The sequence below is a fragment of the Carcharhinus amblyrhynchos genome, chromosome 9 (assembly GCF_965287045.1).
Source record: "Carcharhinus amblyrhynchos chromosome 9, sCarAmb.v2.hapA, whole genome shotgun sequence".
Lineage (NCBI taxonomy): Eukaryota > Metazoa > Chordata > Chondrichthyes > Carcharhiniformes > Carcharhinidae > Carcharhinus > Carcharhinus amblyrhynchos.
In genome coordinates, this window is record NC_137332.1 from 102,056,994 (window position 1) to 102,332,108 (window position 275,115).

Consider the following 275,115-nt stretch of genomic DNA (forward strand, 5'->3'; position numbering starts at 1 on the left):
GTACACATGGGTCAAGGTAGGTGTAGGAAAATGCTTTGTTAAGATGGCGGCGTGGGCTCGTTGGGCCGAAGGGCCTGTTTCCCATACTGGGTTGTTTTTTGTTCTTTGTTGTAATTCTGCCCTACAGTAAGCAGAGTAAATCTCCTTGTTTAAGAAAGGATGTAAATGCACTGGTGGCAGTTCAGAAGGGTTTTAACAGGTTAATAGTTGGAATGAATGGGTTCTCTTATGAGAAAAGTTTGGGCGCACGGGGCTTGTTTCCACTGAAGTTTAGAAGAGTGAGATATGTTTTCATTGAACGTTATAGAGTCACAGAGATTTACATCATGGAAACAGGCCCTTCGGCCTATTTGTTCAGGCTACCCTTTCTTTTTTAAAACCCCTAAGCTAATCCCAATTGCCCGCATTTGGCCCCTATCTCTCTAAACTCATCTTATCCATGTAACTATCGAAATGCTTGTTAAAAGACAAAATTGCACCCACTTCTATTACTACGTCTGGCAGCTTGTTCCAGACACTCACCACCCTCTGTGTGAAAAAAAATACCCATCTGGACGCTTTCGTATCTCTTCCCTCTCACCTTAAACTTATGCCCTCTAGTTTTAGTTATACTATCCTGAAATGTGACTAAGTGGATGTGGAAAAGTTGTTTCCTCTTGTGGGTGAGTCAGAAGAAAGGTAGATTATTTAAAAATGAAGGGTCTCACAGATAAAGCAGAGATGAGTTTTTTTTATTCTCTAAGAGAGTTATGTGACTGTGGAACTCTTTTCCTCAGAAGATGGTGGAGACAGGGTTTCTCAATGACATGAAGGCAGCGGTAGATGGAGTTGTGTTAGGCAAGGGAATCAAAGGTTGTCTGGGGGTCGTTGGAGAATGTGAAACTCAATAAAAATAGAAGAGCCATGATCTTATTGAATGGCGGAGCAAGCTGGAGGAGTCGAGTGGCCTGCTTAGACTCCTATTTCAAAGGTTTGTATGTCTTCAACACAATCCTTTCAATTTTCCCCTTCCAGCAAGATTTCAGTCACCTGACCTAACATCTCCTTATGTGGTTCAATGCATGGTTTGTTCTGTAACATTTTCCTGAAGGTTTTTCTTGAAGGTTTTCCCTAAAGGTGTAATAATGTCAAAGGTGCAATGTTGTTTTTATTAGAAGAAGAAGGATACATTGCAGAATATTTCCGTTTTGTTTCCTCAGGTGGCTGTCTTCAAGCTAACTTACTGTATTGCAATAAAACTTGAGAAGAATGAGAATGAAGAAGTTAGCCATCATATTCAAACAAAAGCTCCATCATTCTAACACGTGAAAGGGTTCAAAAATCGTGCCGTAGTTTGTGAACTTTGAAATATTCGTGATAATAAGAACATAAGAACATAAGAAATAGGAGCAGGAGTAGGCCATCTAGCCCTTCGAGCCTGCCCTGCCATTCAATAAGATCATGGCTGATCTGTCGTGGCTCAGTTCCACTTTCCCGCCCTCTCCCCATAACCCTTAATCCCCTCTCTTATCAAGAACCCATCAGCCCGCTTCTTAAAAATATTTAGCGAGGCAGCCTCCACCACTTCAACGGGCAGAGAATTCCAGAGATTCACCACCCTTTGAGTGAAGAAGTTCCTCCTCAACTCCATTCTAAACCGCCTCCCCTTTATCTTGAGGCTGTGCCCCCTAGTCCTACTGTCTTTTTTGAGCGGGAAGAGTCTCTCCACCTCTATCCTATCCATCCCATTCATCATCTTATACGTCTCAATGAGATCTCCCCTCATTCTTCTAAACTCTAACGAGTACAAGCCCAGTTTATTCAGCCTCTCCTCATAGCTCAATCCCCTCAACTCCGGTATCAGCCTAGTAAACCTCCTCTGCACTCCCTCCAGGGCTAAAATATCCTTGCGCAGGTGCGGCGCCCAAAACTGCACACAGTACTCCAGCTGCGGCCTCACCAATGCCCTATACAGCTGCAGCAAGACCTCCCTACTTTTATATTCAATCCCCCTCACTATGAAGGCCAGCATCCCATTCGCCTTCCTGACCACCTGCTGCACCTGCAAGCTGGGTTTTTGCGACTCATGCACAAGGACCCCAAGGTCCCTCTGCACCGTCACCTGCTGCAGTTTTTCGCCACGTAAGTAATAGTCCTTCCTACCATTCTTCCTACCAAAGTGGACCACCTCACACTTGCCAACATTAAATTCCATTTGCCATTTCCTGGCCCATTCGCCCAGCCTATCTAGATCCTTCTGCAGACTCTCCACACCCTCCGCACAATTTGCCTTTCCCCCAATCTTGGTGTCATCAGCAAATTTCGACACCCTGCACTCGGTTCCCTCCTCCAGATCATCTATATAAATGGTAAATAGCTGAGGCCCCAGCACCGACCCCTGGGGCACCCCACTAGTCACCAACCACCAATCCGAATAGCACCCATTGACCCCCACTCTCTGCCTCCTATTTGACAACCAATCCTCTATCCACGCTAACACCCTACCCCCAACTCCATGTCCCCTGACCTTCTGCAATAACCTCTTGTGAGGTACCTTGTCAAACGCCTTCTGAAAATCCAGAAAGACCACATCCACCGGCTCTCCTCTATCCACTGCCCTAGACACATCCTCATAGAACTCCAGTAAATTTGTCAGACACGACTTCCCTTTAATGAAACTGTGTTGCGTCCGCCCTATCAAGCAATTCCCTTCAAGATGCCTCGCAATTTCCTCCTTAATGACGGATTCTAACATTTTACCTACCACAGACGTTAAACTAACCGGCCTATAATTCCCCGCCTTTTGCCTGGCACCCTTCTTAAACAACGGCGTAACATTAGCCGTTTTCCAATCTTCCGGCACTTCCCCGGAATCCAGCGACGTCTGGAAAATAACCACCAAGGCATCCACTATAACCTCCGCCATTTCTTTCAGAACCCTCGGATGCATTCCATCCGGTCCTGGGGACTTGTCCACAATCAGCCCCTCCAGTCTGTCGATACTTCTTCAAGGCACAGACTTGCTTCATTGTGGTGTTTAACACTGGGGATAAAGGGGGTAAAATATTGGCACTTTTCTTTTTTCCTTCTCTGTTTTCTGCCAAAACCTAGTTTTCACTTTTTTCTGTTCAGGAACACAGCCTGCGAGACAGGTCCTCAAAATGAAATCTGAAAACGATAGCAACTTTAAAGAAAAACTTTCCCCATGGCAGAGGGCATGAGCATAAAGTGAGGAGTAAATGGTTTAGAAAAGACCTGAGGGAGAAAATAAATCACCCAGGTGTGGTGGAAATATGGAAATGTGGTGCGTGAGAGGATGGTGAAGGCAGGTACTCTTGCCAGTGGCGGATTAACTACCACCCCAAACCCTAGGCTGAGCTTTAATAAGGCTCCCCGACCTTGCCCCCGCCCCCTTCCCCACCCTTCATTGAACAGAATAAAGTGACGTTACATAACTTATATTGTTGTACTATGTGTAATGTACTACGTGTAAAATATCATTAAGTTATATGAATCAATTACAGCTTTTATTCGTTTATTTTTCATTTTCTTTACATGTGGATGTTAAAAAGCTTCCGTGTTTTTTTGGTTTGCAAAAGTGTCGATAACAGCATGTAAATTAATAGATCGAAGTGTGTCTGGTTCAATGTGCATGAGTGTCAGATGACTAAGTTTCTCATCGCTCATTGTTGAGCGCAAGTAGATTTTGATCCTCTAGTGCCCAAAATGAACTCTCACCTGAACAGTTAGTGATCATTAAGGACAGACAAATTCTAAAGCAAATGTATGTATTTGGATACACGTCGTGTAGTCGATCTCTTGGCAGAGCTAGATACATCCCAGTGACAGTGATATTATCACGGGATTATTGTTGAAGTACTTCTGAAAGTGGACGAGCATGACAATAAACTCTTTATTGTATTTATTTTGTATTTATTTGCATGCAGTACAAGTCCAGGGGGTGAAGCTCCTCTATTTATAGGTACTTGTTATATTAATTCACCCACGGGGTATAGTTATGAAAATTTATTCACCCTTAAAAGGGTTAAACCAATTTTCTTTGCTCTCGGCTCCCCCCCCACAACACCCCCCACCCCCCACCCCCCGCCACCCCCCTCCCTTCCCCAGCCTACTCAGCCTAATGGTTAATCCGCCACTGACTCTGGCTATATTTAGGAAGTATCAGGACGAACATTTAATTAGCCAAGGCAGAGCAGACTGTGGATGAGTGCTGGTAAATGATCATAGAATCATACAGTGCAGTAGGAGGCCATTCGGCCCATCAAGCCTGCATGACCACAATCCCACCCCTAGGCCCTATCCCCTTAACCCCTTGCATTGACCCTGGCAGCCTCACTAACGCCAAGGGACAATTTAGCATGGCTAATCCACCTAACCTGCACGTTTTTGGATTGTGGGAGGAAGCCGGAGTACTCAGAGGAAAACCATGCACGTGTGGAGAGAATGTGCACAGTGTCTCAAACCAGAAATCGAACCTGGGTCCCTGGCACTGTGAGGCAGCAGTACTAACCACTGTGCCATCATGCCACCCCCAAACAGGATTAGTATAGATTGGTATTTGATGGTTGGCATAGACATGGTGGGCCAAAAGTCTTGATGTTGTGCTGTGTGACTCTATGACTACAATTATAGAATCACAGAATCATAGAATAGAATTGCAGAAACCCTCCAGTGCAAAAGTCGGCCATTCGACCCATCGAGTCTGCACTGACTTGGGAACTACATATCTTGGGAAACTATTGAACAATTTAGCATGGCCAATGCATCTAACCCACACATCTCTGGACTGTGGGAGGAAATCGGTGTAGCTGGAGGAAACCCCTGCAAACACGGGGTGAACATGCAAACTCCACACAGACAAAGCTTTAATTAATCTTGGGTCTCTGACACTGTCAGATAGCAGTGCTAACCAGCATTTTACCATGTCGCAAAGTGTGTCATGTTAAAAGAGGATTTTCCCAGTCATGTTCAATGTTTCTGTCCTGATTCTTATATTTTATGAAATAAGCTCATTGGTTATTTTCTCTGTTGCAAAACACACTTGGATGAATTTCCGTCCAAATCAGCATCTTTATTTTATTGTAAATACATTTCAGTTTCTTATCGCCCACACAAGTTGAAACACCTCAAATATGTTTGACAATTGCAAAGCAATTGCAAGACAAAAACCACAGTCAAAAATGGCAGTCACATTTCCATGTGTGTATACACATGGAGCAACCCACCAACATCAAACAACATCCAACAAGACCACAAAGAGTTAAAACAAATGTGCTTGGAACAGACTGACCTGTAATTCGCATACTTAGTGGGCAAAATAAATTAATATGACCAGCCTCTGAATGTCAAATCGAGCTTGGCGAGGAGAGACATGTCCTCACAGCTAAGATGCCACTCACACTTTTGCAAGCTGGTGCTTTTATCTCTGATGAGTCCACAACAAATTTGTACACACGCAGCCCAGGTCATAATCCTTTGAGGTTCTGCTTCTTCTTGTGGTGCCTTAGTCTTCATATTGACGATTTAGATCCTCTTTCCTTAGGCTGCCTATGTAGATGGTAGCTACATGTATCACAACAATTTGATCCTTTCCCCTCCCACTGCACGTTCCTTTCAACTCTGAGCAAATGTCCTGAACCCTAGCACCGGGCAGTCAACACAGCTTTTAAAGTTTATTTATTAGTGTCACAGTAGTGAAGTTACATTGAAAATCCCATAGTCGCCACATTCCAGTGCCTATTCAGGTACACAGAGGAAGAATTTAACGTGCCGATGCACCAAATCAGCAAGTCTTTCGGACTGTAAGGGGAAACTGAAGCACCCAGAGGAAACCCACTCAGATAGGGGGAGAACGTGCAGCCTCTGCACAGACAGTGACCCAACTGGGAATCGAACCTGGGTCCCTGGCATTGTGAGGCAGCAGTGCCACTGTAACACTGTTTGCACTCTCACTCTTTGCTGCAGAGCAAAGGGTCAATCCTTCTCACTATAGTGCCCTTCACTATGACTACATTCCTGTTTGCTCCCACAAACCCTCTCCCCAACTGCCAACTGCAACTATGCTCCTCTCCAATGCCCCCGCACTTCATTGGTTTCCTGTAATAACAACAGTTTCATGGCCAGTCTGCTCATCTACCTTGCAGCCTTCACTTTCATCCACACAGGTTGCCAAGACTTACAATCTGTTTGACATGCCTGATGTTGCTCCAGTACGCTTTGCTTGGTCTCTTCCCTGCCTCACTCATGGCTATATCCTCCTGTCCCTGACCGCTGACCAAAACAAACATCTGTTCCAAGAGTTCTGACTGTCTTTTGGAACAATGTGTCAAGTTATTTCTCCCCTTCCCTTATAAGAACATAACATAAGAAATAGGAGCCTTCGAGCCTGCCCCGCCATTCAATAAGATCATGGCTGATCTGAAGTGGCTCAGTTCCACTTTCCCGCTTTCTCCCCATAACCCTTCATCCCCTTGCCTATCAAAAACCTATCTACCCATGTCTTAAATATATTTACTGAGGTAGCCTCCACCACTTCAACTGGCAGAGAATTCCAGAGATTCACCACTCTTTGAGTGAAGTTCCTCCTCAACTGCCACCCCCCCTCCTTATCTTGACGCTGTGCCCTCTAGTCCTGTTGTCCTTTCTGAGCAGGAAGAACCTTTCCACCTCTACCCTATCCATCCCTTTCATCATCTTATACATCTCAATAAGATCCCCTCTCATCCTTCTAAACTCTAACGAGTACAAGCCCAGTCTATTCAGCCTTTCTTCATAGCTCAACCCCCTCAACTCCGGTATCAGCCTAGTGAACCTCCTCTGCACTCCTTCCAAGGCCAAAATATCCTTGCGCAAGTGTGGCGACCAAAACTGCATACAGTACTCCAGCTGCGGCCTCACCAGTGCCCCATACAGTTGCAGCAAGACCTCCCTACTTTTATATTCAATCCCCCTTGCTATGAAGGCCAGCATCCCATTTGCCTTCCTGACCACCTGCTGCACCTGTAGGCTGGGTTTTTGCGACTCATGCACAAGGACCCCCAGGTCCCTCTGCACCGTAGCATGCTGCAGCTTTTCGCCCTGTAAGTAATAGTCCTTCCTACTATTATTCCTACCAAAGTGGATAACCTCACACTTGCCAACATTGTATTCCATCTGCCAGGTCCTCGCCCACTCGCTCAGCCTATCTAGATCCCTCTGCAGACTTTCTACACCCTCCGCACAATTTGCTGTTCCACTTATCTTTGTGTCATCAGCAAATTTCAACACCTTACACTTGGCTCCCTCCTCCAGATCATCTATATAAATGGTAAATAGCTGAGGCCCCAGCACCGATCCCTGGGGCACTCCACTAGTCACCAACCGCCAATCCGAATAGCACCCATTGACGCCCACTCTCTGCCTCCTATTTGACAGCCAATCTCCTATCCACGCTAACACCTTACCCCCAACTCCATGCCCCCTAACCTTCTGAAACAACCTTTTGTGCGGCAACTTATCAAACACCTTCTGAAAATCGAGAAACACCACATCCACCGGTTCCCCTCTATCCACCGCACTAGACACATCCTCATAGAATTCCAATAAATTCATCAGACACGACTTCCCCTTAATGAATCCATGCTGCGTCTGCTCTATCAAACAATTCTTCTCAAGATGCCTCGCTACTTCCTGTTTGATGACGGATCCAAGCATTTTTCCTACAACAGACGTTAAACTAACTGGCCTATAATTCCCTGCCTTTTGCTTGCTACCCTTTTTAAACAGTGGCGTAATATTAGCCATTTTCCAATCTTCTGGCACTTCCCCGGAATCCAGCGAGGTTTGGAAAATAATCACTAAGGCATCCACTATCACCTCTGCCATTTCCTTCAGAACCCTTGGATGCATTCCATCCAGTCCTGGGGACTTGTCCACCATCAGTCCCTCTAGTCTGTCGAGCACTACCTCTCTAGTAACAATGATCTCATTCAGGTCCTCCACTCCTACCATCTTTCCATCGTTAACACCCGGCAAACTATTCACATCCTCCTCTGTGAAGACCGAAGCAAAAAAGGTATTCAAGGCCTCAGCCATTTCCTCATCCCCCTCTCATCCTCTAAGGGTCCAACATTCACCCTAGCCAGCCTCCTCCTCTTTATATATTTATAAAAACTCTTACTATCCTTTTTTATATTTAGCGCTAGCCTAGATTCATAGTCTATGTTGGACGACGTCTGTTGTTCGATTTCCATATCAATAATCCTGATCTGGAAATCCTCACTCTCTGCACTATTGTTTAAACTTGTCGCGTTGGCATTCATAACTACCCACATTCCCCAGCTGCAATGTAACACCTGTTATGCATTGTTACTTATATTATTCAGCTAATCTAGTTGCTTTTTTTAAATTAAATGTTGGTTAGATGCATTGGCCGTGCTAAATTTTCCCTCAGCGTACCCGAACAGGTCTAGAGTGTGGCGTCTAGGGGATGTTCACAATAACTTCACTGCAGTTAATCTAAACCTATTTGTCGTACTAATACATAAATTTAAAAAAGGTTAATTTACATATAGACTACATTGTACTGAACAAATTAAATGCGAGTATACTGACAACTACAGGTTATACATATCCCAAGTAAAAAAGAATATGTTTTGGTGTTTATTTCAAGGATTTGAATGTTTTAATTGCTTTTATTTATAGATCAACCCGAACTCCTATGTGCTATATTGGTTACTAACTCACTGTCGCCGACACGAATCATTGACTGGCCAATCAACTTATGGTCTATTTACAATAGTATCATTCCTATAAGCGTTTAAACCTTAAGAATAGAAAACGCTTAACCACTCCTCCATATGGACTAAACCACTGGCTTCTTCTCCAACCAATCTAATCGCTCCTTTTCTCGAATGCCGCCAAATGCTTTCAATTTCCCATTGCCTGTCTATCGACACTGTTTCTTTGTTTTCAGTTATAAATTCACCTGCCTCGTTCAGCAGAGGCCCCACATTTACCTTAGCAGCTGACTTCCTGTTTATATAGCCATATTGACTTTTACTGGTTGTTTTTATGCTGCATGCAAGTTTTATCTCAAATTTCATTCATTCCCTCTTTATGAGTTTTTTTAGCCTTTTGCTGCTAGGTCCTAAAGAGTGGCATGGTGGCGCAGTGGTTAGTACAGCTGCCTCACAATACTAGGGACCAGGTTCGATTCCTAGCTTGGGCCACTTTTTGTGCGGAGTGTACACATCCTCCCACATGTCAAAGATGTGCAGGTTAAGTTGCTTGGCCATGCTAAATTGCTCCTTAGAGTCAGGGGGTTACTAGTGTTATGGGGATAGGGCCTGGGTGGGATTGTTGTTGTTGCAGACTCGATGGGCTAACGATCTCCTTTGGCACTGTAGGGATTTTATGATTCTACTTCCCAATCCTCTGGTCCACCATTATCCCTTACTGCATTGTATGTTCTGCTTTTCAAACTAACATTATCGTTGACCTCCTTTGTTAACCGTGGGCTTTGTTTCTTTCTCGTGGTCACCACTTTTTGATTGGAATTACCTCGTGCTAAACATTTTGGAACGGTTATTTGAATATCTGCCACTGCTCATCTACTGGCCTGAATCTTAGCTTGTTTATCCAGTTCACCTTAAATAACTCTTCCCTCATTTCATTATGATTGCCCTTATTTAAGTTGAAGACATAGATTGTAGACCTATGGCATTCATCCTCAAACTTAATCATATTGTGGTCATTACTCCCTAGGGAATCCTTAACCACATGACCCCTTAGAAATCCTTCTTTACACAAATAACATCACTGCATCCAGTCTGTACTGCCCCGTATCGTGTACAGTTCAACGCGATTTTTGCGTTTCGCAAGTACCTAGAGCATTAGCTAGGCTTCTGGATTACAGTCCTGTCGCATGCAATTAACAGCAATAACTGGAGCCCCCTGGTCAAGTTTAAAACCTGCGCAACTCTTGTTATGTGAGAATGAATATTGAAATAGAGCAGTAGCGAACATGAAGTCAAATGGGAAAGTCCTGACAGAGGGACATGGGAGAAAAAGGAAGCAATTTAGCCCCTCGAAATTCAATGGAATTCAATTCGTGCACTGATGAAGGGTATCATATATCATATATTTGGAAGAGAATAATTCTGGGGTTAATTTTACTGTTGGAAGCGTTATAAAATGGGTCTTAGCCAGGCTTTGCCTGCAAGTGATTTGAACAGAAAGAAGAACTGGGTGTTGTGTATTGTGGGCATCCAATTGTCTTTCATCTGCTTTGTACCCACCGCCAGTTAAAACACCCCGATCAGAATGATTCACAAACCCAGAGTTACTCACAAAGAAGTAAATTCCGTGAAATACCGAGAATCCTTTTCATCTACCTTGTTCCGGATCGCCACGTTCTCCTGATCCTTGAGAAACATTAATAGACACCATGCCTTGTTTTTTTCATTCATTCGTTGCGGGCCAGCATTAATTGTCCATTCCTACTTGCCCAAGGGCAGTTGAGAGTCAACCAAATTGCTGTGGCTCTGGAGTCGCATGTAGGCCAGACCAGGTAAGAAGGTCAGATTTCTTTCAGTAAAGGACTTTAGCGAATCAGATGGGGTTTTTTTTCCGACAGTCGACAATCCATTCACAATCATCAGTAGATTTTGAATTCCAGTTTTTTTTACATTGATTCAAATTCAAATTCCAGCAGCTGCTGTGGTAGGATTCGAACCCCAGTCCCCGTAACAATAGCCGAGCTACTGGATTCATAGCTTAGCGATAAAACCACCAGGCCATCGTCTCCCCATGACATAACTTTTATTGGGAGGAAGAATGTTTCCCCAAGCCCCCTAATCCGCAAACTCTTTGGTCTGTAACTAATTCAGTCCAATTCTTTGAATAAAGCGTTTACAAACACACAAAGCTTTGCGGTTCCGCAATTTCGCACATGCCTCTAACGGTATGCATTTCCTACCCACTTCCTTTGAAACTATAGTTCAGAAGCCGGCCAGTTTGAAGCACTGAAAACCTCAAAGCAGTGGAAACACGAACTAAGTCTGAGAGGAAAGTAAGCTTCGTCTGATATTTTCCATTGCGTCACATTCAGTCGGTTTCATTGGCATTAGTGCCTATTTAAAAACAAAGCTGTGACCTTTTCTCAGTTCCGCAATAAGGTGTGAATAATTTAGTTGCATTCAAGCAGTAGCTAGCATGGTTTCTAGTTTCGAGCTCTGCATCCTGGTCCTTGGAATGGGTAAGTACTTTCCTTAATGCACATTTTGGTATAAAGCTGAACGCAACGCATGGTTATCCTTGAGCTTTGTCACGCTTAGACATGTTATCACATTAACACAGAACAATCCATGCTCCTCAGGCGATTTATTCCAGGCAGGATTGTCCCTTCTTCAGTTATCTTCTTTCATTTCATTCAATGTGGATGGGGCAGCAATACACAAGTTCCCCTTATTACCCTGTGAGCACAAGTGTTCAGAGCTTGGCTGGAATGGTCTTCTCTTTGAGTTCCAAGATGGCACTTTTTTTCCCAATAGGTCGAATCTGACATGATGGGATATTGACTACGCAACGACTTCTGAGGCCGATTGAACTTCATTGGCACCATCTATGACAGCAAAGGTTTTTAAAAAATTTGCTTCATCGAATGTGGGCAATGTGTTGTGTTGTCCAGCCGCAGTCGCATGTAGGACACATTAAACCAGGGAGGGGGTTCTCAACAACAGTCAATGGAAGCTTCACAGCCACCATTGCTGAGACTACCTATCAATTCCACTATCCATCTGAACTCATGTATCCAGCACATCAGTTTGGGCCTCTGGATTACCGGACCGGTGCATTACCATTGCGCCGCCGTCTCCCCTTGAATGATATATGGATGTTTGGTGCTGTGATAGACAACTGTCAATAAATAGGTTGGACTAAAACCTGGTGTTGTTAGACTTTTTACTGTGTTTACGCCAGTCCAACGCCGGCATACCCACATCATAGACAACTGTCACCAGTTGAATCCCACTACTTAACTCGATGCTGTAAATAGTGGATGAGGAACAGGCTACGGGATTTGTCAGAAAAATATGAAGCATCAACACTCGTAATTTCTCTATGCATATTTAATAGAATCATAGAATTGTAGAATCCCTACAGTGCAGAAAGAGGCCATTTGGTCCATCGAGTCTGCATCGACCACAATCCCATCCAGGCAATATTCCCGTAATCCCACATACTTCCCCTGCCAATCCCCCTGAGACTAGGGTCAATTAAGCAATATATTAACATATCGAAGATGATTGTGCCTGAACCTTGAAGAAATAGTAAGGTGTTCATAACTTTTTTGCAAAAATTCAAACGGGCGTTTGACGGATCTCCCGTTATGCACACCGCCCGAATTTCCTTTCCTTAATTTGAACACTAAATAAAACAGGGGATGCGGATATCTGGGATATCGCGAAAATTTAAAACTATTCCCGGGACAGTTACCAGCGCAAGTTTTATAACCTATTGGTAAAAGTAGGATCAGATGGGCAAAGGATAACTGTGGCTCATTTGATGCAGTCCTTTAACTTTGTGATTGAATATTTTAACTACAATTACGATTCGGAGGCTTGCACCTTGCTTCATTTATGTTAATGGGTCGCACTTGTTACTGTATTCATAAGAAGTCATGTACAACAGCGGTGCACCGTATATGGATTTGAGGGGATGTTGAAATACGCCTGTGTTTTCTGCACGTGTTCCCAAATTACGCATTTATTGCTATAACTTTAAATATATCGTCATTTGGAGTACAATATGTGGCTTTTTTTTAAGTTAAACTTTATTATTGTCATAAGTAGGCTTATATTAACACTGCAATGAAGTTACTGTGAAAATCTCCTAGTCGCCACACTCCAGCGCCGATACACTGAGGAGATTTTAGCACGGCCAATGCATCTAACCAGCACGCCTTTCGGACTTGGGAGGAAGCCGGAGTACCCGGAGGACCCCCACACAGACACGGGGAGAATGTGCAAACTCCACACAGACAGTGACCCAAGACAGGGATTGAACTCTGGCTCTGTGAGACAGCAGTGCTAACCACTGTGCCACCGTGCCGCCCGCAGAGGGTTGTATATTGTGGAACTCACTGTCCCAGAGTGCAGTGGAAGCAGAGTCAATCAACAGATTCAAGAAAGTGGGTCCATTGAACCACGGAATCCCTACAATACAGAAGGAGCCATTCGGCCCATCAAGTCTGCACCGACCACTATCCCACCCAGACCGTATTCCTGTAATCCCACACCTTTACCCTGCTAACCCCCTGACACGAGGGTCAAATTAACATGGCCAATCAACCTAATCGCACATCTTTCGACTTGGGAAGAAATCCACACAGACACGGGGAAGAGGGCAAACTCCCGAAGCCCAAATTGAACCTGAGTCTTTAGCGCTGTGAAGCAGCAGCTCTAACCTCTGTGTGGACATGTTTCTGATTAAAAGCGGGATTAAGGGCTATGGGGAGCAGACAGGGAAGTGAGGTTGAGACCAGGGTCAGATCAACCATGATCATGTTAAATGGCGGAGCGGGTTTGAAGAGCTGAATTGCCTTCTCCCGCTCTTAACCCCTATGAATCGTAAACCTTCATCAAAATAATTACCGATTTCACTTTTACTCTTCAAAAAGTTAGAGTTGCTGACTGTCATGTCGCACTTCGCTATTGCAATCGACGGGCTATCATTTAATTTTAGTCTGTCAATCCCTGTAAAATGAAAGATCCGAATTTAATAGGCACACATAAGGATTGTGTCGTTGGGGTGTTTAATTTAGGAGCGGGTTTGCAAACAGCTCTGAACGCAGTGTGGGATTCTGGTTTCATTGTGAAATATTTTACTCTCTTACAGCAGCGAGTGCTGAGAATGTCTCTGTTATTCAGAGCCCGGCGTCCCTTAACGTAACCGAGGGGGACACAGCGGTGCTGTACTGCTCGCTCGAAGGATCACGTAGAGTCGGTGTCTACACGTGGCACAGGGACAGTAAAAATGGAAGTGAGCTTTCTAACAGCACACAAGAATACAGAGGCCGGGTCATTGGACCAAATATGGAGGAATCGGGCGGAAAGAAGAGTGCTTCGATTCAGTTAACAAAAGTGACATTGAGCGATGCGGCGACCTATTATTGCAAAGTGGAATTTATAATAGGGGGTGGATATTATGGGACAGGAACAACGCTTATTGTGACAGGTAAGCGTCTTACCTATTGTAATCATTAGAAAATAAATGGCAAGAAAGACTTCAATGGTATGGACAGACAAGTAAATACACATTCACAATGGACGGTAATGCCTGGTTTTCCAATGGTTCTATATGTGAGGTTATGTTCATTGGAACAATAGAGAAATCAGGTAAGAAACAGGAGAAGGAAGGACCTTGAGGCCACTAGAGTTTACTCCAGCACTGATTAAAAGCATGGCTGAACTGTTACTTCAACCGCAAATACCCACATTATCCCCCTGCATCTTGGTGATCAGATATCTTTTGATAGATCCATTTGATTTGGTTTACTGTCACACGCGCGGGGCAAATTCTTGTGTCTTGCGCGCTATACAGGCAAAACATATCATTCAGAGAGTACAAACGGGAGAAGGAAAAGGATAGGGTGCAGAATATAGTGCTGCAGTCAGGGGTAGGGTGAACAGAAAGATCAGCTTAAAATGCGAAAGCTTGCATTTGGGCAGCACGGTAACATAGTGGTTAGCACTGCTGCTTCACAGTTCCAGGCACCTGGGTTCGATTCCCAGCTTGGGTCACTGTCTGTGCGGAGTTTGCACATTCTCCCCGTGTTTGCGTGGGTTTCCTCTGGGTCCTCCGATTTCCTCCCGCAGTCCAAAGATGTGTAGGTTAGGCACATTGGCCATGCTAGATTGCCCCGTAGTGTCCCTGCAAACTTAGGTTAGTGGGGTAAATCTATGGGGTCAGGGGGATAGTGCCTGGGTGGACTATTTTCAGTGCGGGCTGAATGACCCCCTGCACTGTAAGCATCCTATGATTCTATATGATAAGACCATTCAAAAGTCTGAGGGCAGCAGGGAAGAAACTGTTCTTAAGTCGATTGGTACATGATCTCAGACTTTTGTATCTTTCTCCCGACGGAAGAAGCTGGAAGAAAAAATGTCCAGGGTGCGTGGGATCCGTAACTATGTTGGCTGCTTTTCCAAGGCAGCAGAAGTGTAGACGGAGTCAATGGATGGGAGGTTGGTTTGTGCAATACGCTTTGTAGTTTCTTGTGGTCTTGGTCCCACTCAATAACTGAGCATCCACAAATTTCTCAGAGGTAGACAATTACAAAATTACTCAACTTTGTGGACGAGAAAGATCCTCCCCACCCCCGTCTAGAGTCACTGGCTTATTCTGTGACACCTAATTGCAGACTCTTGACCTCTGCAAGCATCGCTCAGCACCGACACCACCAAACCCAGAGTTTCGCTTCTGTTTCATCTAAACTTTATGGAAGGGATTATTTTTCCACTCAATCTCATCTTTCATTCCAAGAATTAATCTGGCGAGCAGAAATTTCCAGTTTTGGTTCAGCCTCCGTTGGCTTAGACGTGGATGATCATTGGTGGATTAAACATGGTTGATATTGAAATCAAAGGATAAATTTCACCTTTATGAATTCTCTGGCCTCCCAGCCCAATGTTTCACATGGCGGGAGGTGGCATATTGTTTGCCACGGCGGGATTATCTGGTGCCATTGTTATCAATGGGAATTCCCATTGTTGTCACTCCTCGCCTGCGGGAAACCCGGCTGTTTGTAGGAAACTGATCGGAAACAATCAGATTTCTCTTTTAGGGCAATTAGTAGCCTCAGTGATACTTATCACAGTTCCCCACATCATCAGACCCATTCCCACAGGCTAACCGGGCAGTGAATCATTCACTATATTAAAGGTTCTTCCACATGAAAATCAGTCTGAATCAGTTTCCTAACAAGGCTGGGTTCAGTTTCTGCCTCCTTACTCAGTCCAGGGTATCTGACCAGGGGTGCGCTGCCAGCTGGAGCAGAGAATCCCACCAGCGTGAACAGCCGGAGAATTCCGATCCGTGGTGTCAGTTGGCGGGTGTGGGGATAAAGTCATTGGCAACACTGAATTGACTGATCTGAAAATACCGCTTCTACTCTCCCGGGGAAATAGAAGTTTGCCCAGGAGAGTAATTGCGATATTGTTAAGTGAGCAAACGCGGCAACAATTGTGTACAATCAACGCATTCAAACAGCAAAAGAAACAACTAGTTAAATTCTTGTACTAATTCAGTTGAGGGGCAAGCATTGATCAGAAAACTTAATGAATTCCTACTCCTCTCCCGACTGCCTGATGAGGTATTTGAACCCATCTGCACAAGCAGTCCATCCCAGTTAACAATACACTCTACCATGCTAAAGATTTGGTAAGGGAATTTTTCCAAAAGGCAAAAGGGAAGTATTGGAGGAGAATGCATAGCGTTCTGCCTCTATACTAGAAGCTTATTGTTTACATCCCATGCCAGGAGATGGTGGCCAAACATGGTTGGTTCATTATACAGCCAAATGGGTTGAGTGTCAATCTCTTGGCTAAGAGCCGGGAAGACCCTTGTTAACCTGTGCTTGATGCGATGCTCCTCAAGATATGAGCCTCTGGCGACAGCCTCGAGACCTGTTCCAGCAAAAGTAAGCTATGGAAACAGACGGAATCTACCTTAGAATACCACGAGGTGAGGGAAGAGAATGGGGGGGGTGGTGCGGTGGTGGGAACAGAAATCTAAGGTTTTTCACTGCTACGCATGCCCCCACTTTGGAAAATCGATTGTTCTGAGCCAATTTGATGTATTCTTTCAGAATGCCCACCCTCTTGCCTTTTTGGAGTGATATGCGATTGAACTAGAAAGGGCGCAGAGGAGATTCACCAGGATGTTGCCTCGTTTGGAGCATTTGAGCTGTGAAAAGAGGTTGGTCTGGCTGGGGTTCTCGCTAGAACAGAGAAGGCTGAGGAGGCCCTGTTTGAGGTGTGCAGAATTATGAGAGACATAGATGGGATCGATAGGAAGAAGCATTAGTAGAGGGGGTCAAAGACTGCAGAAAGAGGTGGGTGGGTTGAGGCATAGATTTAAGGTAAGGGGCAAAAAATGTAGAGGGGATTTGAGAAAAAAAGACATTTTCACCCAAAGGGTCGTGGGAATCTGCCTGAAAAGGTGGTGGGGCGGAAACCCTCGCAGCGTTTCAGAAACATTCAGATGAGCACTTGAAACTCCATAGCATTCAAAGTGAGGGCCCAAGTGTTAGAAAATGGGATGAGGGTAAATAGGTGTCTGTTAGCTGGCTCAAACACGATGGATCCAAGGGCTTCTTTCTAAGCTATAACACTCTTTGACTTTGCCGATCATCCAGTATCATAGAATAACAGAATCATAGATTCTGAACAGGAACAGGAATCCCTTCGGCCCATCGAGTCCCCACCAGCACATTAATAACACCTGAATCCCCTCTGCCAGCACTTGGCCCAAAGCCCTGAATGTTATGGCGTGCCAAGTGCTCATCCAGGTGTTTCTTAAAGGATGTGAGTCATCTATGCTCCACCATTCTCCCAGGCAGCACATTCCAGACCGTCATCACCTTCTGGGTAAAGGAGCTTTTCCTCACATCCCCCCGAAACCTCCTGCCTCTCACCTTGAACGTATGTATCCTCGTGACCTACCCTTCAACTAAGGGGAACAGCTTCTCCTTATCTGCTCTGTCCCTCATAATTTTGTACACCTCAATCAGGTCGCCCCTCAGTCTTCTCTACTCCAATACAAACAACCCAAGCCTATCCAACCTCTCTTTCTAACTTAAATATTCCAACCCAGGCAGCATCCTGGTGAATCTCCTCTGCGCCCCCTCCAGTACAATTACATCCTTAGCCTCAAGGACCGTTACAATGAACTCTATTCAAGTGTATGTCTTTTTCCTTTGGTCTCTTGCCGAGTAAAGGTTGATGTAATCCATCCAGTTATGGCGGAACAGGGAAATAAAATAAATGACATTTGTTTTCTTATAATAGCCAAGAAGAGGAATGAAGGGCAACGGCCGGCTCATGTCACGAATTCATATACTGTCCTGCTTATCACAGCGATCTTGTTTGTGCTAGTCCTATTCTCAGCGATAATCGCTGTCATTTTCGACAGAAACAAAAGAAAAGGTGTGCATTGTTTCTATATTTAATCACAATTCTTTCACGCTGCTAACACGGCAGTAGCATTTTTATTTAACGGTACTCGAACTATAAATCAATTGTATTTTTTAGAATATTCTACTCTGCTAAGGTGCAAGCTCAACAATTACAAATTGTAAAATTGAAGAAATCTGTTTCCATTTACTTGCGCGTGTTTTTAGTTTGAACTGATGATCACGTTTATCGCTCCCAATTTTTCTATGTCTTCGGATAGGGAAATGAACCTATTCAAGAAATGAACTTATTACTGTGCGCAGTTCTGGTCGCCTCACTATAGGAAGGACGTGGAAGCTATTGAAAGGGTGCAGAGGAGATTTACAAGGATGTTGCCTGGATTGGGAGGCATGCCTTATGAAGATAGGTTGAGGGAGCTGGGACTCTTCTCCCTGGGGAGACGAAGGTTGAGAGGCGACCTGATAGAGGTTTGCAAGATGTTGAGAGGAATAGATAGGGTGGATTCTCAGAGGCTATTTCCCAGGGCTGAAATGGTCGCTACGAGAGGACACAGATTTAAGGTGCAGGGAAGCAAGTACAGAGGAGATGTTAGGGGTAAGTTTTTCACTCAGAGGGTGGTGAGTGAATGGAATCGGCTGCCATCGCTGGTGGTGGAGGCGAACTCGCTGGGGTCTTTTAAAAGACTTCTGGATCAGTATATGGGATCTAATGGGATTGGGGGTTATAGATAGGTCTATGGCTCAGTAGGTATAGAAGTGATCGGCGCAACTAGTGGGTCGAAGGGCGTGTTTGTGCTGTAGTGTTCTATGTTCTATGTTTAAGATATAAGTTTAAAGTTTATCAGTGTCATAAGTAGGCTTTACAGTAACACTGCAGTTAAGTTACTGTGGGAATCCCCTAGATGCCACACTCCAGTGTCTGTTTGGGTACACTAAGGCAGAATTTAGTATGGCCAATGCACCTAACCAGCATATCTTTCAGACTGTGGGAGGAAACCGGAGCATCCGGAAGAAACCCACACCATGATGGGGAGAATGTGCAGACTCCACACAGACAGTGACCCAAGCTGGGAATCGAACTCAGGTCCCTGGCACTGTGAGGCAACAATGCTAACCACTTTACACAAAGGACAGCTGGATTTTCTGGTCCTGAACACCTTGAAAACAAAAGTTCCTGCCCAAAGTCAACAAACCTATCAATGGCTGGCCAAAGTTTCCATCAGGACCAGAGGATTCTTCCATAATCTCCACAATTCCAAGTTTAAATCTAGTAATTAAATAAAATGATGCATTTCATCTTTCTTTTATATGCAAGACCATTTCTTGCTATAATGAAAATATAATCTTGCCGATAGTTGCAATTTCAATGAAATCAATTATTTTACTTAATTATCACTATAATTATAATAATTATCATTATTACCGCTAGAATTCCAGTGGCGGGCAGGATGGGAGAATTCCAGCTCAGATGTGTTACAGTCAATAGCAGGGGAGGGCGTGTAAGGCCCAAGGTGTGATTACTGGTTATTAACATTTGTAAATTTTCTTCCCTACACATTTTACAGTGAGACATGATGGAAAACCACCGACCAGAAATGCCAACCAGGTATCTTGTAACTCAACGTGATAACGCATTGACTAATCTCATTAAGAACAGCATTTCAGGTTGATCATCTGACCATTTGATATAATCCTCAAAATAAAGCAGCTTATTCAGAAGTAGATATAATTAAGACTTATTTTGATTTATTATGTATATACCACAAACAGATGTTTTAGAATATCCTTTGTAAAATTCCTACTAGCTGACCAGCATGGTCCTCCGAAAAATTCACCTTTACTGAAGTTAGTTACAACCCTTCAAATTATCAAGTTTACTTTGCAGCCAGCAATAGGTTTTGGATCAGCTAACTCCCACAAGAATTGCATGGCAGAAATGGTTAATAATTGTTGGTATGAGGGTTACCCCGTTGCATTAAGTTCAGTTCTATTAAGCATCTTTTAGAAGGCAGTTATAATGCACAGGCCGGTCTGGATAAACCTTTTAGAATTGAGATGAGGAGAAATTTCATCACCCAGAGGGTGGTGAATGTGTGGCATTCACTACCACAGAATGTAGTTGAGGTCAAAACAATGTCTGATTTCACGAAGAGATTGGATATTACTCTTGGGGCTAAAGGGGTCAAAGGATATGGGAAGAAGGAGGGATCAGGATATTGAATTTGATGGTCAGCCATGATCATAATGAATGCAGAGCAGGCTTGGACAGCCGAATGGCCCACTCGTGCTTCTAGTACCTGTTTTTATATTTCCATTTTCCTACCTTTATGTTTTGATGTTTCACCTAATGATCAGCTTTAATTAAGGAACTGCGTTCCTTACCACTAAGCTGCTTTTTTAGTCAATTCTACTAATTAATTTCCTTATCAATAATGTTACTCTTGTTAGAAATACATGCCATTTGAACAATGAAAAGATTAAGAAGCCGTTGTATTTAAAAAAAGAGTACAAATTAAAAGCAACTCATGTTCCAGAAACAGAAATTAAAATTGTAAGTTTGACTCCGCAGTCTTTTTTCCATGATTGCGCTTGTTATTAATTGTATCTTCTTGAAAGCTATCGACCAGTGCAAAGTAGCATGCCCCATATCAAGTTTCCTCTTTACGACAATTTTTATTTTAACCTAGAGCCCACCAGTGCTATGGTTAAGATATTCAGAAATTATTGTATTCGTATTTTCTCTGCTTCTCAGTTTCTCTGCTTCTGATGGGCTGCATGGTAGCACAGCAATTAGCATTGTTGCCTCACAACGCCGGGGACTTGGGTTCAATCTCGGCCTCAGGTCACTGTGTGTGCGGAGTTTGCACATTCTTCCTGTGTCTGCGTGACTTTCCTCCCGCAGTCCAAAGGTATGCGGGTTAGGTTGATTGGCTATGCTAAATTGACCGTACTGTCATGGGATTAGCAGAATAAATATGTGGAGTTACAGGAATAGGGCCTGAATGGCCTCTTTCTGCACTGTAGGGATTCTATGATGCAAGGTTAGGATTGCTAACACTATAAAGAAAACCAATTGTATGATCACAGCAACAGATTTAAAACTAGTCTGACTGAACCTTTATGTAATAAATGCAATTTTCCTTCATTTCGAGGCTGATGTATCAATTTCTTCCTAACATTAAGCACTGCATCTTATTTTGATGACATGTAGCTTCTATTAGCAATCCAAGTCATCGATTTCTTTTTTTGTTTCTGCTCTCTTAGTTAGTTATGGCTTTCAAGTTATCCTCTGCAGCATGGATTAGTGTTAAATCATTGAACTGGAGCCTCTAGAGAAAGGGTGGTGAGATTCTAATGTAATAGACATCAAGCAAAGTAATTGCTTGTGGTGATTTCAAACTAAACCATTGAAAGCTACTGTACCTTGTTTCCACCATCCCAACAAATGGGAGCTTAAGTTAACTGCTGCTCCAAATTCAAAGATCCGATCAGAGACCAGCAAGAGTAAGAAGCCGAGGGTCCTCTTATTTGCTGTCGTTCACAACTGCACCAAGTAATGCATGCATAAAGACTGAAAATGTTTAGAGCTAAAATATTATTAATAATAATGATTCTGATTCTAAATCAATCCAGGTCCATTCATGTGAAAAAAGAAACCTTTTTTTCCATTTTGCATATGTCAAAAACTGATACAAACCACTATAGTGCCCAACACTGCACTCACAATCAGTTAATCACTACACTTTCTAATGCTCAAGACAGAAATAGGGGTTAATTAATAGTCAGTGAGAATATCTTACCTACCGACAACTGTTCATTTGTATGGTACTATTTTAATTTTCCAGAAAGCCTAGTAAAAATGACAGCAAAGAAAACTGGACAGGAAATGTGTTTATACACCATAAATATTATGACTGTTATAAATAAACATTTGTACGTTGTTCGATTAAAACAAAACAATGACAATTTTATTTTTGGCTATTGAATATATTTAATAAAGTTTTTTTTCCCTTCAAATAGACAAATGAGGTCGATAATGTGCAGTACTCCACACTGGCCATCAGAGAACAGAAGCGAACACTCCAAGCTCCTACAGATAAAAACAAGGTTGTGTGAGGTTTGTTACAATATCGTTCTTCAAATCGTAAAACCCCTACAAATGCAGAAGGAGACCATTTGGCTCATCGAGTTTGTACTGACCACAATCCCACCCAGACCCAATTCCTGAAACCACATGGAACTGTCCTGCAAATCCCCCTGACACTAGGATCATTTAGTATAGCTAATCAACTAATCCACACATTTTTGGACAGTGGGAAGAAACTGGAGCACTCAGAAGAAACCCAGCAGGCATGGGGGAAAGTGCAAACTCCACACAGACGGTGACCAAAGGCTTGAATTGAACCTGGGACCCTGGTGCTGTGAGGCAGCACTGCAACCACGCCCATGCCTATACCATGCCAATCAGCATGCTACCATCCAACACCATAAGTTATTGCACATTATGCTTGCATATAACTCAAACTACGCATCATTCCATTAATCCTTTACAATATCATTTCTACGTTAGCAATTACACTGATAACTCAATCCAGATTCACCCACTTTACATATTCAAAAATATTGTCCAACTACATTGTATGATGACTCTGGGGCACAATACAGGCAATGCTGTTGACAATAAATTGCTAATTTACAAGAGATAGAATACACATTAACAAAAGAATAGGCAACTGGTTTGCTGGAGATAACTGGTTACTTACAAAATTTCCATCTTAAAGTTTTAGTTCTACATCCCGACATGAAAAATTGCCATGGATAAAATACCCCTGCACACTATAATACAGTAAACACATGAAAATATATTGACATGTATCTTGACAAAGAAAACATAATAAGACATTACATATTTCTAACTAATATCGAAGAATCGTAGAACCCGTACAGTGAAGAAGGAGGTCATTCAGCCCACCGAGCCTACACCAACAACAATCCCACCCAGGCCCATTCCCATAACCCCAGATGCTTCCCCTACTAATCCCCCTCACACAATGGACAATTTACCACCGTCAATCCACCAAAGCCACACACCTTTGGAGTGTGGGAGGAAACCAGATTACCTAAAGGAGAATGTGTAAACTCCACGCAAACAGTGACCTAGGCTGGAATTGAACTTAAGAGCCTGGCATTGTGAGGCAGCAGTGCTAACTGTTGTGCCATCGTGCTGCCCTTCCTTAAGTAAGGAGAGCAATTGTATGCACAATATTCCAGTTGTGGTCTCACCAAATGTACGACTAAAGCATGGTAAGAAGTCTCACAACACCAGGTTAAAGTCCAACAGGTTTATTTGGTAGCACAAGCCACAAGCTTTCGGAGCGTTGCCCTTTCATCAGGTGAATGGGAGTTCTGTTCAAAAACAGGGCATATAAAGGCACAAACTCAATTTACAAAATAATACCTGAAGCATAACCTCCCTAATTTTGCCATCGATTCTGATCACAATAAATGATAATATTCTATTAGCTTTCCAAATATGTCCAGGTGTTATTTGCATTAATGCTTTATTTCTGCTCAAACAGGCAAATGAAGTAGAAACTGTACAATACTGTTCATTGAAAATCAATGAAGTGAAGTGAAAGGAGGAAGACAAGATATGTGCGCTTCCCTAGAATTATGACGTGATCTTGAAGCCATTTATCGGGTCACTCTCCAACTTTATATGCTATTGCACATCATGGAGTCATCGACCTGAATTATCTATTTTATAATGCTTTGATGGAATGTATGTGTCACTGGCAAAGTCAACATTTGTTACCCATCCTTACTTGCTCTTGTACTGCAAGGTTATTTCATAGGCAACTAAGAGTCAACCGTATTGCCCTGGCTCGAGAGTCCAGTTCAAAGATGTGCAGGCTAGATGCATTGGCCGTGCTAAATTCTTCCTCAGTGTACCTGAACAGGTGCTGGAGTGTGGCGACTCAGGAATTTTCACAGTAACTTCATTGCAGCGTTAATGTAAGCACATTTGTGACTAATAAATAGACTTTACTTCAAGTTGACTTTACTTTTACGTTGGCCAGACGCAGATATTGTTCTCCAAATGGCATTGGTGAACCATATTTGTTACTGCAGCAATCAAGGATAGTAACAGTAAAGGTGAAACTCAATTACAGCTTTTAATTGAATTAAAATTTCGCTAGTTGTTGTGATGAGATCTGGACCCAAGTCCCAAGAGAATTTTTGGCATTTGGATTTTTACCCAATCAGTTCTGCACCATCCTCATCCATCCATTTCAAGAATAACTTTATTGCTATTTAACTTCCATGATTGATGGGATGTGGGCGATGCTGGCTAGGCCAACATTTATTCAACATCCTAATTGCTCTTGAGAAGGTAGTGGTGAGCTGCCTTCTTGAACTGCTGCAATACCTGTGCTATGGGCGCACCCACAGTGCTGATAGGGGCTGACTTCCAGGATTTTGACCCAGCAAAAGTAAATAAATGGAAATATATTTCCAAGTCAAGACTTGGGATCTTCCAAGTGATGGTGTTCCCATATGTCTGCTTCCCACTAGATGTTGGCAGTCATGGGCTTGGGAGGTGCTGCCTAAAGAGCCTTCGTGGGTTCATACAGTTCATCTTGTAGATAGCATACACAGCTGCCACTGCTTGCTGGCAGTGAATGTTGCCAATCAAGCAGGCTGTTTTGTCGTGGATACAGTAGAGTTCCCTGAGTGTTCTTGGAGCAGCACTTGTCCAGATCCTCATAAGAGCACAAGACCATAAGGTATTGAAGCAGAATTAGGCCATTCAGCCCATCGAGGCTGCTCTACCATTCAACCATGGCTGATATGATTCTCACCTCCTTATTCCTGCCTTCTCCCAGTAACTCTCAACATATCTATCTCAACCCTCAAGAAAATATCCATCTCTGTCTTAAAGGTATTCAATCATCTGGCCTCCACAGCCTTCTGTGGCAATGAGTTCCACAGATTCACCGCCCTTTGGCTGAAGAAATCCCCCCTCATCTCTGTTTTAAAGGAGCTTCACTTCAATCTGAGGTTCTGTTCTCAAATTCTAGTCTCTCCCTTTAGTGGACCAGATGAATTCTTAGGACCCTTCAAATTTTCGGCTGCTGTTCTTATGACATGGGAAAGCTACGGTGAGCATGGATCTGAGATTATCATATGTGAAAATACAATAATCGCAAACTATGGTGGTACAGTAGTTAGCACTGCTGCCTCCCATGGCCAGGGACCTGGGCTGCATTCCAGCCTTGTGTGACCATGTGGATTTTGCATGTTTTCCCCATGTCTGCATGGGTTTCCTCCGGGTGCTCCAGTTTCCTCCTACACTTCAAAGGCGTGCAGATTAGATTGATTGGCAATGCTAAATTGTCCCTTAGCTTAGCGGCATTATGAGGTAAGCCTGGATACTAGTCGGCGCAGACTCAATGGGCCGAATGGCCTCCTTCTGCACTGTAGGGATTCTATGAAAATACCATTCAACACATCTGAGGAAGGATTCAATATTTTGCTTCAATCAAGTTCTACCAATTCTATAGAACTGGTAATCTTTGGAAATTTTCCCTCATATTTAGGATGTCGCTGCATAGTGCATGCTGGTAAGAAATCCAACTCGCAGTTACTGCGAAAGAATATGTTACTTAACATTGTAAGCCATCTGAACTCTATGTAAGCCAAATATGCCATAATGAAACACAATTAAGGGTGAATTTATTCTCTCCTAATAGAGAATAATCTGTTCTGTAGTTTATTCTCTGGAGTATGATCTAGAGTTATACTTCAGAGTCTTCTGAAACATTCCCACTATGGACAAAACTATTCATCATTCAACTGTCTGTTATAAGGATGTCGGCTCGTATGCCATCCCAGTTCTGATAATCCTAAAAATCGACAGTCATAGAATTGTGAAATCCCAGGGCAAAGTTGTTTCGCGTGTCCCCCTCCCGCCCCCTCCCCCCGCCCCCCATCCCTCCCTTCCTGCTTCTGTTCCTTCTTACCAGCCAAGCATAGAGATAGAGGCGAGAATTCTCGGGCCGTTCACGCCGGCGGGATTTTTTGCTCCCGCCCGCAGCGGGCGTGGGGTAACGTCAATGGGAATTCACTCCTAACTGTGGCGCGACCAGAGAATCCTGCCATTAGCAAACAAGATGCCACCTCCCGCCGGCGAGCAACACATGGCTGGGAGGTCGGAGAAACTCGCCCAAACTGCGCTCATTTTCATGTGTATTATGGATTTTGCGCAGGCATTGTATTTTACCAGATGACACATAATAAACCGCTTAATAAAATTTAAAGTCATTTATGAGCTCAGCTGTCTTTTTCCGCAATTTGTTTCCCACCGACCCCCACAATCTCACATCGCCGAATCTATCACAATTACGCTCTGCACATGCAGGTAAACGGAAGCCGTGTGTTTCCAGGAGGTTTGCAAATAGCTGTTAGATAATTAACATCCTTGCCTGTGTGTGAGGGCAATACAAAATTAGATTTTACCGAAATGTTTTATCAAGGTTTGCATCTAATATTTACGAGGTTAGCTCAGTACTTAAACGAGCTGCCATTGAAAATCTATCCCACGCTCTAATAACAAATCCGTCGGGAAAAGCTACAAAAGTCTCAAAACACAGATCAACAAACTCAAAACAGCGTCTTCCCTGTGTCATCAAACTTTTGAACAGTCCTATCACATATTAGGCTGACCTTTCTCTTCATTCAACGTGTAACTGCAGCACTATATTCTGCACCTTATCCTTTCCTTTACTCCATGAGCGCTATGCTTGATCTGCATAGCGCATAGAAAACAATACTTTCAGCTGTACCCCAGTACATGTGGCTATAAATCGAATCACATCAAAATATTACTTAAGTAAATTGCAGGATCCAACAGAAGCAGTCTTACAGAGCAATATATTGTGTTAGTCATAAAAATGATTATGTTGCATTTTCTAGAAACCTGTATGGTGAGTGATTCACTTGAGGAAAGAGCAGTGCTTTGAAAGCTCGTGCTACCAAATAAACCTATTGGACTTTAACCTGGTGTTGTGAGACTTATTATACCCATCCCAGTTCGACGTCGGCATCTCCACGTCATGACTGCAGCCTAATTCTGTTTGAATCTGACTTAGCTAACCTGATATCCACTTCCACACATTTACTTACATTTCACAGGGCCACATTTTGAGAACTTGCAGTCTGCAAAGTTGATTGGGAAGCTTACATTCTCTAACATCATTAAATCCTACATGAAGCCCAGTGTTCTCAGCACTGTGAACTTATCAGGAACTTACTGTATGGAGAGGAGGACAAAATAACAACAACCTGCTCCACATTAAGCTAGTTTTAATATATAATGTTTCACAAGTATTTGGCTCAGTGCATTTGAGTTAACATTTGTAATTGTGTGATTAAGTTTGTACTTACGTAGTCGATTTAGACCTTTATTACTCCAGATTACATATTAACTGAATGGAAAAGGAGACAATATCACGTTATATTTTAAACATTCATTGTTTTGCACTTATATTTCACACACACTCTGCACTACTATAAATGTTCCCTACTTGGTAATTATTTGCATTAGGTGACAGCCGAGTGGTATTATTGACAGTAATCTAGAAAATCAACTAATACTCTGGTGACCTGCTTTGGAATCCCACCACGGCAGATGGTGGATTTGAATTCAATTTTAAAAAATCTGGAATTAAGAATCTGCTGTTGACCATGAAAACAATTTTGACTGTTGTAAAATCCCATCTGGTTCATTAATGTCCTTTAGCAAAGGAAAATTTGTCATTCTTACCCGGTATGGCCTTCATGTGACTCCAGAACCACAGCAATATGGTTGACTCGCAACTGCCCTCCAAGGGCAACTACGGATGGGTCATAAATGCTGGCCAGCCAGCGGTGTCCGTGGGCCATGAATGAATGAAAAAGACTTTTTAATCTTCTCTTTATGCAGTTTTAAGTTCATAAGCAATCATTGCTTTAAAAGGAAAGCAACTTTTTCCAAATACCAACAGCAACAGAGAGAAAAAAGTATCACCCAGCAAAAGAACTATGAAAATAAGGTGTCACTGATAAGAGTGTGATTTAATAAGGAAATATCACTAAGTCCGCAAAATCTGACATAATAAGTCCAAGATAGCAACCATGTCAGCCCGAGAGCATATTTCTCCTCTCCTAAACAAATGAATGAGGAATGTGTCATAAGAAAATCATTTGGTTGAGCAAAAAGTCGGCAATGTAACAAAGCGAAGCTTCGATGAGGAGAGTGGACCTACGAGTATTTGACATTTTTGGATGGACAGCCAGGAGATAGTATTAGCTGACATTAGACAATGATCATTATCCTTGGGGGCCAGTTTTAATACAGACCCCATTAAAAAAGAAAATGCTCCAAGCGCAACAAACATCAGTTACATTCATAGCCCAGGGAGATGTGTTTGACGAAGAGCTTACATCTGAAAAGTCAACATATCTGACTTCTCCGTAGATTCTAACCTGACAGGGTGAGTGCTCCCAACATTTAGCATTTCTTGCGTTTGCTTCGGTATTCTGGTATTTTCCATTATTTACTGGGGGGTTGGGGGAGATAAAGAATGAAGACAAGGGTGCGTAAATACAGAACTTAGCCGAGAAAAAAAAAGCCCTGTCTACAAAAATAGACAGCGAAAAGTAACTTCTTCCATTTTATCATATCCTGTGCCAGAATTGTATAATGTACTGATTTCTTCACGCAGAGATGCTTGACATTCTCTGACCACAGAATGAAAGGAAGCGGCTAAGTTGCAGAAATGCAGTTATATGTGCTTTTATTACCCTCCCCTCAGATCGATGAAGATCCTTTGGTGCACTAGCGCAGTGATAATCGTTGGGTTGATGCTTACTGGAAGCATCTGCTATAGGCACAAGTGCCCGATAAAACTTACTGAACTTGAATTAAGAGTTGCAACAGTTAATAGGCATAAAATGTATCTGAATCGCAGTTATTATGTACGCATTATAGCGGAAACGGAAATCGACACGGAGAATGCGAAATTTTAAGAGATCAAACAATGCGAAGAAATATACAATTGTTTGGGACATGATTGAGAACTGTAGAGAGGCGTTGAAGTGAATGCCCACAGATCCCTGAATGCTGCGGGATACATAGAAACATCAGCAGTAGAAGCAGGAGTAGGCCATTCGGCCCTTCATACCTGCTCCGCCATTCATTGTCTGTCGCTCAGCATCAAATTCAATATCGTGAACCTCCCTCCACCCCTTCCCCCTCCCCCACCCCCCTCCCCCCTTGATATCCCTTGATCCCTTTAACTCGACGAATTATATCTACTTTCTGCTTGAAACAAGACAATGTCCATAAGGCTTATGGAGTACTTTCATTTAACCAAGGTGTAGAATATAAGAGCGGGAATGATATACTGGAAATGCATAAATCATTAGTTAGGCCACAACTTGACTGCAGTCCTGGACTCATGATTACAGAAAGGATAGAATTGCACTGGAGGGGGAACAGAGGAAAATTACAAGAATGTTGCCAGGACTGGAAAACGTCCAGCTATGAGGAGAATTTGATATGTTAGGAATGTTGTCCTCGGGACAGAGAAATCTGATGGGAGATTCAATTGAGATAGACAAAAATATACTCCATTGATTCGAGTTGAGGATTTACATTGGCAACAAAGGTCAGTGGCTAGGTGCCATAGATGGTGTGCAGATGACAGTGTCGGACTGTGGTGTTACCAAATAAACCTGTTGGACTTTAACCTGGTGTTGTGAGGCTTCTTACTGGGTGTCTTAGAGCTATGGTGATTTGTGGCAATATCAAAAGGGAGGTGAGAAAATATATTGTCACACAGAGGGTCGTAGAGGTTGAGACTCAGTGCCAGAAATGATGGAAAATGCAGAAAACCTCAATCCATTTATAAGGTATCTCAATGTACTCCTTAAGTGTGGTAAGCTGAAGGAACGTGGCCCAAATAAGACCATAAGACATAGGAGCAGAATTATGCCACTCGGCCCATCGTGTCTGCTCCACCATTCGATCATGACTGCTATTTTTCTCATCCTATTCTCCTGCCTTTTCCCCATAACCGCTGATGCCCTTATTAACTAAGAACCTATCTATCTCTATCTTCAAGATTTTCAATGACTTGGCCTCCACAACCTCCCACAGATTCATCATTCCCTGGCTGAAGAAATGCCTATGCATCTCTGTTTTAGAGGATCATTCCTTTAGCCTGAGTTTGTGCCCTCTGGTTCTAGTTTTTGCTACTAGTGGAAACATCCTCTCCACTGTATCCAGGCCCCGCAATATCCTGTAAGATTCAATAAGACCCTCCCTCATCCTTCTAATCTTCAACGAATACAGTCCCAGAGCCCTCAATCGTTGCTCATGCAACATCTCTTCATTCCAGGGATCATTCTTATGAACCTCCTCTGGAGGCCAGCATATCCTTCCTTAGATTATGAGGTCCAAAAATGCTCACAATACTTCAAATGGGATGTGACCTGAGCCTTATACAGCCTCAGATGTACATCCCTGCTCTTGTATTCCAGCCCTCTTGACATGCTAACATTGCATTTGCCTTCCTAAACGCCGACTGAACCTGCACATTAACTTTAAGAGATTCTTCAACAATAACTCCCACGTCCCTTTGTGTTTCTGATTTCCTAAGCATTTTCTCATTTAAGAAATGGTCTATGCCTCCATTCCTCCCACCAAAATGCATAACCTCACAGTTTTGTACATTATATTTCTGCCACTCCTTTGCCCACGATCCTAACTTGTCCAAGTCCTTCTCCAGACCCCCTGCTTCCTCAATACTACCTGTCCCTCTACATATCTTTGTATGCTGGAAAGTGTGGTTCGGCTATGTTTCTCGGTTGTCAGGTGGTACAAACTTGATGGGCAGAGCGGTCCCTGTTGTATGACAAACTTTCCATGTATCTGAGATTATTTGGCATAGAAATATTGAACAAACAAATTATTTCCACATGTCAAAAAGCCCCGAAATATTGTTTAATATTTTCCCTGAATTTTTTTCTGTCAGTTCCTCGCAGATTTCATCTAACGACAGATCCAAGGTTGGTAAATGAAACCAAGACTTATTTTAAGAGACGTTTATTTCATCTCTCAAACATCTAAAACTTTAGTTTAATTTCAATTCTTTTTTTCTGAAGTGTTGAACCAATCTCCGCATAAGTCCATTTCACTGGTGAGTAATGAATCCTTAATATGAAGTTTGACTTCAGATTGTTTTTGGCATTGGGTGAGCCATCTTAAGAGGAAAGGTTAGACAGGCTAGGTTTGTCTCCACTGGAGAAGAGTAAGTAGCAACTTGATTGAAACTTTTAGGGGTACTGACAGAATGGATGTGGCAATGATGCCTCCTCTTTTGGGGCAATGTAGCACTAGGGCTTGTGTTCAGAAATAAGGTGTCACCCATTGTAGACGGAGAGGAGACAGATTTGTTTCAATCAGATGATCATGAGTTTTTGGAACTCTCTTCCTCAACGAGTGTTGGAAGCAAAGTCCTTATATATGTTTAAGGCAGAGGTGGATAGATTCTTCATAAACTAAGGGGTGGGGAGGTGATAATTAATCAGGGGAAAGGATGATGCAGATTTGAGGTTACTAACAAATTAACCATGATCTTATTGAGCAGACTGGCAGACTGTTTGGTTGACTGCTGCTCCTTGTTCGTATGCTCCAATTATGGCGTTGCAGGATATTGATATTTCTAATATTCTACTTTTTGTCTCAACTCTCCATTCAGAAAAACGTGATGGAAGATCATCACCTAGAATTGACCATCAGGTACACTATCCCTTATGGTAGGGGCAGTATGGTGGCACAGTGGTTAGCCTCACAGCGCCAGGCATCCTGGTTCAATTCCCGGCTTGAGTATGTGGAGTCTGCTCAATCTCCCGTGTCTTCATGAGTTTTCTCCGGGTGCCCCACTTTCCCCCCACAGTCTGAAAGACACGCTGGTTCGGTATTTTGGCTGTGTTAAATTCTCCCTCAATGTGTCCGAACAGGTACCACAGTGTCACAACGAAGGGATTTTTATCATTATGATAAAAGCTACTTGTGTCATGAATGAATCAGCTTTAAATTTTAAAACTTTAACCTCAAAGTCTGCACTTCTTGGCATACCTCATTAAATAGTTGTGATTCAGGTTGCTGGTCTAATCCTTGAAAACATTTCTCAAACTCAACCGACTGCTTGAGATGGTGAATGGAACTAATTTGAAAATATCATGTTCTAGTGTATTAACTATCAGAGTGAACGGATCCCTTACTGTGTTTTACAACTGGCATTCCAGAATGATGAGAGCTATCCTGGTGGGCTTTTTTGCCACATGAGTAACTTATTTGCAGCACCAACTTAATGATCCCATCAGAGATCAGTAAGAAGATCGCAGCTGGTCTATTCATATCTGCTGACATTCGCAACGGTATTAAACAGTGCACTTGTAATAGCTGAACTATTGAGACTTAAAATATTATTATTAAAAAATCATTCTGATCATAAATAAATCCCAGATTATTCATCTGATTTTTAATTCATTCATGGGATGCCAGCATTGCTGACTGGGCCAGAATTGGTTGTCCATCCCTTTTCTTTCATTCATTCATGCGACATGCGCATCGATGGCTGTCCAGCATTTATTGCCCATCGCTAGTTGCCCTTGGGAAGGTGGTGGTGAGCTGCCTTCTTGAATCGCTGCAGTCCCTGAACACAATGCCTTAAGGGAGGGAATTTCAGTATTTTGATCCAGCGGATGCAAAGGATCAGGTGATATGTTTGTAAGCCAGGATGGTAAGTGGCTTGGAAAGGAACTTGCAGGTGGTAGTGTTCCAATGTATCTGTTGCCCTTATCCTTCTAGATGGAAGTGGTCATCGGTTTGGAGGGTGCTGCATAAGGATCTTTGGTGAATTCCTGCAGTGCATCTTGTAGATAGCACACACTGCTGCTACTGACTGTCGGTGATGGAGGGAGTGGATATTTGTTGATGTGTGCCGATTAAGTGGGCTGGTTTGTCCTGGGTGCTGTCAAGCTTCTTGAGTGTTGTTGAAGCTGCATCCAGCCAGGAAAGTGAGGAGTATTCCATCACACTCCTGATTTGTGCCTTGAAGATGATGGATAAGCTTTGGGGGGATCGGGAGGTGAGTTACTCACCGCAGTATTCCAAGATTTTGACCTGCTCTTGTAGCCACTGTGTTAATGTGGCAAGTCCAACTGAGTATCTGGTCAATGGTAACCCCCAAGGATGTTGATATTGGGGGAATTCAGTGATGGTAACATCATTGAATGTCAAAGAGAGTGGTTAGAGAGTCTCTTATTGGTGATGGTGCATTTGTGTGGCGCAAATGTCACTTGCAACTTGTCAGCTCAATCGTGGATATTGTCCAGATTTTGCTGTATTTGAACATGGACTGCTTCAATATCTGAATGGTGCTGACCTTGACCTTGACCTGAGTAGCATGCCAGGCCATTTCAGAGGGCATTTAAGAGTTAATCACATTGATTTGGGTCTGGTGCCACTGAAACGCCAGAGCAGGTCAAAGCAGTAGATTCCTTTTCCGAAAGGACATTTGTGAACCAATTTTTTTTTAAATGACAATCGGCAATGAACTCGGGTCCCCTCAGCATTACCCTGAGTCTCTGGATTACTAGCCCGGTGACAATACAACTACACCAACTTCTCCCCATTTTAAATATTTTACTGACAGCACAAAACTGACACAAGGATAAAGTTAAAGTTAAGATTTATTTATTAGTTATAAGTAAGGTTTACATTAACACTGCAATGAAGCTACTGTGAAATTTCTGAGTCGCCACAGTCTGACGCCTGTTCGGGTCAATGCACCTAATCAAATATATTGCCAACGGCATTACGCACAGTCAGTAAATGACTAAATAACAATTAGAGTTAACAACATGGTTGCTGGCAATTGCTTAACTGTAGAATGTTATTTTAACTTTAAATGCTAATTTTTGGCAAAAAAAAACGTCTGAGCTGAAGTGTTGGCACAGGAAACTGGGAATCCAAGGCACATGTACAAAATAAATCGCCTGAATGTATGAAAATTACATTGTTTTGTTCCTTATAAAAACAACAAAGCGATTGTCATCATCTATTTAATGTGTATAATAAGGCACTTTCTGTCTCTTTAAGCAGTCTAATGAATTTGATAATGTGCAGTATGGCACACTGATCTTCAATGAAGGGAAGCGAACATTCCAAATTTCCGTAGATAACGATAAGGTGAGTTCGTTAAATAAAATAATTTTCAATTCAGTTAGCATGTTACCATCATGCATATTTCATATTATGGAGGCACGCAACTAAAACCCTGCATCCATTTGTCCATCTATCTATCTATCCGTCGACCGTTCATAAGATCAACAACATCATCAATAAGGCGGATAAATTCTTCCATAATTATTTATATGAATTGTTTAAATACATTGTAGCCCTAATATGCACTCCGTAACTCTGCGACACTGAAACCTAATTATTATATTCTCCACGATCGACCAACATTGACTGATAAATGTATTCTGTGATGCATTTTAGGCAACTGCATTGTTGGATTTAACTGGTTAATTACAGGATTTCAATGTTAACATTTTAATTCTGAATAGTAAAAGGAAAGCTGTAAGAAATTGTGACAAAATTAAAGTGAAATTAAACACCCACGCATCACAGTATCTTTGATACATGAAAACACATCAGGATGAACCTTGTCGTAGACAAAATAACAAAATGTTGTTTCTTTCGAAATACTATTTTCTGGTGCTACTTTCTTTAAGGATCTATTTCTTTTCAAGCAGACAAATACAGAAGAAAATGTACAATATTGTACATTGAAAGTCAATGAAGTGTAACGAAGTGTTGTCCATCCGTGGAGAAAGATAGGATTGCATGTGGTTTTGTGGCATATGGAGCGGGATTGAAGCCACTAAACACGTCAACCATCGACCACATGCTTTTTGCACATTATAGAGACGTTAAAGTCAAACCTACCTACCTATGAACTACCTACCTATCTGTCTATCTATCCATCCCTCCTTATTTTTCGAAAAGACATTCTTTTCATTTCCTGCAATGTTATCTTATGAATCAAAGAAGTTCTTTATTCTTTGCAAGTGTTACATTATTATTGTTATCAGGCGAAGCAAGCTATCCTGAGAATAAAGATACATAAGAACATAAGAAATAGGAGCAGGAGTAGGCCATCTAGCCCTTCAAGCCTGCCCCGCCATTCAGTAAGATCATGGCTGATCTGAAGTGGCTCAGTTCCACTTTCCCGCTTTCTCCCCATAACCCTTCATTCCCTTGCCTGTCAAAAACCTATCTACCCGTGTCTTAAATGTATCTAGCAAGGTAGCCCCCACCACTTCAGTGGGCAGAGATTTCCAGAGATTCACCTCCCTTTGAGTGAAGAAGTTCCTCCTCAACTCCGTTCTAAACTGCACACCCCCCCCCCCAACTTATCATGAGGCTGTGCCCCCTAGCCCTGCTGTCCTTTCTGAGCGGGAAGAATCTCTGTCCCTCTACCCTATCCATCCCTTTCATTATCTTATATATCTCTATAAGATCGCCCCTCATCCTTCTAAACTCCAACAAGTACAGGCCCAGTCTATGTAGTCTCTCTTCATAGTCTAACCCTTCCATCTCCGGTATCAGCCTAGTGAACCTCCTCTGCACTCCTTCCAAGGCCAAAATATCCTTGCGTAAGTGCGAAGACCAAAACTGCACACAGTACTCCAGCTGCGGCCTCACCAGTGCCCTGTGCAGTTGCAGCAAGACCTCCCTGCTTTTGTTTTCTATCCCCCTCGCTATAAAGGCCAGCATCCCATTCGCCTTCTTGTTCACCTGCTGCACCTGCAGACTGGGTTTTTGCGACTTATGGACAAAGACCCCCAGGTCCCTCTGCACTGTAGCATGCTGCGGCTTTTCGCCCTTTAAATAGTAATCCCTCTTACTATTATTTCTGCCAAAGTGGATAACCTCACACTTGATAACATTGTACTCCAGCTGCCAGGTCCTCGCCCACTCGCTCAGCCTATCCAGATCCCTCTGCAGACTTTCCACACCCTCCGCACAATTTGCTTTTCCACTCATCTTTGTGTCATCAGCAAATTTCGTCACCCTACACTCAGCCCCCTCCTCCAGATCATCTATATAAATGGTAAATAGCTGAGGTCCCAGCACCGATCCCTGTGGCACTCCACTAGTCACCAACCGCCAATCAGAATAGCACCCATTGATACCAACTCTCTGCCTCCTATTAGACAACCAATCCTCTATCCATGCTAACACCTTACCCCCAACTTTGTGCCCCCTAACCTTCTGAAGCAACCTTTCGTGCGGCACCTTATCAAACTCCTTTTGAAAATCGACAAACACCACATCCACCGGTTCCCTTCTGTCTACCACATTAGTCACATCCTCATAGAAATCCAATAAATTCGTCAAACACGACTTCCCCTTAAGGAATCCGTGCTGCGTCTGCTCTATCAAACCATTAAAGATGTAAAGTTATTGTATGTGAGAATGTCATTCAAAAACATTTGGGGAACAATTCAATATTTCTTACCCAGCAAGTTCTACAAATTCCACAGATGGTGTCATGTAGGAACTTTCTCACAAGTTTAAGTCACAATGTTGCGTCCGGAAGGAAAGTCAATGTTTATTTCTTGGTTACTAGTGGGCTTATATTAACACTGCAATGAAGTTACTGTGAAAATCCCCTAATCGCCACACCCCAGTGCTTGTTCGTGTACACTGAGGGAAAATTTAGCATGAAAACACAATTGTCGGTTTTATTGCAACTTTGGCCAAGTATATGTTTGATAGAGCAGCAAATCATCTGAAGTATACTTAAGCCAATTAGGCAATCGCAAAATTCACAATTCTTTGGAAAATGTATTTTCTCCATCATTTAGTGGTGTTCAGAGTGTTTACCTCCTAGCTCCACTTTGAAACAGTGTACAAATGCATGGCTGTGTTGTCCATGCACATTTCGGCCTCTTTCCCCTTCAGTCACAGAGATAGTAACCTGGATGATATAGTTGTGCAAGGTAGTTGGAGCATGTTGAACAAGGTCAGCGATAGATCAGAACTAGAGAGAGATTGACAATGTTGAGTTTTTTGAAGGGGTAACCAAGAAGGTAGATGAGGTCAGTGCAGTTGATGTTGTCTACATGGACTTTAGCAAGGCCTTTGACAAGGTACCAGATGGTAGGTTGTTGCATCAGGTTAAATCTCACGGGATCCAGGGCAAGGTATCTAAATGGATACAAAATTGGCTTCTTGCAAGAAGCCAGAGGGTGATTGAAGAGAGTTGTTTTTCAAACTGGAGGCCTGTGACCACCGGTGTACCTCAGGGATCAGTGCTGGGTCCACTGTTAATTGTAATTTATATTAATGATTTGGATGAGAGTATAGGAGGAATGGCTAGTAAGTTTGCAGATAATGCCAAGATTGGTGGCATAGTAGACAGTAAAGAGAGTTATCTCTGCTTGCAATAGGAACTTGATAAATTGGGCCAGTGGTCTGATGAATGGCAGATGGAGTTTAATTTAGATAAATGCGAGGTGATGCATTTAGGTAGATTGAACCAGGGCAGGACTTAATCAGTTAATGGTAGGGCGTTGGGGAGAGTTACAGAGTAAAGATATCTAGGAGTACATGTTCATAGCTCCTAGTAAGTGGAGTCACAGGTGGATAGAGTGGTGAAGAAGGCATTCAGCATGCTTGGTTTCATTGGTCAGAGCACTGAATACAGGGGTTGGGATGTCGTGATGAAGTTGTCCAAAACATTGATAAGACCACACTTGGAATACTGTGTACAGTTCTGGTCATCCTATTATAGAAAGGATATCATTAAACTAGAAAGAGTGCAGCAAAGATTTACTAGGGTGCTACTGGGACTTGATGAGTTATAAGGAGAGGTTGGATAGACTGGGACTTTTTTCTCTGGAGCGTAGAAGGCTGAGGGTGATCTTAGAAAGGTCTATAAAATAAGGAGGGGCAGAGATCAGATAGATCGTCAGTATCTTTTCCCAAAGGTAAGGGAGTCTAAAACTAGAGGGCATAGGTTTAAAATGAAAGGAGAGAGATGCAGAACTGTTTCACAGTTGTTTCACACAAATGTTGACGAGTGTCTGGAACAAGCTGCCACAGGTAGTCGTAGAAGCGGGTACAATTTTGTCTTTTAAAAAGCATTTAGACCTTTACATGAATAAGATGGGTATAGAGTGATATGAGCCAAATGCGGGCAATTGGGATTAGTTTAGGGATTTAAAAAACAAGGGCAGCATGGACAAGTTGGACAGAAGAGCCTGTTTCCATGCTGTAAATCTCTATGATTCTATGTTGCCGTAGACACAAGACAATGGGGGTGTTGCTTGTGGCATTAAGGACTGAAGAAAGTGCTGCACTGTCATTGTTTCCCCTATTAATACATTGTGCTTTCTTACCTTTAAGGCACTATCAGCACTTCTTTTCTTCCTTAAAACTCTCATTGGCATCAGTGTTTCCATGACATACTTTCATCGGTTCCCCTACGTAGTAAATCTTCCTGTTGACCAATGTTTCGTGGTTGCAAAGTACATTGGAGAGAATACCAAAGATTAATTGTAGTGAATTGCATTTAAAAAGATACACAGATAGGCACTTCAAGCATCCTACGTTCCAAGAGCTAAAAAACTGATAATATCAGGTAGATCTTTTACTCCCAACACGGTTATGATAGATAGAAAGATCTCCTTTGCTGCAGATGTCCATGATTCTATGTTATATTCATCCACTGAGCAAATTATCTTAGCAGATTTGTGTCTTATCAGGAGGAATAGGCGACTGACCAAGACAGCAGACTGGTGTAACAGGCTAATGTGTCAGTATTGCGGCCTTTAGGGAGGACGGCTGGCTAAATGCTGGCAGAAAAGGAAAAAAAAAATCAAAATATTAGAAATTGAAAGTGAAATAAAAAATGTGCAACCTTAAATAAAAACAGAAACCAGCAGAGCCTGTCCTGAGGAGTAGGTTGTCAGCCTTTACAGCAGTTTAATCCACAGGATTCACTAGTTGATTAGAAAATTGGCAAATAGTGTTCAACCCAGAGATGTATGACGTAATACATTTGGGGAGATTAAACAGGACGTGGGATTACATATTAAATGATAGGATACCCAACGGAATAGAGGAAATTAGGGTCTTGGGAGTGAATCCTGATGGTAGGATAAGGTGGTTCAGGAGGCAAATCAATTTCTCCATTTATTAGTCCAAGCAGGGAGGTTAAGTTGGGACAATATAAAACATTACTTAGGCCACAACTTGAGACTGCCATATTCAAGACGGTAACTTTTTGCGAGCTGTACCCAGCATATCTCCAGTTCTAACTTTTACTAATAAGTGGAATTTTACCGGCATGTCTGCTCAAGATTCATATGATCCCACCCGAGGCCAACGGAGAATGCTGTTCTCCGAGCCTGGCGACATCCTTGGGATCAGGGTGGGTGTGCCGGTAAAATTCCGGCCATAGAATCAGAAAATCATAGAATCCTACAGTACAGAACGAACCCATTCGGCCCATCACGTCTGCATCAACCACAATCTCACCCAGGCCTTATCTCCATAACCCAATTCATTTAGCCTAACTGGTTGCCAGACAGTCTTAAGGGACCATTTAACATGGCCAATCCACCTAACCAGCATATCTTTGGACTGTGTGAGGAAACCGGAGCACCCACGCAGACATGGGGAGAACATGCAAACTCCACACAGACCCAAGCCAGGAATCAGACCCAAGTCCCTGGTGCTGTGAAGCAGCAGTGCTAACCGCTGTGCCACCACACCACCCTACCACTATGCCACTGTGCTACCCTACCACTGTGCCACCCGAACCATTCTACGCTTTTAAAACTGCACTCTAACCCTTATAAATTATATTAAGTTGATCTACCTCTACATTCTAAGTATGACTGTACCCTCTCCTTTCCTTCTCCCCTGTGTACTATCTGCTTAGAACGCAAGAGATAATACTTTTCACGGTATCCCAATAAATGTGACAATAATAAATCGATCAAATAAAATCAAATCAAAAGGTGTGCAGTGTTTGGTAGCTCATAACAGTAATGATACAATTTCACTTGGAAAGGTTAGGGATTTACGAGGCTGTTGCCAGAACTGGAAAATTGCAGCAATGAATAAAGATTGAATAGACTGGCATTGTTTTCCTTAGACCAGGCGGAGCTGATGGGAAATTTGTTTGAGATGTACAAAATTGTGAGAGGCTTGGGCAGAATGGATGGAAGGGACAATTTACTTTAACAGCGAGGCCAGTAATGAAGCAGCATCGATTTAAATGATTGGTAGGGAGGTGAGAAAAATCTCAAAATGAGTCTGCAACTCATGGTTTGAAAGGATACTAGAAGCAGAAACCATCATTTCATTTAAAAGGTGCCTAGATGTCCACCTGAAATGTTGTAACGTGCAGTTGCTGGAAAGTGGGATGAGGCTGGGTGTCTCGTTGACTGCTCAGCACTGACACAATAGGACAAAAGGCCTCTTTCTGGGCCATAAATGTCTCTGATTCTATTCTGAGACTAAAGGCTGAACTGGGACTGAGTGTTTGTAATATGTTGTATATAGCTGTGTTCAGGTTTGCGGCCTGTCATCTTCTCTGAAGAGCACATTTCACGTGACATTTCACCCCTTGGGGAAGTGCACAACACAAGGCTGAAAGCAACCTCAGCAGGAAGCAGCACTGCTACCACGTAAGGGACCATTCAGATCACACATCTAAAACGTGGTTCAATTAAATTGCCAAACGCATGCAGACCTGAAGCTTGATTTGGAACCCCATTGATCATTGAACCAAATCAAAGAAAGTTAAAGTGTTTTCATGTTGTTATTTTAATATAAGAGCCACATTAGATTAGACCATATTAGATAGAGGTTGACACGGTAGCACGGCGATTATCGCTGTTGCTTCACAGCTGCAGAGACCTGGGTTCGATTCACAGCTTGGGTCACTGTCTTTGCAGAAGCTGCACGTTCTCCCCGTGTCTGCATGGGTTTCCTCCGGGTGCTCCAGTTTCCTCCCACAGTCTGAAAGAAGTGCTTGTTAGGTGCATTGGCCATGCTGATTTCTCCATCAGTGACTAGCAAATATTCATTGCAACTTAGTTGCAGTGTTAATGTAAGCCTTCTTGTGACACTAAAATATAAACTTTAGATTCGCCTCTTCTCCAGAAATTATTGAAGTCACCATTGTCTCTAGATATGGGAAACGATATATCCCTCATTACTTCAACTAAAGCATATAGGGTAACACTATTGGTTGTTTCTGTTCAATTGCTATGGCAATAAAATGCAAATCGCCAAAGGTGCAAGAAACCCTAATGTTCAGAATATATGCATTCCAATTAACGTGAGGAACGAATATTTCAGAGAAACCCCAGTAAAGAGGCAATGATGGAAGCAGATCAACAGCAAAACCAATTGCAATGGGATCTTGATCAGTTGGGCTAGTGGGCTGACGAATGACAGATGGAATTTAATTTAGACAAATGTGAGGTGATGCATTTTGGTAGATTGAACTGAGCAGGCTTTACTCAGTTAATGGTAGGGCATTGGGGAGAATTGCAGAACAAAGAGATCTAGCGGTACAGGTTCATAGCTACTTGAAAATGGTGTCGCTGGTGGACAGAGTGGTGAAGAAGGCATTCGGAATGCTTGGTTTTATTGGTCAGAACATTGAATACAGGAGTTGGAATGTCTTGTTGAAGTTGTACAAGACATTGGTAAGGCCACACTTGGAATACTGTGAGCAATTCTGATCACCCTATTATAGAAAAAATATTATTAAACTAGAAAGAGTGCAGAAAAGATTCTCTAGGATGCTACTGGGACTCGATGGATTGAGTTATAAAGAGAGGTTGGAGAGACTGGGACCTTTTTCTCTGGACCATACGAGGCTGAGAGGTGATCTTATCGAGGTCTATAAAATAATGAGAGGCATAGATCAGATAGATTGTCATTATCTTTTCCAAAAGGTAGGGGAATCTAAAACTAGAGGGCATAGGTTTAACGTGAGAGGAGACAGATACAAAAGTGTTCAGAAAGATTTTTTTTTCACACAGAGGGTGATGAGTTCTGGAACAAGCTGCCAGGGATCGTAGTAGAGGCGGGTACAATTTTGTCTTTAAAAAACATTTAGATAGTTACTTGGGTATGATGAGTATAGAGGGATATGGGCCAAATGCGGGCAATTGGGATTAGTTTACGGGTTTAAAGAAAGGGCGGCATGAACAATTTGGGCCGAAGGGCCTGTTTCCATGCTGTAAATCTCTATGACTCGATGATTCTAAGACTTCGGAAAGCTTATTCGCCATCGCGAATCTGCTTCTACCACACCTTCGGTTTACCTGCGGAGAAATGCGGCAATGGAGAGGGGTTAACACGAATCACGAAAAAAGACCCTTCAGTGCAATGTCACATTAATGATGATTCAAAATACTCCTTTATTTATTTAGTTGCCTTAATATTCAGCCAATCAAGGCAAATGGGATCGGCTAGAAAGCCAGACTTTATTATCCAGTTTTAACAGTCCTTGTGAAGTTGATTATTGAACATCGCCTTGAAGCGTGCAGTGTGTATGTTGTAGGTAAACCGACAATGCATATAGAGAAAGATAGTCTATATCTTGATCAGTGCCGTTGAGGGGATTATGATATATTTTCGAGTCAGGGTGTTGTGTCATTTGGGATTAAACCTGAGTATGTTTGCTGATCTCATTTGCTTGTTTGTTCTTTGCTCTTCTCAGTAGTGACAATTGCGGATTCGGTAATTCTTGTCAAAGGACGCTCCATGAATTGATGCAGTGTGTCTTGCTGTTGATAGGTACTGCTGCCACGTTTAAAATGAGGAATTGAACCCTGTGAAGCAGGCCCCTTTGTCGTGGATGTTTTCCAACCTCGTGAGTGTCAACGAACGAGATTAATCAGATTTCTAAATTGCTGCACTCAATAAGATTAATGGAATTTCTAAATGGTGCCTCGTAGTGAGTCAGGAAGCGATTCAATGACCGCTATGTCTGCTAACGGGGACATGGAGGGAGCATTTGAGGAGGAGCCTACATTGAAAACCTTAAGGTATCTGATTTCTCCATGAATTCCAACCTGACTGGGTGAGTGCTCCCAACAACTCCTGTTTGTGTTTTGAAATTCCGGCACACTGTATTCTTTGTTTTCAGGAAGGCAAAGAAAAATAATCAGATACAGACAGACAACCAAAAATAGTGAGCACAGCCGAAAGGGACAGAATTAAAAAGCCAACACTACCAAAATAGATAGCGAGAAAGTGTTAAGCAACTTCCTCCATTGCATCACATCCTGGCCCGGACTATGCCTTCCACGAAAAAAAAATTGTTTTCTCTATTCGCTTTCTTGCGAAAGTCCATTATGTGGCGTGGCCAGATAGAAATGAATCCGAAGATAACGATCTGCGCAGCAGTTCTTCTTTCTGGTAAAACGTTTAACTATTTATAATATTTTTGACAAGTAGCTAGCTAGGAGTAATTCATGCAAGATAAACGTGGGAAGATTCATTTATTCTGGATGATAAGGATGATAAATTATAGTTTTTTTTCACCACGGGATATAAGCATTTACTCCCCATCCCTAATTGCCCTAAGATGGAAAGAATGGCGAGCTACCTCAGCGAACCGGTGGAAATCATCTGGTGCAGATACACCGACAGTGCTGCTAGGGAGGGAAGTCCTGTATTTTGACCCATCCCCATAGTGAAGGAACAGCAATGTCCGAGCCAGGATAATGAGTGGCTTGTTTGTGAACTTGTAGGTGGTGGCGTTTCCATGAATCTACTGCCCTTGTTTTAGGCTGTACACACCTCGGGATTGGAAGGCTGTAACAAGGAGGTTACTGCAGTGCATCATATGGATGGTACGCGTGACTGGCATAATGCATTGGTGGCGGGAGGAGCGAACGCGAAAGGTGGTGGATGGGGTGCCAAAAAATCGTAGGTCAGATCTTGGATGCAGTTGAGCTTCTTAAGCGTTGCTGGAGTTGCAATCCTCCAGACAAGTGGCGGCTATTCCATTACACTCCTTATAGATGGCGGGCAGTCACTGGCGGCAAATTTACCAGTCTTTGATCCATTTGGAGTCAGTGAGAATCATCGAGATAGCCAGTAGAGAAACAGACCCTTCGACCCAACTTGTCCTAAACTGGCGGTTTGGTAAACTGAGCAAATTCCATTTACTTGCGTTTGGCTCATATCCCTCTAAACTTTCCCAACCGTGTACCTGTCCAGATATATTTTAAATGTGATTGTACTCGCCTCTACCACCTTCTCTGTAGCCACAGCATTTGTATGGCTGATCAAGTTCAACTTCTGGTCAAAAATAACCCCAAGATTTTTGATGGATCTTCCAGTGCAGGGCGACTAGTGCGCTGGGATGAAACATTGCTCTGCAATATTTGAAAATGATTTTTTTTAACACATTTATATCAAAGGGTTAGCATCTCCTTTGCGTAGGTTAGAAAGTAGTAATGCGTTGAGGACTGATCCCTGAAGGAGCCACCTGCAATTTTGGTGCCGTTCAATGCACTGTCACACCGTTATTAAGAAACGTTTTTCAGGAATTTCTGACAATGGTTACGCTAGTCGAAACTTCAAGTTTCTCATAATTCGATCTTTAAACATACTCAATGACCGAGTTTCCACAGCTTTCTGGAGTAAAGGATTCCAATGGTCACAAACACCTATGTAAAGAAATTCCCCCTCATCTCGGTCCAAAGTGGCCTTATTTTGATCTTTTTCGGATGAAGAATTCCACTTGAAATGTTGAACTACATGTTTGTTTTTGTTGTTAACTGACTTCAAAATACAAATTGTAATGGCTCCGAGCGCAAAGCCACGGGTTACTTTTTAACAGATTAAGGTCATTGGACTGAATATCAATAGGGAGGTATAAATGATGGTCCATTTGTGACCGACCGCCTTGCCCTGCCACCGACTTCAGTGCATCATGTGGATGGTACACACGGCTGGCACTGTGCATCGGTGATGGAGACAGGGAATTCTAATTTTTTGGACTGCGCTTCCCATATTCCCGTCTTTATTTTGGAGTTTTATCATTGACGGATTTGTTCATGTTGGACCTGTTCTGTTTCATAACAGGATTAACGTTTGGGAACATCACAGTCATCCAGAGCCCACCCTGGATTACTTCATTTGAAGGTGAAACTGTGGATTTACATTGCACCTGCCGTGGTCCAATATCCATAGCCTTCTACACGTGGCATCTAAATATCCAAAACGGCACCGAGGTGTCCAACAAAACAAGACAATATAGCGGACGCGTATTTCTAGCGGGCAGGGTCGCCTTCCTAGCAAGGAACGACGCTTCGCTGAAAATAACAGATATCAAACTGCACGACTCAGGAACCTACTATTGCAAAGTGGAATATATGGGACATGAGGCAGTTTGTGGACCAGGGACAAAACTTACAGTTACACGTGAGTACTCCTTGCTACTTCCAATTTATAAGTAAGAAAATAATCCAATCACAGTAACATGTATAATTACACCAAACACCCTGCTTACCCGCATTGAATGTCTTTATGAGCTTTAAAATGCTGAAGATATTTAATATGTCAAGTCCTGTCCTGGACGGTCTAAACATCGGACAAAGAAAGATGAAAAGATGGAACAGAGGACAAAGTAAGCAATGGTAACGTCCTGAATCGAAGATTGGACTTTAGTAGAATGTAGTTTGTGGCAGCAAAGGGGAGTAAACTGAGCGTTCAGTTCAGTATCTGTAAACTCTTGCGTCAGGAAGAATTAGGTGAGTGTGGAAATTTGCCTGTGGCGAACGCACTAATTGGTAGAGTTGGCTCCGACACCATTATCCCGACTATCCATCGCAAACAAATGGAACTAAATACCTAACGCTCATTGCAACGGGCGGCTCTATTAACGCCTGTTTTCTGCCAAGTCTGTCGCTTTCTTTTTTTTGAGCTTGAGCCGCCTTGTGCAGCCGCTGCAGTCAATGTGAGGTAGGTACAACCACGGTTAGGAACGGAATTACAGGATTTTGATCCACCGGCAAATGGCTATTTGGTTTCAAGTCAGGATAGTATGTGACTTGGAGCGGAACTTAAATGTGGCGGTGTTCAACTTGCATCTTTGCTCCAGTCCTTTTAGTAGGTGGCTGATGCAGTAGGATTGGAAGGTGCATGGTGCACACTGCGATCCCAGTGCACCGGTGATGGAGGGAGTGAATATTGAAGGTGGTGGAGGAGGCGCTCATCAAGCCAACCGCTTCGCTCTTGACGGCCGGTATTTCATTAATATGGAGGAAAGGGCCACAGCAGCTCGGCAGAACTATTTACAGATTCAATAAACGACAAGGAAAAGTTAACGATGGCGGCAGTAAAGGCAGAGTATAGAACACATGCAGGTGGCTTCGGCAAATAGGTAGCGAGTTGGAGCTCATCGTTTGACTGGTGCAGAAGATTGGCCGATTAAAAAATAAGCGCCTTTCGTTTCTAAATATCCATCATAGGAAGTTATTGGGGAAAAAAATCTAAAGGACAGAATCGACCTGGAGGGGAAAGAATGAAACAAGGATATTCAGGGTAGCGTTGTCAAGCGGATATCATTTCGAAATAAAACTAATTGAATATTTCGGTGAAGTGACTAGGTGCGTAGATGAAGGCAGTGTTGTTGATGTAGTCTACTTAGACTACAGTGAGGCTTTTGCCAATGGGCTGTAAGAGCCCATGGGATACAGGACTATTTGATGAGTTGAATTTAGAATTTGCTTAGTAGCAGGAGGGAGAGGGTATTGATGAAAGGTTGCTTTTGTGACTGAAAGCCTGTCCCAGTAGCGTAGCACAGGGATCAATGCTGTGTTCCTTGCAGTTTACAGTGTACATCAATGATTTAGGTGAGAATGCAGAAGGTATGATCAGTGAATTCGCAGGCAACACAAAAAATGGCGATTTGGTAAAAAATGAGGGAGAAACCCCTTAGATATAGATGAGCTGGCCAGGTGTTGGAACGGTAGCAAATGGAACCGAACCCTGAAAAATATGAGGCGATGAATTTTGGGATGACTAACAAGGCAATGGAATATACAATGAATGGTAGGACGCTAGGAGATACAGACGACCGAGGAAGACTGGAATGCACGTGCATTTGTCCCTGAGGGCAACAGGACAGATAGATAAGGTGGTTAAGAAGGCATATGGGATACTTGTTTTCATTATGTTAAGAAAAAAACTATTTTTAAATGTAAGAATATCCCAAAAGCCAGAATCTAACAGTGGTTCTTAGTAGTGTAGATATTTAATCTGGTATACTTTGAGAAAAGTATGTGGACCAGGGAGGAATTCTTCTGTCTTTGTGTGAGCAATTAAAAAGGAATATTTATTCATGTAAAAGGAAAAGAACACACGACAAATAAGATTAGGATATCGCTAATCATTTAACTGAACTGATGGTTATATCCAAATAGTATTACATGAAATTATCCCTGGGTTTCCAACCACCATTCTGAGATACCTCTTTGGTCCCAAACAACATCCACTGTTACAGATTGCTAAGAGATAAATCTAGCAAATAATTACCAGATTAGATGGCCACGTTTTGGAAAACCACCTTCAGTTTGAGCAAAGGTGAAATCTGCTTTTTCTTTTTGGAAGGCTGTTTTGGCAGCTTGGTGTAGCTATGATGGAACAATCATGGTGTGACTGTGCCTTTTCTCTAGTTAAGGTGCTATGGATATATCATTCTTTCCCTTTGATGTTTTCCAGCCCATGGAGTCGGCATGTACGTATACATTTCCATATCACTCCACTTTGAACTTACCTCTACTCTACTGAGTTCCTCTAGTCACATAGATAAACCCTTACTTTGTTCACTGATATACTAGCTGACATCTCAATATCATAGAATCATAAAATACCTACAGGGCAGAAGGAGGTCATTCGGCCCATCGCGTCTGAACTGAGCATCTTATCCAGACCAATCCCCTATCATCTTCCTGTAACCCCGTGCATTTATCCCGCTGATCTCCCTAATCTACACGCTTTAGGACACTTAGGGACAATCTAGCATGGCCAATCCACCTAACTTGCAGGTCTTTGGATTTTTCAGTCATCTGCGATTTGCTTGAATCACAATTGTAGGTTTTAACCTTACTTTTTCCGTTTCTAATCAATTCGCTGAGGCATAGAATATAACAGCAGGAAGGGTAACAATTGGTCTGGGTAGTGGGGGAGGGGATAAGGGGGCCAGTGATGTGTGTGTGTCCCTCATTCAACCCCCCTCCACTACCCAGACCAATTGCCACCCCTGCCCTCCTCCCCCCCACCCCCACCAATAACCCGCAGACTGGCAATGGACCACCCTCCCCCCCCCCCCCCCACCAGAGATCCATTTGCCACCACCACCTCCCCGAGATATATCTTACCTGCCTCCCTCTCCCCGCACCCCCCTCCCCACCCCCCGAGATACAGCCTCACTCCCCACTTTTCCCTCCTGGGCCTCTTTCTCCGCTTTCTGCGGCTCGGGAGTGATCTGAAGCCGGGCACGCTTTTTTCCAAATTTTTTCTAACTGCGCATGCATAGTTCAGAGCTATGATATTCCGACAACGCTAAGCCCAGCATGAATCGGATTGAAGATGGCTGAGAGCGTATGGGGGCACCTGAAAGTGGATTTCTAAATTGGATCTGTACTACGCCTGGAATCGGCACTTAGAATGAAAATGGTAAAATCGGCCCATTATATCCTTACGTTTCCAATAATTTCCCCCAACACATCATGAATCCTAAACAAAACCACAATTAATAGTAACTCGCAAATTGAGAGAAACTTTCCAAGTTTAATGTCAAAATTAGTTGCACAAACTGTATAGCTGTTTATGTTTTGTTTTGTGTAGAAATAGTGGATATTCATTAGTTATTGAAATATTGGAACATTTCAGTGAAAATACAGACAAATATATGTTCAACCCTTCTTAGATCGAATGACAGACACGACTACCCTTTGGTGCGTCAGAACAGTGATAATCATTGGAGTGATTCTTTCTGGGACTGTCCTGTACAGAAGGAGATGCCTAATTGAAGGTACTAAAATTGAATCACACTTTTTTTTCTATTCTTTCACAGGATGTGGGTGACATGTATTGTCCTTTAAGAGTTACCCACATCCTTGTAGATCTGAAGTTGCAAATAAGCCAACAATTACAGCAGCATTTATTTATAAACCAAGTACTTTTTTCAAACAATTAACAGTTATTTCATGGTCATCATTAGCCTTTTTCATTCCAGAAATCTATTGAATTCTTTTTTTTTGCCATCTGCCATGGTGGGATTAGAAACTGAGTCCCCAGAGCATTACCATGGGTTTCTGAATTACAAGTCCAGAGATAACACCACTATGCCACAGAATCACAAGATGCCAATGAACAAGTTACAAATGAATAAAACATTCATTAAACCTGAAAAGCTTTAATGTACCATAATGTTCCAAAATATTCCTGCATCTCATCTATTTTTTAAGGATTGCACCAGTTGTGGATTATACCTTTTACTATATTGTTTTTGGTAAGTGCACAGTCTCTGTAAACCAAAAGAGCAACTGTAGTTAGATGCATCCCACTCTTAAACCAAGTAACAAACGCCATCCAATACATTGTCTGTTGATTTTTTGCCAAATCCCTTGATTTGCTCATTGCACTGTGAGCTAATCAGCCTTACTGGAACTCAAAGAAATCTGTCCAACCTCTGCTCTTGACAAAACACAACTTAGATTCTTCTCACACGCAATGCCTATCTCTTATATTTGACATGGATCCACTTCCAAGATTTCAATCCCTCCTTTAGGCATTCCTCTGCCTTGTATGCAAGCTCCCACACTATCTCGCAGGTACTGAGTCATGTTAGCCTGAGCATTACTGTTTCAGAGGCTGTACTAAGGTCACCAGCCTGAGAATTGTTTCAGATACCTGACTTCTAGCTAGCTAACTTCATCTGGTCTATGGCTTTCAGTTTACTTTAATCCGTCCTTTATGTCCATTTTTTTTAACTTCAGTGTTCAGTGCCTTATTCAGATTATAGTTTGTTTTGTCCCTGTGATTTCAGTCTTCCTGAGACCTCTCTTTTCATTCCTTGGTTTCTGAAATCCCTATTTTTGGTTTCTGGGATATGCTTTCTGCCCTTACTCCATTGTCTTGATTTTTTTCCTGGCAGTCTCTGAGAGGTATTTCCACCTCAGCTATCTAGTCCCATCTGCTACTGCATCCAGTTTCAAAGTAAACTCAAAACTTCTTTCTAACCTAAAGTGGTATCTGATTACTAAGCAATGGCTACACATTATAAAACATTTAATCACAAGGAATGCACTGTTTCAACTGAAGTCAAACCCCACAGGAATGCAAGCAACTGTTTTAAAACATGAATCTAAATAAAATGTTAACCCTTTCTGACAAGTAAACATGAAGTTACCCTCACCTAAAACTATGTCTTATTTCTAGTACCCAAATACAAATTAGTTAACACTACTTCTGTTTCAAAATGTCAATATATGCTTGAAACTTAGTTTAATCTTCTCTTTCTATTTTTCTCAGTTAATTGCAGATTATACATAATGCCAAAGCCAAGGTTAGTCAATGGAGTCACTACCTATTTTAAGAGAAGTCTACAGTATTGCTCAAGAAATTGCAAGCATCATTTAATTCTGTCCATCTTCTTTTTGAAAGGGTTGAGAACATCTATGAAGAAATTAATTTCACTGGTGGGTGATAACGCCTAAATTCATGTGTATGTAAACCCTGCTATTTAAGTTAATTGAGTTTGCTTTGTTGCACTTGGAACTTGTTTCAACTTTCCCTTGAATCTGCTGTGAAATGATCATTTAAAATAAGAATTGCTTCATTAATCTCAGTAGGAAGTCTCACAATACCAGGTTAAAGGCCAACAGGTTTATTTGGAATCACAAGCTTTTGGAGCACTGCTCCTTCCTTGGATGTGTGGAGAGGTAGGTTTCACAAACATGGCAAATATATACAGTTTCCTGATAGTCAAGTTCTGAATGCATGAGAATGGCCTCAAATGGGATCTTAGTCCATGTCACACTACTTGTAACCCCCAGCATTTGGCTTGGCCTTGCAAAATCCTACTAACTGTCCTGGCTTGAGACAATTCATAGAATCATACAGTGCAGAAGGAGGCTGTTTGGCCCATCGAGTCTGCACTGACAACAATCCCGCCCAGGCCCTATCTTCATAACCCCATTTATATACCCTACCTAGTCCCTCTGACACTAATTTAACATGGCCAACCAACCTAACTTGCACATCTTTGGACTATGGGAGGAAACTGGGGCATCCAGAGAAAACCCACACAGATATAGGGAAAATGTGCAAACTCCACTCAGGCACTGACCCAAGTCGGGAATTGAACCCAGGTCCCTGGTGCTGTGAGGCAGCAGTGCTAACCACTGTGCCACTGTGCCGCCCATCTTTGCATGTCTTTAACCTATGATTATCCATTTCTCCACTCGTACTGTCTGTACCTGTAAAGACATCAGTACCCGAAAAGACTCGGATTCCAACCATTATCTTGCAATTGTGTCTTTGTCTGTATATGCCGTGTTGGTGAAACCTACCTCTCCACTCACCCGATGAAGCTGCAATGCTCGGAAAGCTCATGATTCCCAAAAAATATCATGTGAAAATCAATGAGATTTCTTCAAATAACGATTGAGGCGTAAGATTATGTTGGGAATATTTTATAAAACAGGATCGATAATGCATGCCCGAGTCATTAATTAATAGTATAGCATCTGTGTAATAGCTCTTAAGGACAATGCATTTATTTTATTCATGGAATTATTTACTTTCCTGATGCAGATTTGATATCCAATGATAATACCACAATTAAGAATGGTCATTCACGACTTTAACATGGATTTAAATGTATCCTCACATAATGGAAGAATCATTTGATCTATCACTTGAATAACGCATTTGACATTTAGAGCATTTATGAGCATTTGACTCACGTCGTAATGGCAGAGTTAGCACACCGTTGTTATCTAATTATGGAAAGAAGAGCTGACCCGAGTTGGAACAAATCGGTTGATACACGTTTGGAGTGCAAGTTGCGTTGTCCTCTACGCAATGCAACGATTCGCTTACATGTTAAATATGAAACGCCACCAAGTGGTGGCAATGGGAACTTCAGGCTACGTGCTGTTGTGCTAATATTTTGTGCGTAGATTTTAAAATCAATTGACAACATCGTATTAGCATCAACCTAATGCATTTTTTGGCCATACGCAATGTAATCCTGAAGTTGATATGCCATTGAAATAATTGCAATCTCCCATGTTCCGCTGTCCATTAATAAATGCAAAATTATCCCGGACGTTTTAGCGACTTTTGCATTCATGCACGGTTCAGCAGCAAGGTCAGGTTGCTATCACAAAAGCATCACGTTTTGCACATTACTCCTTCCTAATCCAGGGCTCCAACATCAATTGTAGTCACACTTGCTCTCCCGGCACTGAACAATCCTCCAAAAGTTATATCATCCTTTTTTGTGTGTGTGCAAGTTTTGCATGGTAAGAAAGGCATGTTTGTAAAAGTGTTGTTCGTCCACTTTGAATAGATACTGTGTGAGAATAGAAGGTTGATTGGCTGACAAATGGACATGCTGTATAAATAGTTGCTTTCTTCTTCCGTTCGCATTCTTGTGAAATGTGCAAGACGAAAAATTTCGACATGCATTTTTATTAGCAATACTCACGTTCTGTCCGACCAAAAGACTATCTCCTTCCTTTCCTGAATAAGCGAGATTCGTTTGATAATTTCCAGCTCTCTGGAAAGTTTCACAACCGAGGATCTTTTGGAAAATCATTAGGAGTGCTTTCACTAATTCTGCGGCTAAGTTTTCTAGCAATCTGGGATATAGACATTCGATCCAGAGGATTAATTTGATATTAGTCTTCTGCTGTCACCAATACTTGTATCCTCCTGCTATTAATCACATTACGTTCGTCAAACTTACGTTCGTCAAACCCTTCATGGCTAGCTATTTTTGGGAAGTAGGTTTTTTATCTCCTGCTGTGAAGAGCGATACAAAATATTTATTCCACGCCTCTTTCATTTCTTCGTTCTCCCTGAACCGTCTCTACCGCTAAAGAACCAAAGTTCGTTTTAAATGTTCTTTTCATGTAATTGTTAAAAAAAACTGATTTCATTTTCTGGCTCGTTTGACCTCATTTTCCATGTTATCTTTTTTATCTACTGTTGGTGTTCCTTCGCTCATTGCAATCTTCAATCTAACTGTTATCTATGTCACACTTTCTGTTTTAATCTGATAGCGTAACGACTTCCTCAGTGAGCTACTGAACAACTTTGATTTTTTTTTTAATGGAATGCATTTTAATCACACTTTGAAATTTTTACTGAAATGGTTCTCATTGTTTGTCTGTAGCTATATCTTTTAGTCTATTTCCCATTCTGTCTTTAACTCTCCCCTGGTTCCAACGTAACTGGCGTTGTCTAAACGTAAGGTTCGTATGCAGACTACAGCATGTCGCTTCGAAACTTAAAGGGGAACTCAATTGTGTTATGATCATTTTTCCAGACGGCCATTCAGCCCCAGGGCCAGCTCCGCCATTCTATAATCTCATGGCTGAACTGATTGCCGCCTCAGCATTACAATCCCGACGACCCTCGATAACTTTTTACTCCCATGTCCAAAAACATGTTTTCTATCTCTGCATTAAAACCAAAAAAATTGTCCTGTCTCCACCGCTCTCCCAAAACTCATGGCTATTTAGAGAAAAGAAAATCTCGTAATCTCAGTATTCAATAGGAAAGTCTTACTTTTTCATTGTATTCCTTAGTTCTAGGGAATGCAGCTCAGAACTTGGGAGAACAGGATAATTGCTTATTTTAGCCTTGCAAATGGTTATATTAAGCAGAATTAACGGACTTCTGTTTACATAAATTCCCCTGGGATTTCGGATCAGGGCGATTGACGGGGTCATGTGCTGATGGGGTTTATGTGCAGTCCTGGATCTATAGCAGAGAAAAACATCTTTCGCAGAAAGCAGTTTACATTGCAGCTAAAGTTTGGTTGAAGTTAGGATGGTTTTGTAGGTGTTCCGGGGCTCCATTTTCCCGTTTTAAGGCGAAGTGCACATACCACAGTGAAAATAGGAGTGTTTCCCTTAGGTGTTGGCAACATCTTTCGTGTGGGATTTAGACATCCGAATGATGCTTCTGAGCTCATTGCGAGCAACCCCCCTGCAGCCCATTAATTCGAGACCATTTTTTAAAGGGTGCCACAATCTCCGCAAGCAGAGAAGGGCCCCCTCTCTCCAAGTATTAAATGGTGCCCATTGTGCACCCATATTGTTCAGTGGGAGAACCAACAACCTCTCACGAAAGCAGCACTCACTCTGCCCCACCCAACAAATACTGGGTAACCACCTCCCAGACCAGGCAGGCATAAAGGTGACTCAACCCGACTTTTCCCACACTTAATCCCTTCCTCTCAGACCCACTACTCCGTCCCTTCCCCCTCAGGCCTCCTACTCAGCCCCCTTCCCCCTCAGATCCACACTCAGCCCCTTCTCATCTCAGCCCCCAACTCAACCGCATCTGCTCTCGGCAAACCCACTCAGAACCATCCCCCACCCTCACCCCCTCACAATCAGGACCATTACCAATCACATTTCATACTCAGCCCCCCTTGAGGCCATGCGCCTTGGCAGCGTCCACAGTACACTGCTCCCTGCCACTGAAAACCTGGCCTGGATACCCTATCCCTGAGAGGGTCCAAGGAGATATTTCCAGTGGTCATTTGTCGCATTGCTACTGTCAGGTTGCAGAGGACAGGCCGCTCAGTGGTCCTGGGTGTTGGGTGGGCTCAGGCTGGGGCAAGGCATTGACCTCAGCACATTCTGCAGGGATTGGAATGTTGTGGCTGGACTGTCCCTTCTAGCCATGGTGGACATTACGATCACCCTGGCATCATGATTTCAGGCACCCTATGATCAAGAGTGGCATTCCTACCTGTCAGCTGTGACAATTCAGAAGTGCCAGGTCACATTAATGTGACCCCACCCCATCCCCTCACCTGGCAGGCTTTTGACCGATTGCAACTCTCCAATCTGCAGCAGAGATTTTCCTTTATCCCTGCTAAAAGCTGCAGGTGTGAGCAGATCTCTTTAATGTTCCGTTATTTCTGTTGCTTATCCTCATACCTGCTCTTTCGATGACCAACACCTATATTACTTACTCTCCTGCTTAAACACCTGTAAAACTCTTCTGAGTTTCTTTTTGGTTTATTTCTAGCTAGCTCTCTCTAGCATTCTAATTTTCCCACTTTTACAAGTGTTTTTGTCATTATGTGCTTTTCTTGAAATACTGTCAATCTTCTCACCTGCCAACAACTTTGCAGAATTTAACCTTTTTTTCTGTCAAGAAGATTCTGTCTTTATCTTCATTGGTTAGGCATGGATGGTGCACTCTTGATTTCAAGGCTTTCTTTTGCACTGATGCATAGTTCATGAATATTATGGAACATTTCCTTCAATGTGGGCCATTGCATCTCTACTGACCTTTCCCATTTCACTTAGCAAACTTTTTCTGCATGCCCTCATAACTGTCATATTTAATTTTAAAATACTAACCTTAGATCCACTCTTCTCTCCCTCAAATAGAATGTGATATTGAATCAAATATGGTGGCTGCTGCCTAAGGGAGTCTATGCTATGAGATCATCAATGAATTTTGTCCCATTGGACAGTGCGGTGGCACTGTGGTTCACACTGTTGTATCACAGTGCCACAGACGTGGGTTCAATTCCGGCCTCGGGTCACTGTCTATGTAGAGTTTGCACATGCTTCTCTTGTCTGTGTTGGTTTTCCCTGGGTACTCCAGTTTCCTCCCACAGTCCGAAGATGTGTGGGTTAGGTTGATTGGCCATGCTAAATTGACCCTAGTGTCAGGGTATTAGCAGGGTTAATATGTGGGGTTAGGGGAATAGGGCCTGGGTGGGATTGTGGTCATGCGGACTCAATGGGCCAAATGGCCTTCTTCTGCACTGTAGGGATTGTATGGTTTCACATTATCAGATCTAGATTAGCCTGCTATGTGCTTGCCCAGAAATCATTCCATGGACCCACCATCAAGCTGACCTTCATCATTCTGGTAAGTTTTTGTTGTCACTGTTTGTACATGGCCTACTGTTTCCTGCAATAGGGAGAATGGAAGCAAACATCTGAAGCCAGCACACCCAGAAGGAGGAGATCAGTCCTCATTATGTCCCTTCACTGGAAAGAAGTGAGTCAGACACCTATAGCTGTATCTGGACTGTTAGACCTCCAAGCAGAAAGGAACCAGGTATTGACAACACGACTCAAAATGACTGAAAGCTCAGTGTACTAAATTAGCCTAAAACCAATATTTGTAGTGCAACTCTATTGATAGATTCGCTCAGCCCCTGAACACTATTCAATACCTCTTCTTTTGTGGAATCCGAGTGTAATTGATGCTCTGTGCAAAGGGTGAACATCTTGGGATGGGAAAAAGTCTCCTGGACGATCAACAGAATAACTGTTCTGTTCATGAGTATTTTACTAACGCTGCCCTTACCTGGCCTGACTTACAGACCCATAGCAATGTTGTTGGCACCTATCTGTGCCCTGAAGTGCCTAGCAAGCCACTCAGTTCAGGGGCAATTGGGGATGGGCAACAAATACTGGTGCTTGCCAGTGATGCCCACATCCTATTAAAGAATAAAGAGAAAAATGGTTATGTGGAAAAAAGCTCAGAGGAAATTTAGCCATAAAGAGTATATTAAATAGTTTGGAGACAAGGGACAAATGTGTAAAGATAGATCATCTGCGTCAAATTGATTAGTAATTAAAGTATTTCTCAGTGGAATAATGGACAACTGAATGATGACAATAACGCCATAATTACCATGAACTGTTTCAGAAATCTAACTGCCTCAGCCTTATTCCAAACTACGCTGAAAGCTGGTCCACTGAATTATCCATGAAATCAAAATAAGGTGCTGTTGCGAAATACATCATTCAGCGAGATCCACTATTCTCTCCCTCGAACTGGATGTGGAAGATTATGATCATTGATGCCTGGAGGAGCTTTCATTATGAGGTCAATAAATTCGCGTTGTGAGCACCTCAAGCACACAGCAAAATTCACACAGGGACCGAAACGTGGGTCCCTGTTTGCAGTGTTTTTATTCGTAGTTTACATGATTCTACAGTGAAGTGAATTTAGCCATCTCAATTATTTGTTTCGAAATTTCTTTCGACATATAAACATAGTCTGAGATGCCATGAAATGAAAGTACGCTTACTGCAGATGCTGAAGAAGTATTATTTAGAGAACACATTTGCAATCTAAGAATAGCATAACTCGTTGAACGTGGGTCACGTTGTTGCACATGGGTCACGTTTGACCTGTTTGAGACAGCTGCTTAGAAATAGAAACCTAGTCAAAGGTCTTTTCTGTCGTAACTCTCCAACGTAAGTGTGTCTGAGTGTTTGGCAATATTTGAGCTGCAAGTTCTAGCAGTCCACAGCCTCGACATTTCTGTATTGCTGAGAAGTATTTGACCTGGAGGGAAAACATTTTAACACCGCTGTCTTCTCACTTCAGTAACTCTTTGCACGTTTCATCTTCCACACTTCATTGCTTCGGCATATTTATCTTCTCCCTGTAGTCAAAAGATTTGAATTCACATTCAGAACTAAAAATGCATAACATAGGGGCAGGAGGAGTCAATCCTACCCCTCGAGCCTCCTCCGCTGTTCAATTTAGAGGAGGCGGTGGTGTAGTGGTATTGTCACTAGATTAGAATCCAGAGACCCAGGCGAATGTTCTGGGGTCTCCGAGTTCGAAGCCGGTCACCCCAGATGATGAAATTTGAATTCAGCAAAAATCGGGAATTGAAAGCCTAACAGATGGCCATGAAACCATTGTCGATTGTCGAAAAACTCATCTGGTTCACTAATGCCCTTTAGAGAAGGAAGCCTGCCGTCCTTACCCGATCTGGCCTGCATATGAATCCAGACCCACAGCAATGTCGTTGACTCTCAAGTGTCCTCTGAAATGGAGAGCAATTAGGGAAGGCAAAAAAAAGCTGGACACATTGTCACATGATTAAAGGGAGCGCCGTACCTTAAATAAGCCGTCATACATACAGTTGTGTATTAATAACGTCTCCCACAGAAATGAATTAAAGAATTCATTGAGCACTGTGCGTAATATTGATGCTGGGCTACATGTCAAACATTCGCTTGGGACATTTAATTTTATATTTCTGTAAATTACTATTTAAGAGAAAACGTTATCCATGGTCTAATATTTCCAAAACAACATTGCAACAGTGTAAAAATCAAGCATTATTGTGCAGTTGGCGATGGATTTTATTCGTCTATTTGGATATTTAAGTGTAACGCTATATTTCAGTGATATATAGCTCCTTATTGTAAGATCATCGTCATTTCATTTTGGGAAACAGGGCCACTCACCCGGCGGTTTAATTGAGTGGTGCATTGCACACACGGCAGATTCTTAAACAGGCGCATTTCTCGTCATAGCTTGGGCAGAAAATCGCCGGGAATGCCCAGAAAACCCCCAGCAGAAACCATGCTGCACTTGCCATCCAAACCCATGTCAATCCGCCCAATTGCAACGAGTCAAGAATTCTTATGAAATCCTGCAAGTGCATTAGACACTCGTTAAGTAGTAATCAATTCAACAAAATTGAAGTTGACTTTGCAAAAATTTGGTGAATATATATGGCTCTTCTAAAGCTGAAGAATTGCATTTATGATTTCCTTTATAATGACCAAAATGCTTATTGAAGATCGCACTATGGAGCTCAGAACAGGTTCAATTTGCGGACACAACTCAATTCTTACAGGACATAGTCCGAAAATCTTTTCCTTTTAAGGTGAATCGGATTTTTAAGTGGGGTTCTGTACACCGTGCTGAAGTGGAGGAGCCGGGAAAGGACACGAAAACTATTGGAGCGAGATTTTTCGACCTTCCCGCCGGCGGAAGCAAATCAACGCGATCCTCCGCTCCAGTCGAAGGCAACAACGCACTGCCCGCCCCCCACCCCCCGCTCCCTCCTTCCCACCCAACACCCCCATGCAGTGAGTTCCCCGGCGGGCGGCACGGGCCAGCCACGCAAACCGCCGTAGACATTGGCAGCAACGGAAGATGGGGGCCCGAATTCTCCGGTCGTTCACGTCGGCGGCATTTTCTGGTCCCGCCCACGCCCGCGAGTTTGCCATCCAGTTGGGGTGACATCAGTGGGAATTCCCATTGACAGAACCAGAGACTCCCACCGCTAACAAACAATGCACCTGCCCGCCGGCGGGAACCATGTGGCTGGGAGACCGGAGAATCTCGCCCTGGTATGAATCTGCTACTCCACATAACTTATACGACTCTCAAACAAGAGATAGTACATATATAGTCTGCCTTCCCCCTTACCTTTTCTGGCGGAAGCACACAGCGAGGACCATTCCAATAAAAGCCAGTAAGGATATCAGCCCTGCACGAAAGTACCACAGTGTCCTGGAGTCGCTGAAGAAGCTCTTTGTTTGGTAATGTTCTCTTCCGACATCTATGGGGTTAGAACAGTTCTTAAAATCCCCGTACCTTTTGCTGGCCCAAGGCAACTTGTAACGCGAGGGGCTAAAACACCCTTAGTGGATATGCCCTCCCCGGGGAGGGGATAATCTGGCGGACTAGTGGGCTCAGCCTATGAATATTCCGACTCATTCAAGTTCACTAGGCATCAAACACGAGGATCTATTTGCCGCCAACCACTGGTTCACAATGATAATCAAATAGCGTGACGAGTTTCTTGGCGCCTTGTCTAGTTTCTTGAAGTTTCTGCACCTCACTACAACCCTTTCTCTTTCTTAAAAAGCAGCAAGTTCAAAGAAATAGCCATCGGCAATGTTGTTTAATTATTCTAATTAATTACTCTAAACAACAGTGGACACAATAAAGAAACAATAAGAAGATTCGTGTCCGTTATTTATTCTCAACTCCATCTTAAATGGCAACGCCTTTATTTTTAAAGGGTTTACCTAGTTCTAATTTCTGCTACAAGACGAAACATCATCTCAGCATCCACCCTGTCAAGTCCCCGCAGTATCTTACGTTTCAAGGCGATCACTGCTCATTCTTCTCAACTCCAATGAATACAGGCCCAGCCTATACAACCTTTCTCGTTAGAAAACCCCTTCATCCCAGAAATCATGGAGTGAACCTTCTACGAACCGTTTCTGATACAATTATATCCTTTCTTAAATAGATAGACCAGTACACAACCCATCAGATGTGGCCTCAGCGATGTCCTGTGCAAACCGGAGCAAAACATCCCTATTTTTACATTCCGTTCCCTTTACATTAAGCAATAACATTCAATTTGTCGCAATTATAGATTTTTAGAATGGTTACAGTAAAGAAAAATATAGCTCGGCTGCGGTGCCTATGCTAGCTTTCTGCAAATATGATTTAGCTCGTCACAGTCCCCGCCATTTTCCACCAGCCTGCGATATCTTTTCCTTTAGGTAACTACTAATTTCCTGTTGAAAGGGAATTAGAATCCAATGAGCCTCCACCACGTTCTCGGCCAGTGCATTCCAGAGCCAAACCACTCTGCGTAAATAATATTCCCCCTAAGACACCTTCAAGACACAACACTGAGTCCAGCAACTTTAAACTGTGATGTTTTCCCTCCATCTTGACGCCTTTCTTTTCCAAAATTTATTGTCCCAATGCCAAAACTCTCCTCCTCCTCCCACCCCTCTTGGCAATCTGTCACTTGGTTTTAGGTTTTGCATTCGCAAAGCACTGGCTTTGATCTCCCATTAATGCTATATATCCCTTCAAACTGTCATTAACAGGTTATCTGCCTCGTGGCCTGCGCTTTTTGTTGCAATCTTTCCTATCCTCCACCTATATTTACTCTCCATTCTACTCCAACTGCTCTGCCTTATAAATGGATATTTCTCTCTCTCATCACCTCTGAAGAAAAGGGGTCTCGAAATATTGAGTTTGTTTCACTCCACAGCTGCTGCCAGACCTGCTGAGTCTTTCCAAACTTTTCAGTTATTTATTTCAGATTTCCAGCAACAGTATTTTGCTTTTACATAAAGTCAAGTTATCTTCTGAGGAAATAGGGTGCAGGCTGGGCCAATACTCATTGGAGGTCAGGCGAATGAGCAGTGATCTTATTGCAACATTTAAGATAATGAGGTGCTTGACAGGGTGGGGTTCGAGAAGAGTTTTGGTAAAATATTGAGAAGGTGCCACATCAAAGCATGAAATAAAAACTCCTAAAGGGTTGCATTTCGTCTTGGATAGAAGATTGTTTAACTAACAGGAAATAGAGAGTTGCTTGAGATGGGTGTTTTTCTAGATGGCAGGATGTGGTGTCCTTACTTTGATATTGTGTTCCCCTTGCATTAAGCTGGGGCCTCAATATTTTACAGTTGATATAGATGACATGGGTTAAGGTCTGAGGTATGGTTGCTTAATCTTCTGAAGACGCAAAGATAGGCAGGCTAATAAATTGTTAAGTGGCTGTAGGAGGCTAGTTGGAACACAGGCCAAGTGAGTGGGCATAACTCTAGCAAGTGCAATATCATGACGGCAAATGAGAAATATCCACTCTGTCAGGAGGAATATAATAAACGCGTTACCTAAATGGTGAGAGATTGTAGAGCTCTGATGTGCAGAGGGATCTGGGTATCCTCGTACTTGAGTCACAAAAGTTCAGTGCAAAGGTATAGCAAGTAATTAGAATCATAGAATTCAAGAAGGAGGCCAGTCAGCCCTTCTGCAGCGATCACAATTCCATCCAGCCCCTATCCCCATAATTCCACGTATTTACCTTGCTCATCCCCCGATACAAAGGGGTAATTTAGCACGGTCAATCCACCTAATCCACACATCTTTGAACTGTGGGAGGGAACCGGAGCACCTGGAGGAATCCCATGATGACACGGGAGAATGTGCAGACTCCACACAAGACAGTCACCTGAGACTGGCATGAACCCGAGTCCCTGGCACGGTGAGGCAGCAGTGCTAATCACTGTACCACCGTGCCGCCAGAAAGCTAATAGAATGTTGTCATTTATTATAAGGAATATTGATTAGAAAAGCAGGGAGTTATGTTTCAACTGCACATGACATTGGGGAGATCACATCTAGAGTATTATGTGCAGTACTGATCTCATTATTTAAGGGAAGATGTAAATGCATTAGAAGGTTTGTGAGACTAATCCCAAGAATGTGCCGAAATGAGAAAATGAGCAAAATTTGGAGAGGTTGAATTCGTTTCCATTAGAGTTTAGAAGAGTAAGAGGCAACTTGATCTAAGCATAGAAACACAGACATAGAAACATAGAAGATAGGAGCAGGAGGAACTATTTGACCCTTCGAGCCTGCTCCATCATTCATTGCGACCATGGCAGATTATCCAACTCAATAGCCTAATCCTCCTTTCTCCCCATAACCTTTGATCCCATTCACCCCATTTAAGATCCTGAGAGGTATTAACAGCGTGGATGTGTAGAGCACTTTTTTTCTCTTATTGGAGAATCTAGAACTAAGTTTCACTGTTTAGAGATAACAGGTCATTCACTTAAGACAGAGATGAGGAAGTATTTTATCTCTTAAAGGGTCTTGTGTCTCTGAAACGCTCCTTCTTAAGGTAGTGGAAGCAGAGTCTTTGAATAGTTTTAGGGCAGCTCTAGATAGATTCTTGATTAACACGGGAATGAAACGTTATTGGGATTAGACAGGTTTGTGCTGCTAAGGTTATGAGTAGATCAACCATTAACTTATTGAATGGAGGAGCAGGATCGAGTAGATTCGCATTTTCCTTCTTGTGGAGGCATCTAGAACTGGGACACTGTTTACAAATAAGGAAATTCGCTTTTAAAACTCAAATTATGGAGGAATGTATTCTTTCAGAGGGCCGTTAGTATCTAGAATTCTCTGCCCCTACAAGCCATCTGGTCCAGTAATTACTTTAGGCTCGGCCTACATGTGACACCAGGTCCTCAGCAATGTGATTGACCTTTAAGTGCCCTCTAACAAAATACTCAGTTCAAGGGCAATTGTTGGCCCAGCCAGCGGCACTCACATCCTAGGAAAGAATTTTAAAAAAAATGGAGGCTAAGCCATTGAATATATTTGAAGTTGTTAGGCAAATTCTTGATTGACAAAGGAGTCAAGAGATGTAGGAGGTAGGCAGGAAAGTGGAGTAAACGGCACATCAGATCAACCATTAACTCGCCAAATGGCCGGGCAGATTCAAGAGATCGAATGGCTTACTCCTGCTCACATAATACTTAGTTCCTCTGTCCTTCAATGTCCTCTTGTTTTCAACCTTTTTAATAATGCGAACAGGTTTTCTCTATCTCATCTTGCCTATATACTTAATGATTCTACATGCTTGTGTCATATCTGCTCGCAATATTCTCCTAAGGGGAACCAGTCTATCTAACCCAGTCTATCCACATAACTGAAAAGTCGCTTTTGCTGCACCCGTATTAAATCCCTCACATCATTCCTGAATTGTGGCGCCCCTAGTAAGTGTAATACGAAGCTGCTGCATTGCTGTCCTGCCTGTATACCGAGACACCAATTGAAAAGCAAAAGAATTCCCATCCTTTAGTTCACACGGTGTGAATTTTACTATAAGGAGATTTAATAGGTTGGCACTGCTTTCCTTTGAGATTATTGATTGGGAGCGGGGGCAGCTGGATGGGCTATGTTGGGAGCTGCACTCCTCCAGCTGGGACTTCCTGAATTCATTGCTTCTGAGAGATCTGAGAGCGGAAACAAACACTGCCAGCAAGGCTAACACTCATTGTGCCAGGATGCCCCATTGTGAAGGTCATTCGGATGGCCGTCTTGAACATCTGTCTCCTTATCTGGTGTATGCACTGCACCCGCAGAGCTGTTAGGGAGTGTGTTAAAGGATTTTGATGTAGTAAAGGGGTGTCCCATTTATTTCAAAGTCAGGATGCTGTGTGAATTGGGAGGGGGCGGTACTAGATGGTCCTCCCAGTGCAGCTATTGCCTTCTGCTTCTTATAGTGGAGGTTGTGATTTGGATGTTCAGATTGGTCTTGGGTGGTCAGATTGACTTCTACAGGTGAAGTTTGCCACTAATTTATTTCTCATACACTCAGTGCAGTTAAATTTGTAAGAATAAATCCTCCATCTCACGCTTACCAGCTTCGCCATGGTTCACGTTCACTGTGGCCCCGGCTCCGTAGGTGGCACCGATTCCCACCAGCTCCACTTTGGAGGTCATTTGGCCTTTCGAGCCAGCTCTGCCATTCATTAAGATCATGGCTGTTCATCCAACTAATCTAAACCTAATTTTGCTTTTTCCCCATTACCTTTGATCCCATTCGCCCCAAGTGCTATATCCAGCTGCCTCTTGAATACATTCAATGTTTTGGCATCAGCTACTTCCTATGCTAATGAATGCCATATGTTCACCACCCTTTGGGTGAAGAAATGTCTCCTCACCTCCATCCTAAATAGTCTACCCTGAATCCTCAGACTGTGACCCCTGGTTCTGGGCTCCCCCACCATCGGGAACATCGTCCCTGCATCTACCTTGCATGACCCTCAACTTGTTAAAGAGCAAACGTTTGGGGCATGATTTCCCCACCCATACCTTTCACTTGTAACTTTAGCTTCCTGAAGTTGAACCTCTATTGGCCGTCATATGGATCACTGCAATTGCTATCATTTTTAACTAAATATTGTTGTCGCTGAAGTCAGAACATCAGACGATACGTATATCAAATCTATTTTCAATCCTGTCTTGCCTAGGTGCAACCGTCCTAGTTTCATGAGTCTATCCACGTAACTGACGGGGTTTTTGCTAAATTCTTCACATCATTCCTGAATTGCGGGGCTCATATTCAGTGTGATATGAAATTGCTGCCTCACTGCCTTGACTTTCTACTGAGTCATCAATTAAAAAAATGACACTTGCTGTCAACCGGAGAGATTCTCATCCTTTACTTCCCTGCGAATTTCAATGTAGGGAAACAACACTACCTTGCTACTTTCCTTTCATTGGGATTGTGAGTTGGGAGGTGGGAGGCGGTGCGGGGAGGAGGGGCGGCGGGGGATGGGTGGCAGTTGGATGGGCTCCGTTAGAAGCTACAGTCCTCCAGTTGGGGTATCCTGAACTCACTGCACTATGGAGATCTAAGAGCGGAAGCAAAACAAAATCCGCCTCTCATGGCGTTGGGATGTCCAATGTTGAAAGAAAGTTCAAACATTTGACTTTCCTCTGGCGTTCTTCGAGGGAGCGAATGTCAAACATGGATGGAGGTGATTGCATTCTTCATACTCACATGCGGATTGACCTTGTACTAAATCATAGATGTTGTTCCCAAATAGAAGTGTGGTGATGGGACGTTTGCCGCCATTGGCGCCTGCCTTGTTAATAGATTGCACAGGACTTTGAGCAAACCTCGACCGATTATTGTTAAAAACGTTACGTGGGTTGAGTGAATGATGTGTTCCGCTAATCTGGCAAATGTTAACTTTCACATGAACGTGCAAACAAGGAGCAAGAGTCGGTCATTTAACCCTTCGAACCTGCTATAACATTTCATAAGTTTGGCTGGCTAATCTGATAGCAACCTCAACTCTGTACCCTGTCTATCACTTCATTAACCCCCCTTGCTTACCATGAATCTATCCAACTCGTCTTAAATATACTCAAAGCCTCACTTGTCAGGAAGACAATTCCAGAGGCCCACGGCCCTCCGAGAGAAATAATTTAGCCTCATCTCCTGTTCAAATGGGAGACCCCTTACTTTATAGCTGTTCCTAATTCCATTTACCCGCTGACACTGAGATTGAAATGACCACGAAATTTCGACATGGGTTATTCTGAAAAGGCGCCCCAATAGTACAGCAATTGCTCTCGCTGTGGAGCGCGAGACACCTCCTCACACGCAATAACACTGTTGACTTACTTGGAGTTTTATGTAAAATTATTTACGACCAAAATCAACTGCCATCTAGTTTCATAGACGTTTACAGCGTGGATGGAGGCCATTTGGCCCATCGTGTCCAGGCGTTCAACAATGATCTGACTACACTCACCCCATTTTCCAGTTCTTGGCCACAGCCCTAGAGGCCACGGCAACATAAATGAGTATCTAAATATATCTTAAATGTTATAAGAAGTTCCGACTCAGCCACCCTTTCAAACAGTGACCTCTAGACACGCACCACTCTCTGGTGAAAAAGTTTCTCCTTAACTCTCTTCTTAGCTTTCTACATCTTATATTAAATTAGTTTTCCCTTGTTATTGACCACTCTACTAATAGAAAAAGTGCCTTCCTATCCACTCTATTTATGCCCCTCATTAACTTGTACACCTCAATCAACTCCCCTCTCAACCTTCGCTGCTCTGAGAAAAAGAGCCTCATCCTAATGAATCTTTCTTTATAGCTTAGACCATCCAGCACAAGCAGCATTCTAGTAAACTTCGTCTGCTGCGTCTCCGGTGTAATTGCATCTTTCCGATTATACGGTGGCCAGAGCAGCACGCAGTACTCGAGTAGCGGTCTAACCAGCGTTTTATGCAATTCCAGCATGACCTCCCTGCTTCAATTAATAAAGACAAATTTTCCATATGGCGTCTTATCCACCGTATCTAATTTCCCTCTCCATTGCAATTACATCCTTCCTATAAAGTGATGGCCTTGAAATAATTCATTCTCAAGACAGTCGGCACTATCAAGGCTACCACTCGTTGCCTGTGCCAGGATAGCCCATGGTTAGGGTGATGGCAAGTGCCTTTGGAACCGCGACCGTCGTATCTGGCGTACGTACAGCACCCGCAGAGCTGTTAAAGAGAGTATTAAAGGATTTTGATCGAGTGAAGTGGTGCCCCATATCGTTAAAGTCGGGATGCTGTGTGAATTGGATGGGTACTTTTAAAGTTCCCACTGCCGCTACTGTCTTGTTCTTCTAATAGTGCAGGTTGCAGTTTGAGAGCTCAAACTGGTGTAATGGATAATTCACCTATCCGGGAGATGTTCAATTGTCTCCCTCGATTTGTTGCACATTGATTCGTAAGAATAACTCCTCCATCTCACACTTACCAGCTTCTCCATGCCTCACGGTCACTACTGTCCCGGCTCCATAGGCAGCATCGATTCCCATCAGCTCCACTTTGCAAAAGTACATGCCTGTATCCTCTGGTTTCAGGTCCATGATTCGAATTGACGCGTTTCTCCTCTTGCTGAAATCCTCCTGAGTTGCTCCGAATACCCTACCCGTAAATTCCGCTGTATTGTTGGAGACTTCATTTCCCTGCTTGGAGCCCCTGTGCCACCTGTAGCCACCAACTCCAGAGGGACCTTCATATGTACAGCCCAGGTCCGCAGCTTGTCCCGGGGCTTTGGTGAGGGAAAGCGGGCTCTGAATAACTCTGATATTTCCAACAGTAATTGCTGCAGATGGATAAAGTTAACAAGATTAAAAGTAGACTGTGATTTTTTTTCATGGCAGGAAAGCTTAGATCTTTTAAAGAAGACTTCTACCGTTTAATATAAAAACGCGACTTGGGTTGAGTAAGTGATGCATTCCGCTAATCTGGGAAGTGTTAACTTTCACACACGAATGTACGAACAAGGAGCAAGAGTTGGCTATTCAGCCCATCGATCCTGCTCCACCATTTCAGAAGATGATTGCTTGCTGATCTGATAGTAACCTCAACTCTGCACCTTGCCTGTGAATCTATCCATCTCGTCTTAAATATACTCAAAGCCTCACTTGTCAGGAAGACAATTCCAGAGGCCCACGGCCCTCCGAGAGAAATAATTTAGCCTCATCTCTCGTTCAAATGGGCGACACCTTACTTTATAGCTGTTCCTAATTCCATTTACCCGCTGACACTGAGATTGAAATGACCACGAACGTTTGACATGGGTTATTCTGAAAAGGCACCCCAATACTACAGCAATTGATCTCGCTGTGGAGCGGCAGACACTTCCTCACACACAATAATACTGTTGACTTACTTGGAGTTTTATGTAAAATTATTTGCGACCAAAATTAACTGCCATCTAGTTTCATAGACGTTTACAGCGTGGATGGAGGCCATTTGGCCCATCGTGTCCAGGCGTTCAACAATGATCTGACTACACTCACCCCATTTTCCAGTTCTTGGCCACAGCCCTAGAGGCCACGGCAACATAAATGAGTATCTAAATATATCTTAAATGATATAAGAAGTTCCGACTCAGCCACCCTTTCAAACAGTGACCTCTAGACACGCACCACTCTCTGGTGAAAAAGTTTCTCCTTAACTCTCTTCTTAGCTTTCTACATCTTATATTAAATTAGTTTTCCCTTGTTATTGACCACTCTACTAATAGAAAAAGTGCCTTCCTATCCACTCTATTTATGCCCCTCATTAACTTGTACACCTCAATCAACTCCCCTCTCAACCTTCGCTGCTCTGAGGAAAAGAGCCTCATCCTAATGAATCTTTCTTTATAGCTTAGACCATCCAGCACAAGCAGCATTCTAGTAAATTTCGTCTGCTGCGTCTCCGGTGTAATTGCATCTTTCCGATTATACGGTGGCCAGAGCAGCACGCAGTACTCGAGTAGCGGTCTAACTAGCGTTTTATGCAATTCCAGCATGACCTCCCTGCTTCAATTAATAAAGACAAATTTTCCATATGGCGTCTTACCCACCGCATCTAATTTCCCTCTCCATTGCAATTACATCCTTCCTATAAAGTGGTGGCCTTGAAATAATTCATTCTCAAGACAGTCGGCACTATCAAGGCTACCACTCGTTGCCTGTGCCAGGATAGCCCATGGTTAGGGTGATGGCAAGTGCCTTTGGAACCGCGACCGTCATATCTGGTGTACGTACAGCACCCGCAGAGCTGTTAAAGAGAGTATTAAAAGATTTTGATCGAGTGAAGTTGTGCCCCATATAGTTAAAGTCGGGATGCTGTGTGAATTGCATGGGTACTTTTAAAGTTCCCACTGCCGCTACTGTCTTGTTCTTCTAATAGTGCAGGTTGCAGTTTGAGAGCTCAAACTGGTGTAATGGATAATTCACCTATCCGGGAGATGTTCAATTGTCTCCCACGATTTGTTGCACATTGATTCGTAAGAATAACTCCTCCATCTCACACTTACCAGCTTCTCCATGCCTCACGGTCACTATTGTCCCGGCTCCATAGGCAGCACCGATTCCCACCAGCTCCACTTTGCAAAAGTACATGCCTGTGTCCTCTGGTTTCAGGTCCATGATTCGAATTGACGCGTTTCTCCTCTTGCTGAAATCCTCCTGAGTTGCTCCGAATACCCTACCCGTAAATTCCGCTGTATTGTTGGAGACTTCATTTCCCTGCTTGGAGCCCCTGTGCCACCTGTAGCCACCAACTCCAGAGGGACCTTCACACGTACAGCCCAGGTCCGCGGCTTGTCCCGGGGCTTTGGTGAGGGAAAGCGGGCTCTGAATAACTCTGATATTTCCAACAGTAATTGCTGTAAATGGATAAAGTTAACAAGATTAAAAGTAGATTGTGATTTCTTTTTCATGGTAGGAAAGCTTAGATATTTTAAGGAAGACCTTTACCATTTAATATAAAAACGTTACTTGTGTTGAGTAAATGATGCATTCCGCTAATCTGGGAAATGTTAACTTTCACACACGAATGTACGAACAAGGAGCAAGAGTTGGCTATTCAGCCCATCGATCCTGCTCCACCATTTCAGAAGATGATTGCTTGCTGATCTGGTAGTAACCTCAACTCTGCACCTTGCCTGTGAATCTATCCATCTCGCCTTAAAAATTATTCAAAACTTCGCCTGTCAGGGACGTAATTCCAGACACTCACGAGAGAAATAAATTAGCCTCATCTCCCTTTTAAATGGGCGACCCCTTACTTTTAAACAGTGACCCCTAGTTCTAGGTTCTCCCACAACAGGGGTAATCTTCTCTCCATCCACCCTCTCAAGATCCCTCAGGATCTTATGGCCCCAAAATCGGGGCGGGCGAGGCTCGTAGAACGGCATCCTCGTTAGCCTCAGCCGCGATTTTACGTGCCTCGGGTGGGCGCGCCAGTTTCAATCAAGTTGCCTCTCACCCTATTAAACTGCAATGAATACAAGCCTAATCTCTTCAATCCCTCCTCAGAAGACAACCCAACCATTCCGGGTATTAGTCTTATAAAATTCTTGTTTCCAGCATATTTATATCTCTAGTATTCTGTACAAGCCTCCCTACTTTTGTATTCACTTCAGGACACTTTACTGGTATCAGCAAGTGAATATGACACTATGTATTTAGAAAAGCATGAGCTTCAATGCAGCGGCATTGCTTGCAAATAGTATGTTTTTGGAGGAAAACAGAAAAGATTAGCTGATCTAATTCAGCGCGGCAACTAAAGCGACTGTGGCAATGAAACGCCCTTGAACCTCTCAAAGACCAGTTGTGACATGGTTCCCCACGCATGGCTTTTAATCATCCTTTTTACCTTCCTTAATAGGAGCTTCTATTGTTCCTTGCATGGATCACTGCAATTGTCATAATTTTTAAGCAACAATAATTCTCCGCTGCAGTCAAAATATCATTTCCACCAGTTTGCATTCATCAAACTTCTTCTGTTTACATGACTCTGGAATAATAATTGGCGAGAACTTATAAATACCATTTACTTTGAATGTCTCTCCTGCTACCTCCCGACTCTTTTATTTCGGTATTGAACTGTCTGATTTCTGATGTCTCATCTTGTTACACGTGAGAACAATACTGTTGTTCCTCTGTGAATCTTTTCTAGTGGAACTACATTTTTAAGCCAGAGTCAGGAAAGCTGAACCCAAGTTTCTAAGTGTAATTGACCAGTGAATTTAGAAGAGTATCCCATATGACACTAAGGCTCCAACATTTATAAAACGGTGAGTATTTTTAATTGATCCTTCACATCTTTTATGCATCAGACTTATTCATCTCATCATCATGTCAGAACAAAGGATTAAAGTTAAAGTTGATTTATTAGTGTCACAAGTCGACTTGCATTAACACCGCAATGAAGTTACTGTGAAAATCCCCAAGTCGCCGCATTCCAGCTCCTGTTCTGGTACACTAAGCGCGAGTTTAGCATGGCCAATGCACCTAACCAGCACGTCTTTTGAACTCGGGAGGAAACCAAAGTACCTGTGGGAAAACATGCAGACACGGAGAATGTGCAAATGCCACACAGACAGTGACCCAAGCCAGGAATCAAAGCCGTTATCCTGGGGTTGTGAAGCAGCAGTGCTAACCATTGTGCCACCTTGTCACTAGAGATTAGGAGGATTGGAAACAAGCAGCACAATGGCACAATAGTTAGCACCGCTGCCTCACAGCGCCAGGGACCCAGGTTCAATTCGAGCCTTGGGTGACTGTCTGTGTGAAGTTTGCAGATTCTCCCCATGCTTGCGTGCATTTCCTCCGGTTGCTCCAGTTTCCTCTCACAGTCCAAAAATATGCGGATTAGGTGGATTGGCCAAGATAAATTGCCCCTTAATGCCAGGGGGATTAGGAGGGAAAATATGCGGGGTTACCCGGGTCGGACAGGATCTGGGTGCAATTGTTGTCCATGCAGGCTCGATGGGCCAAATGGCCTCCTTCTGCACTGTAGGTTCTATGAAATGATCTTAAGAAATGTTTATGATCAATTATTTCAAAGTGTTGGCTTAGTTGCTGACAGTTTGGTTTTATTGACTGAGGGCAGCGTTGACTTCCCGGGGCCAATAGGAACCAAAAATGTACTAGTGACCATTACATAAAATCGGAATATTTTACAATCATATGAATAACCTCAAATTTGGAAATCTGCCTATTGGTACCATTGATTTGTCAAGCTTACTTCTCTATCTATTTAAATGTCCATTCTCAACCTGAAACAGTACCTGAATTTGATACCACTAGCACCAATGCAAGAATCTGGTGTGTCCACCCATCTTCCGTTTGCAAACCGGGATCACTTAAAATACTTTCTCACCAGTGAACGTAGTCATTATCCAGATTATCCCGATAAAATGGCTGAAGTTCATTATGCTTGCAGAGTTCTGCGCATGAGTTCGGTTAATCTGCAGGATAAAAGGAGGAAAGGACACAATGTTAACCGTGAGGATAGACAGTGTACAGAACGCAAACAATTGCTCAAGGTCATGGCAATATCTATTTAAATGCCTCCCTCCGTTAGCAAACACGGAAGGATCCGAATATATAAATAATTGTGCCCAAGGAGGTTCGGCTGTCAATCATTTTCCTCCCATATACCAGGCTGGCTGAAATTGAAGGTGTGGGGAGCTTACACCATCAAATTGTTTCAAATTCTTCTGAACGAAAGGAAATACATGGTAGTCACGTCTCGCTGAGAAGGTGTGGACCCCACTGTGCACACAGAGATAAGGCGCAACAGACCAAGATGTATTCAGTAGATGTACAGATAAAGCAATAACAAGTTCCGCGGTATTTCGGGAGCCACAAACTGCTGGCTGCCATTGGTTCAATAATGCTGAGAAAGGGATGAAGAGTGTCACAAGTTACTCCGCGACATTGCTTGCAAGCTGAACCTCAAAGTAGGTTTTTTTTCTTGGCGCAGCAGACAAGATTGAAAATAACATGCATGAAAGGTCCGACTGAGTTGCATTTAGCACTTTGTTCGACTGTACATTCCAGGCTTATAATGGTGGTAACTCGCATATTACAATAACAAGTGTTCACCTTTGAGTGGAACAAGATTTCCATATTAGATAAATGCAAGAAAGAAAGATGCAATCGTAGAAAATAGGTCCAGGACTAGGCCATTCGGCCCTTCGAACCTGCACCACTATTCAATTTGATCATGGCTCATCATGCACTTTCAATATCTCACTCCCGCTTTCTCTCCTTGCCCCTTGATCCCTTTAGCCACAAGGGCCACGTCCAGCTCCTCCTTGAACATAACTAACCCCAGCAGTTTTCCATGGTAGACAATTCCACAGCTTTCCAATTCTCTGAATGAAGAAATTCTTCCTCATCTCAGTCCTAAATAAGATCGCTGGGCTCTGCTCATTGTACTGAGTTGGTGAACTGTATATGGATAAACGTCTGAAAAGCGGATGTTAACACGAGATGCAAATTTCAGGTCGCACTCAAGGAGATATGCAAAGACGAGAAAAATAACTATTGATTAGTCACCAGTCGGCTTACATTAACACAGTAATGAAGTTACTGTGAAAATCCCCAAGTCGCCACACTCCGGCGCCTGTTCGTGCACACTGAGGGAGAACATGGCCAATGCACCTGATTCCTCATACAACCTTCCTTAACATTTAATCATTCACATACACCACGTTCTCGTTTTTTCTTGATTATAGGTGCCATTTACAACCACAATAAATGGTGTAAATGCCAACATTTCTGCTAGGAATTCCCGCACGCTGAACTAAATCTTCAAAAGATTTTCTGGCCGATGCACAGAAACGTGTTAATCACGCAAATCTTAGAAGCACAGGCATATATGTTTGCCTATTCTTTCAAGAGTACCGGGGGTTGAGTAGATTTCAGAAGCTGTTGTATATCAAGTTTTACTGCAGTTTCTCTGGGCTTTAGCTGCAATTAAGTTATGCACCTATCTAAGATGCAGTAAATGGGCTGCACAGTGGCACAGTGGTTAGAACTGCAGCCTCACAGCATCGGGGACCCCTGTTCGATTCCCGGTTTGGGTCACTGTCTGTGTGGAGTCTGCACATTTTCACCATCTCTGCGTGGCTTTCTTCAAGTGCCCCGGCGTCTTCCCACGTCTGTAGGTGTGCGGGTTAGGTGGCTTGGCCGTGCTAAATGGCCCCTTTGTGTCAGGGGACTAGTTAGGGTAAATGCATGGGGTTCTGAGGATAGGGCCTGGGTGGGATTGTGATTGGTGCAGATTCGATGGGTTGATTGGTCTCCTTTGGCACTGTTGGGATTCTATGAATGCTGAATACATCCAGTACAGCGTGCAGTACTTTCCAAACGGTTCCCTAAGGAAAACATGCGGCTTTTAAGCATTTGACTGGATGCTCATCTTTGGAAGATTATTAATTCTCTTAAGGAGTTGGAAGCCTCGCTGGTCCTGTTGTGCGAACTTGCGAACTCAAAACAACAGATCCAACAAGCATTAATCCCATATTAATAGGGATGCGTTAACCCATTAACGAAACGTATTTTAGATTGCCAAACGGCTACTGCATTTCAGTAAAAGGAAAATGTAACAGCACGGATGCTGAAAATCTGAAGTAAAAAAGGCAAGGATGAGACAAGCACTCAGTAAGTCAGACAGCACGAATTAAAAAAGCATTCCAAGTCAATCGATTTATATCGTTTAAAATTTTACTTTACGGGAAGTGTGTGTCGCTGGTTCGACCAGGAATTATCTCCCAACCATAATTGCCCTGGAGAAGGTGCTGGTGAGCAATTTGGAATGGGCAAGAAATTCTGGCCTAGCCAGCGACATCCACTTTCCTTAAATTAATATTGATATATTAATAATTAAATATTAATATAAATTCATATTTAACCTCGGAGATAGGAAACTTTCGTAATCATAGATGAGAAAGTGAAGGTTGGAGCAGACGAAGAACAAAAGTGAAAATTCGGGGAATATTCAAATGGAATTATATGCAAGTGGCCAGCAGCAATCATGAAACTGTTTCATTGTTTATTTATTAGTCACAAGTAGGCTTAGATTAACACTGAAATGAAATTACTGTGAAAATCCCCTCGTTGCCATACTCCAGCGCCTGTTCGGGTACACTGAGGGAGAATTTAGCATGGCCAATGCACCGAACCAGCAAGTCTTTCATATTGTGGGAGGAAAACGGAGCCCCCGGAGGAAACCCACGCAGACACAGGGAAAATGTGCATAGTCCGCATAAGCAGAGACTCAAGCCGGAAACTGAGCCAGTTGGCGGTGAACCTCACAATTGCATAATTGTACATTGTGCTGGAGGTCTGTCAGGTGGTTTTATTAGAATATATAGCACGGATGATGCTGCTAGGTGGATTTTATTGACATGTTTTTTAACAGTTTCACAATGCTTCTATTGGTCTTAACAACCAGATTTATTCACAATGCACTTCTTTTTTCCTATTCGATATATGAAGTGATAAGTCAAATTTGAATTGCTTAAAAATCGGGAATTAAAAGTCTAATGGTGACCATGAAACCATTGATGGAGAAAACCCATCTGGTTCACCAAAGGAAATAGGCCATCCTTACCTGGCCTGGACAATAACTGTGCCTCCAGGTCCACAGCAATGTGGTTGACTTTGAAATACCCTCAGAAATGACCCAGAAAGCTTTAAAACAAGTGGATACTATCTTAAAGTTTAAAGTCTTTTTTCAAGCTTTAAAGCTTTATGTATTAGTCATAAGTAAGGCTTACATTGACACTGTAATGGAGTTACTGTGAAATTTCCCTATCCTTATTTAAATGACCTGTACAATCATTTCATATTGGTGCTGTAAGTCACCTATTGTTTTAAGCACATGACATAAATGTAAAACCCCAGCTTAACACATGAAGTTTTAAGTGCATTGAGCCTCTGCAGGTATCATCCTTTAGGACTTACGAGTCAATTCAGCTCATCTATAATTTCCACGTCATGACAGATACTAGAAGGTAGGTGGAGTTGCTCACATCCTTTGGGTGGAGTTCATTCATATTTCCTGAGCAGATTGTAGCCATGACTTATGTGGGTGGCTTGTCCCATCAAATTAAAGCATGCAAGTGGAACATAGAATTGGATTCAGTGCCATGTATGTTTGTGAACAAAGACCTTTCGGATCCCCAACATCTCAGTTGTTAATAATGTACCCCAATTGGAATTGATGTGGAAATGCCAGTGTTGGACTGGGATGGGCACAATAAGAAGTCTCACAACAGCAGGTTAAAGCCGAACAGATTTATTTGGAATTAAGAATTTACGGAATGCTGCTCCTTCCTCAGGTGAGTGGAGAATTGGGTTCACAGACACAGCATATATAGACAGAGGTGCAATTGGAATGTGAGTCTTTACTTCTTACTGTCCCAATTAGAATTGATATGTGTGTTAAATTTGCAGTGTTTCTTTCTTTACTGTGCATCCATTTGCCATGCCAGTTGTGGCTCAGTCGTTAGCAGCCTGGACTCTGAGTCACAAACCCCACTCCCAAAAGGATGCACAATAAAATGAAAATTGATACTCCAGTTCAATATTCAGAGAGTGCTGGGTTCGGGCTTTAAGATGACATGATGAATTGAGGCCTGGCCTTCCCTCTCATACATAAGTATAATACCATTTTGAGGAGAAACAGGGGATTTGTCTGGGGGGTCATGGCCAGAATTTGTCTTTAGACCAGTATCACTATCTGGTCATGATCATTTGGTGTTCATGGAATCTTCTTGCACGCAAATTGGCTGCTGTGTTTCCTACATTACCAAAGTGACTTAATATCAGAAGTACTCCATTGGCTGGAAGGTGCTTTGTGGCTTCCGATGGTGCTGAGAAACGCTGGGCGCTATTCATGGAGCTACATGCAGAGCAGCACAATTGATAGGAAATTTAATGATGCGCAGATCATGTACAGTCTGTATTGAATACAAGTCAAGGTAACAAAGCAAATAAAGATAGTTTGTTACTATTAAAGATATTCAAAAGAAAACTAGCTACAGAAATGTTTTGGGTCATTTCAACTCATTTGGGGGCAATATAAATATCAGAAAGTTATTCACATAATAGTCCCCCTGCTAACTAACCCCACAAAAGCTGTTTCACAGTAACCCTATTGTTCTACATATGATAGGCCTTAATTGCCCCACCAATGACAATCTTCACTGGGGGGCTACTCAGTGGCACAATGATTAGCACTGCTGCCTCACAGCGCCAGGCACCCGAGTTCGATTCCCAATTTGGGTCACTGTCTGTGCAAAGTTTGCGCAGTGTCTGCATGGGTTTCCTCCAGGTGCTCCAGTTTCCTCCCACGGTCCAAAAACGTGCAGGTCATGGTAAATTGCCCTCTAACGTCAGGGGACAAGCTAGGTTAAATGCATGGGTTATGGGGATAGGGCTTGGGTGGGATTGTGGTCGGTACAGACTCGACAGACCGATTGGCCTCCTTCTGCACTGTAGGGATTCAGTGATTCTATGTTCCATCTCTGAGCGTGGGCAATGTTTGACAGCAAGCGCTTCAACAGATAAGTATTCCCCAATTCTGCTCTAACTGTCAATTAGATGGGAGGTTGTGGCCCAGTGGTTCATTCTGCCTCAGATATTACACTATTTTGATTGTCATATAATTACTTTGGTTCTGAACCTCTCGCCCTGACAGTTAGCATGGAAAAATTTTGAATGAAAAATCACCACATTACAAGCGATGCCCACATCCCATCAACGAATAAAAAACTCACCTAATTAAAGACCAATTTACTGTAAATCTGCTATTATCTTAAAGATGGCATCCATTAAGAATCAAAGATTTATGTTTAATCAGCTTTTGACAGAATTGGCATTAACAATCGTCATTTTCGCAGTAATCTGGACTAGTCTATAAATCTGTATTTCTCTACCACTTATGATTTGACATCCAGCTGGTGAGATATGTGTCAACATTTTTTAATTTGCATAGTTCTGTCATATTAGCAGATCAAACAAAATGCCATTCTTTGCAGGGATTGGGTGTTAACTTGTCTCAATGTTCTGAATCCAGTTCTAACATTAAGGTTACAGAATGTCAATCTGCCAGAGGTTGACCATATTGAAGCTTCCCTTATCTCAGATGTGATCCATATGATTCCAAGCCAAAGACAATTGGGTATTCCAATCCGACTGCAGTAACTTGAACATTAATGTCAGGCTAACATTTTCAGGTCAATACTTAGGGAGTGCTACACTGTTGAACTTTCCATCTATCAAATGGTATTATAATGTGTGTTATCTTTCAGGTGAAGATAAAATGTCCCTTGCATCTTGAAAGCAAAATTCTGCGGATGCTGGAACTGAAACAAAAAAGAGAAAATGCTGGAAAATCTCAGCAGGTCTGACAGCATCTGTGGGGAAGAATAGAACCAATGTTTCAAGTCTGGGTGACCCTTCACCAGGGCTCTGACAAAGGGTCATCTGTCTGATCTGTTGAGATTTTCCAACATTTTCTGTTGCTTCTCTATGGGTAAAAGCCAAGTATTGCTGGTATTTGTGAGAATACAGATTAGTAATGCATCAATTTGAATCTGAATTTGAGAACTTCAAGCAGAGAAAGATAGATTCCTTTGTGAGTTGTTGAATATCGGAAAATCTTATTAGCTTTATTTTGTTGTTTGCATTGATTTTATATAGATGAAGCGATATCATTGATTAAGGAAAATATGTTGACGTCAAGCTTAATTGACCAGTATTTCTCGTTTATTTTGTGGACGAGAGTTCAACAGCTTTGAAACACAGAATGAAGAGCGGTTTTCTACATCTACTGCTGAATAACCTAGGTTTGCTTTTCAGGTCAAGTCCCCCTGCCCTAGACACCCAATCAGTGCAGTTGGTCTCCCTCTCTATAACTCTTACTAATTATTTTGGAAAGCCTTAGAACTTCATTCAAATCACTTCCTAATATTGCCCATTCAAGGGAACAGGAGGTTCATGTATTTAACCCCACCACACAATGGTGCTATGTAGTCTCTGTGACACAATCAGTTAGCGTGTTCAGTTGTTAACCAAAAGGATTGTGGTTCAATTCCACCCAGGGATGAAATGCAATCATCTTTGGGGTGGCACAATGATTAGCACTGCTGCCTCACAGCGCCAGGGACACAGGTTTGATTCCCATCTTGGGTGTCTGTGTGGAGTTTACACATTCTACCCGTGTCTGCGTGGGTTTCCTCTATGTGCTCCAGTTTCTTCCCACATTCCAAAGATTGACCATGCTAAATGCTCCCACAGTGTACCTGAACAGGCGCCAGAATGTGGTGACTAGGGGATTTTCACAGTAACTTCATTGCAGTGTTACTGTAAGTTATTTCTGACCGCAAAGAAAGTAAAGAATCTGTGCTTTGGTGTTTTGGAGAGCTGATCTGACAATAAACTGCTCTGAGCTGTCAAAACCATTTCAAATTCAACCCAGGGAACTGGATTCCAGAATCATGTGAGCTTTGTCCTGTGTAGTGATAAATCTGTTAAAGGTTTTTGTTTCTTGGGTATTGGTTTTGATTGAACATCTGATATATATTGGTTAAGGGTTATACATTATTGTGACTGTTTTGTTTTCACTTGTAATTGATGAAAGTAATTGCTATTTTTCATTCCATATATGTTAACTGTAGTCTTAAATAAAATTTAGTGGGTCTTTGAATCACACCTGAAGTGGAACATATCATGCTTATCCTAGCCAAATTTAAGCCGCTTCATAAAACACTTTGGAGTTTCTAACCTGAACCACAACGGTAGCCTTTATGGAATTCGACCTTAATGTCCAAATATACCTCACTAATAACAATTTCTTTGTCTACACCTTTAGTTACTTCCACAAGATTACATTCCAGGGACATGACCTGCCCCTTACAAATCCATGGTGGCACTCCATAAATAATTCAAATTTCATAAGTGTGCAGCCATTCTATCCTCAAATCAAGTTTCCAGCAACTGCCCCACCACAACTTCATTTCTTACTGGGAGCATCAAAAACATCAGTCGTTTGCACCAGACAGTCTTCATTACAGTGGGACGTCAGTGTTACTTCTGATCTGTTGGTGATTTGCATTGTTCGGTGTAATAGACTTTTTGCCCAAAGCATAAAGTATGGTTCAATCAATAATGTCTGGAACATAATAGCGTTCTGTCTGGGCTAATACGAACTGTTGTGTGGTTTGTGATTAAGATCATATTTTCCAGTAAGAACATTACGCATTGTGTGTTTTATTAACTGTAATCAGCATTGAAATCTCTGACAACCTGGTGTTTACACGTGCCATGTTCGTAAAAAAACAACGAGACGCACATTGGCCAGTGGTATCTTTGTATTCAACCCGAAATAGTTTTGATGACTTAGCTGGTTGGTCAGTCATGCTAAATAGTGCAATTCTTGCAGTCCACACTGGTGGCGCTGTTCACGTTTCTGATCACAATCCTTTCCAAACGCAGGTCCCACAATTCTATGTTGTTGTCTTCTTCACTGACGCATATTGGTCAAGTACATTTTTAGTCTGCTTGCTCTGTAGTAATAAAGCACATGAAACAGTCAATATACAAATAAATGGAGGAAAACGTGTATGAAGGAGAAGATGGTGAGAATGAAGAAAGACAATGGGCAATACACTTACCAAATATTGATATGGATTTGTATGAGAGCTTAAAAGTTAAATAAAGGAACGGGTTTGCCCGTTGATGAAATTTGAATTTTATCTATAATGAATGCTTGTTACATAGAAAAATCTCCAACTATTTCATCGGTGTGCAAAAACTGAATGTGCTTCCATCAACTTTGAATGCTTTCTACTATACGGTATATTTAGCTTAAAGGAGCTGAAAAGCCCTGGAGAAACAAGATTTCCTAGCAGATTTCATAGAACGTAGGTATCACTTGCATGGCCTGAATCTGTTTCCAATCCCTAACGACCCTTCCCATCTGAGTGGATTGCTAGTTTGAGAGGGCAGTTGACAGTCAACCACATTGCCATGGGATCTGGAGTCACATATATGCCAGATCTCATAAGGACAGCAGTTTCCTTCGCCAAAGAACATTAAGTGAAGCAGTTGTTTTTGTTACAATCCATTGCAGTTACCATTACCGAGAATAGCTTTGAATTCCAGATTTATTAACTGAATGCAAATTTCACCAATTTGAGGGGAGGCAGTGGCGAGGATGCATTGTCGCTGGAATAGTAATCGAGAGACCCAGTGCAAGAGATTCTTGGGACCTGGGTTCGAATGCCATCATGGCATATGGTGAAATTTGAGTTCAATAAAAATCTAGAGTGAAAAGTCTAATGATGACTATGATGCCATTGCTAATTGTTGTAAAAAAAATTCTTCTGGCTCACTATAGGGAAGGAATCTGTCGCCTTCACCTGGTCTGGCCTATCTATCTGTGACTCCAGATCCACAGCAGTGTCGTTGACTCTTAAATACCCTCAGGGATGGGCAATAAATGTTGGACCAGCCAATGACACCCACATTCCATGAACATTTTTTAAAATTCCCATGGTGTTATTTGAAGAGTTGCCCCCAAAAGGTTTGGCTGGATCTCTGGATTACTAGACCAGCAGCGTTAATATTACATTATAGTCTCATCCCCTCTCCAAAAAATTGGGGCTGATCAAAGAAGTCAGCACTGATTTCTTAAAGAAAAATTGTGCTTGATTTATTGATTGAATTCTTTGATGAACTGACAGAAAGGATTGATGAGCATAGAGTGGCGAATGTTGTGTGTATGAACTTACCCATAGCCTTTGGCAGTATGTCTGTTGCAAATTCTAAATTCATGACATTAACAAGGCAATGGGCGCGTGGATACAACGTTGGCTTAGTGAGAGACTGGAGAGAGGGGTCTGCACAGAATAAGCAGGAACTGCCGCCCCTGGTGGATGGATCGGGAATACGTCTACCAAATCTTCACGAAATCTTGAGCAAGCAGAATAACATCCACCTTCCCCAATTTTACTATGCAACTGATGTTCCGCATACCTGGAAACATATTCATGTATCTATTATGCGATCTTGGCAACCTTCAAATCCATCCTAAATTGCAGTGCCCAAAACCATGGGAGTTGAGGCCAGAGCACAGCTTATATAGGTTTATTATCGCTTCTCGCTTTTATGTTCAATATTCCAGTTTCCAAAGACCAGTGATTCATCAATTGTCGTTTTATAGTGATCGAGACTAAGATCAACTTTCAGATGTAGATTTATTTTTAATTAAGTGAATTTAAATTCCAGCAACGTGGTGGAGTTGGAACCCATGACTCCAGAAGATTAACCTGGGCGGATTGCTAGCCCGGTAACATTGCCACTAGCACTTCCCGACACCCATATCAATGATACATAGACGTCCAGAAAATTATAAAATGATTCCAGAGATATGAGTAATCCCTAAGAAATAAGAGATTGATATTTTGGATAAGAATGTGGCCTGCCCTCTGGACCTGAATCCCTGTAATTCTCTGCAGAAGCCTCTTTGTCTCGACTCGCCTTCTTTAAGACTCTTCTAGAAATCTATTTCGTTGACCCACCTTATGTTCGCCTATCCTGGTCTCTAGTTCTGCGACTCGAATTCTATTTCGTATTGCTGCTATGAAGTATATTAAGATCTATTACCAATATTTGCACCACACAAGTGTCAGGCAAAGGCTATGACGCACTTAAACGCCTGATTTTAAAATTCAACAGCGTTACAACCTCTGAATTCCAAACATTCAACCTCTAGTGGTTACCATTGACCAGAACCTGAACTGGACCAGTCATCCTAGTGCTGTGGTTGGAAGAGCAGAGGATTGTCGGAGGCTGGGATTCTGAGCGAGTAACTCACCGCCTATGTCCCCAGATCTGTCCACTACCTACAAGGCACCAGTTAGGACTGTGATTATAGATTCGTAATTCCGCTAAAGTGCAGGACAGGCCATTCGGCCCATTGAACCGATTCCCAGGTCCTCTCCCCCACCCTATCCCCGTGAGCCGACACATTTCCCATGGTTAATCCATCTAGTCTAAACATCTTAGAGGCAATTTTCATGGGCAATGCACATCTTTGGACTGTGGGAGGAAACCAGAGCATCGGAAGGATCCGAAGAAATCCTACGCAGACAGTGGGAGAATTTACAAACTCCACACAGTTACCCAAGGCCGGAATTGAATCCGAGCCCCTGGAGCTGAGGCAGCAGCGCTAACCACTATAACATCCACTGACCAGGGAGAGTGCGCTTCCAGCACTCAACTAAATTGACACCGTCCAGAACAAAGCCACTAGCTTGATTGGCATCCCGACCACTAACCTTAACATTCGCTCCCTTCGCCACCGCTACACAGTGGCACTAGTATGTATCATCGACAACATGAAATCATCAAAGCTTCTTCGTCAGCTCATTCCAAACCTGCGACCACTAACACTGAGAAGCGCATGGGCATCCGACATGTGGGAACGGCCCAATCTGTACATTCTCCTCAAAGCCCTACACAGTCCTTCCAAATATACCTGACACTCGAGGGTAGGGGTCTTAGTTGGGTTGAAGAGCAGAAGGATCTTGGGGTCCCGGTCCATAGGACTCTTAAATCGGCCTCGCAGGTGGAGGGTGTGGTCAAGAAGGCGTATGGTGTACTGGCCTTCATTAATCGAGGGATTGAGTTTAGGAGTCAGGAGGTAATGCTGCAACTTTATAAGACACTTGTCAGACCCCACTTGGAGCATGTGCGCAGTTCTGGTCGCCTCACTACAGGGAGGATGTGGAAGCTATTGAGAGGGTGCAGAGGGGATTTACAAGGATGTTGCCTGGATTGGGAGGCATGCCTTATGAAGATAGATTGAGGGAGCTAGGTCTCTTCTCCCTGGAGAGACGAAGGTTGAGAGGCGACCTGATAGAGGTTTATAAAATGTTGAGAGGAATAGACAGGGTGGATTCTCGGAGGCTATTTCCCAGGGCTGAAATGGTCGCTACGAGAGGACACAGGTTTAAGGTGCTGGGAAGCAAGTACAGAGGAGATGTTAGGGGAAAGTTTTTCACTCAGAGGGTGGTGAGTGAGTGGAATTGGCTGCCGTCGGTGGTGGTAGAGGCAAACTCGCTGGGGTCTTTTAAACGACTTCTGGATGAGTATATGGGATCTAATGGGATTGGAAGTTACAGATAGTTCTATGGCTTGGTAGGTATAGATGTGATCGGCGCAACTTGTCGGCCGAAGGGCCTGTTTGTGCTGTAGTGGTCTCTGTTCTATGTTCTCATTTAGAATCCTGGAACCCCCGTTTTAACAGTACAGTGGGATTCCGACACAACACAACCTTAGGTGGTTCGACATGACAACTCCCGACACCTTGTCAAGGGCAATTTGGAAGGAGCAACGCTTTCCGGCCATGTCAGACACGGCATCAACTCATGAAATAATACACGTGAAACAAATGCGCTATTTAAATGCGCGTCGTTGTTGCCACTATTGTGATATGAAATTATCTCCCAAACAGGCTGGGTTTACGTAATGGACTTCCGCCACGGGGAAATGATTAACGGGGTTTATTTTGTGAAAATCCTGGCGGTTTTAACTCTGAAGCACTTGATTGGCATGGGGGTTGCGTCTAAATCAAAATATATAAACAGAGAATATATTCTTCGCCTCGATTTCAGTAACTGTAAGTGTACGTACCACACCGTTTAAATCGGTCTCAATCACCGCACCAACCAGATCTATCACATCTAAAAACAAAGGAATACAATTTTGAAACGAGCAATAGATAGGTTGCTATAAATGCACATGACAGTTCTAGTAAACAGGCGTCGAGGGTAAGCACTCTGTAGCTCAAACAATCTCATAACATTAACAGGCAGTTTGTAACATTCGCTGCGTACAATGTCTAATGGTACACCATATAGTTTGGTTACAGCGTATACCTTATCGATAAGACAGAAAAAAAGGAACACTGCATTTTATATTTCAGGACAACACTTGACGGTACAATAATAAATTATACTTTAACATGAAGGACCTTTATTTTTCCCTCATTAACTACAGTGATAGGTGTTGGCTATATAACGGAATTCCCTTTAATGCGTTTTAATAAATTATGGCAAAACTCTTATCTGCTTCACGCACGTTCTTCAAGGAAATCTACCATCCCTCGGTTGTCTGACAGCCCCAGACGGCCTCCAATCTCACAGCAATGTTTTTACTTTAATTATTTCGTGGGGCATCGCTGATAATGTCAACATTTGTTGCCCATTCTTAATTGCCCTGAATAGCCATTTCAGTGGGCAGTTAAGAGTCAAGCACATTGCTGTGACTCTGGAAGCACATGTAGGCCAGATCAGGTAAGGACGGCAGATTTCCTTCCCTATAGGACATCGGTGAGACAGTTGGGGTTTTCCAGCGGCTATAGTTGCAATATCACCACCGGACTCACTTTTCAGTTGCACATGTGGTTAATCCGTAACTGATGTCTAACGTGGTACAGCAAACACCTCAATTGTTTCAAAGGCAATCCATATGGACAATAAATATTGGCCTTGTCAGTGACGCCAACATGGAATCATAGAATCACAGAATCCCCTATAGTGCAAAAAGAAGTTACTTGGCCCATCGAGTTTGCACCGACCATAATACCCACCCAGACCCTATCCCCATAACCGCATGTATTTACCATAGCTAGTCCCCCTGGCACTAAGGGGCAATTTAGCATGGCCAATCCACCTAACCCGCACGTCTTTCGAGCGTGGGAGGAAACCGGAGCACCGGGAGAAAACCCACGCAAACACAAGGAGAATGTCTTCATTTTTTAAAGCACTAACCGGACTAAATTAAATTCGAAAGGCTAATATGGCCAATACTATCTGCCAAGGAGAAAACGAAAAATCCTTACCAAGCTGGTCAACTTCGGAATAGAATTCTTCCTCACTGAACAACAAAGGAAAGAGATTAGAGTGAGATTGGTTCCAATCATGTGGGACACCTCCGCTGAACACAAAGGAAAAAAAGTGAAATCTTAGTATATTTCTACTCACCATGGAGGAGGTGGGGGAAAGTCTGCGAAGATACAAATAATAAATAAAAAGACCATAAGTATGTAACAAAATTGCATTTAGCCATGTCTGAGTTTGAAGATTAGTCTATAACCATTGATAACTATTTATCGGGAGGGCACTGAGAGTTAGAAAAGGTGCTGTCCGCAGCTATTACATTGTCCCTTCAATATAGCAACAGCTTCTATTCCACTGCAGGCAACGGACTGAATCTATCTTGTATCCACATCTGACGGTGCAATGTTTTACTTCCAATCCAGGATAGAATGAGCGGAGGGTGGAGCTCAGTACAACAGAGCTCCATTACACTGAACACGTAAAGTTGATCCGACAAATCAAAACAATAAAATAATCCAATACTGGCATACTGCAGTGATTCTGGTGAAACTGTAGCGTTGGTGAAGTATAGATAGCATGATTCCCCTACTGGCCGTCATTCCAATTTGACAGTAATCTCAGTCAGAGATCGGATTAAGGGTCATCCTGATTCCAAACATTTGTTCTACTCACTCTCCAGAGATGCTGTCAGACCTGTTGAGCATCTTCGGTGCTTTGCTTTCATATTATTGTAGTAATCTAAGTGTCCTTGTTGCCAATACCATAGATAATTTTAACGCGCAGGTTGGGAAACCCACGGGAGAGGATGAAGCGCCAGTTCTATGCTATATGCAATCATAACTTCCGCTGAGTTCTATAGAGAATAAAATCGCGCAAAACAAGCGGTGTTTCCGATTTCCTCAGCTTCTCGAGAGGCGGGGCAGGTGAGTCCCGGTATGGGAACAGTGGGTTGGGGTGGGATACCAGGGGGGGGACGAGGAAACAGCCAATTACACAAGCGACTCCTGAGTTATTTAGCCAGAACCCGAAATCTTACTGAACGTTGGATTTGGAAAAACTGCACAAATCTTGAAACTCACCATCCAGGTCGGTTTCGTCGTATACTATCTCATCCCTTGGTAATAAAAAAAAAGAGATCAATGTCACTGCATTTTTACTCAAACTATAGATCAATTCCAATCAAAGTGACAAAAGAAATCAAATCTGAGATTCACCAACCATTCCGAAGGCGGATCAAATTCTGCAAGAATAATGAATAACGATGAAAAGTTAATACAATCCATCTAAAGGTACTTTGAATAAAATAGACTGTTTCCATGGCGGGTGGTTATGATTATAGAACTTAAATTTACATTGACAAAAATACCCGAGGGAAATTTATTTTTTTTCAATAAGGGGATTAGTTATGCGCTATAGGAAACCGTGTTGGAAATAAATTATCGCTCAGACAGTTGGAATAATATTCAGTTTAGAAGAATGGCATGTGATCTTATTGCAACACCTAAGATCCTGAGGAGACTTGGGAGGTTGGATACTGGGAGGGTGTTTCTCCCTTGTGGGCAAATCTAGAACTAGGGGACAAAGTTTACGAACAAGAGGTCTCCCATCTAAGGCTTAGATTAGGGTCATTTTTGTTCTCTCAGGCAGTCGTTGGTCTGTGAAATTCTTTTCTGCAGTGGAAGCTGGGTCATTGAGCTAAGGTACGGCTGAGTTGAATAGTTATTTGATAAACAAGAGTTGGGGAGATACGCGGTGGAAGGGACATTGCAAAGTAACGCTGACACCACAACCAGATTAGCTCCGATTTTACTGAATGGCGGAGCAGGCTATAAGGGCTGAATGGCCCCCTCCTGTTCCTAACTCTTCCATTCCTGGAATTAACTCAGAGTTCCAGACACACATGTTGTTACGTTTGATCAATGAATGATCATTTTGGACTGCGATTCAGACTGATTTTATTTTTCACTTTCTCAAAATAGACTGACATTATTTTACATTTATATTGGGTGGCATGGCGGCACAGTGGTTAGCACTGCTGCCTCACTGCGCTAGGGACCGGGGTTCAATATTGCCTCAGGTCACTGTGTGTGTGGAGTTTGCATGTACTCCCCATGTCTGCGTGGGTTTCCTCTGGGTGCTCTGGTTTGCTCCCACACTCCAAAGATGTGTGGGTTTGGCTGATTGGCCAAGTTAAATTGCAACTAATTGTCAGGAAAATTAGCAGGGTAAATGTGTGGGACTGCGGGCTTAGGGCTTGGCCGGGATTGTTATCAATACAGATGCAATGCGCCAAATGGCCTCCTTCTGCACTGTAGAAATTCTATAATTCATTATACAATGTCTCACCAGAATAAAAGGAGCTTGTGTGGCATGTGTCACGGATCACCCACTCTGGTGCAAAAGACAGTATAGCGCATGTACTCCCTAGCCCTGCTGAGAAGAAGGTTCAGTACTATGAATGTGCTTTATTTACCAGGTGGGTTAATTTCATCGTAGGTGGCAACATCAATATCCACACAGGGTCTGCCAAAGATAAAACAAAATTGCATATATATAAAACAAAAGTGCAGAACTATTTTTTAAAAAGTCTCATTACTGCCATAACCACAAACTAACCTTTGCACGTCTGTGTCTAATTCTGTGGGAAAAAAAGTCAAAAACTAAGATTTATCATTTAACGCAAACATGCCAAGCACTTCTGATATTGTGAAGAGACGTTACAATCGCATGAACCTCCTAAATGCAATAATAGCTAGAAAATATAATGAAATACTTTTCTAATGAGAAATATCATTCTGAATGCCTGAATGATGATTCAGTAATAAGAACATAAGAACATAAGAAGTAGGAGCAGGAGTAGGCCATCTAGCCCTTCGAGCCTGCTCCGCCATTCAATAAGATCGTGGCTGATCTGAAGTGTATCAGTTCCACTTTCCCGCTTTCTCCCTATAACCCTTAATTCCCTTGTCTGTCAAAAACCTACCTACCTGTGACTTAAATATATTTAGCAAGGCAGCCTCCACCACTTCAACGGGCAAAGAATTCCAGAGATTCACCACCCTTTGAGTGAAGAAGTTCCTCCTCAACTCCGATCTAAACTGCCCTCGCCCCCCCCCCCCCCCCACTTATCTTGAGGCTGTGCCCTCTAGTCCTGCTACCCTTTCTAAGCGGGAAAAATCTCTCTACCGCTACCCTATCCATCCCTTTCATTATCTTATACGTCTCTATAAGATCCCACCTCATCCTTCTAAACTCCAACTGTTAAAGTAATCGAACTGTTAAAGTGATTGACTCACTATTACATACTCACCATGCAAATTGACAACGTCGCAAGGCGTCAAATTGCTTTAGATTCAATGGAAAACAATAATGTCACTGAATTGAATGTCGGAAAGCATATCAATTTTGTTTTAAATAAAGGAAATATGAGATTGGTCTTCAATGTCCACTGACCGTTGTAATGCTGAAGGATCCGGTGCTGCTAAAATCAAAGGCAAAAGAGAACAGCTATCATTAACTTCTCTTACTTACAGCCATCCAACTACAATCCAGCTAAGACAGGATACTGGTTTCAACTAAGCTTTACCACTACCGTTTATCTAATCAATTATAGAATCATAGAATCCCTACAGTGCAGAAGGAGGCCGTTCGACCCATCGACCCACCTATCCCCGTGACCCCACATATTTACCCTGCTAGTCCCCCTCACACTGATGGGGCAATTTAGCATTGCCAATCAGCCTAACTGGCACTTTTTTGGAGTGTGGCGGAGGAAACCAGAACACACAGAGAAAACCAATGCAAACACAGGGTGGATGTGCAAACTCCTCACAGACTGTGACCCAAGTCAGGAATGGAACCTGGATCCCTGGCACTGTGAGACAGCAGTGCCAACCACTGTGCCACCATACCACCCCCAACTGATTCAATTTCTGTTGATCTCCATTTGCTGAATATTAAAACATGTGGCGTAGAATTTAATGCATCTCACTCAACATAATCAGGAAATAGTGCACTGCAGATCACAAAATATAAATGTTATAACCTAAAAGTTAATGTTTAGAACAGATAGGGAGGAACACCGGTCACACTATGGGACCATCCTGAATGGTTGGGACTCTTGTCTAATGATAAGCAAGGTAAGACCATCCACAATAAAGCAGAAACCTCTGTGTCATGCTGACTCCCTAACTATTCACTAGCTAATTTCAGCTAGACTATTTTATAGCCCATTACTGAAGCGTGTTTCTTGCAGCAAAATATTACAAGTTGAACAAGTCACTTACCAGCGTGAGGAATATCTTCATATATCCGATCATTGTTTCTGAATCACAAACAGGTTTTTTTAAATCCATATTATCTTGAAGTACAAAATGTAATATCTGGCAATTTCTGAAAAAAATTGGGGGCAGGGGAGGGGTGGGGTGGAGGAGAGATTGACCAACCTCTGAATCTGTGAACCACGAGCTGTTGATATAAAAATGAAAGAGAGGAGTGAGAATTCACACATGCCCTTATTTATGCACTGGTTTCATTTGTATGTTAAGTTTATTCATGTCGTAGATAGGTTTACTGCAAGGAAGTTACTGTGAAAATCCCCAAGTTGCCATACTCTGGCACCAGTTCTTGTACACTGAGAGATAATTTAGCATGGCCAATTCAGCTAACTTTCTTTTGCACTGTGGGAGGGCGTGAGGAAACCCACACAGCCATGGGGAGAATGTGCAGATTCCACACAAACAGCTACCCAAGCTGGGATTCAAACCCGGGTCCCCGGCATTGTGAGGTAGCACTGCTAACCACTGCTCCACTGTGCCGTCCATAGTGCATGCATCCATGTTACGAGTAGACAAGAAAGCGGAATAATGTCCCTTAATACCTTTTTTCACACAGTAATATGGTGAGAACAGAATTAATACACCCAGTGCCCCAGCACCGATATACGCGAGTATGTAGAATTTCGACAATTCACTGGGTTCCTCTGAATTGGATTCTTCCGTAGATTTGCCTAAAGAGGAAAAAAGAAGATTTTGTCATCCCTGATCCTGATTTCCTATTTCATTGTCCACAATGCCCCAGGACTAACATCTACACTTTGACCTACAATCTCAATGGCCAGAGAGAATGACACATACAGTCATAGGTCATGACCGACTAATCTCTCGTGTGTCCAAATTTATTATCAAAACATTCAACAAGTTTCAACGCGTAATCGGTTCCCATTGTGTCAATATGGGCTAGGTATTCGGAGACGGGCAAAGGGACGGCAGGACAGCATAATGAACGGTTACCAGATTAAATGCAATTGAGCCACAGATTGCTTACTATATTGCAGGAGGCCGTGTCTGTGTTGGCTCTCCGAAGGGGTATTTTACTCTCGTCATTCTCCGGCCGTTCCCTTTTGCCATGCACATTCTTCCTTCTCAGATAAGAATTCAATTCCCTCTTGAATGCCTCCATCATACCCAACTCCAAAATAATGTCAGGGAGCACATTCCAACTCCTCGCAGCCCACACCACCTCCCCCCCCCCCCCCACCACCCCCCCCCCCCCCCCCCCCACACACACACACACACACACAGCGCTAAGACATTTTTCTTCCTGTCTTGCTGCACTTGTACAGAGTTGTGCTGAGAATGCATCTGGAGTATCATTTGCAGTGTTACTGTCCTTACTTAAAGAGGGATATGCTGTCCATAGAGGCGGACAGTATATCCTCAAATGAAGTTCACCAGATTAATGCTTGGGATGGTGTGAATGTTCCAGGAGACTGGGCCTGTAATTTCGAGAGTTTGGAATAGTAATAGTTGATCTCATTGCAGTACATAATATCCTTGTAACATTGGACAAAATATTTGCAGGAAGGATATTTCCTCTGGCTGGAGGGGCCGGGGTTCGGGGAATGGTGAGTGGAGGAAGGTAGGATGTGGTTCTAGAGCCAGCGGGCAGTCTGTCAGCGTAAGGAGCAGACCGTTTAAGAGGGGAATGAGGAGGAGTATATTTAATCAGAGGCTGGCGAATCTTAGGAACTTATTTTCCATAGAAACCATAAAATTCCTACAGTGCAGAAGAAGGTCATTCCCACTTAGGCCCTATCCCCGTCATCCCACATATTTACCCCGCTAATCCTTCTAACCTATGCTTCCCAGGACGCCAGGGGCAATTTAGCATGGCCAATGCACCTACTAGGCACATCTTTGGACTGTGGGAGGTAACTGCAGCACCTGGAGGAAACGCACTCAGACACGGGAAGAACGTACAGACTCCGCACAGTAACCCGAGACTGGATTCGAACCCAAGTCCCTGGAGCTGCGAGGCTGTAGTGCTAACTACTGTGCCACTGTGCCACCCCAAATCTTCAAAACATAGCTTTTTAGGTTTATGAGTATTAAAGGGCTTAATCATTATAGAATCCTGCAATCACACAGTGCAGAAGAGGCCGTTTGGCCCATTGAGCCTATAACGACACATTAGAAACATCTGACATTCCACTTGCCATGGCCTTGAACGTTACGACGTGCCAAATGCTCACCAAAGTCCTTTATGAAGGATTTAAGGCTACTCACAGCTAGCACCATGTCAGTTACGGTATTCCAGAGCATCACCATACTGGGTAAAATAGGCTTTTCCTCACATTCCCGCTAAACGTCGAGCCCAGCCTGCACAATGGAATAATATGTTGTGATGAGAACCCAGGGATTCTTGAACTACCTGCCTGTTTCTCTTGGGCTGCCTAGTGGCCACCCATTCAGTTCCTTTCTCAGGTTCCTTCAGCTGTGATGTGACCACCTCTCTATAGGTGCTGTCAGTCCCGCGAATGCTGCAAACTGTCTCCATGCATTATTCCAACTCTAAAAATCATGCTTCCAGGATCAAATGGTGATGGATAACGACACATTGCAATAGATGATGAGCCATGATCTCATTAAATGGTGGAGGGTCCTGGACAGACCTACTGGCCTACTCTCACATCTCCATTTCTTTTTTTTTTCTAATTACCCTAAACCTGCACCGTTTTTGCTTTCAATTCTCCCACCAAGAGGAACATCCACATCGCCCACCACCGCTGCCGTACCCCCCCTGTCCCCCCTCCAAATTAACTCGTGTTCTCTTGGATATACCGTTGGTTTGTAAGATCTATCCCTATCTGGTCATATATTTGATCCACCCGTTGTGTCTACGTGCAGAATTACTCACAGTTGCTATGTAAACGTTTTGTTGATCTGATTGGGGAAGCGATGGCTGAGTGGCATCGCCGCTGGATTATTAATCCAGAAACTCAACTAATGTTCTGGGGACACAGGTTCAAATCACCACCCACCGCCCCCCCCCCCCCCCCCACCCCACCGGCAGATGGTGGAATTTGAATTCAATAAAAAATAATTTGGAACTAATGATCTACCGATGACCATTAAACCATTGTTGGAAAACCCCATCTGGTTCCTTTTGAGAAGGAAATTTGCCATCCTTACCAGGTCTGGCCTACATATGACTCTAGAGTCACAGCAATGTAGTTGACTCTCAATTGCCCTGTGACCAAGGACAACTGGACAAGGGCAATAAATGCTGGATAGCCAGCAACGCCCATGTCCCACGAATGAATAATGATAAGGACAATTGTTAAACAGAACGGGTGTGTGTGTGGCAATATTAATAGTCGGTTGACTGATATAAGCCTGCATCCTGTAGAGAATTTCATTACGTTACTAAATCTTTCTTTTACATGTAAGTTCCTCGGCGTTAATTCCACGATTATGCACTAACAGGTTGATCGAACCAATTTTAGCTTATGATAAGCAGTCAACTCACGCATTACGTTTAGAATTGTTCCTGGTCCATATTTTCCCTGCAGTCCCATTAGTTCCACTAGGCAGTAATATGTCCCTGAATCGTAAGGCCTCAAGTCCTTTATATGAATGAAAGCCTCCTTCTTTTCCTTAAAGGTATCGGCACTGGCCCGGGACACTCGCCCTCGGAATTCCGCAGCTTGGTCGGTGACTTCCACTCCGTCTATAGAGTTTTTGTGCCATCTGAAGAATCCGATTCCCGAGGGCCCTTCATACGTGCAGTTCAGCAGCACCGACTGCCCTTCGGTAGCATTGACAAAGAGTGGGCTTTGAGTAACGTTGATGTCTTCTGTAAACACTCCTGTTAACATATCAAATAGACAATTTCTGACACACCACATTCCACACCTTCTGAAAATTAACATGGAGGGAAGGGATGGGGGGGAATTGACATACCAATATACATAAGATTCGGAAACATTAAGCGTACACTCCAGAGCAACAGCGCTAATCCAAAAGAAAAACGTAGGAAATGCGATTCTAAACAAAGCACAGTCAACCCTGTTGGGTGTATTTTTTCCCCAGAGGCGACTCCTGCTTAAGGCGCCAGAGGCAGCGGTGAACCTCCTGGGAAATTTCTGGCGCACGGGTAACCATTTTCCATCAGCTAGTGTAACTGGCCTGAAATTCGCAGGACAGGAACCCGCAGGAGTGCTGGCAAGGAGCCGAGGGGATTTGCTTCCATTGAGGTCAATATTACCGCAGGGGCCCAACACACCCCATGGACGGAGACAGAAAAATGTAGGGTAAATTCCTCCTTATGGAACCTATCTCATTTCCTTCCATTAAATAAAGGTTGCATTACTTTGTATCTTTCTCTCCACGGTTATTCCTAGTTACCCCATCCCATCTCCGATCTCCACACACACACACACACACACGCACATTCTCTCTCTCTCACTCTCTCTCACTTCCTGTTTGAATTTTATTAGTCTCTATGGGATCACCCCCCACCCCCCATGGGGCATGGGTATCACTGGCTGGCCAGCATTCATTGCCCATCCCTAGTTACCCGAGGGCAGTTGAGAGCCAATGTGGTTAAAAGCAAATGACTGCAGACGCTGGAATCTGAAACTGAGAGAGAAAATGCTGGAAAATCGCGGCAGGTCTGACAGCATCTGCAAGGAAGGAAAAGAGCTGATGCTTTGAGACAAAATGACCCTTTGTTAAAATGCTTTGACAAAGGATCATTTGCACTCGGAACGTCAGCTCTTTTCTCTCCTTCCAGATGCTGCCAGACCTGCTGAGATTTTCCAACATTTTCTCTTTTGTTATCACTGTGGATCTGAAGTCATATGTAGGCCAGACTGGGTAGGGTCGGCAGCTTTCCTTCCTAAAGGAGCTGATGGGCTGAAAGAAAACAAGAACAAAGAACAGTAAAGCACAGGAACAAGCCCTTCGGCCCTTCAAGCCTGTGCAGATCGTGATGCCTGCACCAACATTGCCTACCTGAGTTTCCTCCAAGTGCTCTGGTTTCCTCCCACAGTCCAAAGATGTGCGGGTTAGGTGGATTGGCCGTGCTAAATTAGTGTCAGGGGGACAAACTGGGTAAGTAAGGGTATGAGGATAGGGGCTGGGCTGGATTGTGTTCGGTGCAGACTCGATGGGCCAAATAACCTCCTTCTGCTCTGCAGGGTTTCTATGTAAACTAAAACCGTATGCACGTATTGAGTCCATTCCCATTCTATTCGTGTATTCGTCTAGATGTCCCTTAAATGGGGCTATCGTACCTGCTCCCAACACCTCTCCGGACAGTTCCTCTTTATGCACTGTCACCTTTCTATGTTTCCATAATTAACTGTCTCTGAGCGCTTTTATTGTCTTACTTTCCTTGCTAAGGTGCACTGCTCTTTACATTGTAGACCACGCCTCAAGGATGCCTTTCTAAACCACCTTTTTGAGATATTACCTTCGTTGACCAAAGTATGCAATTGGTACTTACCAGAGAAAAGATATAGCATCCACACTATGCATCTGGAATCCATCTGGTCCTGCACTGCGCGATCAGTGAAACTAGAAATATCGACGGTCTGCGGAAGCAATAAGTCGGGAGCTTGCGGGGGTGAGTTACAGGATGTCACTCTTGCCATCAGAGTCGATGTGACGCCCCGGAAGAACAGAGAGAGTGGAAAGGTGCGTTAGCACTTTACTCTCGCCATCACAAGCATGTTCCGCAAATGCTGATATTGCGCCTCCTGGACTTTGACCAGAAGCTTATCACAGATAAATATAAGGTGGTAGATTTCAATCGAATGAATTGGAAAATCACTCATTAATTGGAAGGTGTAGGGGAGAAACAAAGGGTTCTCCGAATGCAGAAGCACTAATCACTGAAAATTGGGATGCGGGTTATCAAAGTTATACAAAAACAAACCAATAAACTAGGCTTTATTTCTAGAGGGATGGAACTGAGATGTGGGATGTTCTGCGAAACCTTGGTTAGACCAAACTGCGTGCAATTCCGTCGTCAAATAAGTTAGAGGTATACCCAACAGTACTGTTGCGGGGGGAGGGAATGACTGCAAGAGGAGGTTTGCAAGGATGATTCCAGCAAGGCGTGGAAACACCTAGTCGGAAATAATTGACAGTCTGGGTCTCATTTCTCTTAAAAAGTAGGGTTGAGAGGTGACTTAGCAGCGGTGATGGGGAAGCGGTGGTGCAATGGTATTGTTAGTGGACTTGTAAACTAGTAGACCTAGACTCTGAGGACAAGCGTTCGAATCCCATCATGGTGGTGACATGTTTAATTTATTTATCGATTTTCGTGAAAACCCCTTTGGTTCACTAACGGGAAGGGAATCTGTAGTCCTTGCCTGATCTGACCGATATTCCACTCCCAGGTCCACGGCAAAGTGGTTGATTCGTAAGTGCCCTTGTCGGTGGGCAATGAACTCTGGCCCGCCATCCCGTGAACGAAAGGTTTTGTGAGAGTGGATACACAGAGAAAATGCTGTGGTGGGTTGGAGCATAACTAGGAATGCTAAATATAAAGCAGTCGCCATGAAATCCTAAGGAGAATTCCTCAAAGAGGAAGTGGTGAGAAGATGGAGCTCACCACCATAGCGGGTGATTGAAGCGAATCCACCACGAACTACAGGGAAGGACGTAGTCGAATAAATTTCCTTGAACATTACAGGCAGAGCAAAAATGATAGAATATATATAATTATCCAAATATAGACTGGAATAGTAGGAGTGTAAAAGGCAAAAGGGGGCAAGAGCCTCTAGAGTGTATTCAGAAAAAAATTCTTCGCAATATGCTTCCACTCCACGAGAGAGGAGGTACTCTAGACTAGTAGTGTCAAAGGAAATGAGGTGGGCCAAATAGATCAAGTGTCAATAGGAGAACATTGCATTTAATGGGGAAATAGACACGCGGATGAGGGAGAGGGAAGTAAGGGTTAATATGGAAGACGATGAGGAAAGGTGAAAAAAGTGATCATTGGAGTTTGACTGAGATCAGGTGGACCTAATGGCTTGTTTCTCTGCTGGACAGTGTATTTATATATTAACACTTCGGTATATCCGGGATTCTCCGGAATGCATGAATAGAAGCTTTGCGATCCATTTCACACTCTGAGAACTATTTTACATGACGCTTGGAAGTTGAGAAGGATCTTTATTTTATTCTAGACCGTGTTCAGAATGATTATCCTGGGTGATATCTGGTGGACAATCTCTAAATAAGGTGGCCTAAATCAGATCATTATTACTATCACTAATCTAACCAAGATTAGTGGTGATTTGTATCCAATATCGTCCGCATTGGAATTTATGGAATCCCTAGAAGAGGCCATTCAGCCTATCGTGTCTGCACCCATTCTCTGACAGAGTAATGTACCTAGGCTCTCCCCCCACACCCACACCCCCCCATAACCCTACACATTTGCCCTGGCCAATCCACCTAACCTAGACACATTGGGGCATTAATTAGCATGGTCAATCAGCCTGTTTTTTGGAGCACCCGGAGGAAACCCACGCAGATATGGCCAGAACGTGCGAACTCCAAGGCGGGGAATCGAAACCGGGTTCACTGGAGCTGTGAGGCAGCAGTGCAAGCCACTGTGCCACCCAGAATTGATTTAGCCGAATTCCCCCAGATAAGATGTTGTTGCATAAAAACAAATTAGTGCGGATGCTGGAATCTGAAACCAAAAAAAAAATGCTGGAAAATCTCAGCAGGTCTGGCAGCACCTGCAAGGGGAGAAAAGAGCTGAGGTGTCGAGCTCAGACGAACCTTTGTCTTTTCCCTCCTTACAGAATCTGCCAGTCTTGCAAAGGTGTTGTGGCGTTCTGGGTCAGATTTTCTTGCAGACGCTTACACTCTTCCCCATTCTGTGATGGTTCTAGTGGTCTGTCCTCTCTCGTTGTCGGCTGTCTCGCTAGATAGCAGTTGGAGAGGCCGTTGCCTCGCAGATTTTGTGTTATTTGCAGCCCGTGTGGTTACTGCAAATACGCGTTGAAGTGTGATTTTCGTCGCACGTAATGAGCAATTGCAACAAGCAGAGACGAGATTGCACATCGGACGGATGCGTATGTGTGTGTATGTGTGTGCGTGTGTATTGCAGGTCTTTTTTTAAAGCTATTTGACAGTTCGAGTTGTTTGCTAAATATGTCTCAGATACAGGTTCTCAAAAATAATCAGCGACAGTGCTTTGCTCACCGCTTCTGAGAAACCTGAAGCAACTGAAATAAAGATCGGAAAACATTGTGTAAAATAAAGTACACTTTCAGTCTCGTGGTTAATGCGGTATGTTGAACAGAAAATAGAACTGACAGAAACACAATAAAGAAAAGATTATGCACTTGTGCAGAGTTCTAATGAGAGTTTAAAGACTAACATATATTCTTTATTCGATAATTATATATGGGAATGCGACACGAGGAAAATTTTACATTGGGAAATGAGCGTTGGGCCGACTGGTCTTGCATTATAGTGACTAGGATATGATAAGCTCTTTCTGGACCAGCGACATGACACTAATTTTCAAATCCTCTCTGGCCACAGGAGAGGTGATGATGTAGAGATGCCGGCGTTGGACTGGGGTAAACACAGTAAGAAGTCTCACAACACCAGGTTTAAGTCCAACCAGTTTATTTGACAGGATTCTCACAAGCTTTCAGAAACGGTGTTCTTTCGTCAGGTGTGGAAGGTTCTGATCAGAGAAGGGCATATAAAGACACACACACTTCTATGCCCTTCTCTGATCAGAACCTTTCACACATCTGACGAAGGAACACCATTTCCGAAAGCTTATGAGAATCCTATCAAATAAACTGGTTGGACTCTAACCTGGTGTTGTGAGACTTCTTACGCAGGAAAGGTGCCAGAGAACTGGAGGACAGCCAATGTGGTACAATTATTCAAGAATGGAACTAGGGATGAGCCAGGTAACTACAGGCCAGTGAGTGTACCATCAGAATCATAGAGTACCTACAGTGCAGCAGGAGGCCATGCAGCCCATTGAGTCTGTACCCACACAATCCCAACCAGGTTCTATTCCCCAATCCCTCATTTGCCCTGCTAATCCCCCTGACACGAGGATCAATTTAACATGGCAAATCAACCTAACACACACATCTTTGGACAGTGGGAGGAAACCAGAGCACCCTGAGGAAACCCACACAGACACGGGGAGAACATGCAAACTCTGCACAGACAGTGACCCAGGGCTGGAATTGAACACGGGTCCCCAGTGCTGTGAGGCAGCAGTGCTAACTACTGTGCCACCATGGCACCCAGTGGGGGGGCAGTTACATAGGACATAGAACACTACAGCACAAACAGGCCCTTTGGCCCACAAGTTGTGCTGATCATATCCCTACCTACCAGGCCTATCTATAACCCTCAATCCCACTAAATCCCATGTACTCATCCAGAAGTCTCTTAAAAGACCCCAATGAGCTCACCTCCACCACCACCGATGGCAGCCGATTCCACTCACTCTGAGTGAAAAACCTACCCCTGACATCTGATCTGTACCTACTCCCCAGCACCTTAAGCCTGTGTCCTCTCGTAGTAACCATTTTAGTCCTGGGAATTAGCCTCTGAGGATCCATCCTATCTATACCTCTTAACATCTTATAAACCCCTATCAGGTCGCCTCTCCTCCTTCGTCTTTCCAGGGAGAAAAGATCTAGCTCCCTCAACCTATCCTCATAACGCATGCCACCCAATCCAGGCAACATTCTTGTAAATTTCCTCTGCACCCTTTCAATAGCTTCCACATCCTTCTTGTAGTGAGGCGACCAGAACTGCGCACAGTGCTCCAAGTGGGGTCTGACAAGGGTCTTGTAAAGTTGCAGCATTATCTCCCAACTCCTAAACTCAATCTCTCAATTAATGAAGGCCAGTACACCATACGCCTTCTTGACCACATCCTCCACCTGCAAGGCCGATTTCAGAGTCCTATGGAGCCAGACCCCCAAGGTCCTTCTGATCCTCTACACTGCTAAGAGTCCTACCCTTGATATTGTACTGCTTCATCCCATTGGACCTGCCAAAATGGACCACTACGCATTTGAAGTCCATCTTGTGTTACACGTGTTGAAGTCCATCTCCCACTTCTCCGCCCAGTCTTGCATCCTATCTATGTATCACTGCAACTTCTGACATCCCTCCAGACTACCCACAACACCACCAACCTTGGTGTTGCCGGTATACTTACCAACCCATCCCTCCACTTCCTCATCCAGGTCATTTATGAAAATGACAATCAGCAAGGGTCCTAGAACAGATCCCTGAGATACTCCACTGGTGACCGACCTCCATGTAGAAAAAGACCCATCTACAACCACTCTCTGCCTTCTGCAGGCAAGCTATTTCTGGGTCCATAAGGCAACGGCCTCTTGGATCCCATGCCCTCTCACTTTCTCAAGAAGTCTTGCATGGGGGACCTTGTTGAATGCCTTGCTGAAGTCCATAAAAACCACATCCACCGCTCTTCCTTCGTCAATGTGTTTAGTCACATTTTCAAAGAACTCAGCTAGGCTCGTAAGGCACGACCTGCCCTTGACAAAGCCGTGCTGACTACTTTTAAGCATACTAAACTTCTCTAAATGTTCATAAATCCTGTCCCTCAGTATCTTCTCCATCAACCTACCAACCACTGAGGTCAGACTCCCTGGTTGGTAATTTCCTGAGCTATCCCTGCTCCCTTTCTTGAAAATAGGAACCACATGTGCAATCCTCCAATCCTTTGGAACCTCTCCCGTCTCCATCAACGACGCAAAGATAATCGCCAGAGGCTCTGCAATCTCTTCCCTCACCTCCCACAGTAACCTGGGGTACACTCTATCCGGTCCCGGCGACTTATCTATCTTGATGCAATTTAACAGTTCCAACGCATCCTCTTTCTTAACGTCCACAGTTACTGGAGTTACTGGAAAAAAATTCCAGTTACTGGGAAAAACAATTGAGGGACAGAATTACTCTGCCCTTGGATGGACAAAGATTACTCAAGGATTGCCAGCATGTCTTTGTCAACGGGGGTCGTGTCTAACAAATTTGCTTGTGTTGTTTGGGGAGATAACTAGGTGTGTAGATGAAGGCAATGCAGTTAGACTTGAGTGAGGCTTTTTGACAAGGTCCCGCATTGCAGACTAGCCAACGCAATCCAGAGCAACTTGGCAAATTGGATCCAAAATTGGCTTAGTGGCAGGTGGCAGAGTGATGTTTGGAGCTTGTTTTTATGATTGGAAGCCTGGGTCCAGTAGTGCACCCCAGCTATCATTGCTGGGTCTCTTGCTGTTGTAGTGTACAATTATGGTTTAGATGTGACTATGGGAGGTATGATCAGTACGTTCATAGATGTACTGATTTGCAATCAGTACAATTGCAATTACAATTGCAATTACAATTACAGATGCAATTTCATAGAAATTGCTGGTGTTGTACAACGAGGAGGAAGCCTTAGCTTACAGGACGATACAGATGGGCTGGTCAGATGGGCAGAACAGTGGAAATGAGATTTAACCCTGAAAAGTGCGAGGTGATGCATTATGGGAGAGCTAACAAGGCAAGCTAATGCACAATAAACTGTGGAATGCTAGGAAGTACAGAAAATAAGAGTCACCTTGGGGTGCATGTCCATAGATCCTTCAAGACAACAGCACCAGTGGTTAAGAAGGCACACAGGATATTTGTCATTCTAAGATGGGGCATAGGATGTGAGAACAAGGAGGTTATGATAAAACTGTGTAAAACACACGTAAGATCACAGCTAGAGTTCTGTGTGCAGTTCTGGTCGCTACACTGCAAGAAGGATGTGATTGCTCTGGAAAGAGTGCAGCAGAGATTCACCAGGATGTAAAATGTATATTACTGCAGATGCTGGAATCTGAAACAAAAACAGAATGGGTCATCTAGACTCCAAACTTAAGCTCTGTTCTCCCTCCACAGATGTGGTTAGAATTTCGAAGATTTTCCAGCATTTCCTTTTTTGACAAGGATGTTGCCTGGGCTGGAGTATTTCAGCTATTCAGAGAGGCTGGATAAACTGGGGTTGTCCACGTGGGGCAGAGAAAGCTGAAGGGTGGAATGAGTGGGGGTGGGATTAAAGGGAGGGCATGATCGGGGTGTGTAAGATTAGAACAGACATAGATAGTGTAGATAAGAAGAAACATTTCCCATTAGCAGAGGGATCAATAAACAGGGGGCATATTTTCAGGTAAGGGGGCAGGAGATCTAGAGGGGATTTGAGGAAACACTTATTCACCCAGAGGGTGGTGGGCATCTGGAACTCACTGCCTGAAAGGGTGGCAGAGGTGGGAACCTTTTGAAGCATTTAGATGAGCACTTGAAACGACGTAGCATACAAGGCTACGGACGATGTGGTGCAAAATAGGATGAGAATAGATAGGCGTTTAATGGTTGCACAGACACGATGGGGCAAAGGGCGCCTTTTTGTGCTGTAAAATTCGGGATTTTATGGTCTCAGTGGAGGAGATTCTCACGGAGGTCAACGAACATTTTCACTGTCCGCTCTTGATCTGTTCCAATTCCGTGGCAGGCGAGCTATAGAGTTCTGGCACATGACTCTATAATCTGTCATCTAGAGAAGGAAAGGGTGCCAGGTGTAAGGGAGCACCTCTTTCTGCAAGTTCCTTTCTGAGCCACACACCATCTTGACTTAGAACAATGTTACCCTTGGCCCATTATTGCTTGGTGAGACTCCTGCAACTCCCTCCTGAACTGCACTATTTGGTATACCTACATCAGATGACCTGGTACAATCCAAGAAGGTAGTTCACCAACACCTTCACAAGGTCTGTTGGAGATGGACAATAAACGTGTGCACATCCCCAGAAATGATTAAATAAAATCCATCGCACTTAATTTCCAGAGAGTCAGGGTATAAAGAGCTGAGAAAAAATAAACTATTCTCATACTATCACTGCAGACATTTTCCTTCTGAACACTCACTATCATACACAGTGGCCGGTGTATTTTCTGTATTGTTTCGGGGGGAATGGATATTGCTGGCACTGTCTGCATTTTTTATCCATCCTTAATTGCTCATGAGCTGAGTAATTTGCTCAGCGGGGCAGTTATGAGTCAACCACATTGCTGTGTGTCTGGGGTCAGGCCAAATTGGGCAAGGATGGCAGATTCCTCCTCCAAAGAGGTATCCATCATCCATTGAGAAGCACAGAACTTCAGATTTGCAGAAAAGAGACCTGCCAAAATGTTTTGTCTTGCCCTCATTGGGGCACTTTTCAAGAATACCATTATATGTGGAAAATAATTTATCCTGTGTAAGAAGAAAATGTTGATTAGTTAACACGTAGACTCTGTTTGGTAGAGGTGTTGCCATGGAGGAGGCATCAGGTGACTGACAGTTAACTGCACAGCACTGATTGAAGTTTAAACCAGGCACTTTGACCCTGATTAATCAAAGCATTGTCCTGAGCAATAAATGGTATTCACCACTAACAGGTAGCTGCACTCAAGCCAAAAAAGAAGTTCTGCCTATCAAACGAGTGACTAATGCAGTATATGAATTTCAATTTTAGTGTAATGCTTTGTATATAGACCATACATCCAAAAGTTGGCAGTGAATTGTATCAAACAGCATTTCTATTTTAAAAAATCATTTATCTGATGTGGGCATCATTAGCTAGACTCATCCCTAGATTTATTTCTCATCCCTAATTTCCCTTGAGAAGGTCATGTCTTTTTGCACTGCTGCAGCCCTGGTGGTGTAAGTGCACCCACAGTGATTAGCACTGCTGCTTCACAGCATCAAGGACCTGGGCTCGATTCCCAGCTTGGGTCACTATCTGTGTGGAACTTGCACGTTCTCCCTATGCTTGTGTGAGTTTCCTCCAAATGCTCTGGTTTCGTCCAAAAGTGTGCAGGTTAAATGAATTGACCATGCTAAATTCTCCCGCAGTGCACCCGAACAGGCGCGCTGGAGTGTGGCAACTAAGGGATTTTCACAGTAACTTCATTGCAGTGTTAATATAAACCTACTTGTGATTAATAAATGATCTTTATTTCACTTTTTCACAATGCTGTTCAGGAGGGAGTTTCAGCATTTTGATCCAGCGGCAGTGAAGGAAAGGCGATATGTTTCCAAGTCAGGACGGTGGGTGGCTTCGAGGGAAAAAATGCAGGTGGTGGTGTTCCACTTTTGATTCAAACTTCCTCATGTGACAATAAAATCACATCTGGAGTAAAACAAATTATCCTCACACAAATGCCAAAACAGAAATCGTTTGGATCTATTAGGCTTCATAACATACTTTGGGATTTCCGATCTGGTATCATAACAGTTCTCACCAAGGCTCCTTACGCAGCACCTTCCAAACCCACTGCCACTATCATCTAGAAAGACAAGGGTAGCAGATACCTAGGAAAACCACAACCTGGAGGCTCCCCTTCAAGCCACTCACCTTCCTGATTTGGGAATATATCACTGTCCCTTCACTGTGGAAATCCTGGAAGACTCGGCCAACCAGCACTGTGGGTGGACCTACAGCTCAACAACTACAACAATTCATGAAGGCAGCTCACCACCACCTCCTCAAGGGAAAATAGGGATAGGCAATCCCTAGTCACGGACACCTGCATCCCGTAAATAAATGTAAAAAGCTCGATTTGGTCTCGGCACCAATATAGAAACATAGAACAGTACAGAACAATACAGGCCCTTCGGCCCTCAATGTTGTGCCGAACTATGTCCAAACCCAAGATCAAGCTATCCCACTCCCTATCATTCTAGTGTTCTCCGTGTGCTTATCCAATAACTGCTTGAAAATTCCTAAAGTGTCCGACTCCACTGTCACAGCAGGCAGTGCATTCCACACCCCAACCACTCTCTGAGTGAAGAACCTACCTCAGATATCCTTCCTATATCTCCCACCATGAACCTTCTAGTTATGCCACCTAGTAACAGCTACATCCACCCGAGGAAATAGTCTCTGCAAACGAAGAAGATGCGGTCAATCGTTGCCATCTACTGGTGCAGCAACATAAAACAGGTATGCTGAACGATTCGGGAAGCTGATTTTCTCATGTGATATTTAACATATGTCCTTCATTTTCATTTGCTCTGTTAGGGGAGGTGGTGGCGTGGTGGTGTTGCCACTTGAAGTGGCAATCTGAAGACCCATGGTAATATTCTGGTGACTCAGGTTCTAATCCCACCGTGGCATATTGTTAAATTGCAATTCCATAAAAATCTGGAATTAAAATCTAATGATGTCCATCAAACCATTGCCGCTTTGTGTAAAAATCTGGTTCACTAATGTCCTTTAGGGAAGGAAATCTGCTGTCTTTTATGTAGTTTCCCGATTTGCTTTCATAGAATCCCTACAGTACAGTCGAACGTTACTCAGCCCACAATCCCATCCAGGTCCTATTCCCATAACCCCACGCAGTTACCTTGCTAATCCTAGGACACTAGGGTCAATTTAACATAGCTAATCACCCTAATCTGCAAATCTTTGGAATGCAGAGCACCTAGAGGAAACCTCATACAGACATGAGGAGAACGTGCAAACTCCACACAGACAATAACCCAAGGCCAGAATCGAACCTGGAACCCTGGTGCTGTGAGGCAGCAGTGCTAACCACTGTGACACTGTGCCACACATGGTATTGCCCCGTGCAAATGGGCCATCAATTTGGCCACGCTACTCCCAAGTCTCACATTCTGAAATGCAATGGGATGTGAAAGTTACTGGCTGGACCAGCATTTATTGTCCATGTCACTGAGAAAGTGATGGTGAGCTACCTTACTGAACCATATGGAATAGGTACACCCACAGTGCTGTGAGGGACTCGGAAGCAATGAAGAAATGGCAATATATTTTGAATCTGCATCGTGAGTATTGTGGAGATAAACTTTCTGCTGCTGGTGTTTGGTGTGCCTGCTGCCCTTCCCCTTCTAGATGGTAGTTGTGGTGGGTTTGGAAGATACTGCCGAAATTATGAGTTCCTACATCTTGTAGGTTGTACACATTGCTACAGCTGTGCTTCAGATTTGGAAGAGATGAATGTTTGTGGGTGGGTGATTTATCTTGGATGGTGTCAAGTTTCTTGACTGATTTTGGAGCTGCATTCATTCAGGCAAGTGGAGAATATTCTATCACTATCCTGACGTGTGTCCTGTAGATGACGGATAGGCGTTCAAGAAATATGGAAGTCATCTACACGCTGCAGGATTACTAGTCTCTGGCTTGTTCCTGTTGCCACAGAATTTAAATGGACAGTCCAGTTCAGTTTCTGGTCAATGATAACCCAGGATGTTGAGCATTGTGGATTCAACCCTGATAATGCTATTGAACGTCAAAGGATTGCTGAAATATCGCTTGTTGGAGGTGATCTTTGCCTGGCACTTGTGTGGCACAAATATTACTTGCCAGTTGTCAGCCCATGCCAGGATATTGTCCAGGTCTGGTTGCATTTGGACATGGGCTGTTTCAGTATCTGGGGGGTTGTGAACAGTGCTGCACATTGTGCAATCATTGGTGAATATTATACTTCTGACCTTATGAAGCAGGGTTGGCGTAGCGGTATTGTCACTAGATTAGTAATCCACAGACCCCACGCAATATCTGGGGTGACCTGGCTTCAAATCCCACCGTGGCAGATGGTGATATTTGAATATAAAAACTAGAACTGAGTGTTTAAAGATGATCATGAAACCATTGTCAATTAATGTAAAAGCCCATCTGGTCAGTAATGCCCTTTAGAGAAGGAAATCTACCATCCTTACCTGGTCTGGGATCTAAAACAATACGGTTGACTCTCAAATGCCCTCTGAACTGGAGGAAAGTTAGGGATGGGCAATAAATGCTGACCCAGCCAGCAACACCCACATCCCATAAATGAATAAAATAAAAAGTGAAGATGATTGTGTTAAGGACACGACCCTGAGGAGTTCCTGCAGTGATGTGCTGGAGCTGAATTAATTGATCTCCAACCATCACAACTATCTTACTTTGTGCCAGGTATGACTCCAGCCAGCGGAGAGTTTTCATCTTGATTCTCATTGACACCAGTTTTGTGAGGGTCCTTTGATGGTACATCGAGGCAAATGTGGCCATGGTAGCAAGGTCCGTTATTTTTCAGCTCACGTCTGGCATTCAGATCTTTTGTCCATGTATGAATTAAAGCCATACTGAGGCCAGGAATTGAGTGTCCCTGGCAAAATCCAAGCTAACCATTAGTGAGCAGGTTACTGCTAAGCAAGTGCCACTTATTAACACTCCTGATTACATCTTTTATTCCTTGACTGATGACTGAGAGTTGGCTATTTGGTCAATAATTAGCCAGGCTGGGCTTGTCCTGCCTTTTACGTGCAGGACATATCTGGGCAATTTCTCACATTGCCAGGTAGACTCCAGTGTAGTAGTTGTACTGAATCAGCTTGGCTAGGGTTATAGGAAGTTTTGGAGCACGTATTCAGTGCTCCAGAACGTCCCAGAACTATGCCAAAATATTGTCAGGGCCCATAACCTTTGTATCATCCATTGCCTTCAGCCGTGTTTTGGCATGAATTGGAGTGAATTGAATTTAGGGTGAATTGAATTGGCTGAGAATTAGCATCTAAGATGCTATGGACCACCAGAGGAGACAACGATGGCTCATTCACCCTACACTTTTTGCAGAAGTTGATTATAAATATTTCAGCCTTAGCTTCAGCATTGGTGTGTTGGGCCCTTCCATCATTAAGGATGCAGATATTTGTGGAGCTGGCTCCTGCAGTGAGTTGCTTAATTGTCCATCAGCCCTGGATGTGGCAAGACTGCAGAGTTTAAATCTGATCCAGTCATTGTGAAATTGCTTAACTCTGTCTAGCAGTTGTTGCTTATGATGGTTTATATTCAAGGAGTCAAGATGACACCAAAATTAATGGCATAGTGGACAGTCATCTCCAACTGCAACAGGATCTTGATCAATTGGGCCAGTAGGCTGATGAATGGCAGATGGAGTTTAATTTAGATGAATATGAGGTGATGCATTTTGGTGGATTGAAGCAGGGCAGGACTTACTCAGTTAATGTTAGGACGTTGGGGAGAGTTATAGAACAAAGAGACCTAGGGTACATGTTCGTAGCTCCTTGAAAGTGGAGTTACAGGTGGACAGTGTGGTGAAGAAGACATTCAGCATGCTTGGTTTCATCGGTCGGATCATTCAATACAGGAGTTGGGACTTCTTGTTGAAGTTGTACAAGACATTAGTAAGGCCACACTTGGAATACTGTGCACAGTTCTGGTCACCCTATTATAGAAAGGATATTATTAAACTAGAAAGAGTGCAGGAGATTTAGTCGGATGCTATCTGGATTTGTTGGTTTGAGTTATAAGGAGAGGCTGGGTAGACTGGGACTTTTTGCTCTGGAAGGCTGAGGGGTGATCTTATAGATGTTTATAAAATAATGAGGGGAGTCTAAAACTAGAGGGCATAGGTTTAAAGTGAGAGGGGAGAGATACAGAAGTATCCAAAGGGGCATTTTTTTCACATAGAGTTTGGTACAAGCTGCCAGAAGTAGTAGAAGAGGTGGGTACAATTTGTCTTTTAAGAAGCATTTAGACAGTTACATGGGTAAGATGGGTATAGAGGGATTGGGCCAAATGTGGGCAACTGGGATTAGTTTAGGGGTTTAAAAAAAAGGAGGCATGGACAAGTTGGGTCGAAAGGCCTGTTTCCATGCTGTAAACCTCTCGGACTCTATGGCTCTCTGAGCCCTGTCTTGTCACTTCACCAGATTGACATTTCACATCTTCAGTATGCCTTGTGCTTTGCTTTGGCTTAAACATATTCAAAGGCTTTGCTTTGACCACTGTTTCTGCAATAGATTTCCAAAGACTTATGACCCTCTGTCAGAAAACAAAATTCTCCTTATCTCTGTCTTAAATGGCTGACAACTTATTTTTAAATAATGACCCCTTGTTCCAGATTCCCCCACAAGAGGAAACATGCTTTCCACATCCTCCATGTCAATATCCCTCAATCTTCCAATTAAGTCACCTCTTACTCTTCCAAACACTAGCAGATTCATGTTTAGCCTGTCTAATCTTATAGGAGATTCCATTTATTCCAGATATTAACATTATAAGCTTAGTTGTTTTCAAGCATTTATATCCTTTCTTTAGTAGGGAGACCAATGTTATACACAATAGTTCAAATGTAGTCTTGCCAATGCCATGTATATCTGAAGTATAACCTCCCTACCTTTGCGTTCAATCCCCCTCACAATAAATGATGACATTTTATTACCTTATCTAAATACTTGCTGTACCTATATACTCGCCTCCTGCTATCCGTGCGTTGGGACACCCAGATCCCTCTGCATCTCAGAGCTCTGCAATCTCTATGTATAGTAAATCTTGCCTGAAGTAAAAAGAAGCATCGGGCCATTTAGACGTTGCAAAAAATGAATTGAAGAGAATGAATGATGGTACATACTGAGAAAATTCTTCTTGGGAAACATAGGACTGATCTCTCAGAATAAGGAATACGTTACTTATGACTGTGAAGAGGAGTCAGTTATGCAGTGAAAGCATTGAGAATCTCTAGACTCTAATAAAAAAAGACTGTGGATCCAATCGTTAAGGATATTCACAGCACTGCTAGGTAGAAAGATAGTGTGAGGAAATGGATTAGACATGGATCAGCAGAGTTGATTCGCACCAAGTGGCCTACTCTACTCCTTTATTATTTCTTTCCTGACTTCTTAAAGGGGCTGTTATTTCACCTTCTGTTATTTCACCAAACTTGCCATGTAAAGTACAATTGTAGTAATCTTAAATCCAGGCAAATAACCATACCAATAATTTACATACCAAAGCATTGCCCTGACATGTTGCTGATAAGCAGGAGACACTAAACTGGTTAGCCTGCCAACTCCTCTGGTAGATCACGAACATACACCCTGTTATCTATCCTAACCACTGTTTGCTGATGATAACTGTTCTCCTTCTGGACTTAATTCACCGATCAATAACAAATATTGTGCAACTGCTGTGGTTTATTTTCCATTATCTTGTGTTTGTAGACGGGAAATTACCGAATAGAATTGCACAGAAAAAAAATACACCATTTAACTTCCAGAGAGAGTTAGACATAGAAGATTATAATAGTGGAAAGCTCTCCAACATGGATATGAGTTGCAGCCCTCCATAAGAAAATGCATTGGCATAGGGTATAGTCACTGGATCCAAGGCAATATTGGATAAAGTTGGATTAACTTGGCAGTACCACTGCAGAGAGGAACACGACACTTGTGACCCAGTTCAAACCCTGCCATGACAGATGGTGAAATTTACATTCCACAAAGGTCTGGGATGGGACTTTCCACCCACACTTACCCCAAAACTGGAAAATTTCTCCTGTGTTTAATGGACCTTTTCCTAGTACCCCCCACTGCCTGCTACTATTCCTGTGGTGAGCAGAAAAAGAAATTTCTTACTGCAATTTTTTTTAAATACCTATTTATGAGTGTAAAGCCATTTTCTTTCAAACCCCAGCTGGTTCACTAATGCCCTTCAGGAACTTTGTGTTTTACCTGGTCTGGCCTACTTGGCACTCAATTCAAAGGCAATTAGAGATGGGTATTAAATTACAGTGATGCCCACATCCAATATGACACTGTACCACGCTATACACATGTTAAGGATGTCCCAGTTTCAGTCAGTGAAACACAAATTGCAGTCACTTGTGTTCCGTAAACTACAAGCTCCTCAAATCGCATATGTTTCTAAAAGCATAATACTGTGGATGCTGGAATCTAAAGAAGAAACAGCTCTGAAGTAGGGTCATTCACACCTGAAGCATTGGCTCTATTTTCTCTCCACAGTTGCTGTTTGACCTGCTAAGATTTTCCAGCATTTTCTGTTTTTGTTGTAGCACCTTCTTATGTTTGATAGAATGCTTACATTTGGCCGAAGAGGGATCTGCACTGTGCTCTTAGTTGGAATGGTAATGTGGGGACGCGTGTAAACCCTAAGGAGATTGGATTTACAACTCTTCAGGCACCTCTGATAATGCTGCACTACATCAGCATTATGTTGACTTGTCAGCCTGGACTTTTGGTCTCAGAATCCACCTTTCCCCAAACTCCTCCCCCCTAGATTCCCAGGCGTGAGGCTTACTAACTGAGCTAGTTCTGACCTAAGGGTTTCTCTCCGTGCCCTGCTGTACGGCAGTATTCAGCGAAATAGAACTTGCATCAGAGTAGATCCCCATTTGACATGTTAGGAAATTCTCCCCATGTGAGCATGGGGTTCCTCCGGGTGCTCCGGCTTCCTCCCACAATTCAAAGATCTGTAGATTAGGTGGATTGGCCGTGATAAATTGCCCCTTAGTGTCCAAGAATGTGTAAAATCAGGTGGATTAGCCAGTGTAAATGCATGGAATTACCCGGATAGTGCGGAAGAGGAAGAAAAGATGCTCTTTAGCAGTCTATCCAGACTCATGAATAGAATCCCTAGAATACCTATAGTGCAGAAAGAGGCCATTCGGCCCACTGAGTCCACACCGACAACAATCCCACCCAGAGCTTTTCCTTGTAAATCCACATATTTTCTCTGCTAATCTCCCTGACACTAATTGGCCAAATTTCTTCCTTTGATAATGGAAAGATTCAGTGAAACTAAGCTTCTTTCCATTGTAGCATTTTTCTCACCCATTGTTCTCACACATCAACACAACAACAAAAACTGAATTCACAGACAGATTGTCCAGAAAGAACACAGAGCAACATCCGGGTGTTAAATTGGTATTGTCGCACTGACAATTCTATGCTTCTCAGTAAGTGAAAACTTGCTTTGCATCTGACTGGTGCCTAATTCTCCATGAACATTACAAAGAACAAAGAACAACCCAGCACGGGAAGCAGGCCCTTCGGCCCAACGAGCCCGCGCCGCCGCATCACCCTACACCTATTCTACCCTGCGTGTCTACGAATGGAACCCCTAACTTAGCCAGATTCAGGGGAGAATAGTGTCAATTTGGTAAACCAATCAGCCTAAGAGCACATCTTTGGGGTGTGGGAGGAAACCGGAGCGCCCGGAGGAAACCCACGCAACCACAGGGAGAATGCACAAACTCCCACAGACACAGGCCCAAATCCATGTATCTGCACAGCCAGCAGTGCTAGTCACCGAGCTGTTGCGGCACCTGTCTACCGGTCCAGGATCAAGCACACACACCGACACGAAGTACTAGGCCACTCCCGGAACCTCCAAGAGCAGCCCACGCACGACCCACCGTGTGCATGCCCCTCGTTTGACAACGAGGTGGACCTCCACCTGCGGAATAAAAAGACAAAAACGTTAACTTACAAGTCTGCATTTCCGGTGTCTCCCGAGGTTCTGACCTTATTTAATAGCCCCTACTATAACCCTCCATCCTCGTTTCACTCATGTGTCTGTCTAACTGAACCTTAAACGAGTCCTGCCTCCACCACCCTCCTCGGTAGCGCGTTCCATACCCCCACAACTCTCTGCGTAAAGAACCTTCCTCTCACATCCAAATTATACCTCTCCCCCCTCACCCTTAAATCATGACCTCTCGTATTTGTACCCAGTCTAGGGAGCAGTCTCTCACTATTGACTCTATCTATTCCCTTCAGTATCTTATATACCTCTATCATGTCCCCCCTCAACCTCCGTTTTTCCAAGGAGAAAAGTCCCAGTTTCTCCAACCTTTCCTTGTACCCCAGCCCCTCCATGCCAGGCAACATCCTGGTAAACCTCCTCTGAACCCTCTCCAGAGCCTCCACGTCCTTCCTCTCTGCATTATTCCTTCCAAAATGCATCACCTCGCATTTGTCAGGATTAAATTCCATCTGCCACCTATCTGCCCAATGCACCAACCTATCTATATCCTGTTGTATCACCTGACATTCCACTTCAGTACCTGCCAACCCTGCCATCTTGGTGTCATCTGCAAACTTGCTGATCACACCACCTACGCTCTCTTCCAAGTCATTTATGTATACTACAAAGAGGAGAGGTCCCAGTACTGAGACCTGCAGCACACCACTGGTCACTGGCCTCCAGCCTGAAAAGGTCCCCTCCACAGCTACCCTCTGTCTCCTATTGCCCAGCCAGTTCTCAATCCACCTAGCTACCTGACCTCGTATCCCATGCGCCTTAACCTTTTCCACCAGCCTACCATGAGGGACTTTGTCAAACACCTTACTGAAATCCATATAGATGACATCAACGGCTCTCCCATCGTCAACTGTTTTTGTCACCTCCTCAAAGAATTCCACCAGATTTGTAAGGCAAGACCTCCCTCTAACAAACCCATGTTGCGTATCCCTAATCAGATCGCAACACTCCAAATGCTCATACATCCTACCCCTAAGTATTTTTTCCATTAATTTCCCTACCACCGATGTCAAACTCACCGGTCTATAATTTCCAGGGTTATCCCTGCTACCTCTTTCAAACAGCGGTACTACATTTGCTACCCTCCAGTCTTCTGGGACCTCACTTGTGTCCAAAGAAGAGACAAAGATTTGCGCCAGAGGCCCAGTAATTTCATCTTTCACCTCCCTAAGCAGCCTGGGATAAATACCATCAGGCCCCGGAGCTTTATCCGTCCTTACGCTACCTAAAAGCCCTAGCACTTCCTCCCTCGTAATAGATATTTCCTGCAACTGATCCTCAGCTCCCTCCAAGAGACCGCACGATTCCGAACCCCTCTCCTTCGTGAATTACGTATATGGATCCACGCTTATCTGCTATACACTGGCAGCGATTCTTGTTTATTTGCAAGTACAAGGTTACTCATTAACATCACTCAACCTCGAACCCACAAACAGCCGGTCACTTGCATTGTGCGCTGTGAAAATGCCATCTCTCTGTGGTTACATAATTTCCGACGCTGCAGCCTCAGTATCTGGTTGTTCAAAAGCAAAGGCAACAAACGGAATTTTACGGCCTTGCTCAGGCGAGAGGGGAGATTCACGCCTGAGGTCAGCTGAGATTTCGGACTCTCGCCCTCGCCAATTCCGAGGCGGGCGGGGTGATAGAACTCCGACTAAGAAAAACAAATCTAATAATTGCAAACTTTCATTCATACATATGACCCACGCTTCACCCCAAATTAAAACTAGTTGACGTCTAAGTATAAGTATAAAGATTTCGTCTCTACTCAAGTATATTCGATGGGCAGAGCTGATGACACTTCGCAGTAGGAACGAGAGCGTTTTGGCAATTGGGTTAGTTTAATTCCACTTATATAACAACTGCAGCGGCTTCAGCCCTTCGCCAAGGGTTTGTCACCTGATTTAACTTGAGTTTGTTTGTTTGGTTTGACCTTAAAAGAGGCCAAGAGTTTGTCAGCCCCTATACAACATCTGACATGTGGCCACAGTTTTAATGCGGGGAATTGGTGCATAGCAAGGCTGCAGACACTGCAATCTGGTACCTCATCAGATAGTGTTTGCCGTGGAACTAATAACTAAATAGGAGAGTGGGAAGGAACACATTTATCCAGGTTGATTTAGCGTTAGCTTCGCCTCAGCGATTCCCTCGACCATTCCTTGCACCTTCGCATCGGCTGGCATTGAGGGTACAGCAGGCCAATCCACCCATCTAGTCCATGCTGGGGTTTCTGTTCCACACAAGACATCTCCTCTCCACTCCCTCATCCCATCAGGGCGTCTTTCTATCATCTCCCTTCTCTGCTTATCCGCCCAATAAATACTGCCACGCCCCATGTTCCACACCCTCACCATTCTCTGGGTTAAAGTCTTCCGAGTGAAACTGGCATTCTTATATTCATTGTCTCTAACTTTGCTTCCCCGGAAGAGGGAACGTTTAATGCACATTGACGCAATCAAACGGTTGCATTAACTGAAAGATGGCTAACAGAGAGTACCATCCATCCAGCCGCAGTCTCCCCACCCCCACCTACACACACACACATACACACACACACAACCTTTGTTAAGAAAAGGGGTACAGCATCTTCGAACCATTCAATCATGGTTTAGCTCATAGAAATAGAAACCCTACTGTACAGAATGAGGCCATTCGGCCCATCGAGTCTGCACCGGCCACAACCCCACCCAGGCCCCACCCCTACCCCATATTTACCCACTAATCCACACACTTTAGGACACTAAGGGCAATTTTAGCATGGCCAATCAATCTAACCCGCGCATCTTTGAACTGTGGGAGGAAACCGGAGCACCCAGAGGAAATCCACGCAGACACGAGGAGAATGTGCAAACTCCACACAGACAGTGACCCAGCCGGGAATCGAACCCAGGTCCCTGAAGCTATGAAGGAGCAGTGCTAACCTCTGTGCTACCGTGCCGTTTAATTCTCGTGTTTCGTCTTCACGGCTTTTCCAGGTGCACTTCTTTCTTCTTCTGTATCGATCCATCCATCCATCCACCCACCCACCCACCCACCCGTTTGTCAGTCTGTCAGTTTGTCTGTCTATCTATCCATCTATCAGTCTGTCTATCCAGCCGACCGTCCGTCCATCCATCCATCCATCTGCCTATCTATCTTTTTGTCTATCAACCCATCTGTCTTGCTGTCTATCTGTCGATCCATCTGTCTATCTGTCTGTCTATTTATCTGTTTATCAGTCCGTTTATCCAGCTGTCTGTCCATCAATCCATCCATCCGCGTGTATGTCTATCTCAGTCCGTCTATCCAGCTGACTATCCGCCCATATAATTCACAATTTATATATGTGTGTGTGTGTGTGTATATAAATACATAAGAGACCACAATTTTGCACCAGTTTCGAGAGTGGTCGGACAAAAGGTTCAATAGAATTTCAAGATATATTTTTTTCAGTTCTCTCCGACCAGAATGCCTTTTAGTAATTTGATTATTTCTCGTGGCTTTATTGCCCTGTGTGGCTATTTTTTGGGATTGATATACCCCTAGATCCGTTTGCTCCTCCACAAAGGTAAAACTCTTATCTGAGGAAGGAGGCACTTATTAAAAAAAATTTACAGAATCCTTGGCGCAAGCTCTGGGGAAAACCCGGACAGGGAGAACATGTGCAATCCATTTGGCGCACGCACTTCCAGGTTAAATGTCTAGCAATGTAAATAAGTAACTTTCAAATCAATAGTACTGCCTAGAATATCTACAAAACGTCCCAAAGGACTGTTTCATAGCACAGGCAGGTTGGCTCAAATTGTTCCAGCCTGCAGGCAGTGGGCAGATCTTTCTAACAATGGGGCCCGCTGTGCTCCTCCTCTGGCTCTCTGCGCTAGTACCTGCTGCTGAACAAGCTCCATCGTAAGTATGCTGCGCTTTGTGAACGGCTTCCAGTTATTAGAAGCGGGCAATGTTTTTTTAAAAAAAACACCTTAATGTGCGTTCACTCTTACGAATCATTAGAATGGGGACTGAATGAATTGTAAGGCAAGTGAAATTGGTGAACCAGCGGCATCTCCTGGGGAGATATTAAACAGGTTTTCACTTTAGGCTGGAATCGAGCGACTCTCACTTCGAAGCACAGTGGAGATGTCTTCCGATACCCCGGCCATTCATCCCTATTCCGAATGAGAAGACAATTCAAAAGCACTGAAAAACAAGGGATCGTTTCACTCATTCCTCGTTGATTTGATTTGATTTATTATTGTCACATATATTGGGGTGCAGTGAAATGTATTGTTTCTTGCGCGCTATACAGACAAAAACATACCCTTCTAAGGTACATAGGAGAGAAGGAAAGGAGAAAGTGCGGAATATACTGAGCATTATTAGAGAGATGTGAGATATTGTGTGAAAATTGATCGCTAGTTTTCTTGCACCGGTGACTGTACTTCATAATTGAATATGTGTCGAGAGCACCTTGTGCCCCAATTCTCACCTTTATTTTGCTGATGTAGTTTGTACTAGCTGCAGGAAACTGTGAGAGCTTCATTCAAACTAAAAGATCTTCCTAATGATTAGAGAATCTTCATTAGCCGGATGCATCCATTTCTTCCTGTATGAATAGGTGTGTGTGTGTGTCTGTATGCATCTGTGTTCATGCGTGTGTGTGTTTGTGTGATCTGTGTGTGTTTGCTTATGTGTGTGTGCATGCGAGTGAGAGTTTGTGTGAAAGTTTGTGGGCTGTGAGTGTTTGTGTGATGTGCGTCCGTGTGCTGCAATGTGAGTGTTTGTGTGAGTCTGGGTTCTTGAATGTAGTGTGTGTGCAAGTTTTATGTGTATGTGTGTTTCTGTGTGTGCTCCTGTGTGAGTGTTTGTGTGAGTCTGTGTGTGTTTGCATTTGTGTGTGTACGTAGGAGTGAGAGAGCCTGTGCGTGTGTGTGTGTTTGGCTGGAGGAGTGAGTTTTTGTCTGGTGTGCACCCGGGTGTCTGTGTGACTCGCATTTGTGCTGCAAATGTGAATATGTTTGTGTGTGAGAGAGAAAATAAATGAGCGCCTGCTATGATGGAAACAGCCTGAGTTTGTGTGAATGTGTATATGTGTATGTGCATGAGGGTGCTTGTGTGCACACGAGTCTGAGTGTATATGCATGTACCTGTCAAATGAGAGCAAGCTAGCCTCCAAGCTACAATCCCGTGTGCAAATCACACAAGATACCTTACCAAGCAGCAGCATTACATCTTGTGTCGTGACCTTCAAGAAAAAACACGCAGCCCTTGGTGAAATTACACAATGCGGCTGTACAACGAAATGCCAGGCGGTGCATTTGATTGCATGATGTCAAGTTGATTTTATCTAATACGAATCGCAATCTAAATAGTACAAAGTGTTGAAATCTGTTTTTGTCAGCCCTGTGCCATTGTCTACCTTCTAACCTAAGAGCCTGAACAGCCCAAACATGTTAAGCTATACTAAACTTCTGGAAAATCTGTTGCAACAGACGAAGGAGTAGCACTTAGAATTGGCAGTCTGAATGTCTGCCGTTTGCTACATGTACATTTGATGATCCATTCATCAGTCTCTGGTGGGTAACTGGTCGAGTTCCTATGGCGTGAAGGTTCCATTTTGCCCAGTTTGCCTTCCAGGGTGAAAAATGAACCTAGAGGCGGAATGAAGTGAGGAGGGAGCGTGGAGTCTTTTCAAACCGAAGTTTTCAGATCCGACTTATGTCTAAGCCCAGAAATTGAAAATGAATGTCTAATCATTGAACAAAAACATTAATCCTCTTCCTCTCTCCACGATGATATCATTATTTTCAGCATTTATTTGAGGCAATAGTGTTTCTCCCACTTCCAAACATTGTAGAATTCCTACAGCGCAGGATGGGCTTTTTGGCCCATCGAGTCTGCACCAATTCTCTGACAGCGCATCTTATCCAGGCCCTCTCCCCGTAACCCCACACATTTAACATGGCTAATGGACCTAATCTACACATCTTTGGACATTAAGGGACAAATTAGCATCGTCAACCCATCTAACCTGCACACCTTTGGACTCTGGGTGGAAACTGGAGCACCCAGAAGAGACCCACACAGGCACGGGGAGAATGTGCAAATTTCACATAGTCAGCCAACGCTGGGCTCAGACCCAGGTCCCCAGTGCTGTGAGGCAGCAGTGCTAACCACTGTGCTACTGTGCTGCCACTAAATTATATTAGGCTACCTTGGCAGTCTCCATAAAAATAGTGTACAGAGGCAATAACTCACACATTACTAAGGGAAACAAATGAAATCTAGCGGATTCCAAATCATAAGGCAATGGAAAAGGGAATAGAGTGAAATATTGAATTGGTTTATTTGCAATGCAGATCAATTTTATCATAGAATCCTTGCAGTGCCAAAGGAGGCCATTCAGCCCATCAAACCTGCACCAACAACAATTCCACAAAGGCCCCAAACCCGTAACCCTAATCATTTACCTTGCCAGTCCCCCTGACACTAAGGGGCAATTTAGTATGTCCAATCAACATAACCCGTGTATCTTTGGATTGTGGAAGGAAACCAGAGCACCTGGAGGAAACCCACGCAGACACGGGGAGAACGTGCAAATTCCACACAGACAGTGACCCAAACTGGGAATTGAACCCACATCCCTGATGCTGTGAAGCAGCAGTGCTAACCACTGCATCACCATGCCAAATGTAGCTTTAATAAAGAAAAACACAAGAAACAGGGAATTCTCATTAAATATTCTATATCTTTTCAGTAAAAATATGGATTACAAGCTGAAGTAGACATCAGATGACTGATTTTATTTTGGTGCTATTTGCATTTGCAAAGACTGCAACACGGCAGCTTGTAGTGGAAGCAGTGCATTACTCATGGTGACCATCTCATTCCCATGTTTAACTGTCCATGCTCAGGCACCATAATGTTCTACACAGTATTTTCAAGTTGCATATGTAAGGTGAAAAATGTGGTATTTGACAACTGTAAACAGTGAAAAAAAATGCTAAAGGAAAAGAAGTAATGATATGGCGTTGTCTCTTTGAAAAAAGGAAGTGTCTTGAGTAGTGGAATTTAAAATTATAGAGTGCAGACTGCAGAAGCAAGTCTTTGCAACATTGTATCAAAGCCTAGGAGTCAATGTTCCAACCTAACCAAAACAGGCTTTTGAATTGGACCATTGATTTTAAAGCCAGCACGCAGAGACGCAGAACCAGTGGAATTTAAATGTGAGGGTTGTTGACAGTCTCATGCAACTCAGATCACAGGCATACCATGAGGTAATTCCAGATATATAACCTCAGACAAGGGAGGGGGAGGTTAACTGTCAGAGTATGCATGTCACCTCCTGAGTCGGAAGGATAGGTAGGTAGATAGGTAGGTAAGGTGATTTGCACTCGGGATTGTAGCTTGGAGGCTAGCTTGCTCTCATGTAAATCCTACAGTTCCATACGTATCTTCATAAAATCACCATTTAAATAGACAGAAACCAACTCAAAAAATGTTCCAGGCATGAACATCACCGGAGAAGGTCATACTTCTAAAAGACGCTTATTTGTATATTAAGAAGTCTCACAACACCAAGTTACAATCCAACAGGTTTATTTGGAATCACAAGCTTTCAGAGCACTGCTCCTTCATCAGGTGAGCCTCCAGATGAACTCATCTGATGAAGGAGTAGCGCCTTGAAAGCTCATGATTCCAAATGAACCTGTTGTACTTTAGCCTGATGTTGTGAGACTTTTTATTGTGCTCACCCCAGTCCAATGCCAGCATCTCCACATCATTGTATATTAAATGACAGTGACTGAATTCTGTAATGATTTATTTCATTATTCCTGAAGGAGTCTTGTAATATTTGAACAGCGTTCTAGTGAAAATTTTATTCAGTTTGTTAATTGTTTTAATAAGGTTGTCACAAGTTTAAAAATAAAGACCTATTAATTGTTCATGAAAGAGATTGTCAGATCCTGTTTTAATTTACCAAAACCAATAATTTCCTTCTACCTCACACATACTCGTACAAGATTATGAGGTGTGGTATATCCCTTTGGGTGCTTCCAAAATCGAGCAGAGGGAAAAGTCACTTCATGCCATAACAACAGCAATGGTGGGGAGACCTGAGATTGTCCCACAAATTCCCAGCCATTTGACTGCCAAGCTTGAGTAGGTGTGTGTGTGTGTGTGTGCGTGTGTTTGCGTGTGTGTGTGTGCGCTCATTACTTTTCAATGATAACTTTCATGTTGAAACATTGTTTGACTTTCCCTCTCCCCAATAGCTACTTAATTAGTGCCCCCAATATCATTCACGTTGGGGTGAAGGAGAGTGTCGCCATTCAAGTGGAAGGAATAGAAAAAGATATCACTGTTAAAGTGTATCTAATCGATCTGATCACGACAACAAAGTTTTCGGACGATATTGATTTTAAATTAACGGCAGAGAATGGTTACCATCAAATTAATGACATAATTGTAAGTACTACCACCGTGATTCATACAGTGAAGAGTGAATAAACTTGGCACTTCATTATTTTAGTGCAACCTTTGTTGAGATGCATTGCAAAGTCTGAGAATGAAACTATTACAATATTGTTTAGGCAATCATTTACTTGTTCTTTGCCTTTTCTTGGCCAAATCTGTGAGGTTTCATGTCGCAATTTCAAGTTCATATTGACTAATATGTCCAAAGGACTGGTTTGCAACCCACATTGCTTTGATTACTTTGATCACCACACAAACACAGTAGCTCCAAGAGCAGGTCAGAGGCTAGGAATACTGTGGTGAGTAACTAACCTCTTGACTCCCCAGAGTCTATCCACCATCTAAAAGGCACAAGTCAGCAGTGTCATGGAATACTCCTCACTTGCCTGGATGGGTGCAGCTCCAACAACACTTAAGAAGCTTGACACCATCCAGAACAAAGCATCACATCAACAAAGATTCAATCCTTCCAGCACCAACGCTATCTACAAGATGCACTGCAGCAACTCATCAAAGATCCATAGACAGCGCCTTCCAAACCCATGACCACTTCCATCTGGCAGGTCAAGGGCAGCAGAGAAATGGGAACACCACCATTTGCAAGTTCACCTCTAAGCCACTCACCATCCTGACTTGGAAATACATCACCGTTTCTTCGTAGTCACTGAGTCAAAATCCCAGAATTCCCTGCTTAACGGGGGTCAACCCACCGAACATTGACTGCAGCAATTCAAGGTGACAGCTCATCACTACCTTCTCAAGGGCAACTAGGGATGGACAATAAATGCTGGTCAGCCAGCAATGCCCAAGTCCCATGAATGAATAAAAAAAAACTTAACTTTTGGAGTCAGGATGGCACAGATGTAAAGATAATACTCTAAATCTGAGTAGACTAAATTTTATACAGATTCTGGTTGTCCGGTATTTGTGGCCTGGCCTCACTAGAACTCCTTTGTAATAAAAACATAAGAACATAAAAAATTGAGCAGAAGAAGTTCAAGCCCATTTAGCCATTCTTGACTTTCCCTTTCAATCTATATAACTCCATGATTCTCTGAGAGCCTCAATATCTGCCTATCTCAGCCTTAGATGCATTCCATGATGCTGCAGCTCCCAGTCTGAGATGGAGAACTTCAAATATTGACAGCCATTTGAGTGAAGAAATTCGCCCTCATTTCAGTCCTGAATGGTTTTCCCTTTGTCGAAAGGCTGTAACCCCCTTCATCCCCCATTCCCCATTTACACCCTGCCAACTCCAGGCCAGGGGATTAAACCACAAGCACGCAGAATCTACCAAATCAAGTCCCTTCATTATATTCAAATTTTCACTAAGGCCCAGCTCTCATTCTTCTAAATGATAGCGAATATCATCCAATTTACATTGCCTCTCATCATAACCCTCTCATCTCCAGGAACAGCCTAATAAACCTATCGCTTCCAATGCAAGTTCTCGTTCCTTAACTATGGAGATTAGAAATTCACACTGTACTCCAGATTTGTCCTACCAAAGCTCCATATAATAGTAACAAGACTTTCTTTCAATTCTTGAACTCAAATCCCCCTCAGTGAAAAAGCCAACATTTTAAAATCCATTCTTGGAGCATGGGTGTCTCTGGCTGGGTTAGCATTTATTAATCATCCCTGGTTGTCCTTGAGAAGGTGGTGGTGAGCTGCTTTCTTGAAACACTGAGTGGCTTGCTGAGCCATTTCAAAGGACAGTTGAGAGTCAACCACATTTCTGTGGCTCTGGAGTCACATGTAGGCCAGACTGGGTAGGGGTGGCAGATTTCCTTCCCTAAACGACATTAATGCATTACGTCATCTACTTTCTTAATGACTTGCTGTACCCAAATGTTAACTTTTTCTGTCCCTTGCTCAAGTAGTTGCAAATCTATCCGGGTATCGAAGCATACAAGTTCTGTGCCTTTTCAAAAACATGCTGTTTTTACATTTAACCCAACAAAGTGAGCAATGTAACATTTACTGTGACTTAATTCCTACTAACTGTCCAGGCTTCAGACAATTCACACCTCTTTAACCTGGATTATCCCTCTCTCCACTTGTGTTGTCTGTACCTATAAAGACTCAATGACCTGAAAAGATTTGCATTCCAACCATTATCTTGAAATTGTGTCTTTGTCTATATATGCCATGTTTGTGAAACCTACCTGTTCACTCACCTGATGAAGGAGCAGTGCTCTGAAAGCTCATAATTCCAAATAAACCTGTTGGACTTTAAGCTGGTGCAGTCCAATGTCAGCATCTCCACATTGTGACTTAATTAGTGACATAAGCAAAATAACTAGATATAGTACCACTGACCTCCATGCTATCAAATCCCACAGGCTTTTCCTGATCGTATCAAGCAAAACAAAATTTGGTCACGCAAAGGCAAGCACATTTATCTTGCTGCTGAATGCCAGGATCTGTTCGCAGATAGGAAATTGGTCCCACTGTTGCTTTCATCAAAGAAGGGCTATATATTCATTCAGACAGACAAACCAATATACACTCCCAGTGAAACCGGTGAGTACTGCCATGTAATGCTGCACACATTTCAGCATGACAGCAAAGGTTGGGTGCTATCTGGTTAGCAGAGGCGATATTCTGCTGGTCCAATAATAAAGTGTTACAACCATTGAACGCAAGAAAGGACATTGGTAAACATGTGTCTTGAGTGATAATGTTACATGACCGGGTAGTGGCAGGGATAGGGCCTGGATAGGATGGTCTGTCAAAGAGTTGCTGGAGACTTGATGGGCCAAAAGGCCTCCTTCTGCACTGTGGTGATTCCATGATTCAATGATCATTATAGTGGCAGCCATTACTTACGCATTCATCCAAAAATGAGATCACTTGTCTTCAACCAAACTCGTGATGAACGATAATCCCCAGGTTAGCACCATTCTGCCATGAATGTCTGCCTGGGGAAAAAATTTGATTGCAAAACAAAGCAAATAATTTAGTAAAAGAGAAAACCTTGGCCTCAACAGATAAGACTTCTTTTGTTCATTCATGTATGTCTGAACTCCCACTTACCTGACGAAGGGGTAGCCCTCCAAAAACTAGTGGCTTTTGCTACCAAATAAACCTGTTGGGCTTTAACCTGGTGTTGTGAGGCTTCTTACTGTGTCCCAGTCTGGCCAGTATTTATCGCCCTTGGAGGGCAGTTGAGAGTCAACCATATTGCTGTGGCTCTGGAGTTACATGTACGCCAGACCGAGCAAGGACAGCAGATTTCCTTTCCTAGTGAACCAGCTGGCTTTTTCTGATAATCATCAATGGTTTTGTGGTCATCAGCAGATTCTCAATTCCAGATTTTTTTTACTGAATTCAAATTCCAAACATCCTGCCATGGCAGGATTCGAACATGGATCCCCAGAGCACCAGTTGAGTTTCTGGATGAATCGACCAGGGGGTAGGGAACAAGGTGTGGGGGGCATAAAATGGATGGTGCAGCATTTCTGCCCCATTCACTATTGTGTTCCATTGACTTCATCGAATGGAGAATGAAGGAGTGCTATAGCAGGCATCAAAAGCAACCCCTTTTATTTGCCATCTTCGCTTGTGTTCAATTTTATACCCACTGACATTAAAAAATAAATGTCTTGTACGCTAAACAGTGGCATCTCATTGTTTAGTCCGGCTTGCTGCTCTGTACTATTCAAATCAATGGGATTGAATATCCAGCCAGATTACAATTGGTGACAGAATGAATGCTGCCATTATATGGCTACTGTACAAGACATATTTCTTCCCTGTGGATTCCATTTGTGAAATGTCAGGTACCCTGCAGCCAGGCATACTATAAAAACTCACGGTGACTGAAAAAACTGAATGACGTTTTTGTAAACCATACTTGTTTCTCATTTAGCCAATACCGTTGCTTATTGTGTGCCCATTCCTGTTGTTTTTTTTGTGCAGTGAAATACAGGATCTTTACTCTGGATCATTTTATGAGACCAGTATCAGCGAATATTGAAGTAACCATATACGTGAGTATCTTTGGAATTATAAGTTATCAGAAATGGACCACGATGGCACAGTGAATGGTGTGGCTACTTTACAGCGTCAGGGACCCAGGTTCGATTCCTAGCTTGGGTCACTCTCTGTGCAGAGTCTACACGTTCTCCCTGTGTTTGCGTAGATTTCCTCCAGGCACTCCGGTTTCCTCGCACAGTCCAAAAATGTGCAGGTTACGTTGATTGGCCATGTTACTGCGTTACCGTTCTGTGATCACTTACTGCACAGGCCACTTACCAGCGTGGGTTTCCGCCGGGTGCTTCGGTTTCCTCCCACTGTCCAAAGGACGAGCTGGTTAGGTACTAAATTCTCCCTCAATATACCCGAACAGGTGCTGGAGTGTGACGATGACAGGATTTTCACAGTAACTTTCATTGCAGTGTTAATGTCAGCCTATTTGTGACACTAGTAAATAAATTTTAATGGATGATGGATTGGAGCGGAGAAATTGACAACTTCCATTTGTGTAGCACCTTTTTCAAGTAGAAAATTTATCTGGAATTGACTATGCAGCACTTTATAAAAGACCAACTTTGTTTCTACAACATAATGCAAATAGATTGGCTTCAATTTCCAAGGTAACCCTTGGTATAAGATATTAGCTGTGTCCTATTTGATTGGTGATCAATGACTTAAAAGAGAAGTCATAATCTGCAAAGATTACTAGCTGATTATCCGCCAATATTATGATGAACATTGTGACAGGCAGCACGGTGGCACAATGCTGAGCACTGCTGCCTCACAGCACCTAGGACCTGGGTTTGATTCCCGTCTCGGGTCACTGTCTGCGTGGAGTTTTCACGTTCTCCCCATGTCTGCACGGATTTCCTCACGTGCTCCAGTTTCCTCCCACAGTCTGAAACATGTGCTAGTTAGGTGCATTGACCCTGAACAGGCACTGTAGTGTGGCGACTAGGGGAATTTCACAGTAACTTCATTGCAGTGTTAATGTAAGCCTTACTTGTGACTAATAAATAAACTTTTATGTATTATTGAGAATTATTCTGTCATTTACTTGTAATCAAATACAACTGGAGAGTCAAAAGCAAGCAGCACAGATGAATTCACACATTGAACACATTCCATTCCCTTATTAGAATTCCAAAAATGTGCAACTCCCCAGTTTGTTCGTGCGATCTGGTAAAGTGTTCAAAAGGCAGTTAAAGGTCCCGGATGTCGCAGAGTAAGTCATAAAATTATTTTGGGACTTCCACTCGGCGCATGCATTGACTGAACATGTTTTGTTTTTAACGAAAATGATAAGGTGCTTCAGATCTGGTGATTACCCTGCTCAGAGGTCATTATTCGAGACATGAGTTCAGAAACAATGGCTGGCATTTTGCAGTCTCATGGACAGCGAGAACGGAGAATTTGGCGCTCCGCCAAAATTGCGTTCCCTGCAGCGTGACTGGCTAATCCCAGCCACGGATCCAGATCGGAAATCTCACTGGATATAAGCAACTACAGATTTTACTAAACTAAATTATTACCACTAACATTTCGATCATTAGATTGCTAAGCGCCATGGAGTCTGGGTATTTTTATCGACCACTTTGATCAATATTTGTTTTAATGATTTAAGCTTCTTTTGCCATTTGCTTTTGTTTGATGCAGTGTCTCTGTAAGGGGCTGTTACCTCTAACTTGCCCCTTAGTTTGTTTAACTTAGTTTAATTGACTTAACTCAAAGTAGTATGTAAGTGAAGTAGTGTGCTCATTGGAACATACAAGGAAGATTTACAGAGCTTAGGGAAACAGCTTGATCAGTGCTCTTGACATGCTGGCCCAAGTGCGATGTACTTGTTGGAACTTGAACCCCCTCCTGAACCGCACATTAAGAAAATTCCGTTTGGGGAATTAAAAATTTTATTAGGACAACCATTAATTTAAGGGGCAAGTTAAAAGACAAGGCCTGTTTGACAATAAAAATTAGAATGGGCTTATTATTATCAGCGCTGAAAGCTGCTCCTGGGCTGGACCAAACTTGCCATCAACAGATACGGGCAGCCGGCAACCAAGGATGTCTGTCTAGCCATCTCCCATTGCTACCTTCATGCCAGGGTGTCTCTTGGAGTACATCGAGGCCTTCCATGCCTGATGGGCACCGTGCAGACTGGGGCGTTTTATCGATCCCATTAATCAAATTATGGTTTAACGTTTATAGCCTCCTTTGCGATTTGTTTTTTTTTGCGTTTGGTGCAGTGTCCTTTTAAGGGGCTGCTGCTTTGATTTGTCCCTTAGTTTGTTTAATTTAGTTTCATTTAGGGTGACACGGTGATACAGTGCTTAGCGGTGCACTGGGGACCCGGGTTCGAATCTGATCATGGGTAACTGCCTGGTTGGAGCTTGCACTTTCTCCCCGTATGCCCAGGGGCTTCCTCTGGGTGCTCCAGTTTCCTCCAAACTGGTCCAAAGATGAGCAAGTTAGGAGGATTGGTCGTGCTAAATTGCCACTCTGTGTCAAAAGATACGTCTTTTTGTGGATTGGCAATGGTAAATGCGCAGAGCTATAGGGATGGCGCCAAGGGGCAGGCCTGGGTGGGATGCTGTTTTGGAGAGACAGTGCAGACCCATTGGGCCGAATGGCCTCTCTTTGAAATGTAAGGATTCTGTGAATTGGTTGAGCCTGATTATTGTATGTATTCTCAGAACCGATCAGTAGAATATTGAGACAATAGTGTCTTGAATGCCAAGAGCAGAGAATGTACATCTAAAAATATAATTCCCATTAACTTCAAAGGGGCGAGAGATCGGGGGCCTGTTTAATTGGTGGCTGATATAATAAGTTGATTTAATGTCACCACTTAAACCGAATTTCTGCACTTTTTCCGAACATCATGTTTAACCATTATAAGATCAAGTCAGGGAAAGCACTGAATATTTTTCAATGTTTACCTTTCTTTAACAGGCCCGGGATTTGGAGAATTGAGGCGCAGTTTAGCGAATTGCCCATGTCCATGGTATCTACGAAGTTTGAGGTCAAGGAATTCGGTAACATTACTTTAGCACTCACAAATAGACAGGGAAAACATGGACTAATTTTCATTGTTCCAATTGCACTTTTCATACCCATATTACATGATCATTTTTTTTCATGGCAATACATTGTTGCAAAACAACTTCATATCCACAATCTATAAAGTTAAGGGGAGAATAATGGCAATAAAACAGTCGCCTTTTTATTTGTATCCATACCGCGTCACAACCTCAACTTTATTTCCTTGGAGATTAAAGTTCGTGAATTGAACTTTTAGCTGTGTGTCTCTCTCTCTACATCAAGTGCAGAAAGTCGGTACGCCAGTACAACATGTGATATAAAAATCAAATGGGTGTTAGCATTTATTGTATGAGGACTAGCATATAAAAGTCGAGAAGTGTTGATGCAATTGATTTGATTTATTATTGTCACATTCATTAATATACAGTGAAAAGTATTTTTTCTTGCGTGCTATACAATCAAAACATACCATTCACAGAGAAGGAAACAAGAGAGTGCAGAATGTAGTGTTACAGGATAGGGTGTTGGTGAGATCACATGTGGAGTATCATGCCCAGCTTTGGTCTCCTTATTTGAGGAAGGATGTGGTGGTACTGGAAGCAGTTCAAAGGAGGTTCAGCACATTGATTCCAGGGATTGCTGCATGAGGAGAGTTTAAACAGTTTGGGCTTGTAGTCACTGGAGTTTAAAATATTGAGAGAGGATCTGATCGAGGTACACAAAATCCTATAATGGAATGATAAGGTAAACGTAGACCAAATGGATGCCCATCTGGGGCAACCTAGAACATAAAGTCGCTGGGATAGGTTGGATGGCAGTAGATTTAAAACTGAGATGAGGATGAACTACTTCTTGCAGAGGGTGGTAGATTTGTGGAACTCACTGCCCCATAGCGCGATGGAGTCTGAATCATTAAGTGGTTTTAAGAAGGAGATAGATATATTTCGGATAAAATAAACAGATTAAAGCAACTTGGGGAACAGTAGGAGGGTGGATTTGAGACCAGGGAGAGATCAACCATGACTTGATGAATGGTGGAGCAGGCTCGGAGGCCTGAATTTGTCTACTTTGCTCCTAATTCCTATGTTACCATGTTTACAGACTGGGAAGCATTATGAGGTATCAGCATAGAGTCTCAATCCATCTCCATATCTTAATCGCCATTGAAATCATTGGAAATGTAGGTCAGGCGGTATGTGAAGTGCAATTCACTATCACTCTGTTTTCAACTGGCTAAACAAGCGAACGTGAATCCAGACAAGGCTAAAGTTCACTTTGAAACTTCACATTTTCCCTAATAAGGCTCTTTCCAGTTACTCAGGTGGCCGTCTGTACCTTCTACAAGATGTGCCACAACTCACCAGGCCTCCTTCCACTGCACTTTCCAAACCCATCACCTCCACCATCCAGAGTGACAAAGGCAACAAATGCATGGGAACACTACTGCCTGTGAGGTCCCTTCCAATACACTCACTATCCTGACTTGAAGCTACACCTCCATTCTTTCACTGTCACCAGGTTACAAACCTGGAACATCATCTCAATCAGTACAATTAACTGCACCACGTGGACTGCAGTGATCCAAGAGGGTGGCTCAGCAACTGTCCATCTGTCCATCCATCCTGCAGTCCATCCAACATTCATCTGTCCTTCTGACCAACCATGTGTCCATCCATTCATCCATCTATCGGTCCTTCCGACAGTCCATCCTTCCATCCATTTATCCATCCATCTGTCCACGCATCCGTCCATCCTTCTGATCGTCCATCTCTGTCCATCCATTTATCCATCCATCTGTTTACCCATCCTTCAGTCTGTCCAAGTATCCATCCATCCGTGCGCCCATCCAGTCATCCATCCAGCTATCCTTCCATCCATCCATCCTTCCATCCATCCATCCGTCCACTCAGCTACACACCCAACCAGCCACATCAGCGGAAATGTGTGATAATGTGTGTCTCATCATGAAAACAATGATGAGGTCATAATGCTGGATGTCCCTGTTTGTTGTGTGAAGGGGAGCATAGACCGTGGCAAAGGCTTTTGTACTCAGGGCAACATTGTTAAGGGGTGGTATCATACTGTCTGCCATTATAGACCTGGCTAGTTTACTGTCCCATTGAATGCAAAGGAAATCAGCCCTCAGAAATATGTATATTGGAGTCGAAGTTTAATATTACTGAAGTTCGATGACCACACATAGATTTCTTTTAAAGTAGCCACATTATCCATTGCAATGCCAAGGCAAAGCTATTTCAAATTCATTCGTGCGTTCCTTAATGAAGAACATCAATAGTATCATACGAAGCTCTTAGAATATAATTATCTATTTGGGGTATGTTTGGGATTCTTTGGGTAGTTCCACGCTTGCATGATAATATGGGATATATGATATCAGTTCGATATTCTGTTGAGCAGAATAGAAAGGCAAATGATGGAGGTGTGTATAACCCATGGATGATCCATTATCACCCATTTTGGATTATTGCCAGAAATTAAAATTACATTCAGCTATCTTGTGGTTCATATCGTAAGTAGGGAATGGAAACTGACTGGGCAGTTTAATGATTCAATAAGCAGGTCCTCAAGGCAAGAATTGCACTGTCCATTATGTTCAGGATTATACTTGACTTAATCATCTTTCAAAGTTCTCCCTAGCTTCAAGGTCGAGGTGAAGCCAGACGAAATGTTTTACCTGATAACAAGGGACGAATTCCATTTCACAATTTCAGCAGAGTGAGTACAACACCGTTATCTGGCTCAATACTCCTACAATATCCTGCCTGCTTCCTATATATACTTTGGAAATAGAAAGAAGTCTCACAACACCAGGTTAAAGTCCAACAGGTTTTATTTGAAATCACGAGCTTTCAGAGCGCTTCCCCTTCATCAGCTGAACGGAGAGGTAGGTTCACAAACATGCCATATATAGGCAAAGACACAACTGCAAGATAATTAAATCATCCTTTGGAAGTGGAATTCAGCTATTTGAGATAATGCAATTGGAGTGGGCTAACAAGGTAAACACATACATTGTGAATAGTAAGACCATGGAGAGTACTGAAGATCAAAGGGATTTTGGAATGCATATCTACAGATCCCTGAAGTTGTCAGGGAGGGTAAATAAGATGGTTAAGAAGGTATATAGGATATTTGTCGCTACTCAATGAGGCATAGAGCACATGAGCAGGGAGGCCATGCTGGAACTGTATGAAGCTGGTTAGGCCACAACTGTTGCACTGCGTGCCTTTCTGGTCACCACATCATAGGAAGGATGTGATTGCACTGGAGAGAATGCAGAGGAGATACTGCTTGGGCTGAAGGGTCTGATTATGAGGACAGATTCAATAGACTGGGGCTGTTTTCCTTGGAGTAGTAAAGGTTGAGAGGAGAACTGATGGAGGTATATAGGAGCATGAGGGACATAGATAGGATGGATAGGAAGGCACTTTTTCCATTAGTAGATGGGTCAGTAACTGTGGGCACAGATTTAAGGTAAAAGGTAGAAGGCTAAGAGGGGAGCTGAGGAGAAACCTTTCACCCAGAGGCTGGTGAGAGTCTGGAACTCAATGTCTGAAAGGGTGGTTGAGTCAAAGACTTTAGTAACATTTAAGAACTATTTAGATATTCACATGCGCTGCTGTAACATCCAGGGCTATGAACCAAGCACTGGAAAATGGGGTTAGTGCAGTCAGACCTTTTTTGACTAGGGTGGATATGATGGGCTGAATGGTCACTTCCTGTGCTATCCATGTCTATGGATCTGAAATAAATCTATGAATGAAAATTAAGAAGATTCTGAAACAGGCAGCCATCGTTAAAACTTAACTCTCGAGCTGATTGGAGTTGAAAATCAGCCCTACTCATTATGATTTGAGGCTGTCAGGAAATTTGATTTGATTTATTATTGTCACATGTATTGGGATACAGTGAAAATTATTGTTTCTCACATGCTATAGAGACAGAGCATACTGTTCATAGATTACATGGGGGGAAGGAAAATAGAGGGTGCAGAACATTGTGTTACAGTCATAGCTAGGGTGTAGAGAAAGATCAGCTTAATATATGTTAGGACCGTTCAAAAGTGTGGGTGGCACGGTGGCAGAGTGGTTAGCACTGCTGCCTCACACAGTAAGATTCTCACAACACCAGGTTAAAGTATAACAGGTGTATTTGGTAGTATAAGCCACTAGCTTTCGGAGTGCTGCCCCTTCATCAGGTGAGTGGGAGCTCTACTCATAAACAGGGCATACAAAGACACAACTAAAATTTAGCAAAATTAATTAGTTGGAATGCGAGTCTTTACAGGTTGTCAAGTCTTAAAGCTACAATGTGAGTGGAGAGAGTGTTAAGCACAGGGTAAAGAGATCCAGGCTCCAGGCAAGAGTGTTCTCTTCCTGTTGGGGAATACTTCAACGGCCTCTGGCATTCAGCCTCTGATCTTCGGGTAAGCGTTCTCCAAGGCGGCCTTCACGACACGCGACAGCACAGAGTCACTGAGCAGAGACTGATAACCAAGTTCTGCACACATGAGGAAGGCCTCAACCGGGATCTTGGGTTCGTGTCACACTATCTGTAACCCCCACAACTTGTCTGGGCTTGCAAAATCTCACTAACTGTCCTATCTGGAGACAATACACATCTCTTTAACCTATGCTTAACCCTCTCTCCACTCACATTGTCTGTAGGTGGATTGATCATACTAAATTGCCTCTTAGTGTCAGGAGCACTAGCTAAGTGAAGTAAAGTAAAAGTTTATTTATCAGTCACAAATAAGGCTTACATTAACACTGCAATGAAGTTACTGTGAAATTCCCCTAGTCACCACAGTCCAGCTAGAGTAAATGGGATTATGGGGATAGAGCCTGGAAGGGATTTTTTATTGGTGCACATTCGATGGGCCGAATGTCCTCCTTCCGCACTACGAGATTCTATGATTCTATGAACTCAGCATAGACGAAGATGAAAAAGTTCCTTCTCAAATTTAGGACTGAGTTGAGGAGGAACTTCTTCACACAAAGGGTTGTGAATCTGTGGAATTCCCTGCCCAGTGAAGTAGTTAAGGCTACCTCATTGAATGTTTTTAAGGCAAGGATAGATAAATTTTTGAACAGTAAAGGAATTGAGGATTTTGGTGAGTGGGCGGATAAGTGGAGCTGAGTCAACGAAAAGGCCAGCTATGAACTTATTGGATGGCGGAGCAGGCTCGAGGGGCCAGATGGCCTACTCCTGCTCCTAGTGTTTCATGAGCCAAAGCCAAAACTGTTGGGTTGTGTTTCTCTGTTGGGATTTTTTTTATTCAATTACTGTCTGCTACATTTCAAGTAACACACCTCTGGGTATCTGTTAAAGATACACATATGGAGAAAGAGTGGACGGAATGGCATATATAAGATTTGGAGTTATTGATGAAACAGGCAAACTTGAATACCTGCGGGGCCTGGAACAACAGCAGCAGGTGAGAACTTCCCCACCACCCACCTTCAGAAACTGGTGGGATTCAGCAAAAAAGACTACATGAGAAATGGGAATTTATTATTTTAATTTTAATAATAAAGTTAGTGTTAGCAGGTTGCACGGGTTTAATAATTGGTAGCTATCCTGGCCTTAATAAATAAACACCTTAGTTGGAATACAAAGGGAGAAGGGATACCATCAAACTCCCAGATGTGGGAACTTAAACCTAGACCGAAAAACTCCCTTTCGTGTTTGGGGGATACATGCTGTAAGGATTATGATCTTCCAGGCCCACAGCTTTGCAATCACTTATTTTAATCGAGGTGTGTGATTTCAAACCTAGGGCACACCGAGGCTCTGCAGCAGAACCCTTAATATAAATATAGTCAGCCGTAAGTAGTAGTTCAAAGGGGTGAGATCTCCCTTTGTGACGAAGGAGCAGTGCGGTGGCACAGTGGTTAGTATTTCTGCCTCACAGTGCCAGGGACCCAGGTTCAATTCCACCCCGAGATGACTGTCTGTGTAGAGTTTGCATGTTCTCCCCATATCTGCTTGGGTTTCCTCCAGTGCTCCGATTTCCGCCCACAGTCCAAAGATGTGCAGGTTAGCTGGATTGGCCGTGTTGAATTGCCCCTCAGTGTTAGTGAATTAAAAGGGTGGTTATGGAATTAGGGTCTGGGGGGATTGCACAAACTTGATGGGCCAAACAGCCTCCTTCTGCACTGTAGATTCTAAGATTCTAAGTGGTGAATCAGTCACCAGAATTCATTGGTCATAAAATTGGCAGGGTGTTTGATTTGATTTATTATTGTCATATGTAGGTATACAGTGAAAAGTATAGCTTCTTGCATGCTATGTAGACAATGCATACTGTTCATAGAGTACATAGGCAAGAAGAAAAGGAGAGGGTGCAGATCTAGTATTACGGTCATAGCTCGGGTGTAGAGAAGGATCAGCTTAATATAGGTAGCATTTAAAGGGCTAACAGTCAAAAATGTAAAATGGATGATCGATTCATCCTCCCTAGTTTTAAGCTACTGCCCCTGATTTATTTCACTCCATCGGAGTTTGTTTGAGGTTATACAGTAAATGGTGGAACCCTTAGGAATATTGACAGGCAAAGCGATCTGGGCATACATGTCCACCGATCACTGAAAGTGGCAACACAGGTGGATAAGGTAGTCAAGAAGCCATAGTTATCGTTAAGAAGGCATGCTTGCCTTCATCGGTCAGGGCATTGGGTATCAAAATTTGCAGGTTATGCTGCAGCTGTACAGAACCTTAATTCAGTCTCATTTGGAATTGTATACAATCCTGGTCGTCACACTACCAGAAGGATGTGGATGCTTTGGAGAGGGTACAGAAGAGGTTTACTAGGATGTCGTCTAGTCTGCAGGGTCTTAGCTATGAGCAGAAGTTGGATCAACTCGGTTTGTTCTCACTGGAATGACGGAGGTTGAGGGCAGCCTGATAGAAGTTTACAAGATTATGAATCGCATGGACAGAGTGGATAGTCAGATACTCTTTCCTAGGGTAGAAAAATCAGGAACTAGGGGACACAGGTTTAACGTGCGTGGGGAAAAGTTTAGAGGAGATCTGCGAGGCAAGTTTTTTACACGGAAGATGATGAATGTCTGGAACTCACTGCCCAGGGAGGTGGTAGGAGCAGGTATAATAGCAGCAATTACCGGCAACTAGATGAATACGTGAATAGGATGGGAATAGAAGGAAACGGACTCCGTAAGTGCACACAGTTTTAGTTTAGGCCAGCATCATGATTGGCACAGGCTTGGAGGGCCAAAAGGCCTGTTCCTGGGCTGTACTTTTTCTTTGTTCTTGTTCTTTGTTCTTGCTTGTTAATTGGCTCGATAACTGGGCATCCACCCAGGTAACTTATGAATTCATGCCTTAGAATCTGACAGAAACTCTGACCTTGGGAGAATTCGTTACCAAAGCTCAAGAGGCACATCTGAAATTCCACATTTGAACAATTGCTTTAAGCCCAGTTGAGGTTGAGGTTCTCACGTTAAATTCTGAATCGAAGATCATTGATACTTAGAGGGCACAGACTGGTAAGATATACTGTGGCCCAGGACCAGGAGGAAACACTTGAGAGAAAATAAAGGCCATTGAATTAGATTGGACTAATATGCATTTTGATTCTCACTCACAGCTCAAGAACGGGGTGGCAGAAGCTACCCTACAAACTGCAGAACTCTTCGAGACGATCAAACCTTTGCAAGCAAATGATCTGGTGGGGCACAATTTCTACATGGCGGTAACTGTTTTTGAAATATCAAGTAAGTGATTCTTTCCAACTTTCGATCTCTTCCATCAGTCATTCTGAAGGTGTGGCCCAAGCTGGGATGGACGCATCATCTGTCCTCTCATAACTGCATTGAAGTATGTTGGTGGCTCACATTCTGTTCATGTGGCAATTACCCACAACCATTGGAGAGCAATGAAAGGGGGGTGGAGCTGGTGGAGGACAGCAGGGGAGGCAGAACCTGAGCTGGCTTCATCCAAAAATAGTGCCATGTCGTACTTAGGCACTTCAGGGGCCTGTACAAGTTGCCATTTATGACAGGATGGACCAGGTGCCAGGAATTGTGTTCACCACGGCAGAGTTGATCACAAGTGCACTTTTCTTGAAACCATACCTCTGCATCTCATAAACCGGTGAATTGTCTGTGTAGAGTTTGCACATTCTTCCCGTGCCTGCATGGGTTTCCTCCGGGTGCTCTGGTTTCCTCCCACACTCCAAAGATGTGCAGGTTAGGTGGATTGGCCATGTTAAATCATCCTGAGATGTGTGGATTAGGGGGAATTAGTGGGGTAAATACAAGGGATTAGGGGGATAGGGCCTGGGTAAGATGCTCCCACCGGCTGGAGGGTGAGTGCAGACTCAAATACATGAATAGGATGGGAATAGAGGGATGTGGCCTCCGGAAGGGTAAGGGGTTTTAGTTAAGTTGGGCAGCATTGGTCAGTGCAGGCTTGGAAGGCCTGTTCTTATGCTGCAATTTTCCTTGTTCTTTTTTCAATGGACCGAACGGCCTCCTTCTGCACTGAAAGGATTCGATTAATCTAATAAAAATGTTTCTGACTCTCTAACTCACACCACAGAGACTGCAGTGATTCAAAAGACAGCTCAAAAACAACCTCCTCAAAGACAATTAGAGGCGGGCAATAAATGCTGACTAAGCCAGTGACGCTCAAATTCCGTGAATGATTTTTTTAAAATATACTACCTATCGAGAATAAAACCTACCTTCCTTACCTGGTCTGAAGACCATATGGCTCCAAAACCTATAGCAATGTGAAACTGCCCCCTGCAATGCCCAACAAGACACTCAGTTCAAGTGGGCAGTTAGGAATGGGCAACAAATGCCCATCTTGTCAGCAAAGTGGGCATCCCATGAAAGAATTGAGAAGAAAAATTGTAGCAAAAGAAATGGCCACCTACTCATTATAGTACTTGTTCCTCATGTTTATCTCCACTGGCATGGCATCCAATGACAGTAACATAGAAATAATATGGAGACAGAATCTCGCCAGATTAATTTTAAAATGTGTCTATCGTTAATAAATTTCTCTCCAAAGTTGAATTCTGGTTGAATTGACTAACAAAATTAAAATCCAAATTTAAACATTAGGGTTGCTATTAAGTATCATTCATGAAAATTGAAGAAAAATATCAGTATCTTGAATTCACTCATGGGACATGGGCATTGCTGGCTGGCCAGCATTTATTGCCCACCCCTAGCTGCCCCTGTAGGGCAGTTGAGAGTCAAACACATTGCTGTGGCTCTGGAATTACATATAGGCCAGACCAGGTAAGGACGGCAGATTTCCTTCCCTAATAATGCAATGATGAATTAAAATACATGTATACTGCTATGTTCCTACAGGTGGCCAAATGGAGGAAATCGAAGTCAAAAATATCAAGTTTGTCTCCTCACCCTATGTGATCGATTTGAAAAAGACAAGTGGCTACTTCATACCTAAAGTTCCATTTTCTGTGCTGGCAAGTATGGATACAAAAGGTTTAAGCAGTACTTAATCCATTTGGTCATGTGTAACACAGCATAGTATCCAAGGCTATGGGGTAAGTGCTTGAATAGATAGGGGTTTAGTGGCTGGCGCAGACATACTGGGCCAAGTATAGGCAGCACGGTAGCACAGTGGTTAGCACTGCTGCCTCACAGCGTTAGGGACCTGAGTTCAATTCCTGGCTTGGGTCACTGTCTGTGCAGTCTGCACATTCTGTCCATGTCTGCATAGATTTCTCCGGGTGCTCCGGTTTCCAAAAGACGTGTTGGTTAAGTACACTGGCCATGCTAAATTCTTCCTCTATGTAAGCGAACAGACACAGGAGTGTGGTGGCTTGGGGGTTTTCACAGTAACTTCATTGCAGTGTTAATGTCAGCCTACTTGTGACACTAATAAATATAAAATTATAAGATAAGGGTCTCTTTCTCTGCTGTAAAATTTTATGACCTTTAATTTTGTTGTGTTCAGTAAGGGGAGGAACATTGATCAGGAGAAACTAAACAATTACAAGCCATTCACCATCCTGACCTGGAAATATACCAGACGTTCTTTCCCTGTGGCTGCGTTAAAATCCTGGGGTTCCCTCCCTAAACACACTGCGGGCGTACCTGCACCACAGTGACTGCAGTGTTTTAAGAAGGCAGGTACTCACCACCTTCTCAAAGGGCAATTAGTGATGGCCAATAATTGATGAGGTAGGCAGCAATGACCACATTCCAACAATTTATTTAAAGCAATATTATTGATGCGGGTCACTGTTACAGGCAAGAAAGTAATGGGTAGCTGGAGATTGACATTTCTTCGGCGCTGCCATTCACATGATGATTCCTAAATGTTCCAGCCTCACATTTCCATTTGTCATACAACATTCACACACCTTCCCTGAAGAATAGGGGAGATTTTCATTTAAGCCCCATGAGCAGGCATGTTGGCAGGAAAAGGGTTAAGGTGGGGAAAGATTGAACGGGAATACGCCCACCGAATTCCTGGGATTCGGAAACCTGGCCCTATTTTAGTCAGACTGGGGAGAGCAGATGTGCAAATCCCATCCATTGACAGTGGACTGTGAGTTAGACTCATACATCAGCTGTTTCATGGCAACTCCCCCTGAACCCACCACAATTCAGTGGTGGCTGATGGATTAAATGGGTTTCGCGTTCTCCCGAAGGCGGGGAGTTGGGCGCGCCGTGGGGTCATTCCCAATCAGAGCCTGATCGAGGATCTGAACTGAGATGGGTCACCGACAGTCATTCCCATGCCCTTGCCTTTGAGTCCACCTCGGCCCCTTCCCCCTCTTCTTGCATTCCCATGCCCACAACTTACCTCCTCGCTGTCAACTACACCACCATTTTTTGTATCATCTGCCCCCTTCATTCGAGTCCAAATGGTGATCATGGACTGTCAGGTTCAATAGATGGAGTACTGAACCCTGCAGAATCGCATTGACAGCAGCTATCACCTTTTGATTGCTGTAAGAAAGTCAATTTTGCATCCAATTTGCCGCTATCTTGGTGTCCGAGGAGCTTTTACTTATTCAACAGCCTGCCATGTGGGAACCTCGTCTAAAGCTTCATTAATGTACATGTAGACCAGGACCACTGCTCTCTCTGACCTTACACACGACATCCTCAGAAAGAATTCAATCACAATAGTCAGACGAAGCCCTCCCTCAAAACATCATGATGACTTCCCTCAGCAAATCTGTACCTTTCTCAGTGAGGCTTTACCTGTCCTGGAGACGCGATTCCAATAATTTGCCCGTAGTCCAAAGATGTGCAGGTTACATGCATTGGCCTTGCTAAATTGCTCCAGAGTGTCCTGGGATGTGTAGGTTAGAGGAATTAACGGTGTAAATATGTGGGATTACGAGGGTCAGGCCTAGGTGGGATTGTTTTCGGTGCAGATTCATTGGGTCAAATGGTCTTCTTCTGTATTGTAGGGTTTCTATGATTCCTACCTAAGGAAAGATAACTGCCCTGTAATTATTTGGATTATTCCTGCATCCCATTTTTTTTTAAGCATGGCAGATCAACTTAACCCACATGTGTTTGAACTGTCAAAGAAACCGGGGCACCTGGAGGGAACCCACACAGACACGAGGAGAATGTGCAAACTCCTCACAGACAGTGACCCAAGCCAGGAACCGAACCCAGTCCCTGGAGCTGCTGAAGCAGCAGTGCTAACCACTGTGCTACTGTGTCGCCCCAAAGTCCCATTTTTAAAACAAGGGTACAACTTTGAGAGTCCTCCAATCCTCTGGCGCCACTCCTGGCGGCAGAGAGGATTGCAGTCTGGTGGTCAGAGCCACCATAGTTTCCTCACTCAGTCCCTGAAACAACCTGGAGCATAACTGTAATGAAGTATTAACCAGAATAGGTAAAACACAGTCGCAGCACAAACACTCAAATGCACCATCTATCTGAGAAGATGGAGCAGTGTTTCTCATCTATAGACCTTAAACACACCATCGGTGCAAAACATTGTCAAATGCCTGATCGAAATATGATAATGTGGAGATGCCGGCGTTGGACTGGGGTAAACACAGTAAGAAGTCTCACAACACCAGGTTAAAGTCCAACAGGTTTATTTGTTAGTAAACCCACAAGCTTTCGGGTTTTTCCCCTTTGTCTCACCTGGAATCATTTGGAATCAGGAGCTTTCGGAGCGCTGCTCCTTCATCAGGTGAGTGGAAAGGTAGGTTTCGCAAATACAGCATATGTAGCAAAGACACAGTTCCAACCATTACCTTGTAATTTTGTCTTTGCCTATACATACCGTGCTTTTGAAACCAACTCTCTGATCACCCGATGAAGTGTACCTAAAACTTGTGATTCCAAATAAACCTGTTCGACTTTAACCTGGTGTTGTGAGACCTTCTTCTATGTTCCTATGATTGGGAGCTTGAAATTATACCTGCGATGGAGCAGAATGTTCAACAAAGGTGAATGAGCCTTTGTAAAGGTTGCCAGACTGTGAGCAACAAATACAACTCAATTGGTTGTGAGATTTACAAGACAACAATTGTTACAACAAGGACTGTTTTGGGCCCTGGCTGGTGAGAACAGAGGAAGTTAGAGGGCGCTGTTGCAGCTCCTCCACCTGTTGTACGGAAAAGTGCCCGGGGAAATGGAATGAGCGTTGAGGGTGATGAAAGATTAGGCAAGGGTATCGTGGTGGGAATGGTTACTTTGAGGTTCTGAAAGTGGAAGGGATTTTGCTTTGTACAGGGCCTTGGTGCGGCTACACCAAGAGCACTGTGTGCAGTTATGGTCTCCTCTTCTGAGGAAGGATGTTCTTGCTCTTGAGGGAGTGCAGTGAAGATTTACCAGGCTGATTCTGGGATGGCAGGACTGATGTATGCGGAGAGATTGACTAGGTTATGATTGTTTTTGCTGGAGTTCAGATTAATGAGGGGGGATCTCATACAGACTTATAAAATTCTAACAGGACTAGACAGAATAGATGCAGGGAGGATGTTCCCAACACTGGGGGTGTCCAGAACCAGGGTCGCATCTGGGGATTCAGGGTAGACCATTTTGGATGGAGGTGAGGAGACCTTTCTTTACCCAAAGGGTGCTGAGCCTGTGGAATTCATTACCACAGGAAGTAATCAATACCAAAACATTGAATGTATTCAAGAGGTGGCTGGATATAGCATTGGGGTGAATGGGATCAAAAGTTATGGGAAGAAAGCAGGGTTAGGCTATTGAGTTGGATGATCAGCTATTATTGTAATAAATGGCGGAACAGGCTCGAAGGGCCAAATGGCCTCCTCCTGCTCCTATCTTCTATGTTTCCATGTTTCTATTAGGTGCCAAGCTGGATTTGCAAGAAATTATGCAATATCTAATCTTCTTTGTATCAGACATCCAGGAGTTGAGTATGTAATATTTGTTGGAAATTGCAATCTCAGGCGAAACAAAAGACTCAAGTCAATTTCCATTGGGATTTCCCCCAGCATTCATCACGTGTTGACATGTTTCCCAAAGTAAATAACAGGGTGCTTAATACAAGGTAGCTCTCTATGATCATTCAGAAGTGACACTAGTGTTTTGTAGACAATAGCTGCGATTTTAGCCCAATGCTTGGATTCACAATGTGCCACTGGCAAGTCGATTGAAGGAAAACCCGGCCGGTAGTGTGGTGAAGACAAATCGCTAAATTACCCCATTCCTCCACAGCGGCACAGTGGTTAGCTCTGCTGCCTTACAGTGCCAAGGACCTGGGTTCGATTCCTGACTTGGGTCACTGTGTGTCTGGAGTTTGTACATTCTCCCCATGTCTGTGTGAGTTTCCTCCAGATGCTCTAGTTTCCTCCCACAGTCTGAAAGATGCGCTGATTAGGTGCATTGGTCATGCTAAATTTGCTCCTCCATGTACCCAAACAGGTGAGGGAGTGTGGTGGCTAGGGGATTTTCGCAGTGTTAATCTAAGCCAACTGAGGACTAATAAATAAACTTTAATTTTAACATTGTCCTAACTGACTGTTATTTGGCTTTGTAGGTTCAGGTGACCTACCCTGATGGATCTCCTGCTTCGGGCATCCCAGTGAAGTTAGAGGGAGAAAGATGGCAAAATACAGAGGAAAATGGCCAGACTGTGTTAACAATGCAGACTCCTGCAGGGGCAGGTTCTCTTGTAGTCAAGGCAAGTTTACAAAATTTTTTTTAATTGATCCAAAGCGTTCTTGCAAATGCATTTCTGCGGAGTAAGAAAAAGTGGTGACCAGCTAATGAAAATAAAAGAGAAGTATTGAGAGATAAATCAAGCGGTTCTTCGCTCACAAAGGCATAGTGTGAATTCTATGCATTCAAAAGCATGCAAAAAGAAGCATGGAGAACATGATTGCACGCACCACATAGCAATTTAACGAGCAATTAGCTAACATTGATACACCGAGGAAGTAAAAGCAGAAACATTGTCATCGATTAACCTTTAGAATAGATACAAGCATTCAGGGGCAGCATGGCGGCACAGTGGTTAGCACTGCTACCTCACAGTACCAGGGACCTGTGTTCGATCCCTGGCTTGGGTCACTGTCTGTGTGGAGTCTGCGCATTCTCCCCTTGTCTGTGTGGTTTCCTCCGAGTGCTCTGGTTTCCTCCTGCAGTCTGAGAGATGTACTGATTAGGTGCATTGGCCATGCTAAATTCTGCCTCGGTGTACCCGAACAGGCGCCGGAGTGTGGCAACTAGGAGATTTTCACAGTAACTTCATTGCAGTGTGAGCCTACTTGTGATGGATAAATTAATTTTTAAAACTTTAAATTTAAAACATGAAAAAGCTCGAACTGTAACACATGCTGGCTAACTCTTAACTATCGCTAGGGAACAAAACCAATTGGTCACATCTGGGAACACATTTCTCCAGTTATTTCCCTGCTCTTGTGCCCCTAGTGAGCCATTGAGTTGCATCCAATTGATGCACAGAGTGGGAGATGTCTACAGATTGTTAACATCAAAGTGCAGCCTTGGAAGTGGGTGGTAACATCTGATTCTACAACTCATTCATATGACATCGAGATCGAATTGAGCTTTGGAAAAAAGTGACCATTCCTATTGTCTAAGATGCTTACGATGTGTTGAAAACCTTTTCCTGAGAAAATGATTTTCGTTATTTCAGACCAAAGTGTTGAACACTTGAGTTAACATCTCACTACATAATTTTAAGCATTTGGATATATTTCTTGCAGCAATAATGGCTCTGAAAGTGAAGGAATATTGAATTGGAGTCTCATTTTATTAACTATTCATCGGTAGAGCACAGTCCAACAATACTCAAGAACCTCAACACAAGAGTTAGGTTTTGTGCCCCCACCACCCTGCCAACACACACATCTATTACCACCTCTATCCATTCCTTACATCATTGGCTCACACTGGCTGTGGCAAGGCTTATCTACAAGATGTACTTCAACAACTGTGCACAGCACAGTTAACAGCGACTCCCAAGACCTCAATCATCTAGAATGACAAAGACAAATGTTGCATTAGAACAACATCACCTCCAACAATATCTCCCCAATTGGCACACCATTCCAACCTGCATTCATATCACCTGTTCCCATATCAAAGTCTTTTGACTTTGACTTTACTATCACACAGACCTAGCCTCCTCTGGGCTTTATAACATTCAGGCATGACACAGTTCCGATATATCCAGAAAGAGGTGGACAATGATGTGCCGCTCATGCACATTTTCTAGATCCGCAGCTGCTACTATCATTGATGTGGAAATGCCGGTGTGGACTGGAGTGGGCACAGTAAGAAGTTTCACAACAACACTTAAAATCCAACAGATTTATTTGAAATTGCGAGCTTTTGGAGCACTGCTCCTTCTTCAAGTGAGTGAAGAGTTGGGTTCACAAACACGGCATATATGGACAGAGACTCAATTGCAAGATAATGGTTGGAATGTCAGGCTTACCATTAATCAAGTCTTTACAGGTACAGACAATGCAAGTGCAGAGAGGGATAATCACAGGTTAAAGAGATATGAATGTTTCAAGCCAGGAAAGTTAGGAAGATTTTGATATGGGAACCCCCACCATTTGGCCTGGGCTTGCAAAATCCTACTAACTGTCCTGGCTTGAGACAATTCACACTTCTTTAACCTGTGATTAGTCATCTCTCCACTCGCATTATCTGTACATGTAAAGGCTTGATTACCTGTAAAGACTCGCATTCCAACCATTATCATGCAATTGAATTTCTGTCTATAAATGCCACCTTTGTGAACCTACCTCTCCACTCACCTGATGAAGGAGCTGCACTCCGAAAACCCTGGATTTTAACTTGGTGTTGTGAAACTTCTTACTGTCCTACTATCATTGAGAGATATAATGCACCAATATCATTGCACTATGAATGCTGTTGACAAAATCCATTCCGTGTGTGCTTTATACAACCTCTTTTACATCAATGTCATTTTGAGCATAGGCGAAAGCAATGTAACCCCTGTATCATGCCAAGAGGATAGTTTCCCACTATGCATTCAAGACTCTCGTGGTGATTAAGCTCTTGATAGATTGTTGCCCAATTCAACATTATTGGGGCTTGATAGCCTGTAACCTAGTTCAGTCTGGTTGGGTTTGATAGCCTGTAGCCTAGTTCAGCCCAGTTGGAGTTGATAGCCTGTAGCTTAGTTCAGCCCAATTGGGGTTGATAGCCTGTAGCTTAGTTCAGCCCAGTTGGGGTTGATAGCCTGTAGCTTAGTTCAGCCCAGTTGGGGTTGATAGCCTGTAGCTTAGTTTAGCCCGGTTGGGGTTGATAGCCTGTAGCCTGGTTCTGCCTGGTTGGGGCTTAATGGACTGTAGCTTAGCTCAGCCTGTCTGGGCTACATTTAAAAGCTGTGTGATTGAAAACCGGGAATTTTCTACCATGTTCTTGATGCACGGCAGCACAGTTCTAACTATTCCTTCTGGTTGGCTGAGATAATTAAAGGTTTTCATATTATATCAATCTGTACAGTAATTAAGGATAGGGATTGTCTCCTTCAGTAGAAAACCGATGGGTGGCACAATGGTTAGTACTGCTGCCTCACAGTGCCAGGGGGCCGGGTTCAATTCCTGGCTTGGGTCACTGTCTGTGTGGAGTATGCACATTCTCCCCATGTCTGCATGGGTTTCCTCCAGGTGCTCCGTTTTCGTCCTAGAGTCCAAAGATGTGTGGGTTAGATGGATTGACCATGCTAAATTGCTCCTTCGTGTAATGGGGACTCACTCGGGTAGGTGTATGGAGTTATAAGAACATAAGAACATAAGAAATAGGAGCAGGAGTAGGCCATCTAGCCCTTCGAGCCTGCCCCGCCATTCAATAAGACCATGGCTGATCTGTCGTGGCTCAGTTCCACATTCCCGCCCTCTCCCCATAACCCTTAATCCCCTCTCTTATCAAAAACCCATCAACCCGCGTCTTAAAAATATTTAGCGAGGTAGCCTCCACCACTTCAACAGGCAGAGAATTCCAGAGATTCACCACCCTTTGAGTGAAGAAGTTCCTCCTCAACTCCGTTCTAAACCGCCCCCCCTTTATCTTGAGGCTGTGCCCCCTAGTCCTACTGTCCTTTCTGAGCAGGAAGAGCCTCTCCACCTCTATCCTATCCATCCCATTCATCATCTTATATGTCTCAGTGAGATCTCCCCTCATTCTTCTAAACTCTAACGAGTACAAGCCTAGTTTATTCAGCCTCTCCTCATAGCTCAACCCCCTCAACTCCGGCATCAGCCTAGTAAACCTCCTCTGCACTCCCTCCAAGGCCAAAATATCCTTGCGTAAGTGCGGCGACCAAAACTGCACACAGTACTCCAGCTGCGGCCTCACCAGTGCCCTATACAGCTGCAGCAAGACCTCCCTACTTTTATATTCAATCCCCCTCGCGATGAAGGCCAGCATCCCATTCGCCTTCCTGACCACCTGCTGCACCTGCAAGCTGGGTTTTTGCGACTCATGCACAAGGACCCCGAGGTCCCTCTGCACCTAAGTACCCTGTATCATAGAGGGATTAGGACTTTGATTTAAAGTCCTGTCGAAAAGATGACACCTGCAATAATGGGGGTACCGCACTGCAGTCAGCTTGATTTTTGTTCCCTGGAATTAGACTTGAAACTAGAAGTTTGTGACTGAAAGGGCAAGTGTGCCACAAACCAAGCCACAGCTGATTCAAACAGACGTTCTGATGAAAAATCAAACTGAAATGTTAACTCTACTTTTTTCCACAGATGCCGCCCAACCTTGAGTAATTCCTGCATTTTCAATTTTGCTCATGCATAGTCCATAAGTCATCAGCTGTGTGGAATATCACAACAACCCAATATTCACCTCCAGTTCATGTTTCTGGTCAGGTCATTTGTCCTCCTGCATCATTAATTGATTCTATATAAAGTTCCTGTATTACTACCTGAAACCTGTGGCATGATCACTGACATACAGAAGATTTCAAGTTTTATTTGATTTCCTATTTTTACAAAGAGAGTAAGAAGTCACTTACAACAACCCACTCATGACAATACCTAATTTTTAATATTTTATTGCAGATTTTTTTCCACAATAAAGCCGAATGAACCTTTTATTTTGTCTCACTGAAGATACTGTGCTTTTATTAGACTTTAAATGAATCTGACATTCCATTGCTCCACCCCCAAAGCAGGTTACAAAAGAGTTACACTACGTTTAAAGTGAAATTATTATTATTAATTCTGCCTTTGCAATTATGTATACCACACTAGTTCGTGCAATGACAACTGAGTGCTTTCACTGCATTCAAATTGTAATTTGGTTATCTAGAATAATATTAGAACACGTCAACTGGAGGTTGACTGGAAATTAATTGAATCTCATTTTCAACAAGACTGAAGTATTTTCTCTGGTTTAAATGAAAAGAATAGTTATCCCCATTTAACGGTGCAGCAGGACATTATCCTGTGTATTATTTAAAAAATATTAAGTAGACACTTTATGTTGTAGCATAAATACATAAATTATCAGTAATAATTGTCAGTCTGGATAAACTGTGTGTTTCATATCAATAAGTGGAGTTTCAGGCCTGCCTGCTATGCTGCATACCCTGCCCCAGCCAGCTCCAGGCCCAGACTAGGCCTCAGGCTCCAATCACTCCTAAACGCACATGGACTCAGGCTCTGAGCCGCCGCCGGTCCCTCTCCACCCGCCCCATACCAGCAATCAAACGCGAGCGCTTCCCGTCCGATCGTTTCCCTCCTTTACCATCGTCGGAGATATCGTCCACGAAATCCTCCAGGTCGCTGAAGCCTTCCTCGGGCTCCTCCAGCTCCGCCATCTCATCCTCAGCCTCCCGGGCCTCGCCGTCACTCGTTTCCTTAAGGAGGGATTATGGTCAGTACAGACTCAATGGACCGATTGGCCTCCTTCCGCACTGCAGGGATTCTTTGATTCTTTGGGTGTTTACAATGTGGAATTTGGTATAAAGAAACACAAATTATTCTTGTGCAATATCGTGTTAATGCTTCAATTCTGACCCAAGTAACTGAAATGTTGCTCCGCCGGTTATATCATCAAGAGATCTCAATATATGGGGTGAATACAAGAAAGAGTACAGTTTGAATATAGCCACTTGTTACATACAGTTGGAATAACCTTGTGCCTACTTTTGGTCTGTCAGGTGAAAGCTGGGCATGGGACCCGTGGAAGCGAATTCAGTGAAGCAACAAAAACTGTGTGGATTTACCGTTCCAAGAGCAAGAGCTACCTTCACGTCAGTGTACCACACCAAGTATTAGACCCAGGAAACTCCTTCTCTGCCGATGTAACAGCTGTCATCCCTGAAGGCAGCGGAAACTTCAAGTACTATTACTACATGGTCAGTGCATTATTATTATGTCGCAATTGCACAAGAATTCAACATTCATACATACACGCATGCATAGAAATAACAAAAAAAGAAAAAACACATACATTTCTTTCTTTTTTGGGATTTGTTTTTTGCTTTTTGGAACTTCTCAAAGTGGATAACATTCCCAAGAACACAAGATTTGGAATCAGGAACAGGCTATTCAGCCCTTTGAAGCCATTCCCCCCATTTGATAAAATCATGGCTGATTTAGTTGTGGCCTCAGCCCCACCTCATAGAAACAGAGAAGATAGGAGGCCATTTGGCCCTTCAAACTTGCTCTGCCATTCATCACTATAATGACCAATTCAATGACCTAATCTTGCTTTCTCCACATACTTTGATGCCATTTGCCTCAAGTGCTATATCTAGCCACCTTTTGAATACATTCAATGTTTTGGCATCAACTAGTTCCTGTGCTAACGAATTCCACAGGCTCGCCACTCTTTGGGTGAAGAAATGTCCCCTGACCTCCATCCTAAATATAGAAACATAGAAGAATGAACTGTCTGCCCATAACCTTTCACTGTCTGCTCCTGCCTATTGAAGGGTCATCCAGACCCAAAACATTGATTTGATCTATCATTGTCACATGTATTAGTTTACAGTGCAAAGTATTGTTTCTTGCATGCTATACAGAAAAAGAAAATTGTTCATAGGGAAAGAAAGGAGACTCAGATGCAATATACATAGAAACACATACTTGGACACACACATGGTGACTGTGCACATGCACTCACATATGCATATCTGTGCATAGAATCATAGAATCCCTATAGTGCAGGAGGGGACCCTTCAGCCCATCAAGCCTGCACTGACCACTATCCAATCCAGGCCCTATCCCCATAATCCCAAATATTTTACCCACTAATCCCCCTAACACTAACAGGCAATTGAACATTGATAATCAACTCAACCAACATATCTTTGGAGTGTGGGAGGAAACCAGAACACCCGGAGGAAACCCAAGTAGACAAGGGGTGAATGCACAAACTCCACACAGACAGTGACCCAAGCTGGGAATTCTTTTTATTTCAAAAATATACTTTATTCATAAATTATCTGAAATAAAACATTACAGAAATGCCATTTCCAAGCATTACAGTGAAAAATGGTCATATTTACAATGCCCTTAACTTCAAAATTTTACAGTATTCAGTACCTAGACATTTTATACATTACAGGGTTCTTCATCAATCTATAGAAAGGCATCACATTGCACTGTGTGCTGTTTTTACAGAGTTGCACACAGTTACGCAGTCCGAGGGATTTTTACAGTTCCTGACCTCTCAGTCTGCCTTGGTTGAAAGGTTTTAAACGGTTGCCTTTCCCCGTTGTGCCTTTGCGGCAGCTGCCCCAGGCTTAGGAGCATCCCTCAGCACGTAGTCCTGGACCTTGGAATGTACCAATCTGTAACACTCGGTCGAGGACAAATCTTTGCACTGGAAGATCACCAAGTTTCGGGCGGACCAAAGTGCATCCTTCACCGAGTTGATGACCCTCCAGCAGCAGTTGCTATGTGTCTTGGTGTGCTGGTGGTGAGAAGGGCACTTCCTGTCAGATCCTTCATGCACGCCCAACGTCTCAACACCACTGCACACTGCCCTCAAAGCGGCTGTGTGGGGACTGAGGTAGTCGCACACCTCCTTGTAGAATGTGGCTATACAAAGGAGGTCTGGAGTGAGATGCAGTGCTATTTGTCAAGGTTCATCCTGAGTGGCTCTGTGACGCAGGATTCTGTGCTCTATGGGCTGTTTCCAGGAACGCACACCGAGACAAATATCAACTGCTGGAGTGACTCAAGCCAGAAATTGAACCCGGGTCCATGGCACTGTGAGGCAGCAGTGCTAACCATTGTGCCACTGTGCCATCCATGCTTTCTTCCTTTGTATATCTTGGTGAGATTATTGCTTGCGTAGATTCTGAGGCTAATGTTCCTCTTCTGGCAGATTATTAATAAAGGCAGAGTGCTCACAATGGATCGAGTTTTAAAAACGGCAGTCACAAAACTGACCCTCCCCCTGAGCATCGCTATGGTCCCAGCCTTCCGACTGGTCCTCTACTATTACTTACATGTCGGGGGTAAAACAGAAATGGTGGCAAATTCCGCGTGGATTGATGTCAAGGATGTCTGTGAAGGAAAGGTATGGATCTCCTTGTCTATTTCCCAAATATTATAAGGATTTTGGTTCTCTCCAGTAACATAGGAAACTGGTAGAATGTTATAGTAACATAGGAACAGATGGCCTAGGGGCAATGATGTCAATTTACACTAAAGTTTCCAATGAACAATGATTGAGTGTCAAAATTAGCAGATAATGCAGCTCAATTTTATTCTTTAAATAGTTCATTTCCTGGTTGTTACCATCATATGCTAATATTCTGAAGTGAGCTTAACGTATGGCTGAAATCCCATTTGTGAAGGGCAATGGTAAATGTTGAGGGTGAATTGTTAAATTCAATCATGGGATGTTGGTGCTCCTGACAAGCTCATCATGTGTTTCCCACCACTCCCCCCCGCCCTTTCCCAATTGGACTTGAACTTAGTGGTTCACTTGGATATTTCAGGCATTTAAGTGTCAACCGCATTGTGATTCTGAAGTCGCATGTGGGCTAGAAAAGGTAGGCTTTTCCAGATTCCTTTCCCTCAAGGGACACTAGTGAATCGTAAAATCATAGAATCCTACAGTGCAGAAAGAAGTCACTTGGCCCATCGAGTTTGCACTGACCGCAATTGTACCCTGGTCCTATCCCTATGACCCCATGCATTTATCCTATCTAGTTCCCCCTGACACTAATGGGCAATGTTAGCATGGCCAATCCACCTAACCTGCACACCTTTGGAGTGTGGGAGGAAACTGGACCACCCGGAGGAAACCCACGCAGACACGGGGAGAATGTGCAAACTCCGCACAGACAGTGACCCAAGCTGGGAATCAAACCCATGTCCTGACACTGTGAAGCAGTAGTGCTAATCACTGGGCCACAATGCTCCTATGCACTGTGCCACCTCCTAGGTGTGGTTTTTATCTGATAACTGGTGATAGATTCAGGTTCACCATAACTGAGTCACGCCTGCAATTCTGGATTACCAGTCCAGTGACGCTACCACTGTGCTATCATAGAATTCCTGCAGAGCAGAAGGAGTCCATTCGGCCCATCAAGTCTGCACCGACCACAATCCCACCCAGGCTCTATTCCCATACCCCCACATATTTACCCTGCTAATCTCCCTGATACTAAGGGGCAATTCAGCATGGTCAATCAACCTAAATCGCACATCTTTGGAGTGTGGGAGGGAACCCGAGCACTTGAAGGAAACCCACTCAGACACAGGGAAAATGTGAAAACTCCACACAGACAGTGACCCAAGGCCGGAATCAAGCCCGGGTCCCTGGCACTGTGAGGCAGCAGTGCTAACCACTGTGCCACCCATGATGCACTGTAATTTTCCACCAGGTCCCCAATCAATGAGAGATCCCATCAATGTCACAGCTGATCAGAAGACTTAGCCTATTGAGAGAGATGGTAACATAATAATATTGTGACGGGACTAGTAATCCTGAGATGTGGGTAATGCTCTATTGACCCGGTTTGAGTCCTGCAGTGGCAAAAGTAAAATTTGAATTCAATCAAAATCTGGAATCAAAAGTTTAACGATGGCATGAAAACCCCCTCTTGATCAATTGGGCGAGTGGGCTGACGAATGGCAGATGGAGTTTAATTTAGATAACTGCGAGGTGATGCATTTTGGTAGCTTGAACCAGGGCAGGACTTACTCAATTAATGATAATGCATTGGGGAGAGTTGCAGAACAAAGAGATCTAGGGGTACATTTTCATAGCTACTCGAAATGGAGTCACAGGTGGACAGAGTGGTGAAGAAGGCATTCAGCATCCTTGATTTCATTGATCAGAACATTGAATACAGGAGTTGGGACGTCTTGTTGAAATTGCACAAGACATTAGTAAGGCCACACTTGGAATACTGTGTACAGTTCTGGTCACCCTATTATAGAAAGGATATTATTAAACTAGAAAGAATGCAGAAGAGATTTACTAGGATGCTACCAGGACTTGATGGTTTGAATTACAAGGAGAGGCTGGATAGACTGGGACTTTTTTCTTTGGAGCGTAGAAGGCTGAGGGGTGATCTTATAAAGGTCTATAAAATAATGAGGGGCATAGATCAGCTAGATAGTCAATATCTTTTTCCAAAGGTAGGGGAGACTAAAACTAGAGGGCATAAGTTTAAGGTGAGAGGGGAGAGATACAAAAGTGTTAAGGGGGCAGTTTTTTCACACAGAGGGTGGTGAGTGTCTGGAACAAGCTGCCAGAGGTACTAGTAGAGGCGGGTACAATTTTGTCTTTTAAAAAGCATTTTGATAGTTACATGGGTAAGATGGGCATAAAGGGATATGGGCCAAATGTGTCAGTTGGGATTAGCTTAGGGGTTTCTGAAAAAAAGGGCAGAACAAACAAGTTGGGTCAAAAGGCCTGTTTCCATGCTGTAAACCTCTATGACTCTATCTGGTTCACCAATATCTCTTTAGGGAAGGAAATCGGACACATTCACCCAGTCTGGCCTACGTGTGACTCCAGATCCACAGCAATGTTGTTGACTCTGAAATGGGAAATTAGGCATGGGAAAAAAATAATGGCCCAACTCAGCAATGTCCACGTCCCATGAACAAACAAAAAAAACCTCTACTCAACCTGTAATAAAAATCTTAAATTCACTTTAATCTTTAATATGCGTTTTCTTGGTCCGATTCCCTCCTTGCGTTGAGAAGTTGGATATTGCCAGTCAATGAGCGGTCACAGACAACGACAGAAAATGGTGCCATTCACTTCCTGATGATCTGTCCCATTTTGTTGCTTTCTTCAGATCACAATCAACAATTTGCCCAAGGAGTATTACACACCAGGACAGAGCACTACCCTGCACATTGAAACTGAAGACACAGGCAGCTTGTCCATTGCCATCGTCGACACAGCAATCTACATACTGAACAACAAGTACAAACTTACACCCAGCAAAGTAAGTCATTTACAATTTGTGTTTTGATGGGATTCAAGATTCTGCTTTAATAAGCTTTACGATAACAACCTCAACCCTACTTATATCAACTAACTACCTAAATACCCATAGAATCCTACAGTGCAGAAGGAGGCCATTTGGCCCATCAAGTCTGCACCGACCACAATCCCACCCAGGCCCTTTCCCCACAGCCCCATGCATTTACCCTAGCTAATCTCCCTGACACAAAGGGTCAAATTAGCATGGCCAATCCACCTAACCCACACATCTTTGGACTGTGGGAGGAAAGTGGAGCACCCGGAGGAAACCCACGCAGACACAGTGAGAACGTGCAAACTCCACACAGATAGTGACCCAAGCTGGGAAGTGAACTGAGGACCCTGGTGCTGTGAGGTAGCCACTGTGCCACCATGCTGTGCCTACCTAGAAGCTGTATTGGGTTAAAATAAAACCGTGTTGTTTCAGGATTATGATGCAGGACACTTGGGGAAGCAATGGTGCAATGGTTTTGTCAGTGGACTAGTAATCCAGAGACCCAGGGTAATGGTCAGGGGACCCCGGTTCACATCCCACCAGAGCAGGTAGTGAAATTTGAATTCAATAAATATCTGGAATTGAAAGTCTAACGATGAGCATGAAACCATTGTCGATTGATGTAAAAACCCTTCTGGTTCACTAATGTCCTTCAGGGAAGGAAATCTGCCATGCTTACCTGCTCTGACCGACTTGTGATTCCAGAGCCACAGCAATGTGGTTGTCTCTTAAATGCCCTTGGAGATAGGCAATAAATGTTGGCCCAGCCAGTGACACCCACACCCCATGAATGAATTATATAAAAAAAACTTTCCTTCCTGCCTCATTCCCTTCTATTTCAGCTCTGGTTTATAATGCAGGAGAGAACATGGGCAGAGAGAACATGTCTTAATATTGGGTCAAAGCAACAACCTTTAATTCAATTAATTCATTCAAACTTTGCTGTCTCGGGCTCAATGGACTGTGCTTGTGGGATGCTTCATAGATGATTCAGCCTTTATGGGTCATCCATGGTCCTACTCACTTCATGGGTGGCACGGTGGCACAGTGGTTAGCGCTGCTACCTCATAGCTCCAGGGACCCAGGTTCGATTCCAGCCTTATGTCTCTGTCTGTGTGGAGTTTGCACGTTCTCCCTGTGTCAGCGTGGGTTTCCTCTGGGTGCTCCAGTTTCCTCCCACACTCCAAAGATGTGCTGGTTTAGGTGGATTGGCCATGCTAAATTGACCCTTAGTGTCAGGGGATTAGTGGGATAAATGTGTGGGGGTATAGAGATAGGGCCTGGGTGGGATTGTTATCAGTGCAAGGCAAATGGCCTCCTTCTGCACTGCAGGGATTCTATGCAGTTATTCATCCTTGGAACAGCCTCAACTGGCAAGGCTTTTACAGTCAGCAGTGAGGGACCAGTGTTCGTTACGTATCTCGGCAAAAGCTGAGGATAACAATTTAGTGGAATCTGGAGGATGGATTTCCAGGATGTCAGACATTTTCGTCAGTTTGACATAATTATAGCTGTGAACACTGAGGCTTTATTAAAAAAAATAATTCACAGGATTGGGACTCCACAAGTTGGGCTACCATTTATTGCCAATCCCTACACTGTGCTTGAGAAAGGGGTGTGAATTTTCATCTTGAACTGCTGCTGTCCATCTGGTGTAGCTTTGGTGCTGTTACATATAGAAATATAGAAAATAGGCGCATTCGGCCCTCTGAGCCTGAACCACAATTCAATGTAATCACAGCTGATTATGTACTTTCAGTAACTCACTCCCTCTTTCCTTGATGCCTTTAACCACAGGGGTCACATCCAGTTCCATCATGAACATATCTAACGAACTGGCCCCAACAACTTTCTGTGGTACAGAATCCCACAGGTTCACAACTCACTGAGTGAAGAAGTTCTTCCTCATTTCAGTCCCCTTATTCTTAGACTGTTAGAATCGTAGAATCCTTTTGATAAGGTTCACCATGGTAGGCTTCTGCAGAAAATGCAGATGTATGGGATTGAGGGTAATCTAGGAAATTGGATCAGGAATTGGCTAGCAGATAGGAGACAGAGGGTGGTGGTTGATGGTAAATATTCGTCATGGAGTTCGGTTACGAGTGGTGTGCCTCAGGGATCTGTTTTGGGGCCACTGCTGTTTGTAATTTTTATTAATGATCTGGATGAGGGTATAGCTGGGTGGATTAGTAAATTTGCTGATGACACCAAAGTCGGAGGTGTGGTAGATTGTGAGGAAGGGTGTCATAGTTTGCAGGGAGACTTAGGTTGCAGAGCTGGGCCGAGAGGTGGCGGATGGAGTTTAATGCGGAGAAGTGTGAGGTGATTCACTTTGGTAGGAATAACAGATGTGTTGAGTATAGGGCTAACGGGAGGACTTTGAATAGTGTGGATGAACAGAGAGATCTAGGTGTATGTGTACATAGATCCCTGAAAGTTGGGAATCAAGTAGATAAGGTTGTTAAGAAGGCATACGGTGTCTTGGCATTTATTGGTAGGGGGATTGAATTTAGGAGTCGCAGCATCATGTTGCAACTGTACACAACTCTGGTGTGGCCGCACTTGGAGTACTGTGTGCAGTTCTGGTCCCCACATTACAGGAAAGATGTGGAGGCTTTGGAGAGGGTGCAGAGGAGGTTTACCAGGATGTTGCCTGGTATGGAGGGGAGGTCCTATGAGGAGAGACTGAGGGATTTGGGGTTGTTTTCGCTAGAAAGAAGGTGGCTAAGAGGGGATCTTATTGAAACATATAAGATGATTAGAGGTTTAGATAGGGTGGATAGTGATAGCCTTTTTCCTCGGATGGAGAAAGCTAGCACGAGGGGGCATGGCTTTAAATTAAGGGGGGGTAGTTATAGGACGGATGTCAGGGGTAGGTTCTTTACCCAGAGGGTGGTGAGGGATTGGAATGCCCTGCCTGCTGCAGTTGTAAATGCGCCTAGTTTGGGGGCATTTAAGAGATCCATGGATAGGTTTATGGACGAAAAGGGATTGGTTTAGATTAGTGGGTCATTGTTTTTTTTTTAACTGGTAGGCGCAACATCGTGGGCCGAAGGGCCTGTTCTGCGCTGTAATGTTCTATGTTCTATGTTCTATCCTACAGTGCAGAAGGAGGCCATTCAGCCCACTGAGTCCGCATCAACCTCAATCCCACCCAGGCCCTATCCCCATGTGTTTACCTGAGCTAGCCCCCTGACACTAAGGGGCAACTTAGCATGGCCAATCAACCTAAGGTTTTTGAAGCAAGGATATATTTTCAAGTCTGGATAAGTGAGTGGCTGGGAGGGGAATTTCCAGTTGCTGTTTCTTCCATGTGTCTGCTGCCTATGTCATAGGGTTGGAAGGTGTTGTCTAAGGATATTCATCAAGCTGGATTTGTGGTTCTGCAACAAGGTGCACAGTGCCACCGCACATTCCTTACAGCCACAAACTGTGGACCATTGTCTCCATGGCCAGGCCACACAGCCTAAATTTTATCCTGATATGTTTCCGACTAAAGGCAACACACATATGCTGGAGCAACCCAATGGGCAAAACTGGGATTGCCTCAATCTGTGACATTTTCTTTTTAAAATGTAATCATGTTAGTTTGGATTTATCCTTGGAAAATGGGCATTCGGTCTTGAAGTAGAGCTATTTCTGTGTAGCTGTGGCTCAGAAACAAGTTTATTTATTAGTGTAGGCTTACATTAATGCTGCAATGAAATTACAGTGAAAATTCCCTAGTCACCACGTCCCCGCCTGTTCACATCCTTAGACAGCACCTTTCAACTCCATTACGTAAGTAGTAGACACAGGGGAAAACCAGCAACTGGAAACTCCCCCCCAAGCCACTTACTATCCAGACTTGGAAATATATTCTTGCTTTAAAAACCCTGGAAATCCCTCCTAAGAATAAGGACTGAGGTGTGAAAAAAATTTCTTCACTCAGAGTTGTAAATCTGTGGAAAGTTGTTGAGACCGGTTCATTACCTCTGTTCAAGAGGGAACCAGATGTGGCTCTAGTGGCTAAAGAGATCAAGGTACACTGAGGGAGAATGCATCTAACCGGCACGCCTTTCAGACTGTGGAAGGAAGCCGGGGCACCCGGAGGAAACCCACGCAGATATGGGGAGAACGTGCAGACTCCGCAAAGACTGTGACCCAAGCCGGGAGTTGAACCCAGGTCCCTGGCCCAGCAGGTTGAAGCTTGTGAGGCAGTTGTGCTAACCAGTGTGCCACTGTGCAGCCCAAAACATCTCCTTTTTCTTGCATTTACACAAATGTACACTTTTCTAATTTGACATTTGTCTGTGAATAGGTCTTTGAAGAGATGAATTCATACGATCTTGGCTGCACGTTTGGAGGTGGTGCTGATAGCAGTCATGTATTTATGGATGCCGGACTGGCTTTCATTTCCAGTGTGGGCACAACAGATCCTCGACTTGGTAAGCCAAACGTGCAAAATTAGATACAGATTCTGTTCTACATAAAGCTGAAATAACATGTGCAGACAAAGAATTAGGGAGATGTATAGACAACAATTGGGTTGGCACAGTGCTTAGCACTGCTGCCACATAGTGCTAGGGACCCGGGTTCAATGCCAGCCTCAGTTGACCGTATGTGCAGAGTTTGCACATTCTCGCCATGTCTGTCTGGGTTTCCTCCGGGTGCTCCGGTTTCTTCCCACAGTCCAACAATGTGCGGGTTAGGTTGATTGGCCATGCTAAATTGACCTTCAGTGTCAGAGGGTTAGCAGGGTAAATATGTGGGGTTATAGGAATTGGGTCTGGGTTAGGCTGTAGTCGGTGCAGGCTCAATGGGCTGAATGGCCTCATTCTGCTGTGTAGGGATTCGATAATTCTATGAATCTTTGCACCACCCGTTATCCAAAGTAGATGAATGTATAATACAGAAAAATCTTTTCACATTTTAGAGGGTGTGCATGAAAAAAGACTTTTAAAAAAGTCTATTGTTAAATATTTGCATTCCATTGGATGAGGTACAGATTTGATTTACCAGAACCAGTCACAATCTATCAGGAGCATAGATTTTTATTCACTGGATGTGGGTGTAGCATTCATTGTCCATTGACTGAGTGGTTGATCGGGCAGTTTCATTTCAATGGATTTGGAGTCACATATACGCTTGGCTCACTAAGGATATCCTGAAAGTGGGTTTGTACAACAATGGTTTCATCATCGTCACCATCATTAGACTTTTCAGGTTAAGATTTGTTTCAATTGAGCTGCCATGGTGGGATTCAAGCCTAGGTCCTTGGATCAGCCCAAGGCCAACAAGCACTTGGCCACCTCGCCCTTTACGTATAATTCAATGCCACCACGGTAGGGGTGGCATGGCAGCACAGTGGTTAGCACTGCTGCCTCACAGCGCCAGGGAGCTGGGTTCAATTTTGGCCTTGGGTCACTGTCTGTGCGGAGTTTGCACATTCTCCCCGTGTCTGATTGGGTTTCCTGTGTGCTCTGGTTTCCTCCCTTAGTCCAACCATGTATGGGTTAGGTTGATTGGCCATGCTAAATTGCACCTTAGCTTCGGGGGGGTTAGCAGGGTAAATAGGGATTAAGGGGATAGGGATTGGGTAGGTTTGTGGTCAGTGCAGACTTGATGGGCCAAATGGCCACCTTCTGCACTGGAGGGATTCTATTCTATGATCGATTTAACTTGTTATCCAACAGACCTGCTTGTTTAGGACTCACATTTCAAATTTGTAGCCTTTTCCATTCTGCTTGACAGAAGAAAATTCCTTGCTAATATCAACAACTTAATGACAGCCCTTGAAACAGATTAATTCTTTCTTGAAATGGAAAATCACCGCCATCAGTCAGTTGAATTAACAGAATCTCACTGTAGGCACCAGGAAGTGGTGAGAGGAAGCAGTCGAAAAAATACAGTGAAGAGTAAGGTCAATTTTAAAGTAAAATATAGGAGTGCACCATATTAAAAGTAAGGTTGAAATTTGAGGTTGCTGGATTGAGACCTATACCTTCTGCGAATTCCATGAATATAATCATTGGGATCATTTCAATTTTGGACGATGATATGAAATAGAAGAGATGGAATTTGTTCATGAAACAATACAGTTGAATTGGCCCTTTCCAACGGCAATGAGGAAAGTGTGAGTTTAATGAGTAACTCTGCATAACTTGTTTCTCAACCCCTGTCCCCTTGTCTCACCCATCCAAAATCTTTTTAATTTGTTCTATCCAGCACATACACCAACTATTGGTTTCATAGATCATAGAACCCGACAGTGCAGAAAGAGGCCCTTCGGCCCATCGAGTCTGCACCGAACACAATCCCACCCAGGCCCTACCCCCATATTTTGGCCTTGGAGGGAGTGCAGAGGAGGTTTACTAGGCTGATACCGGAGTTGAGGGGGTTGAGCTATGAGGAGAGGCTGAATAAACTAGGCTTGTACTTGTTAGAGTTTAGAAGAATGAGGGGAGATCTCATTGAGACATATAAGATGATGAATGGGATGGATGGGATAGAGGTGGAGAGACTCTTCCCGCTCAGAAAGGATAGTAGGACTAGGGGGCACAGCCTCAAGATAAAGGGGGGGCGGTTTAGAACGGAGTTGAGGAGGAACTTCTTCACTCAAAGGGTGGTGAATCTCTGGAATTCTCTGCCCGTTGAAGTGGTGGAGGCTGCCTCGCTAAATATTTTTAAGACGCAGGTTGATGGGTTTTTGATAAGAGAGGGGATTAAGGGTTATGGGGAGAGGGCGGGAATGTGGAACTGAGCCACGACAGATCAGCCATGATCTTATTGAATGGCAGGGCAGGCTCGAAGGGCTAGTTGGCCTACTCCTGCTCCTATTTCTTATGTTCTTATATCCCTACATATTATACCCACTAAACCCTCTAACCTCCGCTACCCTGGACACTAAGAGGCAATTTCTTAGCATGGCCAATCAACCTAACCCGCATATCTTTGGACTGTGGGAGGAAACCGGAGCACCCGGAGGAAACCCACGCAGACACGAGGAGAATGTGAAAACTCCACACAGGCAATGACCTGACCGAAGAATCGAATCTGGTTTCACCACATACAAAGTTCTGAATCAAACACCCCCATGTAGCCACCTGAAAAATTGAATTGAATGAACTCGCTTGAATTTTTGATTTTGACTTGATTTAATTTATTGTTGTCACATGTATTAGCTTACAGTGAAAAGTATTCTTTTTTGCGCACTATACAGGCAAAGAATGCCATTCATAGAGAAGGAAAGGAGAGAGTGCAGAATATAGTGCTACAGTCATAGCTAGGGAGTAGAGAAAGAGCAACTTAATGCGCAGTTGGTCCATTCAAAAGTCTGATGGAATCAGGGAAGAAGCTGTTCTTGAGTCGGTTGGTACGTGACCTCAGACGTTTGACCTCAGAGAGAACATCCGGGGTGTGTGGGATCCTTGATTATGCAGGCTGCTTTTCTGAGGCAGCGGGAAGTGTAGACAGAGTCAATGGATGGGAGGCTGGTTTGCATGATGGATTGGGCTTCATTCTCAACTCTTTGTAGTTTCTTGAGGTCTTGAACAGAGCAGGAGCCATACCAAGCTCTGATACAACCAGAGAGAATGCTTTCTATGGTGCATCTGTCAAGTTACATAGAAACATAGAAGATAGGGGCACATGTTAAAAATGTTTCATCATTATTAAATAATCTTGTTTCCTTACAGCATATTCCTGTAAAACGGATGGCGGGAGGAAGAAAAGATCTTTGGATTTCCAAGCACAGTATGTGGGAAAATGTAAGAATTGAGTCTGCATTTGATCCAAAGACGCAATCTGTTTAGAAATGTTTACAGTTGTCACAGGATTGGAGATTGTGTTCGGCTCTTATTCTGTCTGGAATTTCTTTGCTAGATAGAGGTTTCACTTATCCGCTTTAAAGTTAAGTTGTTGCCACCGCCCTTATGACAATGGATAAAGTAATTTCTCACCATTACATTGGAACAGCTTAATTTCAAAATGACAGCTTTCTTGATCACTTCCTTTCAGGCGGCACAGTGGTTAACACCGTCTCCTCACAGCGTCAGGGACTCAGGTTCTATACAATCAAAGCATACTGTTCATAGAGAAGGGAAGGAGAAGGTAGTGTCACAGTCATAGCTAGGTTGTAAAGAAAGAACAACTTAATAAGAAATAAGTCCATTCAAAAGTCTGATGGCTGCAGGGAAGAGGCTGCTCTTGAGTCGGTTTGTATGTGTTCTCAGATTTTTGTACCTTTTTCCTGAGGAGGAAAGTGGAATAGAGAATGTCTGGGGTGCATGTGGTCCTTGATTATGCTGGCTGCTTTTCCAAGGTAGCAGGAAGTGTAGACAAGTCAACGGATGTGATGGATTGGGCTTTGTTCATAACCCTTTGTAGTTTCTTGCAGTTTTGGATAGAGCAGGAGCCACACCAAGCTGTGATACAACCAGAAAGAATGCTTTCTATGTGCAGCTGTAAAAGTTGTTGAGACTCGTAGCTGACATGCCAAATTTCCTTAGCTTCCTGAGAAAGTAGAGGCATTGGTGGGTTTTCTTAACTATAGCTTCGGCATTGAGGGACCAGAACTGGTTGTCAATGATCTAACACCTAGAAACATGAAGCTCTTGCCTATTTCCACTTAACTCCCGTTGATGTAGAAAGGGGCATTTTTCTCCTTTACGCTTCCTGAAGTCAATGATGATCGCCTTCATTTTGTTGACACTGAGGGACAGATTTTTGTTGTTGCACCAGTTCACCAGATTCTCTGTCCCTTTCCAGTACTCTGTCTCATCATTGTTTGAGATCCAACCCACTACGGTGATGCCGTCAGCAAACTTGAGATAGACAAAGTGAGGTGAAAGGTCAAACTAGCCTTCGCGGCTCTGGATGGCCAGGGTGACTGTTGGAATGTCATCCTGTGAGGGACAGAGCAGCAACTGATTGAGAAATCTTGCTGCTCATTTTAACATTGTTTAGCTCCGGATGCAGCAACTGTACGATTGCAGTCAACCATTCACTGCAATTTGAAGTGCTGAACCTATTGTTTAGTCATAAGAGCGGCACAGTGGTTAGCACTGCTGCCTCACAGTGCCAGGGGCCAGGGTTCAATTCCCAGCTTGGATGACTGTCTATGTGGAGTTTACATGTTCATCCCTTGTCTGTGTGGGTTTCCTCCGGGTGCCCTGGTTTCCTCCCACAGTCTGAAAGATACGCTGGTTAGATGCATTTGCCATGGTAAATTCTCCTTCAGTAGCTGGATTTTAGTCGCAGAACATTGGCCTCAGACGGGATTTAATGAGCTTTGGGCAGGCGAGGCAGTAAAATTCCAGGGAGTGCATCTGAACAGGTGCAGAGTGTGACAACTAGGGGATTTTCACAGTAGCTTCATTGTGGTGTTAATGTAAGCCTACTTGTGACACTCATAAATAACCTTTGAACTGTAAGACTAAGTTCAGCAATGCATTTTCTTCTCTTTGCCTTTCAGTAAGTCAGTATACCGACAGCACTCTGAAGAAATGCTGCACGGATGGATTAACCGCAATCCCAATGCACCTTAGCTGCGAAGATCGGGTGAAGCGAGTCAAAGATGATGAATGTAGGAAGGCTTTCCTTACCTGCTGCGAGTTTGGTGTGGAACTGAGGAATAACCAGTCGGCGAAGCTCGCTGAGTTGGGAAGAAGTAAGGGTTTACTAACAAACTTGCTCACCCTCAACACACTAAACTAGAGAATATCATTCACAAACGCTAATGAAACAGACCGATGACAATTCCAGTATTGCAATACCAAAGGAAAATACCCTGGGTGCGGTAACTCAAAATGTTGGAGATTTTCAACTGGTCTGGGCCACGTTTATAAAGAGTGCAAAGAAATTAAGATTTCAGCTTCATGCCATTTAAGAATATAGAACATAGAAAAACTAAGGCACAAATAGGCCCTTCAGCCCACAAGTTGCACCGATGATATCCATACCTACTAAGTTTACCTATAACCCTCAATTCTATTAAGTCCCATGTACTCATCCAGAAGTCTCCTAAACGACCCTATTGAATTTGCCTCCACCACTATCGATGGCAGCCAATTCCACTCACCCACCACCCTCTGAGTGAAAGACTTACCCCTGATATCTCTTCTGTACCTACTCCCCAGCACCTTAAATCTGTGTCCTCTCATAGCAACCATCCCAGCCCTGGGAAAAAGCCTCTGAGAATCCACCCGATCTATACCTCTCAACGCTTCATACACTTCTATCAGGTCGCCTCTCATCCTTTGCCTCTCGAAGGAGAAAAGACCGAGCTCCCTCAACCTATCCTCATGAGGCATGCCACCCAATCCAGGCAACATCCTTGTAAATCTCCTCTGCACCCTTTCAGTAGTTTCCACATCTTTCCTGTAATGAGGTGACCAGAACTGCGCACAGTACTCCAAGAGAGGTCTGACTAGGGTCTTATAGAGCTGCAGCATTATCTCCCCACTCCTAAACTCAATCCCTTGATTGATGAAGGCCAGTACATCATTCGCCTTCTTAACCACATCCTCTACCTGCAAGGCCAATTTAAGAGTCCTATGAAACCGGACCCCAATATCCTTCTGATCTCTACACTGCTCTGAGTCTTACCCTTGATATTATACTCCTTCATCCCATTTGACCTGCCAAAATGGACCTTTACACATTTATCCAGGTTGAAGTCCATCTACCACTTCTCCACCCAGCCTTTCATCCTATCTATGTCACGCTGCAACTTCTGACATCCCTCCAAACTATCCACTACACCACCAACCTTTGTGTCATCAGCAAACTTACCAACCCATCCCTCCACTCCCTCATTCAGGTCATTTATGAAAATTATAAACAGCAAGGGCCCCAGAACAGAACCCTGGGGCACTCCACTGGTGACCGACCTCCATGCAGAAAAAGACCCATCTACAACCACTCCCCTGCCTTCTGCGGGCAAGTCAGTTCTGGATCCACAAAGCAACAGCCCCTTGCCCTCTCACTTTCTCAAGAAGTCTTGCATGGGGGACCTTATTGAACGCCTTGCTGAAGTCCATGTAAATCGCATCTACCGCTCTTCCTTCGTCAATGTATTTAGTCACATTTTCAAAGAACTCAACCAGGCTCGTAAGGCACGACCTGCCCTTGACAAAGCTGTGCTGACTACTATTGAACATACTAAACTTCTCTAAATGTTCATAGATCCTGTCCCTCAGAATCTTCCCCATCAACTTACCAACCACTGAGGTTAGACTCACCGGTCAGTAATTTCCTGGGCTATCGCTATTCCCTTTCTTGAATATAGGAACCACATCCACAATCCTCTGGAACCTCTCCCGTCTCCATCAACGACACAAAGATCATCGCCAGAGATTCTGCAATCTCTTCCCTGGCCTCCCACAGTAACCTGGGGTACATCCCTTCCAGTCCCGGCGATTTATCTGTCTTGATGTTATTCAAAACTTCCAACATTTCCTCTTTCTTAATGTCCACATACTCAATCTTTTCAGTCCGCCGCAAGCCTGCAGTACAACCACCCGGACCTTTTTCAACCGTGAATACCGAGGTAAAGTATTCATTAAGCACCTCTGCTATTTCTACCGGTTCTCTACAAACTTTCCCACCTTCGCATTTTATAGGTCCTACTCCTTCACATCTCATCACTTTACTCTTCACATATTTGTAGAACACCTTAGGGTTCTCCTTAATCTTACCTGCCAAGGCCTTCTCATGACCCCTTCTGGCTCTCCTAATTTCCTTCTTAAGTTCCTTCCTACAAGTTGTATACTCCTCTAAATCCTAGCTCTCTGAACTTTTGTACGCTTTCCTTTTCTTTTTGACTAGGTTCATTACAACTTTTAACCAGAATTTTTTTAAAGAATTCATGAATTGTAAACATAGTGAGTAAGGCGGCACATTGGCACAGTGGTTAGCATTGCTGCCTCACAATGCCAGGGACCCAGGGTCGCTTCCAGCCTTGGGTGATTGTTTGTGTGGAGTTTGCATACTCTCCCCATGTCTGACTGGGTTTCCTCTGGGATGTTCCAATTTCCTCTCACAGTCCAAAGATGTGTATGTTAGATGGATTGACCATGCTAAATTGCCCCTAAGTGTCCAAAAATGTACAGGTTAAGTGGATTGACCATGGTAAACTATCCCTTTGTTTCCAAAGATGCAAAGTTAGGTAGATTGACCATGCTAAATTGTCCCTTAGAGTCCAAAGATGTACAGGTTAGGTGGATTGACCATGCTAAATTGTTCCCCAGTGTCCCAGGCTAATTAGGTTAAATGAATTAGCCAAGATAAATGAGCAGGATTACGGTCAGGGAAAGGGCCTGGATTAGTGCTCCTGTTGGTGAGTTGGTATAGACATAGATGGGCCGAATGACCTCCTTCTGCACTGTAAGGATTCTATGGATGCATTCACATTGTATTATTCACTTGTATATAATTGTGCATGTCTTGTCTTGCTTTTGACTGGAGCTCGATGAAATGAACTGCTCAGCACATTTGAGTTGATTTTGATTTGACTTGCTTTATTATTGTCACGTGTATTAGCATAAAGTGAAAAGTATTGTTTCTTCCACGCTGTACAGACGAAGCATACCATACATAGAGAAGGAAAGGAAAGAAAGAGTACAGAATGCAGTGTTACATTGGCAGGAGTTAGAATTCAGGACCCAGGGCAGCACAGTGACACAATGGTTAACACTACTGCTAACTTACAACGCCAAGGACTGGGTTCGATTCCAGGCTTGGGTCACTGTCTGTGTGAACTCTGCACGTTCTCCTGTGTCTGCGTGGGTTTCCTCCCACGGTCTGAAAGGTGTATTGGTTAGGTGCATTTGTTGAAGTGGAAATTTTCCTGCTTCTTGACTGTGGTAGAAAGGCTCAACAAAGTTTGTTCCAACAAAATAACTTGTCTTTATTTACAAAACACTGCATGCAGCACTGGCAAAAGCTTGAGTTCAGAGAGCCGTCGTTACGACTTGCTAATTCTTCCTCAAGTCCGCGCTAACATAAAGCATTAATTCAGTATTTATACACAATCATTCTCAGTTTGTGACTCTTTCTATCATCAGTCATACATTTATCTTGTCCTTTGATATAACAGAAGAAGGTTGGTGACTCCTTCCTCCCTGACCTTATCCTGTCTCACTCATACAGCTCTAGGTCATGTGGAGTCAGCTTTATCAGGTCTTACAGAGGTCGGGCATTTTGGAATAGCTTGATGAGCCTTCCTTACTTTGTACCAAATACTTGACCAATTTTCCCATCATGCCACTACTCCATTCGTACAACTTCACACATTGGCCGTGTTAGATTCTCCCTCAGTACGCCCGAACAGAATGCGGTGACTAGGGTTTGCACAGTTACTTCATTGCAGTGAGAACGTAAGTGGCCTTGTGATACTAATAAATAAACTTTTAAACTCACCCTTTCTGCTCTTCTTTGTAGCGGCGAAGAATGATGAGGATCCTTTCTTCGATGAGTCCACTGTCCGACTGCGCAGCTACTTTCCGCAAAGCTGGGAATGGAGAACACTTCCTATAAGGAGAAAAGGACTCCAAAAGTAAGATTATATTTTTCTATATCACTGTGTCCAGACTTTCACACACGATTGGATGGAGGGATCATTTTAACATTTTGTCATAAAAAGAGTGACTTTCTTTCAAGTACTTGGTTTTTTTTGTGCTCTTTCATGGGATGTGGGCAGAAGAAGCCATTTGGCCCATTGAGTTGTACTATCTTACCCAGGCCCTCTGCTCCACACAATCCCTCCAACTGCACACATTTACTGTGGCTAATCATCTAATCTAGACATCTTGGGACATTAGGGGGCAATTTACCATGGCCACTCCATGTAACCTCCAACAAAGCATCCCATCCCTGCGCGATCCTCGTAACTTTATGTATTTACTCCATTAATTCCCCTCACTGATACATCTCAGGACATTAATGGGCAATTTGGCATGGCCAATGCAGCTAATCCACATATGAATCAACCACATCGCTGTGTGTCTGGAGCCACATGCAGGCCAAACCATATAAAGATGCCAGAACAGTCTTTACATGGTGGATGTGGGACTAATGTTTTCTCTTTTGGGTAAGTCCAGAACTGAGGGGTACTGTTTCTAAATTAAGGATTCCATCCACTGACTCTGTCTACACTTCCCAATGCTTCGGCAAAGCAGCCAGTGTAATTAAGGACCCCACGAACCCCAAACGTTCTCTCTTCCACCTTCTTCCTTTGGGAAAAAGATACAAGAGTCTGAGGTCACATACCAGCCGACTCAAGAACAGCTTCTTCCCTGCTGCCATCAGACTTTAGAATACACTTACCTTGCATTAAGTTTATCTTTTTCTACACTCTAGCTATGACTGTGATAGTACATTCTGCACTCTCTCATTTCCTTGTTTATGAACAGTACGTTTTGTCTCTATAGCACGCAAGAAACAATACTTTTCACTGTATGTTAATATGTGTGACGATAATAAATCAAATCAGAGTTCAGAAGGTTTCTTTTTCTCTCCGAGGGTTGTTCCGCTTCGCAACCCTCGATCTCAAGATAAGGTGAAGGTGGATTCATAGAACATTTTTAAGATGGAGGTAGATAGATTCTAGTTAGGCAAGGGGATGAAACATTTAGAGGGGTAGAAGGAAAATGTGGAACTTGGAACATAAACAGATCAACATTGATCTTATTGAATGTAGGAGCAGTTCTGAGGGGCCGAATGGTCAACTTCTGCTCCTATGTCTTGTGTTTGAATGTTTTTTTTTTCTCATCAGTGAGGATGGGATTTTACCAATAATCTAATGGTCACAGGGGTGACTCCTGTGGAAGTTGAACCCATACGCCAAGATTATGGGGCTACGCTCCTAGATTACTAATCCAGTGACATTACCTCAGTGCCAACACTCCCCCACTTATGGGTACTCCACCTAGTTATCCAGTAATGCAACATTGACTATCCTGCAACAGGTTCTTCGCTGGCTGTAAACTTCTTTTAGACGTTCTGAGACATCCAGGCCTCCACCCACCAAAAGTATCAGATTGCTCAGCTCTCTGCTGCCTCCTATCTGTGGGACACCCCGAGCACAACAACTGCTGAAATTAAAGATGGACAGGGATACAAAGCAGAGTATTGGCTTGGTCCTCTTGCACTCGACAGAGTGCAGTGAAGATTTAGCAGGCTGATTGCGGGGATGGCGGGACTGATGTATGAGGAGAGATTAACTACATTAAGAGTGTTTTCGTGAGAGATCATATGTATGGGGGGGGGAGGAGGGAGATCTCATAGAGACTTATAAAATTCTAACAGGACTAGACAGGGTAGATGCAGAGAGGATGTTCCTGATGGTGGGGGCGTCCAGAACCAGAAGTCACAGTCTGAGGATTCGGGGTAGGCCATTTAATAGGACGGAGGTGAGGAGCCATTTCTTCACCCAAAGGGTGGTGAGCCTGTAGAATTCATTACCACAGGAAGTAATTAATGCCAAAACATTGAATGTATTCAAGAGGTGGCTGGATATAGCACCTGGGGCAAATGGGATCAAAGGTTATGGGAAGAAAGCAGGATTAGGCTATTGAGTTGGATGATCAGCTATGATCGTAATGAATGGCGAAGCAGGCTCGAAGGGCAAAATGGCCTCCTCCTGCTCCTATCTTCTATGTGAGGAATGGTTGAGGACTCTGCGTTTGTACTTATTGGAGTTTCGAAAGATGAGGGGAGGATCTTATTGAAACTTACAAGATACTACGAGGCCAGGATAGAATGGACGTGGAGAGGATGTTTTCACTAGTCCACCTTTTGGAAGGCCTAATATAGGTAGGAAATAGACACTAAATGACAGAACCCTTCAGGGTATTGATAGGCAGAGGGATCTGGGTGTACAGATAGGTACATAGGTCATTGGAAGTGGCGATGCAGGTGGAGAAGGTAGTCAAGAAGGCAAATGGCATTCTTGCCTTCTTTGGCCAGTGCACTGAGTTTAAAAATTGGCAAGTCATGTTGCAGCTTTAGAGAACCTTAGTTAGGTCGCACTTGGAATATAGTGTTCAATTCTGGTCGCCACACTACCAGAAGGATGTGGAGGCTTTGGAGACGGTACAGAAAAGATTTACCAGGATGTTCCTTGGTATGGAGGGCATCAACTATAAGGAGGTGTTGGAGAAACTTGGTTTGTTCTCACTGGAATGATGGAGGTTGAGAGGCGACCTGATAGAAGTCCACAAGATATGAGAGGCATGGATAGAGTGGATAGTCAGAAGCTTTTTCCCAGGGTAGAAGAGTCAATTACTAGGGGGACATAGGTTTAAGGTGCGAGGGGAAACATTTCAAGGAGATGTACAAGGCAAATTTTTTACACAGAGTGTAATGGGTGCCTGGAACTCGTTGCCGGGGAAGCAGTGGAAGCAGATAGATAGTGACTTTTAAGGGGCATCTTGACAAATACATGAATAGGGTAGGAATAGAGGGATACAGTCCCCGGAAGAATAGAGGGTTTTAGTTAAGTCGGGTAACATAATCGGTGCAGGTTTGGAGGGCCAAAGGGCCTGTTCCTGTGCTGTAGTTTTCTTTGTTCTTTGTAGGAAAAATGAGAACCAGAAGGCACAACCTCCGACTAAAGGGACGAACCTTTGAAACAGAGATAAGGAGGAACTCTTCAGCCTGAGAATATGAATCTGTGGAATTCTTTGCCGCATAAGGCTGTGGAGGCCAGGCCATTAAGTGTCTTTAAGACATAGACAGATAGGTTTTTGATTAATAAGGTGATCAGGGGTTATGGAGAAAAGGGAAGAGAATGAGGATGAGTAAAATATCAGCCGTGATTGAATGTCGGAGCAGACCCGATGGGTTGAATGGTCTAATTCTGCTCCTATGTCTTATGGTCTATGGTGTCCCCTCATAACTGGCCCTTCAACTAACAGGAACAGCTGCTTCCTATCCATCTTGTCCATGCCCCTCATAATCTTGAACACTTCAATCAGCTCACCCCTCAGCCTTCTCAAGTCCAGAGAAAACAACCCAAGCCTCTCCAACCTTTCTTCGTAATTTAAATGTTCCATCCCAGGCAGCATGCTGGAGAATCTCCTCTGCACCCCTTCCAGTGCGTTCACATCCTTCCTATGATGTGGTGGCCAGACCTGCATACGGTTTTCCAGCTGTGGCCTCACCAAAGTTGTATACAACTCCAGCATGACCTCTTTGTTTTTCGCATCTAAGCTCCGATTGATAAAGGCAAGTGTGCCATATGTCATTTTCACCACCATATCCTGCCTTTCCATCTTCAGAGATCCATGGGCAATCAAGCCAAGACCCCTTTGTTCTTCACAACTTACCAGTGTCAGACCTTTCATAGTATATTTCCTTGTCAAATTATTCCTTCCAAAGCATATCACCTCACACTTTTCAGGGTTAAATCCCAGCCGCCCATTTGACCATCTCGTCTATATCTTCCTGTAACCCAAGACACTCAACCTCACTGTTGACCACCCAGCCAATGCCTGCATTTTTTCCCTTCCCTCAGTTCTCTTGAACTGAGTTTTAAAGTTTAATGCTTATTTATTAGTGTCACTAGTAGGCTTACATTAACACTGCAATGAAGTTACTGTGAAAAAGTGACTTGCCAAGGCCATTTCAGAGAGCAGTTAAGAGACAAAAGCCTGGCTCTGGAGTCACATGTAGACCAGACCAAGTCAGGACAGCAGAATACCTTCCCTAAAGAGACATTAGTGAAGCAAGTGGGTTTTTTTTAACAACACTTGATGGTGGTGTTGTTAAAAAGCCACGTGGCACAGTGGTTAGCACTGCTGACTCATAGCACCAAGGGCCTGGGTTCAATTCTGGTCTCGGGTGACTGCGTGGAATTTGCACATTCTCCCTGTGTCGGCGTGGGTTTCCTCCAGGCGCTCTGGTTTCCTCCCAAAGTCCAAAGATGTGTGAGTTAGGTTGATTGGCCATGTTAAATTGCCCCTTGGAGTTAGGAGATTAGCAGGGTAAGTATGGGGCGTTATGGGGATAGGGTGGGATTGCTGTCAGTGCAGGCTCGATGGACCAAATAGCCTCCTTCTGCACTGTAGGGATTCTATGATATTTTTGCAGTCACCACCACTTTCAATTTCAGATTAAGTGATCGAATTCAGATATTGATGTACCAGCCTCGTTCCCCAGATTACTAATCGAGTGACTTTATCACTGCAATCATTTATAGCCATGGGGACATTAAAAATAGTTCACAAATCTACTTTAGAACAACTAGTCACAGTACCTTAATTCTAAATCGAGTCCATAGATTTCAATCTGTGGTCCCTTCTTTGCTGATGCCTGCTCCTTCTGTGAAGTTGGGAAGGGACGGCTCTCAGGTGCTGTTGAAAGCTGGTTCCTTTTCACCTTCTGCTTAATGGGAGGATTGGTATTCTGTTTTGAATTACATTTAGATTTGCACACGGTAAACCATCACAATAAAGTAAGGATTCAACAGAAAAGTAACTCGCTCCTGGCTAGGTGTTATTTTGATGAAGCCAGCACTCCATACACAAATCAAGTGCAGGGATTTCAACCACAAGCAGTGGTTGAAATCAACATTCTTACAACATTTTAAAGTTTACTTATTCATGTCACAAGTAGGCTGAACGTTGCAATGAATTTGCTGTAAAAATCCCCCAATCGCCACACTCCGGTGCCTGTTCAGGTACACTGAGGGAGAATTTAGCACGGCCAAAGCACCTAATCAGCACATCTTTCAGATTGTGGGAAGATACCAGAGCACCCGCAGGAAACCCACGCAGACACGGGGAGAATGTGCAGGCTCTGCAAAGCCGGGAATCGAACCCGGATCCCTGGTGCTCTGAAGTTGTTTTTTTCCCATGTTCATCGTTTTGGATAATCAGTGGTTCTTTCTACCCCCAGGATGATGGTTAACATTCCAGATTCCATAACAACGTGGGAAATTCAGGCAGTCGGCATGTTCGAGGAGAAAGGTAGAGAACCTCCTTCCTGATGTTGGCGGCAGCATTGAATCAATATAAAAGATAATACTCCGCCTAATGCATCAGTGACTGGTTTGATGCAAAGTTTTAAATCCCTTTCCGAACAATTTCTGAATTGGAAGGCCTTTTATATTATGTTCTTCATCATACAACTTTTCGTCTGGAGTCCAGATGTTGGGGGAGAGATGCAGGCAGAGTGGAGGGGAATGAGTGTTGGGGGAGAGATGCGGGCAGAGTGGAGGGGAGTGAGTGTTGGGGGAGAGATGCAGGCAGAGTGGAGGGGAGTGAGTGTTTGGGGAGGGATGCGGGGAAAGGGGAGGGGAGTGAGTGTTTGGGGAGGGGAATGAGTGTTGGGGGAGAGATGCGGGCAGAGCGGAGGGGAGTGAGTGTTGGGGGAAGGATGCGGGGAAAGGGGAGGGGAGTGAGTGTCAGGGGAGGGATGCAGGGAGAGAGGAGGGGAGTGAGTGTTGGGGAGGGATGCAGGGAAAGGGGAGTGAGTGTCAGGGGAGGGATGCGGGGAGAGAGGAGGGGAGTGAATGTTGGGGAGGGATGCGGGGAAAGGGAAGGGGAGTGAGTGTCGGGGGAGGGATGCGGGGAGACAGGAAGGGACTGAGTGTCAAGGGAGGGATGCGGAGAGAGGAAGGGAGTGAGTGTTGGGGAGGGATGCGGGGAAAGGGAAGGGGAGTGAGTGTTGGGGAGAAATGCTGGGAGTGGGGAGAGGAGTGAATGTTGGGGCAGGGCGCAGGGAGAGGGGAGGGAAATGTGTGTTGGGGGAGGAGTGCGGGGAGAGGGGAGGGATGGAAGTGTTGGGAGAAGGATGCAGGGAGAGAAGAGAGGAGGGAGCATTAGGGGATGGGGAGAGTAGAGGTGGGGGGGAAAAAGGATGAAGGCGGGGATGCAGGAGTGAGTGTGGGAAGGGGGTGAAGGAGGGGCAATAGCGGAGGGGATGGAGGAGTGAGGGTTGAAAGGGATGAGAAGGGGTGGTGGAGGGGTGTGGTGGAGTGGATGGAGGAGGGGGTATGGGTGTAGGGAGTGGAGGAGGGGCATGGGGAGAGGAGAGGTATGGGGAGGAAACCACTTCAGTCAGTCAGTGGCTTTCTTTACAACTCGACCCATTTTGTTTCCCCCCTCAATGAGATTGTGCACAGCGTAAAATCAAATACCAATTTACTATCATCCAAAGACAAAACTTCGGTTGCGAGTTTGAATGCAAGTCAACGTGAGATGATGTTTGTGCACAACTGGGGACGTGCAAGGAATGATATTGGAAGCAGCGCAGTGGTTAGCACTGCTGCCTCTCAGCGCCGGAGCCCTGGGTTCGATTCTGGCCTCGGGTCACTGTCTGTGTGGAGTTTGCATGTTCTCCCATGCCTGTGTGGGTTTCCTCCTGGTTCTCTGGCTTTCCACATTGGAAAAATGTGCTGGTTAGGTGGATTGGCCATGTTAAATTGCTCTTTGGTCCCCCACGATATGTAGGTTAGAGGGATTGGCTAAGGTAAATGTACTGGGTTAGGTGGATAAGGTCGGGGACAGAGCTTAGTTATGATGCTCTTTTGGAGAGCCGGTGCAGATTTGATGGGCAGAATGGCCTCCTTCTGCACTGTAGAGATTTTATGGTTTGGAAAATCCACAAATGTGGCAACAAAGATTGACCTTAAAGTTTATTTATTAGTGTCACAACTGGGCTTACATTAACACTGCAATGAAGTTACTGTGAAAATCCTCCAGTTGCCACACTCTGGTGCCTGTTCGGGTATACTGAGGGAGAACTTAACATGGTCAATGTACCTAACCAGCATGTCTTTCAGACTGTGGGAGGAAACCCACATAGATACATGGAGAACATGAAGACTCTTCAACTCCGCACAGATGGTGACCCAAGTCAGAAATCAAACCTTGGTGCTACGAGGCAACAGTGATAACCACTGTGCACTGTGTCACCCTCTGCCACAAAATGAATGTATTAATTGAATTTATCAAGGAACTATTTCTAAAGCACCGATTTCAGCCAATGTAAAAATTTGCTTCCTCACTCTGTCCCTGGGAGTGGGAGGCAACGGCACTGGGGAAGGAAATGGTCTATCAGGAACAATGCCTATGGATGAAGTATCGGCAGACAATGAACAAAGTACCAGGCTTGGGCAGAATATATGTGACATGACGTGATCAAGTAATCTTCACTCTGATTTCTGTCCCAATACAGATAAGTTTTGATATGCATCTTTTCATTTTAAGGGTTTTGTGTTGCGGAGCCCAAGAAAATGAAAGTCTTCAGGCCATTTTTTATAGCGCTGAGGCTACCATATTCCGTCAAAAGAAATGAACAGCTGGAAGTGAGAGCAATTCTGTACAATTATCTCGAAGATGATATCACGGTAAGATGTGAAACAGAAAGTGGTTGTCAGCTTTAGAGCGATAGTCAGATAATAAAGATGTATTGGGTGGGAGAGACAATTGTGTTCCATCACCATGGCAAACCCCCAAACAAAAGCCATTATTGAGGGGCGAAAGTGGGGCGCTGGTAATATCACTGGGATTGGAGTCCAAAGACGTCTAGCACTTTTGATCATAACTCTATAAGTGGCAAGTGGTTGGCACTGCTGCCTCAGAGTGCCAGAGACCCAGGTTCAATTTCAACCTTGGGTGAATGCCTGTGTTGAGTTTGCACGTTCTGCCTTGTCAAAAGAGATTTCCTCCACGTGTTCCAGTTTCTTCCCACAGTCCAAAGATGTGTGGATTACGTTGATTAGCCATGCTAAATTGATCCTGCTGTCTGGGGATTAGCAGGGTAAATACATAGGGTTACAGAGATAGGGCCTGTGTGGGATCATTGTCAGTGCAAACTTAAGGGGCCAAATGGTCTCCTTCTGCACTGTAGGGATTCTATGGATCCTATGATAGCCATCCAGTTCAGGGGCAGTTGGGAATGGCCAACAAAGGCCAACCTGACCAAAATCAGAAAAAAAATCCTTCATGTTAACAGATAAAGCACGTAACTTTTGGGAATCCAACATATGCCTTTCACCACAGAAATATGTAAGAAATATGGCTGGACATTTAGTTTAAAGTTAATGTATTAGCGTTAAAAGTAAGCTTACGTTAAACACTGCAATGAAGTTATCATGAAAATCCCTAGTCGCCACATTCCGGCACCTGTTCGGGTGCATTGAGGGAGGATTTAGCATGACCAAGCATGTTTTTAGCACTGCGGATGCACCTAACCCACACATCTTTGGAGTGTGGGAGGAAACCGGAGCACCCGAAGGAAACCCATGCAGACTTGAGGGGAAATGCAGACTCCGCACAGACAGTGACCCGAGGCTGGAATCAATCCTGCGTCTCTGGCACTGAGGTAGCAGTGCTAACCACTATGCCATCGTGCCACCCCCTATTTGCTTGTTATCAACCACAAAATAGACAGGAGTGAACCACTAACTCACTGAAAAAATCCACAAGGCAAAATTAAGGAACTACTTATAAATTAACAGCCAATCCATTGGTAATAGCAAACATGTGCAACTCAAGTAGATTTTATAATGAACAACAATTTCTACTTATTTGAGGAACTTGAACTTAATAAAAGGTCACAAGACACTACGCACAAGTATTACAAAGCGGATAATGGCACTGACCCAAAATAAGCAGATATCAGGATAGATGGCCAAATGATCAGTCCAAAATGTTGGGTTCAGGAAGAAGGGCGGCACGGTGGCACAGTGGTTAGCACTGCCACCTCACAGTGTCAGGGAGCTGGGTTCAATTCCTGGCTTGGGTCACTGTCTGTGTGGGAGTTTGCATGTTCTCCTCGTGTCTGCGAGGGTTTCCTCTGGGTGCCCTGGTTTCCTCCTTTGGTCTGAAAGACATACAGGTGAGGTGAATTAGCCATGGGAAATTCTCCCTCAGTGTACCCAAGCAGGCGCTGGAGTGTGGCAACTAGAGGATTTTTACCGTAACTTCATTGCAGTGTGAACGTAAGCCTACTTCTGACAATAAATAAACTTTAAAAAGCTCCTTAAAGAAATAAATTGTGTTAGGAGAGGCATGGAGGTTTAGGGAAGGGATTCCAAGTCTTGGAACCTAGGTGGCTGAGGCGACTATAGATGGAGTGGTTAAAATTGAAGCTGCACAGAAAAAATAATGTGTGTATCAAGGGGATGGTGAGGCAAAAGGGGAGAGACGTAGATAGGGAAGAGTGAGAACATGCAGAGATTTTGAAAAGAAGAAGGATAATTATAAAATTGTGGCGTTGCTTAAGCTAGAAACTGTGGTGAGAAGGAAATGTGGGTTGTGGGGCGGGGGGTTCGTCAGGGAGAGGAGATGGGACGGGACCTGGGAATGCTCAGTTTGGAGAATCCCAATCACAGCTGACTCAGAGAGAGTTGGCTCTAATCCTTTTGCACCAATGTTAATTCTGTCATATATATGTATATATACTGTCCTTTGGTCACACATGTAGATGGGATGGTAAAGAGGCAAATGGCATGTTTGCCTTTATTGGTTGGGGCATGGAGTACAAGAGACAGGATGTCATGTTGAAGCTTTATAAAACATTGGTTAGGCCGCACTCAGAATTGCATTCAATTCTGGTTGCCACATTACAGGGAGAATGTGAAGGATGTGGAGAAGGTGTAGAAGAGGTTTACCAGGATGCTGCCTGGATTAGAGAGTGTGAACTATAAGGAGCGGCTGGACAAATTAGGGTTGTTTTGTCTGGAGTGGCAGAGGCTGAGGGGAGACCTGATAGAAATCTATAAAATTCTGAGAGGCATAAATAGGGTTTATAGAATCTTTTCCCCGGTATTGAAATGACTAATACTAGGAGGCACTCATTTAAGGTGAGGTGGGGGGGGGTTCAAAGAAGTTGAGGGGCAAGTTTTACAGTGGTAGCCGCCTGGAAAGCCCTGACAGGAGTGGTGGTGCAGATAGATACAATAGGGACATTTAAGGGACTTTTAGATAAACATATGAATATGCAAAGAATAGAGGAATATAGACCAAGGGCAGTCAGAAGGGATTAGTATAATTTGGCTCCATGTTCAGCACAACATTGAGGACTGACGGGCCTGTTCCTATGGCATTGTTCTATGTTCTATTTCCAAAATGCATGATATGATTTTGTTTCACCAACCTTCCATCTTTGTAATACATTTTCTTTCCAATATATACAACTAGATGAGGGTATACATGAAGCCTGTAGACTCGCTTTGCAGTCCTGCCACAGGCAGCAAGAACACAAGAACTGTGGTGGTCAAGGCAAACGCAGCCTATCCCATATACTTCTCGATTGTCCCACTCGCCATTGGCACCATTCCAATCGCCGTGGTTGCCTACCATGAAGACGGGATGATAAGTGACGCCATTTCAAAAAATCTCAAAGTAGTGGTGAGTCAATGATATGAATTAATCTGATTTTTGATTTAAGTTGATTTATTATTGCCACATGTATTGGGATACAGTGAAAAGTATTGTTTGTTACATGCCATTAAGCATACTGTTCATAGAGTACGTAGGGGAGAAGGAAAGGAGAGGATGCATATGTTACAGTCTCAGAGAAAAATCAACTTACAATAAGGAAGGACCATTCAAAAGTCAGATGACAGCAGGGAAAAAGCTGTTCTTGAGTCAATTGGTACGTGACCTCAGATTTTTGTATCTATTTGCTGATGGAAGAAGATGGAAGAGACAATGTCTGGGACGTGTAGGGTCCTTAATTATGCTGGCTGCTTTTCCAAGGCAGCAGGAAGTGCAGACAGAATTAACGGATGGGAGGGTAGTTTGTGTGATGGATTGGGCTACGTTAACAACCCTTTGTAGTTTCTTGTGGTCTTGGGCAGAGCAGGAGCCATGCTAAGCTGTGATACATCCAGAAAGAATGCTTTCTATGGTGCATCTGTAAAAACTGATGAGAGTCATGGTGGACATGCCAAATTTCCTTAGACTACTAATTTCCTCCCTCTGGCATGTACTTATTTCTCATTCTGAATTCTCTAGAAGAGGCACCATGACTGCTTGTGAATTTTCTATTCTATGTTGGTCACACTCTCTGGCAACATGTGTTAGTTTGAATTGTATTTTGCACGCCCTTTTGCCCCTCCTTTCTTATGGTGTAGCTGCAGGTTTTCGCACCGAGTCTGCACCCCAGAATGAGTTTCCGAAGGTGCTCTCCCAACTTCATCCCCATCCTTTGTCCTTGTTATGCTCTTAATTTGTTATTGTTGCATGTATTGGGATACAATGAAAAATATTGACTCTTGCGCACTGTACAAACAAAACATAAAGTACATAGAGAGAAGGAAAAGAGAGGGTGCAGAATATGCAGTTCTGCTGATATGCTAATGAAAAAATGCCAAATGGTTAACTATCTCCAGTGTCCTCAAAATAGCTGAAATCTTGTCCTACATAACATCAATGGGGTGCAATTCCAAAGGTATGCCATTGGCTGTGAGTTATTTGGGGATCGTAAAAGACACCTTTATAAGTGGTGACCATTGCAATGTGGAAGCACAAGACCTGTAGGTACATGCGAACACCGTCACTGAAAGTTCCCCACCAAGTTGCTCATAGAATCATAAAATCCTGCAAAGCAGAAGGAGGCCATTCAGCCCATTGAGTCTTCACCAACCACAATCCCACCCAGGCCCTATCTCCATAACCCCATGCATTTACCCCAGCTAGTCCCCCTGACACTAAGGGGCAAAGTAGCATAGCCAATCCACCTAAACCGCACATCCTTGGACTGTGGGAGGAAACCCACACAGACATGGGGAGAATGTGAAAACTCCACACAGACAATGACCCAAGCCAGGAAACAAACAGGGGTCCCTGGCACTGTGCGGCAGCAGTGCTAACCACTTCCACTGTGCCGCCCTGACTTTGCTATCTGGACTTGGAAATTTATTGCAATTCTTTCATTGTCGCTGAGGCAAAATCCTGGAACACTCTCCCTAACAGCACTGTGGGTGTACCTACACCCATTGACTGCAACGGCTCAAGAAGGTGACTCAGCACAACCCTCACGAGGGCAATTATGAATGGGCAATGGCTGCTGGCTTAGCCAGTGAAGCCAAATCCCATGAGTGAATGAAAAAGGAAAGTATTTCCTCTACTTTCTCCTCTTCTACTGCCCCCCACATTCCTTTCCAGAGGCATCATGATGCTGAAAATCTGAAATAAAAGGGAAACAGTTGTGATGCAACCAAAAGAGAAAATGCGGGAAAATCTTAGCAGGTCTGGTGCCATCTGTGAGGAGAGAAAAAAGCTGATGTTTCAAGTTCAGATGACCCTTTGTCAAAGCTAAAAGGCACAGAAAGTGGGAGATATTTATACAATAGGTGAGTCACAGAAAGAAGGGGAAAGGCTGCTAATGGCAGTCCATAGAGAGAATAGAAGGTGTGAATGGCCAAACGGCAAAGAAGCTGAAATCAGAGGGTAAACTGTGACAGATGAAGATGTGGGGGGATGGGTGGGAGAGAGGTAAAATTGAGAAAAAAGGGGAAAGAGGAAGCAAAGGGGGAGAAAAGGTAAAGGAATAAAATAGGAGGAAAGAGTGGGATGGGGGAAAGAAAAATAAAGAAAGACAATAAAGAAATAAAAGGTAGACAACAGTTAACAAAAATGAAATAAAACAAAGGGGTTTTGATTTGATTTGATTTCCTATTGTCACATGTATTAACATACAGTGAAAAGAATTGTTTCTTGCGCACTATACAGACAAAATATACATTCATAAAGAAGGAAATTAGACTGTGCATGATGTACTGTTACAGTCATAGCTGGGGTGCAGGAGAAGATCAACTTAATGCAAGGTAGGTCCATTCAAAAATCTGACAGCAGCAGGGAAGAAGCTGTTCTTGAGTCGGTTGGTACGTGACCTCAGATTTTTGTATCTTTTTCCCAAAGGAAAAAGGTGGAAGAAAGAATGTCAGAGGTTCATGGGGTCCTTAATTATGCTGGCTGCTTTGCTGAAGCAGCGGGAAGTGTAGGCAGAGTCAATGGACGGGACGCTGGTTTGCATTATAGATTGGGCTATGTTCATGACCTTATGCATTTCCTTGTGGTCTTAGGCAGAGCAGGAGCCATACCAAGCTGTGATACAGCAGAAAGAATACTTTCTATGCTGCATCTGTAAAAGTTGGTGAGACTTGTAGCTGACATGCCAAATTTCCTTAGTCTTCTGAGAAAGTAGAGGCGTTGGTGGGTCTGAAGGGAAATTCTGATGCAAAGTCTTCGAGCTGAAATGCTAACATTGGTTCTGCGTCAAGGTGCTGGCTGAAGTGTGGAGAATTTCCAATATTTGCTGACTTGGTTTCGGAACATGTTTTGAGCCAATGCAGAGGGTGTTCTCAAGATATCAAAGACCAACCCCTCCCTGTGCTCATCCCAACTTTCCAAAAATCCCTGCGCACCTGTGCAGTCATCCATCTAAAGAATCCATTGGGACCCCGGACTCATCGTCATTGCATTTTGGTTAGATCATCGGCAAATTGCCAGTCCTTAATGCTGCCATTTACACTTCCCTTCAATGGAATTCCACTTTCTGCCTTTTTCCACATGTTTTCCGGCTGCGAAGGCAGCTCGTCTTTAACCAGCAGCTCATCTTTGATCTTCCAGTTCCACCACCATCAGCACCGTTTTGCACTGTTTGCCAACGACTCCACCAGAGATCAATTGCAGAGTCACAGAACCCTGACAATGCAGAACAAGGCCATTCGGCCTATCCCTAGTCTGCACTGACTAACAAACGCACCATGGCCCTATTCCCATAACCCCACATACTTACCCTGCTAGTTCCGCTGACGCAAATGTCAATTTAGATTGGCCAATCAACCTAACCCGCAAATCCTTGGAGAGTTTGCTCCAAGAGCACCCGAAGGAAACCCATGCAGACACGGGAAGACTATGCAAACTCCACACAGACAGCGACCCGAGGCTGGAATTGAACCCAGATCCCTGGCGCCATGAAGCAGCAGTGCTAACCATTGTGCCACTGTGCCATATCAAGGCAAGGAAATGATGGGGAGGTGGGTAAGGTGGTGGTGAGGGGCAGGGAGGCAAGATTGCCAGCGGTGAGACTGGGAGATCCCACAACCAGAAGGATCGATAGAATCCAGGTGGCATTGTCTACTCTTCCCTCGGCTCAGATGTTTTCCTGAAGTTCTATTTTGCCCCACCTGTCCCACCCCACCTTAAACAGTCTAAAATCCATCACATTCCTCTCTTGAATATGAACAGATATTGATAAACTCAACAGGTTTGGCAGCATCTGTGGGAGAGAGACATAAAGTTAATGTTTGGAGCCAAATGATTCATCTACAGAAGAGTCTGCTGATTTCTATAGAAAACACATACAGACTGGAATATTTCTCTCTCTCCAGAATTTTCAGGTTTTAGTTCAGGTTTCCAGCACCTGCAGTATTTTATTTTTATAAATTTCTCCCTCTCTTCCGCTCTAAGGGAGAGTCATCCCAACCCAAAACAATTCGCCCTCCTCAGGCGCTGCCAGACCTGCTGAGTTTATTCAGCATTTTCTCTTTATATTTCTGCCGGACACCACGTGGCTTTAGGTAACAATGCTGAAAGTGAGCATGCAGGTACAGCGGGCTGTAAAGAAGGCAAATTATATGTTGGCCTTCTTAGCAAGAAGATTTGAAAATAGGGATAACAATGTTTTGTTGCAATTGTACAGGGCATTGGTGAGGCCACGCCTGGAGTATTGTGTGCACTTTTGGTGTCCTTAACTGAGGAAGGATGTCCTTGCTATCGAGGGAGTACAGTGAAGGTTTGGCAGGCTGATTCCTAGGATAGCAGGACTGTCATTCGGGGAGAGACTATGTCAGTTAGGATTATATTTAATGGAATTTAGAAGAATGAGAGGGGATCTCATAGACACTTGTAAAATTCTAACAGGGTTAGACAGAGTAGTCCAGAACTAGGGATCGTAGTTTGAGGATAAGGGGTAAACCATTTAGAACTGAGATAAGGAAACATTTTTTTCACGCAGAGGGTAGTGAATGTGCGGAATTCACTACCACAGAATGTAGTTGAGGCCAAAATGTCTGATTTCAAGACAAAATTAGATATAGCTCTTGGGGCATAAGGGATATGGGGGGAAGGAGGGATCAGGATATTGAATTCAGTGGTCAACTATGTTCAAAATGAACGGTGGAGCAGGCTCGAAGGGCCAAGTGACCTACTCCTGCTTCTAGTTTCTATGTTTCTATGTTTCACCCTCTTGAATTTCAGATTATAAAAGCAGTGAAATCTTCATTGGATAAAGATGTTTTGTTAATGATGGGTGAATGATATTTTTCAATGCATTTCAAAGTGAAAGCAAAATTAAGGTGTTTAATTTTGCAATTCTTATCAAAAAGTATGAATATACTTGATACTTGACATCTCAATACTGCTGTTTGTATATTAGATGCACTGTATAACTGATTAATAACTGACGTGCAGTAATAATAGATTACAGATTAATCTAAGCAACACTTGTGAAATAAATAAGCAAAAATAAAGATATTATGTAGTACCTTTTGACATAGCAAGGTATCCCAGAGCCCTTCACAGGAAGGTGAACAAATTGCATTTGACACTGAGACATGGATGGATATATCAGATCAGGTGACAATGGGCAGGATTTTAATACCTTGCTGGTCCCAAAATCTTAAAATCCCATTATGGTAGCACTGCTGCCTCACAGAGCCAGGGACCCGGGTTCAATTCCCGGCTTGGGTTACTGTCTGTGTGAAGTCTGCACGTTCTCCTCATATCTGCGTGGGTTTCCTCCGGATCATCCAGCTTCCTCTCATAATCTGAAGGACGTGCTGGTTAGATGCGTTGACCTAAACAGACACCAGAGTGTGGCGACTGGGGAAATTTCACACTAACTTCATTGCAGTGTTAATGTAAGCCTTAGTTGTGACTAATAAATAAATTTTACTTTATTGTTTGCCCCTGCGCCTGCTCTGATTCCCATGGCCAGCAGTGTGGTACAATTCTGGCCTATATTCTTTGTCAACAATATAGGTTTTTAGTTAACATCTGCAAGGAAGAGGTAGGGGATCAGAGAGGTTTACTTCCAGGGTTTGGTGGCCTCTAAAATTTTTAAGTTTATTTATGAGAGTCACAAGTAGGCTTACATTAACACTGCAATGAAGTTACTGTGAAAATCCCCTAGTTGCCACACTCCAGCTCCAGTGTTTGTGTACACGGAGGGAAAATTTAACATGGCCAATCCACCTAACCCGCATGTCTTTCAGACTGTGGGAGAAAACTGCAGCACCCAGAGGAAACCCACACAGACGTGGGGAGAACGTGTGGACTTCTCACAGACAGTGACCCAAGCCAGGAATCAAACTGGGATCCTTGGTACTGTGAGGCAGCAGTGCTAACCACTGTGCCACCATGCTGTTGAATGGACTCCCCTCTAATGGTAGAGTAATTAAAATCTGAGATGTGCAAGAGACTTTAATTGGAGATGTTTACCTGATGGTGCGTGGTTATGGAAGCACAGGGGTGAATAAACTTAGTAGCTATGCCATTGAGTAATACGTTTCACAACACCAGGTTAAAGTCCAATTATTTGGTGGCACAAGCTTTTGGAGTGCTGCCACTTCATCAGGTGAGTCTCACCAAAAGCTTGTACTATCAAATAAACCTGTTGGACTTTAACCTTATGTTGTGAGACGACTTACTGCGCCCACCCCAGTCCAACGCCGGCATCTCCACATCGTGACTATGCCATTGAGGGTATTGACCAGAACTATGAGAATGTTATCATTGCTAGACCAGAAGGCTGTGTAGGTCAGCTGGCAAGGGGGCGATGGGTACAGTGGCACTGGCCTCTAACAAGGTTGGATTATTTGTTGTGGTGAAGACTGAGCAACTGGTGTTACTCTACATGGCACCAGCATCTCTGCACCGCTTATTTGTGCGTGTTCACTTGCTCACATAGGGAGAAGGTGTCTTAAAGACAGAAGAAAGAAGTATTGCCATTAATCCACGTGGTGAGTATAGCGTGTGCTTGGAATTTAACTTCACACCACAGTTTGGTAGCAATGTATCTTGCTAGTAAGAGACATGTTCAGCTGTTAATTTCAGTTGCTCCTTACAGTGGTTAGCCTCACAGCGCAAGGGACCCGAGTTCAATTCTGGCCTTGAGTAACTGCGTGGAGTCTGCACATTCTTCCCCATGTCTGCGTTGGTTTCCTCCGACTTCTCTGGTTTCCTCCCACAGTCCAAAGATGTGCAGGTTAGGAGGACTGGTCATGATAAATCACCCCTTAGTGTTAGTGGGACTAGCTAAGGTAAATACATGGGGTTATGGGGATAGGGCCTGAGCGGGATTGTTGTCAGTGCAAGTTTGATGGGCCGAATGGCCTCCTTCTGCACTGTTGAGATTCTGATCACATTTTAATCTAAACGCATCAAAAGAAATTTTACTTGTCTTCTGAGGACAGGGAGCTAAGCAATGAGGACAGGGACTTCATGAAGTCTTGTCATCTTCCTGCCATGATGCCACGCTCCCGCACCACTGAGCAGCAATGACCAACCTCTCAGAAATGGTGCTACCTGCCCTCACTTGACACTCTGGCACCACTTATCCCCTGGCAGCAGCTTCCTCCAGGCGCAGTTCCTACAGTGGCCAGTGTTCTCCAGGGCGCTGCTGAGCTGCTGCTCCCCACCACCATCACTGCCTCAATTGACCGGTAGCTCTTGGGGTGGGAAACTGTCCTTAACCAAAACCCTCCCATCTAATTGGCTGCTTGACCCAGGTAAAATGCAGCACTAGGTGTTGCAGGCTGCGAGGGTGAGTCATCCCCAGTTTTGAGCTCATCACCATTAAAGCAGTGTGATTGTTTGCAGAATGGTAATCCAGAGGCCCAGGCAGATGTTCTTGGAACAAGGGTTCAAACCCCAGCATAGCAGTTGGTGGGATTCAAATACAATTAATCAACCTGGAATTCAAAATTAACCAATAAAAGAGACCATGCGTTGTCAAAAATATAACCTATCTGATTCATGTGTGGCCTTTAAGTTTTGAAATCTCATCCTTACCTGGCTGGTCATAGAGGTTTACAGCATGGAAACAAGCCCTTTGGCCCAACTTGTCTGTGCCATCCAATTTTTATTACTAAGGTAGTCCCAATTGCCCACATTTGGTCCATATCCCTCAATACCCATCTTGCCCTGTAACTGTCTAAATACTTTTTAAAAGGCAAAATTGGACCAGCCTCTACTGTTACCTCTGGCAGCTCATTCCAGACACTCGCCACCTTCTGAGTGAAAAAATTGCTCCTCTGGACCCTTTTGTATATCTCTCCTCAGTGGTTTACCCTGAATGTACCTCCAGATTCACAACAATGCTGCTGACTCTTAAATGCCATCAGCCTAGCAAGCCATTCAGTTTGAGAGGAATCCATAGGGCAAAATTATTTTTTCTTAATTCATTTACAAGATGTGGGTCACTGGCTAGGCACAACATCTATTGCCCATCAGCAATTGCCCTTGAGAAGGTGGTGGTGAGCTTCTTTCTTGAATATCTCCAGACTCTGTGGTGTAGGTATATCCCCAGTACTGTTAAGGAGAGAGTTCTAGGATTTTGACCCTGTGATAGTGAAAGAATGGTGATATATTTCAAAGCCAGGATGGTGAGTAATTTAGAGGGGGCTTACCAAGTAATGCACACATCCCATGGATAACACCTAGAAATAAAGATGTGCAGGTTTGGTTGATTAGCCATGCTAAGAAATTGCCCCTTAGTGTCCAGGGATGCGTAGATTAGAGGGATTAGTGGGTATAATGTGTAGGGATATGGGGATAGGGCCTGGGTGGGATTGTGTTCAGTGTAGACTCGATGGGCCGAAGGGCCTCTTTCTGCACTGTAGGGTTCGACAAAAACATCAGCCATAGAACCCCTGCCATGCAGAAAGAGGCCATCCAGCCCATCAAGTCAGCACTGACTCTCCAAAAGTGATTCCCACCCAGGCTCACCCCTCCACCCTTTCCCCACAGCCCCCCGGACATTTACCATGACTAAACCACTGAACCAACACCACTTTGCACGGTAAGTGGCAATTTAGAACAGCTGATCCACCTATCCTACACATCTTTGCAGTGTGGGAAGAAACCAGAGCACCCAGGGGAAACCCATGCAGATATGGGGAGAATGTGCAAACTCCACAAAGACAGTCACTGAACCCAGAATTGAATCCAGGTCTCTGGCACTGTGAGGCAGTAATGCTAACGAGTGTGCCACCACCATGTGTATATAGCTGAATTCCTTTACCATCCTCATTCAATTGCTCTTATGAAAATTATTTTTATTATTATTGTTATTAGGGAAGAGCTCCTATCAGATTATTGAAGAAATACCTACTAACATGGTTCCAGACACCGACTCCTTCCTTTACGTTCGAGCAAGAGGTAACGCATACTTTCCTTCTGAAGGAACCTGAGATCAGTGTGATTTGCTTCTCTGTGACTTCTGATTCTTTAAACTTTAGTTTCTTGTTCTAGTCTTACTTTCTGGAAGATATCACTGCAAATTCACATTTAGAACATCTGACTGCCAGTTGACGTCTCAAAATTAGCAATCTTTCTGTTTTATTTTTCACTCTGGGCAAAATAAATCACAGAATCTTCTGGTGGGCTGAAATAAAGACATATTTCCCAATCCTGCCCATTGCAGCAGAGGAATTTGGGCGGGAAAGGACCAGAAAATCCTGTCGCCCGGCTCAATGTTGCAGCAGATGTTCCCTGGGCTTGATGTAGCCGGGATCTTCCGAGCAGTGGGAGAGGCGATGGCCAAGTGGTGTTACCGCTAGACTGTTAATCCAGAAACTCAGCTAACATCTAGGGACCCGGGTTCGAATCCCGCCATGGTAGGTGGTGGAATTTGAATTCAATAAAAAAAATCTGGAATTAAGAACCTACTGATGATGTTGATTGTCGGAAAACCCCATCTGGTTCACTCTTGTCTCTTTAGGGAAGGAAATCTGCTGCCCTTACCTGAGCTGGCCTGCATGGGACTACAGAGCCACAGCAATGTGGTTGACTCTCAACTGCCCTCAGGCAACTAGAGATGGGTAATAAATGCTGGCCCAACCAGCGACTCCCGTGTTCAATGAAAGAATAAAGAGTGACCATTCAATTGTCGCTGACCTCTAAGATTCTGTTCTTCTTGTTAGTTTTCACATTCCTCACTAGTTTGGCCTCGTAGTTTATTTTTTCTTTTATAGTTTCAGTCATCCTACACTGGATTAGGAATTTATTCCAATCTTTGGGTCTATCACTACCCTTTGCCTAAGTATAGGCTCTTTCTTACTCTTTTTAACTTCCAGTCCATAGAGTCAAAGAATCTATGGCCCTCGGCCCATGCTGACCAAAAACCCCATCTAAGCTAACCCCATTTGTCTGCATTTGGCCCATATCCCTCTAAATCTTTCCTATCTATGTATCTGAACAGTTGTGGTTCCAGTTCTTCGAGTGCACAATCGGTGCTGTTTTCCAACATTTATCTACTATCTAATATATTAATCTTTCACAGGTTGTGAGTACTTCTTGGAAAGCTGATATTTATTGCCCATTCTGAATTACCCTTGAGAAAGTGGTGGTGGAAGGCTGCCTTCTCAAATGCCTGTAGTTTCTGTGGTGTAGGAAGGGACAGCCACAGTGGTGGTCCGGATGGAATTCCAGGACATTGATCCAGCGACTGTAAAAGGATGGCAATGTATTTCCAGTCAAACCATGGGGGAGGAACTTACAGGTTTTTGCTTTTAGAACAGAAGTCTGTTCTAAAAGTGACCGTGAGGAACTTGTAGCGCGGCTGTATGAATCAAATTAATATGAAGTTGTATCTCTTTTGACTCTACATTTTGTTTCTGTTGCTTATAGACACAAGGGATGGGATTTTATGGCTTTGTTCGTCCTGAAATAGTAAAATCCCACTCCAGGTCAATGGATCTTCTCATTGTCCGACCCTCGCCCACTCCAATTCCCATGGCAGGTTGTCCGGTAAAATTCCGGCCAAGATTTCTCATTAAGAAGAAAGAAATACTGAACACTGTGTTTCCCCAGTGTCTTTGTTGTGGGGGTGTTTCAGAATTCACAAGGGCCTGCAGCCCTTCTCCTTCCTGGTGGTCAGGTTACGAACATATGAGTTAGGAGTAGGAGTAGGCCAGTTGGCCCTTCAAACCTACTCCACCATTCTATAAGGTCTAGTTGTAACCTCAAACCCACATTCCTGCCTAACCCTGATAACCTTTCACGCCCTCCCTGATCAAGTATCTATCAAGTTCTGACTTAAAAATGTTTGAAATAGACCCTGCTTCCACTGCCTTTGCTGGAAGAGAGTTACAGAGACTTGCAAAAAGAATAGATTCACCTCATCTCTGGCTTAAAAGAAGGACCTCTTTTTTCGAAGAGTTATCCCAAGTTCTCCGACAAGGGAAACATCACTACGTCCATTGCATCAAAACTCATCAGGATATTAAAGGTTTCCATCAAATTGCCTCTTACTCTTGTAAAGTATAGCAAACCCAACCTCTCCGACCTTTGCAGGATAGTACTGGCAATGCAGAATTGGCTGCAGTTCCTTTTACAAATCGATCATTTTGGCAAATCCAATAAACTAAATCAAACAAGCTAAGAGACTAAGTAAAAGGGGAAGCTCCTGAAAGGGGGAGGGGGGAAAGAACTGACTGAAACAAAAAAAGCTTCAAGGAAACTTTAAAATATCAAAGCAAAATATGATAAAAGGGGTGGATTAGGCTCTCCAGAGCCTGCGGTGCCCAATGGGCATGGGCAGCCTCAACAGCACCATGGGCACGACATTCTCCCTCTCCAGGGACACCCGACCATGAATGTAGCTGCCATAGTGGGGCACACAGTCAGGTCTGATAAAACCCCCTCTCTCGGTTGCCCATTCGCTGGATGTTGATGGTAAGCTTAGCAAGGCCCAGGAGCAAGTTCACGAGGATGTCCCCCTCAAGCCCGTCCCCCTCCGTGCACCGTGGCCCCTCTCTGGAAATGTTTGACTGGTACCAATCAAGTGCCCTGTTGGTTCTGAATGGTGCCATTCTTGGAAAGGTACCAGGGTGGTCATGCGGCCGTTTCAGTTCAAAGGCACGAAAGCGATTTATTTCCCTTTCTGCAATACATTTTTTTTTCTCTCTCAGGCGAGGTGATGGGAGAAACTGTCGAAAACGCCCTGACTCCGGAAGGAATTGACAAACTCATTCGACAGCCGAGGGGCTGCGCCGAACAAACATCGATGTACATGTCCCCGACCGTGTTTGCTGTGAAATACCTGGACAAAAGCGAGCAGTGGCTTAATCTGAAAGCGGAACGGAAAGATGAAGCCCTGCGACACATTGAAGCAGGTGGAATTTGCACATGAACAACTTGAACAAGCAGATTTGATAGAACAACGGAAAAGGCAGCTTTATATTTCAGTTAGACCATAAAACCCATATGACATAGGAGCAGAATTAGGCCACTCAACCCATCAATTCTGCTCCACCATTCAATCATGGCTGTTATTTTTTCTCACCCCCATTCTCCTGCCTTTTTCCTGTAACCCCAGTTACAGGGGTTCCCTGATCCTCTTATTAATCAAGAACCTATCTATCTCTGTCTTAAAGACACTCAATGACCTGGCCTTCACAACCTTTTGTGGCAAAGAGTTCCACAGATTCACCCCTGTCTGGCTGAAGAAATTCCTCCTTTTCTCTGTTTCAGAGGATCGTCCCTTTAGCCTAACATTGTGCCCTCTGGTTTTAATTTTGCCTATTAGTGGAAACATCCTCTCCACATCCACTCTACCCAGGCCTCGCTGTATCCTGTAAGTTTCAATAAGATCCCCCCTCATCATTCTAAACTCCAACAAGTACAGACCTAGAGTCCTCAACCATTCCTCATATAACAAGTTCGTCATTCCAGGGATCACTCTTGTGAACCTCCTCTGGATCCTTGCCAAGGCCAGCACATCCTTCCTTAGATACGGGGCCCAAAACTGCTCACAATACTCCACATGGGGTCTGACCAGAGCTTTATACAGCCTCAGAAGTACATCCCTGCTCTTGTATTCTAGCCCTTTTGACGTGACTGGTAACATTGCATTTGCCTTCCTGACTGTTGACTGAACCTGCACGTTAACCTTAAGAGAATCTTGAACAATGACTCCCAAGTCCCTTTGTGTTTCTGATTCCCTAAGCATTTCCCCATTTTGGAAATAGTCCATGCCTCCATTCCTCCTTCCAAAATACATAACCTCACACTTTTCCACATTGTAATTCATTTGCCACTTCTTTGCCCACTCTCCTACCCGTCCAAGTCCTTCTGCAGCCCCCTGCTTCCTCAATGCTACCTGCCCCTCTACATATCTTTGTATCATCTGCAAACTTAGCAATAGTGCCTTCAATTCCTTCCTCCAAATTGTTCATGTATATTGTGAAAAGTTATGATCCCAGCATTGACCCCTGAGGCACACCACGAGTCACTGACTGCCATCCTGAGGAAAACCTCTTTATCCCTACTCTCTCCCTTCTGCAAGTTGGCCAATCCTCTCTGCATGCCAAGATCTTAACCTTAACACCATAGGCATTTAACTTATTTAACAGTGTCCAATGTGGCACCTTGTCAAAGGCCTTCTGGAAATCCAAATAAATCATGTCCACTTGTTCTTCTTTATGTAACTTCCTTGTTACCTCCTCAAAGAACTCGAACAGATTTGTCAGACATGACCTCCCCTTGATAAAGCCACGCTGATTCAGTCCTACTTTATCAAGCACTTCCAAATACCCTGTGATCTCATCTTTAATAATGGACTCAAATCTTGCCAATGACTGAAGTCAGGTTATAATTTTATGTCGGCTGCCTCCCTCCCTTCTTAAACAGCGGTGTTACATTTGCTACTTTCCAGTCCTCTGGTGCCCACCCTGCCTCCAGTGATTCCTGAAAGATCGCCACCAATGCCTCCACAATTTCTTCAGCTATCTCTTTTAGAACTCTGGGGTGTGGTCCATCTGGTCCAAGTGATTTATCCACCTTCAGATCTTTCGGTTTCCCCAGAAGCTTCTCCTTAGTGATGGCCACTCCACTTACCTGTGCCCCCTGGAGCTCTGGCATCCTACTGGCGTTTTCCACCGTGAAGACTGATGCAAAGTAGCTATTCAGTTCCTCTGCCATTTCTTTGTTTCCTATTGTTACTTCTCCAGCCTCATTTTCCAGTGGTCCAATGGCTATTTTTGCCTCTCTCTTACCTTTTATATATTGAAAAAAACTCTTCCTAATTTCTTTTATCTTACTAGCTAGCTTGCAGTCATATTTCATCTTCTTCCCCCCTTATTGCTTTTTTGCTGTCCTCTTCTCATTTTTAAACCCTCTGGCTTTCCACTAATCCTCACAACTTTGTATTTTTTTTTGCTTTTACGCTGTCCTTAACTTCCCTCATCAGCCATGGATGCCCCGTCCTCCCCTTAGCATGTTTCCTCCTTGGGATGAATTTTTGTTGTGCCTCCCAAATAACTCAAACTCCTGCCATTGCTGTTCCACTGTCTTCCCTGCTAGGCTCCCTTTCCAATCTACTCTCCACAGCTCCTCCCTCATGTCTTTGTAGTTATCTTTATTTAAATGTAATACCCTTACGTCTGTTCCAGCTTCTCCCTCTCAAACTGCAGGGTAAATTATATCATATTGTGGTCACTGCTCCCTAAGGGTTCCTTCACCTTAAGTTCCCTAAGTCTGCCTCATTACACGTCATCCAATCCAGAATTGCCTGTTCTCTAATAGGCCCTGTCACAAGCTGCTCCAAAAAATCCATCCCTTTGACATTCCACAAATTCTTTTTCTTGGGATCCACTATCTACCTGATTTTCCCAGTCCACCTGCATATTGAAGTCCCCCATGATTATTATAATATTGCCTATTTTATATGCCTTTTCTATCTCCTGATTTATTTTCTGCCCCACATCCTGACTACTGTTAGGAGGCCTGAATATAACTCCCATCAGGGTATTCTTATCTTTGCAATCCCACAGAGATTCTATGCCTTCTGATCCTATATCGCTTCTTGTTATCAATTTAATGTCATTCCTTACTAACAATGCAACCCCAATTCTTTTGCCTATCTGCCTGTCCTTTTGCTGGGACACATATCCTTGGATATTTAAATCCCAGTCCTTATTTGCTTGCAGCCAGTTAAAGTGTACACTCACATATTTAAGTTCGATAGGGCATCCTAATCTTTTATTTGGGCCGGCATGCGAGCAGAATTCAAAACTCATTGGTGCATTTGATTGGAGTGGCCATGTAAATATTTTAATTCAAATGGGCAAGCTTCTTTACAATTTGTTGTAATTTGCATGATGTTGTGGGTCAACCCGCAGTATGTGGACTGTAACGTTTAAAGAAGGCGGCTCACCCCCTCAAGGGCAACTAGGGATGGGCAATAAATGCTGGCCAGCCAGTGACGCCCATGTCCCATGATTGAATTAAAAAAAACATGAAAATAGTGAAAATCTGAAATTGCTTGACTCAGAGTTACTAAAAGTTTCCAAGATTGATACTTGTAGTTTTATTTATGTCAAGTGAGAACGTTAAGGGTTATGGATCTACTTGTTGAGGTACAGATGAACCGCTGGGCAGGATTTTACAGCCTCGCTCAAGCGAGACTGGAAATTCCCACCTGAGGTCAACACCCTTGACCGCCCTTCACTCCGATTCCGTGGAGGGCGAGACATTACAAGTCCGTCAATTGTCTAATGGGATGCAAGTAACAGGGTCGATGGGTGGCCTCCTTCTGCTCTTGCCACAATGGAGGATTGTTTCATGCCCAGAAACCCACAGGGTGCTGCCCGTGAGTGCCAAGCATATGCCAGTATTTTACAACAATAACAAACAAATGAGGAAGAGTCGTGCTTTAATGCATAGGCTCCGTAAATATATGCTTATTTCCATGAAGGGATGTGGGTTTCCAAAGCCAGCATTTATTGTTCATTCCTAATCACCCCTGAACTGATGCAGTCCCTCAGGAATAGGTACACCCACTGTGCTGTTGGGGAGGGAGTTTCAAGATTTTGACCCAGCCACAGTAAAGGAACGGTGACATATTCCTAAGTCAGGATGCTGAGTCACTTGGAGGGGAACATCCAGGAGATGATTTTCCCATGTGTCTGCTGCCTTTGTCCCTCTAGATAGTAGCGGTCATGGGTTTGGAGAATGCAGCCTTAAGGATCCTTGGTGAGTTCCGGCAGTGCAACTTGTAGATGGTACACATTGCTGCCACTGTGCATCAGTGGTGGAGGGATTGAATGCTCGTGGATAAATATGATGAGATCCTTCTGGATGGTGTCAAGCATCTTAAGTGTTGCTGGAGCTGTACTCATCCAGAGAAAGGAAGAGTATTCCGTCACACTCCTGAGCTGTGCATTGTATGTAATTGGATTGGATGTAATGGACAGGTTTTGGGCAGTCAGAAAGTGAGTTACTCGCTGATAGATTCTGAGCCTCTGACCTCCTCTTGTGGTCATAGTATTAATATGGCTAGATCCATTCACTTTCTGGTCAATGGAAAACCACAGAATGTTGGACTAATTCAATGATTTTGACGCCATTGAATGTGCGATGGTTAGTTTCTCTCCTTCTGGAGATGGTCATCGCCTGGTGCTCATGTGATGTGAATATTACTTGTCACTTGTCAACCCAAGCCTGACTGTTGTCCAGGTCTTGTTGAGTTTGAAAATGGACTGCTTCAGTATCTGAGGTGAATAGCGCTGAACATTATGCGATCATTATCGAATAGTGCTGACCTTGTGATTGAGGGAAGGTCACTGATGGAGCAACTGAAGAAGATTGGGCCCAGGACATGACCCTGAAATAGCCATAGGAAATAGGAAGTTACAATAGAGGAAAGTAGGAATAAAACAAAAATTCCATCATTAGCTTAGTGCATTATCAAATTTACCATTTTATTTGCAGGATATAATCGGATACTGGAGTTCAAAAAGAATGATGGTTCATACGGAGCGTGGTTAAACCGCCCGAGTAGCATATGGTGGGTTTGATATGTCTCTTATTTATTTTGCTAAACTAATGTAATTGTCCCCAATATTCATTGTATTCACAGTCTGAAATTCAATATGTCTGGATTGAGAAATCTGCAGTCAGATAATGGCCACTAGTCTTGCGCTAATATCCAAAACATGTATTGGGATTGGAATTGTATTATCATGGGCTTAGACTGACTCACAACCATTCAAGCTGAAATGAATTCACATCGGCCTACAAATCTAATATATTGCTGTGGGTCTGGAGTCACATGTAGGCCAGAGCAAGTAAGGACGGCAAATTTACTTCCCTCAAGGACATTAGTAAGCCAGATGGGTGGCACAGTGGTGAGCACTGCGGCCTCTCAGCGCCAGGGACCCGGGTTCAATTCCAGCTTCAGGTCACTGTGTGGAGTTTGCACGTTCTCCCCATGTCTGCGTGGGTTTACTGCGGATGCTCCAGTTTCCTCCCACACTCCAAAGATGTGCAGGCTATGTTGATTGGCCCTGCTAAATTGACTATCAGGGGGATTAGCAGGGTAAATGTGTGGGGGTTATGGGAATAGGGCCTTGCTGGGATTTGTGGTCGGTATAGACTCGATGGGTCGAATGGCATCCTCCTGAATTGTCGGGAGTCTCGAACAAAGAAAATTATAGCTCAGGAACAGGCCCTTCGGCCCTCCAAGTCTGCTGCGACCATGCTGCCCAGCTTAACTAAAACCCCCTACCCTTCTAGGGACCATTTCCCTCTATTCCCATCCTATTCATGTATTTGCCAAGATGTCCCTCAAAAGTCACTACCGTATCCGCTTCCACTACCTCCCCCCAGCAACGAGTTCCAGGCACTCACCACCCTCTGTGTAAAAAATCTGCCTCATACATCTCCTTTAAACCTTGTCCCTCGCACCTTAAACCTATACCCCAGGGTAATTGACTCTTCCACCCCGGGAAAAAACTTCTGACTATCTACTCTGCCCATGCCTCTGAGAGATGACTTCTATCAGGTCGCCCCTCAACCTCCGTCATTCCAGTGAGAACAAACCAAGTTTCTCCAACCTCTCCTCATAGTTGATGCCCTCCATACCAGACAACATGCTGGTAAACCTTTTTTTGTACCCTCTTCAAAGCCTCCACATCCTTCTGGTAGTGTGGTGACCAGAATTGAACACTATATTGCAAATATGGCCTAACTAAAGTTCTTTAAAGCTGCAACATGACTTGCCAAATTTTAAACTCAGTGCTCTGGCTGATGAAGATAAGTATGCCTTCATGACCCATTTCAGCCCTCCTTACTCCTTGCTTAAGTTTCTATGTCTTTTATGCCATCTTACCACCTGTCCAGCTACCTTCAGTCCCACTGTTCAGAATCCAACCATTCACTGCATAATTCCTTTGTCTTTTTGTCCTTCCCAAATTCATTAACTCATATTTTCCCTGATCGTATTCCATGTGAATTTTTTCTACCTATCCGAATAGTCCATTTATTCCTCCTGGAATCTATAGATTTCTTCCTTATTATCAGCCAGAGGGCCAATCTGTTTGCATATATCAGATAAGCAGAGATGAATATATGAGCAGCTGAACTATGAAAAGATTTACTCGGCTGGTTTGAGTTATGAGGAGAGGCTGCATAGACTGGGACTTCTTTCTCTGGAGCGTAGGAGACTGAGAGTGATCTTATAGAGATCTATGAAATAGTGAGGGACATAGATCAGCTAGATAGTCAACATTTTTTCCTAAAGGTGGGGGAGTCCAAAACTAGAGAGCATAGGTTGAAGGTGAGAGGGTCCAGAAGGGCAATTTTTTACACACAGAGGGTGGTGAGTATCTGGAACAAGCTGCCAGAGGTAGTAGTAAAGGCGGGTACAATTTTGTCTTTTAAAAAGCATTCAGACAGTTACATGAGTAAGGTGGGTATAGAGGGATATGGGCCAAATGTGGGCAATTGGGACTAGCTTAGAGGTTAAAAAAAGGGTGGCATGGGCAAGTTGGGCTGAAGTGAACCTCTATGACTCTGATTCTAGGGGCAGGAGTAGGTACCTGGCCCCCTCGATCTTGCTGTGCCATTTGATAACAAGGCTGATCTGATTGTGCCCTTTACTTTCCTGTCCAACTCCTTGACATTTTGCTCCCTTAACAGTCAAGAATCTATCTAATGCTGCATCAAAAATATTCCACGAACCTGCCTCCACTGCTGTCTGGGTGATGAGATTACACAGACAAATGACCCTTTGAGAGAAAGGAAACATTCTCCGCATCTCACTCTTAAATGCATGACCCATTTTTTTACGCCGGGGCTGGAAGATTTAATGTTTTCCCAATGGCTGCCACAATGGAAAACACAGCATTTTCCAAGCCCCACCACGGCACTTTTAGGCCAGAATTCTCTGGCCGCGTATCCCTGCTGCCAATCAGAACGGAGAATTTAACGCTCAGCTAAGTCTCCATTCACCACAGCGGGACTGGAGAATCCCAGCTGCAAGCCAAGTCAGAGATAGTCTCAAAATGGGAGAATTCCACCCACTACTTATCAATCTGATGGAACAATTTGGCGAATCTTGGAACCAATGCATCTGTTATCATTGTGCATCAAGCAAGCATTTCTTTCAAGCCCCTCGGATGAATAGGGTGGCACGGTAGCACCATGGTTGGCATTGCTGCTTCACAGCTCCAGGGACCTTGGTTCGAATCCTGGTTCGGGTCACTGTCCGTGTGGAGTTTGCACATTCTCCCTGTGTCTGCGTGGGTCTCCTCTAGGTGCTCCGGTTTCCTCCCACAGTCCAAAGATATGCGGGCTAGGTTGATTGACCATTCTAAATTGCCCTTTAGTGTCCTTGGATGCATAGGTTAGAGGCATAAGTGGGTAACTATGTAGGGATCTGGGGATAGGGCCTGGGTGGGATTGTGGTTGGTGCAGTCTAAGTGGGCCGAATGGTCTCTTTCTGCGCTGTAGGATTCTATGAACTCCATCAGGACCTGAGGGAACTTGTCAGCCGTTAGGGTCATGGAGTCATATAGTGCAGAAAGAGCACTTTGGTCCATCGAGTCTGCACTGACAATAGTTCTAATAATTTAATAATGGTGATTGTGCTTCTATAGCTTCCTACTCCACTTTCAGCTATTCATTTGCAATTAGGATGTCATTTATGTCTTCTCTAGTGCAAGAAATCTGTTCAGTTCAGTTACTACTTCTTTTCCATTATTAATTCCCCAAATTCACTCAAGAGGACTCAATGTAATTACTATACAAACCAGTAGAAACTCTTACCGCTTGTTTTTGTTTTTGTGTACTGTGTGCAGTTTTGGTCGCTGCACTTGTGGAAGGATATTTTGGCCTTGGAGGGAGTGCAGAGGAGGTTCACTAGGCTGATACCGGAGATGAGGGGGTTAGACTATGAAGAGAGACTAAATAGTCTGTACTCGCTGGAGTTTAGAAGGATGAGGGGGGATCTTATAGAGACGTATAAGATAATGAAAGGGATGGATAGGGTAGAGGTAGAGAGATTCTTCCTGCATAGAAAGGATAGCAGGACTCGAGGGCACAGCCTCAAGATAAGGGGCGGGGGGCAGTTTAGATCAGAGTTGAAGAGGAACTTCTTCACTCAAAGGGTGGTGAATCTCTGGACCATTGAAGTGGTGGAGGCTACCTGGCTAAATATATTTAAGTCACGGGTAGATAGGTTTTTGACAGACAAGGGAATTTAGGGTTACGGGGAGAAAGCAGGAAAGTGGAACTGATCCACTTCAGATCAGCCATGATCTTATTGAATGGCGGGGCAGGCTCGAAGGGCTAGATGGCCTACTCCTGCTCCTATTTCTCATGTTGTTTTTATATTTCTAGCTAGCTTTCTCTCATGCTGTAAATTCTCCCTCTAATTTTGTCTTTCATTGCCCTTTTCAATACATTGTTTTGTCCTGCCTCTAACCTTTGCAGAATTGTACGCCTTTCCCTATAATGTTTAAAATTCTGCGTTTGTAAAAGGAATTGAATGGTTTGGCAGACTCACTCATTCCTGATGTCTTCTCGATATATTTATTGTTTCACATTCCAGGTTAACCGCATTTGTTGTCAAGATACTCTCGATAGCTCAGACTCAGATTAGCGTGAACCCCAAGCACATTCAACAATCTGCCTTGTATTTGGTTCAAAATCAGAGACCCACTGGATATTTTAGTGATCCTAACCCAGTGATACACCGAGAAATGCAGGTTAGAAAATGTTTAAATTCATGTATATCTGTCGTCTTCCTTAGCTGCCTTTACAGCCTTGATATTTTCCTCCCCTGTTTTCAATGAAGTGTAGGGTGTGGGATGGCATGGTGGCACAATGGATAGCCATGACATGGAGACGCTGGCGTTGGACTGAGGTGGGCATAATAAGAAGTCTCACAACAGCTGGTTAAAGTCCAACTGGTTTATTTGGAATCACGAGCTTTCAGAACGTTGCTTCACTCAACTGATGAAGGAGCAGTGCTCCAAAAGCTCATGATTCCAAATAAACCTGTTGGACTTTAACCTAGTGTTGTGAGACTTCTTACTGTGGTTAGCACTGCTGCCTCACGGTGCCAGAGACACGGATTCAATTCTGGCACCGGTGCCTGTCTTTATGGAGTTTGCGTGTTTTCCCCGTGCCTGCATGAGTTTTCTCCAGTTGCTCCTGTTTCCTCCCAAAGATGTGCCGTTTAGGTGGATTGGCCATGAAAAATTGCCCCTTGTTGTGCCAAGATGCGTCAGTTAGGTGGGTTAGCCATGGTAAATGTTTGGGGTTGCAGGGCTAGGATGATGGCGAGGGCCTGGGCAAGGCACCCTGACAGGGAATCAGTGCAAACCCACTGGGCCAAATGGCCTCTTTCTGCACTGTTGAGACATTGAGTGAATTAAGATCAGCGGGACCGGAAAATGCCACCAGTGGCCAATGGCCAGCTGTCTCCTCCATGGGAAACTCTCTGCAGGGAGGCTAGAACACCCTCGTCTAAGGACATATGGCAAGAATTGGCCAGGAACAAGCAAAAATCATCTTAGACACAAAAGCCCATCCAAATTTGGGGGAGACGTAGATTGTACCATTCCTTTGAGTTTGCTGAACCAGTTAGTAAGATCACCCCAGCCCTGCCTCCCTGCCCGATTACTCAATCCCTTCATTCCACTGGAGTTGAAAAAGTGTTAGCCTTGAATACACTCATGGACTGAGCATTTCACAGTTCTCTGGGATAGAGCAACATAGAAACACAGATACTAGAAGCAGAGTCTATAAAGGCTTTGGAGGCAGAAGTCCCTTCACCAAAATCCCTTTATTTGTAAACTCTAACAGCAGTACACAAAGTGCTAGCAGTCAGCAGTCTACCTCCGGGAGTGCCAGAGGAACTGACACTCCGAGTTCAGTACAAGACAAAGATTCCTTGATTGGCCCATCAATTGGATCCTTAATCAGGGAGTTCATACTCCAATAGGCCAACTTCAATGGCCTGATTGAAGTCATTACACAAGGGCAGGCCATTCAGCCCTTCAAGCCTGCTCCGCCATTCATTTTGATCATGGCTGATTTTCAAATTCAGTATCTTGATCCTTCCCCCCGCTCCCCCACCCCCCCACCATACCTCATGGTCCTTTAGCCCCCGGAGCTATATCTAATTTCTTCTTGAAATCAGACGTCATTTTGGCCTCAACTACTTTCTGTTGTAGTGAATTCCACACATTCACCACCCTCTGGGTGAAGAAATTTCTCCTCACCTCAGTTCTAAAAGTTTTATCCCTTATTCTCAAACTACAACCCCTAGATCTGGACTCACTCACCATCTGAACATTCTTTCTGAATCTACCCCTGTTAGAATTTTATACGTTTCTATGAGATTCCATCTCACTTTTCTAAACTCCAGCAAATATAATCCTTACCAATTTAATCTCCTCTCATATGTCAAACCTGCCATCCCAGCAATCCACCTGGTAAACCTTCGCTGTACTCCCTCTATATCAAGGACGTCCTTCCTCAGATAAGGGCAACAAAATTGCACACAATACTCCAGGTGTGGCTTTGACAACGCCCTATACAATTGCATTGCTATACCTACGAACGCAAAAGGTTTCCAACCGTCTGGGTAGAGTAGATCTCAGTCCTAAGCAGTCCACTCCTAATCCTGAGGTTTTGAAGTGAGGAGATGGTTGGGAAGTGGTGATGTCCTCGAATTAATATTCTCAGGTTATGGGTTCAGATACCTTGGCTGCATTGAGTTCAATTTAAATTCTATTAATAAGATCAGAAATATAGTGGTGGGGAGAGGAAGTAAAGGCAATCTCACTAATATTGACCACAAAGTTATCAGAGACTGGTTGGGGGGAGAAACATATAACTTACCTAGATAACTTTGAGGGAAATCCATTGAAAGGAGGCCACATCTCGAATATTGCGTGCAGTTTTGGTCTCCCTTTCTGAGGAAGGATGTTCTTGCTCCTGAGGAAGTGCAGTGAAGATTTTCCAGGCTGATTCTGGGGATGGCGGGACTGATGTATGAGCAGAGATTGACGAGGTTAGGATTATTTTTGGCTGGAGTTCAGACGAATGAGGGGGGATTTCATAGAGACTTAAAAAATTCTAACTGGACCAGACAGGGTAGATGCAGAAAGTATGTTCCCAATGGCAGGGATGTCCAGAACCAGGGGTCACAGTCTGAGGACACAAGGTAGACCATTTAGGGCGGAGATGAGGAGACATTTTTTCACCCAAAGAGTGGTGGGCCTGTGGAATTCATTACCACAGGAAGTAGTTGATGCCAAAACATTGAATGCATTCAAGAGATGGCTGGATATAGCACTTGAGGCAAATGGGATCAAAGGTTATAGGGAGAAAGCAGGATTAGGTTATTGAGTTGGACAATCAACCATGATCATGATGAATGGTGGAGCAGACTCAAAGGGCCGAATGGCTTCCCCCTGCTCCTGTCTTCTATGTTTCTATCTATCTATTGTTAAACCCAGGCCAAGGACTCCAAAGTGTTTTGCGAAGCCAGGCTGTTTCCTAAATTTTACATTTAAATTTGGCAACGTTGAGCATTAAGTGTTTCACTCCAGGTATGATTCAAGTGAGCCACTAGGAAGTTTTTATCAAATAAACTTTATTTAAGGTCACAGTTAACAAAAAGAATTAGTATAATTTTAATTTTTTTACCAATCACAAGGATTAAACATGACACAGAATAACTTTTAACCAGCTATCTCTGTTGTTCCAAGTTAAAAACCACCCCACGGACATATCCCCCTCCTCAGACTTAGCACAAAACAAGTATGCTCACGTGATGATGGAATTTCAGCTTTGTAACACCTATGGACAGAAATTTAAGCCAGCTGTTTTCTGAGAAGGGTAGATCCTCAAAACAGCCAAAGAGGTAAACTTAATCGCTGGCAGTTTGCAACACAGCAACACATAAACAACATAAACTCCAACTCCAGAGAGAGGGAAAAATATTGTTGATTCTCAGCTTGAAGCCACTTCTGAAAACGAAACTACAAACTGGAATTCTCTGCGGAAAATAGCTGTCCCTAGCCACATAACCTAAACAGTCAATTATCCCCAAATCAGACTCCACTCAGCACTCCCCAAAGGCCCATTTCAACCACTGAACAGTGCACTAGTTCAGATTAAAATCAACAAGATAGCAAGTTTACTACCTCAGTAACTATAAAGGACACCTGCTACAGGCCACATGGTGCCGACAAAACATCCTGCAGAAAAATAAGATTAAAATACATTTCTTAAAGGCAGAGTATCGTCACATTACATATGTCAGTGTGGAGTTTGCACATTCTCCCTGTACCTGTGTGGATTTCCTCCTGATGCTCCGGTTTCCTCTCACAGTCCAAAGATGTGCTGGTTAGGTGGATTGGCCGTCCCAAATTGACCCTTGTGTCCAGGGATTAGTAGGGTAACTATAAAGGGTTGCAGGAATAGGGCCTGGGTGGGCTTGTGGTCGGTACAAAGCAGATGGGCTAAATGGCCTTCTTCTGCAAGTAAGGATTCTATGATTCACTGATTTTATAACTCTGTCTTTACAGCAATGTGTTTGAGTCTTAACTGCTAGTTGAAATGGCCTAGCAAGCCAGGCAGTCTAAGAGTTTTTAGATTCATCCCTTGAAAATGATCCCAGTCTCATTGTCAGCACCTTTAAGACTTGATTAGCTGTAAAGACTCGCATTCTAATCAGTATTCTGTAAACTGAGTGTGGGTCTTTTTATGCCCTGTCTGTGATCAGAACTCCCCACTCACCTGAGAAAGGACCAGCACTCCGAAAGCTAGTGGTGTTTGCTACCAAATAAACCTGTTGGACTTTAACCTGACGTTGTGAGACTTCTTACTGTGTTTACCCTTTCACCAGGGAAGCCAACGGCCGTGTCATGACCGCTAGAAAATTTATAAGTTTTAACATGATCACCACTCATCTTCTAAGATCTGTCATGAATAAGTCCATTTCACTCAAGCTTTCTGAAAAGGGCAACACTTCTGGCCAAGGCAGCTTTGAACAGGAAAGGGGAACAAGTGCTTCTCTGTGAGGGTCAAAGGCGCACCGTCTCTCGAGGGTGGAAGACATTATCCATGGCACATTGGTCATGTTGACTTCTCCTAGATAAAGGTGGATTTGTCTCCAAAACTCATGACCTCTCTGTTGATCTTCTGCTTCATTTTATTTTTCAGGGTGGAATTGGTGGACGCGAATCCAAAATATCCTTGACGGCCTTTGTTACCATCGCACTGTTTCACTCCTTGCCTTCCTTCCAGCAGGAATCTGTGGAAGAGGAGGAAGTGGTAAGGTTCAATGCTACGGAATGCGGACAACAATGTGTGGAGAGGTGTAACACACGGTCATAATATTCCTTCTCCCTCTCAGCAAATAAAAATTCCAGATTTAGGGTAAATTCCAACTGGGACTCGGAACCGGAGGTAGCATTTCTGCTCGCTGTTCTAAACTGCAAGTTTCCTTTTGGGTCATTGATTTTGAATCTTCAAATGGTCCCAGTGAGCTACCTCACTATTTACGGAAGTTGTTATTTCTAATGTGCCTGGTTAGAGGATTCTGCCACCATTCTAGTATTTGCCATTATTATCATAGAATTGTACAGTGCAGAAGGAGGCCATTTGGCCCATCATGTCAGCACCGACCACACCACCCAGGCCGTATCCCCATAAGCTTTTGCGTTTACCCGAGCTAGTCCCCCGACGCTAAGGGGCAATTAGCACGGCCAATCCGCCTAACCCGCACATCTTTGGACTGGGCTAGGAAACCGGAACTCACACACGGGGAGAATGTGCAAACTCCAGTCAGACAGTGACCCTGGCTCTGTGAAGCAGCAGTGCTGACCACTGTGCCACCGTGCTGATATATGCGTCGATGTATTTCTCTATTTAAATGCACAACCATACAAAACTATGAATAGTGGATGATCCATCTCAACCTCCTCCAGAGATCCCAGCATCAACAGATGCCAATTTTCAGCCAATTTGATTCACTCCATGTGATATCAACAAATGACTAAAGGCACTTGATACTGCAAAAGCTATGGACGCGATCAATATCCTAGCAATGGTACTGAAGACTTGAGCTCCTGAACTTGTCACCTCCCTAGCCAAGCTGTCAAATGGCCTCCTTGTATGGATTCTGTGTATTAAGTCACAGTGATGGCTTACGTTTGGCAAAATAGATTTTAACAATTATCACACCATTCCATCGTACAATGTCTAGACTAGAAGCTTTCCCTTTTTCTGCACTTTTCTCAACAAGTGCAAGGCAACATGCATAATCCACATATATATAACAGTTGTGATCCTTGTCTCGCACGTTGTCACTTATGGGTTGTGTATGTGTAAATATGGCTGAATGCAGTAAAGTCCCATGTATAGAGCCCGAATCTACAAAGCGTCACTGTAAATCTTTCTGCATCGTTGCAAATGCTTCTCATGCAATGCCTCTGGGTATGCCCCGAGATAAAAGTGACTGGCGAGGGATCTGAAATGGCAGCAGTCTGTTCTTCCCACAATCTCTCCTGCTTGCCGTAAATTCAAAAGCAGCAGTGTCACAGCTGGAGAGGGACAGAGGAGTTCTGACTGAGATCCCCCTCATATCCCGCCACATCCCACAATTGCGCCATGTTATCAGAAGGATGTGACTTACTGGAGGGGATGCAGAGAGTGAGATTCACCAGGGTGCTGTCTGGGATGGAGCATTCAAGCTATGAAGAGAGGGTGTATGTTTGGGTGGTTTTCCTTGGAGCAGAGAAGGGTGACCTGACCAAGGTGTACAAGACTATGAGGAACGTGGACGGAGCAGATAAAGAGCAGCTGTTCCCCTTCATTGAAGGGTCAGTCATGAGGGGAAGTAGGTTCAAGGTGAGGGGCAGGAGGTTTAGGGAGGATGTGAGGAAAAACTTTTGCCCAGAGGGTGGTGACAGTCTGGAATGTGCTGCCTGGGAGGGTAATGGAGGCGCGATGCCTCACATCCTTTAAAAAAGTATCCGGATGAGAACTTGGCATGTCATAACATTCAGGGCTATGGGCCAAGTCCTGCAGATGGGATTAGGTGGGACTTCAGGTGTTTCTAATGTGTCATTGTGGACTTGATGGGCCAAAGGGCCTCTTCTGCACTGTATGTTTCCATGATTTGATGATAGGTGGCACAGTGGCACAATGGTTAGCACTACAGCCTCACAGCTCCAAGGACTTAGGTTTGATTCCCAGTTTGGGTCACTGCTTGTATAGAGTTTGCACATTCTTCCCATGTCTGCGTGAGTTTCCTCCGGGTGCTCCAGTTTCCTCCCACAGTCGAAAGATATGTGGGTTAGGTGGATTGGCCGTGCTAAATTGCCCCTTAGTTTCCCAGGGTGTGTGGGTTAGAGGGATTAGCCATGGTAAATATATGGGGTTGCGGGGATAGGGCCTGGGGTGGGATTGTTGCCAGTGCAGACTTGATGGGCCAAATGGCCTCCTTCTGCACTATAGGATTTCTATGATTCTATGATCTCCAAGTCCCATAAGATCTCCTGTGTTGTGGCCCTTTGTAACAATAGACTATTGTACTAAATCAGAATATAACAAAAGCTTTGCAGCATAGAAAATGTTGCCAGGCTGTAATTCAGAATCCACTTTAACCATGTCTCAGGAAATTAGACAGCAATGCTAAATCTCAGCCAAAGGGAAGTATCAGATGATGGGAGTTCTTATCCTTGCCTACTTCTGTTTTATTCCTCTGCATCAAACTTTTCGTTCTTTCAGAAAGAAAGCATTGAAAGGGCGCGGAAGTACCTTTCCCGAGAGCTTGCCAATATTAGGCGACCTTATGTAATGGCTATCACCGCATATGCCTTCGCTTTGTTGGACCCTCAAAGCTCAGAGGCACACTTGGCTGATGACAACCTGAAAAAAATGGAAGATTATGATCGAGGTAAACTTTTTATTATCCACTATGGTAATGAAACTAGCAGAGATATTGAGCGTGGTGCATTAATGCATTTTGCTGCTCCAGATTTGTTTTAATTGCATTTGGATGTTGTGATTTAGTCATTTGCGAGTCCATATCGTACATAATTTTAAGGCGGTGAAGTCATATGAAGATGTGTCACAAAAGCAGAAAATGCCGGAAAGTCTGACAGCATCTGTGGAGAGAGAATAGAGCCAACGTTTCGAGTCTGGACGACTCTGCTTCAGTGCTCCGCTGTGTCCATGTACCCATTTGTCACTACTAGTATATTTACCAATGTCCCACTTAAGGAACCCGGAGGCATTTGTACTGTAGTGCTCTTTGTGGCTACCTAGACCTATCATCATTGCGTGACTCAATATCCATTGATCTTCTGATCTCAGCAACTCCATGCACTTGCATTCGACTGTAACAACGCCACTTTTACCCAAATAGATTGTGCTGACTTAGGATCTCACTCACTGCTGAGCTCTTGCCACAGGAGAAATGATGAAATGACCTCTCTGACAGTGTGGAGTGCACAGTATACTCCCAGTAGTGTGATTTCCCCTCTTTCATCCCTCGTTTGATTAATTATTGTTCCAATGCATCCTTGCACAGTGGTTAGGGTGGCACAGTGGTTCACTCTGCTGCCTCACAGTGCTAGGGACCCAGGATCGATTCCCAACTTGTGTCGCTGTCGATGTGGAGTTTGCACATTCTCCCCGTGTCCGTGTGAGTTTCCTCCAGCTGCTCCAGTTTCCTCCTACAGTCCAAAGATGTGCAAGTTAGGTTGATTGGCCGTGCTAAATTGTCCCATAGTGTCCCGGATGTGTAGGTTACAAAGATTAGCAGGGTAAATGTGCAGGGTTATGGGGATAGGGCCTGGGTTGGGACTGTGGTCAGTGCAGACTCAATGGGCCAAATGGCCTCCATCTGCACTGTAGAGTCTCTATGATTGCTGTTGCAATTGTTTCTGTTTATTAACAAAGATTGTGACCCCCACCTCAGCCCCCACCCCATTTTCACCCTGTGTTCTATGCCTTCTGAAAATCATGTGCTTATGAATGTTAAGATACTATTCTTGTTTTGCTTTATGTAGTAGTTGAGTGATACTTCCTACAGTGCAGAAGGAGGCCATTTGGCCCATCACATCTACACCAACCACAATCTCCCCCATTGCCTATCCCCGTAGCCCCACGTATTTAACCTACTAGTCCCCCTGACAATAAGTGACAATTTAACATGTCCAATCCACCTAACCCACACATCTTTAGACTGCAGGAGGAAACTGGAGCACCCAAAGGAAACTCTCACAGACATGGGGAGAATGTGCAAAACGCCACACAGACAGTGACCCAAGCTAAGAACTGCATGTTTTTAACATCCCTAATTTATCGAGTTTTTAATTCCCACCCCACCCCCCCATCCTAACAATTCCTTACACATTGCTAAAAATTGAAACATGTCGCTGAATCTTTTTACCTTGTACTCATCAGGACAAACACGGGGGCCGGGATTTTACCACCATGGGAATCAGAGCGGGCAAAGGGCAGACAATGGAAAGGTCCATTTTCCTTGGGTGGGATTTTACAGTTTTGGGATGAGTGAGACCATAAAACCCCACCCAAGAATTCCAATTTTCACAATCTCACAACAATTTATACTAGAGTCATGGACTCCTAGAGGTTTACAGCGTGGAAACAAGCCCTTCAGCCCAACTTGTCCAATCTGCTCTTTTTTTTAAACTCCTAAGCTAGTCCCAATTGCTCGCATTTGGCCCATATCCCTCTATACCCATCTTATCCATGTAACTATCTAAATGCTTTTTAAAAGACAAAAGTCTACCTGTCTCTACAACTACCTCTTCAGCACCCTCCGTGTGAAAAAATTGCACTTCTGGACACTTTTGTAACTCTTCCCTTTATACCTTAAACCTATGCCCTCTAGTTTTAGACTCCTCTACCTTTGGGAAAAGATATTGACTATTTATCTTATCTATGCCCCTCATTACTTCATAGACCTCTATAAGGTCACCCCTCAGCCTCCTATGCTCCAGAGAAAAAAGTCCCAGCCAATTCAGCTTCTCCTTATAACTCAACCCATCAAGTCCATTAGCATCCTAGTAAATCTTTTCTGCACTCTTTCTAGTTTAATAATATCCTTTCTCTAAAAGGGTAACCAGAACTGCACACAGTATTCCAAGTGTGGCCTTACCAATGTCTTGTACAACTTCAACAAGACATCCCAACTCCCGTAATCAATGTTCTGACTGATGAAACCAAGCATGCCGAGTGCCTTCTTCACCATTCTGTCCACCTATGACTCCACTTTCAAGGAGCTGTGAACCTGTACCCCTAGATCTCTTTGTTCTATAACTCACCCCAACACCCTACCATTAACTGAGTAAGTCCTGAGTAAGTTCAATCTACCAAAATGCATCACCTCATATTTGTCTAAATTAAACTCCATCTGCCATTCATCAGCCCACTGGCCCAATTGATCAAGATCCCATTGCAGTCGGAGATATCTTTCTTTACTGTCCACTATGCCACCAATCTTGCTGTCATCTGCAAACTTACTAACTATGCCTCCTGTAATCTCATCCAAATCATTAATATAAATGACAAGTAACAGTGGACCCAGTACTGATCCCTGAGACACACCACTGGTCACAAGCCTCCAGCTTGAAAAACAACCCTCTACAACCACCCTTTTGTATCCACTTAGATACATCACTGCTGGAGAAAAGGGTGCTGATTCGTTGACAAGTCAACTCTGATTGTGGAGTGGTCTTTCTGTTATGGAGGAAGTAGAGGGGAACCCTCGGCTTCCCCAGCTCCCACTTAATTCAGCAAAAGGTGTAAGGTGTGGACATTTGGGTGCAAATCTCTCCAAAAAAATTAAGTGTCCAATGGGGACAATGTGGAAGCTTTTCCCGCTTGTTTTTTGGGTGTACTTAGTTGAATGAATCTCAGACACTCTGTGCATCACAGATTTCCATGGGGGGTTTCCCGCAGGTAGGGTGGTGGAGCCTGAAGCTGCCTAAGAGGCCAGTATCAATGCACTGAGCAGACCACTGTGCATGCGCCAATTTGTCACTGGGGAGATCGGTGCATGCGCAATGTCCCCCCAGTGCCAATCTCCTGATCACCAGCCTACCAATTGCCTCCCCCCCCACCCCATCCCCCCAGATCAGCAGCCTCTATGACCCACCTCCCCGTCCCCACCCCACGCCAATCACCAGCCTTTGTAACCCTCCCCCTCATATCCAGCCACGATTGCCCCCTCCCCATGTCCGGTCTGACCACTTCCCTCCCATGTCCGGCCTTGATCACCACCGCACCCCCCCCATGATCAGCTCTGATTGTCCTTTCACTCCCCCTCCCTCCAAGCCCTAATGCCCCCCCCACCAGCAATCATGCCCCCAGTAAGCCCTACTCCCCTCAGGTCCCTTCCCTTAATGCCAGGGCAGTGACAGATTGCCCACTAAGCACTGTCAGGGAGCCAGGCTAGCAGTGCCAGCGTGCCAGGCTGTCAGTGCCATGATGGCATTGCCAGAGTGCCAGGCTGACACTGCCCAACGGGTGCCCCCTGCCCCTGACTTCCAGAGGGGCCTTAATGGCATTTGTACCCCCTTAGGGACATGATCACACCTGATCCTCTTTAATGGAGACCAGCTTTAACCCTGGCTGTTCAGAACCTCTCTGGACAGGGTGGGAAACATTAGTGAGCCTGGAGGATACGATCCTGGGCCTGCTAATCGTATGAAAATTGCTATTTTCATGTTGCTTTCAGCCTCGTGTTGATTTCTGGTGCAGGGCTGATTGCGTTAAAAGAAGGGGCTGGGAGAATTGTGATTGTCCGGACGCCTGTCGCGGCTCCTGCTACAGGCCCCCTCTGCTGATATCTCCCAGCCCTCTGCACTACTCAAGCACAACAGTGGGCCCGGAGAATGCCCCCCCCACACCCCAACCCCATCACCCCCCATTCAGTTCAATGCCTTTTCTGAAATAGATTCAGAAACATGTCCTTATCAGTCATGCGAAAAGTCTAATACCAAACTCGTCATGCAGTTAGCACTGCTACTTCACAGCGCAGGGACACAGGTTCAATCCCCGGCTTGGGTGACTGCCTGTCTGGAGTTTGCATATCCTCCTCCATGGGTTTCCTCCGGGTGCTCCGGTTTTCTTCCACAGTCCAAAGATACAAAGAAAGAACAAAGAACAACCCGGCACGGGAAACAGGCCCTTCGGCCCAACGGGCCCGCGCCGCCATTTTAAAGCATTTTCCTACACCTACCCTGCCCCATGTGTATACGAATGGTACCCCTATTGTAGCCAGATTCAGGGGAGAATAGTGTAGGGTCAATTTGGTACACCAATCAGCCAAAGAGCACATCTTTGGGAGGTGGGAGGAAACCGGAGCGCCCGGAGGAAACCCACGCAACCACAGGGAGAATGCGCAAACTCCCACAGACACAGGCCCAAATCCATGTATCTGCACAGCTAGCAGTGATAGTCACTGAGCTGTTGTGGTGCCCATCTGCTGGTCTAGGTTTAAGCGCGCACACATCGACACAAAGTACTAGGCCACTCTCGAAACCTCCAAGAGCAGCCCATGCACGACCCATCATGTGTATGCCCCTCGTTAGACAACAAGGTGGACCGACACCTGTGGATTAAAAGAGACAAAACATTAACATGTAATATTACATTTCCGGTATCGACCCGAGGCTCTGACTCTTTTTAAAACAGTCTTATATTACCCTCCATCCCTGTTTCTCTCATGTGTCTATCTAAGTAAACCTTAAACAAGTCCAGCGTTCCTGCCTCCACCACCTTACTTGGTAGTGCATTCCATACCCCCACAACCCTCTGCGTGAAAAACCTTCCTCTAGTATCCAAATTATACTTCTCCCCCCTCACCCTTAGATCGTGACCTCTCGTAATAGTTGTCCCCAATCTAGGGAAAAGCCTACCACTGTTGACTCTATCTATTCCCTTCATTATTTTATACACCTCTAGCAGATCCCCCCTTAATCTTTGTCTTTCTAAGGAGAAGAGCCCCAGTTTTCCCAATCTTTCCTCATAACCCAGTCCTTCCATACCAGGCAACATCCTGGTAAACCTCCTCTGCACTCTCTCCAGGGTCTCCACATCCTTCTGGTAGTAAGGTGACCAGAACTGGACGCAATACTCCAAATGCGGTCTAACCAACGTTCTGTACAACTGAAGCATTAGACGACAGCTCTTGTACTCTAAATGTGCAGGATAGGTCGATTGGCCATGCTAAATTGCCCCTATACGGATTAGTAGCATACATACACGGAGTTATAGGGATAGGGCCTGGCTGGAAGTGTTATTGGTGCAGGCTTGATGGGCCAAATGGCCTCCTTCTGCACTGTAGGATTCAATGATCCTATGCAGTTCTGTGCCCACTTTTGTCTGGTAACCGTCTTGGAATATGAGGTCTTTTGAGATCTTTCACAAGGTTGAAGAGCTCCAGAGATAAAGGTCTTGTTAAACCCCATCTTCCAGAATGCTTGCAACTTCTGTCTTGCTTTGGTGAACTGTAGCATTGTTGAATTCTTTAGAATCCAGTTAATATATGAAGAGTACAATATGGAAGGGAATTTTCTACCCAACACCACCCACCCTATGGCGTGTGTGTTCAGCAGGATTTTCTGCTCCTGCCAATGCTTACGGCATCCTGCGTGCTTTGCCCATTCTGCTGCCCAAAAACACACCAGGGCAGTTGCCTACGACGGGACTGGAAGATCCTGCTGGGGTTGGGGGCTGGGGTAAAGGCCAGAAAATCCAGCCGTCCAAAAATGTACTGCTTATAAACATTGCAACACTTGAGTTTGTTCTTGTCACTCTGTGACTATTTGGAGCTCACCCACATTCTCATGGCCGGTTTGTGTTTGGAACATAAAATAGAAAATGATACCCGTCATTGGAAAGCTGATGGAAAATCGCTGCACGTTGAAGAAGCCCAACAATGGAGGGTACCTCCAGCGTCGGCCATCACGGTGGAGGCCACTTCATACGCCTTGCTCCAAGCTGTGGTCAAGAAAGATCTCCAATATGCGAACGCTATCGTCAAATGGTTAACTGAGCAAAGGAACTATGGTGGAGGATTCCGCTCAACCCAGGTACATTTTCATCAACTGTTGCATTTTTATAGAATCCCGACAGTGCAGAAGGCAACCATTCGGCCCATCAGGCCTGCACCAACAATAATCCCACTCAAGCCCGAACCCCATATTTATCCTCACTAATCCCTCTGACATTAAGAGGCCAATTCACCTAACTTAAACATCTTGGAACACTAAGGGGCAATTTAGCAAGGCCAATTCATCTAACCTACACATCTTGGGTCACTAAGGGGCAATTTAACATGGTCAATTCACCAAACCTACACATCTTGGTACGCAAAGGGCAATCTAGCATGGTCAATTCACTTAACCGTCACATCTTGGGACATTCATGGGGAATTTAGCATGGCCAGTTCGCCTAACTTACACATCTCCGGACACTAAGGGGCAATTTTGCATGGCCAATTTACCTAATCAGCACAGCTTTAGAGTGTGGGAGGAAACTGGAACACCCGGAGGAAATGCACGCAGGCACGGGGAGAATGTACATACTCCAAGCACACAGTCACCCAAGGCCTTTGCATTTGATGAAAAATATGCACGAGGTTTAGACGCACAGTTGTGCTTTCTAGCTTTCCCTTCCCAATATCAGCCCAGCTTTGTTTTTATTCATTCATGGGCATGGCTCGCAAGACCTGCATTTAGAACCATAGAGAAATATAACATAGAAACAGGCCCTTCAGCTCAAGTGGTCCATGCAGACCATCGCGCCCTCCCAGTTAGTCCCAATTGCCCATGTTTGGCTCATATCTCTCTCATCCTTTTCCATCCATGTACTTATTACCCATCCCTCGTTGCCCTTCAGCCGAGTGGCTTGCTAGGTTCCGTCAGAGAGTGAAGCACTGGCACAGTGGTTAGCATTGCTGCCTCACAGTGCCAGGGAGCCGGGTTCAATTCCAGACTTGGGTGGAGTTTGCACAGTTCTCCCCATGTCTGCATGGGTTTCCTCCGCAGTCCAAAGATGTGCAGGTTTGATTGGCCATGATCAAACTGCAGGGTTATGGGGGATGGGGGCACCTAAAGTAGGCTGCCATTTCCAGAGGGCTGAATGGTCTTCCTTTGCACAGTAGGGATTCTATGTTAAGATGTATCGCATTATTCTAGATCTGGAGTCACACATGAGACCAAGTAAAACTGGTTGCTTTATCAAAAGGATAATTAGTGAAGCAGATTGACTTTTTAATTGACACAATTTAGAACTTGCCCCACCCCTAACTGAATTTAAGTTCCACCAGTTGATATGTTGGGATTTGAAACCATTTCCTTAGAATATGTGGAGTCTGCACGCTCTTACTGTGTCTGCATGGGTTTCCTCCGGGTGTTCCAGTTTCCATCCAAATATATGCAGGTTAGGTTGATTGGCCATGCTAAATTGCCTCTTAGTCTGCAAAGATGTGTAGGTTAGGTGGTTTAGCCATGGTAAATGTGTGGGGTTACAAGGATAGGGCAGGGAAGTGGCCCCAGGTACAACATTCTATTAGAGAGTCAGTGCAGACTTGATGGGCCAAATGACCTCCTTCCACACTGTAGGGATTCTATAACATTAGTTCTAGGGCTCTGGATTGATAGCCCAGTGCTATTATCACTAGGCCAATATCTCAAACAGTTTTATTCTCTTCTATCATGCCCAGTAAATTAGATTAGAATTTCTCCTGTGTATCATTATTTTAACAGCACATCAGTCTGGGGCTGTTAACAGTACTGACAGCACTTGGATATATATAAAGGATTTGATTTAGTGGAAGATCTCTGCAGAGATTTGCCTGAATGAAGAGCCTGTACTCCAGGAGCCCTATAGGAGCTGGGCACCCACATTAAATGACAAATTCACCCTGTCCCTCGACCAACACTTCCCCCCCGCCCCCCCCCAACCTTCCCCTGCCCCCCTTATCTTGAGTATTGTGTGCAGCTTTGGTCTCCTAGTCTGAGGAAGGACATTCTTGCTATTGAGGGAGTCCAGTGAAGATTCTGGAATGGCACGATTGAGATATGAAGAAAAATTGGATTGACTGGGTTTGTACTCGCTGGAATTTAGAAGAGTGAGAGGGGATCTCATAGAAACATATAAAATTCTTATGGGACAGTTTAGGCTAGATGCAGGAAGAATGTTCGTAATATTGGGGAGGTCCAGAATTCGGAGTCATAGTCTAAGAATAAGGAGTAAGCCATTCAGGACTGAGTTAAGGAAGAGCATCTTTACTTAGAGTTGTAACCTGTGGGGTGGCACGGCGGTACAGTGGTTAGCACTGCTGCCTCAAAGCGCCAGGGACCCAGGTTTGTTCCCAGCTTGGGTCACTGTCTGTGTGGAGTCTGCATGTTCTCCCCATGTCTGCGTGGGCTTCCTGCAGGTGCTCCAGTTTCCTCTCACAGTCCGAAACATATGCTGGTTAGGTGCATTGGCCGTGCTAAATTCTCCCTCAGTGTACCTGAACAGGCGCCGGAGCGTGGCAACTCGGGGATTTTCACAGTAACTTTATTGCAGCGTTTAATGTGACACTGATAAATAAACTTAATCTAAGTTTGATGGTGTGGCCATGATGAATGTGCGGAGTTACATGGATAGGGGTGGGCTCTTTCAGAGATTCAGTGCAGACTTGTTGGACCAAATGGCCTCCTTCTGCACTGTGGGGATTATATGGATGGTTGAAGCGTCACCACCAGAGGACATCGCAAGATTGGCACTGGGTTCCTGAGAGGGGGGCCCTGAGAAGGAGTCCTGGTGGGGAGGGAGTGAGGTGTTTCTATTGCGGGGTAGGGGCTGAGGTTTCTGGCTGGGGGAGGGGGTAGGGTCACCCTCATGCCTTCATGGTGTGACCTGTTCCAGACAGGCACCGGATTGTGGTGACTAGGAGATTTATCCTAGATTTGGACGAGATTTGGACTCTGGGGAAACAGCTAATGTGACGCCACTGTTTAAAAAAGGAGGTAGACAAAAGGCGGGTAACTACAGGCTGGTTAGCTTAACGTCAGTAGCTGGGAAAATGCTGGAATCCATCTTTAAAGAAGAAATAGCAGGACACCTGGAAAAGAGTGATTCGATCAAGCAGGCGCAGCATGGATTCATGAAGGGGAAATCGTGTATGACAAACTTACTGGATTTTTATGAAGATGTAACAAGTGCGGTTGACGGAGGGGAACCGGTGGATGTGGTGTTTTAGATTTCCAGAAGGCGTTCGATAAGGTGCCTCACAAAAGGTTGCTGCAGAAGATTAAGGTACACGGAGTTGGTGGTAAGGTGTTAGCGCGGATTGAGGATTGGTTGTCTAACAGGAAGCAGAGTTGGAATCAATGGGTGCTTTTCCGGTTGGCAGTTGGTGACTAGTGGCGTGCCGCAGGGATCGGTGCTGGGGCCTCAACTGTTTACCATTTACATAGACGATCTGGAGGAGAGGACCGAGAGTAGGGCAACAAAGGTTGCTGATGACACAAAGATGAGTGGAAAAGCGAATTGCACGGAGGACGCGGAAAGTCTGCAGAGAGATTTGGATAGGCTGAGTGAGTGGGCGAGGATCTGGCAGATGGAGTATAAAGTTGGCAAGTGTGAGGTTATCCGCTTTGGAAGGAATAATAGTAAAATGGAATATTATTTAAATAGTGATAAATTACAACATGCTACTGTGCAGAGGGACCTGGGGGTCCTTGTGCACGAATCGCAAAAACCCAGTCTGCAGGTGCAGCAGGTGATCAAGAAGGCGAATGGAATGTTGGCCTTTATCGCGAGAGGGATAGAATATAAAAGCAGGGAGCTCTTGCTGCAGTTGTAAAGGGTATTGGTGAGACCGCAACTGGAGTACTGTGTGCAATTTTGGTCCCCTTATTTGCAAAAGGAAATATATTGCCTCAGAGGGGGTGCAGAGAATGTTCACCAGGTTGATACCGGAGATGAGGGGGTTAGCTTATGAGGAGAGATTGAGTAGATTGGGCCTGTATTCTTTGGAGTTTAGAAGGCTGAGGGGGGGATCTTATAGAGACTTACAAGATAATGAAGGGGCTAGATAGGGTGGAGGTAGAGAGATTCTTTCCACTTAGAAAGGAAACAAGAACTACAGGACACAGCCTCAAAATAAGGGGGAGTTCGTTTAGAACAGAGTTGAGGAGGAACTTCTTCTCTCAGAGGGTGGTGAATCTCTGGAATTCTCTGCCCATTGAAGCAGTGGAGGCTACCTGATTGAATATGTTTAAGTCACAGGTAGATAGATTTCTGATCAATAAGGGAATTAAGGGTTATGGGGAGCAGGCAGGTCAGTGGAACTGAACCTCTACAAGATCAGCTATGATCTTACTGAATGGCGGGACAGGCTCGAGGGGCTAGGTGGCCTACTCCTGCTCTTATTTCTTATGTTCTTGTGTTCACAGTGACTTCATTGCAGTGTTAATGTAAGCCTACTTGCAACATTAATAAGTAAATTTAGAAAATGATTGTATATCTACTTTCTGCTCACCGTAAAAATCAGAACGGTCATGTCATTCAGTCAGCATGTCTGGCCATCCATCAGTGACCAGTGAGTATATTTCAATCTGACCCCTCTTTTTTAATTTGTTGCTAAGGACACAGTGGTTGCCTTGGAAGCTCTGTCAGAATATAGCATCGCGGCCTTTGAGCGTAACGAAGTCGATATTGAGATGATATTCAGCAGCCCTAGTCGAAGTGGCAAGGAGAAACTTCGTCTGAATCAGAACAATGCCTTAATACAGGATGAACTCAAGGTAAGAATTGAACTTCGAGGCTGTTCTATTGATGTGGATCTTCCGGATCCGTCTGCGCATTGTTTGTGGTGGCAGGGACCCCAGTGCCATGGGGCTGGATCTTCTGGTCCCACAGAAACGTATGGCATTTTGTCCGCGACTCGCCTGTCCAGCCACGGTGGGAAGGATGGATTTGGGAGGGGCAGAATCCAGGGATGGGGTGCGTGGGAAATTCCATCCATGGGGAGGCATTGTCTCACCTTAGAGAATGGGACTGTGCAATCATCTACAGAATGTGACCACCCTGGGAACAGTCAATGAAATGGGGGTTCTGAGACTAGTTTACAATTTGCAGACACAATTCTCCTCTTGAGAGATTCATGTTGGAAGGGATTATGTAATCCATCGCAAATCCGGGGGAGGATTTGCAGGGACAGAATTCATCATAGAATCTCTACAGTGCAGAAGGAGGCCATTCGGCCCATCGAGTCTGCACCAACAACAATCCCAACCAAGCCCCATGTCCCGAAACCCCACGTATGTACCCTGTTAATCCCACCAACGTACGCATCCCAGGATACTAACGGACAATTTAGCATGGCCAATCCACCTAACCTTCACATCTCTGGATGTGGGAGGAAACTGGGGCACCCGGAAGAAACCCACACAAACCCAGAGAGAGTGTGCAAACTCCACACAGACAGTGACCCAAGCCAGGAATTGAGCCTGGGTCCCTGGAGCTGTGAGACAGCAGTGCTAACCACTGTGCCACCGTGCTGCACCAGCTGGGGGGGAAAGGGGAGGATCTTATCTGGAAATTTGCAAATCGGAAAGCAGGGGGCCTATCGCACATGTGGTCCTACAATACTAGATAAAAGCAAATTACTGAGGATGCTGGAATCTGAAACCAAAAGAGAAAATGCTGAAAAATCTCAGCAGGTGTGGCAGCATCTATAAGGAGAGAAAAAAGCTAGCGTTTCGAATCCAGATGACCCTTTGTCAAAGCTTTGGCAAAGGGTCACCTGGACTCGAAACGTCAGGTCCTGTAATACGCTGGGTTATATTGGATGTGGGCGGAAGGTCAAAGCAGACAGAATTCCCGTCCTCGCACATCCTTATAGGACCGGCCTGAAATCCAGTCTGATTGAAGTGAACGAGATGGGAAATTGGGCGGGACATGTTAATATATACTGGATGCAATACTGTCCACTTTGTCTCCCTGCCTGTGTCCAATTGGACATCCGTGTTCTTTAAGTCAGTGCCATTGGGAACAGGGCCCAGGGAACACTGGAGGAATTGAATGGTTTACATGGTCAGTGCCTGTGAGGAGCGATGCACAAATCCCTTAAAGACCTGACGTGTGAACGCAACAAGAGGATCCTGGCCCATAACACGAAGCTTGTTTCTGTCTCCTCTTAGTTCCCCCTGGGAGAAAGCATCAACATCCACTTGTCGGGCACAGGGAACGGAACCCTCACCGTGAGTAAATAGTTTTGGTTAACTAATAAAGATGTGTACAGGAGGGTACAGAAAACAGGAGCAGGAGTAAGCCACTTGATCCTTCCAACTTGTCCTTCTCACCCACACTCCTCTGCCCTGCCACCCCCCTCCACCCCCAGATTTTGAGTATTGTCTGCAGCTTTTGTCTCCTAGTCTGAGAAAGGACATTCTTGTTATTGAGAAAGTCCAGCAAAGGTTCACCAGACTGATTCCTAGAATGGCAGGACTGACATATGAAGAAAGGTGGATGGACCGGGCTTGTACTCACTGGAATTTAGAAGGGTGAGAGGGGATCTCATAGAAACGTATAAAATCCCAATGGGATGCGGGAAGAATGTTCCCCATGTTGGGGAGGTCCAGACCTAGGGGTCACAGTTTAGTAATGATGGGTAAGCCATTCAGGATTGAAATGAGGAAGAGAATCTTCACGCAGAGAGTTATGAACCTGTGGAATTCTCTCCCACAGAAAGCTGTTTGGGGCAGTTCCTTAGATATATTCAAGAGGGAGCTGGACATGACCTTTGTGGCTAAAGGGATCAGGGGAGAGAAAGCGGAAATGAGATATCGAAAGTGCATGATCAACCATGATCATATTGAATGATAGTGCAGGCTCAAAGGGCCAAATGGCCTACTCTTGTACCTATTTTCTATATTCCTATGGTTCACCTCCCGCCCCGACTGATTCAATAAGATCGTTGCTGCAAAACACTGAACATCTTACATCTTCTATCTCCCACCACACTCCAAAAGATTTATTGGTATTGGACATGCATTACTTATCTTGTGGATGGGTTGAGGAATTGGATCACAATGCCTTGGGGACATGGCAAAACACTGCAGGATAATTCCTCACCCTCTTAATATTCTCTGCAACACTACATATGTACCAATGGACCAGAAGATTTCTATATTTCGTCTACAAACTTCTTTTTAACAATGTCTCCCGGTGAATGGATCCTTGCTGTGTAAGAAATCCCAGTTTCTTGGGAAAGTAACAATGCAAATCACTGTTGCACACACCCATTGCAAAACTCTTGATCATCGAGTTCTTGTATTTTGATCAGGATTTTCTTTTCCGGTAAAAATTGCAGTTTCTGAAAACATACCACTGTCTGTCGCAACCCAAGAACACCTGTGATTATTTCCGACTGGAAGTTACGGTTAAAGGAAAAGTGGAATATTCGGGTGAGTAGCAGTCGGCACCACAATCTCACTGAAACACGGAATCTTAGAAACCTCATGGGTTACCAGCTGGTCATTTAGCCCATCCTTGTTCCGTCAGAGGATAAAAGCAAATTACTGCGGATCTGAAACCTAAAGGGAAAATGCTGGAAAATCTCAGCAGGCCTGGCAGCATCTGTAAGGAAAGAAAAGAGCAGATGTTTCGAATCCAGCTGACCCCTTGAAAAAGCTAAAAGGTATAGAAAGTGGGAGATATTTATACTGCAGGGGGAGGGAATGAAAGATGAGTCATAGCCATAGAAACCAGGGGAAAGGCTGCTAATAGCTGTCCACAGAGAGAATAAAGAGTGTGAACGGCCAAATGGCAGACAAGGTAAAATGAAGATATTGGGGGAATGGGGGAGGGGAGGAAAATGGATGGGATAGAGGTAAGATTTAGAAAAGAGAAGCAAAGGGTGAGTAAAGGTAAAGGAAGGGGGGTAAAGTAGTGGGAAAGAGTGGAAGGAAGAAAAATGAAGAAAGACAATAAAGAAATAAAAGCTAGAGAACAGTAAATAAAAAGAATGAGAACAAAAGGGTCAAGACAGGGTAGAGCTAATCATCTGAAGTTGTTGAATTTGATGTTGAGACTGGAAGGTTGTAAAATGCCTAGCCAGAAGGTGAGATGTTGAGCTTCACTGGAACATTGCAGCAAGCCAAGGACAGACATGTGGGTATGGGAGCAGGATCATGTGTGTTAAAATGGCAAACAATCAGAAGGTCAGGGTCCTGATTGTGCACAGACCTGGCTGTGAGGCGGCAGTGCTGACCACTGTGTCACTATGCTGATATGTCAAAGGTTGAAGGTTAGGTGGATTGGCCATGATAAATTGCCCCTTAGTGTCCAAAGGTGTGTAGGTTTGGTGAATTAACCATGCTAAATTGTCCCATAGTGTCCATAGATGTGCAGTACAGTGGCACAGTGGTTAGCACGGCTGCCTCACAGTGCCAGGGACCTGAGTTTGATTCCCGGCTTGGGTCACTGTCTGCATGGGTTTCCTCCAGGTGCTCCAGTTTCCTCCCACAGTGTGATAGATGTGCTGGTTAGGTCTATTGGCCATGCTAAATTCTCCCTCAGTGAACCCAAACAGGTGCTGGAATGTGGCGACTAGGGGATTTTCACAGTAACTTCATTGCAGTGTTTAATGTAAGCCTACTTGTGACACTAATAAATAAATAAACTTAAGTTTGATGGCTTGGCCATGATGAATGTGCAGGGGTGGGCCTGGGTAAAATGCTTTTTCAGAGATTCAGTTGGACAGAATGGCCTCCTTCTGTACCATGGGGATTATATGGATGGTGGGAGCATCACTGCCAGAGGACATCACAAGATTGGCATTCCTGAGTGGGGGCCCTGAGAAGGAGTCCTGAGGGAAGGGGTAATCTCTTGTGGGGTGGGGGCTGAGGCTCCTGCCTGGGGTCACCCTCAGGTCTGCGTGGTGTTATCTGTTCTGCGGTGGGGGACCTGAGAGGTTGGCAGTGGTCCTCTTGCCAGTGGGGAAGGGGTGGGGGGGAGGGGGTGATGTTGGGGGGATGGGGAAGGGGAGATGGTGGAATCACTGTTTCCAAATGTTGGTGGGTGGGGCAAGCCCACAGTGACTGTGGAGATCTCTGAGCAGCCGGTTTGGCTGTCGTCTCTCCCAGAAAGGTGCTGCTAATGCCCGTGGGAAACATTCCCGTTTTCCCGGCTGGTGGGGTCTTGCACAATAATGAATTTTCCACAGTGATTGATCATCACGACATCTGACGTTGCCCGCTGTTGGGATTTTCCAGTCCCACTGCAATGGACGGAGATTTGGCTAAGTCCCCAATCTCGTGGGGCATGCAAAAATCAGAGAATTCCAGCCAGAGTATCCTGTTAAAATCAACTCTCGGCACCGGGAAACCAGCAGATTATCCAACTGGCGGGAACGGTTCCGCTTTTTTTTAGTGTGAACAAGTGCAGCTGGCTACAGCTGGACGCACGTTGACGGAATCAGAATTTCAATGAGATTTTCTGCTCTTACAGCCTTACCTGAATACCCCGACTATGAAGACTACGCAGAGCCCTTAGCAGCGGACCAGCCGCTGGATGGGATTGGCTGGTTCGATCTGCGGTCCCGGAGGAAGAGGGATGTCCCAATGGATGATACAGCTGAAACACTTTACTACGAAGTCTGTGCCTGGTTAGTGCCAATAGTCTCTTCCGCATGAAGCCTGCCCCATTCTCGCATTGCTGATTACCGGCGCAATGGTCAGTGCTTACTGCTGTTACTCAATTGAACTGGTTACGACTTCTGGAGTCTGCATTTGCACAGATTAACGTGGAAAACCAGAAGTTGCTGCACTTTTCCAGTGGGTACATTATGGAGGCTTTCCCAATCCAAATTCTATACAAAAAAACTTAGAGAATCACTCCAGTGCAGAAGGAAGCCGTTTGGCTTATTGAGCCTGCACCAATAACATTCCCACCCAAGCCCTATCCCCGTAGCCCCACTATTTACCTTGCTCATCCCCCTGACACTACGGGGTAACTTAACACGGCCAATCAATCAGATCCGCACATCTTTGGACTGTGGGAGAAAACCAGAGCACCCGGAGGAAACATATGGAGACACGGGTAGAATGTGCAAATTCCACACAGACAGTCACCCAAGGTCAGAATTGAACCTGAGACCCTGGCGCTGTGAGGCAGTAGTGTTAATCACTGTGCCACGGTGCTGCCCTTACCACAGGCACCATTTTGGATTGGCTATTGAATATCACTCCCCTTTCTCTTTATTCTCTTTCTAAAACAAAAATGTGACTTAAAGCCTGTGTGGGATTGGGATAGGCATGGAAACTGTAACGTTAAAACATAAACATTGTCATTGGTAAGCCAAGCAGTGTTGGTGAGAATTGCTTTCAGCCTCAATTTGAATCATCGGCTATCGCCCCCATTTGTAACAAAGGCGCATCCCCAGTCAAATAACTCATCAAGCCATTTCCCGTCAATACATCAAGAATGTGCACATGCTCGGCTGGATTTTCGCCAGCACCCCCTCACTCCCTTGCATTGCTCACCAGCCGTGCTGTCCCTGGGAACCTGGTGTATGGCTGGGGGCGGTGGGAGTGAGTGGTTGGGAAGTTTGGGGGGATGGGGGGCAGTGGTTGGACGGAAGACCCTGCCAGTGGGAGGGGCTGGAAACACTTGACTTCTTTTTGCTGAAACTTGACGTTTGCTTTCCTTTGAGTTCACAGCAGCCAGGTTCACTCTGACTGGACTGATAGCAATTGATGAACTTTGCTAATGCACTGGGTCAACATTTCTTTCCCTGTTTCTCAAAGGCACGTACCCGATGGCGAGAACAATCAGAGAACCTTTGGAATGGCCATTGTGGATATCTCCCTGCTCAGTGGATTTGAGCCGGAGCATGCAGATTTGGATAAGGTCAGAACTTCCTTCTTCCCAATGATGTCAATTGCATTTTATTGATGGAATGGTCTGATTTGATTTGATTTGTTTCATTATTGTCACATGTATTGGGATACAGTGAAAAATATTGTTTCTTGCGCGATATACAGATAAACCATTCTGTTTGTAGAGAAGGAAAAAAGTGAGTGCAGAATGTAGTGTTACAGTTATAACTGGGGACAGTAAGTAGTCTCACAACACCAGGTTAAAGTCCGACAGGTTTATTTGGTAGCACAAGCTTTCAGAGCACCACTCCTTCATCAAGTGACTGCAACTCCACATTATAGCTAGGGTGTGGAAAAGATCAATTTAATGCAAGGTACATAAGAACATAAGAAATAGGAGCAGGAGTAGGCCATCTAGCCCTTCGAGCCTGCCCCGCCATTCAATAAGATCATGGCTGATCTATCATGGCTCAGTTCCACATTCCCTCCCTCTCCCCATAACCCTTAATCCCCTCGCTTATCAAAAACCCGTCAACCCGCATCTTAAAAATATTTAGCGAGGCAGCCTCCACCACCTCAATGGGCAGAGAATTCTAGAGATTCACCACCCTTTGAGTGAAGAAGTTCCTCCTCAACTCCGTTCTAAACCGCCCCCCCTTTATCTTGAGGCTGTGCCCCCTAGTCCTACTGTCCTTTGAGCAGGAAGAGTCTCTCCATCTCTATCCTATCCATCCCATTCATCATCTTATATGTCTCAATGAGATCCCCCCTCATTCTTCTAAACTCTAACAAGTACAAGCCTAGTTTATTCAGCCTCTCCTTATAGCTCAACCCCCTCAACTCCAGTATCAGCCTAGTAAACCTCCTCTGCACTCCCTCCAAGGCCAAAATATCCTTGCGTAAGTACGGCGACCAAAACTGCACACAGTACTCCAGCTGTGGCCTCACCAATGCCCTATACAGCCGCAGCAAGACCTCCCTACTTTTATATTCAATCCCCCTCGCTATGAAGGCCAGCATCCCATTAGCCTTCCTGACCACCTGCTGCAACTGCAGGCTGGGTTTTTGCGACTCATGCACAAGGACCCCGAGGTCCCTCTGCACCGTCGCCTGCTGCAGTTTTTCGCCACGTAAGTAATAGTCCTTCCTACCATTATTCCTACCAAAGTAGACCACCTCGCACTAGGTCCATTCAAAAGTCTGACAGCAGCAGGGAAGAAGCTGTTCTTGAGTTAGTTGGTACGTGACCTCGGCTTTTGTATCTTTTTCCTGATGGGCGAAGATGGAAGAGGGAATGTCCGGGGTGTGTGGGGTCCTTGATTATGCTTATGCCTTGATTGTGTAGTGTGACAGTTATAGCTAGGGTGTAGAGAAAAATCAACTTAATGCAAGGTAAGTCTATTCAAAAGTCTGATGGTAGCAGGGAAGAAGTTATTCTTGAGTTGGTTGGTACATGACCTCAGACTTTTGTATATTTTTCCTAACGGAAAAAGGTGGAAGAGAGAATGTCCGGGGTGCGTAGGGTCCTTAAGTATGCTGTCTGTTTTGCTGAGGCACAAGAAGTGTAGACAGAGTCAATGGATGGGAGGTTGGTTTCTGTGATGGATTGGGTTACATTCACAACCTTTTGTAGTTCCTTGTGGTCTTGGGCAGAGCAGGAGCCATGCTACGCTGTGACAGAGTGTTTTCTATGGTGCATCTGAAAAAGTTGGTCAGAATTCTAGCTGTCATGCCAGATTTCCTTTCTTCTGAGAAAGTAGAGGCATTGGTGGGCTTCCTTAACTATAGTGTAGGCAACTTTAATTTGTCGTGTGTGTGGGTGTGTGTGTGCGTGTTTTTACTTAGCGTCTCCAGTACTTCTGTTGCTCATGTGGTATGGGGATTTCTCCTGGAGGGTTCGAGGAGGTGTACAGATACAAGGAAGGTGCAGTAGATTCATACAATCATTGAATATAAACTGGAGAGAGAATTAAAGGTGAAGGTATCATAGAATCCCTTCAGCGCAGAGGAGGCCATTCAGCCCACCAAATCAGCACCAAATCTCAGATAATCTTACCAAGACCAGGCAGGGAAGAAACGATTCTTGAGTCAGTTGCTACGTGACTGAATTATTAAGTGGTCTTGATTATTAATTTTGATTTGATTTATTATTGTCACATATATTAACATACAGTGAAAAATATTGTTCCTTGCATGCTATATAGACAAAGTGTACTGTTCATAGAGAAGGGAACAAGAGAGTGCAGAATGTAGTGTTACAGTTATAGTTAGAATGTAGAGAAACATCAACTTATTACAGGGTAGGTCTAGTCAAAAGTCTGTCGGCAGCAGGGAAGAAGCTTTCCTGAGTCGGTTGGCACGTGTCCTCAGGCTTTTGTATATTTTTCCCGAAGAAAAAGGTGGAAGAGACAATGTCCGGTGTGCGTGGTGTCCTTAATTATGCCGGCTGCTTTGCCGAGGCAATGGGAAGTAGAGACAGAGTCATCGGATGGGAGACTGGTTTGAGTGATAGATTGGGCTACATTAAAAAAAGTACTTGAAAACAATTATATAATTTAAAAAAAACAAAAAAAGTGTGTTTATTGTGAAATCGTAAGATCGACGGACAGCAGGGTGGCACAGTGGTTAGCATTGCTGCCTCACAGCACCAGGGACCCGGGTTCAATTCGTAGCAGGGGTCACTGTCTGTGTGCGGTTTGCACATTCTCCCCATGTCTGTGTGGGCTTCCTCCCGCATTCCAGAGATGTGCGGGTTTGGTGTGTTGGCCATGTTAACTTGCACCTTAGTGTCCCAGGGTGCATATGTTAGAGTGATAAGCAGGATAAATGTGTGGGCTTGTAGGTATGGGGTCTGGATGGGATTATTGTCAGTGTTGACTCAATGGGCCAAATGGCCTCCTTCTGCACTGTAGGGTTTCTATAATTCAATTATCTTGGGCATTGAAAATCATCTTCTTTGCTGCCTTATTTGGAAATAAGTTAGGAATAGAACACAACTACACAAACACTAGGATAGTTCCTTAACCCAAAGTGATAGGGACAGTGGAATCAAGCAATTGGATAGAATAGTGAAATCCCGGCATTGCAGAAGGCAGCCATCCAGCCCATCAAGTCTGCACTGACTCTCCAAAACAGCACCTTACCAAGGGTCTTCCCACTGTCCTATCCCCTAAAACCCCAAGTATATATCATGGCTAATCTGCCTGACTTGCACATCTTTGGACACTAAGGGGCAATTTAGTATACCCATCCACCTAACCCGCACATCTTTGGATTGTGGGAGAAAATCTGAGCACTTGGAGGAAACCCTTGCAGACACAGGAACAATGTGCAAACTCCACACAAACAGTCACCCGAGGCTGGAATCGAACCGGGCTCCCAGCACTGTGAGGAACTGTGCCAATGTTCCATCCTTTGTCCTATTGGAGATCAGTTGATCACTGGTCATTGCCTGGCATTTGGGTGGTAAGAATGGTACCTACCAGTTCTCAGCCCAAACCTGAACGGGCGCCTGACCTGCAGCGTGTGGGCGCAGACTGCTTCATTAGCTAAGCTGTGAATGGAACCGGACACTGTGATTTGATTTTGATTTGATTTAATATTATAACAGGTATTAGTATACAGTGAAAAGTGTTGTTTCTTGCATGCTATACAGGCAATGCACACTGTTCATAGAGAAGGAAAGGAGAGGATGTAGAATGTAGTGTTAGAGTCATAGCTAGGGTGTCGAGAAAGATCAACTTAGTGTGAGGTAGGTCCATTCAAAAGTCTGGTGGCAGCAGGGAGGAAGCTGTTTCTGAGTTGGTTAGTACATAACCTCAGACTTCTATACATTTTTCCCACCGGAAGAAGGTGGAAGAGAGAATGTCCAGGGAGTGTGGGGTTCTTAATTATGCCGGCTGTTTCGCCAAGGCAGCGGGAAATGTAGACAGAGTCAATGGACGGGAAGCTGGTTTGCCTGATCGATTGGGTTACATTTACGACTTTTTGTAGTTCCATAGAAAGGCCATTGGTGAAGCAGTTGAAAGTAGCTGGGCAGAGGCCACCACCTGCAGGAACCCCTGCAGTGATGCCCTGAGCCTGAGATTAACCTTCAATAAACAAACTATCGCCCATTTCTGATAGGCCCCACTCAAGCTGGTAGAAAATTTTCCCACTCACCCTTATTCGCTTCACAAAGCTCAACGATGCCACAGTTGATACCATGTGAGCAGACATTCCACTGCGGACATCGAGCATCTGGCTGCTTTACGATTGGGGCTGTAATGAGGAGAGGAGCTGGACAATTCAGGTCAAAACCAAAGTAAGCATCAGCAAGTAGGTTATTGGTGCCCATGGGTCAATTCATTAACCAAAACGATACCACTAGAAAGGGAAGGGGCCAGATCAAAGTGTCTATTATAAAAATAAACTTCTCTGATGACAAAAAAAATTAGGATTGGTGAAATAGTAGTGCCCAAGGGTAAATCCTCTTGAAATTCTATTGAGGCACTTCAGTGCCTGGTGTATTTGTGCGTCAAACATCTTTTTGAGTCCCAACCTGTCTCAGGAACCTGTGATGAGGAATATCTGCAGACATAAGAAAGGAAAGAATGCGTCAAAATTTTCTGAATGTTCTGAGGTTCTATATGTCTCCATATATTTTAAGATTTCCTAGTTTTTGTGTGCATGCATGAGGACGCGTGTGTATATGTGTGTCTGTGTGTGCACATATGTGTTTGTGCTTACATATGTGCGCATGTGCTTGCATGTGCATATTTGGTTTAATCCCTGACTACTAAGCAATGTTTCCCCCATTGCTTAGAAATAGCTTATATGATAATATTGCAGCTAGAAAAATGAAATTGTTAAAAAATTTTATTTCCAAGATGCAGCACGGTGGCACAATGGTTAGCACCGGTGCCTCACAATGCCAGGGACACAGGTTCAATTGCAATGTCAGGTGATTGACTGTGTGGAGTTTGCACATTCTCCCCATATCTGCTTGGGTTTCTTCCAGGTGGTCCAGTTTCCACCCACAGTCCAAAAATACGCAGGTTAGGTGGATTGGCCATGTTAACTTGCCCCAAAGTCATAGAATCCTATGGTGCAGAAGGAGACCATTTGGTCCATCAAGTTTGCACTGACCACAATCCTACCCAAGCCTTACCCCCATAATCTCATGTATTTGCCCTAGCATGTTCCCCTGATACTCAGGGGCAATTTAGCACGGCCAATCCACCTAACCGACAAATCTTTGGACTGTGGAAGAAAACTGGAACACCTGGACGGAACCCACGTAGACATAGGAAGAATGTGCAAACTCCACACAGACAGTGACCCAAGCCAGGAATCGAAGACGGGTACCTGGTGCTGTGAGGCAGCAGTGCTAACCACTGTGCTACCATGCTGCCAAAGTGTCCAATGATGTGCAGGTTAAATTTCCCCTTACTGTCAAAATATTTGCAGGTTAGAGGGATTAGTGGGGTAAATGCACGGGATTACAGTGATAGGGCCTGTATAAAATGTTATGTCACAGAGTTGGTGCAGACTCAATGAACCACATGGGCTCCTTTTGCACTGTAGGGATTCTATGCCTTTGAATTAAGTCAATGCAACTGCCTTTGACTGCAAGTAGAGGGTACATAATTCATGCTATTATAGTCTTCTTGTCGCTACATTGTGGAAAGAAATAGCCAAAAGAGATTTCTGATAAAATATGGGACAGTGAGTTTAAGAGGATGTTAAACAGATTGGCAAATTAACATGTCTCCAGATATCATTGAAGGAGCAGCTCTCCGAAAGCTTGTGATTCCAAATAAACCTGTTGGACTTTAACCTGGTGTTGTGAGACTACTTACTGTGCCCACCCCAGTCCAATGCCGGCATCTCCACCTCATTGTTATTCACAGTAATAGCTGTCATTCTACACTGAATGATCTAGGACAGTGCGCATGACTAGAGGTCGAGAAATATAATTTATAATTTGCAGCCAGCAGTGAAAAGGTGATTAGTGAGGCAGAAGGCAACTGTGTTTTTTTTCTCTGCACACCTGCTCTTTAAAGCGGTCTCACAGCATGGTGGATAGTGTCTCTGCCTCTTGAACCAGAAGCTCCAGGTTCAAGTTCGAACCCCACCCCCCCACCAACCCCAGGGCTTGATGGCCAAGGAGGAAACAGCCAAACAGGTTGAGCATCATCCTACAAATCGACCCTAATAGCTGGCATTGAGAGCGGGAAAGACGTCTGGTCAACCCTGCTTGGTGCAGAGTCATGACTTCAATCAGGCCATTGAGGTTGGCCTATTGGAGTATGAGCTCCCTGATTAAGGATCCAATTGATGGGTCAATCAGAGAGTCTTTGCCTTGTATTTAACCGGGAATGTCAGTTCCTCTGGCACCCCAGAGGTGGACCACTAGCTGCTAGCACTCTGTGTACTGCTATTAAAGTTTGAAAAAAAAAGGGATTTTGGTGAAGGGGCTTCTGCCTCTGAAGACTTATAGTAAGAAGTCTCACAACACCAGGTTAAAGTCCAACAAGTTTATTTGGTAGCAAAAGCCACTAGCTTTCGGAGCACTTGCTGCCCCTTTGTCAGGTGAGTGGGAGTTCGCTTCACAAATAGGGCATATAAAGACATCAGAAGACTTATTACAGCACCCCTCAAGCTATAAGACTCTGGTGACAATTTAGTGTCCGGAAAAACCACCAGGAACAGATAAGAGAAACAATAACACAATCGGCTGCTTTCTAGTATTGCATGAGTCAGAGTCAATTAATCCCAATAAAAGGATTAAGCTGCGAACAATAATTATTTGTTTCTCCATTGACTTGCCATTAATATAGGCACAGAAAGGTATGATGAGGAATCTAGCCTATCATTCTGGCGATTCATGTTCTTCACAATATTTAGTTCTACCTCAGCTAATGTAGGCTCCGACCACTGGCAGGGGTGGGGCTGTCACTTGACGGAAAGAGGTGATCACTCATAATTCTCAGGTAGGTTGGTATGAGGGATGCGGCAAGTTAAATAAATGTCCCTTCGCCATTTGAAGAGTTTCCCCTTTTGGATATAAGGCAGGCCACAAACACGTGGACCAGAAGCTATCATTGCCTCATCGCTAATTAACATGCACAGCACCGGAGGCGTTAATATCAATAAAGAGCAAGTATGACTGCAGTGACGGTAATTGGAAATATGTTTGTTTTTCCAGCTAAAAAATCTTGTCGATAAGTACATCGATTCGTACGAGTTCAAAGACGGGAGAGTGCTCCTCTACCTTGAGACGGTAACTGCACTGTTTGCGCGTGTCTTTCCATTGTGAATTATGTTGTAAAAGACGACTGCACCTTCATGAACCCTGACCCTGGGGTAATCTGGTAACCAGGCAGTATGTATCCAAACTATTGCACTTGGGCCAAGACTGTCATAGCGGAAGGATATATTGTCCTGTGTACACCTCCTCTCCCAACACCCACATCCACATAACATTCTTGGGATGATTTACTGGATAGTCACCCAGTAAAATGTAACAACACCCTCCTCCCCACCTCATATTCCCAGTAAATACAGTGAAAATGACAAGGATATCTGTAGCTCACTGAAAATAAAGTGGTGCTTTATTCCCATTTTAAATGACAAAAAGAGGGACTTTGGAGAAGCTCTATGAACCAGTCAATCAGTTTCCATGAACTGCTGTAAAGAGCATGGCGAAGAATGCAAAATGTCTATTCTGACATAGGTAATATCAACACCTTTAGCATATTATGGAGAGCATAGGCAGGGAAACAAGAGGTTCAAGTTCAGGAGTGAAACCAGGAAGAGGTTTATAACACATAGGGGATCTCATAGAAACTTACAAATTTCTAACCAGGTTAGACAGGGTAGATTTAGGGAGAACGTTCCTGATGGTGGGGGAGGTGATGGCCTCGGGGTATTATCACTAGACTATTAATCCAGAAACTCAACGAATGTTCTGAGGACCTAGGTTTGAATCCTGCAGAGGGTGAAATTTGAATTCAATAAAAAAATCTGGAATTAAGAATCTACTGGTGACCATGAAAGCACCGTTGATTGTTGTAAAAACCCATCTGGTTCACTAGATCCTTGAGGGAAGGAAATCTGCCATCCTTACCCGGTCTGGCCTAAGTATGACTCCAGAGCCACAGCAATGTGGTTGACTCTCAACTACCCTCTGAACAATGGTAATTAGGGATTGGCAATAAATGCCAGCCCAGCCAGCGAAGCCCATGTTCCACAAATGAATAAAAAACAACTAGGAGTCATAGTTTGAGGATAAGGGTCTTGTGTGGGCTTCCTCTGGGTGCTCTGGTTTCCTCCAATGATGTTCAGGTTAGGGGGATTGGCCGTGGTAAATGCGTGAGGTTACGGGGTCGGGTAAAGGGTGAGATGGGGCTGGGGAAGGTGGTCTTTGGGAGAGTCGATGTAGACTCAGTGGACTAAATGGCCTTATTATGCACTGCAAACTTTTAGAACTGAGGGGAGGAGAAAATTTTTCACCCAGACAGTGAATGTGTGGAATTCACTGCCACTGAATGTAGTTGCGGTCAAGACATTAAATCAGATATAGCTGCTTGGGCTAAAGGTATGCAGGGAAGGGAGGTCAGGATATTGAATTCAATGATCAGCCATGGTCAAAACAATGATGGAATAGACTCAAAGGGCCGAATGGCCTACTCTATGTTTTTTCTATGTTTTTATAGTCCGATGGCTGAATATCTCCCCCCCGCCAAAGACAATAGATATTGCAGATCTTTGGAGCTTTAAAGATTCCGATGGGTTGACTCTTATTGGTTAACAACATCAGGGGACCTAGAGCAAAGATGGGTAAATGGAGTTAAAACATCGACGGCTATGATCCGATTGGATGGGGTGAGAAGGGTCAAGAGGTGAATCATCGCCTCTTGTGCCTATATCCCTAAAATGTAGATCTAAGATTGTGGAAGCGGTATTTTATGTTTCTACCGCTGAACCTGATTCCATGGTCGTTTTCCTTCTGTAGGTTACTGAACACAAGCAATGTTTTGTATTCGGTGCTAGGCAAATCTTTCCCATCGGATTAATACAGCCAGCAAGCGCGACGCTTTACGACTATTACAACCCTGGTGAGTAGAGACTCCGCTTCAACGTGGCCCTGGGTCAAATCTGCAATAAGCTAGGAGTTTCCCCAGGATGATTCTTTAGGAAGTGAATCATTTCTTGTGGACTAAAAATGAGTTTGGGAGTCCATGTGGAGTTTGTCTGAATGGAGGTTGCTTGTTCTCCCCGTGTCATGCGTGGGCTTCCTCCCGGTGTGCTGGGTTTTCTCCAACGATGTGCAGGTTAGGGGGATTAGTGATGGTAAATGGGTGGGGTTATGGGATAGGGCAAGAGATGAGATGGGCCTTGGGAAGATGCTCTTTGGGAGAATGGGTGTAGACACGGTGGACTGAATGGCCTTCTTCTGCACTGTAGAGATTCTATATGAGCAGGTTAAAGGTTAGGAATTCTGTGGCAAGCAACTCACTTCCTGACTCATCAAAAAATGTCCTCCATCGACACGGCACAAGTCTGGAGCATGACGGAAAACTCTACACTTACCTGGGTAAGCGCCATTCCAACAACTCCCAAGAAATTTGGTACTGTCCAGGATGAAACAGCCCGCTTGCTTGACACCCATTCCACAAACAGCCAATCCCTTCACCACCTAACAGTGACTGCCATGTGTACCATCTACAAGATGCACCACAGAATCTCAGCGTGGTTCCTTCAGCAACACCTTCCAAATCACAACCACTAAAATCTAGAAGGACAAGGGCAGCAAATACCTGGAGCGCCACCCGGAGATTCCTCTCCAAGTCACTCCCCATCCCTACTTGGAAACGTATCGCGCCATTCATTCACTGTCGCTGCTTAAACTTCCTCCCTAATACCACGGTGGGTGTGCCTACACTACATGGACTGCAGCTGTTCGGAAGGCAGCTGACTATCACATTCTCAAGGCAACCTAGGGATGGGCAGTACATACTAACCCAGCCAGAAACACCTACATCCCATAAAAATGAATTCAAAAAACTGAAACAGATATGGGCTGTTCAGTACCAGATGGGAGTGAATCATATTGCTTTAGGTGCTATCTACTCTCCACGTGGACAGCACGGTTGTGCAGTGGTTAGCACTGCTGTCTCACAATGCCAGGGACCTGGGTTCAATTCCTGGCTCGGGTCACTGTCTGTGCAGAGTTTGCACATTCTCCCCATGGCTGCGTGGACTTCCTCCGGGTGCTCTGATTTCCTCCCACAACCTGAAAGACATGCTGGTTAGGTGCATTGGTCATGCTAAATTCTCCGTGCACCTGAATAGGTGCTGGAGTGTGGCGACTCAGGGATTTTCACAATAACTTCACTGCAGTGTTAATCTAAGCCTACTGTGAGACAAATAACTTTAAACTTAATTCCACAGAAGCTAACACTGGGTCATTCACTGACTGCATTTTACCAGGCAGGAGTGATTCATTCTGGTCTAGAACCAGGGGTCACAGTCTCAGGATATAGGGGGAGCCATTTAGGATTGAGGTGACGAAAAACATCTCCACTCAGCAAGTGGTGAACCTGTGGAATTCTCTACCTCAGAAAGCTGGAGAGGCCAAATCACTGAATATGCTTACATAAATAGATAGATTTCTAGACTCTAGAGATGCCAATGCGTTTGGAGAGAGAGCACGGGAGTACGACATTGAAAGAATGGCACAGCAGTCTCAAAGGGCCAAATGGCCTCCTCCTTCTCCGATTTTTTATGTTCCTATCTATATTTCTGTGTACTTTTCAGGAGCTGACAGAGAGATGTCGTTAAAAATACAGCGCAGAATAATTTCACCTTAATTTGATTATTTACGACTCTCTGCTTGTGGATTCAACAACCATTGTTTGATTTGATTTGTTATTGTCACATGTATTAGCATACAGTGAAAAGTATTGTTTCTTGTGTGCTATTCAGACAAAGCATACTGTTCATAGAGAAAGAAACGAGACAGTGCAGAATATAGTGTTATAGCTAGGGTGGAGAGAAAGATCAACTTTATGCAAGATAGCAGGGAAGAAGGTGTTCTTGAGTCATTTGGTACGTGACCTTAGACTTTTGTATCTTTTTCCCGATGAAGAAGGTGGAAGAGAGAATGTCCAAGGTACGTATGGTCCTTGATTATGCTGGCTGCTTTGCCAAGGCTTTGGGAACTGTACACAGAGTCAATGGATGGGAAGCTGATTTGAGTGATGGATTGGGCTACATTCACAACCTTTTGTAGTTTCTTGTGGTCTTGGGCAGAGCAGGAGCCATACCAAGCTGTGATACAAACAAAGAATGCTTTCTATGGTGCATCTGTAAAAGTTGGTGAGAGTGGTAGCTGACATGCCAAATTTCTTTCATCTTCTGAGAAAACAAAGGCATTGGTGGGCTTAAGTGAACATATATTGTTGGCTGACATTAACAGTTTGAATTTCTAATCACTGTGTCTCAATAGTAACTGTGTCAGTGATAGTATTCTGATGATTTAATGCTTGGGTTGCAGAGACTAAGTGCTCCATATTTTACAATGCCCCAGAGCAAAGCAGCATTGTTTCAAAGCTGTGCCGGGATGATGTCTGCGAATGTGCGGAAGGTAAGCTTCCATCAATATATATGTGAAAGCTCAAAAGTCACCAACATTCGTGTTTAATATTTTGGCTCAATCTTTTGTGTGCGTTCAGAGCCCTTTTTCATTCCTCCAGGATTGTCAGAGATCCTTGAGTACCAGCAACCTTAGCCACACTTAGTCGACTTTTAATACAAACAGCACTGGACACCAAGCGTCCAATGCAAGGTCTTTAATTACTTGTGCACAAGGAGAACTCCCCTTCGTCTATCCAAATAGCTGGAGTAGTTCTGATGTTACAGAGAAGCAACTCAGTCAATTACAGCAAATCAGGAACAAGGGATTTTTCATATCTTTCACTGACATACATATTTGCCAATTAAATCCTGGCTTTTCACCCTTTCCCATTTGATTAAAAATTGATTCTGCTAATTATTTGCATAGCATATCCCCATATCCCACCTTTGGTATTTGTTATGGAAAAAAATCTGGTCTTGTTCACCCTCAGGTGAAGGTCAAAAAGCAGAACGTTATGTAGCCTAGTCTGAAGCAGATAGGCTCCCTTGAAGGATTGCAACTGATAACGTTTTCACAAGCTATTACAGAGAAGGAATGATTTATTAAAATCTGAGCATTTTAACTTCCACAGCGTCGATGGAAGCCTCTCCCCAAATTGAGACTAGGGAAGTAGGATTATTCTCTTCCAGACAGAGAAATAGGGAACGCATTGTACCCTAGGTAATACTGGCAAGGAACTGTCAGACTGACTGACAATTCTCTGCAGAAGGGTCACCCAGACTCGAAACATTAGCTCAGTTTTCTTGCCCCCGATGCTTTCAGAGCTGCTGAGATTTTTCAAAGACCAAATAAACCTGTTGGACTTCTACCTGGTGTTGTGAGACTCCTGACTGAGACAGAGAAAGACAAGAGGGTATTTGATTGAGGTGCTGCAAAAATCATGGAAGGTTTTGGTGAGCAAAATGGGGAGGTGGATAGTGGGGGAATGGGGGTGGGGGAAGTAGGGGTATTTCCTGTGGCAGGGGGATTGGTTACCAGAGGGACACAGTTATGAGGTGAATGGCAACAGAATCAGAGGAGGAGCATATTTTAAGCATGACAATATATTATGATCTGCCATGTGAAAGGCCAGTGGCAACAGATTCAATAGTAACTTGCAGAGGGGAATTGGGCATGTACTGGGAAGGGGAATAATGGCAGAGCTATGGTGAAAAGGTAAGCAATGAAAGGAGAATCATTGGGCACCTCTTCCAAAGAGTTGGCACAGGCATGATGGGCCGAATGTTCTTTTTTCTAAGCTGTATGATTTTAAAAAACAAGGAAAAGTACAGCACAGGAACAGGTTCTTTGACACTCCAAGCCTATGTCAATCATGATGTCTGAATTAAACTAAAAAAAATTCTGTCCTTACTTGGACGGTATCCCTTTATTCTCTCTCTCTATTCATGTACCCATCCAGATGCCTCTTAAATGTTACTAATGTGCCTACTACCACCACCTCCTCTGGCAGCACGTTCCAGGCACCCAGCACCCTCTGCATGTAGAACCTCCCCCAAGCATCTCCCTTAAACTTTTCCCCTCTCACCTTGAATTTGTGCCCCCTTGTAATTGACACTTCCACCCTAGGAAAAAGCCTCTGATTATCCACACTGTCTATGCCTCTCATCATTTTGTAGATATCTAACAGGTCACTCCTTAGCCTCCATCTTAATTCCATTGCATTCGACAGAAATAATTATTGGGATAACCAATAAATCCAACTTTAGGGATTAATTTATCCCCAGCTAAATTAAGTTACAGTAAATTGTAGTAAAATGCAACATTCACACCACGCTGGTGGCATCCAGATTAAAATAGGGAATACATTGTAATGGCAAGACTGACTGACAATTCTCTAATGAAGGGTCATCCAGATATGAAACGTTGGTTCTGTTATCTCTCCACCGATGCTGTCAGAGCAATTGAGATTTTTCAATTTTCTCTCTCTCTACTGCAATATCAACCTATTTATTTCAATTCAGATTTATGGCCCATGCTGTCCATTGGCCCAAAAAACTGACCCATGTTGCGTTACATCTGTGCAAGTATCTATGGATCTCTTTGTCCTTTTTCTCGCTCAGGTAGCTGCCCTCAAATAAAGAGAACGTTTTCCGAAATGGTGGCCGGAGATGCACGGATGTCTTTTGCATGTTACAGTCCAATTGTTGACTATGGTAAATATTTCAGATTCCTCCATTTGGGAACACTGAGACTGGGCACAGATCATGCGGCAGTGTCTTATTAGAGGGGTCTAAGTCTTTTATCTCAGCACTGAGCTACAAGGGGCTAGATTTGTCAATTAACAGCATAGAGACATGTTGATAATTGATTGACAGATTATGGCATGATTTGTATGGGAGGGGGAAGTGGGATTTAATCAGCTGATGTACTGTATGGAGTTTGCATGTTCTCCCAGCATCTGCGTGGGTTTCCTCCGGGTGCTCTGGTTTTCTCCCACACTCCAAAGATGTGCGGGTTAGGTGGATTGGCCATGTTAACTTGTCCCTTAGTGTCAAGGGCATTAGGAAAGTAAATACAGGGGTTACAGGGATAGGGCCTGGGTGGGATTGTTCTTGGTGCAAGCTTGATGGGCCAAACAGTCTCTTTTGCACCATGGGTATCCTATAATTGATGTGGAGGCTGAAAAAGGGACTCTGTTACCTATCTCAGTTTGATTTTGATTATTGGAAATGAAATTTGTACCAACTATAACAATTATTTCACTCAAATAAAAACAAAATGCCATAGATGCTGAAAAACTGAAATAAAAATAGAAAATGACAGATAAACTGTGAGTTAACTTTCCGAATCTGAACGATCCCGCTACAGAACTTCTACTTTCTCCTAGTTCTGTGGCAGGATCATTCAGATCTGAAACATTAACTTTGTCTTTATCTCCACAGTTGCTGCCAGACCTGTTGAGTTTATTCAGCATTTTTCATTTTCATAACATATTTTTCACAGTATGAATCACAACTCAAGAAATTAGTTTTACAATCTATCTTGGTGATTGGCAATTGCTTATTAAACTGATAGCATAGGCAAGAAGTGTATATGTATATACGCTTGTATATGTTGCATGAAACATTTATATTAGATGTTTAAGCAATTCATGTGTTAAAGTGTGAGTCTCCTGGGTCGGAAGGCTCTATTTCCTTTAGCAGAAGGGTCAGTAATCAGAGGCACAGATTTTAAGTAGACACTTGGTAGGACACAACTTGCGTTGCTGAAATAAAGAGACATGCAGTCAAAACTTTTCAACTTGCACTCATCAGGACAGATTCACAAGAACAGTAAATCTCAAAGGGAACAATAAGTTATGCAGCATGCAGTAAACATTGGTGCTTCCTTGGAGATTCGATATTCTTGCGACTCTGTCCCAATGAGTGCAAGACAATAAGCTTCAACAGTATGGCCTGAGGTTTCAGAATAGTGAGGTCCCAGTTTCCCTTGTCTGGAGGGTCAGTGGGAAATTATCACCGCTGACTCTGAACAAGCCCGCTGCCATTTCAGGCTCAAATGTGCATTGATTGGCTGCAGGCCACTGTCAACATCCTTGTGGTTGCCATTGACCAGAAACTCAACTGGACTCACCACGTAAATACAAGAGCCGATGAGAGGCGAGGAATACTGCAACGAATAACTCAGCTCTTCATCCCCAAAGCTTGTCCACCATTGACAAGGCACAAGTCAGGGGTGTGATGGAATACTCTCCACTTGCCTGGATGGATGCAGCTCCAATAACACTCAAGAAGATTGACACCATCCAGAACAAAGCAGTCCCAGTTGATTGGCACCACATCCACTTCCTCCATCACTAACATTCAGTAACAGCAGTGAGTACCATCTACAAGATGCACTGCAGAAATTTACCAAAGATCCTTCGAAACCCACGACCACTTGCATCTAGAAGAACAAAAGCAGCAGATACCTAGAAATCCCACCACTCCCAAGTTCTTCTCTCACTGTCCTGCAGTCGCTGGGTCAAAATCCTGGAATTCTCTCTCTAAAGGAACTATAGGTCAACCATAACACGTGGACTGCAGCAATTAAAGAGGGCAGCTCACCACCATCTTCTCAAGGGCAACTAGGAATGGGCAATATATGCTGGCATAGCCAGCAATGCTCAAGTCCCATGAGCGAATAAAAAAGACAAACCTTTCATCCACAGTTGGAGGATGGCACCTGTTCGGGTACACTGAAGGGGAATTTAGCATGGCCAATGCACTTAACAGCATAACTTTTAGAGTGTGGGAGGAAACCAGAGTACCCGCAGAAACCCATGCAGGCATGGGGAGAATGTGCAGACCCTGTACAGACAGTGACCCAAGCTGGGAATCGAACCTGGGACCCTGGCGCTGTGAGGCAACTGTTTTAACTACAGTGCCACTGTGCAAACGCATTGTGCACTTGGAAGTTCTGGAAAACAGGATGCAGTGAAATGAGGCTGGAGAGCCCTTTTCCAGCCAGCATAGATGATGGACCGAATGGTGGGGCAATGAATTGAAAGGTGCCACACAATTAGTGTTCTATTGCATTTTGAACTTTGGAAGTAAATCTTAAATTTGAAGCTACTTTTCTAACAGGTGATATGTTATGTTTTTTTCAGCCTATCTCGTCAGAGTGATTAGCGTAAATAAAACAGGAAGCTTTTCGGCCTTTGCTGTCTCCATCACAAAACTCATCAAACGTTGTAAGTAAATTCAACGCAAGCATTTCCTCCCCATGGCTTTCTCAAATTGGGGGCCCAGCGGTGACTGATATTCCCACACAGGCTGTCGAGACACCCAAATTGTAACCCTTCCAGCTCATGTTCCAGTCTTTCGAGTTTTGTGATATTTGTCCCTCCCCAGTCTGGGGTCTGACTTCATCCCAGGGAATGGTGAAAAACCACTAGTCTCCAGAAGAATATAATATTGGTGATTGATGACCCACCCACATATCTGGAGGATGGGTGGGGATGCCCCCCATCGCTATTCTCCCAGAGGAAGCAAACACCATTCATAGAATCCCTACAGTGCAAAAGAGGGCCATTCGGCCCATCAAGTCTGCACAGACCACAATCCCACCTAGGGCGTATCCCCATAACCCCATGCATTTACCTTAGCTAGTCCCCTTAACGGTAAGGGGCAATTTAGCACCTAACCCGCACATCTTTGGAGTATGGGAGGAAACTGGAGCGTCCAGAGGAAACCTCCGCAGACACGGGGAGAATGTGCAGACTCCACACAGACAGTGACCCAAGCCGGGAATCGAACCCGCGTCTCTGGCTCTGCGAGGCAGCAGTGTTAACCACTGTGCCATGGTGCCACCCAAAGAAGTCAGGCCTGGGCGGATCTCCTTAGATTAATTCAACTGAAGACTCCAGTCGAATTAATCTGAGTAAGGTGAAATCCCACCCTCCCCCACCACCAAAGAGATGCCAGCAAATCCGAGGCCGCGACCCTCTGCAACTGACAGCACCACTCAGTGTGGTGGTTACTATTGGTACTGCAGTCGAGTTCTGGAGGGGTGGTAGGGGGATTGATCATGGATTCCTGAACGTGGGTGGGATTCGAGCAGTAGGGTGTTGGAGGTACAGCGGGACTGACGGTTGCGGGTGAGGATGGGGCAGGAGTATGATCGGGGAGGGGTTGGCTTTTCTTGGCTCCCTAAAGCCACCTGTACATTCCCTCCTCCAAACTTTGTAAACAAAGAGCAAAGAAAATTACAGCACAGGAACGAGCCTTTCGGCCCTCCAAGCCTGCACCAACCAATATGCCCGACTTAACTAAAACCCCTACCCTTCCAGGGACCATATCCCTCTACTTCCATCTTATTCATGGATTTGTCCAGATGTCCCTTAAAAGTCACCATTGTATGTGCTTCCACTACCCCCCGGCAGCGATTTCCAGGCACCCACCACCCTCTGTGTAAAAAAACTTGCCTTGTACATCTCCTTTAAACCTCGCCCCTCGCACCTTAAACCTTAAGTAAACCCTTAAGTAAATGAGTCTTCCATCCTGGGAAAAAGCTTCTGACTATCCAGTCTGTCCATGTCCCTCATAACCTTGTCGACTTCTATCAGGTAAACATTCCTCAATTTATGACAATTCTCTGTCCCAACATTGACCTACTTATTCAGATCTATTGTCACATTCTAGCAATTTGCCCAATATTTCCCATTTTACAGCATTTGCTCTCTCCCAGTGAAGAGACCATTTTCCCTAGATATAGCATATGTCCAGGTGTAGTGGAATGGGGGAGGGGGGAGGAAAGGGGTGGTGTTCTCTCCCCTATTCTTGGAGGGGCAAGTTGATTGCCGACAGTGGCAAATGAGGCCCTTCAGCATCTCTTCATGAAATCAAAGGCTGAAAGCTCTCCAGTACTGGCAGCGCCACTGAGAGCTGGTGGTCACTGTTGGTACTACACCTGGGCTCTGGACTGGGAGGGTTGATGATGCATCCTTGGGTATTGGGGTAGCAGGGAGTGGGGGTAGCTGTGGGAATGTGGAGAGGAGAGGGCGGGCAGAATTTTGAGTGGTGTCCTTCCATGGTCCAGAGACTCCATTGATTACTGGGTGAGAAGACTACCCTCAACTCTCCCTGTCAAAATCTTGATTCGGGGAGGGAGGGGGCATTTGGGAAAGGGGTGGAATCTCCTCTAGAAACCACTCACTACCCCCAACCCTGCCTTCAAACTCACCTCCAGGAGGGGCATTAAATGCCACCCATGGAATTGGCTGCCCTCTCTATGTGGCATCTAATATTTAATCCCAATTACTGCAATGGAACGGGATATCAGGTGATGGGCAGAAGGTCCATCTCAAATGAATTTAATCCTGGATCTGTCACTTAAATGAGCGGAAAATTGCAGACTGGAGAAGCAGAAATGATAACTTTGAAGAAAATTTCATTTTTTTACAACGAACAATCAATGTTTTGACAAAATATACATATATTATTTTGGGCTCTTGGTCATAAAGTCGAAGCAAGGGGTGGATTGTTCAGTGAGCTTCTCTTCTCATGGGGCAATGATTGTTAAAATGTTGTCTCAGTGACGCGATAGGATGAACGTATAAAATATCCCACATTCTGTCTTCGTCTTTAAAATATAGCAAAGGATGAGAGCATTCGTGCCAACGACATCCGGTTTTGGCTGAAGCGGAAATCCTGCCCATTAGAACTACAGGTTGAGAAGGCTTACCTCCTCATGGGGAAGGATGGCAAGACCCAAGATTCAGACCAAAAGTAAGTAAGGTTGCTAAGGAAGGCAGCACGGTGGAACTGTTAGCACAACTGCCTCAGGGACCTGGGTTCGATTCCCAGCTTGGGTCACTGCCTGTGCAGAGTTTGCACATTCTGCCTGTGCCTGGGTGGGTTTCTTCCGGGTATCCGGTTTCCTCCCAGGGTCTGAAAGACGTGTTGTTTTGGTGCATTGGCCATGCTAAATTCTCCCTCAGTGTGCCCGAACAGGCGCTGGAGTGTGTTGACTGAGGGATTTTCATTGTGAGACTTTGTGATAGTAATAAATAAACAAAGTTTAAATGGTAAAGATGGTGCAAGATGTCAAGACAGTTCATTTTACAGTGTAGTGGTATCTCCCTTTCCCTTGGGCTGCAAATACCCAAGAAGTTTAAATTTTAAAGTTTATTTATTAGTGTCACAAGTAGGCTTACATTAACACTGCAATAAAAGTACTGTGAAAATCCCTAAGTCACCACATTCCAGTGCCTGTTCGTGTACACAGAAGGGGAATTTAGCATGGTCAAAGCACCTATTAGGTCCGCCCTGGTTCATTCTCACTTCTCAGTGAGGAGAGGTTCAAATGTTCCACTCTGGAAATCTGGCACGGAATCTGTTGTGGCAAGCCCAGCGCTACTACTGAGGGAATGCTGCACAGTTGGGGGTACAATAGGCGGGATTTTCGCCACCCATCCTGTGGGGTGTTTTACAGTGTTGGTTGAGGCCTGGCATTGGCCAGCAGTGGGATCTTCCAGTCCCGCTGCTGTGTTTGTTCGCATCATCTGCAACCAGGAATGGGCGGGAGAGCTGGGAGGGAGTTGTTGGGTTGGGAGGGGATTCAGGAGGAGTTTGCCATCAGCAGGACTGGAAAATCCCACACATTTGAAAGGACCCATAAGGATCCATAATAGCAGGAAGAGCAAAGCTACTACCCGTGGCTTTTGGACAATCGACCAGACTCTCCAGCCTCGCCCGCGGCTGGGATTCTCCAATCCTGCCGGTGTGAACTGAGATTTGGCTGAGCAACAAATTCACTGTCCTTGCTGGCAGCCATGGCAGGCCATGCGAGGCCAGAGAATTTCTCCGACGCAAACATCGTCTAAACAGATGTTCTGATTGCCATTCCCATTGCCGTTTTTTGGGGAGTTTGCTGACTGGCTGTTTAATTTTAACTGTTCAAACTGAGTCACTAGATGTCTGGGTGCCAATGGCATCAACGGATTATGTTAACAGTGGAAGTAGATAATCAGGCGTGATCTGTTGGAATTGGGGGATAGGCTGAATGGCCTACTGCTGCTCCAGTTTCCTATGCTCCTGGAGACCATACGTCCAAGATATTCCATTCACCGTGACTTGTTATGGAGCATCTTGAAGTCAAAAAAGGCGCTGACATGCGAACTGTCAGAGGGTGATGCTCGTTAAATTATTCTCATTGCTCTCTCCTTCTCTGTCTGCCCCACCCCTCTCGTTCCCCACCCCTTCAATAGCATGCAGTATATTCTTGATTCCAATTCTTGGATAGAGGAGGTTCCACCTAGTGAAAAATGCAGAGCCTCGAATTTCAGAAAAGGCTGCAGCGAATTCAACAAGTTCATCGACCAACTTGAATTGGATGGATGTCAGACATAAGGGCATCCCCTTGCCTGTACTTTGAGCATCTTCACCGAAAAATAACATTCAATTACAACTCATATATGGAAGAAACGTTTGATTGCTTTCAACACCCAATCACTTCATCATATCCCTGGAAATAAAACTTGAAATGTAATTTGATTTGATTTATTATAATGTCTTATTACATGAATACAGTGAAAAGTATTGTTTCTTGCGTGCTATACAGACAAAGCTTACTGTTTATAGAGAAGGAAAGGGGAGAGTGCAGAATGTAGTGTTATAGTCATACCTAGGATGCGGAAAAAGATCAACGTAATGCGAGGTAAGTCCATTCAAAAGTCTGATGGCAGCAGGGAAGAAGCTGTTCTTGAGTCGGTTGGTATGTGACCCCAGACTTTCATATCTTTTTCCCAATGGAAGAAGGTGGAAGAGAGAATGCCTGGGCTGCGTGGGGTCCTTAATCATGCTGGCTACTTCTCTGAGGCAGCAGGAAGTGCAGACAGAATCAATGGATGGGAGGCTGGTTTGGGTGATGGATTGGGCTACATTCATGACCTTTTGTAGTTCCTTGCAGTCTTGGGCAGAGTAGGAGCCATACCAAGCTGTGCTGCAACCAGGAAGAATGCTTTTGATTGGTAAAACTTGGTGAGAGTCCCCAATTGCCCCTTGAGAAGCCTAGTAGACGTCATCCACCTTTAGAGCAACTGAGACAACATTCAATGTGTACTTGCAGTACCAGCTACACCTGTAGGTGGAGATCTAATACAGCTGGACAAACCCAACCCAACCAATTGCTGCCACTTCAGCCAACTCTCAAATTGTTATCAAGTGGCACTTAAGCAGTAACCTGCTCAATTTGAGTGCTACCAAAATCATTGGGCCCAAGATACTATTACACTACAGTAAGCCTCATTCTTCAACCACTGCAGTCTGTTTGTAGGAACACACAGTGCCATTAGGGAGGGAGTTCCAGGATTCTGAGTCAATGACAGTAAGAAGTCTCACCATACTGGGTTAAAGTCCAACAGTTTATTTGGCAGCACAAGCTTTTGTAGCGATGCTCCTTCATCGCCTGATGAAGTGGCGGGGTAGCTATAATCCTTCCTCACCTGATGAAGGAGCAGCGCTCCGAAAGCTCATGCTACCAAATAAACTTGTTGGGTTTTAACCTAGTGTTGTGAGACTTCTTACTGTGCCCACCCCAGTCCAAAGCTGGCATCTCCACATCATGGCTCAGTGACAGTGAAGGGATCGCAATAGATTTTCGAGTCAGCATGGTGTGCGACTATCATGGAACTTTCAGGTGGTGCTGTTCCCATGCTGCCCTTGACCTTCCAGGTGGCCATTGGTTTGGAAGGTGCTGTCAAAGGAGCCTTGATGAGTTGCTGCGGTGTAAATGGCACACCATGCTGTGTCAATGGTGAAGAGAGTAAATATTGAAGGTGGTGGATGAGTCCAAAGAAATGAGCTACTATTCCCAGTGTGGAATGGTCAAGAATGAGAGGTTAAAATGTTTAAGAAAATAACCTAATTGAGTGGGTGTTTAGAATCAGGAAGTTTGAGGAAATAGATTAATTTGGACTTATGTTTCCTACCTTGCCCGTTGCCTCACTCTTCCCTAACTATACCCTCCTTTATCCTAAATCCCTTCGGGATATCTGTATTCCTCCAATCCAGGCATTCCTTCATCACCCTCATCTTTTAAAACGCTGCTTAAAACCAATCTTTTAAACCAACCCTTAACTGTCCTGTTATTTCCTTCCTTGGCTTGGTTTTAAATGATGTGGAGATTCTGGCGTTGGAGTGGGGTAAACACAGTAAGAAGTCTCACAACACCACATTAAAGTCCAACAGGTGTATTACGCAGCACAAGCCACTAGCTTTTGGAGCGTTGCTCCGTCATCATGTAAGCAGGAGTTCTGTTCACAAACAGGGCATATAAAGACACAAACTCAATTTACAAAATAATGCAAAAATAATACAATAAACAATACAAAAATTATTTTGTAAATTGAGTTTGTGTCCTTATATGCCCTGTTTGTAAACAGAATTCCCACTCACTTGATGAAGGAGCAGCGCTCCGAAAGCTAGTGGCTTATGCTACCAGATAAATATGTTGGACTTTAACCTGGTGTTATGGGACTTCTTACCTGGTTTTAAATGCCATGGGATGTTTCATTGTGTTCATTACAACTTTATAAGGAAATAGCATCGGAGACTAGTGAACTGCAATCGTTATTCCTATATTTTAACAGGAGATCAGCCAGCCAGCAACACCCATGTCCCACAAATGAATAAAACAAAATACAGGGCTTCAACAGGGTAGGCAGAGCGAAAAGGTTCGTATCTCAGGGCCAGCATCCTCAAGGATTGTTCTGGACGAAAAAGATTAATTGAAGGGAAATTTAGACAAACACACAAGGGGGAAGGATATGTTAATGCAGGTTGATGAAGGTAATTTTGAAAGCTTATTTATTAGAGCCACATGTAAGCTTTTACTAACACTGCAATGTAGCTATTGTGAAAATCTCCTAGTCGCCACACTACCTCAGTTTGGGTAGACTGAGGGAGAATTTAGCAGGGCCAATGCATCCAACCAGCAGGTCTTTTGAACTGTAGGAGGAAACCCACACAGGCGCAGGGAGAATGTGCAGACTCAGCATAGACAGTGATGCAAGCCAGGAATCAAACCCAGGTTCCTGCCAGGTCCCTGGCACTGTGAGGCAGCAGTACTAACCACAGTGCCACATCGGTTTGGGGGGAGGGGAGTGTGTGTAGGTGGGGGGGCGGCTGCTGGTTCTTGTGCAGCAGAAACACAACCTGAACCTACTGGGTTTGCATGCAATCCAAACGACATAACATTTTGATAACAAGTTGGTCTTGTTGTTTTCCATGCAATAGCAATTCAGTGAGCTCTTGAATGCATTCACAATTACCATAAAAACAATGTATTTATTCCTAGAATCATGAACTCAGAGGCGAATTTACACTTGAAAAGCACAGGTCATTTTGACCTCAGTTAATGGGTTCTTTAGAGTCCGAAAATCTCAAACCATTTTGAGTATACAATCATTCGAGTCTACCAGTCAGAGTGAGTCAGCAAATGTGACCTCAGTTCCCGTTCTTTAGATGTTTCTTTCGCTCATTGGGTTAATCCTGTTAAAAGTAATTGCTTAGGTCCGCAGTTCCAGAGCGGCGGGGTAGCTGCTCCGCAAGATGCGCAGGGTTTCTTGATCAGGGCAATCCTGGATTGAATGCCTCGTGTCTTTTTTGTTGTGTGAACAGTATACCATTCAAACCAGCGCTGTTTTTCACCACACCCTCACAGCAGTCATCCTGTGGCTTCTCTCCACAGGACAATTTTAGGGTAATTTTGTGTTGGACGTGATTTCTGTCGTCTTCTCTGGTTAGCCGAATCCTAACCCTTACCCGCAAGAAGCAAAAAGGCAGTGTCAGACCAGTCCCTATGTGCAGTTTGGAAATATTCATTCTCAAGGTGTGACTGTCACTGGAAAAGCCGGAGAGTGACCCCTGTCGCCACTTCAGGCGATAGTCTAGGATCAGTCACGCTGGAAATTGATCTAGAGGATTTTATCCCCAAACAACTGCCTACGTTTGTGTAGTGCCGCCTTTTTTTCATTTTAAAATGTCTCCAGGTCTTCAAAGGGGGGAAGCCATTAGTCAGAATTGACACAGAGCCGCAGAAGAACATGCGAGTGTTAAATCTCGCCATCTCCTTTCCTGTTATTCAACAGCATTACAATTCCTGAATCCCGGGATCTGGGTTTGATTCCTGGCTCGGGTGACTGTCTGTGCATGTTCTCCCTGTGTCTGCATGGGTTTCCTCGGATGCTCCGGTTTCCGCTCACAATCTGCCAGACGTGCTGGTTAGGTGCATTGTCCACACTAAATTCTCCCTCAATGTACACGTGGGGCGACTAGAGGATTTTCACAGTGACTTCATTGCAATGTTAATGTAAGTCAACTTGTGACACTCCTAAATAAACGTAAACTCTCTCCCCATTATCAACATCCTGAGGGTTATCATTAACCATAAACTGAAATTGAACTAGGCCAGCCCTACAAATATTATGGCTGCAAAGGCAGGTCAGAGGCTGGGAGTTCCTGACTCCCCAAAGCCTGTTCACTATCTACAAGGTACAAGTCAGGAGTGTGATCCAATGCTCACCACTTGCCTGGATGAGTGCAGCTCCAACAACACTTAAGGAGCTTGACACTATCAAGGGTGGCACGGTGGTTAGGGACCTGGGTTTGATTCCCAGCTGAAGTCACTGTCAGGGTGTAGTCTGCACGTTCTTCCTGTATCTGCGTGGGTTTCCTCTTGATGCTTCTGTTTACTTCCACTGAGTAAAAATAAAAGATGTGCTGGTTAGGTGCATTGACTAAGTTAAGTTCTCCCTCAAAAGGTGACTAGGGGATTTTCACAGTAATTTCATTGCAGTGTTAATGTAAGCCTACTTGTGACACTAATAAATGAACTTTAAATCATCCAAGACAAAGCAACCCACTTGATTGACATCCCCTTCACCATCTTATAAATTTAATTCCAATATTTACTCCTTCGATCATCAATGCATAGTAGCAGCAGTGTGTACCATATATGAGTTACATTGCCAAGGCTCCTCCAACAACTTCCAAACCCGTGATCTCTACTACCTTTAGAGGGACAAGAGCCTAGGATACCTGGGAACATCACCACATGCAAGCTCCCCTCCAAACTCCGTACCACCCCTGACTTGGAAAAATATTGCTGCTTCCTGCACTGTTGCTGGGTCAAAATCCTCAAACCCCCTCACTAACAGAGGTAGGGAGGAACAAAGTCATGGCGTGATTAGAAAAGGGGGCCAAGAATTATTAAATTGTGACATTGGACAGAGCCTCTGTAGATCAGTGTAGATCAGGGAATGAGCAATAAATTCAGCTCTGCAAACTAAAACAACCTTGCAATCAGTTTGTCAGATCTGCACAGGCACCAGTGACCTCTTTCTCTGCTGTAAGTTTACTTTGATAACCTGTGGCTCCTACCGATTCTAGCAATCAATGAATGTAAAGACAGGAAATGTTGGTAACACACAGATAACTGATCAGTTACAATACTTCCCTTTCAGCATGCAGCTAATGCTCTTGTGCAATATGTGGTAACCTATCTGCAATGGCAATTGCATACTGGCAATGCAGAAAAACAGCCAAGTCTGCCTATGCCGAAGTAGAATGAGAAACACATTTGCTTTCTTGTGTGTGTGTGAGCTTAGTTTTGGCACAGTGGTTAGCACTGCTGCCTCACAGTGCCACGGACCTGGGTTTGATTCCCAGCTTGGGTCACTGTATGTGTGGAATTTGCACGTTCTCCCTGTGTCTGCATGGGTTTCCTCCTGAATGACCCCTCAAGCCAACGCTCTCATTTTCTCAGATAGCACGGGACCATCGGGCTGAATGGCTTGTTTCTGTGCTGCACATATTCGCAACAATTGGAGATTGCAAGATTTGGTGTTGATTCCATATCTGAAACCAAGGATTAGTTTGGGGTGAATTTGGAATTTGCAAGCAATTGAAATACTTGGAAAGAGTGATCATAATTGAAGTGTTAGTGGGGATAGAGAGAGAGAGAGAGAGAGCAACAAATGCCAGATCAGCTTGAGGTGCAGAGTGATGGGTTCTTGGTTGAATAGCAAGCTCTTTCACATTGTCCTCCTTCTGTCACTAAAAGTTCTCTTGTCTCTCTGCTGATTTACGCAACGATGGATTTTCCAAGCAGAAACACTCACTCGTTCCTGACTACAGGAAATCCACTATGGCCTTTTGGGTGTCAGTGTACATTCCAAAAAGTGAGTGGCTGTGTTCGGACAGCGTGTGACTGATGTCAGATTGCAAATGAGTCAGTTCTTGAAATAAGTTGTTTTTGAAGAAATGATACGCATGTTGAAAGAGTGATTTCCTGCTCAGTAAGTGGACGGATGCCTAGGCCAACAAATGTCATGTCAATAACTGGGTATTTCCACCTCAATAACTTCATCTCCCTGCCTCAGCTTCTCTTGCTGCTCAAGCATTGAATTCTGCTTTTTGTTACCTCTGGACTTAAACATTTCAACGCTCTCAGAGTTGGCCAATCCATCTTGCATCCCCTGTAAATCTGATACATTGCTGTCCTAACTCACATCAGATTCTGTTTTGCCCATCACCCTGTGCTCGCTGACCTACATTAGCTCCTGCACTGCTACTGCCTCCATTTTAAAAATCTTGCCCTTGTTTTCAAATCTCTTTTATCTTCCTCCCTAATCCCTGTAACCTCCTCCAGTCCCTCCAACCTTCTGAGATTTCTGCATTCCTCCAATTGTGGCCTCTTAAACATCCCTGATTATAATGGCATCAGGGTGGCACAGTGGTTAGCCCTGCCAGTGACCTAGGTTTGATTCCTGCTTGGGTCACTGTGCAGAGTCTGCACGTTCTCCCCATGTCTGCATGCGTCTCCTCCGGATGCTCCAGTTTCCTCCCATAGTCTAAAAGATGTGCTGGTTTGGTGCATTGGTCATGCTAAATTCTGCCGTAGTGTACCCGAACTGGCGCCAAAGTGTGGCAATTAGAGAATTTTCACAGTAGCTTCATTGCAGTGTTAATGTAAACCGACTTGTGACACTAAGAAATAAATTTTAAAGGGTGATGGATTGGGGCAAAGAAATTGAGAACAGCAACTTCCATTTATGAAGCACCTTTAACCAAGTGGAAATTTGGTTGGGAATTGACTATGTTGCGCTTTATGAAAGACCATTTGGGAATCTAAATATATTAGGTCAACTTCATTACCTTTATCAGCTGACTGCTATTATTTCTACAGAGAATTCATTATGGTCAGTTACGTCTGACCTTTTTTTATTTGGTGTTTGATTTGGTTTGATTTATTATTGTCACATGTATTAACATACAATGAAAAGAATTGTGTCTTGCGTGCTATACAAACAAAGCATACCATTCATAGAGAAGGAAATGAGAGAATGCAGAATATAATGTCACAGTCATAGCTAGGGTCCATGTAGCGTCCATACTGACTATTTATTGTACTTTTAGTTTCCAGGGCAGGATTTTCCAGCCCTTTGCACTGGCGGGATCGTCTGGTCCTGCTGACATCGGCCCCTACCATGGGTTCCCCAGTGAAACACCATAGACTTCGACAGGACCAAAAGATCAGGCCACTTCCCAATGGTGAGCCTCCTCCACTGCATTAAATTCACCATGGGGAAATTTGATAATTAAGCTCTAGCCAATTGTTTCAATTAAATGTTCGATTATATCTTTCCGATCACCTATTTTATCCAATCAGTTTATACTTCCAAAGACTTGTTCCATCTTTTTTAAACTGTAGCAATCAAGGCCAGAATTTTGCAACCTCACCTGTGGCTGGGATTCTCCTGTCCCACTGCAGTGAATGGAGAGTTGGCTGAGTGCCAAATTTTCCATTTGCGGTGACCGGGCATGTAACACTGGAGACTTTCCACCCACATTAGTTGTCCACCAATCCTCCTCCAACACAATTCTTCTATGAAACCTCTTTAGCCCATCTCAAGATGAAGCAGGAAGTCAATTATTGAGCAAAATTTGAAGCCAGGTCAGAGGCGGAAATACAGAGGGTAGCACAGTGGCACTGTGATTAGCACTGCTGCCTCACAGTGTCAGGAACTCAGGTTCGATTCTAGCCTCGGGTGATTGTGTGAAATTTGCATATTATCCCCATGCCTCCATTGGGTTTCCTCTTGGTGCTCTGGTTTCCTCTCACAGTCCAAAGGTCTGTGGTTTAAGTTGGTTGGTCATGCTAAATTATCCCTTAGTGTTCAGAGATGTGTACGTTAGGGAGATTAGCAGAGCAAATACGTGGAATTATGGTGATAAGGCTTGGGTGGGAATGTGGTCAATGCAGCTAATGAGCTGAATGGCCTCCTTCTGCACTGTAGGTATTCTATGATCCTTCTCTGATTCTATGTTATGACAGGTGACCACAATCCTAGTCAAAGAGGTAGGGTATCTCAAGGGAGGAGTGATATAGTGAGGCAGAGGAGTTAAGGAAGGTGATTCAGAGCTCAGGCCTCAGGTAGCGAAAGGAAAGCCCTTTATAGTGGAGCAAAGAAAACCAGGGATTTTTGATTTGATTTATTACTGTCACATGTATTGGGAGACAGTGAAAAGTATTGTTCCTTACACACTTCACAAACAAAGCATACCATACATAGAGAAGGAAAGGATGGGGTGCAGAATGTAGTGTGACAGTCATAGCTAAGGTGTCGAGAAAGATCAACTTAATACAAGGTAGGTTCATTCAAAAATCTGATGGTAGCAGGGAAGAAGCTGTACCTACCATATGTTAAGCTAATCTTTCTCCTCACCCGATTGGTAACTCAACCATCCTTTTGACTTTTATACTTCTGACTTTTATACTTTTGAATGGACCTATCTTGCATTAAGTTGATCTTTCTTCACACCCTAGCTATGACTGTAACACTACATTCTGCACTCTGTCATTTCCTTCTCCCCTATATACTCTATGAATGGTATGCTTTGTCTGTATTAGGTCCAAGAAACAATACGTTTCACTGTATACTAATGCATGAAACAACGATAAATCAATTCAATTCAATTTATCCAATGAAGTGCACAGGGTCATATGGAATGAGACAGAGATTGTCGGCCCTCCCAACTTTCCTTTCCACTGTGAGTAGCTCATAGAAAAATCCTACAGTGCAGATAGAGGCCAATCAGCCCATGGAGCCTGCACTGACCACAATCCCATTCAGGCCCTATCCCCATAATCCCATGCATTTACCTTAGCTAGTCTCCCCAGACATTAGGGGGCAATTTAACATGGCCAATCCACGTAACCCACACGTCATTGGACTATGTGACGCCAACTATTGGAGGAAACCTACGCAGGCAAGGAAACAACATGCAAACTCCACACAGAGGGTGACCCAAATCAGGAGTCGAAGCCGGAATCTGGGTCCCTGAAGCTGTGAGGCAGCACTGCTAACCACTGTGCCACTGTGCCACCATAAAGCTAATTCCTACATTTATCTCAACCAAACCATTTTCCAATCTAATTCCATCTATTGCACCACTTTTTCAGAAACTGAACGGTGCCATGGGAATTCCCTGGTACAGTTTTCCCTTGGGAGGCTTGGAGGGGGTGCGGTATTGGGTTGTCACTGTGCGGGCCTTGTAGGTAAATCAAGTGGGCAAGAAGATCACAACCAGGAGAGTCCCAGACAGTTGAGCCAGGCTGCGGAACAGGAAAATACTGCCATCATGGGCTCTCCTTCCAGCTCTCCTGTGGCCAGACCCTAGCCCAAAACCTACTCATCCACTCTCTGCATTCCAAGAATTTTCTGCCTATCCCTCGAGTTCCAAGTGTTTGCTGTCCTTCCCACTTTCCCCTGCCTTCCCGAACGATCCCTTAAGCTAACCCTCTCATTTTCTCAGGTAGCACAGGTCCATTGGGTTGAATGGCCACTCTCTGTGCTGTACATATTCGCAACAATTGGAGATTACAAGTTTTGGTGTCAATTCCATATCTGGGACCAAGGATTAGTTTGGGGTGAATTTGGAATTTGCAAGCTATTGAAACACTGGAAAGAGTGATCATAATTGAAATGTTGGTAGGAAGAGAGAGAGAGAAACATATATACCAGATAACCTTGAGGTGCGGGTTGATGGGTTCTTGGTTGAATAGCAAGCTCTTTCACATTGTCCTCCCTTCTGTCACTGAAAGTTCTTCTGAATCTCTGCTGATTATACCCATGATGTGGAGATGCTGGCATTGGACTGGGGTAAGATAGTCTTGGGTATACAACCATGGATTTTCCAAGCAGAAACACTCACATGTTTCTGACTACAGGAAACCCACTATGGCCCTTTGGGTGTCAGTGTACATTCCAAGGAGTGAGTGCCTACGCTCAGACTATGTGTGACTGATGTCAGGTTGCAAATAAGTCAGTCCTTCAAGTAATTTGTTTGTGAGAAAATGAACGAATCTTGAAAGAATCATTTCCTGTTCAATAAGTGGATGGATGCCTAGACTGACAGATGTCACATCAATAACCACATATTTCCACCTCAATAACTTAATCTCACTCCATCCTGCCTTAGCCTCTCTTGCTGCTCAAAAATTCTGTTTCTTGTTACCTCTGGATTTAAACATTATAAAGGTTTCAGAGTTGGCCTATCTATCTTGCATCCCCTGTAAACCTGAGCTCATCTAATACATTGCTGTCTTAACCCACATCAGATTTAGTTTTTGCCCTTACCATAATGTTTGCTGACTTACATTAGCTCCTGCACTGCCAATGTCTCCATTTTAAAACTCTTGCCATTGTCTTCAAATCTTTCCTTATCTTCCTCCCTAATCTCTGTAACCTCCTCCGATCCCTCCAACCTTTTGAGATTTCTGCATTCCTCTTAAACCTCCCTGAATGCAAAAGATTCATGGGGGCACAGCGGTTAGCACTGTTGCCTCACATAAGAACATAAGAAATAGGAGCAGAAGTAGGCCATCTGGCCCTTCGAGCCTGCCCTGCCATTCAATAAGATCATGGTTGATCTGTCGTGTCTCAGTTCCACATTCCCGCCCTCTCCCCATAACCCTTAATCCCCTCTCTTATCAGAAACCCATCAACCCGCGTCTTAAAAATATTTAGCGAGGCAGCCTCCACCACTTCAACGGGCAGAGAATTCCAGAGATTCACCACCCTTTGAGTGAAGAAGTTCTTCCTCAACTCCGTTCTAAACCGCCCCCCCCCTTTATCTTGAGGCTGTGCCCCCTAGTCCTACTGTCCTTTCTGAGCGGGAAGAGTCTTTCCACCTCTATCCTATCCATCCCATTCATCATCTTATACATCTCAATGAGATCTCCCCTCATTCTTCTAAACTCTAACGAGTACAAGCCCAGTTTATTCAGCCTCTCCTCATAGCTCAACCCCCTCAACTCCAGTTTCAGCCTAGTAAACCTCACAGTGCCAGTAACCCAGATTCGATTCTCAGCTTGGGCCACTGTCCATGTGGAGTTTGCATTTTGAGCCCATGTGTATGTGGGTTTCCTTCAGGTGCATAGCCTGAAAGATGTGCCGGATAGGTGCATTGGCCATGCTAAATTCTCCCGCAGTGAACCCGAATAGGCGTTGGAATGTGGCGTCAAGGGCATTTTCACTGTAACTTCATTGCAGTGTTAATGTATGCTTTCTTGTGACACTAATAAATAAACTTTAAACTCAATCGCATCCTTGGGGACAGTCAGTGTGGAGTTTGCACATTTTCCCCATGTCTGTGTGGGTTTCCTCAGGGTGTTGCTGTTTCCACCCTCAGTCCAAAAATGTGGTAGTTAGGTTGATTGGTCAGGCTATATTGTCGCTGAGTGTTCAAAGATGTGTACTTTAGGGAGATTATTAGAGTAAATATGTGAGATTATAAAGCTTGGGTGGGATTGTGGTCAGTGCAAGTTCGATGGGCCGAATGGGCCTCCTTCTGCACTGGAGGCTTTTCTGAATCTATTTTATGTCAGGTGATCACAATCCTAGTCTAAGAGATAGAGCTACCACAAAGGAGAAGAGATATAGTGAGGCGAAGGACTTAAGGAAGGATGGTTCAGAGCTCAAGCCAAAGGCAGCAAAGAGGCATCCCTCCATAGTGGAGCAAAGAAAACCAGGGATTTTTTGATTTGATTTATTATTGTTACATGTATTGGGATGCAATGAAAAGTATTGCTTCCTGTACGTTATACAGATAAAGCATACCATACATAGAGAAGGAAAGGAGGATATGCAGAATGTGATGTTACAGTCAGAGCTAAGGTGTAGAGAAAGATCAATTTAGTGTGAGGTAGGTCCATTTAAAAGTCTGATGGTAGCAGGAAAGAAGCAGTTCTTGAGTTAGTTGAAGGTGGAAGTGAGCAGCCAGAATTTTACAGCGATGCCTGCCCCAAATCAGGGCTGGCGCAGTTCGCAAAATGGAATTCTCCATTGCCCTGGGATGGGATATTTTGAGCCTCCCACGACCGAGTTTGTAAAACACCGGCCAGTATGTCTGTGGTGTGTGGGGTCCCTGATTACACACGAGACCCTGCAATTGGAGGAGCTCAGAAGTCTTGGAAGGTTATAGGATTGGCAGGAGGTTAGGAAAGGGAATAAGGCCATGGAGAGATTTGAGAAGAAGAGTGAGAGTTTTAAAATCAAGACATTTCCAGGCCAGGAACTGTAATAGTGAGCAATCGGGATGACTGGTGAATAGGATTTGCATGAGTTAGGATACAGGCAACAGATTGCTGTTTGAGCTCAGGTTTACAGAGGGCAGGTGCCTGGCGAACAGAAGATGGAGCTTGTCTCCAGGCTTAACTTCCCTCACTCTCAAGGGAACAGAAACATCAGGCCACTCCATCCTATCAGGACCAATACTCCAGCAATTCTCCAATGCACAATTCAGCAAAGTCCCTTTAATGTTGTAAAATGTAATGGGGATAATGTCCAATGTTCAAAATCTGAAAACACATACCAACCGACTCAAGAACAGCTTCTTCCCTGCTGCCATCAGAATTTTGAATGGTCCTATCACATATTAAGTTGATCATTTCTCTTCACCATATTGGTAATTTGACTGTCTGTTTTGCATTTTCAACTTTTATACTTTTGAATGGAACTATCTTATATTAATCTGATCTTTCTCTACCCCCTAGCTATGAATGTAACACTATATTCTCCACCCTCTCCTTTCCTTCTCCCTCATGTACTCTATCAATGGTACGTTTTGTCTGTATGTCACGCATGAAACAATACGTTTTCTTGTATCCCAATACACGTGGCAATAATAAATCAATTCAATTCAATTTGTCCAATGGTATGCACAGAGCCATAAGGAATCTGACAGAGATTGGTCACCCTTCTCAATTTCACTGTGAGTAGTTCCTAGATTTTTCACAACCAAACCATTTTCCAATCTAGTTCCATCAATTGCACCACTTTTTAAGCAACTGTAGAGTGCATTGGAAATTCCTGGGGGGTGGGGGGGGGGGTGCTGGTATGGAGTGGAGCAGGTGCAGTATAGGGTTACCTCTGTGCAGGCCTTGTAGGAAAGTCAAGTGGGCAAGAAGGGCACCACCAGAGGAGAACCCCAATCAGCTGACCCAGGCTGCGGAACAGGAAAATACTGCCGTCGTGGGCTCTCCTTCCAGCTCTCCAGTGACCAGCCCACAGCCCAAAACCTACTCATCCACACTCTCCATGTACCAGGCATTTTCTTTCTATCGCTCAAATTCCCAGTGTTTGCTGTCCTTCCCACTTTCCTCTGCCTTCCCAAATGATCCCTCAAGCGAACCCGCTCAATTTCTCAGATAGCACGTCCACAGGGCTGAATGGTCCCTTTCTGTTCTGATCATATTGGTAACAATTGGAGATTGCAAGGTTTGGTGTCGATTCCACATCTGGGACCAAGGATTAGTTTGGGATAAATTTGGAATTAGTAAGCAACTGAAACACTGGAAAGAGTGATCATAACTGAAATGTTGGTAGGAAGTGAGAGAGAGAAACATAAATGGGTGGCACAGTAGCACAGTGGTTAGCACTGCTGCTTCACAGCTCCAGGGACCTGGGTTCATTTCCTGGCTTGGGTCACTGTCTGTGTGGAGTTTGAACATTCTCCAGAAAGTTTGCACATTCTCCTCGTGTCTACGTGGGTTTCCTCCGGGTGCTCCAGTTTCCTCCCATAGTCCAAAGATGTGTGGGTTAGATTGGCCATGCTAAAATTGCCCCTTAGTGTCCTGAGATGTGTAGGTTAGGGGGATTAGTGGGTAAAATATGTAGGGGTATAGGGGTAGGGCCTGGGTGGGATTGTGGTCGGTGCAGACTCGATGGGCCAAAGGGCCTCTTTCTGCACTGTAGAGTTTCTATGATTCTATGATTAAATGCCAGATAACCTTGAGGTGCAGGGTGATGGGTTCTTGGTCGAATAGCAAGCTCTTTCACATTGTCCTCCCTTCTTTTGCTGAAAGTTCTCTTGTCTCTCTGCTGATTTACACAACCATTGGTTTTCCAAACAGAAACACTCACATGTTTCTGACTACAGGAAACCCACCATGGCCCTCTGGGTGCTAGTGTACATTCCAAAAAGTGAGTGGCTGCGTTCGGACTGCGTGTGACTGATGTTAGATGAAGTCAGTTCTTCAGTTCTTCAAAAAATTTGTTTTTGAGAAAATGATATGAATCTTGAAAGAGTGATTTCCTGTTCAATAAGTGAATGGATGCCTAGACCGACAGATGTCATATCAATAACTGTTATTTCCACGTCAATAACTTCACTCCAGCCCTGCCTCAGCCTCTCTTGCTGCTCAAGCATTGAATTCTGTTTCTTGTTATCTCTGGACTTAAACATTTCAACTTTCCAAGAGTTGGCTTATCTATCCTGCTTACAATTTTAATCTTGTTTACGATTTACGTAGATGATTTGGAGTTGGCGACCAAGTGTAGTGCGTCAAAATTTGCAGATGACATTAAGATGGGTGGCACAGCAAAGTGTGCAGAGGATGCTGAAAGTCTGCAAAGGGATATAGATAGTCTAAGTGAGTGGGCGAGTCTGGCAGATGGAGCACAATGTTGGTAAATGTGAGGTCATCCATTTTGGTACGAATAATGGACTATTATTTAAATAGTAAAAAGTTGCAGCATACCGCTGTGCAGAGGGACCTGGGTGTCCTTGGGTAGGAATCACAAGGCGTTGGTTTGCAGGTGCAGCAGATAATTAAGAAGGAAAATGGAATTTTGTCCTTTATTGCTGGACGGATAGAGTTTAAAAACAGCAAGGTTATGTTGCATAAGTTGCTGGTGAGTCCACACTTGGAGTACTGTGTACAATTTTGGTCTCCTTACTTGAGAAAGGGTATACTGGCATTGGAGGGGGCACGGAAGAGATTCACTAAGTTGATTCCAGAGTTGAAAGGGTTGGTTTATGAGGAGAGACTGAGTAGACTGGGGCTATACTTATTGGAACTCAGAAGAATGAGGGGCGATCTTATAGAAACGTATAAGATTAGAAAGGGAATAAATAAGATAGAAGCTGGGAAGTTGTTTCCACCGGCGGGTGAAACTAGAACTAGGGGGCATAGCCTCAAAATAAGGGGGAACAGATTTAGGACTGAGTTGAGGAGGAATTTCTTCACACAAAGGGTTGTGAATCTGTGGAATTCCCTGCCCAGTGAAGCAGTTAAGGCTACCTCATTCAATGCTTTTAAGGCAAGGATAGATACATTTTTGAACAGTAAAGGAATTAAGGATTATGGTGAGTGGGCGGGTAAGAGGAGCTGAGTCCACAAAAAGATCAACCATGATCTATTCGATGGTGGAGCAGGCTCGGGGAGCCAGATGGACTACTCCTGCTCCTAGTCCTTATGTTCTTACCTTGCATCCCCTGTAAATCTGAGTGAATCTAATACATTGCTGTCCTAACTCACACCAGATTCTGTTTTTGCACACCACCCCTATTCTAGCTGACCTACATTAGCTCTTGCAATCCTCATATCTCCATTTTAAAATCTTGCCCTTGCTTTCAAATCTCACCACAGCATTATCTTCCTTTTTAATCTCTGTAACCTCCTCCAACCCCTCCAACTTTCTGAGGTTTCTTCATTCCTCCAAGAGTGGCCTCTTAAACATACCTGATTATAATGGCATCAGGGCAGCACAGTGGTTAGCACCACCAGTGACTTGGGTTCAATTCCCGGCTTGGGTCACTGTCTGTATGGAGTCTGCATGTTCTCCCCATGACTATGTAGGCTTCCTCTGCGTGCTCTGGTATCCTCCCACAGTCCGAAAGACTTACTGAAAGATGTGCTGGTTTGGTGCATTGGCCATGCTAAATTCTCCTTTAGTGTACCCGAACAGGCACTGGAGTGTGGAGATTAGAGGAGTTTCACAATAACTTCATAGCAGTGTTAATGTAAGCTACTTGTGACACAAATAAATAAACTTTAAACTTTAAACTCAATTGCAGCCTTGGGGTGGTGTGGAGTTTGCACATTCTCCCCGTGTCTGCGTGGGTTTCCTCTGGGTGCTCCGGTCTCCGCTCACATTCCAGTGATGTGCAGGTTAGGTGGATTGGCTGTGACACATTGCCCCTTTGTTTCCAAAGAGGTGCAGGTTAGATGAATTAGCCGTGATAGGGGAGAGAAGAGGACCTGAGTAAGATACTCTGCCAGAGAGTAGACTCGATGGGCTAAATGGCCTCTTCTGCATTGTAGGGATTCTTTGATTCTCTAATTGCTACAACATTGGTGGCTATACTTTTGGTTGCCTCAGCCCAAAGCTTTCGCCCCTTGACACCACTTTCCGTCTTTAAGACACTCTTAAGTATCCACCTCTTTGACCAAACATTACATGTCGCCTGTCCAAATTCTCCTTCTGAATCAAATTCTGTTCATTTATTGCTCCCACAAATTGCATCTTTCATGTGCTTACTGCATTAAAGATGCTAAAGGAATGCAAGGTGTACTTGCACAGTGATAGTGAAACATCTGAACCCATGGTCTGCTGCACCAAGGCTGACAAAAAAGAGGGAGAGGTGGAATTGGTCTTCCAAGGTAGCAGTAAATGAGTGCTGATAGAATGACAGTCTGTTTTAGAGTGAATTTGAGGGCAAAGACATCTGGTTAGGAAGGTGTTATCAAAGGAGGCATCATGAGTTGCTGCAGTGCATCTTTGAGATGGTACACACGGCTGCCACGATGCATTTGAGGTGGAGGGAGTGGATGTTTGTGGATGGGGTGCCAATCAAGCAGAGCTGCTTTGTCCTGGAAGGTGTTGAGTGTTGTTGGAGCTGTACTCATCCAGCCAAGTGGAAAGAGGGCGAGGAGCTGACCTTGTGGAACTATTAATCCAGAAACATTGCTAATGTTTTGGAGTCTCAGGTTCGAATCCCGCCACAGCTCCAATGGAACTTCAATTTAATTCTTAAAAATCTGCAATTAAGAATCTACTGATAACCATGAAATCATTGTCGAATGTCAAAAAAACCCTTCTGGTTCACTGACGTCCTTTAGGGAAGGAAATATACTGTCATACCTGTCTGGCCTACGTGTGACACCAGAGCCAATTTGCCCTTTGAAATGGCCAAGCAAGCCACTCAGTTGCAAGGGTAAGTAGGGATGGGCAATAAATGCTGGCCAAAAGCACTGGCCAGCCAGTAATGCCCATGTCCCACAAATGAATAATACAAAAAAAACACACTACTTGTAGATGGCTTTGGAGGGGTCAGGAGATGAATTACTCACCACAGCATTCCTAGCCTCTGATTTGCTTTTGGAACACCTTAAAGAAGCCATCCCCTACGGACAAGCCCTCCCTATACGTAAGATCTGCTCAGATGAGGAGGATCGCAAAAAACACTTCCAGACGCTGAATGATGCCCTCATAAGAACAGGATATGGCGCTCGACTCATCGATCAACAGTTCTGACACACACAGCGAAAAACTGCATTGTCATCCTCAGAAGACAAACATGGGGCATGGCAGACACAGTACCGTTCGTTGTCTAGTACTTCCCTGGAGCAGAGAGGCTACATCACCTCTGGAGCCTTCAATATGTTATTAATGAAGATGAACATCTCATCAAGGCTATCCTCACGCCCCCACTTCTTGCCTTCAAACAACCACACAAACTCAAACAGACCATTGTCCGCAGCAAACTACCCAGCCTTCAGAAGAACAGTGACAACGACACCACGTAACCCTGCCACAGCAACCTCTGCAAGATGTGCCGGATCATTGACAAGGTGCCATCATCTCACGTGAGAACACCATCCACCAGGTACATGGTACATATGTTTACAACTCGGCCAACGTTGTCTACCTGATACACTGCAGGAAAGGATGTCCTGAGGCTCGGTACATTACAGAGACCATGCAGACGCTACAACAGTGGATGAATGAACAGCGCTCGACAATCACCAGGCAAGAGTGCTCTCTTCCTGTTGGGGAACACTTCAGCGGTCACAGGCATTCGGCCTCTGATCTTCGGGCAAGCGTTCTCCAAGGCAGCCTTCACAACACACAACGCAGAGTCGCTGAGCAGAGACTGATAGCCAAGTTCTGCACACAAGAGGACAGCCTCAACCGGGATCTTGGGTTCATGTCATACTATCTGTAACCCCCACAACTTGTCTGGTCTTGCAAAATCTCACTAACTGTGCTGGATAGAGACAATACACATCTCTTTAACCTGTACTTAACCGTCTCTCCACTCACATTGTCTGTATCTATAAGACTTGATTACCTGTAAAAACTTGTATTCCAACCATTATTTTGTAAATTGAGTTTGTGTCTTTATAGGCCTTGTTTGTGAACAGAACTCCCATTATTTGATGAAGGAGCATGGATTTTTGCTACCAAATAAGTCTGTTGGACTTTAACCTGGTGTTGTGAGATTTCTTACTGGATAGCATTGGCCATGCTAAGTTCTCCCTCAGTGTATCCGAATAAGTGCTGGGGATTTCACAGTAACTTAATTGCAGAGTGCTGCTGGGGCAGAGTAAGTACCCCTACTTATGACACTAATAAGAAATAAAAGAAAATATAGGACATGAGTGAACCAGATGGATTTTATTTTACTGACAATCAACAATCGCTTGTTCATTACATTTTTAATACAATTTAATTTCAATTCAGATTTTACCATCCGCCTGCAGGATTCACGTCACCCTGGCTCTCTGCATTGATAGACTAGTGACAATACCACTGCACTACCACCTCACCTTTATTTTCACCCAATGAGTCATGCTGTTCATGGAACATACCATGTTTGAAAATTCAAAAACGTGTGGACATGCATGTTTGATCCAGCCACAGTCAGAAACTTTGGTACCAAGTTTGTTTCCACCCAACTGGTGAGCTTAACAGGCCAGGCTTAGAAAGATGTGCCTTAGTGTACATGTCAAGACAGTTTAAATCTTTATAAGTACATATAAATAAATAAATGAGATACAATAAATAGATATACTTCAACAATAAATGAAAGCTGCGGCAGTTCAGAGGCAAATGAACCACTCTTGTCAGTAGCTTCAGCAACAGGATTAGACGGATGTTTTAAAGTCCGGAGGAAATGTGGAATCCCACAATCGCTTTTGGTTTCGGATGCCAGTCCCAAGCTCTCTTGCAATGGGTTTCCTGTTGCTTTTCTAGGTCCGGTGATCTGAACGTATTAGAACTTGCAACGTACAACATTTCAACCAGGACAAAACGTGGGTCAGCTTTTCTTTCCGTTCCTTTAACGTGGACCCCCGTTGTGATACATACCTCCCCCCCCGCCCCGGTGTATGTATCACAATTAACAGTGTCAAGGCAGCTTCCCCAATGCGGCAGGGGTGGGGGGGCGCAGAAACCAATCACATCACAACTTTGAAAAGGCAGAGGGGGATGATACTTGTAGCCTGCTGCCAGTACCCCCCTCCTGCAGGTTGCTGCTGGGTGTAGTTAGGTCCCACTCCAGGGCTGAACGTGTCAGGCAGCACACCACAGTCTGGAGATGAAAGGGGCTGGACAGTCACTGAGGCTTCCTCCGCTGCGCTCAGCTCTGAAGTGAGGAGGCTCACTCCTTCTTCGGTGGTGGTGCGTACCTGGTAGATGACAATGGAGAGGAGGAACAGGAGCAGCCTCTTGGCCACATCCTTCTTGTTACGAACTGGCTTCCTAACCTAGAGAGAGAGATAGAAAAAAAACAGAATCTGTTAGAACATCAACACTGCTACATTATTGTACTGCATTGACTGGAGGTATTGTTAAAATGAGATAATATTCCCAGAATTAATTTCAAACACAAGCTAAATAACAGTTTAATTAGAATTGTATTACTACGTGAAACATAACATATATATATGGCTTTTGCAGGTAACAAGAAAGGACATTATATTTCAAACGTTACACTGAGTAGGATGTTGCAGGCAGTAACAAATTAATAAAATTATATTCTATATATCACACTAACTTGGTCGGATGCTACAGGCATAATAAATTAATTAGACATAGAACAGTACAGCACAGTACAGGCCCTTCAGCCCTCCATGTTGTGTGCCAAGCTTTGTCTGAAACCAAGATCAAGCCATCCCATTCCCTGTCATCCTGGTGTGCTCCATGTGCCTGTCCAATAACTGTTTGAAAGTTCCTAAAGTGTCCGACTCCACTATCACAGCAGGCAGTGCATTCCACACCCCAGCCGCTCTCTGAGTAAAGAACCTACCTCGGACATCCCTCCTATATCTCCCACCATTAACCTTACAGTTATGCCCCCTAGTAACAGCTACATCTACCCAAGGAAATATAGTCTCTGAACATCCACTCTATCTATTCCCCTCAGCATCTTATAAACCTCTATTAAGTCGCCTCTAAAGAGAAAAGCCCCAGCTCCTTCAACCTTCCCTCATAAGATCTAACCTCCAAACCAGGCAGCATCCTGGTAAATTATAGTCTTTTGACACGTTAACAGTGGGGCTTTACAAGCAGTAATAAACTAAAGTATATTTCTTATATCATTAACATAGTTAGATATTGCAAGCAGTAACAAATTAATTATATTTAAAGTATTAGACTAACTTAGTGGGGTATTTTAGCAGCAGCAAATTAACTCCACTTAGGTTTCATTCTAACAAAGTGGGATATTGCAGGCAGTATTTAATTGAATTATATTATATATTAGACTAAATTAGCAGGATATTTCAAGCAGTAATTCACTCATTAGGTTACATTCTTTGGACATGTTAACATAGTGGGATATTGCAAGCTGCAACAAATTAATTAAGTTGTAAACAAATAAAATTACAGGCTAGGAACAGGCCCTTCAAGAACATGGAATATAGAACATAGAAAAACTACAGCACAAAGTTGCGCCGATGATATCCATACCTACTATGCTTACATATAAACCTCAATTCTATTAAGTCCCAGGTACTCATCCAGAAGTCTCTCGAAAGACCCTATCGAATTTGCGTCCACCACCACCAATGGCAGCCGATTCCACTCACCCACCACCCTCTGAGTGAAAAACTTACCCCTGATATCTCCTCTGTACCTACTCCCCAGCACCTTAAACCTGTGTCTTCTCGTAGCAACCATTCCAGCCCTGGGAAAAAGCCTCTGAGAATCCATCCGATCTATACCTCTCAACATCTTATACACCTCTATCAGGTCACCTCTCATCCTTCGTCATCCTAAGGAGAAAAGACCGAGCTCCTTCAACCTATCTTCATAAGGCATGCCACCCAATCCAGGCAACATCCTTGTAAATCTCCACTGTAGCCTTTCAATATCTTCCACATCCTTCCTGTAATGAGGCGACCAGAAGAAAGCACAGCATTCCAAGAGAGGTCTGACTAGGGTCTTATAGAGCTGCAACATTATCTCCTGACTCCTAAACTCAAACCCTCGATTGATGAAGGCCAGTACATCTTATGCCTTCTTAACCACATCCTCTACCTGCAAGGCCGATTTAAGAGTCCTATGGACCCGGACCCCAAGCCTATACCGATCATGCTAACGAACTGGTGTAATGCAGGCAGTAACTTCACTCGCCAGAATTTGTGAATGACGAACTGTCTGTACTGGCTGCAGTGCTTATGAAGGAGCAGATTACTTAGTCGCTGTATCATGTTGCTGTTTGTGGGATCTTACTGTGCCCTACTTAGGGGTAGTGTCTACCCCGACACTTTCCCCACTTACATTGCAAACGACTGAAAAGTAATTCCTTGCTGGGTCCCCAAAAATGAAATTAGAAAAGAGGCAGGGGTTTGCTGAGTGTGTGAGCCGGGGGGTGGGGGACGTCTGTGCTGAATGTGTGTGTGTGTGTGTGTGTGTCAGGGGGTCTGTGCTGAGTGTGTGTGTGTGTGTGTGTATATGCATGTGTGTGTCAGGGGGTCTGTGCTGAGTGTGTGTGTGTGTCAGGGGATGTGTGCTGAGTGTGTGTGTGTGTCAGGAGGTCTGTGCTGAGTGTGTGTGTGTGTGTGTATATATGCATCTGTGTGTCAGGGGGTCTGTGCTGAGTGTGTGTGTGTGTGTGTGTGTCAGGGGGTCTGTGCTCAGTGTGTGTGTGTGTGTGCGTGTCAGGGGGTGTGTGTTGAGTGTGTGTGTGTGTGTCAGGGGGTCTGTGCTGAGTGTGTGTGTGTGTGTGTGTCAGGGGGTGTGTGCTGAGTGTGTGTGTGTGTGTGTGTCAGGGGGTGTGTGCTGAGTGTGGGGAGGGTGTGTTGAATATCTGGGTTAAGGCGAGGAGGAGTGCCTGTGTATTGCTCGGGTTACAGGACGGGTAGAGACAGTTACCTGCGGCGGTGGGTAGAGGACTCGGCGCCGTCGCTTCTTCGGGACCCGGGGTGGGCAGAGCCGCTCCGGTTTGGGCTCGAAGGTGAAAACCAGCGACTGGCTTCGGCTTAAGCCACCGGAGAACTTCCTACTCTGGCACATGAGGCAGTGTCTGGCCAGACACATGATATTCTTGGCTTCTCTCTCGTTTGTGATGGTTTAAGATCGGGCTTGTGTTGTACTGATTCCTTCTGTAATGTCCCAGCCAATCTCCTCCAAACCTTCTTATTAGCTTTCAGGTGGGCTGGCCCCTTGTTTCCTGGGCGTTCACCCGAGCCAGTAGCAAAAGCCTCACTGGCTGTTTCCACTTGGCTTTTCGAGTCATTTTTTCCACTTGGCTTTTCGAGTCATTTGCAGCCACACTCTTCTTTCCCCGCCCCTCTGACTCCGGTCAAGTTGAATAGGGTAATTCCCCTGTGCGGTACCCTGGGGTTGCGCAAAAGGAAGTCATTCAGCCCATCGAGTCTGCACCCACTGCCCCACAACAAACCCACACATTTATCCTGCAAGCTCTTTGGCCCAACTTGTCCATGCCACCCCCTTTTATTTTTAGCCACTAAGCTAGTCCCAGTTGCCCATAAGTGGCCCCTATCCACGGTGGTTAGCACTGCTGCCTCGCAGCATCAGGGTCCGGGGTTCGGCTCTGGCTTTGAGGCACTGTCTGTGTGGCGTTTGCACTTTCTTCCTGTGTCTGTATGGGTTTCCTCCCATAGTCCAAAGATCTGCTGGTTAGATTAATTGGCCATGCTACATTCTCCCTCAGTGTACTTGAACAGACGCGGGAGTGTGGCAACTAGGGAATTTTCACAGTAACTTCATTGCATTGTTAACGTAAGCCTACTTGTGACTAATAAATAAACTTTGTATCCTTCAATGCATCTTATTCATGGAGCTGTTTAAATGCTTTTTAAAAGACAAAATTGTACCCGCCTCTACTACTACCTCTGGCAGCTTGTTCCAGACACTCACCACCCTCTGTGTGAAAAAATTGCGCCTCTCGACACTTTTGTATCTCTTCCCTCTCACCTTAAACCTATGCCCCCTAGTTTTAGACTCCCTTACCTTTGGGAAAATATGTTGACTATCTAGCTGATTTGTGCCCCTCATTATTTTATAGACCTCTATAAGATTACCCCTCAGCCTTCTAAGTTCCAGAGAAAGAAGTCCCAGTCTATCCAACCTGTCCTTATATCTCAATCCATCAGTCCCAGTAGCTTCCTAGTAAATCTTTTCTGCACTCTTTCTAGTTTAATAATAACCTTTCTATAGTAGGGCAACCAGAACTATACACAGTGTTCCAAATGTAGCCTTACTAATGTCTTGTACAACTTCAACAAGACATCCTAATTCCTGTATTCAATATCCTGACCAAATCCTCTGAATCTACACATATTGGGACACTAAGGGGCAATTTAGCATGGCCAATTCACCTCACCTGGGGTGTGGGAGGAAACCAGAGCACTCAGAAGAAACTATGCATATATGGGGAGAATGTACAAACTCCACACAGACATTCACCCAAGGCCAGAATTGAACCCAGGTCCCTGGCGTTGTGAGGCACCGTTGTGCCATTGTGCCACCATAGATGGTTACAAATTTGAATTTGAATTGTGTAACAAACTTCCATTCACTTACTCCCATAATCTGAAAGATGTGCTGGTTAGGTGCATTGGCTATGCTAAATTCTCAGTGAATCAGGAGCTGGAGTGTGGCAACTGGGGGATTTTCACAGTAACTTCATTGCAGTGTTACTATAAGCCTACTTGTCACTAATAAATAAACTTCAAACTTTTAACAGCAAGAAGTCAACCAACATCAGAATTGTCAAAGGTAATATTTTCTGGCAAATCCCACTCCAACTGACCTGGTGACCAGTCAGAAATCTAAACTGGAACTTCACAATCATCTCTCAGTTTGTTTTACAATTCAAACTCCCCCTTGCTACAGAAAAGGAACACACTATAGGCAAGGTGATGGGGAGGAGGGGAGGAGGAGTTATTTTGGTTTGACACATATGGTTATGGATCTCCTCTGCCTGCTTCTGAACTGTGCCAGTCCTTGAACAGAGGTTGTTGGATCCTGGGTGGTTTACCTCTCTTCAGAATCAGAAGTGGGGACAAATCCTTGCCTCCAATCTCAATTTTATTCTGCAGTGCAATTAGGGGGATGCAGTGGTGGTCATAGTGGTATTATCACTGGAATGGTAGTCCAGTGACGACCCTGCTCCCCCCACCCCAGATAATGCTCTGGGGACAAAAGTAGAAAATGCTGGAAGATCTCAGCAAGTCTGACAGCATCTGTTGAGAGAGAATAGAGCCAACATTTTGAGTCAGGATGACCCTTCGTCAGAGCAAAAGATAAAGAAAATTGAAGATTTATGCTGTGAGGGTGGGAAGAGAGTGAGGAGATTATAATTTATAGGAATAGCATAGACAAAAGGACAAAGGAGTGTAAATGGTGACAATGATGGCTGAGAATGGTGCTAATAGAGTCCATTAAGAGATCAGAATGTGTAAATCGCAGAACAAAGGTGCAGAGTGGCGGAATGTGGCAGATGTCCCTCGTGGGGTGGGGAATGGTGGGTGGGGATGAGGGGGGTGGGGGGGGTGGTGAAACAAGATGGACAGTGAGATTTTTAGAAGTGGAAAGTAAAAATAATATTATAATGTAATAAAAGTGTATTAATAAGATGAAAAGAAAAAATGGAATAAAATAAATGGAGTGGAGGTGAAAGAGAGAGTTCATGCTCTGAAGTTATTGAGCTCAATGTTCAGTGGAAGGCTGTAAAGTGCCCAAACGGAACATGAGATGCTGTTCCTCCAGTTTGTGTTGGGGTTCACTGGAACATTGCAAAAGGCCAAGGACGGACATGTGGACAGGAGAGTAGGGTCGTGTGTTGAAATGGCAATGTACAGTTCTGGTTGCCCTATTATAGAAAGGTTATTATTAAACTAGAAAGAGTGCAGAAAAGATTTACTAGGAAGCTTGCAGACAGACTGAAGGTGTTCTGCAAATCGGTCACCCAGTCTACACTTGGTCTCTCCGATATAGAGTAGACCGCATTGGGAGCAGCGAATGCAATGGACTAGATAGAAGGAGGCACATGTGATGCACTGCTTCATCTGAAGAGAGTATTTGGGCCCTTGAGCTTCTTGTGCACCTCCTTCAGCCTTGGTGCAAATCCCACTCAAACATATTTCATTCCATTCTGCATGTATAAAGGCAGGAGAGGTGATGGCACAGTGGCATTGTCACTGGACTAACAACCCAGAAACCCAGAGCAATACTCTGAGGATCAGGGTTCAAATCCCACCACGACAGATTTGAATTCATTAAAAATCTGGAATTTAAAGAAGTATCTAACAGTGACCATGAAACCACGCTGTTGTAAAAATGCATTCGGTTCACCCTAATGTTCATTAGGGAAGGAAATCTGCCATCATCACCCGGTCTGACCTACATGTGACTCCAGACCCATGACTCTTAAAATGTCCCTGAAAGGTTGTAAGCCATTCAGTTGAAGGGAAATTAGGGGTGGATAACTCCCACATCCTGTGCATGAAGGAAAACTTGGTTGCCTGTTTATTACTTTCAATTTGAATGCTCGGGGTGGGCTCTTGCCCCAAATTGTCTTATCCCAGAGAACGTGTCGATGCCCAGAACGTGACCCAAGTCTGAGGTGCCTGATAATACGCTGGCACATGTGTGTTTCACTCCCACATTATTCTGGCCAGAAAGGGACAGAGACTTTAGGAGGCATCGTGAAGAACATCCCCTTGTCCACCTCAATGGGGACAAAGTAGAAATGGTCGAGAGCTTCAAGTTTTTAGGTGTCCAGATCACCAACAACCTGTCCTGGTCTCTCGATGCCAATGCTATAATTAAGAAAGCCCACCAATGCCTCTACTTTCTTAGAAGGAAATTTGGCATGTCGACTCTCACCAATCTTTACAGATGCACCATAGAAAGCATTCTTTCTGGTTGTATCACAGCTTGGTATGGCTCCTGCTCTGCCCAAGACTGCAAGGAACTACAAAGAGTTGTGAATGAAGCCCAGTCCATTACTCAAACCAGCCTCCCATCCATTGACTCTGTTTACACTTGCCAATGCCTCGGCAAAGCAGCCAGCATAATCAAGGATCCCACCCACCCCGAACATTCTCTCTTCCATCTTCTTCCATTGGGAAAACAATACAAAAGTCTGAGGTCATGTACCAACTGACTCAAGAACAGCTTCTTCCCTGCTGCCAACAGAATTTTGAATGGACCCACCTCACATTAAGTTGATCTTTCTCTACACCCCAGCTGTGACAGTAATGCTACATTGTGCACCGTCTCCTTTCTTTCTCTATAAATGGTAGGCCTTTCCTGTATAGCATGCAAGAAACATACCTTTCATTATTTACTAATACGTGATGATAATAAATCAAATAAAATCAAAATCAAATGATGGTAAGCATATGTCAGTTTGCAGAAATGGAGGTTATGTTGTGATCCTTTACCCCCGCAGTCTTCTAATCTCCTGTGATCTCTCATCTCCTTCCCTGAATTACTATTCGTACATATGAACATACAAATTAAGACCAGAAGAAAGCTGCTTGGCATTTAAACCTGCTCCACCATTCAATAAGATCATAGTTTTTAACAAAATTACAGGATGGGGGCATTGCTGGCTAGACGAAGCACTTATTGCCCATCCCAAATTGCTCCTAATAAGGTGGTGGTGAGCTGCCTACTTGTTCCACTGCAGTCCTTGAGGTGTAGGTACACCCACAGTAGTGTTAGTGAGGGAGTTCCAGGATATTGACCCAGTCACAGTGAAGGAACGGCTGATACACTTCCAGGTCAGGATGAGTGAGTGGCTTGCAGGGGATCCTCCAACGGTGGTGTTCGCAGGTATCTGCTGCCCTTGTCCTTCTAGATGCTCACAGTCATGTGTTTGGAAGGTGCTGCTTAATAAACTTTTATGAGTTGCTGCAATGCATTTTGCAGATGGTACACCCTGAATGTTTGAGGAAGCAGGTTGCTTTGTCCTGGATGGTATTAAGCTTCATGAGGTTTTGTTTGGAGCTGCACTGATCCAGGCAAGTGGAGACTATTCCACTATACCCCTGACTTGTGCTTTGTAGATGGTGGACAGGCTTTGGGGAGTCAGGAGGTGAGTTACTCGCCGCAAGATTCCCAGCCTCTGTGTACCCGAGCAGGTGCCGGAGTGTGGCAACTAGGGAATTTTCACAGTAACTTCATTGCACTGTTCATGTAAGCCTACTTGTAATGCTTAAACTTTATTTCTTGCATTGAGCTTTTAACATTATTGATCGAAGGATAAATATTAACCAGGCTAAATTCTTCAATGCTTAATTATTGCTGGAGGTTTTATGCATGTAATATTTATTTCACTTTGTGTTATTTTTCCTTTTTCTCTCTCTATTAAGCCCAATCTTTCTTTCCCCTCTGCTTCATTGTGAATTTAAGGTTTCTTGAGATGTTACTGATGCAATGAATTAGTGAAGGGTTTTTGCTTTTGATGTTGTGTACATTCAGCACTGTCTCTCCGGCCAATGCAAAACCGTCGGTGAAAAAGGGTCAATGTTCCGCTCAAACCTTTATGGTGCCATTAAGATTTATGGTGCCATTAAAATGATGCAGCATCACCCTCTGCTGGCGGAGGGATGATATGATACGACTGCAGCAAAAGTCATCAGGGATTTATTACAATTTGCATGCTGTGGGCCGGCTCTTGCCCCAAATTGTCTTATCCCAGAGGGCGTGTTGGCATCCAGAATGCGTCTCCAAGTCTGAGCTACCTGACAATACGTTGGCACATGTGTATTTTACTCTCATTTTTGGAGTATATTATTCAGGTCAGGAAGGGAGAGAGACCAAATGATTGCCAACATATGTCAGTTTGCGGAAATGGAGAGTACGTTTTAGACCCTTTACCCCTCGCCCTCTCCTGGCTCCCATCTCTTTCCCCAAATTACTACTCATACACATAAACATATAAATTAAGTAGAAAGACACTTTACATTCGAACTTGCTCCAACATCCAATAAGGTCATAGCTTTTTAACAAAAAAATTACAGGATGGGAGCATCCCTGGCCAGGCCAGGCATTTATTGTCCATCCCAAATTGCCCTTAATAAGTTGCACCACAGAGCTGTTAAGGAGGGAGCTTTCAGGATTTTGACCCAGCGACAGCGATCCGATGAGATCAGGCATTTTCAGAACAGTACGGCTGGTGGGGTGGCACAGTGGTTAGCTCTGCTACCTCACACTGCTAGGGACCCGGGTTTGATTCCGGCCTTGGGTGACCATTTGTGTGGAGTTTGCGCATTCGCCCCGTCTCTGCATGGGTTTCCTCTCAGTCTTAAAGACGTGCTGGTCTGGTGCAATGGCTATGCTAAATTCTCCCTCAGTGTGCCCGAACGGGTGCCGGAGTGTAGCGACTAGGGCTTCTGTAAAATCTCAACTTGCTCAGAAAGCTTTTTAATATAGCAAACTTTTCAAACGGCCAAAAGCTGATTATACATTTCTTGCATTGAGCTTTTAGCGTTATTGATCGAGGGGTAAATATTAACTAGGCTAACTTCTTCAGTGTTTAATTATTGCTGGAGGTCTTACGAATGTAACATTTATTTCACTTTGTATTATTTTCCCCTTCTCTTCTATTAAAAACCAATCTTTCTTCCCCTCCCTCTGCTTCACTGTGAATTTAAGATTTTTTCAAACGGTACTGATGCAGTGAATTAGTGAAGGGTTTGCTTTTGATGTTGTGTACATTTAGCACTGTCTCTCCAGCCAATGCAAAACTCGGTGAAAAAGGGTCAATGTTCCCCTCAACCCTGTTGATTTATGCTGCCATTAAAATGATGCAGCATCACCCTCTGCTGGCGGAGGGATGGTATGATACGATTATAGCAAAAGTCATCAGGGATTTATTACAAGATACAAGGTGTGATAATCGGGGGCGGGGGGAGGCGAGATTTCGATCACTAAAATGCAAGGGAACCTGAGCACGCCTGCTGCACTTCTACAAAGAAAGCCGACCCCAACCTCAATTTGAGAGGAACGTCCTGAGGCCAAGACACCTTGATCTGAAACACTAGAGTGCCCTGATGATTATTTCTTAAACTGTGGGTGTTCTTGACAGCTGAAGGATCCCGGACGAAGCCGCAGTTGGGCTAGGCCCCCGTCGGTCATATGGGCTGGGACAGTTCTAGTGGGACACGGTCCTTTTAAGAACTGTTGCAGTTCTGGTGGTACTTGGTCTCTCAAAGAGATCAGGGCAATTTTGCTGGTGTCGGCTGATGGGTGAATACTCCCTGCACCTCCACAACCAGCGATCTAGTACATTTTTGGATACTAAGGGGCAATTTAGCATGGCCAATTCCACCTAATCTGCACCTCGGTCCATGGACTTTTAAGAATATAACATAAGAACATAAGAAATAGGAGCAGGAGTAGGCCATCTAGCCCTTCGAGCCTGCCCCGCCATTCAATAAGATCATAGCTGATCTGTCGTGGCTCAGTTCCACATTCCCGCCCTCTCCCCATAACCCTTAATCCCCTTGCCTATCAAAAACCCATCAACCCGCATCTTAAAAATATTTAGCGAGGTAGCCTCCACCACTTCAACGGGCAGAGAATTCCAGAGATTCACCACCCTTTGAGTGAAGAAGTTCCTCCTCAACTCTGTTCTAAACCGCCCCCCCCTTTATCTTGAGGCTGTGCCCCCTAGTCCTACTATCCTTTCTGAGCGGGAAGAGTCTCTCCACCTCTATCCTATCCATCCCATTCATCATCTTATACATCTCAATGAGATCTCCCCTCATTCTTCTAAACTCTAACGAGTACAAGCCCAGTTTATTCAGCCTCTCCTCATAGCTCAACCCCCTCAACTCCAGTATCAGCCTAGTAAACCTCCTCTGCACTCCCTATCTAGATCCTTCTTCAGACTCTCCACACCCTCCGCGCAATTTGCCGTTCCACCAATCTTGGTGTCATCAGCAAATTTCGACACCATACACTCGGTTCCCTCCTCCAGATCATCTATGTAAATGGTAAATAGCTGAGGCCCCAGCACCGACCCCTGGGGCACTCCACTAGTCACCAACCGCCAATCCGAATAGCACCCATTAACCCCCACTCTCTGCCTCCTATTTGACAACCAATCCTCTATCCACGCTAACACCCTACCCCCAACTTCATGTCCCCTGACCTTCTGCAATAATCTCTTGTGAGGCACCTTGTCAAATGCCTTCTGAAAATCAAGACAGACCACATCCACCGGCTCTCCTCTATCCACCGCCCTAGACACATCCTCATAGAACTCCAATAAATTTGTCAGACACAACTTCCCCATAACAAAACCGTGCTGCGTCTGCTCTATCAAGCAATTCCCCTCAAGATGCCTCGCTATTTCCTCCTTGATGACAGATTCTAACATTTTACCTACAACAGACGTTAAACTAACCGGCCTATAATTCCCTGCCTTTTGCCTGGCACCCTTCTTAAACAACGGCGTAACATTAGCCGTTTTCCAATCTTCCGGCACTTCCCCGGAATCCAGCGATATTTTCACTCCTACCCCAATCAGACTTTCACTTTCCTCCACCCAGGTAGCGAATACATCAGATCGATCCCAACCCTCTTCAAAGGATCTTCACTTCTGGAACTTCCCCAACCTCAGCTCCTATGGCACATTGCCAGGACCCACAGTAGCACTGCTGCCTCACAGCACCAGGGTCCCAGATTCAATTCCGCCTTCAGGTCACTGTCTGCATGAAGTTGGCGCATTCTCCCCGAGTCCACGTGGGTTTCTCCAGGTGTTTCAGTTTCCTCCCAGTCTGAAAGATGTGCGGGTTAGGTGGATTGGCTGTGCTAAATTGCCCCTTAATACAAGGGGAATTACCTAGTATAAACACATAGGATTTATAGGGATAGGGCTTAGGTGGGATTATAGTCCATGCAGACACAATGGGCCGAATGGCCTCCTTCTGCATTGTGGCCCAGATTCAATTCTGGCCTTGGATGACCGTGTGGAGGCCACGCTCGCCCCCTGTCTGCAGGGGTTTCCTCCGGGTGCTCTGATTTCCTCCCACAGTCCAAAGATGTGCAGGTTAGATGGACTGGCTATACTAAATTGCCCCTTAGTGTCCAAAGGTATGCAGGGTAGATAGATTGGCCATGATATGGATTGCAGTGATAGAGCAGGGTTAAGATGCGCTTTCTGAGATGCAGGCTAAATGGCCTGCTTCTGCACTACATAGATTCTATGGGGAAGGGAGGCAAATGCTAATTGGCCTCCTCCTGTTCTTGTGCCCCCTTATCCTAGACTCTGCTCCCCCAACTGGCCACCACAGTGGAACAAGGTCTTTCGCCTACTTCCCTCCCAATTGCTTTCAAGATCCCGCAAGACCTCAATCAAATTGTCTTTCAACCCTTCTTCCATTTCGGAAAAGACACAAACCTGGTTTCTGTAAAATCTCTCCTCGCCATCGAACTGTGCATCCAGAAAGGAGGAGAAGGTGGAGAGAGAGCGATTATAAAATGGGACGGAGAGCTAACTCGTGAACAAATACCTGGCACAGACTCAGGACAGGTGAGATATTTTATTTCACTTCATCAGAACAGCCGAACAGTTTCTTTTTAAAACATGCTGTCAGTAAATTCAAGATTCTTCCTAATAAATGCTCCACCAAGAAAGATTAGGCAACAGGGTCGTTTTATATAATATATACACACACAACGTATTTCAAATGACTACCTGGGGGCTGAATGACCTGTAAGTCTCTATT

General features: G+C 44.1%; 2 protein-coding genes across 2 annotated transcripts; one reads left to right on the plus strand and one right to left on the minus strand.

The window, feature by feature from the left end:
* Positions 1-116,456: 116,456 nt before the first annotated feature.
* On the plus strand, positions 116,457-242,957 carry LOC145348668 (complement C4-B-like). The gene is made up of 41 exons (XM_080196832.1): positions 116,457-116,521; positions 120,886-121,078; positions 123,433-123,613; positions 125,012-125,082; positions 126,208-126,293; positions 128,018-128,100; positions 130,756-130,843; positions 133,460-133,565; positions 135,738-135,864; positions 137,476-137,591; positions 142,121-142,264; positions 147,755-147,952; positions 149,932-150,126; positions 152,870-153,022; positions 157,356-157,482; positions 160,732-160,803; positions 162,510-162,704; positions 166,478-166,592; positions 171,935-172,005; positions 174,250-174,389; positions 177,187-177,396; positions 183,968-184,019; positions 186,355-186,438; positions 189,192-189,395; positions 193,993-194,068; positions 198,113-198,269; positions 202,744-202,854; positions 205,315-205,483; positions 211,441-211,655; positions 216,207-216,365; positions 217,764-217,823; positions 218,936-219,029; positions 221,074-221,230; positions 222,372-222,474; positions 229,633-229,707; positions 231,442-231,544; positions 233,986-234,075; positions 236,187-236,279; positions 238,715-238,798; positions 241,202-241,334; positions 242,816-242,957. Exons 1-41 carry the CDS (start codon positions 116,457-116,459, stop codon positions 242,955-242,957), a joined length of 5,097 nt encoding a protein of 1,698 aa, XP_080052958.1.
* An 18,602-nt stretch (positions 242,958-261,559) lies between these two features.
* Positions 261,560-265,540, minus strand: LOC145348505 (uncharacterized). The gene is made up of 2 exons (XM_080196693.1): positions 265,277-265,540; positions 261,560-262,665 (listed from the first exon to the last, which is right to left on the minus strand). Exons 1-2 carry the CDS (start codon positions 265,439-265,441, stop codon positions 262,357-262,359), a joined length of 474 nt encoding a protein of 157 aa, XP_080052819.1. The 5' UTR covers positions 265,442-265,540; the 3' UTR covers positions 261,560-262,356.
* Between the last annotated feature and the right edge of the window lie 9,575 nt (positions 265,541-275,115).

Coding starts and splice junctions, on each gene's coding strand:
- LOC145348668 (XM_080196832.1), top strand. CDS start 116,457: ATGGGGCCCGCTGTGCTCCTCCTCTGGCTCTCTGCGCTAGTACCTGCT. Junction 177,397..183,967: donor CAAAAAATCTCAAAGTAGTG/GTGAGTCAATGA, acceptor TTGCTCACATAG/GGAGAAGGTGTCTTAAAGAC. Junction 221,231..222,371: donor TACTACGAAGTCTGTGCCTG/GTTAGTGCCAAT, acceptor TGTTTCTCAAAG/GCACGTACCCGATGGCGAGA.
- LOC145348505 (XM_080196693.1), bottom strand. CDS start 265,441: ATGTGTCTGGCCAGACACTGCCTCATGTGCCAGAGTAGGAAGTTCTCC. Junction 262,666..265,276: donor TCCTCTACCCACCGCCGCAG/GTAACTGTCTCT, acceptor CTCTCTCTCTAG/GTTAGGAAGCCAGTTCGTAA.